This window comes from Lipophrys pholis, assembly GCF_963383615.2.
Source record: "Lipophrys pholis genome assembly, chromosome: 14".
Taxonomy (NCBI): domain Eukaryota; kingdom Metazoa; phylum Chordata; class Actinopteri; order Blenniiformes; family Blenniidae; genus Lipophrys; species Lipophrys pholis.
The window spans coordinates 21,416,237-21,690,396 of record NC_137633.1 but is presented as its reverse complement, the minus strand read 5'-3'; the positions used below and the strand labels follow the sequence as shown (position 1 = coordinate 21,690,396).

Below are 274,160 nucleotides of genomic sequence, written 5' to 3'. Positions count from 1 at the left end.
CTACACTTATTTATTTATCTATCTTCCCTGGGAGATAGTGTAATTCTTAAAGTGAATGAATGACAGTCGGGACAGTGCCAACATCCAGGGGCACAATAGAGACTCCACCGCATTTACTTCTGGGTACAAAAACCTATCCATTACAAACGTGTAATTATTGTCCCTAATAGATTAATTCATGCTGAAAGATAGAAATGGGTTCCAGGCTATTGATGTAATCATTTCACTGAGGAAATTAAGTGACATTAAAAGAATGATATTGTCACCGTGAAAGTATCATTGATTCTTTTCGAATGCAATTAACTGTATTCGAAAATGGGACCTGCACATTGAGCTGTGCAAGGAGCACTGAGGATCACTTCATTTGTGAGAGATATAAAGACCAAATTATCCCATCAAAGAGAAAATCTATAAATGTAATGGCACGGCGCTTCAGCACTAAGGAATGACAACAGCGGTCCTGTTCAGTTCCCCGAGCCTTAACTAGAAGTGAGCAGCTCTCGGTAACCCGGAGGACGATCATCCTCACACTGAAGGAACGGAGAGTTTAGCAGTTCACATGTGAATTATTACAACATAAACAATTCCCTCCTAAAAGTCCACTGGCTGTGAGTCAGGCAGTAACGTCACTGAGATACCGGCGTTATAAAGTTCCTAATAAAGTGTGAATAGAAAGTTAAGATTGTTGGTACTTTATTCAGGTTTTTCTTCATGTTTTGTTGAAATGAAGTTGCAACAATTAGTCAATTCATCAATCAATATTGTTCTTATCGTCGAAGAGGCAACTTTTCGTTTAGTTTTGTTATTTTTAACTGGAATTTAACTTGAAGGAGGCTGTTTTTAATCTGTACTTTTAACGTAATGTTGACTAATTATTAAGAACAAAACCAAAAGTGTAAAAGGTTAAAGAATCCAGAAACAGAAATCAAGAGTCCTTTTTATTTATTTTTTTCCTTTTTAAATCTACTAGCATGAAGTTAAACATTACGACATAACTTGACGCAAAAAAAAGTTGCTAAGTTCTGAGTTATTTCACGCTCAGTGAGTGAAAATTTATTTCATTTTAGACATTGAAGGCAGTAGTGAGTAGATTTAACTGTTTCGTTTTTCTGTCTTCTGTTCGTCTTTTGTATCTGTAAAGTGACTCACAACACCACCTTGAGGCACAAAGTGGTATTACAAGATGGAGACTGTTAACTTCTACTTACTTTTTGACAAAAATGACATCACATACAGAAGCTTTAAGAACACATTGAGGCAGTCTGAACTTATGCTCCATGCGTTTGTAATAGTTTAACAGGAGAGTCGTTCTGTAGAACAGAGGGTGAATATGTCTAACCCTTCCATCCCCCTCCCTACAAACCACACCGTGTTTTCAACTGCTTCTACAAATCAGGTTTAAACACGTTTTAATGAAAAGAGAATAAATGCTCATACTACATGTTTGTTACCATCACATTTCCTATATATCCAACATTGTTGTGGCTCTGACTTTTGCATGTGCTCTTTGGTTGACTTTGCATAGCGTAGTTGTGCAGAGACTTTTGATGGATTCCAACAAAAAGCATGTTTGTGCAGCAGTTGCTGGTCCACAAAGCTCCATAACCCAATTACAGTGTTGGTAATCCAGTGAAAAGACATTCAGTGAAGAGGCAGCGAGTGCAGGCCGAGAGAGGGGGGGGGGGGGACACAAAACATATCAGATGCAACTCCTGATACGACGTCCGAGCGTCACTGGAATCGGGCATCAATCTCTAGTCGTGGTCAAAGATGCTGCATAATTCAAACCCAGACATTTTTCTTTGCGCGATTTAAACCGAATCAGAAAGTCCTGAGCTTGTTTCCCTCCACCTGCTGTCAGCCACTCTCCGTCCCACCCTCACCCTAAATTTCATTTAGGAGACATCTTTCTCCTGTTCCCCCTCGCTCTCATGCTCTCCACATTGCTGTCTCTCCCCTCTCTTTGAATTCACTGCGCTGTAGCCCTTAGATTTACTTGCCTAACAAATATGGACAGGGGACCTAAGTGGTTTTTGAAATCTTCGAATGGACTTTGGAGTGCCTGTGCTGTGCTGGGTGACAACAGTCTCTCTCTCTCACTGTCTAACCCACCCACACACGAACACACACACACACACCAGGCGTTTGTGTCTGTGTCTGTGTCTGTATGTGATTGTGCGTGTGCATGCATGTATATGGCTTCCCCGAGCTCTCGCAGACTCTGGGAGATGGCAGCGTGAGGTGGAGCGGCAGTCTGGAAATGAGATAAGGATGTCTGATTCATAGGATCTGACAGGAAATCTATACTCTGCAATGTTTATAATCCAGCCATTACTACACAGCCGAATGAAAGAACAATAATCCAATCATTTACTCCATATTTACCTGAGGCAGATTCTCGGCTTTAAAAGCAAAGTGCACCGCGCGGCGACGGAGGCTGTAAAACGCCTGGTGTGGGCGACGGCTGCAGCAGGGCAGGAGAGGAGGACATGGAGGGGAGGAGGACATGGAGGAGAAGAGGACATGGAGGGAGGAGAGGGGGACATGGAGGGGAGGAGGAGATGGAGGGTGGGAAAACATGGAGGGGAGGACATGGAGGGGAGGAAGACATGGATGCAGGAGAGGAGGACACAGGGAGGAGAGGAGAGGAAGACATGGAGAAGAGGAGAGGAGGACGTGGAGGGAGGAGACGAGAGGAGGACATGGAGAGAGGAGAAGGGGACATGGAGGAAAGGAGAGGAGGACACAGGGAGGAGAGGAAGACATGGAGGAGAGGAGGACATGGAGGTAGGAGAGGAGGAGGACATGGAGGAGAGGAGGACATGGAGGTAGGAGAGGAGGAGGACATGGAGGAGAGGAGGACGTGGAGGGAGGAGAGGAGAGGAGGACATGGAGAGAGGACATGGAGGGAGGAGAGAGGAGAGGAGGACATGGAGGGAGGAGAGGAGAGGAGGACTTGAGGGGAGGTGAGGATGACATGGAGGAGAGGAGGACATGGAGGGAGGAGAGGAGAGGAGAGGAGGACATGGAGAGAAGAGAGGAGGACATGAGGGGAGATGAGGATGACATGGAGAGAGGAGAGGAGAGGAGTACTTGAGGGGAGGTGAGGATGGACGGTCCTCCAGGGAGACGTATGTCTGGCGGAGCCGGGGTGGCTCACCTGTGTGAACTCCTCGGGGTTAAAAGTCAGCCATTACTCATCATTAAGGCCTCGCTGATTTATGAACAAGCAACAGAAGGGAGTTTATGAAGGGTTCCAGAGGCAGGAGTTGTATGAACAACATTTCTGAGGAAGAGCTTTGACTGTACTCTGGCAGGGTTTTTATAATGAGGCCGCGTCGTCTTTAACAGAGAAGCCCATACAGGTAAAGAGGAATTTTATGGAGGGGGTTTACTTATCATAGAGTCTTTCATGGACAGTATGAGCTTCTCTTCATTGTGTACGAGGGGGGAGGTTTATCTTATTTGGAAAAGTGAAGGGGGCCTGCCCTTATCTGTCAATAAACAGTAATTAGATTTTGTGGCCGATAGCGTCGATTGGTTTCTAATCTAGCTGTCGCCCTAGACGCGTGTAATTAAAATCCTGATTGATAAAGGGGCAGAAGCCCGCCCACGCCACCACTTTACCAGACCCTACCCCCGACCCCTTCAAAACACAAACAAGGGAGAGATATGAAAGAAGGCCTGCGGAGAAAACTGCACTTCATATTGATCAGCTCTATCTGCCTTCCTATCGATGCCCTTTTCTCACAATGGAGGGGCCGGTACAAAGGTTCCCCACGTAAAACTTCACAGCTAATCATTCAGCAGATGGTATCGTCACGTGAGCGTCGAACACACGTTCTCATAAACAGGTGTGTGCGTGCAGAAAAATAAGAAAAAATTTAAATATGCTTAATGAGGGAAAGCTTACTGTGTCTGTAATGTAATCAAGGAAAAAAACACCCCCGAGGCAGAGAAGAGATGAAAAAAGGTGCATTTTATCTATTTAACTAATAGGTCTGCCGACACAAGAGTAAGGGCCAGACACACACACACACACACACACACACACACACACACACAGGTGAATGTCAAATGTGCATGGCGCATTAGACAAATAAGGTGGTACCTTCAAGTCGGAGGACTCCCGCAGAGAGGAGCCGGGCTGAAAGATGTTCAAAAACACCGCCTCTGGACTTCACTGTCATCAGGGTCCGTGCAGACAGACGAGCTTGGGGGGGGGGGGGGGGCTACGTGCTGTCGAAATTTGAGAGGAAACAGGCCGATGTGAAACAGTGAGAGAGGAGAAAGTGAAGCTTTAAGAGCTTCTTGTTTTACCTGTAAACATCTTATCGTGACCTCAGAATGCGACCGTGACGGTGTGAGAGGGGAGGATAATCTGTTTTTACAGCGTTAACATTTTTTTTTTTTAACCTGCAGGATTTTCTGTGCTGTGCGGACCAGGAGCGGAGGCACACCGCCGGCCTGTGACCTTTCCTGTCTGACACTGGTCACCTGCTGGTGCGTGTGAGGGCCGACCCAACGCCGCAGACGATAGCTGCACACGCCGCCGCGCCTCCCTCTGCCCTACCACCGCACGTAAACTCACACACAACACCACAGCCACTGCAGCGCGGGAAAAGTGCCTGCGCTCACTCAGCAGCACACCACTGCTCCCACATTAAGAACATATAAATTACTAGTGTGTGTGTGTGTGTGTGTGTGTGTGTGTGTGTGTGTGTGTGTGTGTGTGTGTGTGTGTGTGTGTGTGTGTGTGTGTGTGTGTGTGTGTGTGTGTGTGTGTGTGTGTGTGTGTGTGTGTGTGTGTGTGTGTGTGTGTGTGTTTAGAGGGGGTGGACTTTGTGGAAAGCGCCGGTCCAGTGCTTAATTTAATTCTTAATGGAAGGTAACATTTCCAAAGGAACATTTTCATTGGGAACATAATAACCTTCCTTTCTCACTCTGTGGGGGAGATTGAGATTGATAAATGCTGGCAGAGCGCTGCCAGTTCATGCGTTCAATTGATTAGTCCTCACTAAACAGCGATTAATACATATTTACCCAAACAAAAGGGAAAATAGACCCATAAAACGGTACCTTTTCATGTAGAATTACTAATACTTACACAGCATCACTATAAGCTTCCAAGTGAGTGAATTGAAACTGTAATGTTTAGATGACGTCATTCCTAGGTTGCATTTTCCTATCATGTGTCATTTTTGAGAAGAAATCATCATAAAAGAGGCTTGAATGAAGTTCCAAACTGATATTTAGGCCACATTTCAAGTGAAGATGCATCGTTTTTTTTTTTTTGTTTCCGGAAAGTTTCACGTTTCTAACATTTTGAGAACAATATCCATTTACATGGAAATGGCAGAAATGCTTAAAACAATGTAGTTTTCATGTTGAGCTGTTAACAATGACAGACGACCAAGTTGGATTGTTATTACGGGAACTGTCAACTATAAACTACCGTGTTCCTGGAGAATACGGACTGGGAGTCATGACACCCTGGAGGAAACATTGTTCTTGTTGTCCGTCTACTGAGCATGTGCAGAAGAATTACGGCCGTGATGTGCATTCACTGTAGCAGCATTTCCACCGTCTCCGAGGAGACGGAGCCCGAGCGTTTCAGAAACTTTTACTTGTACATCTTATTTCTAGAAGTTCCACCTTCGGAGCCATTTTTAAAAAGTTGCCTGTTCAGGCTTCAAGCACCATTGTAGTGTAAATGGACCCCAAAATGCAACAAAGGTTTTATGTTTTCACTTGAAACAGGGTCTTAGTTTATTGACAATCACATTTTAAAAAGTGAGGTTAATAGAAATGCAATAACGACAAAGTACAGTTAAGAAATATGCTCCAGTTAAAAGTTATAAATGTAAGATGTTCAACAGTCACTAGAATTTGTCATCAGACACAACTGACTCCTTTCATGCTTCTTGTGGTATTTTTCTTTTTGTGTTGTTTTCCATGGATCACCAAAGCAATCGATACTACCTGTTTTGCCGACATATGGAAAGTCCAGCGTTCAGCCAAACATTAGTACTTAACATATGTGTGTTTAAGCATTATTTGGGTAAAGTTCAACGTGCGAGTTAGCAGCTCTGGTTTATTTAGATTTTAAAGTCTTTCACTGACAGTTCATTGAGCTGGTGTATTCCTCCTCGTTAGCGAATTACTCTGAATAGACCACATATTGAATGTTAAAGGCTGCAAAATAATACAATCTCATTTGTTGTGCACCTCTGATGACAGTTGGCTTCATGTCCACAAATTTTTCTTTCAAATATAAATTTCTTTGGGGCCTTATAACATTTTCCAAATTGCACCAATGCACTAAAACAAAGGAGAAAAACCTTAGTTGTTTGTGAATCAGTCAAACTATTTATTTAAGCATCTAAACCCAGATTCAGCTGAATCGTGGTTGGCATACTTTTCTTTGTGGTAACAAATCCTCCTTCAAACATTCCACCAAAGAACTTCTAGTTAAAATGATCAAAGTTCTCCCAATCTTAGATTATGGGGATGTAATCTACTGGTTTTCAGTTGACCCACCTGGTAAAATAAAGGTGAACTATATAAAACATGCATTCTTATTTGTGATGTTTCATTCTATTATAATCAACAGAATGTGTTAATAGATTGTTTTTCCACTTTACATTCACTCTCACATACCGTGTATTTTTTGTGAAACAGCAAAGTTAGGTTAAATAGACACTTTCTTTTATTTTCCTTGAGTTTTTAAAAGCCTTATTTAAGTGATTATAAGCATATTTGTATGACATAATCTCATGAGTTGGCTTATAATAGAATAACACAAACCTCAACACTTCAAACTAAATATAATGTCACATTATGCAACAACCATTTAGAAAGCATAATGTTTTGGTGTGTGGTGCCTTTCTGTGTGTGTTTAGGGTCATTAAGGGTTTTAAAAGTTGTAGAAAATGTAGGAAATCTTCTCCCTTGGATTATTGGAGGCTCCTGAAAGTTGTGTACTTTTTAAAAGTGAATCCTCTGTGATCCAGTGTTTTATTTCTCCTAAGAAGTCTTGAGAAGAAACTTTTTTTTTTACCCTTGACGAACTTGGAAGAAAAGCTGCTGGACACAGAAAACCTTGTGGTTTTGTGTGACTATGTGATTGGGGATGACATCCTCCGTTTTGATTCTTCTTAAGATTGTCTCCTCTCCTGATAATAAGGCCGACTCCCCCCGTGGTGCCACAACAGTGGGGTGACCTTGTTGCCGGGGTGCCATGTGTCACAGTGGGGGGGGGACCCGGAGGGAGAGGACGGGTGGACAGATCATCTCCCTGCATGCCTGCCACCATGCCACCCCCCCCTCCCCCTCACTACTCCCACCACGAGCCCGGTACCGGGGTGGCCGGAGCAGGGAGACGAGCAGCTCCAGGCTCCGGAGAACATGACTCCAATTAAGCCGTAGAAGCTCGACTCAACGCTCCACTGCCTCCGCAGCCCGTCGTCCTCGCCATGAAGACACACAGTCAATGAACTCTGTCAGCACAGTCAAGATCATCGTCACTGAGAGAATTCCATTGAGCTCCAGGAGCCAAATGAAGGGAATAAAAAGGACAAACCGTGTCACGCAATGCAGAAATGAGCCGACTGTCGAATTATGATGGTCGTAGTTTATATAAAAATGCTTGTGAGTGATATCAGGAATAAAAGACCCGACCTGGAAAAGGCAACAACAATCGTAGCCTGCGTCCTATTTTGAGAGGCCCGCAGGAAAACGCAGAGACTTAAGCTCACAGTAATAGATGGGAGCGATTGAAAGGCCTCGTTTTCCCCTGTGATTAAAAATGTATGTTGCCACACGCAGCCTTTGGTGTGGAACTCTCCTGGAAAAGGAGCTGGTTAATATTCAGGCCCATGTCTGGCTAATGTCTTAAAGTGATAAATAGGAGGGGGGTTGCAGCCGTTTGATTGTTCTTCACAGGCAGTCTGGGAGCAGCAGCACAGGGGGATTTAAGGTGGAGGAATCCTCTCAAAGCTCCTCATTCATTCACTCTCAGACGCCCCATCATTAATTGGGCCTGTCGACATGACTCCTCTGTACCCAGGGCCACTGGCAGCTACTATGGTGGATGAGCTTTTTAAGACAGTTCAAAAGAGTCCTTGCCTCATGAAAGGCATTCAAATTACATGAAATTGCATTCATGTCAAGCCTCGCAGGCATATTCATACAGTACACTGGCATAATGTCTTGTTCCGTGCCCTGCATATCCGTGGGACTATATAATCATCCTCCCGGGTGTAAATCACACACTAAGGAGTATGCTTTACTAAATATAAATACATAATATGTCATTTTTAAACATATACACTAAATACTTCACTGTACAGCCATGTAACCGTGTATGCCACTTGAGTGTAATGCAAATATAGCAATCTATATTATGGCTCTAATTAAAGTTATGGGCATATTATACACAAGAGGACTCGTTTACATGAGCCTTGGCAGGCTGATAAACAGCAGAAACACTTTTTTCCAAACGTCATACAATAAGTACACAGGGCTCAGTATCATCGATGGAAATAAAAACTTAAGGGAGTCCCAACTGCAAGGAAACCTATATAATCATTCAATAACCTCAACGTTTGAGTATATAAATGCCAGTGGCACTGTGTAAATGAAATGCATAAGAGACTCAAGCTAAACGGGGGGGTGAATCACAGCGAGGAGCAGCAGATACGTCCCGTTGGCACAGTTTCCTCTTTAACAGTTATCTCTCTGTAAGTATAGCTATGCAGGACAAGGTGAGTCCAGCCTTCAAAACTTTGTGATCTCCACTGATGGGTAAGTCGGAAGGTGATCGCAGAAGGTGGCCAGATTTGGTTCACAATGTCAACCATGTGATACCTTGGTATTTATAACCATTAGAGGCCGTATATGTGTCATAAAGTACAGTGGTTTCTTTTTCAGGGTGGCCATTGGCCTACTTCACTTCCATCCAAGTGGCTTTTTTTTTTTTCTTCAGTCAAGCACTGATAACCCCGACTCCAGGCCCCGTCGACACGACATTTTCAAGTGGAAACGCACAACTTTCCTCACCTTGTTGCTGTTTGTTTACACTGATGTGCTCGGAGCCACGGAAAAAACAACTTTTTGAACGTTTCCAGAAGTGGAACTTATCAAAAACGCTCTCTGGAAATGGGGAAAACGCAGTTTTTTCCTAAAATGCTGCGACTGCGAATGAGCACCACAGCCATGTTAAATAGTTCTCCTGCACATGCTCAGTCGATGGACAATAACAACATTTCTTTCCAGAGTGTCATGACTCCCAGTAATTGTAATGATCGCAACTCATATGAAAATACTCCAAATGACTGAATATTGGAAGTCTGCCTGCTGTTGAAGTTACACACTATGTGTGTATGTGTCAGCTTCTTGCGTGTCGCCGTTGCCGTGTGGATCATGTCGAGCACATTGCCCATCAGTAATATTAAATCCTACCACTGACATTTAAAGAGTGAAACTTAACGCGGCAGTTTGGTTGCTTTAGAAACACACGGATCCCGCGCCCCGGCCGGCCCGCTGGAGATGACCTTGCATATTTAAGTTGCAGAATGTTTCACAGCCTCTGCGGTGGGATCGGCTGCTCCCTGTTTGCTTGCAGCGAGACCTCACACAGAGCCGCCGCTGCTTCCTGCTGTACCTCTTTGTGTCTCAACCTGTGCAGCCCTCCAGCTGTCATCATGTGTCTTTTGTCAGACCAGAACTATTCGCAGTCTCACTCTTTACTTATTTCACTATCTTTTGCAATCGTTCGGTATCTTCCCATTACCCCCCCACCCCCCACCCCCCTCCCTGTTGTGGAAGTGGTTTCTGTTATGGCAGTGGGAAGGCTACCCGCAGCGGGAGAGATCCTAATTAACAGGCTATTCATTTGTGTGGAGCGGAGGGCTCCTGCTTTCTGAGCACTTGTTTTATGGTGGCGCTAGGGAGCCCTGTCCAGGGATTTGGAGGGGGATAATTGCCTTTGCCGCAGGCTGCAGTAATCTGGTCGGCTAATTCATTATTTTAATAAGTTAGCTTCTCCTCGGGGGTGTGCTAGCTGCGCTGCGCCTCAAACCTTGGTGGTGCACCTCGTTATTGTGGCGCTCTTTTACACCGCCGCCCGCACGGGGTTAATAACTGTTATTAGCCTCTCTCCTCAGCCTGCAATTTCTCGTTTAACTGGGGCGATTCAAACGAAACCTTTGCGAGCGTCTAATAATCAACCTCTCTGGAACCAGGGGTAATCCCTATGAAGGGGTCTGCACGGTGGAGAGGGGTAATGGATGCAATCGCCTGAGCGCCTTTGCCTCCGCTCCTTTCATTACGGGTCCTGATGTTGTTTTTGTTGTTGGTGCCGCTGTTGTTTTTACTCAATTTCCCCAAAATCATTTGAGGGAAGAAATATTTGCCTTGAGCAAAGGGAATGGATCAGATTTATTCATACAAATAAGATGATCATTAGGTTTGCGTAACTAATGGCTTCATTTGAGCCATAATCTTCCATCTCCCAAACAGGCGTTGCTGTCAGTAGGATACGTATGTCTGTGTAGAGGTTTACTGGCTCCAGAGTATTCAGATCCTTTTTGCATGGGCTGATTAAAAACCAGTCGTTTCAACAGGAATGAAATAAAGAGAGGGCTTCATGAATAGAAGTATTTGAAAAATCCAATATTGGAGATGGTGACGGCTAGATTTCTGAAGGAACCTGCTGTTAAAATCTAATTACGAGTACGGAACAAAGTGGTTAAAGGATTTTGAATGCGCCTCTAAAGATACATTATTTCACTTTGTGTCGAAAAGAGATACAGTAATTCACTTTTGAGAGAAAATACAATATAGACGAGGCAATCCTATTATGTGTCCCTAGATATCCCTGCTTTGCATCTGCCAATGACAAAGTCTGTCACTGCGGCTGAAGAAGGCAAAACAGAGCAAACAGACTTTCCTCAACAAAAACAGTCGTCTGATTGGAGGACGGCTCCATTTACACTTTACACTTGCGTGTCTTTGCATTAGACTTGCATGACTTTGCACAGTCTTGATAAAATTCGTTTTTTTAGGCGAACCGGAGCAGCTCACAAATGCACGTTTTTTTTCTCTGCTAACTGTATCTCTGTGACGATCCCTCGTTCGTCTGGTGCCCTCTGAGCACGACAGGATAGCGGAGGCCTCAGTCCACATGCTCTGCATGGCTTATCCTGTAGATTGGCTTGTTTAGCTGTCATCATGCTGTGACCTGCCAGCCACTGTGAAATGAGCTCCTGGATATTAAAGAGTCTATCTCTACATCTATACTTAACCACGGAGGAGTGACACATCCAATGGCCCCGGGCCCCGCAGAGGAGAGGGACAACAACATGCAGGGTGGAAAAATGTTGAAATGAGCTCGGTCGGTCTCATGACTGAAGGAATAACATTTCCACTAAAGTACGTTCTCATCAACCCAACAACAAGCCATTAAATCCCCTCAAGTATTGTGCAATGTTTGTCCAAGAGTGTGACAGCGTGCAAACGGCCACGCGCAATCATTTTCCACTTTTATCTTCACCTTAAAGTTAGGCCTGTGACGCAGCCGCGGCCCCCTCTGCACACAGAAGTGGCGGTTTTGCTCCATAAAGTACGCACATGATAGTAAATGGCCTGGTTCACTATTAACTATTATCCACTTAATGTCCTTCCTGGCCTGCCACATGTGAGGCTTTGGCTGAGTACTGGCCTCTGGGGCTGCCTGCGGCTCGTTCGGGGCCATGGTTTTTCAAAGCCAGCGCTGCCATCTGCTAGACGAGTGTCCCCCGCTCTCCGGTTCGGGCTGACGTAGCTGCAGCTGGGACGGCAAAGGCCCCGTGACTGTCCCACACCCAGGTGTTCCCACACACTCATGCATATTGATCCAGAAATCGCCATAGATCTCTGCTAACATATGTGCGAGCTGACATACAAGTAATAAATGCACTGCTAGATGGACAGTATTGCTACGTAAATACTGCTGATGCACAGGGAGGAGTTTCCCCATTGATTTCTTCCCTCTCATGGATATATATCTTATTTGACACTCTTGTGTGAGGCGCTATTGATCAATGATATGAGCTGATGTTTATTGTAGAACTGCTGGAGTGGCAGAGCTCAGCCCGGCAGCCCTGCCCACCTTAAAGCCGCTCAACTTAGCATGACTGGCGCCTAATGAGTGGTTCCTCCTCTCATCAGCCAATCCCGAGTCCCCCCCGTCCCGCATTCATCAATTCTCATTAGGGAAAATCATCATGTGGAATACCAACTTTTGGCCAATATTCATCACTGTCAGCCCTCATCCATTGCAGCACGTTGACAGAGCAGTGCCTAAGTGGCACTGACTTAGCTCTTTTATTCCCTAATCTCACCCTCTGTGCTCGTGGAACCTAAGCAAGTCTCCGCAGTGCACATTCCCTGACAGCAATTACTTTATGCAAAAAGAGTGGAGGAGTTCAGTCAATGGCGTGAGTGAGAATAAGAATCATCTGAACTCTAGCTGCTGGACGGCTGCAGTGTTGGACCGGCTCCCTTTCCCCTCAACACTGAAGCACGAGGTGGAGGGAAGAGACGTGACATTAGGGCTGCACGATATATCAGACATTTATCATCTTCGTGATATCTACATTGAAAATAGACATATTGTGAGACTGAACTGCTATAAAGAGTTTCCATTCACTGAGCATTCATGCTCAGCACATCAGCACATTCGGCCAATCACATGGAGCCCAAAGGCTCATCTTTAACTCCATTATTTCAACACTATAGCACACAGGAGCAAATTTGGCTTCAAAAGGAGCAAAAACACAAATACGTAATCATACACTTAATCATTTTTTTTATTTTCCACAAGCCATATCAATACTCAGTCCAATATTCAACATGATCGCATTGTTGACTTGTAGGCATGAAATTCAGCATCGATTTGGCCTTTATATTGTCTGTTCTTCCAGCCATTGTCAAGGTCAGTAGTAACGTGAGCTATAGGAGAAGTTCTCTGAACATTTCACTGTATTTTGCACCAGAAGGTTTCATTAAAATTGGCTTTATGTTGAAATTCTAGTCGCTTTTGGTCGTAATTGTCTGGTTTTGTGAAAATATGGAGATTGTAATCATGTGTACTCTGCACAACAACAAATTAAAAACTTTAAAGTTTAAATTTCAAGGTTATTATTCCACTATATTACCAATCTGGCCTACTCAAGATGAACTTAGATTGTCTGTGGTCCCCGACTAAAAAAGTGTTTCACACCCCTTACTTCGACAGTTGAACTAAATACGAACACTAGTTAAACTATTCTGCACCAGACATCTGCTTATTGGGTTGTACCGATGCTCAATCATTTGAAAACGTGCAGAAATATGTAATTGTCTGACTTGCCAGTGCACAGCATCATCAGATCCTAGCAGAGTGTTTCCACTCGGTCCATCTCCTCTTCGGGAGCTTATCTACGTCACAGACAGATTGCCTTCGCCAGCAGTGTGTTCCCCCTCCTGTAAAAATAGCGAGTGTGTGTCATTCTCATAACAGCAGCAGGATCAATACCTTCATTCCCATTTTAGCGGCTCTGCCCCTTTGCCCACCCGCGCCTCAGAATAGGACAGCTTGCAAAACTCAGCCGCCATGTCAGCTTATCGCGGCCCGATTGCTTCACTCGTTCGTGCCCCGTCGTTGGCCCACACCGGCTGCCTGGCCAGCACAGCGAGAGACTCTACCCAGAGGTCAGTGGGCTGGCCAGCTCGTCTCAGTCCAAACGCCCCTCCTGCCAGGTGGATCAGAGGGAGGCGAGCAGTTCGCCTCTCTGCTGAGAAAATGAGATCACACCGCCACAATAGGGGGGCTGCCTTTGGAAGACCTTCATACCAGGCTACAAGATAATAGTGGAAAACCATTTGCATCAACCATGGGGACATTATAATAAATCAGACACCGTGATAAATTCTCTTAATGCTTGCCGCTAACAGGTGTTAACTGGCACTCAATTATTGTCATTTAGCAGCAGCTGCAAAGCAGAAGAAGCTTTGGTGTAAAAATGGAAGGGAGCTGGAGCTCAAGCTGTTACAAAGACACAATAATTAGATTTATGCATGTGAAACTATTACAAGAAAATACCGAGCTTAACTTCCAAATACACACTTTTTATCAGCATCTTGTTGCTGCCGTTACTGCAGCGTTTGCCGGTTCGGTGAGACGTTTGTGAATAGCAGCGATGTCACACATATTGTAGAGGGTCCTTCGCTCCAGTGGAGATCATATGTTGCATGCATGTACTGCACTCATGCATAGACCTGCACACACTCAGAGACATTGCATTGATTCCCTGCAGTTCCACACCAAAGTCATCCGTAACTACTTCCTTCCTCATTATGACTTCAGCACCTTCACCTCAGATTTAGGTCCTCACAGCAGTAATAAATACGTCTCCGCACACACACTCGCGCACAGGAGTACAGATTGTATTGAGGAACCTTGGAGGGCAACATATGATGGCCTGAGGCGGCATCTCTGTGGTTGAGGCTTCAGTCACTTCCCTCAGGGCTGCCAGCAAAAACACAAACAAGCAGCGTTTCCACTCTGCAGGGGAGTGTCCAGGAAAACTTCATATGAAACTCAATAAGAGTAGCATTCCGCTGTAAAGCCTTCAAACTGCTAGTAAAGTTGAACTTGCCTACATCTTAAACACTGAAGGCCTGAACAAATCCAGTGAGACTAAACATTTAAACAAACAGCTTTCATTTTACAGCTCCAATTATTGTTATGGATAGACAATTAAATACATTTGATGAAAATAACCACAACATGTATTTACAAAAGATTAAGGTATACCAATTACACATACAATGAATATGATCACATTAAGCGAGTAGAATACCAAGCATAAGAAATACTGGCTCCATGATAAAGCGATATGTTTATCACTAGTTGTCTAAGGTCCAGTTTACACAACATCGTTCTGAAAGTAAAAACACATAATTTTTTGCCAGAAAGGTTTTGTGTTTACATGGCAATGTTTTAAAAATGTCAGTTTACACAGAAAAGACAAAAAAAACGCTGAAAACAATAGTGTTCCCATGTTGGGCCACTAGTGGGAGCTGTTGGCTGTTTTGTAGTGAAACCACACACACATTCACAGAGAATAATACGCTATAAACATTACGGATGGGAATAAACAGACATCCTAGTGGACAGACAACAAAGTTGAATTCTTATTATGGTGACTGTCAACTATAGAACTGCCATGTCCTCGGAGAATGTGGACTGGGAGTCATGACACTCTGGAGGACATGTTGTTCTTATTGTCCATCTACTGAGCATGTGCAGAAGAACTAGTTAATACAGCCGTGGTGCACATATGTAGTAGCAGCTCCATGTAACTTCAGCCATCTATGGAGTCCGAGCGTTCCACCTTGGGCACCCATTAATATAAAAGTTGTTATCAGTTGTGGTGTAAACAGACACCCAAAACGCTACAGAAGTTTTATGTTTTCACTTGAAAACGTAGTTACGTAAATGAGGCTTAAGTCAGCTACAGAGTGAGGAGTATTTTACTCTGACGAGGAAACTGGTGCTACAAATCAAATGACTAATTTAGCAGAATTAGATAAATTTATCAAGCCGCGCTCAGTGAGTAAGACGCCGTTAGTCGTCCCAGAATGTAAAACTAAGATATTTATTGAGGTGTCCTTCAGCTTTCACGCCGAGAGAAGCTGGATCGCTCTGTCTGAGGAGGTGAGGGCAGCGAGATTATGACATTTCAGGTTTGTGTGTGTGTGTGTGTGTGTGTGTGTGTGTGTGTGTGTGTGTGTGTGTGTGTGTGTGTGTGTGTGTGTGTGTGTGTGTGTGTGTGTGTGTGTGTGTTTCTTTATTATATTATCATTTGATAATTGTTTCACTAAAACAAGCAGAGATTTAAAGTTCTTGTCATTTATATATTCTAAAGGTATTATTTATCGGTCCGGCCTACTTGACATCACTACTTGACCAGTAAAATGAGTTTGTCACCGCTGCTCTAAACAAACCTCATTGAATTTAATTATTCTAATTTATTGGCTATTTTCATCTGATCTATCTTGTTTTAAAACCTAAATATTTAGATTTTATTAGGGTTTTTTTTGTGCGTGTGTGTGTGTGTGTGTGTGGGGGGGGGGGGGGGGGGGGGGGGTTGGGGTCATTTTAGCAGAAGTTAATTCTAATGCTCACTCTTCGTGTAGGGAATAACATGCTGTATAGTAAAAATATTGCTTCATTATATTTGGCAGAACCATGTTTGAATATGATTATGACATGAATAAAACACAATTAGAGTAACTGAGGTTTCTGTGATCTAGATTTCTCATTACTTTGGCGTTGCAGAGCTGCCGTCTCTCTGACTGTTACCTTCAGCATTAGTATTTTATTATTAGTGTTGGTTCGCTCCTTATTTCTAAATAGTATCTGTGTTCTAGTACTACATTTTAGTAACTATCTCAACACGTTTTCCCTCTCTTGTCTTCTGTTTTTACTATTTTGTCCTGTTATGTGTGAAGCCCTTTGGATTTTCACCAAACTGCACAAAAGTTGCTGTAGGATAAGATTGATGGACAGATTTGGCTTGTCACTTTGTCTTTAAGGATTTTTTCCACGAACTTGAACGGTTTCTTTGACTCCTGAGTCGATCTGCTTTCCCTTGCGGCGTCTCATTGAGATGAGTGAGTGAATATCCTCCAATGAGTCACGGGGGGGAAACATCCTCCGCCGCCTGTCACAGTAAAGCCCCGCTACGTCCACTGAATCATCACATACTGATGCAGTACATTCACATTATATACAGAGTGGAATTTCTTTTCTTTACAATCTAGATAAACCCGCGTGAGATCAGGAAGCGTGCACGTATATACGCACCTGACCTCAGTCCTCACCTCTCAGCGATATAGAGCACCTGAACTTTTTCTGGGCTTGATAGATGGAGTGCAAAGTGTCCCGGAGGGAGCGGTGATTAAACAGGAAGTATGGAGAGTCACTGAGCGGACCAGGAGCTGGCTGACCCACCACCCTCCTCCTCCTCCTCCACCGCCGCTGACTGATCTGCTGCTACAGAGACTACAAGAGAGGAGGAAAAGAATGAAAGGAAGCCAGAGAATATCAATAAAGTCAATATGGCTTTGTGTTACATCTGCCCTCTGACCTCAGCAGGGTTATTCGCTCTCATATCCTCATTGTGAATTTGGCATCCGCAGATCTAACGAGACTATTTGAGGAGGTAATTTATCTGTATTCATTGGCTGGATGTTGTGTGCTTATCAGGACTGTTTGACCCTCAATCTTCTGATTAGCGAGTAACAATGTGTACTCAAGTACACCTCCTGTTACAGTGATTAAACTAAATCATAAGTCAAACACTTTGGTTGAAAAGTTCTTATTTCTATTGAATCAATAATTCATCCTCATCCAAATACGCTGCTCTGTCTCATTTACAAAGGTCCAATATGAAATATGCTGAGTTGGAATGGGCTGTTTTGCCTCGGAGGGAGTTATTTAATGGAGAACTGGGCCGCTACGAGCACAATGAAATGAAATGTGATGCTATCGTTGAGTTTGAATTTACATGTGATTTTTACCTTCGCAGTTCTCATGTAGTAAAGCATTGAATATTATTTAATTGGCATGAGGATGGGCTCCACTGTGGGGCAGTGTTTAGCACGCTCGCCTCACCACGAGAAGGTCATGGGTTCAAATCCAGCCGGGGGGCCTTTCTGTGTGGAGTTTGCATGTTCTCCCCGTGTGTGTGAGTTTAACTCCTGGTACTCCGGTTTCCTCCACAGTGTCCATGAGCAAGACCCTCGGCCCCCCACCTGCTCCCCCCGAGCGCTATGCTGTGTGGCTGCCAACCGACGGGTCAATTCGATGAAGAAATGGGGGATTAAAGTACGATTCTTCTTCTTCTTCATTAACTCCTCCCCGATGCTTCACACTCCTCAGTGCGTCCCGCGATCAACTTCTTCACAAGAGCTTCATTGGGTGTTTATACGATAACGGTGCACCACAGTCACTGACAACACAACTTTTTGAAAACGGCTCCCAAGGTGGAACTTTTTGAGAACACTTTGAATCTGTCGCCGTGGAAACGGGGCGACGCAAACTACATTTTAATGCATGGTCAACATATATCATTCAACTCCATTCATTTGTATAAAATATATACCTTTTATTTATATAATTCATGAATACCAAAAGTTTCATTTTGTATAAAAGCAAAACAAAACAGTACATACCTGTACAAAAAACAAAGTGTAAGTACACAAAATACTTCTTGTAAGTGGTTACTGGTTCCCACAGGAACGCACCGGAATCTTTAGTAATGCTTCAGTATTTGTTAGTAATTTTTCTCTTATTCCCTGGCTTGTTTTAGATGAATTTGTTTTACTTTCCAAGATTACTTATGTAATGTCTAATTCAGATGAAACTCTGACATTAGTATGCACATTATTCAGAAACGATCTCGGTCACTTTATCAAAGCATTATCTCTTCATGCCTGATTAAAATTCCAATCACGCTCAATGAAAACCTTGTTTCAACATAAACCGTATCACCGCTGCTTCTATACAGTGACGCTGGAATCTGCCTTAGACCGGCTACTTTAATTCATCCCCAGCATCCCCGTGTTTAATTTCTAGCCTCGGTTTCCCGCTGGGAATTTAACCCTTTCTGCTGTCTCATTTTAATCGGATGCTTTTTTGTTAAATGTTTAACTTAAATTGGGAGCCTCATAAATATTCCAAATCACTCGTCCCGTGTTTGATGAGGAAATGAGCCTCGTACCCGCCGTGATTCCCCAGGCAGGGGGGGGGGGTTAAAAAAGAAAAAGAAATGCCCCTACAACTTAACTCTTGGAACCAGACCTGTGCGGCACACTGACAGCCTGCATTAGCGAGCGGCACATTGTTTTAACAATGTGAGGGCCGCCTTTGTGCCGAGATAATGATGATATCTCTTTTCTGTGGCGCTACATGCTACGGAGGTAACCATAAAGGTCTCCGCTGTCACCGCTGCCTGAGAGCACCTTTTATGGTCTAACGGGACAACAGCTCGTGCTGAATACGAATCTCACTGCTGCGTTATAGACTTTACATCCGCCATGATGATCCCGGCTGGTGCTGGCGGCGCCTTAGTTTTGATATCTGCACATGAGATGAAGGAAAAAGGTTTAGACTGAAGGTTTCAAACAATATAAATCTTGTGTTACTTCCCTAATCATCACAACACTTGGTTGAAGGACTTTCAAAATATTGAAATGTATTAATATTAAGAACTTTTGGATCCTTGGGCAATAAAGAGCATAAATATTCTGTTGCTTGGAGAAACCTTTTAAAACCTCTCACGCCCAAGTGAAAATGCATTGTATTTCTGGAAAACGATGTAGTTGGCATGCCAGGCCACAAGTTGATGCTGTTGTCAGTTTTTGTAATAAAAACACACACACGTTGCAGAGAACAATATGCTACAAACATTAACAACGGCGGGTGCACGTCTACACGGAGATGGAGCCTGAGGGTTTCCATAAAGTTGCATTTTGCCTCGAGGGTCTTTTTTTGTTTTTGAAAAGTTCCACCTTTGGGGTCCGTTTTCAAAAAGTTGCATTTTCAGTGGCTTTGATCAGCGTTGTCATGTAAACAAACTCCCAAAATGCAACGAAAGTTTTGCGTCCTCACTTGAAAACGCATCAGGAGGTAGTGTGAACTGGGTTGGATGTTGGTGGATGTTCATGTGTATGCTTCAGATGTGTTACTGCTCCACGAGCGGATATTGCGCAATCAATCGAGGTGAATACACGATACGTGGCTGCGCAACCACCCCGGCTGTGAGTCAGCATGTGTGTAGGTACAGTCTGCAGACATGATCACTTACATTGGTCTTGTGCAGTCGGAGAGGCTGTGACGACAAAAGATTGTTAAAATCACACAGTGCGGGGAAGCTCTAAAATCGATGGGGTAAGTATCTTAAGTAATAAATCTAACAAACCGTAATGCTTCAGCAAAGTTCATCCTAAACGTGACAAAACATCAGTCCGATCAAATCAACGATGTCTGAGATTCGTGCTGCTGGGATTTAAGTTGGCCAGCCTTGTAATACCACTTTCTACCACAAGATGATGCTCTAATTGTCTCAGTGTAAAGACAAAGGCTGAATCATGTGGATTAATTTGTTGATGTATTGGAAATATGGACTTTGGCTGAAGATCTTTGCAACTACTTACAAATAGCTGACATAACTGTGAGACTTAGGCTCACCATCTCCACCTAATGGACAGAAATGTAATTACATCGATCTCAGCAATACATTTCATTGTAAAAATGTGCTATATTAACAAAATTCATGGTTATACAACAAAATTGTTCCTTTTAGAATGATTTCTTTTTTTCTCAAAAATGAAGTTTTCTTGTGTTGAAGTCCAGCCCACAATGAAAACACTGCTTCGGATCATTTTCTGAGACGAACTCTGACACAGTGTTCGTCAGAGCCCCCCTCTCCGCCCCGGTGTGGTTGATAATATAACGCCCCAGCAAAGGTCAAGCAGCCCTGACCTCTGAGTTAGTCCGATAGGCCGGGGCCTGTTTCAGAGTTTCTCTTTTTCTGTCTATCTTTCCCTCCCATGGCTCGGCGGTCATTAATCTTCCACACAGGTGCTGAGGACTCCTGACCCTCTGCTCCACTTCCTCCATTAGCACCATGACAGCTTCACTGTAAGGTTCATACACCCAACCGTATTTTCATCCCTCTTCTCCCACACCGCTCCGGCTGGTCTGGGAACTAAAATCCACTGTGTCGCCTTCACTCCTCACAAGTTCAATTACACTTGTTTAAGTGCAGCTTTATCTTCCAGTCACAGCAGCGCGGCTTCACTTCGTTCGCACTCAGAGAACACGAGATTTTTCCTCAGCGCGTCTCAGTTTCGTAATTTAAGAGGCGTTGGAAATACGAGCTATCAAAACACACTTTCGGGCCTGTGTGTGTGTGTGTGTGTGTGTGTGTGTGTGTGTGTGTGTGTGTGTGTGTGTGTGTGTGTGTGTGTGTGTGTGTGTGTGTGTGTGTGTGTGTGTGTGTGTGTGTAAAAACATCCAGAATGCATTTGATTGGGCTTTACCTTTACACTCCAGTACTGATTGTTTCTCGCTGCACCTGAAGAAGTTCCTTTAAGTTCCCGACACACTGATCGCACAGTTAGCGACCCGATAATATTCAGTGTTCTATTCTGCTAATAACTGAAATGAAATGTTGAATATTGTTCATGTCGCCGGTGCTGGGCCGACACGTTGATTTGACAGCCTTGTTTAGTTCCTGCAGTCTTCACAACGTTAACATTTTTCTTATTGTTATTTATGGCTGGACCGGTACGAGCACTAACCTTCGGCTACTTGCTGAAGCTACAGTCAAAATGCTGATACTCAGTACTGATACGAGTACCTATTAAATGCTATGAAGCCTAATTCATCCTTCATATACAAATGCGTGTCGCTTTTACTAGCAGTAATGACAGACGCTAAAAAAAGTTAGTCACCAATTAACAAGGAAATCAATTAATCTGAAACACCAGCTAACTGCTTCGCCAAATGTCTCTGGTGATTACTTTTTTGCTGGTGAGGTACCAACTATATCTTGATATTTTGGCCGAACCTAATTTACATTAAACATATTTAAGTCTATATATAGGTTGATTCTTCTACCAAAATCAGTTTGAATTTTAAAAAAATGTTGCTTTTGTATCGAAGACTGAGAAAGTCTCTTATTTGGATTTTTTAAACTGAGTCCCACCACTAATATTTACAGTATATAAATGTGTAAGTGCTTGCACGCATGCATTATCAGATTAAATTAGTCGTACGAAGGGAACATTTGTAAATCAAAACCAATCCCATTAATGCACAGTGGTGGTGGTAACGCCTTACAAATACTCAGTCATAAGTCAAATTTATAAAATATAGAAATTCACTTCTTTTGCGACGATAACTTTCTGCTAAACATTTCTTTGTATCTACATTTGTTTGCCACTGTGTAATTCGAATATACTTCCATGTTTATCTAAGATGTGCTTGAACCATTAATATTTTATACAAAACTTTTTTATCTAATGTTGAATATGACACCCCATTTACACGTTTCCTGCGTTTTCATATCAGAGGATTTTTGCATTCATATGGCATTATTTTGAAAACCATGTCCGTTTACATGGAAACAGTAAAACTGCATGATGCATCCAACCAGCAGGTTTTACAACAGTACTTTTACTTGAAAGTCGTTGCACTGCAATGGCATAGCAGCTGAACTGTAGTAAAAATTTTCGGTCAGCTTTCCAGATCCACTATCCTCGGCCTTGATGCACAGTGCCATCTGTGCAGCGCTGATTGTGATGATAATGTGACAACACCATGACAAGATTTCTCACCTCCAGACCGGCACACTGGCTCTCTTCGGTTTCGCCTGTTTCCATCAGTGTGTCTCCGGATACGTCTCAGCCGGAGTTGTGAATCCGTGCCATGTTTGGGGGTCGCGACCCCTCCGCCCCGGCCGCCTCCCGTTCAGAGTGCTGGTGTTCACGCTGGATGAAGCCCCCCGCAGAACAGCTGGACCAAAACACACATGTAGACATTTGCACATTCTCCCACATCACACACGGACGTAGCCCTGCGCTGACACAAGCTGCCAGTTGTTTAACATATGCAGCATCTCCGTGTATCCGCTCGCAGGCCACCATACGCCCAGGCCCAAGGCAAAGAAAAACACAAATGTCAGTCAGGAGGAGGAAAGGTTACAGGGAAGCCGAGCGCTCCATACTGTTAATTTGCTCCCCGGGGTTCGAGGAGTGAGCGAGCAAACTCAGGAGATAGATCCAAAATACCAACTCCTGTGGCACTCGGCACTCATCCTTCATAAAGAACTTCAACAAAACTCTGGTTGATGACATGGAAAGTGAGGCTGAGGCAGGAAGAACATACGTCTAAAAATGTGTGGACAGCTTTAGGTAAATATGTGACATGAGATATTAATGTTGAATATTGCAATAACAATGTCATTTGAGTTAAATACAAACACTTTAGTAGATGATGTTAATGCTTTCAGATTTCTTTTTACAACAGTGCTCTTTCTCTCGCCCCTTATTTACAGCATCTGTGAATAATTTTGAATTTTTTTTTTCCCATCACATCAGTCGTTTTCACCAGCAGCTGTTTTACTAGATTTACATACTTTTTACTGATGTAATGTAGCTACCAGGCATGAAATAAGTGTAACTGTCAGTCAGTTGCAAATTCTTAGGTAGTTGATGGCACAATTTTAGCAATTTCATCATAATTAATCTCATTTTTCTTTCAGATTTAAAATTTGGCCATTTTGAATTTGCAGAGAATGAGTGCACAGTGCATGGAAACATAATCCACTGTAGTTCACTCTGTCTCTTGTGATATGTGGATCACAAATTATGATACTGCGATTATGACAAGTGTGGGTTATACTGATCAGCCCTACCACCAAAGAAGTATTTTCTTCTTAAATGTGTGACTGCTCAAGATATTTCTGTGTTTGGCAAAATAAAACTATTCATTGGAAAAATTTGACCATATAAAGTGAGATAGAGGCCTCGTATATACAGTGTTTCAAGTGGAAATTCCTTTTTTTTTGTATTTCAGTTTCAGAAAAGTTTCGCGTTTACAAGGCGACATTCTGAAAACAATGGAAATGGCAAAAACGCTGGAAACGACGTAGTGTATGCATCTTGTATGCATCTTGGACCACTAGTGGGTGGTGATTGTTTTTGTAATGAAACAGAGAATAATACGCTGTAAACATTAACACTGGCAGAACATGGACATTCATATGGACAGACGACCAAGTTGGATTACTATTACTTTCAACTATAAAACTACCAAGTCCCAGGAAAACATGGACTGGGAGTCATGACACGACGGAGGAAAACCTGCTTACTGTCCATCTACTGAGCATGTGTAGAAATACTATTTACTAAGGCCATGGTGCACATGTGTAGTAGCAGTGTTTATGAAAAGTTCAGTTTTCTCCTGTTTACACAGAGATGGAGTCGGAGCATCTTCAAAAAGTTACACCTTGAGAGCCAAAGTTGCATTTTCACTCGCTCCAAGCATCGTCATCGTATAAACGCCCAAAAACACAACAAAAGTTTTTCATTTTCACAAGTTTTCCACACAAACGTTGTTGTGTACACAGGTCCTAAAGATCTTTAGTCATAGACGCAAAGTTTTGGGAAGATTTTGGGACTCATGAGTCTCAAAAGTTGAAGTAAATATATTATTTGATCAGCGTTGTTAAAGTCACTGCTACCAAAACAATGACTTCATACTGGAGTCAGAGTCTGTCCCGCCCTTTTCTCGCATCAACCAATCACAGCAAAGCAAAGATTTACCAACGATTAGAAGAGGCCAGACTGACTGATAAGATGAATGTGGCATTATCACTCTCCACCTGTTTATCATAATAACATAGCGTGAGCATAGTAACAGCATGGTAACGGTATTTAGGTGAGTCAAACATTATTACTTTATTGATTGGGACTGACAACGAGAGACAATGAAGTCACAAGATAACATTGTCAGTTTCTTGTGAGATCAGTGGATGTTTATTTAAAAACTTTGAGATGATCAGTCAACTGCACCTGTTATATTTGATAAATATATTGACCTCATAAGTTAGTTTTGTCTATCATATGTCACTTATGTTCCTAAAAAAAATTATATAAGAAAAGGAAAGAAGGTAAACTGGGAAAAGCCCGCTGGTTATTTTTCATGATCACTTAACAAATGATGCATTACTCCTCTGTTTTGATTGTTTTGATATCCGACTCTCATCATTTAAATATCTTATGTTCTGTATCCATTCCTTAGCTAAATACAAAATACCACCTTTAAAAAAGACAGATTGTGAACGTCGTCCTTCTGCGTGCGTGTGTGTGTGTGTGTGTGTGTGTGTGTGTGTGTGTGTGTGTGTGTGTGTGTGTGTGTGTGTGTGTGTGTGTGTGTGTGTGTACTCCTGGTGGTCCCATCCAGACGGTGTGTCTGACTTTCAACATGTCTCTCCTCCCCACATCACGGAGGTCACCTCGTTGGTATCGCGAACGCAGCAGTCACATTGTGCTTCAACGCAGACAGATTGCTTATAATAACCGTTAGAGACCTTTCATTTTTCCCCGTCAGCGATCTGCAGGATAATTTTGGCACCCTTTAAGGATTCAGCTCCCTTAATAAGAGGATAAAAATAAACAAGCTAGTTGTTGAAGTACTATATTGGGATGGCGTAATCCCATTTACAAGTCTGAACACACTCTGGCCAATAAAATCAAACCCCTGCAACATTGCTATATGTGGCAATTTTCACCATTTCTAAAAGGAGAAATGACGGAGAGCCGGGCTTTTAGACCGCCGGTGGCGACTAAACGGATGAAACGTCACTTTCCAAATTTCATTACTAAAGACCGACAGCAGAAAAATGCCTAGTCAATTCATGTACCATAACAAATATTAGGTCCGTTTATTTTTGGTGCGGTTATTGACCACTTTGCTCAAAGATCACATTATGAGTCTATTTTAATTTACGATAGAGCTGTTTAAAAACAAGCGCCACATTCAGCAGAAGTGGAGCTTATTGATTCCTTCAGACGGGGACGTGTCCGTCATATTCCTCAGGAGTCGTGTGCGTGTGTGTGTGTGTGTGTGTGTGTGTGTGTGTGTGTGTGTGTGTGTGTGTGTGTGTGTGTGTGTGTGTGTACACACAATATATTGAATACATTTCAGTTTTATGTTTTTCCACTCCAACACACCACAATAGAGTATCAAAATATATGAATACTTCATGAGATCAGATGTTTATTTCTTCTTTTTTAACTCGGTGCCTGAAATATCACAGCTCTTTTTCTTTTGAATGCTTCAATCTTTGTGTTTTATTTCCGGGATGTCAAACAAATGAGCTCAGACGCTACAAATAGTCCAATGTAGTCCGGTTTGGAGCCTCTAGCGGCCGGATTTGGCCCACCCACCTCATGTTTGAAACCCCTGGACTATTCCTTATAACTTTAGATTGGAGCAACAAAACACTTAACTTTCCAATGATATTCTGTTTTTTTTTTTTTTTAATCCATTTGACATTTTTTCTGGTGTCAGAACAGATTAAACCTCCGAATCGAATACCTGAACCATCTGCTGGTTCACCTCATCTGTCCTCTTCTCTTCATCTTCATTCAAACACGAGCGGAAATATGGTTTCCCTGTGAAAGGTAGATACTCAAAGACATTAGGCAGAGCTTGAAGATTAGGAAAATTAATCAATTGGGGAAAGTTTGTGGAGAGAACGGCACCAAAAAACTTGATGTATGGAAAGAGAATGCAAAGTATTGGAGGCAGATAGACGAGAGGAGCGAATTAATCACCAGAGGCTGAAGGACAGAGGTTGAAGGAGTGAACTAATGTTGCCTCTGCCTTCAGTCACATGGACATTTAAAAAACATAGGCAGGGATCAATACAGGCACGGCTATCTCTGCTGATAACATCTATCCATTACTGTCTTCACAGTCGAACATGTTCAATTCTGCTCTCTGATCAGAGAAACTCGGCGCTCCATCAAACATTCACACTCGTTATTCAAGAAAATACTCACTTCTACAAGTGAATTACATCACTGAGCCAGATATCTATGTTTCTCCAGCATGACTTATTGTTTGTAGAAGAAATAGTGCTTAAAAGGTGGAATCATTATTTCATTAAAGCCCATTTTCAAAAACTGAATATAGTGAAAAGCAGTTATGACAACTGCAGGATGCATATAAAGTCCAAATATTTCATGTAATCCGCAGCAGGCGAGCTATACTTTTTATTCCGCGTGGATATACAACAACTGTTAATACCGAATAATGTAAAACATTAGGAAGTTCAGATTACACTAAAACAATCAGGTAGAGTTACGAGTCTTTATAACGAGACTGAACATGATAGTAGATGTTAGCGGCACTGTAAGAATCAATAATGTAATAATTGTGTCCTGTTTGAATACCATTAAGCTGATTTGTTTGTATCCTCAATGAATAAATTATGCTTAAAAAGCTTTTTTTTTTCTCTTTTTAACACAATTTTTATGAGCTATTCGTCTGTGTCATTTTTTTTTTTATCTCTTCGAAAATCATGATGACATTTTCCTCCATTTTCAATTCAGTAAATAAATGAATACAAACTATATATGTTTTTCCATTAACCATCTTTTTTCCCCACCGTGAAACACCAACCTCATGGAGAGAAAATTACTGACTCTGCTCGACACTACGAATAACCTAATAATGACCAATAATGCGAAACATGTGACCATTTTGAATCTTATAAAGCCAATAACAACTTGTCATTATTGCATGCAGCATACACAGTAAATCTAATTTGCTGAGATCTGCACTATACCGGTTTTTTACAAGCAAACTACACAAACCTGCAAAAATGGCCAATATTTCCAAGAAGTGCAGTTTTATTTATGCATTATTACATTTCAGAATTATTTTTTTTAATGCTGCTTGATTCATGTATTAAGCTTTATTACATTGAACAAAGATACAATTATTACATTATTATTGTGTTATTGGCCATTATTACATTATCGGTTGTTACAAGGCTTCCTGTACGAACTCACGAGAGTGAATAACACATTTCTGTGACGTACTTTAATGAGGATTTTACTCATGTTCATTCGTAATATCGCGCGCGGGGTCTTCTCAGATACTTCCAGTATTTATATTAATGTTATTTTTGCCTCTTTTGAAATAGTCAAAAGATTTGATTTCCATATTTGTAGTTTATTCTTTTAACATATCCATTTGTTCTCAAAAGAAATAACTTCAGTGTTTGAAGCCTTCATTAAAAAAAAAAATCAATCATCGATCAAGGTAAATTGAATTGACTGCCTCCTATTGGCAGTTATAAAGCAAATCATTTATCGAGAAGAATATTTAACTCTAATGAACTCTTTCCTGTTCTGCATTGTATTGTCGCCACGATATATAACCGAGTTACGTGTTAATAACATGTTGGAATAACCTATAAAACAGTGGCTGGAAACGGGGGTTCAATCTGGGCCACAGATAAAATGCAATAATCTACTTATCCCGTTTCCTATACTCTCTTTATGTATCTAATATTTCTAATTTACCACCGTCCAGGAAAAATGACACAAGAAGCCATAAATTCCCTTCTAATTCCAAATAATTCCGATTACATGGACGAGTAGTTTTCAATCAGAAAGATAATCTGGATGATAGATGGTGGGATAATTGGCTGTCTCTGCCACGTAAATATTGTGTCGTTCTATTAATCTTGCCGAATGAAGTGTCAAGCTGTCACTCATTCGTCAAACTGAATTAGGAAATATAACGAATAAATAAATGCACGCGGGCGGCAGTGGCAATGTGTGTTTCTGAGTGTGTGTGTGTGTGTGTGTGTGTGTGTGTGTGTGTGTGTGTGTGTGTGTGTGTGTGTGTGTGTGTGTGTGTGTGTGTGTGTGTGTGTGTGTGTGTGGGAGTGTCAGAGATGGAGTGAGTGAGGAAGAAGGATGAGATGAGATGAGATGAGAGCGGCGGCAGTCGTGGTCCTGAGCGGAGGAGAGGGAGATGAGCTGGTGGTCTGCAGGTTTTTAAAAGAAAGTGAAAGACAGACACAGAAATGGAGAGAGAGCGAGAGAGAGAGAGAGAGAGAGAGAGAGAGAGAGAGAGAGAGAGAGAGAGAGAGAAGTCAGTAAAAAGACCAAGGACAGTCGTCTCGGCGCTCCCTCCCCTTCAGCAGCCATAAAATCATCTGGAGTATTACACATCTTAAAAGATTACTCTCTAACAATCTTGCCAAAGGCGCTTTTATCAGGACGTATACATCCAGAATTACTTTGTCTTTTCCGTCTCTGTCTGGCAGACGTCAAAACAGCTCCTGAATATTTTACCTGAACCAGCCGGCGAGTGTGTGTTTCGGAGGAAAGGCCACTCGTGCACAAGCGGAATATAACACATTGATATTTAAAAGCTAAATATATGAAAGAGGAACCCGGTGAGAGATTTGCTATGTATAATTAATGCACACGGGACCGTATTTTTCCTATCATTCAAGGGGTGATAAATATCTTATCTACTCTTTAACCTGCAGGACAGGAAGATAAAAAAAAATCAAGCAGTGACATCCTCCTAATTTAATTTATAAAGATCATAATTAACGAGCGGCGGGCTGCAGGAGACCCCATTTCAGAGTGGAGACAGTGAAGACCCCAGCCGTAAGAATAAAAATGAAGTTTTCATTGAATTCTGAATTAAATCTCAAATATCAGTAATCTGAGAGAAAAGGTCAGCTCTAATGGAGTCCCTCCCTGCTTTTTAATATCTCATATCTCTCCGGGAGGAGTCCACCTGGCGTGACGAGGCCCGTTAATTGTCGGCCGGTTAATTAATGAAACCATCAGGTGTTTGCAAAGGCAAACAAAGAGCCGGGCGCTCCTAAATCACGGGTGCCCTTCGACATGGTTATTATCTGGCGGCAGGTGAACCCCGGCCTTGACGCATGACAGATTAGATCTTCTCACAGGATGGGCCGTCCATTTATCTGCCTGATAAACTCAGAGCCTCTCTCCATTTTCAATCATCAGAAAGGAAATGAGATTAACAATCTAATGATGCCAGCCCCCCCCCCACCACCACCACCACACACACACACACACACACACATTACAACTCACACACAAGCATGCACATATAATGCCTGTATGAAGCAATGATCATAAGCAGGGTTTGGTTTGATGGAGGAGATTTGGGAGGGATTAATCCCCCCCCCCCCCCCCTTCATGGCGGATAAATCTTCCTCCTCACAGTAATAAAAGTTGCTTTACCAGAAGGCTGGACAAAATCTATAAATTGTATTTACAATATAAGTAAAGCAGAGCTGCTAGAACAGACATGAAGAGTGAAAGTTTCAACACGCACACTGCATCATGTGCTTCATGTACACGGAGGGACAACGCTGATATTTCACGGAAACGAAGCCACAAGTCACAGAAAACAAGAGATTTGGAAAAACAACATCTTTGCGTTTGCATACGGACACTCGGAGGGGGGGGGGGGAGACGGGGTTTAACGTCACATGTATGCGACGCAGTGTTTTAAAGCAGAGCTTGTTTTTACGTTTCTACAAACACTCTTGGATTGTTTGCGTCTGTTACGTCGAGGAGCGGAAGCTTTATGTTTCCCTGGAGGTTTTGTCGTGCTCGTTGCACTTCTGTGTTTGTGTAAAAACGATCTCGTGTGAACAACGTTATGGTGAATGGACTTATGTGGAGCTCTTCAACTGCGTGAGCAGCCACATTCACACTTCCACAAGGCGCCGTCACTCCGATAGGAGCAATTTGTTGAAGGACACTTCGTTGGAGATGGGATCGAACTTACAACCTTTGGACTGTGCGACGTGGCCATATACACATAAAAATATTTCACTTTCATCGACTTAGAAGGACATCATGAGAGAAATCGTGCCTTTTCACACATTTTATACTTTTCCCAGTGTTGAATATGAGCTTTTTGAATGCAAATGTGTTAAAGTGTTTACGGTCTGAGACGATCAGTCGACAATGAAGAGCATGAAAGTGAAAACATGTTCTTTCTGAATTTTGAATTTTCATTTCAGAAAAGTTTTGCATTTACGCTGCAACGATTTGAAAATGACGTCTGTTTACACTGGATTGTAGTTCGCATGCCAGGCCACCAGTTGGAGCTGTTGTTTGTTTTTGTATTGACACCACACACGTGTGCACAGAGAACAATACGCATTAAACATTAACAGTGCCGAGTACACAGACATTTATGGAAGTTGGATCGTTATGACAGTGACTGTCTACTACAAAACTATCAAGTCCCAGGAGAACGTTGACTGGGAGTCGTGACACTCTGGAGGGAAAACGTTGTTCTGATTGTCCAGCTACTGAGCATGTGCAGAAGAACTAATCACTACGGCCATGGTGCGCATGCGCAGTAGCTACGTTTCCCCCTTCAGCAAGGAGACGGAGCCCGTGTTTTCATAAACTTGCATTTTCAGTGGCTCCGAGCACCGTTATCGTGTTTTCACTTTAAAGTGAAAGTCTGGTGTTCAGGTCTTTCGGACTGCAACTGGCAAAAGAATAAAGTTTGAATTTATCTCGATTACATTCCGTATCAATGTCCCCTCCCCCCCAGGGGAAACATCTCCCCCCCAGGGGAAACATCTCCCCCTTTTGGTTACTTCACAAATCCCGCCTTGATCAAAAACAAAAGGGAAAAAAGAAAAAAACATTTTTGGTGATATATGATCAAATGATTTGAAATAATAAATCAGAAAACAGGACTCTTTTTTATGTGATGCGGGAATCCTCTCTCTCTCTCTCTCTCTCTCTCTCTCTCTCTCTCGCTCTCTCTCGCTCTCTCTCTCTCTCTCTCGCTCTGCCTGCTCGGCCGTGGCCCCGTTAAATCACCCACAATGCAGCGTGGTGGGCTCCACGCGGCTCCACAGAGGTCCGGGCCTGTCATCTCCCAGCTTCCATTCCTCACTCCTAAATTTACAGTGTGTATCCCGCTGCACTCCTTCCCCCCCCTGCTTGTGGGTCAGCCCCTCCCCTGTTGTCCCTGACACGCATAGCAAGCATCCCGGCCCTCGTAAAGCTGACATCTTCACTAAACTATGCTAACAAGGCCGTAGTGATTTGTATATGCACAGCCCGGTGGCACGTGGCATCAGGGGGGCGGGAGATCACGGGTGGAATCTACTCATGCGGCAAGGGCAGTGAATCAAAGCGCCGCCGCCGCCGCAAAAGGTTCCAGCGTCCACAGACAAACATATATGTGCAAACAGAAACACATATCTGTGGGGTTCACGTGGTGTAAGGTGACTGAACAGGCAGCCTCCTAGTCCAGCGAGCCCCACCACCACCACCACCACCACCACCCCCACCCCCACACACACGCTTGTGGGATTTATAGACTTCAGGCTGAACGGTTGGTGCAGGTGCAGCGCAGAGACAACTGCTTTGCTCTCCTGACGCAGTATATTACTGAGCAACAAACATCAGCCCTGCTGTCAACACAAACAAGTCCGATTATTTAGGGCAGTGTCTCTTAAAGGGGATGAGCTTGAATGGCCAAAAAGGTGCAATCAAAGTTGGGGGGGGGGGGGGGGGGGGGTTAATGTCATTATTTACAAGAGCAGCTGATGAATGGAATTGATTTGTTTTATTCAGTGAGATTAAAACTCAACTAATAAGTGATACAAATGCCACATTTTAAAACTGGACAGACCTACTTAATCCAAACTGAATAAACACAAAAAGGTGCAGATCACATGGTGAATATATAATGAGTGTTTAATTTGTAGTTTGGGGGGAACACGCTTTGAATTATTTTTTACTAAAAGTGGGAGCAAAATCCTTAATTTCACTACACACTGTAAAAAAAACCAACTCATATCTTCGTAAAGCAGAACTGAAAACTCACATTTCAAGTGTAAGACCTGACTACGGTCCTGTTCATGTGACAATGTCTTCAAGTGAAAACGCATGCAGTTTTTGCATTTTGGATTTTGAGAAAGTTTCCCGTTTACACAGCAATGATTTCTAAATGATGAAACAATGAAAACAATGTTTTCATGTTGGGCCACTAGTGGGTGCCGTTGGTTGTTTTTGTCATGAAACCACACCTGTGCGTGGAGAACAATATGCTATAAACATTGAAATGACTGAAAGGGTTCAGAAAACGTATCTTCATGTACAATAATTACCTCACAAAAATAAGTACAAGTACTGTTGTTAACGACAACTATTGTAAAAGTGCTACGCTAAAACTACTCGAAGCTTTAGTTAATTTTTAACTATAATAAATTGCATTGCTGACAATGATTCAGTTTTATTTTCTGTAAGAAATACGTACATTTAAAGCATATTTCTCCGACAAACTGAATAAAAATGACACTCTTATAAAGAAATGTACTTATGAACATTTTTCTCTCTGAGAAGAAACCGGCAACAACTTTCAATTCAAATTAACTTTATTTATATAGCACCAAATACAGGAAGTCGGAATGATTTTTAGAGCAGCGGCATACTTTTTAAGATTTCAATTGGATTTTAGCTTACATAAGTTTACAGGAAGCAAGATTAGTATAAAATGTGATAATTAGATTTTCTAGAAATTGTAGCAATAAATAAGTTTGATTTCTTCTTTCAGACAAGTTAACCTAGATATATGTGTTATATGAGAATGTCTTTATGTGTAGCAATATAAGTATGTATGTCTAAATAGATGTTCATATGGTGGGTATGGATTTATTTATTTGTGTAAATGTATATTCAGAAAATATAGATTTTTAAAAAAATTTATATAGATTATTTAGAAGGGGTTTTGTGAGTGTGTGGAAGGGAGGGTTAGTTTTTTTTTAGTTTGGTTTGTTTCATTGTAAAATGTGAAATACGACTTCATATGAAGCCTTGAAACCTGTTACCTTTCTGTTTTAAACCATGATTTAATCCATAAATATAATTAGTTTTTACTACACTAACTTTAAAATTAGTTTGAAAAATGTGTGCTTTAATTGAACGAATGATGAGTGTGGAACTTCTTTTATTGTGCTTTTATCATTATCTCATTATATGAAATAATTTGAAAGAATGAGGCATGCTGGGAAGACGTCAGAGCCACAAACCGTTATGGTCATGCAGTGTTTCTATTATTATCTGTGTGTGTGTGTGTGTGTGTGTGTGTGTGTGTGTGTGTGTGTGTGTGTGTGTGTGTGTGTGTGTGTGTGTGTGTGTGTGTGTGTGTGTGTGTGTGTGTGTGTGTGGTTTGTTGTCTGCCGGTGATTGAAGGCCCTCTGTGCTCTTTTACTGCCGGACAGGTGAGGCGTATTTAAGGGAGCAGCAGTCCAGTGGTGACCCATCCGCTGCTAATTTGAGGGATTCACAGTTAAAATTATATTACTCTTCATTAAAACGCACTTCTTTTTTATCTGCGTGGCGATGACATTCAGGAGGAGCTTCGTTAGCAGGAGTGCGTCACCGACGGAGCTTCAACTTTCACATGGATGTGTTGGCTGTCACATATTTCTGGGCCGACCAAGCAGATTCTTTGGAAAGGAGTCATCATCTACTATTCTTGCGTATCCAGTCTTCCTTAAATTGTCTTTTAATCAATTCTTAAAATTTATTAGGAAAAAAAAAGATTTCTATAGCGTTTGTTCTGGCCTTTTTTCATACCGCAACTTCCTGTGGTGAGAGTACATGATTGGTGTGTTGATTGGCCACAGGAACTGTCATTTATGGTAATAGCATAGTGATAGCATAGCAGTCCTTTGCTCACAGAAAAACTAAAAGTAAAAAACAATTGTGGATTCTTCTCTACACATCCACGCCACAGAGTAACTCACCCCGGAGACTTAACAGGACATACAGGGTCATTTGTAAATCACATGGGGTTCAAAGTTTATACTAGTCTTGTTAGCAGTTAGCCACAAGCAGCTAAATTTAACAGAGGTGAGACTATCATATTAGTGTGTCGACAACAACACAGGAGCACAATCAAAATCACACGTTTTTTCATCCGTTGATTTGAACAAAAAAACTCAGCCACTTTCAAACTTCAGACTTTCCGGCGTTTCAACTGAGGTCCAACATCAATATAAATGTTTTAACAAGGATAAATGTGATTTCCAGGTGATGACTCCTTTAGACCATATTCAACATCCACACACAGTGTTTAATGAAGAAGACAAATGAAGGTATATTTCCTCAATTATTTCAATTTCATAAAGCGAAATGTTTGCTCCACACTAATCCCACTAATCCACAAGACTTTAGCTATAGTTTATTCTTACTAGGGATGTATAGAAGCATATTTCATTTACATAAAAAAAAATTTAATTTTTTTTTTTTTTCTGAATAAATGAGATAATTATCTCATAATTATGAGAATTTTTTTTATTACAAAATCATTTAATTTCTGTTTTTGTGAATTAATGAGATAAAAGTTTATCAAAAATATATAAAAATCTGCTCTTGCCCTGTGTTTGAATGGTGCTCTGTAAATAAACTTGCCTTGCCACTTTTTCTGAATTAATTAAATTAAAAAATGCTATATATATCCAAGCCATTATTATTATTAGTTGTTGTTTTTTTTTTTTAAAGGACCCGTACCAGAATAAACCTTTAGCTACTTGCCGATATTGAGTACTGATACTGAGTACTGATACAGAGTACCGATACTTATTGTATCGGTACAAGTACTTATTGAATGCCATAAAGCCTAATTTATGCTCAAGACGCCAATGATTCGCAAAGACTACGTGTGGCCGTGAACCAGCTCTGCGTCAGCGCTACACACACCTCCAACATGCTAATTCATGGCGCCGTGCCGCCATGTCATACTGCATTTCTATTGGTCTGTTTAAGCTGATGTGATCACAGCTGCTGCTTTGACTTCCCTGAATATCAGACCCAGTCCAACAGTGGTCATGAGCTTCCGACCGAAACCTCGGCCGTCCTAGAAAAGTGCACAAAGCCAGATTGATTTGAGCCGCGAACGTGGATTTTATGAATGATTTTCCCACGATCCCATCTTTCGTCTCAGACGGCAGAAAGTCGCGCTGTTTGTGGGAACCTTTCTACAAATCTGCTTCCTTATTAATAAACTACCAACTTTAACTGTTTCCTTTAAACAAGTGAGTAAATCTTCTAAACACACACACACACACACACACACACACACACACACACACACACACACACACACACACACACACACACACTCTGTTATCATTATCGTCTGTGTTATTAAATATTACAGGAATATGGTTTAATGGGTTTATATATTCTTGTCCTCTCTGTTCAGTGTCTCTCTGACTGTAAGCCTCTCTCTCCCTCTCTCCCCCTCTCCATCTCTCTCTCCCTCTCTCCCTCTCTCCCTCCACCAGGGTCAGCAGCAGGTAGTGAGTGTGTAGAAGTGAGCGAGGAATGAGAAGGCCTGATCTGGTGGAGGGCGGCTGTCAGCGTCTCCTGAGTGGGCTGTGTGGAGCTTCTGTCAGAGCGTGTCGAGTTTCCACGGCCCACACTGTGGCCCTCTGTCCTGCTCGGGGCTGCAGCTCAATGGGCCCTTTGATGGGCCACCCGAGGCCTTTCATCGTTTCATCGTGCACCTTGCCACGGAGCGAGGAGCAGGGGGTGTGGGCGGGGTAGGGGGGGGGTGCACGCTTGTGCTGCACAACACCTGGCAGGTACGCAAAAACCACGTGCCAGAGACAAAAACAAAAGCCACTCTGTCAAGCGTTTATTGGAAATTAATTTCCTCTCTCTCCCTCATCTGTTCGCATTCATAAAATCCCGGGCGGAAAAGAACAGGATGATGCGGGGAAGTACTCAGACACGAGCGGTCACAAGACGGGGCGGTTTGTCATCGAGGTGTTTATCAGAAAGTACCAGTTTCATATTAAGATGTGGTCATTCTTAGAAAAGTATAGGGGGGATTATCTACCTGCCGAACTCCAGCAGCATCTTCTATTAAATCAGGGGTGTCCAAACTTTTTTCACCAAGGGCCACATGTGGAAAAATACACTAACAGCCGGGCCACTCACTCGAGGTGAGGTATATATATTGCCTCACCTGGTTTATTTTTGCGGCGCCTTAATATACATATATGTTTTTGTGAATACTATATAATCATGAAATCTAATCAAATGAAAATTTTAAAAAAAATGGAGAAAAAAAAATTGTCTGGGCCACAGGGGGCAGGGTTCCAGGGGGCGGAGTTCCTGGGGGCGGAGTTCCTGGGGGCGGAGTTCCACGGGGCGTCCCCTTGGAAGATTTATAAAAAAGAGACCTGAAATGGTGCATTCAAATGCATTCTGGAATACTATATACTCCACTGTGATGTGATAAATTGTGGGACCAGTTCATATTGAACAAACCAAAAATCAAATATGTTATTGAAGAATCATATTTATTTATTACCTGTGATGTAGGGACGCCCTAAAATCCAAGGCCAAGTGTCCCTTCAGGGGTATATATATATATATATATATATATATATATATATATATATATATATATATATATACACACACACACATATACAAAATAAATACTCAACCTTTGCATTTGCACTTGGAAGCTTTGCTTTGTTGTAGTGCAGCGTGTACGTGATGAAACTGTCTATAATTTTGCAGGATAAAACAATAAGTATTGAAAATGACAACAATCTCACCATAAAGTCTATTTTAATGAAATATCCTGGTGCAAAATACAGCGAAACATCAAAAAAGAAAACTCCTATAAATCCCATATAACCAGCTGTCCGGATTGGAGCCTTTGCAGGCCGGTTTTTTACCCCACGGGCCTTATGTTTGACTCCCCTGGTGTAAAGTGAAACACAAGCTTGAGAAAAGTCGCAGCGCAGCACCGCGCTGCAGGGGAGGCTGTCTGCTGTCCATTCATTAAAACGTGTTAACAGTCATAACCTCTCTGTGCACAACGATTGTACAGGGTGTCCTCTCCCACCGGGTCCGCTCGTCCCAGGTTCTTTGATACACACTCTAGATTTTAGACGGCTTTTAATAAACCGTGCACGATTTTCCCGTCCATATATTTTGAAAATGGCCCGTCCAAATGAAGACGGCTTACTACCTAAAACAGTGCCACCAAGGTAAGTTTCACGTTTGGGCCATGTTCTAGTGTATCATTGGAATTTGCTGCAGGCCAATTGAAGATGAATTGCAGGCCGCAGTCGGACCGTGAGTCGTAGTTTGGACACCGGTGCTTTAGATCAATTTAAACTCATAATAACACAGTTTTTAGTTATACATATATTTTATTCAATTATACTAATCACGTTTTGAAGTTTGCCTGCATTGCAAATTAGTTTGGTGGTGGCACAGATTTATGCAACATACAAATCAGGCAACACACTCGTGAATTGCATTTTTGTTGAATGTATGTTGGAAGTAAATTATTTGTCTGTCTATGGTAGAACAAATGTAATAAATTAATTTAACTGAAACGTGTTTGTGTGAAAGTGAAACCTTTAGTAAGTTTCTGCACACGTATAACCTTCATTCTGAGCTTTTATTTTAATTTGCCTGTAATAAAACAACACATTTCATACGTTCAACTAAAGTGGTATGTTTTAGTAAAATAGCAATGATTTCATTGTTTCACGTTTGTATTTATTGTTTGTATTTAAGTTTTGAGTTATGAGGATTTTAAAAAGCACAAACTATAACATGGTTGCATGTGCCTCAGGTCCTGCTTCCTGCCCGTCCTCTTCCTCTTCACTTGCCCCCGGTTTGCCCCAGCCGGTCCCCTTCCTCTTCATGTGCCCCTGCCCCACATACAGCAGGCCCATCCCAGCAGGATCATCCTCTTCCTCTCTTATCTGCAGTTCAAAGTCTGTTGACTGAATTATCTCCGGACGGCGAGAGAGAAAGGAAACAACTGTCGGCAGCTCGCGGAGGGAAACTCTTCTCCGACAGCTGGTTGGTTCGCCGGCCTTCACGGCCTGATCCCGGCGGTGGAGGGATGAGAGCAGAGAGAGAGAGGGAGAGAGAGAGAGAGAGAGAGAGAGAGAGAGAGAGAGTGCAAGCTTTCCTCACACAAACGGGTGCAGTGTTTCCCCTCACAGCGAGCCGTGTCATGAGATAGTGGACACTCGGAGCTGCAGCGGAAGCCGAGGTCTCAGGTTTGAGTGGCCACAGAGAGCGCTTGACTGAAGTGTTGAGAGGAAAGGTGTGGCTGCCGGGCCCGGCGGAGGACAGAGGACGGACTTTACTGAGCGCAGAAAGAACAAGTGCTGCGCATCAGGATGAGCGGAGTCTATTGAACCCTGAACACCTGCACTGGTCAGAGGCCCTGTCCTGTCTGCGTCTATTCTACCTACCAGTGTCAAACTGTACAACGTAAAGTCTCACCTTGGCAACCAGAAAGAGCAGAGCTGCGCCATTGCAGGTAAAGGTGTAGAGAGGGGGGGGGGGGTAAGGGACAAACAGGACACACCAAATAGGAAGAAGCAGTGCTTCTAGTGTGGTTTGACCCAAAGCCGTGTCCCAAAAGAGCAGCTGCATTATTCAAAGGTTGTCGTTCAATTCAACAGAGGATCCAACGAGTAAAATCTTCAAAGCCTCATATATCTAAATGTTCACGGCGCAAAGTCAGCATAACATTTTGTGTGATTTCATTTAGATCCAAAATCAAAAATGGAGAAATTTCTTGACCTTTATGTTTCAGGTTCAGAAAAGTTTCACGTTTAAATGGAAACAGCTTGAAAAATGGTAAATTAACTTTACTGATATAGCACTTGTCAACTGCGTTCCCAAAGCGATTTACGTTGATTCGGTGACGTGGTGATCCCTGGAGAAGTTAGTATACTCCTGATTGTGACCTTCTTTTAAAGCAGCCCAGAAACACCCTTTTTGTCCCTTTTGGAACGGTGGCATGAAAAACTCCTCTAGGCAGTGAAAATCCAACCACAGTGTTTGTTCATTGCAATATTTGCCTGGTCATGACCCGCCCTCCTCTGCCGTCTGATTGGCTCGTCAGCCCTCATGCAGCGTGGTAAACATCAACATTAACTAATCAAATCAGTCAATGCAGTGAGTCCTTGCCAGAGGGAGAGGATGGTGGCTTCATCGTGGGGCATCAGGGGGGTTGGAAGTGGCCGTATTTATAACCACGTATACCCTGGACTCCACCTGGACTCTACCACCTGCTGACCCACACTGCAGCACACTGCAGTCTCTCAACAGAGATCGTACGTATTTACGTCCGGTACAGCCCATATTGTTTCACATTCCTACAAGAGACTCTGAAGTTCAGCTAAATGAATTCGCTCTCGCACTAACGACGTCAACGTGGCCAGTCAGCACAAACGTTCCACCACCACATTGGCCGACCCTTAGCTGCAGCACGGCCTGTAACTGTGGGATGGAGTTGATTTAAAGAAGCCCAAGTCTGCTGCATCCACGTAGATGCCCCACCTGCCCCCCCACCCCCATCCCACCCCCCTCGGCTCCCTCGTCTGTCTTTGGCTCTCCGGCACACAAGGTCATCCCCTAGCCAGTCACGACACTCCAATTAAGGCGACTGATGGACGCAGCTAATTGGTAGGATTTATAACCTCCTTTTATTATGCTTTATGAGGAAGGCAAGTGGAGGGCATTACCATTTATAGGCCCCAGGCTCCACGCTGGATCACTGTCACCTGCTACTGTCCGGCCCGACGACCCAACGCCACCGCAGCGTGAGGAGCAGCAGCCGGGACATCTTCAGCCTCCCTCCACCCTTTATAGTCTCAGAGGAAAGAATCCATCCGGCAAACACAGAGGTGACACAGGGAGGGAAGGACTGAAACAGGAAGTGAAGGAAACACAGAGGGTGGCTCAGAGGGGCCGGTAGGCAAGGAGGAGGAAGGAGGAGGTGGAAGGAGGCAGGAGGAGGAAAGGGAGTAAGAGAAGGAGGGAGGGGGAGACAGGAGGAGGAAGGAGGAGGCAAAGGGTTGGATGCAGGAGGTTGGAGGAGACAGGAGGAGGAAGGAGCTGGATGGAGGAGGTTGGAGAAGACAAGAGGAGGCAGGAGGAGGCAGGAGGAGGCAGGAGGAGGCAGGCGAGGCTCCATAATGAGAGTGTGGTTATTGATTGTATTGTCAGGGTGGCTGACCAGGGTCCCGGGTGCTGTGGAGCCTCAGTCCATCTGTGGACAATGCAGTCAGTTACACCTCACTGCTCCGCCTAATAAAGAACAGGCAGATTGATGTCACCAGTATGGTTGAACTCTACCTAACACTCACCAGCAAACGCACACACGCACACACACACGCACACACACACACACACACACACACACACACACACACACACACACACACACACACACACACACACACACACACACACACACACACACACACACACACACACACAGGCTCTGCGGCGGGACAGTGGTGAAACAGGGAAATCATTTTTATTTCCTCTGCTGGCAGTGAAATTTCAGGGAGCTGCAGTCTGAGCTCATGATAGGCTCAGATATATATAATATCAGCTGATGATCATTGTCATTATCAATTAACAGGTGAGGCAGGTGATGTATTCAATGTTTAGTTTTTAAACAGATTCATTCATTTCTTCCATAGTAACCTATAGTTTCTCTTTACAAATCACCCAGATCAGAGCAAATCTGAAACATTTTTATCTTCTTCTGATAAATCCTTTCAATGGTTTACAGACCATGTTTAAGTATTATTGCAGAAAACCTTTCGAGGGATTTAAAAGACATATATTCAGGTGCACTCTTATAGATGAATGCTTGGACTTTGCACGATGTAACTGCAGTGAAATACAATCAGAAAGAATCCATGCAGCTACTGCATATATCACACACACACACACACACACACACACACACACACACACACGCACACACGCACGCACGCACGCACGCACGCACGCACGCACGCACGCACGCACGCACGCACGCACGCACGCACACACACACACACACACACACACACACACACACACACACAGTTCTGAAATCAGTTCAGAATCCCACAAAGTTCTTTCTTTCTTTCACACACCAGCAGCAACGGCGGGGCAGGAGCTGCAGTGACCGGCCCCGGGACGGTGAGGCGCCAGAGAGCAACATGTGCAACCACCTGGGAAGCAGCATCAGCGGAGTCTGGGGCGGAGGCCGAGGCCGAGGCCAAGTTCGAGAGGGCGGAGACGGCGACCTCGTAGGCAGAAACGGCCCGGACGGCGGTAACGGAGGCCTGTGAGGTGAAGATGGCCAAGAGAATAACAACCACAGCGACCACAGCTGGCCCCATCCCCTCCCCAAGGAGGCCCTGTGGCGGAATAATTAACAATAAGGTTAAAAATTAAGAAGAGTGGAAGAGTAACAGTATGTACAGTATATGTGGGTAATGTTTGATTTGCTGGGAGTGATGGAAAGATATACTTTACATTCTTCTGTTCAGCTCAGTTTTTTCTTACTGCAGAAGTTACTGACTGACTGAAGTTACTTCTCCAAATAATCAAAGTGAAGCTGCAGTAAGTCTCCTGTGCACCTGGAGCCGTGGTCACACTCATTTTGCCTCACTTCTCACTAACTTTGTGCTTTTATCACGAATCCCTCCCAGCATACACAGCATGTCCTCGCTGGATGTTAAAGCATAAAGAAAGCAAGCCGCCTCGACTTCCAGGGAGAGTCTCCTCACAACAAGTGATGCTGTTCTGCTGAGCGACTGACTGCTGATCAGGTCAGGACCTTTGTATGGATGTTGAAACAATGGCGGCTGTAATGAAGACTGGGCCTGGTTAAAGTTGCCTCCTTTTAGGGAGGAAGTCAGCGGCTCCACCTGCTCGCTCCAGTCCGGCGCCGCGCCGCAGCCTCCGTGGCAGCAGAGCGAGCGATTACTCCTGCGCAGCCAGCCAAAACACAAAAATCAATAAACAATCTCAACGTTTCTGAGGGCCTTTCGTCTGACTTAATAAATGTCTCAATCCACTGTTATGACTTCATTTTGCTCAAACGTCTTCTTCATGTGCATCTTTTGCCGATCAATTAGAGGATGGAGTGCCCCTCCTGTCACGACACCTGCCCTCCATCCGCCGCCGCACACACGCACACGCACACACGCACACGCACACACACACACACACACACACACACACACACACACACACACACACACACGCACACACACACACGTTCAGGCACAAGGTTAACAGCTATTTTAATCCCGGGAATCAGACACTTTTACTGGGTTATCAGGCTCATTAGAGGCCACTTCTCCAACAGGATTCAACATATCATGTTCATGCAATTCAGTAATTTTAGCTTAAGTGAGTGAGATTTTCTTTCTTTTTTTTTTTCTTTCTTTCTTCTTCTGAGGATTCAGATTTTTTGGCAGTTCAGCAAATTACTTTTGCATGAAGCAGGGCGGCACTTTAGTCCAGTCAGGTAATGAGGCGTTCAGTCCCGGTGTAAAATAATAAGGGTAAGATTTAATGGTTGGAAAGGTGGGAATATAACCCCCCCCCCCCCCACCCCCCACCCCACCCCAACACACACACACACACACACACACACACACACACACACACACACACACACACACACACACACACACACACACACACACACACACACACACACACACACACACACACACACACCTCTGTTCTTTTTTTTTTTTTACAGTGATTAAAACTACTTCACCAGAAACGACAGATGCATTTACATTTTTCTTCTACCCCCCCTTTTCAAACATGTAATGTACATGTTGTAAAATTGGACTGTGTGTTGTGTGAACTCTGGACTACTCATTTAGATGTTTGTCTGTTTGTATATTTTTTTGTTTTGTACATGTTCAGAAATAAATAAATACATTTAGATGAAGCAGACTCACTTAGGTCCTGGTTACACGGCAGCATTTTCAAGTGAAAACACTAAACGTTTGTTGTCTTTTGGAGGTCTGTTGAGACAAAAACAGTGCTTGGAGCCATTGAAAAAACTTTTTGAAAATGGGAAAAAACTGACACTTTTTGAAAACGCTCAGGGCCCATCACCTTGTAGACGGCAGAAATGCTGCTTCTGGGCATGCACATCCATGCATAGTAACTAGTTTTTCTGCACATGCTCAGTAGAAGGACAATAAGAACAATGTTTCCTCCAGAGCGTCATGATTCCCAGTCAATATTCTCCTGGGACTTGGTAGTTTTATAATTGACAGTCTTAAGTAATCCAACTTGGTCGTCTGTCCACTAGAATGTAACGTGTCCTCAGCATTGATAATGTTTATAGGGTGTTGTTCTCTGCTTGTATGTGTCTGCTTTCATGACAAAAACAACCAACAGCGCTGACTAGTGGCCCAACATGAAAACGACATTGCTTTCAGCATTTCTGTTGTTTGCGTGTAAATGTTGTGTAAATGCAAAACTTTTCTGAAACAAAAACGATATATTTTCACTTGAACCGTTGTCGTGTAAACAGGATATTAAAGAGATTAGATTCACAGAAAACCTCAGCTTAGTTCTATGAGAGGCTTTTTTTTTTACAAAACTTTGTGCTAAGAACTGAGCTTGGATGTCAAAAGATCCTCACACCAAATATTGATTTCTCTGCTGGTTGATTATTTTGGATTAAATGATAAGAACAAACAATATTCATTGTTGAAAGCATTCTTGGAGATCTACTGGATTGAATCTGTGGCCTAAATGTGAGAAGAGACGGTGGCGAGTGCAGCGTCCTCGTCCCCGGCTGCTGCTACTGCTGCTGCTGCTGCTGCTGTCACAGGTCCTAATCCTGGCGCTGCAGGATGACAGGTGAGCGCTGCCAGAGCCTCTGGTCTGTGACTGGAAGCTCCGGGAGAATTTCACGCACACCCTCCTCTTGTCTCCCATCGATCCTGCCACTTCCCATTATTGTCAATCAGAGCGGCGGCGCCTCAGCGGGAGGAGCGGTGCGGCGGGCGATTGGCAGGGCGGCGGGGTGCGGCGGGGTGCGGCGAGCAGCGCGCCTGGCAGCCACTACACCAACACGGGGCCACTGAGGGCTCCTCTCAAGAGGCCAGACCGGGCAGGATGCCACCGCTCAGAACGAGACCTTTGGCTCTACAACACATAGCGGCCGAGAGGCCGGACCTCTGGAAGAGCTTTGTGTCAGCTGAAGTCGCTGCAGAGGCTGAAAACAATTTCACATGGCTGGCTGCAGGAAGGCAAAGCCGCTCGCTCAGATAAAACTGCGTCGTTAGAAAAGCCACACAAATATAAATGACAGGGTTAATGGAATAGAAGTGAAGCGTTCAGAAAGGTTGAGTATGGTGCGAAATCTGTTTTTCACTTAAAAAATCTAAAACAGACACAAGAAATGAAGAATAGATTGGTGCTCTTTATGCAGTTAACAGTGATTATAAACCTTTTTTATTTTGACACAGTTGGGTTACCAGGGATTGTCTGTTTTAATATTTTCTAACAAGCATCTCGTTGTTGAAACGTGAAGATTTGAGACGTGGTTGGCTGATAAATGCTTGAACTCATTGAGTCGGCTATGAGAGTTTTCATTCTGTCCACAGTTAGGTCTTTGTAAAAATGAGCTTCCACCGTTATTACCAGTATTTAAGACTTTGGTCTGATATTGTGTGCAGGTACTAATACTTGTACTTACATGTCATATTCGCTTCACATCCACTGAACCGGATCTCTCAGCAGAGAATCTGAACTTCAATATTGAGAATTTATAAGATGAGCAAAAGCGAGAAAACTGAAGGTAACGGCAAAATAATTGATGATTTCATCCATCTTCTATCCATCTTATCCTGTTCGGGGCTGTGGGGTGCCGGAGCCCATCCCAGAGTACTGTGGGCGAAGGCAGGATACACCAGCCTGTCTGACTGACAAAACAACCACACACACTCACACCATGGGGAAATTTAGCATCACCAATTGACTTCACATGCATGTTATTGGAGAACCTGGAGAAAACCTGAGCACACACAGGGAGAACATGCAAACTCCACGAAAGGCCCCGGGCGGTACTTCAACCCACAACTTTCTCACTGTGAGGCGAGAGCGCTAACCACTGCTCCACATCTGAAAATTAAAGATCTAATCTTGTCGTAGTGATTGGAGGTATGGATGGATAGATGGATGGATGAAGGGATGGATGTTGCACGATAAATAATATAAAAAATTCCAAATGTACTCAACAGCATCTTCAAGCAAACTTTGTACAAGAAGACAGCCGGCATCTTCTTCTAAGACTTTATGTTCTGTTGAAGTGAGTTCATGGTTTTTCTTATTGTGGGTTTTAGTTTGAAAAGCTTCCTCTTTCCAGCCACCTGCTTCGGTGTTTCCTGTTGTGGAGCGTTCTCTTGTTACGTTTCATTTGTTTTGTTTTTTTATCAGCAGTACTTTCTCTTTACTGTATTCTGAAATCAGAAGCACCGTTTGTTATAAGAGAGGTTCTTTTTTACATTTTTATTGTGATTCCAAGCAGTTTGGTGACATTCCTGAGCAGTTGTGTATCTGAAAGGATAAACCTGAGTACCTGTACTGGACGTGCCCCTCCGGGGAATCATATGTTTGGAGGCAGCTCCTGCGGGGCCCCCCCCACGTCTCTCGGTGACCTCTGACCCGCAGGGGGCCGCCGTCGTGGTGCCGTCCAGGCGTTTCAGACAGGTAACGTAACCATGCAGCAGCTATAAGCCCTGGAGATTGATGGGAGCGGCGCCCTCCCTCCCCGCGCTGTAAAAGATTATCCGCTCACCCGCTGGAAACAAAGCTGTGATGGAAATTCGTCTCGCATCATCAGCAACAAAATATCTACACGGCAAAGCGGGAGTCTCTCATTTTTCATGGGCTATATATTAAATAAAAAAAAAGGCATTAAAGAAAAAGGGGAAGGGGGCGGTCTGACTGATAGCACTAGTTAGGTTTTTTTTTTTTAAATGGGCCGCTTGAATCAGGGAGATTATAAGGTTTTTATTGGCTGTCAGGAAACACAACTTTCTGCGTACTTCACCCGCTGGAGCTCATAACGCTCTGATTAGAATGCCAGCAGAAATGAAAAGAGATGGCGCCGGCGCCGAGACACGAGAGCGGCGGCAGGACAAGCACAGATGCCCGGGAATCTGCTCCCCCTCAAATACACGCGGGGATACAAGAGGACCAACACGTGCACCAATAAAGCAGCGAGCCAGCCAGCGAGCGAGGCTGCACACTGAATTTATACGCGGCGGGATCTGGTGTCGGAGACGGATACACGAGACACATCAGGCAGAGTGTTATCTCTGGCTAAGTGAATATTGCATTCAGCTGATATGTGATATTTGAATTTCCCATTAGAGGGGGAATCTGTGTCGGAGTGAAGAAGCTGGGCGACGCCTGCTCATTTCACAGGAGGCAGCGAATGGAAACCCGGCCCGCACAGTCGCGGTGTGTCACGGCGATGATAAGGGTGAAGTGATGGTGGGGGGCGGTTTGGGTGGGTGGGTGTGGGGGGCGCAGGAAGGAAACTGACTGCTGTTACTCACAGGGTCACCTACACCCGAGTCAGTTTGAAGACTAACCGTCATTTACTAGAAACTCAACCAACTCAACCTGATCACTGTAATCTTCGCCGGCGGTTTAGGAGTGTTTTTAAAAGGCGGGCCCGACCCCTCGCGGGTAAAGCGACAGATTGAAATCAGTCATTATATCGACTTGAGAGACTCCGTGTGTGTCAGTTCGTTCCGACTGAGCTTTCAATTTCCCATAGTGGGAAGAAAGTAAGCGAGGGGAACATCAAACTCCCAAACATGACAGAGCTGGCTCCTTCTGACGGGGGGAAGCCATTGATTTTTCCTCCATTTCACCATCAATCTGGGTGGAGAAGAGGTGGCTGTGGGTGCTCAGACAGCTGATGATGTGATTTGTAACCGTGGACCACCGGTGAGCGAGGAGAATTGCCTTCCACTCTCAACACGTGGCAAAGTGACTACCGCGCTCTTCAGCATTCAGCTGGAAGATTAACAGCGGGGGATCGGCTGATAATCTCAAGCGGCCGATGGAGTATTTCCTCCGTCAGCCACACTAACATTTGTATTCAACAGGACCGGCATCAAATTGGCCGGACTATGTCACTGCCAGAGGGGGGGGAAAGTCTTCTCCACTCTGGTAAAGCACAGAGACAGGATTGTGATGGAGGGCGTGATATGAAACCATACAAAATGACACATCAGCACGAAAAATGTACACATGAGGTATTTAACCACGACTGACCTTTGACACCTGATTGGAAGAAACAATATTAAAAACATCTTCCTTATATTAGTTTCTCTTCCAGGAAAATGTAATATACTCAATTTAAAAAAAAAAGAATCTTGCCATACAAACCTTTTTAAAACCGTCATACGTCAATAAACACTCAGGGCGATGCTCACTGGAGGTTCCTTTAGTTGATCTAAGTGGAATAGAAGGTAGTTTACAAACATCTCACGCAACTTTGATCAACAATAAATTAAAAACAGGATTAAGACTTTAGCGTCGAGGCCGTTTACACAAGGTTTCAAGTGAAAAACACTCATTTTTGTGTTTTGGTTAAAGAAAAGTTTCACGTTTACAAGTTTAAAACGATTGTCTCTCTACATGGAAAAGGCAGAAATGTTGAAAACGACGTGGTTTGTGGGTGCCGTTGTTTTTGTAATGAAACCACACACAGATGTGCGCAAAGAACAAAACGCTATAAACATTAACATTGGTAGCAAATGGACATTTGTTTGGATAGATAAAGAAAATTGGATTGTTATTACGGCGACCACCAAGTGCCAGGAGAATATGGACTGGGAGTCGTGACACGACGGAGCAAATCAAATAAATAATAATTGCCTTTTCTCCCGTTTTCACTTTCGAAAAGCTCCACCTTGGGAGCCGTTCTCTAAAACGTGCACCGTCAGTGGCTCCGAGTCCCATGGTCATGTGAAGGGACACGGACTTTAAGTTCAGGCAACTCAAGTCATCCCGGACCACTTTCAAGTTAAGCTGCTTTAGGTTTAGACTGCAGGGAGACCGTATTCATTTTACCATTACATTTTATTCACGTGCTCTCTCTCCTCCGTCACAACTACGTATTGAATAGGAAAACTTTTCAACTGTAAACTACACAAACCACTTGTGCTCGCTATGTACCTGAATATTTATTCTTCAAAACTTTCCCTTTTTTTGACGTAACTACTATTGTGATGTACGTAACTATGCTACACCTTCAGTAATCTGGCCTGTTTTATAGAGTTTTTATTTCAATTTCTACAACCTTGTTTGATAGATTCGGAAATAATGTGAACAAATGTGAGACCACACAAACCTTTCACACAAGCTTGATCACCAAAACGTGTTTATTGCACACACATCTGACACTGGAATTGAATGAATACTGCATTTCTTCCTCTTAAGGTTCCTATCATGGAGAAATGAATAAAACATCACGAATGACACGAAGGTAAGACGTTCCAAAATCTGAAAAATGATCCGAGTGAAACTACAACAACTTCTACAACTTGCTAAACAGAGGTTTATCTCTAACTTGACCTCAGTGCACGTTGAGCTTATTTCTTTAAATGTGTTTTGGCAGAAGTGTAATGAGAGCTACTGCATGGAAGCTGCACTGCGGGTTCGACTGAATTCTACCATTGTAACGTCTGGTGACGTGCAGGCGTTCTGAGGGCGGAGTAAATCCTCTTTAAGATCATTTGCAAAGCAATTAGGCATGCCTCCGCTGCTATTAAACACAAAGATAACAGCCGAGGAGATAAGATGCTGTTTGTATTACATATCGAATGTGGATAGCTGCCTTGGAACCCTGATATCAGCGAGATATGTTTAAATCCCTGTAAATGAAATTAAAAAATATGATAGTAAAAAATTAGAGACACATATCTACGGCACTATCTATCATGGAATTGAATTTAAAATGTCCTCGGACGTAAATCCTCAACTAATGGGTGTATAATTATCACATCATAAATACCACACGTATTATACAGTGCAATCACTTTGAATGCATGGCTTCATGGATAATATCAACTCTGACATTCCACCGAACAAGGCAAATATATAAACATACGTAGCTGCCAAGGAAACAATGGAAAATGTGTTTTTCGTTTCGCGGCCGTCGCAGGACAACAGGAGTCCACGCGAGGCCGCATGGCGCCGAATCGCCTTTTGAAATCCAAAGTGAGTTGAACTTCGGTGACTCGCAACATGCGTTTGTCAGCAGAAAACCAGAGAGGCTCGTTTGCATGTGTGTCTGTCATCAGCGCACGCTACGCCGCCGGAACAAATGCCGCCGACAAGAAAGGAGGCGCAAAAAAAAAAGAAAAAAGAAGCTAATTCCCCCGGTGACCTGCGACCCCCGCGGCTCAAAGGAGGGGGGGGGGGGGGGGGGGGGGGGGGGCACCCCGCATGCATACAGAGGAGGTTCAAACAGAGTTTATGACTGCATTATCTGCACTCTTCCTCATCACCTCTCCACCCATCAGTGGACACTAGCAGCCGCCGCGGCGAGGCGGCCGGGCCAGGCATCACTCATTCACTCGCCTCCTAGGTGCCTTTGTCAGGTGATTGCTGGCGGAAAAAGGAAAACAGATCAATACATCTCCCATGGGTGTGACAGGTAATCTTTACCTGGGATGAAATATGAGTGGTACTAGCCTGCCGGATTCCTTAACTGTAACAGGACAATTGACTGGTTGCACGGATGCCACCCCCACCCTCCCCCATCCCCCGCGTTTCCTCGCCATCGGAAATTCATTTTGGGGCATAAGGTCTGGCTAAGACATGGTTTTAGTGACTGCTAATTACCACGGTGGCAGTTAAATGATTTCCCTCCTCCTGCTAATGGAAGTGTACCTGAAGCTGTCGATGCCCTGGCACCGAGACACAAACTGCAGCAGCACGCCGCTCCATTAAAACTCAACGCAGTCGATACTCGTCAGCAAGTTCAAGAAAAACGTCCTGGAGAACCCGTCACTGTACGATATGCTGAGGGGTCATGGGAGGATAACCCCCCCACACACAAAAGGTCTAAACATTCCTCCTTCTGCTGAAATATTTTCACTATAAAGGTCATCATGATTACAACCACACTCGGGTAAAAATCTGCAAACGGTTGTCTTTAAAGTCGAAGATCCCATTTACAGGACAAAATCTCAAGTGAATCGTTTTTGCCTTTCTGATGCACAAACTGTACAAAGTTTGCCGACACGAATTTTGGTTTTGTTTGCATTATTGTCTGTTTTTACTAAGTGAACGATGTAACGGACGAACTCGTCTTGTGATAATATGAATTAACACTTTGGGATCAGGGGGTCAGTCGGGTCAATTTTGCTTTGATCTCTATAGTTCAACATTAATGACTGTTTAACTTGAATGCTTGGTATCTTTATATATATATGTATACACACACACACACACACACACACACACACACACACACACACACACACACACACACACACACACACACACACACACACACACACACACACACACACACACACACATGCGGCATCCCGGCCTGCGAAGAGCCGACAGCCGACTGAACCTCCTGGTGAGGCTGCAGGAGGGGAAGCAGGTGGTGGTTATAGAGGTGGTGGGTGGTGGGTGGGGGGGTTGGGGGTGGGGAGGGCACTCTGCCTCAACACTTTGACTGATTCCTGTGGCAGGATGTCTTGTGTGAGGCATCCATTTTGACTGGGGGTGCACACACAGCATTTATAAATGTCATCCCTCTCCAACATGATCACATAAAGCTCCCTCAGACGGATTATTGCAGACATATAACTCACGTTAATTGGCAAATCCCATTCTATCAAACGCAAGTCTTCCACTGAATACGGCCTCAAAAGTGTCTTGAGGAGACGAGCGTTATGTAGCCGGTGATCATGTGGCTCATTTCACTAAAAAGACACCTTGTCTTTCTGCATTAAAGCGCAGATCTGCTGCTTTTCGGGCTTTGATTATTCTGGATTTACGTTTTTTTTTTCTTATCTAACGTCATTCAAGTCAACATTTGAATGGTAAATATATTTTCTAGCAGCATCATTCTGCAGATCTTTAAGCCTGTTTACACCAGGCAGTCATGTGTTTCGGGTCATCAGATCACATGTAGCGGGCATTTCAGGAAGGCATCTGCGACGCGTGTTGTTCTCACCACAAAGCCCAGGTGGTCAAGATGCGTCCCTGACCACCTGGGGAACCGCATTGAGTGAAAGCACTCTGGTGCCTGTTCACACTTGTCTTTAGGGTTTGCCACATGAGATGGGATCACCAGAAACACATGTTAACGCCAGGTGTGAACGGGTTCTCCATTAAGTGGTGGGATGAGCATTCAAGTAGTGACAAACCGGACGTGTAACAGTTAAAGTTGCAGATTATAATCAAATTAACTGATATGATGGAGCTCAAAGGGTTACGTGCTTTTTTTTTTTATTGTCTATGGATCACAAGAAATAATATCTTAGAATATTAAAAACCATATTTGCTGCCGGGGTTGTGCGATGTGGTTCAAACCCTGTGAGAGTCTCATCCTGTATACATTTGTCTAAAAGAATCTGCTTGTTTACCAGCTCGGTCAGAGCGGCTGTGTTTGATCTCACTGTACGCCGCCATTGATCTTTTAATGCATCTGATGCTGAGGGAGCCGGGGAAATGTACACCCCAAGGGTAGGTGAAAATACAGGGGAGGACTCTTCGCGCCTCTCTCCTCCACCTCCTCTCTGCTGGCGTCCGTCCACTTTCTGCCCGTTCAAACAGACTTACAGCCGGCGTTGAACTTTAAATACGTTCGGGGGGAATTTGAATATAGGAGCTAACCTGGAGAGAACAGAGGCGGCCCTCTGAGAGGCGCGACGACGCGCCCTCTGTGTTGTGCTAATGAGCAGCTTTGTAGCGACTGCAGCTTTTCAAATCCATGCTAATAGGAGGCCTGTACTTTGTGAGGCTCCACCGGCGGTCGCCTCTCTGAACCCTGCAGCAGCATGTGGTAGCTCAACACGGTGATGCTCCGCCATCTCGGATGCTGCGCGCTCGTCGCCCGCCCGCCGCCCGCCCGCCGCCCTGAAGTGGAGCCGACTCCCTCCGGCCCGGCCGCCGTCTCGCCTCACCTGACCGCCGTCCCTGTGTTCCTGCTGACAAACGCCCGCGCCACCGGAGCGGGCATAATGGCTGGATTGTGTGGTAGCAGGTGGCCCCGAGACTGCGTGTGGAAACAGGGGGAGCTGCCAAGTCTCGAGTCAGACCAAGAGCCTCTTGAAGCCGCCGTCTTCCTCGAGGAGACGGTGGAGGGATTAACAAGGCTTGATTGCATTAACATTTGTCATGCTTAACATACTACCTGGAAGGAGTGGATCTCGCAGTAACATGCTGATTTGAAGAGTAATGATGTGCTTTGTATTTTTTATTTTTTTCCCTCCTTCTTCTTCTTCTTCTTCTGCGTAAACTTTGTGCAGTGGGCCTGTTCATTTAACGGCACAGCAGCTTTCCTTTCGTCACAGTCTGAAAGACGTGTCGGGCCTCGTTCAGGGGTCCTGGCATCCCCCCCACCCCCGCTGCCGGGTGAAGACAAACTTCTAGGCCTGTGAACCGGCTGGATTTGGTCCCGCCGGCTCCTGGTTGGAGGCATTAGCAGCTCCGTGTGCGTCTCCTCTCTGCTGATCCACGTGAAACGGGTTGAACGCTGCACGGTAAGGGAGAAAAAGAAAAATTACAATTCAGACCACAACTCACAGGTCAGCCCGCGCTTAAGGTATATTAAAATAAAACTTTGAAGCAATTCTCTGCTAATAAGTTAAATATTAATGAGGTTTTAGTCATGTGAGCCAAATCCAATTTAGCCCCATATGACTTGAGGACATGGTTATTAAAAGGCCAATCTGTGCAGCTCCTATGGCTTAACCCCCCCCCCTCCACCCCCGTTCTGGTTACACAGTGCAAGAAGCTGCATGTTTTCCACTCAATTCATCACACTTCACATCTCACTGACCACCTTCCTGTTCAACCATCCTCTCCTCTCCGGATCTCGCTCACCTTTAAGGCTTTCGTGAGGGAAAGAGAAGCAATTTTCACAGAAGACAGAGAACTCTGAAACAAATAACATGCTTTCCTGCTTTTCCTACTTCACTTTGATAAATAAACCCCCACCCCCACCCCCACCACCACCCCACCAAAAACAAAAGTTAGTGGCGGTCACACAAGAGGCTGGGCAGGCAGTGGAACAGCAGAGGACGAGGGAACTAGAAGTGACATTGTGGCTCTGGGCTGTCTCAAAGGATTAGGCATTACAGCATTCACTGGCATGTGCTGTTGCTCGTTCTCCTGATATCTGCTTGTGCCTCTTTCCAGATGACTTCTCCCCCAAACTGATCCGGCGGGCAAGATAATTGATTAATATTTCTTGAGGGAATGATGACTAACCGTTGCTGAGGTTCGACCAAAACACTTGGGTTAAACATAAAGGGCTCCATCAAAATTCAGAGGTTTTCATCTTTGACAAATACGACGAAGCAGCAGGGCGTGTGTGTGTGTGTGTGTGTGTGTGTGTGTGTGTGTGTGTGTGTGTGTGTGTGTGTGTGTGTGTGTGTGTGTGTGTGTGTGTGTGTGTGTGCAGCAGATACAAACTCATATCCTGCATCAAGGTCAAAAAAGGTTGTTTTTAAAAGAACTGATGAATATTTCTGAGGTTTCTACATATTTTTCATTCATACAGAAACAGGAAATTCTTTATTTTACTTACTGCTTCATTTGGTATTGTCTTGTATGACTGATCCATGTGTTTATGTTTCTTACATATTGTTTCTGCTCACATCGAAATGCACCGAGGTAAAGAAACCGCGTTAATATTTTATTTATGTATAAACTGAAATGTGCTCTCATTTATTGATAATTAATCTCCGCCAATTAACTCTAAACTCAGACCGATCTATCGTACTTTAGTAACTGTTGACAGAATGATGGACTGTAGGAATGTAGGGTTGTAAGATTTTACTGTAAAAAGTCAGATACACTTTTATATAAACAGCTGAACCCTTGCTTTGTATTCATAAATGTAATTTGTCTTTATTACATTTGCACTCAATTCTGCTGTAAAATGTGTGCTTTAATCAAGCCTTTGTTAAATAAACATTAAAGCACTCGACTACAGGCGTTAGTAAAAGTGCAAGTATGAAGGATAAAACTTATTTAGGAGCAAAAGTTAAAGTATATGACGTTATATTAGGGTTTGTTAATTAATACAATTTTTTAACTCAGTTTTTACCTCGTGCTGTTCCCTTTTTTTATTTAGATTATGGTTGACACGCCTTCAATCTTTAAATTACCAGTTGCACTTATTAAATGTGATCATTCATTATTCTTGAGTAGTTCTTTGATTTGTTCATATATCATTGGTTAAAAAAAAAGTTTTTTTAACTAAATTTCTTCTCTCACAGAGACGGATCACTGCAGTTTTTCTGTCAAATTACTTAGTTCACTTCACTTTAAAAGTGCTATATAAATGAAAATACAAAGTTTAATTGTGTGTGATCTCAGATCAGAGGAGTGAAACACATCTTAGTTCAGGGACCACGTGCAGCTAAAAAAATGAAATAGTGCTGAAATAAATTTGAAGTTTTTCTTTATTGTTGCTTAGAGCATATGGGATCAACATGTCTATATTTTCACAAAAACTCCAGGGTCTTGCCAAACAAATGGCGTCATTTTCTTCGCCCAGCTCCTTCTGCAACATTAAATTTAGTTGGGCTTCGCCAACTGTCCGGGCTGAAGTATGTTGTCGAAGTTCTGCAGTGTGGTTCGCAGACTCTTGTGTGGCTGGTCAGATTTGTCTTGTTTAGCATTGTTCAGCATTCCGCGACAGAGCTGTGTGCCGTGTACACACGTTCCAGCTTGCTAATGACTATATCACTCATATTTTAGTCATGTTTAGCATGTAGCCTCGCTACTGTGTGAGCCCCGACGCTCCAGAGCACGTAGCACGGCTCGGAGTTTACGTGATGCCCCTGAACGCAACGTCGCGGCTCGGAAACAAACCTTCTCTTTTATTACTGAAATAGTTCAGCAAAATGTATTCCTGAAAACTTTTGAAACGAGAAATAAGCGGACAGACGTCTGGCTGCGGTGAGAAGGCGTGGCTTGTTGTGAGGGGGCGTGGCCTGCGAGTTCGCCCAGGTCCTTCTCTGAGTATGAACTGTCCTGCCGAACAAAATCTTTTCGCCAGCTGGTTGACGGCAGCAGCCGAACTTCCATCTTGTTCTTATGGGAGTATGTTGGGGCCTTAACGGTCCCTTCAGATCCCATTCTGGGTTTAGATTTAACCTCACGTGTGAGGATCCAGGTTTGATTCCTAGTTAGGAAGTAAAGTATAAAAAAAGGCCAAGTCTACAGTGCACGTATGAAAAACTTGACTATTTATGCATTAGTGCATGAAAACATACAGTTAAAAAAGACCACTTAAAGAGTTTAACCATGAGAAACAAGTTCAATGTCACGTCCCTCCAGTCAGACACGTCTGAAAGCAAGGAGGGGTAAATATAATGTCGAATCACTTTTATGTCGGTTTGATCTCAAATCCATAGCTTATAAATCATTTTCATGCATTACTTAGGCACGATATAATTCTTAAATAATGAGTAATTGAATTCCTCTGTAAAGGAATATAAACACTCACCTGATTTAACATCAAGGTCAACAAAGACATGGCAGTGCAAAGGTTTTCCTGCGTACACTTGGTACGTTTATGGCGGTGATAATGGGAAGTTGAATGGAAGCGTCTTACCATCTTAATAAGCTCTCATGTGATGCTCTCTAAAAACAATCATTACAGGCCTTCCTGGAGCACTCCCCTTCCCCCTGTTTATTAATCAGCTAATTACACATTGACAGTAATGGGCCTGCTGATTCCCACACTTAAATGAACAGGGCTGAATAGCTCTTTAATGATTACCCTTTGTGTTTCTCTCTCTCTCCTGCTCGCCCTCCTTCCTACACGCACACACACACACACACACACAGACACACACACACGCACACGCACACTACTCTTCACAACTGAAAAAAATAGACCGCCTGCTGAGAAGGTTTGCACACAAGCGAGTCGAAGGTACCTGACGGACTCAAAACAAATCTGCCTGCATAAAGAGGAAACAGAGAACGATTAGAGCGGTTACACTGCCGGGTGGGTTTCCGAAAAAAAAAAAAAAAAACCTGCATTGAAAGTTCGGAGGAGCAGAGCAGGCAGGTGCAGGTGGAAATGGAGGAGACGGGTTGAGGAGGAGGAGGAGGAGGAGGAAGAGGAGGAGGAGGAGGGGGGTTTGAAGGACAAGAGCAGGGTGTGGAGTGGAGCCGGAGAGGGCGAAATAGTGCGGTGGGCTGCATTTCTGTCAGCAGAAGTGATGGCTGAGTGGTAGCGTTATTTGTCTTGTGCTGCCATACGGCCCTCGCACCAGCCTGGGCATTAATGAGAGGGGGCCGGACCGCCGGGCAGGAACACGGCGGGCCTCCGACGCAGGTGATCTGTCACGCAGCCGTCTTGCTTGGGCAAGGAGACACACGGCGACGGAGGGGAGCGAGGCTGAGAGCCCAGCGCGGGGCCCGCCGGCCGCCACATGGGCACCCGCCTGTTAGTGACTACATGACGATCTCGCACAACACTTGACCCGTCAGAGGCCCCGTTTACATGACAACGCTCCCAGTGAAGACGCATGGTTTCAGAAAAGTTTCGCATTTACACGGCAACAGTAGAAACACTGAAAACAACGTAGCTTTCATGTTGGGCCACTCGCGGGTGCTGCTACTTGTTTTTGTAATAAAACCACACCCACGTGCACGCAGAGAAAAATACGTTAGAAACATTAACAACGGTAGATTCATAGACAGACGGCCAAGTTGGATTGTTATTACGGTGATTATAAACTATAGAACTATCAAGTCCCAGGAGAATGTGGACTGGGAGTCATGACACTCTGTCCAGCTACTGAGCATGTGCAACTATTTACGATGATAAAACTGTGATGGTAGCAGTGTTAACGTCATCTGCACATTTCCAAAAAGTTGCATTTTACTCCACTTACACACTGATGGAGTCAGACTGTTTTCAAAAAGTTACATTTTCAGTGACTCTGAGTTTTGGGTTTTCATCTGAAAATGAGGCCTAAAACAAGTTATCCAGCTAAACATGAACTAAAACAGGCTGAGTTCAGGCTCGTACCTTTAAAGGTTTAGTTCAATTTTTTTTTAAAAAGAAGCAAAAAAATAAATAATAATAATAATAATAATAATATATTATATATATATATATATATATATAGATAGATAGATAGATAGATAATAAATAAATAAATAAATAAATAAATAAATAAATAACTCCACCCTATTATTCCAACATGTAAGTCAAACTCAGGGCCACATAACAATTCAATCTACTTAGATCTACTGTATTTTCTGAATTATAAATTGTACTTTTTTCAGTTGTGTTGGTCATGTGACTTATAAGAAGCCGCAAATTATATATCAAATTACACTTCTAAATACCATCTAGGACCACTAGATGTCACTGTATGACAACAGAATCCTGCTTCATGATCACCAAAAGAAACCCCAACATTATTACCATATTTGACTGGTGACCGTAAAGGTCAAAAGAAAAAAGCCAAACAGCAGAATTAAAAAATTTTAATATTAAAATGTGCATCATAAACTAAAAACAGAGCAGCAGGAAGAGTTCAGAGTGAGTGAGAAACTAAGGTCGACTAAAGATTTGTTATTGAAATGGAGAAACCAAAGAATCGTGTGCTGAAAGCTGAGGAACAAATTCTTAGAAGGTTCTGGAACAAATGGTTCCGTTACATCTACAAAGGTAGAGGAGACGTATAGGAGAGCAGCTTTCATGTTCTTCCTCCCTCTTCAGGAAACAAACAACTTAACCTCAGGTGCATCTTATCGTCTAGAGAATCCGATGTGACGAACTCGACCAGCAAAATTAGAACATTACAACTTCTAAAATAACAAAAAGGCACTTCTGTTGTTTATCTTTTACAAAATGTAAACAATTCCCTGAAGAAATAATACGCATCTTAAAAAATCCTTGCAAAAATGTTCTGCAAAATTCTGCTTATTTACAGAAAACATGATTCTGAAATGTTCATTTTTTTTACAAAAATGTCTTCCATTGTATAGTTTTGATTCCAATGCTGTTTCGCGAGCGATTATGTGTCACTGAGCTCACTCCTATGAGCATTGCTGCATCTGCGGCTCAGCTTTTAATTCTGAACTCCACTTTTACTGGAACCGTGCGACCCCAAGCGGACAAACCAAAAACAGCAGTTAATTAAACTTCAAAACAATTTCACATGATCTAAACTTTGTGATTTTGGGACTTTGGCCTTGTGATTGAAACTTGTTGAAGAGTAAACACAGCAGAGGCTGGAGCTCCTGGTAATCACTAAGTGAAAATCAAACAAACGGACAAGTGAGAAATTCAAAATCGAGTGCAGTGACTCACTACTGCCACCTGCTGTATAAAAGTGTCATTACTTAAATTCAACAGCTTCTTTAAAGACACAACCATAGAGGGCATTACGGGAGACTGTGAGCAGTAACACTACTTTGACACTCGCTAAGTTGCAAGTCAAAACTACTTATCTTAACAGTATTAGAGGGCCATAATGATGTTCTTTATAGAACTAGGCAACGACGGATATTCTTGTTTCTGATGTTAATGACAAGATAACAGCCAATTCTGACTTACTGGCATAACTTTACTGATACAGGTGTTTTGGTCTGAGGTTGAACATGAAATAGAAAAGAACCAACAGGAATAAGGAAATTAAAGAAACTCAGGCTGCGATCAGTGAACATGCAATATGCGCTAAGTTTTTGGGTAAAGTGATAACGATAGGATTTACTATGAATACAAACACTTATGTGGATGATACTAAAGTCGTTGTCCTTGAGATTTGTTCTTCCAAATAACGCTGAACTCTTTCATTAGTTAATTGTACAATTTTGGTGAATCAATGATTTAATGTATTTAAATTGCATTGTGCATTGAAAACACGATTTATCGCAATTCACTCCAGTTTTTCTGCATTTAGTATATTGTGCACGGACGACTACGATAAAGGTGCAAAATAAAACACTCGTCCCTAACAGAAATGTGCAACAAACTATTTGGAAAGTGCAAATGTTGTGTCAAACCATCATCGCACTCTGCAGCGGATGAGCTCCAGAAGAACAGTGTACACATAGCCATCTGTACTTTCCTAATATTTCTTCTTTAAAACATAAAGACGTCGTCCTTTGTTCAGTCTGAAGTCAGTACCTGTTGGAGGAGTTGGACATCTGGATTGATGGTGGTGAGAAAAGTAGAAAATGGTCAATTTAAGGCTGAGAAATGGAGCGGTCACCTAATCCAAACAGATACCTGGCCTGATAAGTTGTTGTTTCTTCTTTTTTTTTCTCCTCTCTCTTTTCTTCACAACTAGCTCCAGCACTGCCGCGGAGGTGCTAAAAGGGTGAGGAAAGAAGACAAAGCAACAGCTGGGTACCAGGCTGGGTAATTCCCCGCGGAGCCCCGGAGGATACCTTCAGCTGCAGACCATTTTCACTCCTGATTACAGAGTTTCAAATCAACCACTAACACATACAACAATCCACTTCCTCTGGCTAACGCCAAGACTCAGCTGTCGTGTTCACTAAGAGCAATGCGAGCGCTGCGCTCTCGCTCGCTCTCTCTCTCCCTCTCTCTCTCCGTCAAGCGCGGTAAACAATCTCTTCATGCAAACAAGATGTTTACCAGGAAGCAACTCCCGCTCAGTAAATCACTGAATCTGATTCCGCGGTCGGAGTGGCGGCAAACCAAAATTTTTACACGCGCGGCGTGAGAGCTTGTCAGGGTGAATGTGCGTCTTGTGACGCCGCCGAGATTGCTGAGGAGAGACATGGTGCAGCAGCCTGCCAAAGTAAAGATTTATACGGCGCAGTTGCAGCTGCAGAAACTGACATTGGACAACATGGGATGCATGATAAATCATGGCGGACAAGGGGCACTAGACTCCCGACGCAGGAAAACACACTGAGCAGAGCTGAGGGGGGGATGTGCCAACCAGGGACTCTCGTCTGACATGTCATACACAAAAAAGTACATTTGAATTAAAGTCAGCTGTTTAGCGATCAGAAATTGTGTTCTTTGCAAAAAATTACGTGAAAAAAACATTTTTTTATCCTGAGTTCTCGCAGCTCCTGCAGTGGCCTGTTGACAAACTGAGGGATGCCCCTCGTTCCGCCCGGCGAATATGAGGGGTCCTCCGGGGCCACGGGGTGAATCCTTTTTTTTTTTACTTTTATGGGAAGTGGTTCAGTGCCGTGGAGGTGAAGGACGGAGTCGCCGGCCGTTCCATCACTCAGTGCAATAAATGGATGCAATCCGTATCCAAGTAAAGCAGTGGCTGTTTTTAAATTCCTCCTCTTTTATCCAAATGAATGATGGACCCCCGGTACAGTGCGCCGGTGCAGCAATATTAATATACATCAGAGGCCTGCACCCCTCACTAAATCAGGGAAGTACCAGCATTCGTTATTTAAATGACAAACAGCAGCTGCAGGAGTGGAGCAGAGAGACGGGACGCAGAAGAGAAGGTGGACAAACCAATTCAGATTTCAATCCGGGAAAGACACAAGGCCCCGAGCCATCAGTGTAATGAAAAGAGGCAGCTCCAATGGTCTGAACACACGGCGCTGCTCACTTTCCTCCTCCAATAGGACGGCCTCCACATCGCGCCTCGCAAAACGCTCCACATACAACAACGCGCCTACATGTGGATGGAAACTTTTGTCTCGGTCAACCACTCAATACTTGTTTTGTTTTTTTCTTTTAATCCAAAGAAAAGTCCAAATGAAAGGAGAAAACATTTATTTCACTAAACACCCAGATATTTAGAACAGAATTCATCGTCATATTGCACAATATGGTGCGTTTAGCTAAACGGTAGTTTGCGTGTAAACACTCATGCAGAACCATTAACAATCAACATCAACATTTTTATAAGCATTATGCAAAATGTCTATAGAAAATGGCATTTTATCACATTTTTCACATGATGAAAGATTTTTAGCAACTTGTGTGACTTAGTATTTTTATCTGTATTTATTTTTATCTCCATTCGCTGCAACAAGTACCGCTACTCTCCCTGGAGTTAATCCAGCACGCTGCTCAGAAAACAATATTTACACCACAAAAAGTGGTTCATTACGTACGGTGAATCTGGGTGTCCTGAAAGGCACATAAAAATAAAATAGTTGGGATTTTTTTTCTTCCTCCATGCACCTTCACGGGTTTTTATTTTAAAATCAACATTTTAGTTACATTCAGTCTCTCTGTATGCAGAAAACTTGGAGACTCAAAAGATTAACAGCCACTTTATTTAATACGCTCCAAAGCAAATGTTTGCTGTTTCAGACGATTAACGGTAATGTTAATTAAAAAGAAGAAAACGTGTCCAACACACCAACTGGTCAGATTTTATGGTTCAGTGAGGTTGAGTGAAGTTCCTAACAAACTCAAGTGACACAAGGGTTTCTCTTGCAAACAAGTGAGCAGGAAATTAAAGGGTTAAGATAAACCCCAGGGAACATTGTAAACTTCTGGTGAGTTTTAGACAATTTAAATATGAAGTGATGATGGTAAATTCAAGTGGAATCACCAAAAATACCATTTCATGTTCAAGCCTTTGTCTCAGTGAGTTAAAAACAAGTTGTTATCTGAATAAATCTTGAACATTAATGAGACTATATTTAAGATGAACTTAAGAAAAACACTGTAATCTTTTAACTTATGATTTGTGCTATTAGTGCCTGATTTTATCTTTCCTCTTGACTGTGTTACTCTACTTTAGTTGCAAATATCATGAATACGGCGGCCTGGAAGAGCAACACAACAGTTTCAAACTTTAATTCACCCGTTTTTCCACAACAAAAAAATGCATTCAGCCCTAATGTTGTCCATTACTCTGATGAAGCCATTTCCTCTTGGTAAACTCTTTTTTTTTTTCTTTTGACCCATTCATCTTTCTCTTCATCCTGAAGCGCTGCCATTTCATCTCCCGCTGCTTACACTTTTAATGTAAACTTAGCAGTTGTGTGACACCAGTGAGTCAAATGCTGACGCACCGATTTTTAAAACAGAAGAGAACTGCAAAATATGCAAAAAAAAACTAAACAGTCCAGTGATATAATAAATGAATTTCAAAGATAAAGCATAGAAACACTACATGAAGAAACTCAGTAAGTCAAGTTTGACCCATGTTGCATATTAGAAGGAAGTAGTGTTCAAAAATGTAAATTTAATAAGCAATAGGAGAAAAAAATAAAAGGATATATTATGATTAAAAATGTAAAACGGAACGTTGATTAAGGAATGGCTGGAAAGCTGAATAATGAAAACCATTTCTTGCATCAAAGGGTTAAAAAGCTGCAGAACAACTTTATTGAACAGAGTTGTGGCTTAACGTCGTGATGAACCTGCAGCTCGCTGACATGATCAGAGATCCTTGTGAATTATGGACCAACTATAGCGACGCTAACAGCATAAAGTACCAAGTATTTCCGCCGCGTTTCCATCGCCGTGTGTTGGACACGGAGCCGCAAAAGTGGATATGTGAACGTGTCGATTGTGTTACCTGAAGTGGTGACAAATGGAGCTTCCCGGCTCTTCCTCATCTCTCCCGTGCACAGCAGACCTGAAGTGACATTAGTCTGCCTGTAGGACATAAACAAAGAACAGAAAAGTGCATTACTCACAGAGTTGATGCAGCACCTCGCCCACACAAACATGTAGAAATTCAGTCATTTCACAAAAGTCGATAAACGCAACCTCTGCACATTCGCAAACTCAGCAGTTTACGTGTTCCCTCAGAGTGCTTTATTAATTTTTCTTCATTAATGCATATTTTCACCACAGAGGAGAAGCTGTGCCTGAGTCACTGCAGACCGCACATAAACAAACTACACCTGCTCCACATCTCCCGCGTGTCACATGTCAGGAACCCGGAAATAGGAAAAGCTCCTCCGCGAGCTTAATAGCTCTGACTGGTGAGAGTTAGAGTGAAGGTCAAGGTCTGCTCCAGCACCAGGGGGTTGGGTTCAGCTCGTGTGACGGTTGTGTGTTTGAGTACAGGGGGGGGCGGGACCGAGAGCCCAGAGCAGGAAGTCAGTGTAGCGTGAAGCACCGTCAGATTTAAAAACTGAACTGTGCTGCAAAGAGAGAACATGCAGACTCCACACAGAAAGCCCGGCTCAGACCGCGAGGTGAGAGCGCGAACCACGACACCGTCGGCTACATTTATGTTTTCAAAAAAGTTTCCCGTTTACACTGCAGCATTTGCAAAATTGATGTCTGTTTACGTGGAAACGGCAGAAACACTGAAGATAATGTAGATTTCATGTTGGTGGGTGTTGCTAGTTGTTTTTGTAATGAGCTGACACACACACACACACACACACATGCTGGCAGAGAACAATACGCGATAAACATTAACAGTGGGAGAACAAGGACATTCATACTGACAGACGATCAAGTTGGATTGTTATTACAGCGACTGTCAACTATAAAACTAGCAAGTCCCAGGCGAGTATGGACTGGGAGTCAGGACACTCTGAAGAAAACGCAGTTGTCATTGTCTATCTACTGAGCATGTGCAGAAGAACCATCTATCATGGCCGTGGTGTGGATGCACAGTAGTAGCATTTTTGCCACATTTCCAGGGAAAAAAATTCCACCTTGCAAGAGTCATTTTCAAAAAGTTGCGTTTCCAGCAGCTCTGAGAACCGTCTTCGTTGAAACGGACACCGAAAACACAAGTTTTCTGTTTTTCACTTGAAAATGTCGCGTAAACGGGAGTTTGGTCTCTGCAGCTGACGCACTTGAAACATATATTATGATCCTGCATTTTATCTCCATGCATCATCTGCAGTACATACATTTTTCACAAAACATGAAGACGTGATGAGGCGCTTCATTATATACAAAGTTGACACTTTCTGCTCCTTCGTCTTATGGAGGTTCGTATGATCAACTCTTTTATCCAAAAACGTGCCGAGCGCTCGTTCTGAAAGCTATATGAAGCCCACGCTGCATCCCTAAAAGGGGTTTAGACACGAGGCCCCTGTTGAAAACGCCAATAAAGCTGTAAGAGTGAAGCCGTGACAGACGGCCAAGCAGCGGAGACGAGCTCCTTGTTAACTCATCTTGGACTGCAGGCTACATAAAGCTCGCAGCCCGAACAGACACATGCTGCAGCGCGGCCCCCTCAGGCCAGCCTTTTAACAGGCGGCGTGGTCCGTGACCTCCACACCCATAAATCACGCGACGGGCGTGCAGGCGCTGGGTGTCGAGAGGCGCGCGGGGCACGCTTTGAGCGAAGTCTCTATGTTGTATAATCAATAGATATAAAAATAAATGGCCTGACCGTTATTCTCTCCCTGCTACCCCTCTCTAATAAAATCCCCGTAATGCATATTTCATTTACTTTTATACTTATTGATTACCTGTACTCCAGTTAGTAAATCACGCGCCTATCGATCCCTCAATCGTACCTCTGTCGGACAGCACATAACCAGCCATTTGCGCCCCTGATAAAGAGCTCAGGCATTGAACTCCCCACAGTAAATCTTTGCAAACTAACTTTTTAATTCCAAAATCGATCCGCGTTTAAACGTCGCATTATTTCACGAGGCACGCCCGTGGTATTAAAAGTAAAACCCTGATGCGTTTGGTGTTAATGTGTGGCGGTCCATCCCTCCATCTCTTCGCTGATTGCAGCGCGGCCGAGACGGCTCGGGGCCCCGCTCTGCCCGCGGGGGGCCGACGCACTCGGGGGGCCGTCAGGAGCCCACTGAGCCACTCAGTGCAATGCTAATCAAACCTGAGAACACCATCAGTTGGCTCATTAACCAGAGAAAAACACCACCATTCATCTCAGAGCATAAACCACAGGCTTTTTTTTTTTTCCAAGCCTGCTACAGGGCTCGCTGTAAAAACTGTTATTATTCAGCATCTGTTACTTCATCCGTTCGAACAGCCTGACAGATGTCGACCAGTTTGTGCTTAAATTCACTGAGAGAATAAAGATTTACTTAGAGGCGATGAGACCGAGAAGAACTGCATTCCATCAAAGACACAAGGACACTGGAGAAAAAAACAAAACAAAAGTGTCCAGGATGGATTTCTCAGGTCATATGAGACACTTTTAAATTCAATGCGGTCCCTCGGGGTGCCGAGTGAAACAGCACTGACACGGGGTCAATTGTAATTTTGGCGCCCACATCCAAAAGCAAATATATCAATTAAAAAGAATAAATCAAAAGAGGAGGGAGAAGCTGTGGCTACAAAGCGCCCATCTATTTTCATTAGAGTACATGGTGCTTCAGGTGTGAGCAGGATCTCAAGATTAATAGAGGTATTCAAATGAATCAGAAAGGATTAGGGTCTCCAGGGAACATAATCAATAGCTCCAAATCAATAATCAATAGGCCACTCACACCAATATACTAACTGCTGACACCGTGATCTCACAATTAAAATGAAAACGGGGAAGGGGGTGGCGTAAGACTATGATTTATCTCACAGCGCGAGTGTCATTTAGAAATAAATAAGTCAATAGATAAAAGCGGCTCAGCTGGGAGGCCGTTGTGCATTTTAAGGCGGCCGCCGGCCCCCGAGCGTTTACAGCCAAATCCCACCGAGCATCCTGGGTGAACAGCGCGCCACTGTACGCAGTCTTTATCACTTAGTATCAAATATGCCACTGTCTCCGTCAGCCGGCATCAAACAAGAGATGACAGCTTTTATTAATGCAATATCACTGCAACAATAAAAGATTAATGCTCGCACGCCGCCGACAGAGAAAACACTTTTCTCTCAAGGGTGTTTGAAAGCAAAAACAAAAGTCACTTGTTCACAGAGGGAGATTTGTAAAGAAAGCCAAAGGAGGGATATTTTCAATGAGGAGGAGGAGGAGGAGGAGGAGGAGGAGGAGGGGCTTTAATGTAAAATAATGAAGACAAATTAATAAAAGAAGTTATTCTGAAGAGCCAGGAGTGAGACGGTGACAGTGGCAGGCCTTTAAATAATGAACAACCCAGTTAGTGTGGACATTTCCTGTTGAACAAAATGTAAATTTGGTACATAGTGCAAAGCTGAATGATGGTGGATCACTTCCTTTAGTGACGTTGCACGGAAAAGTACTTTATAAATAAAGTTTGATTGAATGATTGATAGAGGAGGACTTCCTGTATGGAGTCTGCATGTTCTCGCTTTGCATTTCTGTGTTTTCTCCAGGTGCTGAAATGTCCTGACACAGTCCGAAAAGCTTTTAAAGCTATCTTTGTAAATCTAAGGCCCAGTTCACACGACAACGCGAAAAGTGAAAGTGAAAACGCGAAACCTTCGCTGTGTTTTAGAAGTCCGTTTACACGACAAGAAGGCCACTGAAAATGTAACTTTTTGAAAACGCTCAAACTTCATCTCTGGAAACGGGGGGTGGGGGGGGGGGGGCTTCTGAAACGCTGCTCCTGTACCACCCCGGCACCACGGCCGTACTAAATAATTCTTCTACACATTATTTCTTTACATCAATACTGTGAGTTGAATGGAAAAAAGTACATTTGGTGAACTTACATGACACATGAAAGGGAATTATCAAAAGCTCATTATCAGTGTGTAATTACTATGAGTGCGTTGCCGATTTTCTGTGAAAAATTGTCAATATTTTATTAAACATATTTGCTGCAGATTATAGTGACAACACTTGACGTTACCACCACAGCGTCTGGAAACGGAAACCGAAGAGGGGAAAATTCTTCATGAAGTGTTCCAGACTTTGAATGTAAGTACATTTTATGAAGTCATAAGTATTTCCAGTACAACCATGTAATTTTGGATGTAAATGAAATGAGAGGGAGATTGAAGACCACAACAACATTTACTTGTGTTTTACAGTATATTTGTGGCGCTCCCACAATAAACCGACAAATGTGATGGGAGTTGCAACAAAGCGTCTGAAAACTCTCAACAACCACCAACTGAAAATCAGCTCTCTTGATAAAGAGCAGCACGACATGCATGAAGAACTGAAGAACTGCAGGGAAAGAGGAAGCCATAAACTGCTTCGCGAGGAGGCCGAGAAGCCTCAGAAAGGCCAGCGGGCCAAGCTGCGTCGGGTATGTTCAGTTTATAGTCAGTCTGCCAGTAACTTTGTATTTTAGTTTGTTTATTATGAATATAATAATTCTTCATCAGAACAGGCACATTGACCACCCATCCTCAGAGCTGCAGTGTTGATCCTGCAGTTGAGATGTTCATCACAAACGAAGTGACATCATTTTAACTCAGGGATATCGAACCCATTTTAGTTCAGTGGCCACGTAAAACATAATGTGTGGGCCGGACTGGTAAAACAGTGCCATGATAACCTTTAAAGTTTTTCTTGGTTGTAGCGTATATATAGAGTATACGTTTTGGAAGAAAAGCTGTATTTTTTGCAAAACCAAACAATTAATACTGAAAACGTCGACAATTTCAACATTAACACAATTTTCTTGAAACCTGGTATTAAACATAGTGAAATGTCAAAAGAAAAAGAAAGACTTGTCCTGTAGCTGTTGCATTATGGGTGTTTGTACAAACTCTCCCTGACAGCGTGGCTTTGAAGCGGGTTTGATAGTAACGAGGTTGCTGTCTTTCATAGCGGCGTCACTGATATCTCAGCTCTGGTCTCACCATTGTCTTGTGTTGTGTTCGCTACTCTTCAGAAAACCGTGTTAAAACAAAATAAATCAAAGTTTTCTTGGAAATTTTCACAATTTCCTTGATGGTTTGGAGGACCGGATTATAGTCTCCTGCTTGGCCCACGGTACTGATGTGTTACACCTGTTTTAACTCGCTGTAGGGCACGTATCATCACTCTTAGAATGTAGTGTCACCTCTCAACTTCGGTCAACTGTGAAAAGATACGTCTCGTCTTTTCTTTGTTTTATTTAACTTACTTGCATTTTTTTTGTAAAAACCTCAGTTTTGAAGTGAAAACTTAAAAAAATCAACATTTCTTTATTAATTTCTAACCTTAAAAAAAAAAATCTCTGAATTGATACATTGAGCCTATCAAATACTGACATACTGTCACTTGCTGCATGGATGGACTATAATGGCTTTATGACTAATAACTAATAAATGATGTATTCCCCGATTATCCTTTGTCATTGTTCGTTTTGAAGGAAGTTACCAAACATGGTCATTCAGCAGTTTTAGCGTTCTGCGTGGTCACAGCGCACCGCTGTTTGTGTGTGAGAGTGTTTGGAGGAAGTTTGGGTAGCAGACTGGGTGTCGCGTGTGCAGAGCCGGGTCGTGAGGACAAAGCCGCGATCTCACTGGAGAGTGGATTTGAGCAGCTTGGGGAGATAGATTCAGCTCGTGCCGTCCAACGGGACACATCAGAAGCCCCTCTCGTCAATCCCCCCTCTCTCCCTCGTTCATTTGGGAGTATGATTTATACTTTTTGAAGTGAAGGGTCTTGAATCCCACTATAAAGGAATTAAGAGGTCTCCCTTGAGTCTGCCATTCAAATGAGAGCATGGCAGGGATATGAGGGCTTTTTAATAGACAGAAATTAGTATTCACAATGCCTTAAACTGGAATCTGAAGGAACCTTTCAGGTGGAGAAGAAAGGGCCAGTTTAGAAAAGAAAGCCCTAAGAAGTCGGGGGCTTTTCATAGCCGTCGTGTTTTTGCCCCTCATCAAGGAGCGCTGGAGCGCTCTGTGAAATAACCCAAGAGAGAGGCAGGAAAGGGAGCGTGTGTGAAACAAAATTAAGAATGCACCATAAATAGTCAGAGTGGAAACAACACAATGAGGAGTCCCACAGTCTCGAGGCCAAGAGGGCTGCTCGCCTCCTCAATAGTCCCCCATGCAGATCCAACACTTCCAGGGATGACTGGGAGCAATGTGAAGCTTTGACAAACATCTTTTGGATAAACCTTCATTTTATGTTTTTTGAGCAGTCCCAGAAATGCCGGGAATTCAATCTGCATTTCAACGCTGTCAACACAAAGTATTTCTCTATTTGGGAAGACTGACCTTGAAAAGTTGTGATTTTAAATGTTTCTGAATTCTCCATAACTCGCTGCTGTAGCTTCATATTGTCAGTCCAGCTCAGACTTAACGTATACATGAAGGCCCCGTCCACACCACAACGCCATTTCATGGAACCGCAACGTTTTTCGGGCCAATCAAGCACACAGGGCGGCGATGTAGGAGCCTGTAAACGTTCTCGTGTTTTGTTTTTTAAACGAAATCCAGAGCGGAAAAATTTTCAAAATGCTGCATCGGCTTTGAAATGCGGACAGGCAAGATGGACATTTGCTGAAAATGATGATGTCATCGCCCCACCTCTCGATCCGATGACCCTGCGAGATCGAGCCGCAGAAGCTACTGATGCTATTTGGTTTAATAAGGCAAGATGTCACATTTGTCAATTTCTCAGTTTTTTCATGCTCCGTGTCTTCTTCTCTGTTTTTGGTGTAGTTCTGTGGCAGCGCTACAGCACCACTAATAGGCCTGGCATATGTACTACATCGATCCCATTTGGACGGGAAACTTTTGAAGAAAAAAGATGGTTTTGGCTCATGCGGACAGGGTCTTACACCACAACGATGGTCAGGTGCACTGAAAATGCAACTTTTTGCAAACGGATCCTAAGGCGGAACTTTATGAAAACACTCCGACTCAGTGGACATGTAGGTGGTGGAGACGGTGCTACTGGTCATGCGCACCACAGCCGTAGTAAAAAGTTCTTCTGCACATGCTCAGTAGATAGACAATAACAACAACGACTCCCAGTCCATATTCTCTTGGGACTTTTATACTTTTCTCTTGGGAGTTTTATAGTTGATAGTCACCCGTGAAAACGATCCAGCTTGGTCGTCTGTCCACTAGAATGTCCCTATACTCGCATTGTCCATGCTTATAGCATTTTGTTCTCTGCTCATGTGTATGTAGTTTCATGACAAAAACAACCAACAGCACCCACTAGTGGTCCAACATGAAAACGGCATTGTTTTCAGCGTCCCTGCCATTGCCATGGAAACAAGTCGTGGAAACGCAAACCTTTTCTGAATCAAAAACAAAAAACAATCATTTTCATGTGTGACGTTGTCAAGTACACGTGGCCTCAATTTATCTCCGGGCCTGCAGTCTTTCTGTGTCATGGATGCGTGTGTTTTTCTAGGTACTGCAGTTTCCTCTTATAGTCCAAAAACACACATTTGCGGTCAATCAGTGTCTCTGATTCGCCTGTAGAAAGGAAAAGTTAGTTGCTCCGTTGGTTCATTGGAGTTTCCAGGTGTTGACATCACTAAAACTCTCAAAAAGATGTGTCTTATGGACTTTTCTACAGGTTTAACTCTTTTTGAAGCCGTGTACAGTCAAGAAAGTCTTAATGATTTAATCTTCCTTTTCTAGTTTTGAAACATGTTAAGAATCACTAACCTTCACCACAATGCTGATCATTTCTAAAAGCAATAGTGCTCTACACCATCCCACTAAATAAATTATTAATTACCCATTCAAAGACAACAAGCATCAACTTAACTAAAATCACTCCGGATGGTTGTGCCCTGTGCCCCGAGTCTTTGAATTAAGAAGCCCATAGTCAACTTTTACATCCATATATTGATACTTGATTGGCGAGTGTAAAGCGTATCTCCAATAGGCCCTTGAGAGTTTGACTGAAATTTGGCTTGAGCTACCTGTTTCTGAAGGCTGAGGACGAGCATCTGGGCTGGGAGCTCTCGGGCACCAGGTCGATAGGACACACTGGTAATCGGCACAAAGGGTTCAACTGGAACAGGAAAAGCATCAATAGCAGTTAGATGTTATAGTTTCACCAACAGAATCTATGTGTGTAGATAATAAAGCTGTGAAATACTTTGTACCTGGCTTCGGTCTCGTTTTCCAACAGGAGGCAGCCAAAAGCTGGCAGGAGACAGAGTACAATTACTACATATATTAATAATAATATCATGTTTTTGAAGGAGATTTATATCCATCGTACTCTCTCTGGTAAGGATCTTGGGAAAAGTGTCTCAGCCTCTCCACAAACACCGGCCTGCTGTTGCCCTGTCAGAGACAGATAGAAGACGGGCGGTGAGGAACAAAGACTTTCCCTCCGCTGCAAAAGATTAGTGAGGATGGAAATATAAGTTTTTTTCTTTAACCTTGCTGGGAATCCGCCTCCTATCCTTCCTGATGCAGCAGGCTGCGGAGCCGCGCAGCCGTCTAAGACGTGAGTGATATCCTGCAACGGTGCAAAACACAGCATTTATCTCTCCGCGCCGCAAAATGATCACCAGAGATATTCAGTGAGTAAAGGCGGAGCAGGAGAAAGTACACAACACCGGCACGATAGGGCTTTTATGAAGAGGATAATAAATAATGCGCTCTTCAATGTTTTCTGTATGTATGTTACTGTAGGCATATCTAACTTTACAGTATGTTTAACAGAAATATGATCCACGTGTACAACCTCTGTAGGCGGGCCGGGTGGGCTGCAGGAAGGTGGGCAGGGTCCGGTTATCCTCCAGTGAGAGCTGGCTGTCAGAGTCCCAGCCGGGCAGCAGGCCGGCCACGCCCGACCCTACGCCACAGTCGCTGTCGAAGAACCAGTCGCTCTGCTCGTCATCGCCTGCACACAGAGACGAGGCAGGAGGTGCTGCGTTGGTACCGAAGCTCTGCTTTTATTAGGAAGCTTATATTGGATCAGGACTTTTCAAAGCGTTGGAGGAGTTTAAAACTACTCTCACACACTGACCGCCGGATTTATTCATGTTTTTCATATTATAAAATATTATTGTTTGCAGCTGTTGGAAGTCACAGGAAGTCATTGGTGTAACTCTTGTGCAAGTAAGAGGCTTTTTGGCTTTTTGATTACAATAAATTCACATTTAAAAATGTTTGTTACCATGACGTGAATTGATTCATCCTGCACTATTTCTCTTGATCATGACTTTCTTATAAAAAGTCCTTCTTCCTCACTGCCATCAGACTCCTGAACAGCTGACAGGAGTCACACACTACCTCACTAATACAACACTTTGGCACACAATGGACTGCACAATATTCATACTGCTCTGATTACTCTTGCTACCCTATCTGTATATAAACACGTAATCTTTTGTTTACATATTGTACAAAGTGTTTTACATGATCTTTTTAAATGCTATTTTAATGTTGACATTCTCTGTGGACAGCAGAAAGAATTTAACTGTGCAGGGAAAAATCTTTTGTGATGGATGTATCACAATAAAGCTGAAGTTGAACTAAAAACAAACAAAAAAATAAAAAAATAAAACAGCATCCCGTTGACCGCCAGATTCCTACGGATGTTAAAGCTTTCTGATGCCTTCATAAAGAAACTTAGTCCAGATTTTAAAAACCTCTCTGTATTAGATAATATGGGGAACAAGTCAAAGTAAACTCACACAGTGAACCTACGACTATAAACAACTTGTCAAATGTCTTAGAAAAGTAAAAACCATTGTATGTTTGGATATGTTTTTTTAAAGTATGTACAGTATGTATGATAGTTAATCTAAATGTGCTGGATGTGTTTGCACACATTATAGCAGAGGTGACTTTTTTTGCTGCTGTTCAAAATCATTGCATTTCAGAGGACGGCCTGTTTTAAGGGCAAACTAAAACATTAGTTCTGCAAGAAGTGATTGTAAGAAAACACCACATGTGTGAACGAGGGCCTGAGAGTTCCATTTTCCAGGTGAACTCCTCTTTGAAGCACGCAGCGCCAGACGCCGGCGGTCTCGTCCCCAGACGGCGAGCCCCTCTCAGACCTGTCACTCAGCAAGGCGTGCACAGGAACCATGCCTCTCACAGTCAAGGTGTAGTGACAACTGTTAAATCAGAGGCCGCCTGGCCCCACCACGGCTAATGAGATTAGCAAAGGCTTCAGCGCTCATTAACACGACATGACAACGTCTTATTAGAGTCGCCTGGGTGCCCAGCAACCATCCCATTGTATCTCCAGCCCCGGCGTTCCCTCAGTGTCCGGATCTGACAGCTCCTCATCTTCCTTTACACAATACAGACATTACATGAAGTGTACAAATTAGCAGCCTTCTCGCACAGCAGTTTGAGACACGTTAGCTCTGTTAATACCTTGTCTTCCTTCATCATTGGTGAACAGACCAGGATCACTGCTGCAGGTGCTGCTGGTTTCCCTGCAAGGAGAGAGAGAAAAAAAGAAATTGCACCGACTTTAATATCAGTGACATTTCAGGGTAGAGAACTCCGTTTTGATTTGTCATTTCAGACCTGATCAGTTCTTTAGGTCAGGCAATGTTATAGTATCTGAAAAGTGAACAATGTAAATCAAAAGATATACATGCCCCCGTAATGTCAATATTCAAGGTGTAGCGTTCAATAATAAGGATAATGAAGAAGTCCGGAGGTAGAGGTCGACATAAATGGAAATGACACAAAAAGACAGAGCGTGCTGTGTTCTCCCTCGTCGCGATAGCAAACACAAAGGCATCAGGAGAGACTCTGATCGAAGCCACTGAGTGACATGAACAATCTAATTGAATATCCTCCGCTGTCAGCTCCAATCTAATCTGGCCTGCGTTGTGGAGGATGACAGCAGAGCGAAACACACTCCCCCTGCCCGCCCCTCCCTCTGGGTGTGCCGCACACGCAGAGCGGCCCGCAGACGTCAAGCTTCCTTGCAACAACTGGCCGACATCTGCTGCACCGGCCCGCTCCGTCGCCGCTCCTCCACCCATCCCCCGGAGGTGGAGGGGGAACCTCAACCCGGGTCACACTCTCTCCACACCCTCGTCCAAGTCACCCCGGGTTCCTCTGCCTTCCTCACACCTCGGCCGCCTCAGACTGGGACCTCCAGACAGTTCAAGGTCAAGGAAGGAGGGGGGGGGGGGGGGGGGGGGGGGGGGATGAAGACAGAGGACGAGGAGCTGGTGAAGCATACAAGACTGTGATTTCAATAAATGTAAAGCAATTTGAACACCTGCTCATTTGAATTCATTACCACAGTGTTTTGACTGTGCAAGTTACAAAAGTGAAGCACACTGATGAATCTTGCCTGCGATTGGACCTCAGAAGTCCTTACTAACCACATTAACGACTGGTATATGGGTGCAATGCTCTGTTTCTCTGATGTCAGATAGAATTTTCTATATATCATCGAGATATCTGTCATGAGAGACATACAAGTAAAATCCTGTCCGAGGTGACCAGAGAGGAATGAAAGCACTAAAATCTTCTCCTGAAAACTGGTCAGAACCCGCTGAGTGATACGTTTCTTCATCACGATCACAACAAGCACCAGCTTAAACACTTATGAGCCGATCCAATTTGCAGAAGTGGAATGAATGCTGAAAAACACAATGTTACGTCGCTTACATTGCATTCAATTACACATTAAATAAATAGCTGGGACTTGATTCAATTACTAGTACAGCGTGTCTTAATTTAAAACACATGAAGAAAATAAAAATGAAACCAATTCACTGTTAAAGGTTATTGGCTAAAGCACGCAGATCAAAGGGTTTGATTATGAATTGAAATTGTGGGCATATGGAGCTTTGATCTATGACTTATAAAGTAGTAAAGTGGATCATTTAAGGTGTACTTAATTACAAGTAAGCATCCAAAGGTAGTACTTCATTACAGTCATGTATTTGTAATTTGTTACTGTAGTGTTACTTTTATGAACATGAAAAGATCTCTAAAACAAATCTTTCTTTCTAAGTTTTATACATTAGTGGGAGAAAAATGCTACATCGCAGGACTGTTTTCACAACATAAATGAGATCATTAAATTTTCAGCTCAACTAAGTATGTCATGTGACTGAATCACTACCCCCCGAGCCGAACCAGGGTTTGAATCCCTTCCCAACTGAACTGAAATGACTCATTGCCTTATTTACATACTAGGCCTTTTACACATGAAACGCTGCATATTAGGAACGTTAAAACATTAATGAGAACGTTCTCCTGAAACTGCTGTTCGCAGCATGAAATGAAAGCGCCTTGCATTCTGGTTCCTGTTTATCAGCGCTGACCTTGCTTGTAGGAGAAAGCTGGAGGGTCAGTAATGCGCTGATACGATGCTTTGCCATATTGCGGAGGCCCATCAGTGACGGCAGGATGCGGAAAGCGTCCATCCAGCCCGCCTGTCTCACCCGGCCAGATGGTCCTGTATCGTCTCCCCGAACATCCAAGAGAAGCAGATGTGAGTGGGAGAGGGCCTCTCCGGGGAATGTGGAAGATGTTTGGCCTCGCAGAGTCGCCCCGGACTCCCCACCCCCACCAGAGTCTGTCCCCCTCCACCCCCCCACCAGACTCAATCCCCAGGCCTCTCCTCAGCTGCACCCCACCTCTGGATATGTCGTCTGGAGCGTACATCACCACTAGCATATAGCCACAAGTCCCACAATAAGCAATACCTGCCATTTTGCTTTTATGTGTCATGCCACAAGCTTTTCAATAAGACGGATGAGCATGGAGACGCCCTCTGTTTCCAAGTGAAAGCAAATGCGATTCCCTCTCACTGGAGGAATTTTGTACAAAGTTTGAAAAAGAATCACAGGCATAAACAATTAATTAGAGGCGGCCATTAAGTATTTATCCGTATTAAAGGTTGTAATGTGATGTCGCTTGGAGCTCCACACAGTCGATGTGAGACCGTTTCCATTAAGTACTGCCTAATTAATGCCATAAATAATTGAGATGCCCATTTTTCTCAGGACCAAAAGAAACACTTCTTTCCTCTGCCGTGACCTTTGTGGAGAAAAGTTGACAAACACTTAAACTCGCCACATGCAGCAGGCAAATCTTTACAGAACACCACGTTCCGCTCACTCAATAGGAAACAAAGAGCAAGAGAGAGAAGGGAGTGTGTCATAAAGTGAAAATATATATGATGAATCGACTTCATGGCTCCAACAAGCTTTACGTGATTCACTCACACACAAATAGTGAGAGCTGCCATGCAGACACACCGCTGGAAGAAGTAGAGCTTCGATGTATTTCCACTTCGACACGTGGTTAAGGTGAGAAGGATTGAGGGAACGACCAGCCTCAGGATTAAAAGATGAGCGACTCTACCAACTGAGACACAGCCGCACCTTTCCCACCAGTTTCTCAGTTCAGACTACACCTTCTACTCTCACAGAATGAAAATATCTCACTGAAACCCAACATGTGCTATTATGTGCTTCTGTTTTCGAGCGAGTTTATTTGGAAATGGTTGAAATATGGAGAGCGTTGACAGAAATAAGTCCTGGAAACCAAATTTACCTCATTTTCATAATTACAAGTCGCATAATGTCAAAAATGCATCTTGAAGAGGGGAAATAAAGAACATACATATCGCACTTATTTGTCTGCGCACAGGCGTAACTGCACCGTGGATGATCCTCGGTCTTCAGCTGCTGTTCAAGAATCCTTTGCCGTCGTGCTTTTAACTCATGATTAACCTTCTTTGTTTGTTTTTTTCACCACGTTAACATTTTCTGTTTGCACTACCCTTCACGACTTTCGTTAGACACTTCGATCTTTCTTTCGTTTATTTTTGCACATTTGCACATTTTAACATTTACCTTCTGCTGTTTGTTTTAGGCTTGAGCTTGCTTGGTTTTTTGTTGGTACTGTAGCAGCATTCTGTTGAATACAGTGACATCTAGTGGTCCCAGATGGTATATTCTGGTATTAGTTGATATTCAAGCCACTTTTCAAGATATCAGAATCAAAATAAGAATCTTTTTGTTGTATATATATTATATGGTATGACGAGGCAAAGATCGGAACAAATGCGCGCAAGCATGTTGCTTAACGACTCAAATTTTCTCGTTTGTGTGAGTTCACCAAACGAGATCTCAAAACATGGCCTAATGCAAGCCAACTGTGTCAAAAAGACTTCAAACATTTTGCTGCAGAAGCTGTTTAGATTTTCTTAATAAGGTCGGTTGTAATTTTCTTGAAAAGTTTGTTTAAAACTTTCTTAAAAATCCCAAACTGGTCCACGATAAATCCGATAAATTTGACACAAGCTAAACCTATGACCCTCGGAATATTGTGACAAAATAAATGTGGAGACAAGGGCAAAAACAAAAAGTGCCTCCCAGTGTTTGGGGATGAACTGCACTCCCCGCATGGCCCTATTGTCTCTATACAAGCTGAAGAGGTGAAGCAAAACACAGTATCCAGATGAGCACTAATCATTAGGATATAATCCCCAGCTCCTGGGAGAGGCAGAGCAGTTTGCACAGAGATTACAGGCAAGCCGCCATTTATTGAGCCTGGGCTCATTCTGCAGAGGAATAAAGAAGAGGCAGAGTCGGAGGGGGGCAAAGTGCTGATAACAATGGATCTGTGGGCTCTTCAAACAAGCCGCCCAAACCCAAATCCATGCCCTCTTCCATGGGTGTCTGATTATAAGGTTATCCCACCCTCCCTGAGCTGCAGTAATTGGATTAGTCTCAGAGCTTTATGAAAATTAACTTGGGCAAATGCTGCACACTGCCCCCCCCCCCCCCCCCCCCCCCCCCCAAAAAAAAAACTCCTCATAGAGTTTGCAAAATATAAATTACAGCACGATAAAGCCGAGTGTGAGAAAAGCGCTTGAGTTTTGTCTCCACGGCAGGGTTGAAATCAACATCACCAGAAGCGGCGCCCAGCTGGAGACGGAGGCTGAGCTCAGGATGGCGGCTACCCACAGGTGAGGCCTGCTTGCCGGGCCAGCCTGGGTGCCAGGTGGCCTCAGTGCCAGCAGGCTGGGCCAGGTCTAATCAAGGATGTGGAGCCCAACTGGAGCTTCCAACATCTGCTCTCCTCACACTCGGGTGGCTGAAGGCAAAGCTCAGTGTGCACAGAAGGGGAGTGACCTTGAGGAGAGGCGCATTGCACGAGACCAGACACTCTATGTGGGAAAAGAAAAAAGGCTCAAGGAATGAACAGAGACCGAAAAAAAAGAAAAAAATCCAAGTGGCTCAAAAGGCATTTCAACAATGGCATCTGTGTCTGACATCAAATGGAGCGTATGCTGTCAGAGTATAAATATTGCTGTTGTACCACTGTCAACCTCTCATCACTGCTGCCATTTGTTCATATCCTTTGCCACCGTCAGGGCTTAACCATTAGATTGTTCAGCCCTCAGTACAGTGTGGCAGTCTACTGAGCAGCAATCAACGGCGATGGCGTTGTGTAAGTGAGAAATGATTGACAGCGTGCCATGGCACTCCCATTTATTTCTTCTCCGGAGCTGTTTTCTGTCAGAACGGCTATTGATTTTTCCATAAAGTAAGAAAACAAGTACCGTTTAGGGGCTAGGGAGGTCAGCACAAATTAAACGGGAAGATGTAAAGCCCTCTCTCTCTCTCTCTCTCGCTCTCTCTCTCTCTCTCTCTCTCGCTCTCTCTGTCTCTCTCTCTCGCTCTCTCTGTCTGTTCAATAATGGGTTACCTCAAATGTCTTCTTCTCACATATTCTTTACTGTCAAAAAAGAGAGCGAAATGAACTGTCAAAGAGCAGGACTGAAAATTAGACAAGGGATCTGAAAAACGGCCACAAAAAGAGCCAAATTGTACGATGTAACTGATCGTTGTTCTTAATAACTGAAAACATCATTTCATATCCCCAACAACCTCAGGAACTGTGCTTTAGTATCGCTACCTAAAGAGTTAACATTGAAGGTGTGGCGTGTTAATCCAATTGTAAAGCTGGTTGAGGCAAAGAAGGGTTTTAGGGTTGATTTGAAAATATTTTTATTAGTATCTTATTGTCTTGCACCTGAACATGTTCACAGTATGCGAGAAAGTGCGACCCCTCAGGTCTTTGGGCTCAAGGGTAAATGTTTCTGTTAAGTAAGGCCCCTTTTATACGACAGCTCTTCCTGGTGAAAACGGAAAACTTTGATTGTGTTTTGGGTGTCTGTTCACACAACAACGGAGCTCAGAGCCACTGAAAACACAGCTTTTCCAAAACACAAAGACGGTACACCATGGTTGTAGTAAATAGTTGTTCTGCACATGCTCAGTAGATGGACAATAAGAACAATATTCCATCTTCTCCTGGGACTTGGTAGTTTTATAGTTGACAGTCAATAGCTGTGGTTACATGGACCAAAATTAACCTGATTAAATTTGCACCTTATAAACACTTCAATTGGATCATATTTGCACAATCCAACTGAACTTTTGATCGGATCGGAGGAGGTGGTGTAATCCTGGTTTTTGTCTGATTATGCTCCACATAAAGAGTTCATCGGGTTATTTCCAACAGTCGGAGCTTTGTGCGTATGCCCGTGACGTCAGTCCACCTAACGTCAGGGCGTGACCACGTACACACGTCGGTGTTTAAAACAAAAACACAGACATGTGGGAGGTGGGGTGTGCAGCAGCAGAATCCCTGCCACATCGAGCACCAAAGCGTCCCGTGCTAGTCTCTCCCTGATTCTACTTTGACCAAGAGAAGGTAGATTTGATGTCGCAGTTTCAAATATAATGAAAAAACAAGCACCACAAACAAAACAACTCTGGTTATTTCCAGATCTCCAGGGAGTATGGTATATGGAAAATGGACTGCATTTTCCAGGGGGTCCCCCTGGAAAATGGAGTCCCTTCATATATTATGGACCACCCCAAAAAGATGAGCTCATAATAAATGCTCTTGACTAAGAAATGGATCTTAATGACTTGGTGAGCACTAGGACTAGCACTAGGAGCGAGGCTCTAGGATTCGCTGCGCATGCCACAGATTCCAAACGTTGCAAAGCCTTATGGGATTGATCCACTGAAATTAACCCGGTCACATTTTGGTACGTATAAACTGGCTCAATATTCCAATTATTTTATTCAGTGTTCACATAAACGAGCCAATCCGATCCTTTAATCTGAAAGAATTTAATCTGACTGACCGCTACTGTAACAACAATCCAACTTGGTCCTCTGTCCTTTTGAATGTCCGTGTTTTCACCATTTTTAATGAGTATAGCGTATGGTTCTCTGCATGCATGTGTGTGTGGTTTCATTACAAAAACAAACAACAGCGCCCACTCGTGGCTCAACATGCACAGCACAATGTTTTCAGCGTTTCTGCCGTTTCTCTTATTTCCATGTAAAAGGACATCGTTTTCAAACCGCTGTGTAAACGTGAAACTTTTCTGAAGCGAAAACACAGAAATGAGGCGTCTTAACTCGAAACGTCACTAAAACAGGTGATTGAAATTTAAATGAAGACTGAGGGAACTATCATAAATTTGCACGATGCATTCAGACTCATCTCATTTTATTAACATAGCAAAACCTTTACCGTCAACAAAGTAAAGTGAAAACAGATTTTGCATCTGAATTTTTACTTTTCAGACTGGATGGGATCGCAAAGTCTCTGGATAAACGATGTCAGATACGCCTTAGCACGATTAGCATCAGCAGCTGTCGCCTCACAGCGAGAAGATCACGGTTCAAATACCGGCCCGGCCGTTTTGTGTAGAGTTTGCATGTTCTTCCTATGCATGCATGGGTTTTCTCCAGTTTCCTCCCACAGTCCAAACAAATGCTTATGAGGTTAATTGGTGGACGGGTGACTGAACCAATCCTACTTCTCAGCGTGCTGCACTGTGGTCGAGTCAAGCAGAACAGAAAGGGGAGTGCTCTCTGGCAATTGTACGGGAATTAGAGCTCCTCCACACACGTTCAAAAATGTTTAAGAAATGTGTCTGTCCACACAAAACTGCTGAGAACACTGTGGTGTTAATACCAGGCCTGTAGTGGCACTGCATCACAGAAATAGGCAGCAGATAGGTTAAGGGTAAAATACATGAGGAGGAAAATGCTGACTGGGCAAGTGTTTTTAGATTAATCAACTCTGGGAGCAGGTTTAAAAAAATACACACAGTTTTGCACTCATGTGGCTTCATGTGGATAAAATAACCTTTCAATATAAAAGCGTATAAGGATGCACCGACACCAGTACCAGGTATAGGATCTGATACGACACAGAGTGCTCGTACTCCAAAGTTCCCTGATACAACCTGCCGAATATTATATCATATTTTATGCTTCACAAACGTTGTTTAGGCGAGTGCAGCTGAGCAGAGCACGGACCTTTGAGGTCACGCTGAAACACTTAAATGAAAGCTGAAAAGGTGCTTCTTCAATTTGGGTTCAATTGAAAAGATAAACATAATATATATTTTTTTATCTTATTGTTTTTTGCAACCAAACAAACAAGTCAACAGCGCAAAGTGAAGTTCAGTTTGTTATTTATAGAGAAGTATTTAATGACAGAGCTACGCACGCACCCCCCAGCACGCACACACACACACACACACACACACACACACACACACACACACACACACACACACACACACACTCCGCGATGTTTACCTGACTGTATTACCTTAACGTCCCTCTCTGCTGCCACTTACAGCCACGTTTAGTTTGGCTAAATAAAACGCCACACAGGAGGTCGCAGTGAGGGACTCTGGGACGGGCGCAGCCTTAATTACCCAGCCCAAGACAGGAATTCATTTCAAAACAAATCAATACCACACCAACTCACTTATTTATTTGTGACAATATTTCTCGAAAGGAAATAATGAGCTGGCAGATGCCTGAGGCGGAACTATCAAAGATCCCTCCCTGATGATCATTTCAGCTCTTGAAGATGAGGATGAAGAGCCTCTATCATTCATTTTTAATGTCAACTCAATACTTTAAAGTGGAGTGGCGTGATTGTGATACTTCTTCTTTTTTTTTTTTTTTTCTGGTTTAGTTGAGGACATGCTGAATATTGACAAGTGGCTGGATGAAGACAGGCAGTATAGATCATCTTAAATGTCGCCTTGTTTAATTGCTTCTGTCTGATAGTAGTTATGCCCGTGACTTTTATGTTATGGGTTTAACTGCCTTGGTAACTTTCCATTTAAAGGGTAAGAAGGGCTTTCAGAGCTTGAGCTCCCTTTTTGCAGTATGATTTTAATCCTGGTATTTGAAACAATGCCCCGGTTAACATTTGTCTATTTGCACAAGTGAAAATTAAACCGAACCGAAATGCTTATTTTACACAAATAATGATCTCATAGTTGTTCCTAATACAAATACGCTGAGCTAAACGATAGCCTGACTCCTTAGCGTTGCAGTGAAGGCCTGGTTGGGTTTCACAAACACTGTAATTCTGGAAAACGCTCACCTACACAACTGCACTCATTATGTTTCAACCAAGGAACGAACTGTTTGTAGGGAACATTATTAAAATGTGTTGGGGAGTATTTGAGAAGACAGCTTAATCTAATTACAACATTGTGTTTGCGCCACAAAAATGAGGATGTGTGTGTGTGTAAACTGAAACGAGCACAAACATAAATCAAAAGTTGGGACGCAATAATAAATGTAAATAAACAGAGCGGAGTGCAATGAGTTCGAACATAAACAACATTTCGGATGTGAAAACAGACAATTCACCATTTGTTGGAAAATATTACTTCATTTTTTATTCCACAGCACAGGCAGCAAACAACAGTTAGGAAAAGTACTGCGGGAATCAAAGACACTGGAGAAGAACTAACGAGGCAACGGGTCACAAACATGAATGTGAAAGGAGCTTTTCAGAGAGGTACAACTCATTTTAGGAGATCAGAGGAGCAAGAGTATAAAGGACGAGGCTCCAAGTCAAAGCTGGCTGCTCGGGAATTCAAAAGAGGCCGACTATCACTGCATGGGCTCAGAAACACTTCATGAATCATTGTCTGTGAACACAGGCCATCATGCATCCTGCAAATGCTACCTAAAGCTGTATCGTGCAAAAGTTTAAATTCTTTTGGAAAGCGCAGACAGCAGGTCCTGCAGGATAAAGAGGAGAGAGACCGTCCAGTCCAGTGTTAGCAGGAAGCTCCATCTATCTAGACCTGGGGAGGGGGGGGGGGTCAAACATCAGGCCCGCAGGCCAAACCCGGCCCGCAAGAGGCTCCAATCCGGCCGCCAAACCACCATGCAAATGGTAAAGATATCTACACGTTCAGATGTCTCTTTAAGAAAAGACCTTCATATTCAAGAAATACTAAGCCATCACGACAGCACAGCTTCACAGTAGAAGAGTCAGGGTGTTGAACTTATCAACAACTTTCATAGAAAACAGTTGGAGCGCCATGAAAAACTCCAGAACAAACAGTCAGGACAGTCGACCTGCCAAAATCCTGCACCGGACACAGACTCTGTGAAACTCTGGTCTCCTGAGTCCCTGTGTTTACAGACTGTTGTTGAAAAGGAAAAGTGAATAAGTTGTACCTTTTTTTTTTACACGATGTGTTGCTGCCATCAAATCAGAGACGTGCAAATGTCTTCATGAAGTGGTGAAACGTTGCAGTTTCAACATCGTTTATGTTGTAATTGGAATCAAATATCAAACATCAAACAAATGTTTGTGACCGGGACTGTGTTAGCTTGATATAAAAAACTAGAAATCATATCATAGAGTTGAATAATCAACTGGAACAAAGCAGACATGTTCATTAATTCAAGTTATAGAAAGAGGTGTTTAGTTTGCATGTTCTTCCAGAGCATGTTTTCTCAGGGTTTCCTTCCACGGTCTAAAAACATATACAGCAACATGTATGTGAGGGTTAAATGTGACGCAGGAGTTCTGACGTCATGTCAGCGTTTTGTAAGAGTAGAGAAGGTCGGGAGCAGAGTGAGAGAAAGGAAAATCATCAACTAAGTGTTTTGTTTGGTGGTTTGTTAAAAACTTAACATGTGGAGAACTTGTATGTTTGAAAGAAGACCTAAGGAGGCTCTGTATCAAACAAAACAGTGAGACGTGGGAAGGACGGTAACAGTCTTACTCACATTGTCGTGTTATGAATTTCTGTTGAAAATAGAATTATGAGTGTATTACTGATAAACGTAGTCTTACCCTTCAGACATGTTCTCGTCTGCAGCCTCTCTGTGTTCCTTGGTCTTCTTCCTCTTCCAGCACTTCTTGCCGATCCGTCTGCCTCCTTCAGGCTGTCGGTCCGCTCCCATCCACCCACCGGACCTCTTCTGGGATCCCGCCAGCTGCTGCACCTTCGCTGGCCGGTGCCTCCGTTTCCGGTCCACTCCTCCCAGGTTCAGCTTCTGCTGCAGCCTGATGGTCACATCGGAGGTCATACGTTTCACCTTCCTGCGCCTCCGGAGTGGCCGGCCCGCACTGTTCTCGGTGAAGGAGTCCGACTCGGGCCAGGAGGGCTGCCTGGTCCGGACGGGGCCCTTCAGGAGTGACGGCCATCGGTTGGCCGCAGTCATCTCGTCAGAGTCGCTGAACGTGGCCACAGAGGCGGCGAAGGCCGACGAGGAGTTCTCTCTGTAGTCCCGGGTCTCGTCCAAGCTGGACTCCGACGCTTCGATCCAGCACCGCCTGTGCTCCGTGGGATAGAGGGAGGACTCGCGGAAGCGCTTGCGGCCTCTGCGGCGGCGGACCTGACGGCGCTGCTGCAGGGGGCTCAGGACCATCTCCTCCCACAGCTCGCCCAGCTTACTCTGCTCCGAGCTCTGCTCCAGCGCCGAGACCAGGTCCTGCACCAGCTCGTCCATCATGGTGCTGCAAACCGAGGACACCAGGCAGAAAACATCAGTGCTGAAGCCACGGCTGAATAAGAAACTGCTGGTTTTATGTAAACAAACATTATCAGGGATGGCAACTTTCTGCTGATTTGATAGTCAAATTGGTCATTTTTGTGAAATGTCTATATCTGTCGGAAAAAGATTTTGGGGTGGGGGTGGGGGGTTCCTAGATTTCATATCTATCGTCAGTCATCAAGGATAAAGTTACAGTAGCATCAAATCGTATCAAAACCAAACATCCCGTTAACAACGGGAAATGAATAGAAAGAATTAGTAAACGGATCCGCGATTGGCTGCGAAGAAAATTTTAACAAAAAGAAATACATTCATCTCTTGTTCTCTAGATAGGACTGAACTAAGCTCATCATTTAGACGAGCACCACTGTGTTGAGAAACTGTGCAGTGAACAAACCAGAATTCTTCCTCATTGAAGATAAACAGTTGTGAAACATCAAGTTAATGATGTGAAGAAATGTGGACTTAATGAAGAAAGAGTGGTTTATTTTAAACCTTCATAATCTGACTGATCAGCAGATATCAGCGTGACTGTGGAAGTTGATTTTCATTAAACATGTAAGATTTATTCCAGCTCTTCTTATGTTGCTCTACAAAATGGGGCTGAAATAGATTTGAAATCGGTAGAAATTGCTTGAAAAAGTTTAGCTTCATGGGGGCCGATGGCCCCCGAGACCCACAGAACTTTCATCTGAAATATTTTCTTTTCCTGTTGCCATCCCTGCATTAAGAATGGAAGTACACAGACATTCGTTTGGACAAATGACCAAGGATGACCTGTACTGAATTTCTCTTATCGATATAACTTCAAGGATTAACCCTGGGTTTTACGTACTACAACGCTTGCTCACTTCTTCACCGGGATAAATCACCCCAGCAAATTACGCTGAATGTCTAACCTGCTCCGGAGCAGGTTATGTTCTCGATAAGATCACAATGAGTGTAATAGCTCCGCCTCTTGACCAATCAGATGTCCTGGAAAATGACCTGCCCATTCTTGAATGATGATGATTGGTTCAGCGCTGAGATGCAGCAGAGAGGAGAAATTAGATTTAAATTTAAGGCGATCTTTTTGACATAATAAAATAAATCCTGGTCACTGAGGCTTTGAAGGATGTTTTTGTTCTTGACTTGTTCCAGGTCTGTTTATCTCCACGAGGGTTGATCTGGAATAATGAAGTTAATGATCACACCTGACACAACTGCAGAAACATGAATTTATGGAGCGCAGAACTACTCCTGTCATTGCGGTGATGAATTAATATTCCAACACAAAACACAAGAGAAACTAACCTCATAACAACTGGATGGAAAATATAAAGTAAAAGAAGATCAGAGGAACTTCAGCACGACACATTTCTGCTGTAATAGAGTGAAACTGAGTGATCACAGTGCCGTCTGTTTACATGGCAGATTAATTAATAACATATAATCTCACCAAGTCATGCATTAACAATTCAGGAATGTTTTGGCTTTGGACACGCCAACAGTATTGCTTTTAACCTGGAGCATGTGTTTTAATTCCTCATCTTCTCAGAGAATAACTGCTCCTTCAGTAATCTGCTCTGCAGGGTTTCTCCATGTATGTGATTGGTCAGACGCTGCAAACTCCGCCTCTTTCATGTGAACGCGCGCACATAGGTCCGGGTTGAGCCTGCGAGTTGATAACCTGCTTCGGAGTAACGGTTATCAGGATCACGCCTGTCTGGATAAGTCAACCCAGGAAACAGAGACAGATCCTGGATATGTTGAACACGGGTCGTTGGACTGGTATTACCATGACTATCAACGATAAAACCACCAAGTCCCAGGAGACTATGGACTGGGAGTGATGACACTGGAGGCAAACGTTGTTCTTATTGTTCATCTACTGAGCAGAACATCACCAGTTGCACCGTTTCCGCCATCAACAAACACAGAGAGACAAACATACACCCAAAACAATGAGGCTTAAAAACCTGTTTTTGGATTATCGGCAGGACGCCAAAGAAAAGCCACTCGTGCATAAGGAGACAACGCCAACCCGACACAGAAATCCCTCCAAACCCCGACCCGGACTCACACCAGACATGCACGCTATTTTAAATTGGGTGATCTACAATTATAGCTGTTTAATTTCTGAAGTATCATAAAATTCTTTAGTGTTTCCAAAAGCCAGGGGCGTGACTTTAAAAGTGCAGTATGTCATAGTCCTACTTGTCTTAAGATCTAGAAAAAAGCTTTTGTAGGGAAACAACAATCAATCAATTGATGTCTTTGTGGTTTCCAGTCTCATAAATCCTGAATCTAATCTGATCCTGCGGATTTACTCATAAACACAACAGAGGCTGGAGTTCTTGGTAATAACAAAACTATTGAGACTCAATAAGACTTTAATAGAGATTCAACAGAGCTGGACTGAAGACATGGGACTGCACAAAAGTGGCATTACTATAATTCTGCATACGGCACCTTTAAATGTCTTGTTTTTGTCTCACTGGATGGCAGCTGACTAACCTGGAGGGTTTACAAAATGAAAATGGTCAATTTATGAAGCTGGGCTCATAAAAATATATTAATCTAAATGAATAATTGATTAAAAAAAAAAAAAAAAAAAGCATAGCTGCTTGAATAGTAGTGCTTCATGCCTGTTGCATATATTATTTACATTTAACCTGTTTTATGGCCGTTTACAAACTGTCGTAAAACTTTTCATGTACATTGACTTTGTACAAGAACAGCTGCATTGGCAAAGCAGCGTGGAGGCGTGTAACTTCAGGCCACAAATCCCTTTTTGAGATTGTGTTGTTATTTTTAAAAAAAAATCAAGACAAGACCAAGCTGGAATAAAAATGCTCTATGACTACATTTCTTATATCTTCATCAGAGGTGGAAAGATGAATAATGAAGTAATAAACGATTATATTGCTTGGACTGGACATAATTACAAGCAAAGAGCCCAGTGTTAAAATTACTATTGACAGATAACCATTTTCTGTTATTATGTGAAGTATTAGTTACTTTAAAACTGCATTAACATTTTACAGGACACCTAATATAATTTCAGTATTCTGGAAATTTATAAAATAATTTAATGTTATTTCATGTTGTGTACCGTTATGTTATTTTGAATAAAGAGATTTTAAAGTTGAAAAAGTAAAATCAAAGTAATACTATTAATGTGTATCATTTATCTATAATGAAATTTTAATGAAAGAAACAATAAAACTGATCAACATACACATCTTTCATAATTTTTCATTTAAAATTGTCTCTAAACAAGATATATTTGCTTCCGCATTTTTGTAAGAGTTTCTAAAATCCTGCTGAATCACCTGATTCAAACACATCCAGGACCTTTGTCAATGTCACACTGCGCGTTTTTCATACATTTTGTGATTTTAATCAACTCATTATTGTTAGTTTGAAAAGAAAAACAGGGGAAAAAACAAATGTGGTCACTTAAAATTGGGTAAAACTGCGAAGTAGAATATATAAAACTAATAGATATAGGGCAGTAATTATATGAAATAAATGAAAAGTGACAAAAAAACCCACAGAAACAGACCACACACACTCACATTCACACCGTGGGGCAATTTAAGGCCTGTCTACACGAGACCAATAGATCTTTTATCCCATCCACACGGGAAATATCGGCGTCATGTGACACCATGAAAACTACCCAAAACAATGTAGTGTATATACCACGCCTATATTTGGCATATTCATGCTGTCACAGAAATACCCCAAAAACGGAGGTATCCAGCATCTCGCCTTATTAAAGCAACTAACATCAGTAGCGTCTGCAGCTCGGCCTGGAGCATGGAGTCCGCCATTGTTGTTGTTATGACGTCGCAGAGGGGGTTATCTGGTCGAGAGGTGGTGTGATGACATCATGACCTTCACATCGTCTATGTGTCTTGCCCGTGCACACCTCAAAACTGAGGCGGCGCTTCAAAATGTGCCCACTCTTAAAAAAAAGAAATAAATAAACATTTTCAGGTTCTAAAACCCGCCCTGTGTGGATGATCGGCCAAAAACAATGCGGTTACATGAAACAGCGTTGTCGTGTGGACAGGGCCTCAGAGTCACCGATTAACTTCATATGGATGTTTTGGATCATAGGGAGGAACACACACACACACACACACACACACACACACACACACACACACACACACACACACACACACACACACACACACACACACACACAGGGATAACATGCAAATTGAAAACAAAAAGGCCCGGACAGTATTACCATCATAACATTCTCGCTGTGAGGCGAAAGTGAGAACCATTGCTCTCTCATTATTAAGTGGTGGATGAGCAAAACGATCTACTTAAAAACAAAACATCCATAAAAATACAAGTACTGCATAATATCCATAAAATACTGTCATATGACTATTACTAATTCATTATTCCAACCCCAGGTAACAGTCAGTCATCTCATGACATTGAACAAAATACACTCCCTCAAAATTCACCTAGAATACACCTAAATTAGTCTTACGAAGCTTATATATACTGAAATGTCCCCATCCAGGATCATAACAGTGTATATTCTACCTGGAAACAGCAGGACAACCTTCATTTGGGAGCAAGCAGGTAGAAGAGACTTCCTGAGTGACCATAACGGTGTAATTGTCAGCTCTGATCAGATTTACTGGTGTTCCAGAGCAGCTGGGAGGCTGCAGGCAGACAAAAGCAGGGACAGACAGAAGAGTCTGCCTGCTGAGTGCAGCCTGTGTTACATAACAACAGCTCACACGTGAGGCGCGCGCAAGGACACGCACACACTACATACACAAACACACACATAGACCCTTTAATGTGAACAAACGGCGGAGCGAGCAGCTCGGTAACCCTCCCAGAAACACCGTGTGTGTCTCATCTAAATGCTGCAGTGCAAAAAGAGGAAGACAATGGTGTCGAGGCACTCACCATGTCGCAGCCTGCCTTGTTTTGTTTTCCGCACAGCTGGGATGGCGCACGCACTTCCGGTCTGCGAGCCAACCAATCAGCGGCGGGCACCTGACTGGGAAACGCCCCCAAAACATCCCGTCGCCACAGAGGCCGCGTGCGATAAGGAGGAGGGTTTAAACCAGGCTGCACGAGGTGAGATATTTCAGCCACTTGTCTGCCCCGCATCTTTCTATCCTGACGTCAACCAACACTGAAAACATTTAATATCTGTAGTTAGTTTGATTTAGAAAAGCTCTACTTGCTACATGATGGTTTCATCTCATGCAACTTTTGCATTTAAAGGTCCCATTTGATGCGAAATTCACTTTCTAATGATTTTCTAGCAGTGATATATGTCCCCATAGCCTGTGTTCGAGGGCGCAGCAGTGAACAAAGTCTATTGTTTGCCTCACTTGCTTGAAAATTTTTTTAATAATTGTGTTTCTACAGGAGATTCTGAGATTTTCCCTTCATGACATCATGCAGGGAAACCACCACTCCCTCTGGCAGTGGATACTCATTTTGACCCTCCCACAGGTATATAGAAACTTGAGAAGATTACTGATATACTGAATAATTTCAGTTTAATATGAAAAGCCATAACAGTGACCCTTACAGTTAGCAGGAGCTAGCATTAGCTACTTCATATACGCCCCAAAGTTAAATATGCAAATACAATATTTTAACTAACTGTTCTGAAATGTCCTGCTGCAGGCGCAGAGTCTGAACTTCTTCCGGAACTTCTTCTTCTTAGTTAGATTCTGGTTTGAACAGATATTGTTGAACAACAGTGTTTCCACAAAGCATAGCTAAAGATTAGTGCAGGGTATTAGAAAGCCACGTCTCCTCGTTGTACAGCTCGTTGTACAAACACAGAAACAGCCTGTTCTCAGTAGAGCTCCCAACAGGGACTTTTAGACTGATTGAACTTCAGGACCAAGGCTTGATTTGCTGAAATACACTTGGAATACAATTTTGTTGGACGTCTGACACCGATGTGAATTTGTTGAATAACTGTATAATATATGCCTTCAAGTTCATGCACACATTTTCATAAAATGTATCCACATTACAAAATAGCAATGTGTTGTGGACATTGGAACGATGTTCAACCTGGTGAGTACTTCAATGTTAGAGATCCAGTCATCTAAGTTTATAGGATTCCACGAAGGCCTCTCATATGGAACATTTAAAGTTCATCTTATTGTGCAATTTAAATGTCATATTTCCCAAATCTTCCAAGATAAATTTGTCATCACGGATGTTTGTACTGCAAATCAGGAAGATGCGATATTTGATCAGAGATGTTGGAGCTGGTCGACTACTAAGTCCGTGTTTTTATAGTAATTTTGGTGGACTCATGACGTTTCATCCATCTATCCAGCCATCCTCTTCATCACTCCAACCAATTTAGTGCTTGTTGAAAGCTGATTCTTCCCGACTATGCGACAGCAGTGTCCTACCTGGACAGGTGAACAGTCGATAACAGTTGAACCAAAAATATATTTAAAACTACACCAAGCCGGTTGCCTTCCCAAATAATGTGCCGCATGAGAAGTATTCATCCATCAATCTCTGGAGGCAGATTTAGGTATTTTGAGAGTCTCCAGCAAACAGTTTGTTTTTAGGCCTGACTCTCTAAGAACTCGTGTAAAGGATGTTCATTTTCATGCACATGCAAAAGCATTGTGGTTCCAATTGTGTTTATTTTGTGGGTGATCAAATAAGAATAAAACCTTGGGACTTCACATGGAGTGTTCAAATGCAGTTTTTGAATCAGTGTGTTACAAGCATTATTACTTGCATTTGCCATAGATTGATGGCAAAACAACAAACTGATCGAAAAAAATGTGATAATATAGTCCCAGAAAATACAATTTCAAAGCTGAGCTGATTCACCCCCTTGCTCTCAAGTGTGTTAAAACAAACACAATCACGAGCAGCGCAAAGGTTTTCATACATATTAAATTAATCTATTAACAAACTAGACTTGTAAGAATTTGTCTTTTTTTATTTTTCACAGGTCAGTGGGATTGAATGGAGGCTATGGGATGCAACTGAAATGTATTAAAAAAGTAACCACTGCTTTGGTAAGTTTTTGAGATGAGTACAGTTCGAACAATCTACCAATAATTGTACTTGATTACAAGTATCCATTCCAATTCCCTATAAATGGATTGCACAGAATTCTACAAATGTTCCTGTGATTATATCTCCCCCATTAAGGCTTGAGGAGTCGATGTAACATTCCGTTAACTTCTTCAAACAAAATCTGAAACCATGTTAAATTTGTAATTACCCTGGTTGCAGATTACAGATTACTCTAATGCCTATTGCTCCCCATACCTTTTAAAACAATGCTGAACTAATAAGTGTTTTATGATGTGTGACAGCTCTCGGTAATAATGAATTGTCTTTGAAAGCTGGTGTTGTTTCTGAATGAAGCACAAAAAAAAAAAGTCATTTACCACTTCTTTCATCTATCAGATGAAGGCAGCCCAAATAATAAAAAAAAAAAAATGAAGAAGAAGAAGAAGAGAAAAGTCTGTGAAAATGAGTACAAAAGCCATTTAATCGCTCTCATCTTCCTCTTAATAACTGCAAATTTCCCCTTGGGCCCATGGGAGAGGGCCTCTCAGTGCCGCTGCCACCTTATCTGTCGCCGCCATATTTCAGTGCGCCGAGCGGCTCCCTCAGTGCTCAGCCCCCGGCCTCCGCTCGCCGGGGCCTGTGGGGAAGCTGGGCTCCAGGGCCCGCCATTGTTCTGGCCTGGGAGGGAAGTCCGGAGAGAGCCCTGAAAGCCGGAGAGTGGGAATATTAAAAAAAAAAAAGAAAGAAAGAAAAAACTTGAGCCACTGCTTCATTAAGCGGCAGCCTTTCACAAGCAAACATATCAGAAACGGCCCCCTTTCAGAGGCAGTAATTAGCAATTTGGAAACCTTGGCCCCCTCAGGATATACTGTTTCAATTTAGTCAGCAGCTTGAGATTCTTAGGCACTTAATATTCATTGTGTCTGCCATCTTCCCAATTTCTCGACGTACATTGTCTCGTCTTTCACTGGCGATAAAGCGTTTTATCTGTCATGTAATTCTTCTTTTCAATGAGCTCTCTTGCAAGAGAAGTTAATTTTTATAAATAATTTTCAATGGGATTTGCAGAGAATGTTGAAGGGGACATGATAGCAAAGTGGCAGGCTGAGTATCTCACTAATTCATTAAGTGTGACAGTAAATAGTGTGCGGGGAAAGTTTCCGCCATCTGGAAAAGTTATGTTGCAAAGGCGCCACTTCAAATGTCGGGGATGAAAAATCACATGTAAAAATATGATGATAATTCATTAAATCGCCGGTTTTCTTTTTGTTTTCTGACATCACAGCAAAAGATGTTGTGTAATTCTTTAAGCGTTCGTGTTCAATAGTTGATAGAATAATGAACTTTTCCATTATATTCTAATGTTCTGCGTTGTACATTTGTCATGCAAGAAACATGGTCACAGCTTCACACTCACTCTTTGTGATAATGTTATTTCTGCACTACAATTACTGGGCCTTGTTATCATGAATTATTTCCCTGCGTTTGTATCAGTATAGTAAACCTTCTTGGATTTAATGTCAAATGTTTGCAAACTGCTTATTAAGCCAAACCACACATCACATCTCATGGGGGGGGGGGGGGGGGGGGGGGGCAGACTGAAGACACTTATCTCCGTCTCTGTGGAGCCTTTGTTTCAAAACGCGACCACTTCCATTCATTTCCAATCAGCATTGTCTAATAGAAATAATTGATTTTTGCCTCTTCTTCACAAATGAAAAACGCCTGTGATTAAACATTTTGTCTCCAAATCTAAATTCCAAGATCGCCATCAACACTTGGAGGAAAATAGGCAACCCATTAAAGCACAAAAAAAAAAAAAAAAAGAAAGAGAGAGAGAGAGAAAGAAAGAAGTAGCTAAGATGTGAAAGGAGGAGGCAGGGAATGAAATAATGAATGGAGTCCGAGCGAGCTATCTTTCCCAGGCAGAGCGCCACTAGGGATGCAAACTCTCAGCCACCAGAAATGAGCTACCTATCTGTGAAAAGAGTGACTGCTCCATCCTATTTGATTTGGCTCTCCTATCATCTCTTAAGAAGATGTCAGCCTTGCTTCTTCTATTGCTCTGAGCCTTTATCAACCCGGAGACGATTTCCCTGCAAAAAAAGAAAGAGAGAGAGAGAGAGAGAGAGTTAGAGGGGGGGAGAGACGCATTTCAGTGCCTTTCAGGGAGCAACACTAAAGAATAAGTGTTATGCGATAAAAAGGGGGTTGTTAAATAGATCTGTCTATTTGTATGGTAATAATGATCGCTTAAAGACTCGGCTCGCCGTGACTTGTAGAACAAGGAAACAAATCTGTATTCAGGTATTGTGTTAACGCCACTCTCCAAACGACCTTGCAAAACTTTCATACAGTAAAAAATGAGTCAGATTTCAGGGTTTTGTTTTTTTTTTTGTTTTTTTTTTTTCCTTCTCTGTTTCGTATCATTCTTTTCTTTGTCCTTTCCGAGAGGAGGGGCTTCCTGCACCGAGCTGCACCGCTGTGCATCGCCACGACTGGAGCTCTTTGCATTTTAAATGATCTCTGCCAGGGCCTTTGTAGACAGGTCTGATGCAGATATGAAAGGTTTATTTCATGTTGAGTGCTGGATTCAGGGTATCAATATAGAAAACCAGGATGCTGGTTGAACGCAGGTTGATCCGTGTAATATTATTTAAACCACTAGAAACTCTCTGTCTCACACTTTAGTTTTAGATGTTGACTGATTGCAGGACTTCCTGATGTTTTGTGTGAGTGTATTATGTACTTTTTAAGTTTGTTGTTGGAAAAAAAAGAAAATAGAATAAAAACAGTGGATTTGTGTGTTCTCAACATTGTTTATTGAGTTATTGCTCATTTCTATAACGTACATATTGGCTGTTTTTGGAGTAATTTTTCCAAACCTTCACACAGTAAGACAGTAGTAGTAGTAGTAGTATTTATTTCGAATTTGTACAATGCAAAAAAATAAAAAATAAAATAAAAAATAAAAAGAAAGTAATATACTGTACATACAATTCGAAAAGGAGTAGGTTGAAGTAAAACTTCAGTAACACAGTAAAGTGTGTGTAATGATTTCACTTTGGAAAATATGTGTTTTAATGAAATAATTAGTAGTTTTACCTTCTTTTTCGGCCTCAAGAACTGTCGCTGCTGTCTTCATTCAATTAATTACATTTTTAATATGAATACAACATTTTTTAAACTTTTTGGATGGTTTTGTGAGAGTATTCATTTCTTGGCTCAGTTAATTCTTTATTTTCTCATAAATAGCATACTGTAGATTTCTAATTATTATGAGGTTGGACATGTCTGCTTAGTTACATAGTTCATGTTACCATCAGTCCGACACTTCAGTTTGAATTACTTCTAAATTCGAGGTTAAACCTGCTTCGTAAAGGTTTGACTCATCAGATCAGCAGGCTTTTCTCAACTTCTCAAATATACTGAAAGAAAAACTGCTAGTTAGTTTAATGAAAAACCAAAACATCCAACTCATGGTCAGTTCAGAGAGGAAACGATCACTTTTATATGCAGTTTGCTGCATTTAAATTAAAACTTCAGTAATGTTTTTCTGTATTTTTTATTTTTTTTAATCAATAGTTCTTCCATGCACAAACATGATAAAAACATGTATATTTTCAAATACACTCAAATGGTATAATTCCAGCTGAAAACACACCAAGTCAACCAAAGTCTGGAGTCCCAGAAGAAAAAGTCACTTTAAAATCATCCTCAAGTTTTGTTTTCTCTTGACGGTTCGTTCTCAAATGTAAGAAGACTTTTAATGCTCAAATGTTCAGGAAAGGCCCGTCGTTCATCACAGAGTCTTAACTATAAACATGATGGCTTCACGTTTTAACATCCAAACATCTTGTTGCATAAAGGGAAAGTTTTATTCATACTGTCTTAAAAAGAAGAAAATCCATTCCTAATAACAGTCTGTATCGCACCTGCGTTACTCTATTAAACGATCTTTAATGCTTAAAAAACTGTTTGAGAATCAGCTATAAATGGAAAAGTTGCAATCTCCCTGCTTGGGTAATTCTGTCAGGAAATCAGTGGCATGTAGGATCATTTTTCTGAAGAAACATAGAAGGAGAAAAAAAACTTCAAACAAGATGAAAATCAAGAAACCTGATCCTTAATATCTGCGGACTTTATGCATTGAAATCCATATTCCACAAGCTTTTATATGATGGCAGCTAAAGTGAGGCATGTTAATAGCCTATTGTCCCCTGTCGTTTAGAATTCTCTTTAAATTGGAAGTTTTAATACAAGGAATGTAATAATCATCAACTTTGTTCATTATAGCAGGACGTTACTTACTCCTCAATCAATGAACAATAGCTCATTTTCACAAAGAACAATCTAAACATGAACGATGAAGAATACACAGACAGACGACCAAGTTGGATTGTTGTGATGGTGACTGTCAAGATCCAGGAGAATACGGACTGGGAGTCATGACACTCTGGATAAAACCTTGTTCTTATTGTTCATGCTCAGTAACAGCGTTTCGGAAAAGAGGTCGAAAAGTCGCACTTTGGGAGCTGTTAAAAAGTTGTGTTTTCAGTGACTTCGAGCGCCATTGTCGTTGAAACGGACGCCCAGAACACTACGAAAGTTGTGTAACATACCCGGTGTAGCATCACGACCCTGATTTTGTTATTCGATGAGTGTTTTAACTTGTACATTTACCTCGCACCGTGAATGTCTGAGTGCTGATCACCATGAATGGAGTCATGAAGCAGGTTCAAATGGTTTAACTTACGTGTATTTGTTCTCTGGATTAATCATCTTATATCACAAAACAAGGACATTTACAAGTCTCCTATATTTCCTATATTTATGCTTGTATATCAATAGATATTATTCATGTAACACAATTACTCTTAGATTCATCACCCACGACAGCTTCAGTGTGGATAACTGTTACTTTCTGATCAACCTCAGAGGTTAAAAACAAAGAAGGAGTCATTTTGAAAAACGTAAACGGAGGTGAAGTACAGATATTTGTCTTCAAATGGAGAAAGTCAAAAGTAGCCAGACGTACAAATAAAGCATAAATACTTTGTTACTTACCACCTCTACTACTTTAAAAACTGCTGAACAGAGAAGGAGGATGAGGAGGGGGGGGGGGGAGGGGGGGGGGGAGAGGAGGGGAAGGAGGAAGATGAGGAAGAGAAGAAGGAGGAGGGGGATGAGGAAGAGGAGGGGGATGAGGAAGAGGAGAAGGAAGAAGAGGAGGGAGGAGAAGGAAGAGGAAGAGGGGGATGAGAAAGAGGAGGACAAGGAGGAGGAGAAAGAGAAGGAAGAAGAGAAGGATGAAGAGGAGAATTAAGAAGAGGAGAAGGAGAAGGAACAAAAGAAGGGGAGGAGGAGAAGGAAGAAGAAAAGGGGGGAGAGAATGAGGAGGAGGGGAATGAGGAAGAGGAGGACAAGGTGGAGGAAGAAGAGGAGGAGGAGGAGGAAGAAAATAAGTTGGAGGAGGAGAAGGAGGGAGAAGAGGAGGAGGGGATGAGGAAGAAGAAGGGGGGAGGAGGAGGAATAAGAAATTAATTTGGTGGAGGAGAAGGAGGAAGAAGAGGAGGAGGAGAAGGAGGAAGAGGAGGAGGAGGAGGATGCAGACTATACATAGCTCTCAGGCCCAGCGTGGAAAGCACTAGAGGTAGATTGATTAGTCTGCTCAGTTTGGCTGATTAATCAGCCTGTTAGCTGGAAACGTTGGAAACGAGCGTCATTTACGGCTGATTATCTTCCCAGAAGGCAAAAACCTTAACGTGCAATCTGCAGTGCAACTTTTTCTACCCAAGATTCCTTTTTATCACAATTATGCCAAATCTGGCTGCTCCCAGCGTCTGAAGTCTGGTGTCTCTTATGCATGATTATCACATGCCGAGGTTGGACTCACTCCATAAAGGCTGGATTTTAGCTTCAGTGACCACATGAATTCATGCAGACGAGTGAAATCACGAGTTGTGTGGAACTGTCGCATGTCATTGTTTGAGAAAAAATAAATAAAACTCAAAATTTGAAGTAGCTTTAAAAGTGTTCCTGAATTCACTTTGAGGATTCATCTGTGTATTTAAATGTGCACATCTGGTGACCATGTTTAAATACATATACTAGAATTTGTCATTCCAGACGTCACAGGGCTCAACAGAACGTGCTAGAGTTTCATTAATATCTTAAAATATTTCAACATATTAATGATTTGTTAAAAAAAAATTTTTTAAAAGTCACAGAGTCTCATAAACGTCTTGCTTCAGGTCTTCATCAGTTTCGTTTGTGATTTGAAGGAAAAGTGAGAAATGAGAATCAGCCAGTCTGGTCTTCATCCTGCAGCACTTCTTTATGAGCTCCATTTGAAGTCTGATGACAAACTGATTGCAGGACCGAATATTATTTTGATTGAGAATTCTTCAGGTGTCCTGTGTCACATTTGCACGACTTTGTGTGCTGGTGAGACAGAGAAATAATTTCATCTGCATGCAAACTGCAACAGCACACGGCTGAACGACATACATGAAATACAGACGACTCCGGAGGTGCATTGTTACTGATCTCAGCATTTTCTTGTATTTTTGAGACTCGACTTGATACAGTCCAGAGAGATAACTTAAACTGTAAGTCTTGAATAGTTTGCAAACTGTGGAAGCAGACGTTGAAGAAAACAGTGTGTAAGACCACTTGACATGTTCACCTTTTATTAGATATTATATTAACGTTGACAATGGAAAAGGAAGTCAAATGCATCGTCTTTATAAAGAGCTGCAATTAAGATATTCAACAAAACAAGATGAAAGACAAACTGAATAGTAATGGGTTTTGTTCCAGCTGGGTGTAAATATAAAAAAGAGATGTTAGCCTTTTTTTTTTTTTTTCATACATTTTTAGAAAGTCTGAACAGTTCTCCAAATCGTCTGCAAAATCGATTGAGTCTCGGTGTCCACGACAAGTGCATTGTTACATGGCAACATTTAGAAAATGATATCCGATACAGAAACGTCAGGAACTGAAAATGAGGTCGTTTTCATGTTTGACCACTAGTGGCTGCTGTTGTTTGTTTTTGTAATGAAGCCATACACACATGCATGCAAAGAACAATGTGCTATAAACATAAAGGTCCTCTACCAGAATCCACACGAGAAAAATGAAAACATTTAGGACCAAGTTGTTGATGATGTAAAAATGATCTACGATCCGTTTCACAACATTTAAGATTATTCTTGTGGCTTGAAGACTCTCTTCGAAAATGTCTGAGGGGTTTTCGGGCTAAATCGCTCAAATGTGGATACAAATTCCTGTTTGTTTGTAAACATATTGACTTTGGCGTGATCGATTTAGACAACTGCGGGGTTGGACATTTGTAGGAACGAGTGGTAATGGTCTTGTTTTGGTGTATTGGTTGATTCCTTTTATGGGAAGTATATCTTAAGGATTTTTTCTGGTAAAGTAACTTTAACAATGGGCGTTCACGAACATTCATATGGACGGACGATGAAGTTGGATCGTTATTACCGTCACTCTCAACTATAAAACTACCAGGTCCCATGAGAATATGGACTGGGAGTCATGACAGGACCGAGGAAAACATTCAACATCTACTCACGCATGCGCGGTAGCAGCGTTTTTGAAAGGTTGCGTTTTCCCATCGTTTCCATGGAGACAGAATTGGACCATTTTCAAAAAGTTCCACCTCGGAGGGTCATTTACAAAAAGTGGCGTTTCAGTGACTCCGAGCATCGCTGTCATGTAAACGGAGCCCCAAAACATAACAAGCTTTTTGTGTTATTATGTGTAAACAGAACCTTGGATGAATTACATTGTCACTACAATGCCAAACAATATTAAGGCAAATATCAAGTAAATAAAAGAAAAACTTTGTAAAGTGATCTCAACCTTGGACTCAGTGATTAATTTGTTTTCAGCCTGAATGTTAAACTTTATAATTCAAACTTCCACAACAGTTTTTTTTTTGTTTTTTTTTGGCGCATGTATTTCTGTGTATATTTATGTCTTTAGTGTTTTGCAGCAGGAAGTGAAAAGCTGAACTAACTGGGCTCCAGTAACAGTGAATGAAAGACTTTATGCAAAGTGTCTGTGACCTTTTACATTCAACTGAGCTTGATATTATAGTAATGCTGACACTTCCAAATTGGAAAGTGAACACCGATCACCCTGAGGACAGTCGCAATCACCCTCTTCATCTCTCACAGTTCATTCTCAATGGAGCTCGACCACAATGACACAGCTTTAACTTGCTCCTCTTCCACGACTGTTAAAGTGGGAAGTGAGCGTTCGTTCATACAAAACAAATCATAGCAGGACTTCAAATTACACGTTTTTTTTGTGTTTGATCTTATCCGTGCTCAGGCTGTTGTGTAGCCGAGGCAATAACACATCTGAAGCTGCGGCGCAACCCGCCACACATCACGCTATTGTCCGGCGTCGCAGGCGGCCGGCTGCAGAGTGGCCTTCCCCAGCCTGGTCACCCGTTTCCATTTATCTACTGGGATAACTATAAAAATCTGTCAGGAGGCAGGCTGGGTTTTCTCGCTCAGCCTCAGCCCGGCTGGCAGATTGAGAGCCCCCTGTAATGCACAAGTCTGTTTTTATTATTCTTGCTGAGGGAACACTATTTCATCAAGTGCATGATTCCACAGAAGAGAGGAGATAGCCCCGGCCCGGCTATATTTCTTCCAATCAAACATTCCAAGGGGAAAAAATGAGTGGGTGCCATCAAATCCCAGAATAATGCTGCCAGATTTTATGTAAAAAGAAGGACTGATGGACAAATACAGGAAGGCAAGACAAGTTTAATGACGTGTGTTCAGGAGCTGAGATTGGAAAACTGACAGAGAAAAGCAGCCTCTTTGCTGGAATATAAATTGTTGTGCGCTGTAAAAAGGCTTTTATCTGGAGTGAATATGGGACGTAATACACAGGTCAGGGTTAAGTCATTTTCTCCGGCAAGTTAAGCGAATAATGAAGGCGAGCCGGCGCGGAGAGGAGCACTGCTACTGCCAGTTTGTCTTCATTTATTATGCCAAATCTCATGATTTTGGCGTTGGCGCGGTGAGTGCTCTGGCGCGCACCGGTGGACGACATATCGCTTAATTTACACAAGGTAATGAAAGCAGGGAATGGGAGGACAAAACAATTTACCTGCTGACACGCGAAGAAGTGATTTGCGAACATGGGGGGGGGGGGCGGGGGGGAGCAGGCAGAGGGCCAGGGCCACGGGGTGGAAGAGGGGCAGAGATGGGGGGTGGAAGAGGGGGCAGAGATGGGGGGTGGGGGAGGGGGGGTTAGGAGGAAAAAACAAAAGGGTGAAAGTGACAGGCAGGCGACTCAGGCTTCAGCGAGCGCTCGTCAGGTGATGATGATGGCTTCAATGAGGCGACAGTAAACTCTCCTACTGGTGTCTCTCCATCCTCCACACACACACACACACACACACACACACACACACACACACACACACACACACACACACACACACACACACACACGTGCACGCGCCACAAAAATAGACGCAATCAGGAGGCGAAATTGACCTCAGATCTGGAGGGCCTGTGCTGACAAGGCCCTTGTTTTACTCCTCCTTTCTCCACAATTGTAATCACTTATCAGAGAGCCTCTTGTGACGCGGGGACGAAGGATTCAGCTTCACTCGGGAGCCTCAACAGGTATTTTTACCCACAGACCAAATCTCCGACTGACGGGCCGGCAATGACATTTCTGACCAAGTGGTCAAATTAAAGAATCACCGTCTCAAAATGAAAGAAACCGTGTTGAAAACAAATGATCAGTTTGCAGAGAAGTGAATTTGTTTGTGTGTGTGTGTGTGTGTGTGTGTGTGTGTGTGTGTGTGTGTGTGTGTGTGTGTGTGTGTGTGTGTGTGTGTGTGTGTGTGTGTGTGTGTGTGTGTGTGTGTGTGTGTGTGTGTTTGGTTTCCATGTTCAGAGTCGCTCCTAATGAGGTGGTGTCGTGGAATATCTCCTCCCAGATCTTGGATCAGGGTGTCGCTGAGCTCCTGGCAGTCCGAGGTCAAATCTGCGCCATCAGACAGATTCACACATAAAGTCCCAGAGGTGGATTTATGTGAGGCAAACATGGACCACAGTCAGTTGCATTCGTACCTTCATCCTCCAGGAATTACATGCATCATTCCGCCATGTAACCTTTGTGGCATCCAGGTAAATCACTTATATAGCACATTTTCATCAATTCTCCAAGTTTTCCGATGTGTGCTACATCCATGCACACACGGACACAACAGTGGTGACGCATGCAAAGTCCATTGGGAACTAAATCAGGAGAAATTTGGGGTTCGAATATCAGAGACTTTAGATATATAAAGATGTGGGATCAAACCACCAATATCTCCATTGAAAGACTTCCCACTGTACCAATGGATCAAAGTCTCAAGAAACATCTATTCATTTCATCTTAAACAAAACATAAAATCGTGTTTTCTCCCCAACAAACATTCAAAAATCATCCTTTAACTCAAAACTGTCACACAGAAACATCATTTTTACTTTGGTTTGTAATCAAACTTTTACAAAAAAATGCACTCATCAGATTGGGATTACCTGACAAACGATGCACAAAATCTGTATTCTTGACAGCCAATCGCTGCACAGTATCGATGAATGCCGTCTGAAGGAGCACGATTGGTCATTCGGTTCATGGCGCTTCAAACACACGCATCAGGAAAGGGAAAAGAAAAAAAGAGTCTGGCTGAGACTCTGACAATATGGCTGGAGCAGCACTGTAATTTTCCAATCACTAGCCCTTCAGGCCAGGCCACTCCTTAGGGCAGTAAGATCAGATGAGCTCGGGCATTTTCTTTTGTAAGAGGCCAAACTCTATTTGTCTGCTCGCAGGAACAAAAACAATCAGGGAGCCGGGAGAGACTGGCTTTTTGGTCTCTCTGGAGACGGGCCAACGACAGAGCAGGAGGACGAATGGGAGGGAGGGAGGGAGGGAGGGGGAGGGAGAGAGGAGAGCTACAGTGGGGTGACACAGATAACCGAGTCCCCCCCCACCCCCACCCTCCCTGACCGGCCGCGGTGGGTGGTTGGTGGTGGTGATGATGAACGGGGACGCGGCTCAGCACCAGGTCCCCGCTGTCAGGGCTCTCCACAGGACGAGACAGAGAGAGGAAGTGTCACTCTCGGCGGGCCCGCTGGGCCAACCTGGACTCTGCTGAGTCCTGCTGCTCCGGTCTTCACAACAAATCAAACACCATCACACCCAGCCCTCCCCGAACAAGACCACACACGCCGCTCTGCTTCCGCCACTGTCTGGAAGAATGTGTTCGACATGCTGCATCTGAACCGCCTCTAACTGTCCAATCTGGCCTCGGATTTCTGAATATTTACGTTAAACCTCCTTCATGGAGCGCCTGGTCTTTGGCTGCGGCGGGTAACGGGGGGGGTGGGGGCTCTCCTCCGTCCTCCACCCTCGCCTGGTCGCAGCTTATTTCCCCTCACAATGAGAGGTGACAGTGAACAGTGGAACTCGTCAGTGTGAATAACACGCAGTCACGCTTGGTGACACCCTCTGGTGGAGCACGGCACAAACGTTCGCACACGGCGGCGCACACACACACACACACACACACACACACACACACACACATACTGCGGCTCAAGGGCCCAGCGGCAGGAGCGCTGTCAGCCTGCGAGCACTGCCTTCCATTACGGCTTAACTGCAGACAAATTGAGCAATCTGACGGGCTAAATCTGACGCGAGCGGCTGTTTGACCCCGGGTTTGTTGTACTGTGCTTCTCTGTGGCCGAGCGGGCCGTGAGCGCCACCGGACACATCTCAATAAATACAATCAGCATAATGAAGGTCGGGCATTTTTCAGGTTTACAAACTCAGCTGAGCTCAGATTACTGTGCCATCAGGTACGGTCACATGTGTCCCTCACTGATGTGCAGTTCTCCAGAGGCCCGCCGTGTCCTTCAGCAGAACCTTATAAGAGCAGCCCATAACACAACCAGTGGTCAGGCTTAATTTACCCACTTTCTCCGTCCACTGCCCCATCAGCATATAGTATCACATAACTGCTAATGGGCTAATGGAAGGAGGAGGGAGGGAGCGGGACGAGAGGAAGACAGCGGTAGTTAGGGAAATGGAGCTCAGGTTCATCCAAACATTTAATAACTTATCCAATCTGGAGCGTTCACCTCTTAGGTGGGCTAATTACATCATTTAACCGGCCCGGACGAGGGGGCCAGCGCCAACGTCTCGCCTTACAGTGTCATCACATAATTATGACTTATGCCGGCGAGGCCCTGCAAGCTGGATGAAGTCAGCTTGCCATAAATTTTAATGATCACTTAGACAATACGAACGTTTGCAGGGCTTCGGCGGAATTAGCAGGGAAATATGGATGCCATCAGAAAGGGCGAAGACTGGAAGTGCAGGAGGAGATAGGAGAGCAAGGAGAGAGGAGACAGGGAGGGAAGGGTGTGTGTGTGTGTGTGTGTGTGTGTGTGTGTGTGTGTGTGTGTATGTGTGTGTGTGTGTGTGTGTGAGACATGTGGGAACAGCGAGTTTAGACGGGGCAGACACAGTTGCTTGATTGCATGAGATCAGGTTCTGTGGTCACCGGGCTGCTGGGAGGCCGGCGTCGGGCTTGTCAGAGGGCTAAACACCCCAGTGTCGTCTGTTTCAACGGAAAAACAGCAGCTGACATTTAACGCTCGCGGGCCAACTGCTGACCTCATTCTGCGAATAAGACCGTGCACGCAGAGGAAGAGAGACGGCCGCGTCTAATATGCAAAGTTGATGCTTTGTTCCTGGATGCAGCAGAAGTTTTTAATAACTTTCAAAAGTTGGAAACAAAAAAATAGAAAAGGCCATAATGTTGGGAAAATAGATGGGGCATAATGAAAAGGGCTGAGTGTCTTTTTTTAATAGCTGTAAAATGGCTAATTAGCCCTCCATGATTGATCATTGTGGGAGCACGCATTGGGAGGTTTGAGTCTCCTGGGCTTTAATAGTTTTCTGCTAAAATAATTTTACATTTCTGGAGTAATTAAGGAGTGCTGAGTGACCCCGGTGACCTCCGAGCGCAGGACGTGGAAATATTTTTTTTAAAAAGTCAGCTTTGGTTCATTTAATGTTACATCAAAAACAATAGACTTTATCACAAGGAAATGTAGCTTTGCATTAAACCGAGGATGACAGAGCGCAGATCAGAACTCCACGGTCACAGGAAACAGAGTTGGGTTTTTTTTTTTCTTTATTGGTCATAATTTAAAAATTTTTAGAAGAGGAAATATTTTTTTTAAAGGAAACCACAGTTACATATATTATTGAAGCTTTTTGGAGGAGTGAATGTGACTTGAAGATCTGATCCAATTTGTGGCAGGACGACGGCCAGTGTTTTAAATCTAACAGAAGATGGGATTCCATAGGTGACCACACGGTGGTGTAGTGGTTCGTCGTCCTGCCTCACACAGGATGATCTGCAAGACAAAACCATCTTTTTTCCTCCCCTTTAATCTTAAAAAAAATCCCCCGTCCACACGGGAATCATCTGCGTACACACTGGTGATGTAGTACCTATGCCGGGCCTGTAGGAGGCGCTGTACCGCTGCCTCAGAAATACACGCGTCAAAGCCGCGGCCACTCTGGAACCACAGACAAACTGTTTTTCAGGCTCCTAAATCGTAAAACCCAGAAACTCCCCAGACTTGCACATGTTTATGATGGACAGATTTGGACATATCTTCTGAAGACCAAGGAGAGCAGCTGATCTTCTTCCCTCCTCATATCAGTGTCTGCCTGTGGCCTCTGGTTGTTCCTGGAGGACCGAGCAGCTCCTGCGGTGGAGCGATTGAATGACAGAGATTACCTGTTTGGAAAGCCCCTCGGGACGACTGATTGATAATTCATGACACAAAAATGTTTTTGTTTACTAACAGATATGAGTCTGAGTGAGCTCTCAGTTTCTCCTGGTTTCTTTTTTTCCTCAGAAATCTGATTCGAGGGGAAAGTCGCGGGTCAGGAGGTCTCGACTGTGGCGTCTGGCTGCACGGGGCAGGGTGGGGTGTGTGTGTGTGTGTGTGTGTGGGGGGGGGGTTATCCTCATCATATTCATCCCATTCGGTGCGTGTTGTCCTAGAGGGGATATAACATGAAAACATAATCTCACACCACAATTTCATTCCTTCAGCAGCATTAGATTAGATTGAAACTTCCCTGCACACTTTCCCGAGGCTGTCAAATGAGCTGTCAGTCATGTGTCAGCGCCGGCCCCTGCTCATCCGCTCTAATACATCACACAGCCTTTTATATGGATCGCTATGAGGGGGACTCTCCACACAAACGCCAGCAGTTCCTCCGCCGTGGCGGCGGGTGATTGATAACGTTTCCCCGGCCCTTCGTGTCCATTTGTATAGTTGGATGGAGAAGGGCCCCCGGTGTCCGCCGCCATGTACGGGGCCCATCATCACCTCACACGCAACCCAACATCAACAGGAAACACAACAACCAACCAGCCGCTCCCCATTCATAAAGTGGAGCGTGACAGCCATTGACAGGTCCACATACACATATCCCGCCATTTCACGGCAGTGAAAAACAAAATCAATACTTTAATCCTCAGATAATTACAGTTGATAAATGTTCATTGCTGATTAGTGAGTCGGTGCAGTTTATTGCCTCAGATATCCTCAGCTGCTGAGTCCAATCCGAGGCCGGAGATCAGCGGGGGAAATCCTGAGCCTGTTTTCGTATACAGTCATGTTGGCGTACCGGCCCGGCTAATGGCCACTTGGCACATCGACAGCTATCCATCCCAATTGCAGCTCCGCTAATCCAATAGAGGCCGCCTGCTTGGCATGAGAGAGACTCATCTGTCTTTACTGTTCATTAATAGGGCTCCTCCTCGAGCTCGGAGCCCATTCACATTCCTCCGGACGGCCTGGAAACCAGAGCCCATCACCAAAGCACTGGATCTGGGCTGGAGGTTGACCGGGAGGGGGGGCAGATATATAATCACTTCTGAGATACATAATCACTGCTGTGTGGAGTAAAGTATCAGCAAACATGAAACCTCCCAACGGGACGGGCCAGACAATACAAAATACACTCTCCTCTGTAGGTATGCTCAATATTACCACCGGGCCTGTGCTTTATTCTGTTGAGCAGAAGCTGCTTTTAGGATGTGTTTATGTCTCGAATCTTGTTATATTGCACACAGAATTGTCTTCCATGTTAATGACCGAGCACCCCCCCAGCCCCCCCCCGACAACCCCCCACCCAGCCACCCACACACACACACCCCCACGCGTTCCACTGAGATGCTTTACTTTCAATTTGTGTACTGTCATCTCCCCGCCACGCCGTTCAAATTGATGCCCCCTCTCCTTTTTTTAATTAAATCAAAAACCAGTCGGGGGTCCATGCAGGTGGGGGTCCCGCCTCCACACGAAGCCTCTGCCGACTCCAGGACGGATTAAAGTTGCTCCTCTCTGTCAGTGTGATCGAGTCCAGTCCAACTACAATCACATTCAATGAAGTTAAATAAACTATTGTAAAAAAAAAAAAAATCATAACTTATTTTGTTCAATCCAGCTTTTTACTCAAAGAAAACAATCTGAACTTTTGGGGGGGGGGGGTTTTAGGTCTATTTTTCCTGGTAAATAAATAAACAACCTTCCTCGGGTCGCCTCAGGCACCACTGAAGCCAAAGTCTAAGAAATGAGAGCGTAAAATTCCCACACATTAGAAGGGGGATAATTGGATTTCCTGTGTCCTGTACGGTGGGCGGTGTGGTTCCTGCAGCTGTGACATTATCAAGGTAACATAACCTGAAGGCTGCAGCGTAGCGGCAGCAGAGCCCCGCAAGGCCGGTCCTCCAGTTCCACATCGCTGCCTGCTTGGCTATTCATCCTGTGGACCCTGCAAATGAAATTACGGGAGGAAGAGCAAAGGACATTCTTTGGGAATTAATCCCATTTATGCCTAAACCCACTTCAGATTTTTATAGTGAGGCCCTCTTCAGATGTAAGGCGCATTTACAATTAGACAAGGCCGTCGAGGAATTGAAAGAAAAAAATACTGTTTTGGTTGTTTTGGCGGGTAAATAGCGGCTCGAGACAGGATGAGGGGGAGCGCCGGGAAAACCAATAGGAAAGTGGAAAAAAAAAAAAGAAAGTTACATTTTCCTCAACAAGGAGCAGATTTGCAATATAACTGTCACTTGACTCAATATTTATCTGCTCCATTAAAATGAATATTGCAGCATGGACAACAGCAAGCAGATGTGTGTAAATGTATTAATGATGAAGAGAAATGAAAAATGTAGATACCTGCTAATAAGCCCCCCGGATTGAGACTTGACATGAATACAATCACCAAATCTCCAACCTGGTGTCATTTACTTAAATACTTTTAGCGGATAAATTATGAAATGTTTATGATTTGAATGAAGAGATTTCACATATTGACACTGGAACTTCATGCAGCATTGACCAAAGCAGACACTCACACACACACACACACACACACACACACACACACACACACACACACACACACACACACACACACACACACACACACAATTTAAAACAGAAGAGTTTTGCTCTTTTGAATAAATACACAATGATGAAAGAAAAAGAAAAAACACACTGCAGAAGTTATGTATGTTGCTCCTCTTTCTGTGGAAATTTACTTTAATAAGTGACCCTACAACATCTTAATTCCAATAAAAATCTCAGAGGTTTCATTAAAGATTATCAGTATTAATAATTTCACTTGGACTTTTAGTGAATTAAACAAAATCTTCAGCCAAATTGTCCAGTTTTAAGATAAAATGAATAACTAACTCGCCCTTTATGTTCATTTTTTCCCCTCTGATATAGCCTTCATGCAGATGCATGCACTGCATTCTTGTTATTGTCTGCTCACCTGACATCAATTATCTCTGTGCTCTGACGGTGCATTGCAGATAAACACTGCCCCCTAGTGGCAACTTCTGGAAACAGCACCTGGACTGAGACTGTCTCATTCTGATTGGAGGTTTTGTGGAAACGCCACAAAATACTCTTTTTTTAAATAATAAATAAAAAAATAAAAAGTCTAGTCCGATCAGCAGCCATATTGGTTTTTAAATCATTGTTATTCTTTTTTTTGTATTGTTGCAATTAATAGCTTATTATTTTAATGAATATTTATAGTGGATTGATTTTAAGCCATCTAAAACAAATATTGGTGTGTAATATTAGATAAAATGTGGGTAGTTATTTAAATCCAAATGTCAATATGTCTAATTTATCTTCATATATTAATTATATAATATAAAGCGTTGCTCTACTCTGTACTGGCTCTGCCTTTTATATAAAATAATATTAATGGGACCAGCAGTGGACATGACAGATTACAATTGCTTGTGTTTCTTTCTTTACTCGAGTATTTCCTGAAGTAGAATTTGACGTTATATTCAAACCTTTTGATGTGCATTTTGCAGCCAATCATTTTATTCTTTTAACGAACAAAATAAAAATGGCTTCACATTTACATTTAATAAAACATGCGCCTGTATACAGCATTGTAGATAGTCACACTTTTATTATTTGTCTGAGAAATGTGCTTCGTTTCTCATTCATTCATATTTTCTACAGAGAAATTCAATCGAATGATTCCTGTTGTCAAAGTACTTTTGTCACTTTTACCTGTAATTAAGTACAATTCAAACAATTTTACAGTTTCAATCTCTCTCTCTCTCTCTCTCTCTCTCTATTGCTGCATATGGAGCACAAAAACACAGCAAGAAAAAGTTGATGGCGTGTGTGCGCACACACACACACACACACACACACACACACACACACACACACACACACACACACACACACACACACACACACACACACACACACACACACACACACACACACACACACACACACACATTAGTACAAGAGCTGGCTGATTACAGCTCCTTCACTGTCCTCATCAAGACCAGAGCAGAACCCAGTCAAAGCTGAAAGGCCTTAAATACACACTCACACCCAGTGAGTACAATAATCGGTCCAATCCACTCCACACACACACACACACACACACACACACACACACACTCACACACACTGTACTTATAAACACACACAGAAGTGGACAAACAGTGGAAACACACACACACACACACACCCAGAGTGTGACAGGCTCCTCAGGCAGCCTCCGAGCTCAGGCAGGTCCCCGCCATTATCCCGTCCTCTACCCTAAACACGCAGTTTTAATTTCAAAGCTCTGATTAGCTGATGATTGCATGACAGCCGCCGACCAGGTTCCCTTATCGCCCGGCTCCCAGACTGCAACTCAATCATGCCCAATTAGTGGGTCCCCAAACACTCTCTCTTATTAGAGGACTCATAATCGACTCATTGTGTCCTGATTTGGCAAATAAATCACTCTGGAGGCTGCTGACTCCCCCACCTCCGCCTCCATCCCTCCCTTCCTCACTCTCTCCCCCACTTCTCCCCTCACTCCGTCTTTCACTGCCCACTCCCCGTCTTTTCCTTGTCCAGAGGTTCAGTGACAATGTTTTCAGGCGGGCTTTTCATTGGAGCTGACAGTCTGAGCAACGCCGGACTCCCTTTTTTTTTTTTTTTTTTTATATTCCCCACCGAAGAATGAAGAATAATTTAGCAGCTAAGGCATGGCAGGCAGCATGCGGGTGTCCTTGTCCTACAAGGTTAAGAATCCATTCCATCTGAGCAAGAAAGGAGTGAATTAAAATAAATGATGGCCAGATATTTATTGCGAGTTTGCAGATGAAGCCAAGTCAGTCCGGCGGAGCGGCGGAGCCCACGCTGGCTGCCGGGGGCTCAGCGTGGCGGCGTGACCTCCCTACCTGTCCTTACCTAACCGGGGAATAACACTCAATGTCACTTTACTCACAGCCTGCATTTGATACCTTTATTTATATCCCTATATATGATTAGAATCTATAAAGGCATATGTTGGGGGACATTGGGACAAATATAGCAGGACGTATATGAATTTATTTGGTTTACAGGGACGCGGAGAATAATTGTAGTTTGATTGGAATGGGGGGAGTTCTTGAGCGTTATGGAGACGCGGACGTCCTTCAACCACAAGACTCAAAGACACATATCGATTACACCGTGTTAAAATGTGTGGCAGGCCTTTCCTGAGTGCTTCAGCTGCATTACAAAACAATCCGGGGGTCGGGGGGACGCCTTTTCCCGGCACTCTTCAGAGGAAAAAGGTTTAAAACTTTGAATGAATTCATGAAAACTTACATTGATTGCAGACTAATTAGAATTTACATTTAAGGAAAAGAGAAGGCTGCTTTCATATCAAATCACATCACTGCAATTCTGCAGGGTCTTGAAGGTTCTATTGTCTTTATGCCTAAACATTGTATTTTGTCACGTAACACCCAGAGTCTGACATCCTTTTTATTCCTACTTTATCTCGTCTCTATTCAAAGACTTGTTGTGTTTGTTTTGTTTTCAAGTCGGTTATAAAAGTTCAACATTGATAAAAAAAAAGAAAAATGTTTGTACAAAAAAAGAAGACGAGTAAATAATTGAATATGCTTTAAAGCTAATATGTGTAAAAGTTATAGACTAAATATAAAGACTTCCAGATATTTCAAATGTAAAAAATCAAACTCTTTTGCCATGATAATGTTATTTTAATATGAAAAGTCTATAGATATAGCAGCTTTGAGTAAAGATACCTGTCAGCTTGTTGCATTAAAACATTTTAGAAAAGTTTAACGTTGTTAGTGAAGTACAGTAGTTCTCGATGTCCTCGAATGTGAAAGTCATGCAGGAACCGGTGCAGTACTTCTGGAGAGGCTCAGCAGGTGGACTCTCTGGACTCTCTGGACTCGCTGGACTCTCTGGACTCACTGCAGCTCCAGGGGGCCTCTGATGTTGCTCGCAGGCTCTGATGGGGTGAAAGAATCTGATAGCAGTTTCCCACTGAGCTCCTCCAACAAAGTTCAGCAGCAGATCCTGCAAATCAACCTCAGGATGCTGATTCTCTTCACCCAAACGAAAATACCCCCACCCCCCACCCCCAAGTGTGTGTGTGTGTGTGTGTGTGTGTGTGTGTGTGTGTGTGTGTGTGTGTGTGTGTGTGTGTGTGTGTGTGTGTGTGTGTGTTGAGTGGTCATTAGTCTCTGTTTACAGGAGAAATCCTGGCCAGCTGGCGTGTGACGTGTGATGTGCAGAGCTGTGGTCGACCACTGTGAGACCCCCGTGGCAGAGTCACGGAGGCCCAGCAACCCCCTTCCCCGGGCGGGCCGCGGAGACCGCGGCGAGCCCTCGGCAGATGGAGCCTCCAGCGTTTCACGCTCCTGCCTTCCACCGGCTAAAAAAGAGGTGGAGCGAGCGCTGGAGGAGGGACTGGCCCCGGCCCCCATCACAGATGCCAGGAGAAGGCTGCGGCTCTGACGGTGTCCTGCTGGGAGGGCGCCGGGCCGGAACAGGTGCAATCTCAGCCCCTCTACCCCCCCTCTGTCAGCACCTCGGCGGTGCAGCCCGCACGCTCTTCCTGTCCTCGCTCCTTCTCATTCACACACTGGAGAGGTGTTGTGGGACTACGTCCAGCCCCCGCCCCGTCCCTCCACCCAGGAACAGACCCAGACTCTCAAACAACCAGACACAGTTCAACAAGAAGAGTTCCAGTAAGTGGAGTTCTTGCTGCCTTCTGTCTTTTCCTCCTGAGAGGAACAAAATTACAAAGCACCGGGTTCAGAGCGGCGTTGACCCCGCGAGGGCGAACCGCAGAGGTTTGTTGACTCAAGCGTTTTCCTCTGCCATCCACGATAAGCTCCTCAGCTGACCCCGCCGCCGCCGGAGGGGCCGACACAGGCACACCTCCCATCAGCCACTGCTTTATCGCCGGCAGCTACAAGACAAAGAGGTTCTGCTGTATACCTGCCTGCAGCCGCCATCCCGCATGATGGAAAGAGTTTATGACGGGGGGAGGTAGGGGGAGGTTTGGCGAGGCCCAACAGGCCACCTTGACCTGCCCCTGCTCTGAGAACCTTGGTCAACCCTCCCTCAAAGCCCCCCCCCCCCCCCCCCCCCCCCCCCCCCCCCCCCATACAGCGACCCGGCCACTCCAACCACCACTGAGTTATTATCATAATTTCCCAGAGAGGCATCGGCGAGCCTCCGGACCACAGAGGCGTCCGTGTTTTACAGAATGTTTGGTGTTTTATTGCCTTTAAGTCACTCATAGGCCAGCGGAGAGGGCCTGCAATGATAAGAAAACCAGTCATGTGAAAAATGAAGGACCTCGCCTACAGGACTGAGAGGTGAGGAAGGAAAATAATAAAATACATGACAAATGTAGAGCCCGACTGTATTTCATGTTCAAACCTCTGTCCTGCCCACCAGCTCACAAAACATACGAGAGAGAAGCAGGAAATCCCGATAATGAATTCAGCCAATCTCACTGTTAGAAGAAGAACAGAAGCTTTTCTCTCTCTGCCTCGTGGTTTATACTTAAAAAACACTCCTCGCCCTCTCCCTGCTCCCCCCCCAATCCCCCCTCTCCCTGGTCTTTTGACAACATGACGGCCGTAAGATGCCCAGGGGCATTCCAAGCTGCCACCACCCCGGCCATTTGATGTCCGAGCCCACCTGGGGTAAACAAAAAAGGACTTGGAGCGGCAGAATATTAACTAAAGAAGAGAGAGGTGGGGGAAAAAAAATAATAAGTGAAAATACCTTTCAGCCTGTCAAACTTTCGGTCTTAAAAAACACCACTTTCATTGTCTCTTTGGTGGAGTAACTCCCCCTCTCCTCCCCCCCCCGGGAGGCTTTTAAAGGTGCAGGATAACTAATGAAAAATAAAACATCTGTTTAATCTAGCCGTTTCAAAGACCAATCCCCTTTTGATCAAAACAATGATATTGATCTGACTGCCTCAGTAGTGTGGAGGATTTCTCCTTTAAACTTGAGTCTTTGTTGCAAATCAATACTGCGGCCACTTTTTGAGGTTCGTTTCAAAGGGCCTGCGTTTCATTTGAATATGGCTGCATTTGCATCCATTAGTTCGAGCCTCACAATTCAAAATTGACCTTGCATATATTTAAGTGGTAGATTAATTAGTAGAACAGGATCTTGTCCGCGGCTTCAAGGGAGGGCACGTCTTCATGTTGATGCTCTTTGATCATGAGGATTTGTGTTGATGGGCAATGAAAAGATGGGTGATCCTTTATAGAGAGCCTGCAACTGTCTTACAAGTGGTTTTACACGTCCGTGTCATTTTTCTTTACTACATTAGGTGCGTCTTTGAAGTGTCTGTACTTTGCTGTAGCATTCCTGAGAGCAGATGACTTTAAAAGTGGGAATATAAAGACTTCCTGTTTCTGTTTCAAACATTAAAAAAAAAAAAAAAAAAAAGTCCTCCAAAAATACGTTCAAGGTGTTTTATATAGATTCCATCCACATTATTACGTTCTTATATTACAGTAAAGAAATCCAATCCTACAAAGCTTAAACATTCCACCTACAGACCCCCAAAACTCTTAAAACCATAAGTTTTGCGTCACACTAACATTTTGGCTGAAGTCTGGACTTTCATTAGTTTATTCACAAATTGACACGTAACTGTTTTTGTTGCTGGAATCAGTAAGAAATAAGAAGCATGAATATCATTGTGCTGAATGGTCAAGTTGGTCATTATACATACTGGTAGTCTGCAAAGAGATTACATAAGTACTCAAGTACATTTCAAAATCTTCACTCTCTTACTTCCACTTAGGTTGAATCAGTATTTTTGAGCTGAGATATTAGTGAGCCTTTGTAAGAGTTTGTAAAAACGTGCATGGCGAGTTTTTTTGGACATTTTAATGTATTTTGCACGAGAAAGTTTCATTAGAATTGGCTTTATGTACTTTGCACCACAACGACAACAAAAACAACTTTAAGTTTAAAGGTCATTATGGTTCTATTTAACCAGTCCAGCCGACTCAGGATGAAGTCGGACTGTATTTGGCCCCTAAACTAAAATATGTTTGAAACCTCTGCTGAAAACTTACTCCAGTGTTAAAGTGTTAAAACAGTGGACAAACAGACACCCTGGTCTGTGGCAGCCGACTGGACGTGGAGCTGTTCAGGTCGCTGACGGGGGAGCGGTGACGGGCACGCGGCCCCCGCAGGAATCAACTGCACCTAATAATTCTTGAGCTTCAGCGTGTCTGTCCTCACCCCTCACTCTGTGTCTGAGGGGCCCGGCCTCAGGCCCCGGCTATCTCCACATCTCCCCATTTGCTTTAATTACACCTCAGCATATTGCTTTTGGGCCATATGGAAGGGAGATATTGAGAACAGATAAGATGTATAAACTTCTGTCAACACCACAGCATATTAAGCAGAGCTGGAAGCATATTATCTCCACTCCATCCTTCCAATTAGCGCCCAATATCAAAATACATTAGGACAAGCCTGTCGACAGAGAGCAGGAAAAAACATTACATAAATGGGGCCTTTGCTGTTTTTTTTTTTTGTTTTTATTAAAATTGTATTACCCCCCCCCCCCGTGTGTTTTCTTTGCCACTAAATGAAAAGTCATTTCCACCGAGGGGCCCTATAAAAACACAGATAAATTGCCCATTTAAAGCCAGCGGCCTGAGAACTCGCTGTGCTCAGCTGCTGCCTGAAGCTTTTACCTTCAGAAACAAACTGCTGCTTTATAAATAAACCATATATGGGTTCACATGAGAAAAACTTGGTTTGGTGTGTGGACGTTGGAGTTTTTGTGCCGCAGCGGCGTCACGCGTCCCGTCAAAACAAGGAAGGGCTTTTTGAAACGCCGTCATTACTGCAGCATCCTGAATGAAATATTGAATTACAAAGGCTTGCATGGAGGCAGTGTGGATTTTACAGCAGTAATGACCCCATTATTTTAATAGAAAAACGCCAAGGCGACACAAATCACGCGCTGAGTCCACGCAGGCTCTTATCGTCGGAATCTGACGGACACAGACTCAACATGGAGTCGGACTGAGCTCACCTCCCAGTGACTCCGCTCCTCCGCCATAACCACAAAGCTTTCTACGTACGCGGCTGTCGTCCTCGCCGGGGATGATGTATACACTGTAGTTGTTTTGATGTGATTGAATTCACCGCACCCAGACAGTGAGAGGTCATTCTTCGCCTGGCTGCCGGGATCAGGACGCGGCGGATCTACACCGGGCGACACGGAGAGAATAAAGGAAGAGGAGCAGAGCGTTGCAGAGAGGTCACTTTGAGAAGCTGGATGCAAGCACATGCCAAACAGCGTCTCTGGATCTCCCTCACTCTCTCTCTAATCCCCTCTCTGATCCACCGGTGCCGGGGCCAATCATTTGAGGCCGGCCTCAACCCGTGATCACCGGGCCCTAATCTGAGTCCTCGGCCCGTCCGCAGTCCGGCTCAGACAGCACCGGCTGGCTGCCAGCGGAGGAGTGGCAGGCTTAGCCTTCTCCAGAGAGACAGCTAGAGGTTGTCTCTACATGGATGGGCACTTCGCAGCTCGGCGGGGGCAGGAGGAAGGGGCAACGCAGCAGCTGCTCGGGGCATATGGGCAGAATTCATTAAGTCTGGCTAAATAAGCCAATTGTGGAGGTGGTAAAAAAAAAAAAAAAAAGAAGTGTGCATTTGTATGTCTGATAGAGAAACAGAGATCACTCACTGAATTTAAGCGCAGGGATAAGAAATTCTGCCACACACAAATATTCCGAGCACAAATATCCCGTGATAGATGCGTCCTGAGGTGTTACACCTGATGAAGTTGATTCAAGGGCTACCGGATGAAAAAACTCTGGATCTATTTGTGTTGGGCAGTGATTGAGCTGTTAGATGCATGGATCGTGTGTCCTTGAGGACTTTTGCTGTGCATCTCCAAACGTCCTGAGACTGCTCTCGGCCTGAGAAATAAACCTAATCACAATCTGTAAATGTTACAGCTGTTTCCTAATAGACCTGGCCTGACTGTGGAGGATTGCATTTATATTCACACACATGAACCAAAGACTAAACTGAATGCTGATGCACATGAGCGGCGCATGTTGAACCCGTGGAACGCTGCTCTTCCCCGGGCCCGGCTGCTCTGCAGCAGTTTGTGTTGTTAAAGAGTCAAAGAGGAAACACCTGACGTCTTGTTCATGACTTCCATCCATTCCTCTTTATCCAGTAAAAAGGTATAATGTATGCTAATCCCCCAGGTGTCAATAGGAACTCTGTTCAATGCATTTGAGATAATAGTGAAGACGGGGTTGCTCCTATCGAAGAGCTGGAAGATAAAGTCAATGGCACAGTCAATAACAATAAGGTTGTAGGCTTTAATGAGGAATGTTAATTTGAACACAATCAAGTGGATTTCAGCTTAGCTGATTATCAACCTTGGACTTGTATGAGGGTGTTGATAATGCTGCCGGTAGAAGGGGGCATTTTTATCTGCAACTGCTATTTTCAGAGGGCCTTTTTCCTTTTTTTCTGTTTTTAGAAATCACTTTGCCTTTTGGCTGTTAAAGTTAAAACTATCAAACAAAAACCTAGAGAGACAGAGTGAGACGGCACAGCACCCGAACAGAGCTTTATTTAGAAAATCCAAGACACATCGGTCATACACTTTTATAAAATATAAATTAGGTTTAACAAACAAACTAGAGGCTTGCATTTCCAGAAGAAAATGCTGGTGTGAATGCTGAAGTTTTGTTTAATTTAATCCAAAACAGTTAAAGATATCAAAAACACACATCGTAGCACTGATCTAATGAAGAAGCTGCACGTTCTGACACTTGAATGGTTCAAATCCGTTAAAGATTGCAGGAGACAAAGCGTCGGAATAATAAGAAAGATTTGGATCCCCTTCAGCATTCACACAATTAGAGTTAATATAACTGAAGTGACGTGTATTGAACCTCCACCCGTTGTTCCCACCGGAGTCCGTTCAAATCCCCCCCGTCCTCCTCATGGTACAGGAGATACAGCCGACTCTTCGCTCTCTCCTTGATCCCATTCCATCAGCAGCTCCGAGGACACCTCAGTAAACAGATGATCCCAGTCCCAGCTCACATCGTCCTGCAGAGCAAGTGCCAGACAAGAAGGATTAGAAAGGCAGAAGGTAGACAAACCAAGGAAGGAGAGCAAGGAGAGGAGAACGAGGGAAGGAGAGCAGAGGGTGTTAATGTACACATCATAAATCTTGATTACCTGGGAGAGCGAGTGGCAGCCTCCCCCGGCGCTCCAGAAACAGCTGGACAGGCCTTCGCTGGGGGCTCGCAGGCTATATTTACTAAAAACTCACTCACCTCTTTCACCTCCTGCTCCGGAGCCAGAACCTTGGTGAGGAGCTTCAAGTCGATCTCTCCGTCCTGATGAAGAGTGTAAAAGAAATCCACTGAGCCTCCACTAACAGAGGTGAAAACCACCATGAAAATAAGTGACATGAGAATAACAAAGATAAACCGACTAAAGTCTGGAAGGCAGAATAACGCTTCAGATCGTTGTCCAGATCTCTGTAGGTCATCACCCGGTTCACCTGAATGCTGGCAGAGAGACAGGAAGTCAGAAGAGTCGACAGGAAACAGGCTTGACGATATATTTCAATCCAAACAGCACATCACAGAGGGAAGGGGACTTTCGCCTCACGCATGAAGCAAGACTGAGAAGTGGCTCCAGATAAGTTTGAAGTTTATGCACAATTAAGCTCTAAGACTTCAAGCAAAGACCGCAGAGAGCAGGAGATGGTTGCCAAGTGTTAAACGCTTCAAATTGAAACCCAGCTGCTTATCTGTGGGTTGGAATTAAGTGGGGGGGCTCTGAAAGTGGACGGGGCCTAGCAGTGCATGCCAGTCCTACTTACTGCACATTACACGCTACATTGCCCCCGCAATGAGTTCAATGTGGATATTATCTCGCACAGAGAGCAAGCCCCAGCCTAATAACCTCCACCGCTGTCATAGCCTTGCTACATATTCGACACATGTCGGCGTGTCCCTCACTGCCCTGTAAATCAAAGGGCCCGGTTAGTAAGGACCCGGCTAACAGAGTTGCATAAATCACACCCAACTGTTATTTCTCCATTTCGGCCCAATAAAGCAAAGCGCTGTGCGATGGCAGCAGTGGAGGACGGGGAACGTCACAGACACTGATCCAGTGTCCAGGTTCTGGCTGTGGGGGGGGAGACGTGTGAGGGACGAGGACACACTGCCAGGAGCTTCAGGGTCTCGGTACCTCGGGGGGGCAGCGACTTGCAGAGTGAGATCTTCTTCTTGTACTTCGTCCAGGTCCGGAATCACGGGAATGTCTACAAACGGCAAACAGACACTGTCAGATCATGAGGAGGTGGAACATTTCAAGAACAGTGGACTCAGCCATTTACATACCGCTACAGAACTCCTGATGAAATACAGCAAATCCCAAGTGTGTGTGTGTGTGTGTGTGTGTGTGTGTGTGTGTGTGTGTGTGTGTGTGTGTGTGTGTGTGTGTGTGTGTGTGTGTGTGTGTGTGTGTGTGTGTGTGTGTGTGTGGCCATATCTGTGTGGCAGCCCCCCCCCCCCCCCCCTCGTGCGAGCTACATCCTCATAAGCGCTGCCCTGTCACAATAGCCATGCGGCCATGAATATTCAGGAGGCGAGGCGGCAGCTCATCCTGCTGCGAGAGGGGCGCCGGCCGGGGGCTCCCCAGAACGCACCCCCTGCTACCTTAGCATTTGGGCCCTGTCAGTGGCGCCCACCCCCAGGACCCGCGGTGGCCGGTAGGCCGACCTCCGTGTCCGCTCTGCCACTCCGACTGGGGCGGCGTCCAGCCATGTGCAAGAGTATTTGCTCGTGGGCCCATCTGTGTGGGGTCGGAAGTCACAGTGCGGCCTGGCAGGAGCCGCGGCGCCGGGAGCCGCCGGCCCGCTGCTCAAACAGTGGGAACCCACTTTAATTGGCAAAACGCAACAGGACAGAGGATGGCTCCACTCCCAAGAAGGACAGGGCAAACTTTCACAGCATTTCTGAGATTATGGCAGGGAAATAAAAGATGGACGGAAAGAGATCTGGACAGATTGTTTGGAAATGAGCTCAGGAGACACAAAAATATGCAGCATTGTGCGAAAGGTCGTGCTGAAGCTGCTTTCCTCTGCTGCAGAATTGGTTTGATATTACATGATGGCTCAGGAGCTTCATCACTCTGTGTCCCAGCTTTGGATGTGATGTGTCTTTCCTCAACAATGTTTCCTGTTGGAGGAGTGTACAGCACATCCTTATTAATTCTACAGCCGAGTGTTGACAGTGAGAGAGAGAGAGAGAGAGAGAGAGAGAGAGAGAGAGAGAGAGAGAGAGAGAGAGAGAGAGAGAGAGAGAGACTGCATGAAGAGGGTTGTCAGTAATCTCCAACCACAGTGCTGCACCCTGAGGGGAAAGTCAATAGAAGAGCTAAATAGAGGTGAGGAGATGGAAGTCTGCATCTGATGTGAGGAAATATCTTGGCATCTATGTCACCGTTCCTTCAAAAATACCCCCCTCCTCAAAGAAAAAAAAAAAAAACCTCAAGCTGACGAAAGATTGATCTCTGGTGAAGTAAAGTGACAATATTTTGGAATTTCACATCAAGTTTCAGCAGAAGCTCACGCTCTGCTGATAACTTATTTCTTTCTCGTTTTTAATTAAACCAAATTAAAAATGCCACGCTCGTTTAGCCGCTGACAAGATTCATCTGTGTTTCTGATATCCAAATAAATGCGGGCGCAGGTATTTCATATTCATGAGGCCCCGGTGACACTTTGTCCTCTCATTTACAAAGCACAGCGTTCAGCAGAATCCGTCCCCCCCGGACCCCCAATCAAATTTAATGGTCTTAGTGCAATGACATCAAAAAGCTTCGCCGTCCGGCTCTGCAAACAGCTTCCTGGGTCGACTATCTGTCCACACGGCCGCCTTTCTTTCCATTTCAGCCTGTAATGCACTATTAACACGCTGTGGAAGAGTTCACCGCGAAGCACAGGCGCGTGTTGTCTATATGCAAAGTCTATTATTAAGTGAAAAGGGGAACAACATTTTTCAAACGAGTTTCAAATTCAACCTTTCGCTGGAGGTCAAGTGGGGCATGAAGGCAGCTGCAAACAAGCCGGCGTTTTCTCCTGACGCAAAGGGCAACTCCATCAGAAGGAGTCCACATTACACACACTCACTTCCTCCGCTCGCTCAGCTGGACGCGTGTCAAGGTGGCTTTTGTCTGGCAGCGAGCAGGCCACGCATAGCCTTATTACACGCTGGCGTCCGGCTTCCTCGCTGGAGCATGTAAATATCAAAAGGGGATAATTTGCTGTGGATGTAGACACACTCCCGGCAGGCACACGCCACTCAGCGACTCTGGGGGAACTGGACGTCTCTCCACATCACTCGGGCTCCTATAATCTGCGCGGGGGTCCAGTCAAATGATTACCTCGGCACGCGGGAATCTATTTGAAAGGCTGATGGGACAATATTCGACACATCGTGGTCTGAGGGCGAGACGGTGAGACATGAAACAGACGAGTGTGTTTGTGATACTGCTGCTATTTTAAGTGGCCAGCAGGAAGCAGTGGGGGCAGCTGATAGGGAGAAGGGAGCAGGGGGGACGGGGGGGGGGGGGGGCGAGCCCCTCTCTGCGCTCGGAGCCCGTGGACATCAGGGATAAGGGTGGGGACATAATCAAGATCGCAGGGGCTATCTCACTAACCCTCAGCACTGTAATTTCCACTGCCCCTGCCTCCAGCGCTGTATTAAGAGGTCTCCCTCCACACAGTAATCATCTTTCCGGCGGCATTAACCGCAAGAACACCAAACCTGTGGACACACTGTGTGCGAGGCATTTCAGCCACTCTGCTAAAAACAACTGAATTAATCTAACCATTCAACACAAGCCGGCACTTTATCTTCACCATTCATTTTCATCAGAAAATCCCACCATCCTTTATCAGGAATACTTTTTAAAATGTTGTGAAAATACAAAGGATGAGGAAAATACAGTCACAATGAATTAAAAATTTGTGTTTAAAATGTCATGAGAATTTGATAAAATTTATATTCTTTAGAAGTTCACAGAAAAATCCTGACTAGTTGAATATTTCATTAAATGAACAATGTGACCTTGAGGGGATTTTTGGGGAAAAAAAAACTAAAAATGGCTTGAAAATTAATCATTCAAATTTCAACTAGATATAAAATACATGAGGTTTTCTTTAAGTTTAAGTATAAATCATTCTTATTTATTAATTTTCTGATTATTTTTAATTTCCAACAGATGGGCTCTAGTTATGATCTTATTGGTATTTATCTAAATTATTTCTGCACTCTCCTTCAATATCTGTGAAGCCGGCAGTATGCTGGCTGAAACAATCCTCTTTATTTCTGCCTGCTTTGCACTGCACAATTAAACGATTACCTTGGACAGCAGGTTGCTGGAACGCCCCCCCCCCCCCCCGCCTCAGTCCTTGCATTGTTTGTAGTGAGCAGTTGAGCCCCGAGGTCACTCAGTCAAAGCAGCACTTTTACCTCTGGATCTGTATTCAGCAGCGCCAGTTTGAGGGTCTGTGTGTTCGTTTGTTGCCGACTGCATTGTGCTTGAACACTCCAGCCATCAGCTACAGATCCAACGTTAATGAATAAACACATCCTCATGTTCATCAGAAGCCTTGCGTTCACACATTGGCGGTCCAGCGCTTGAATCCGAGGAGAAATATGACTCGAACATCAGTGAGAAGTGATGATCTGACTGCCTGCTTATCTGCTCTACTTTCAGAGGATAAATGTGGTGAGGAGACACCGGAGGACTCCTTTTGCCCGTGAGGAGGCGCAGGGCAGAGCTGGGGACTGCAAGGGTGCTCTTACCTCCTTCATCATCTGATCCCTGGGGAGTTTGTGGTCGCAGGCGGCGGCTACAAAAACAGGAAGTGTGAGAGTATGAATTATTTAATGCCTTGAAAACCCAAGCTGACAGTGATGTCATCACGGGGAGTGAGCGGGTCGGCCACTAGGACCTCACTGGTTGTGTTTTTTTCTCAGGGAAAGCAGGAGACTCGCTTGCTTTACTTGTGTCGGACTCAAACTTTGGAACAAAATGCTGTATGCTGTATGAGTGACCGGCCTGCCAGGCCCCAACAAGATCACCTCTAAGGCTCTGGTGCAAACACCCCCAGCTGGAGGCAGGTTGAATAAGTATTAGTGAGACGAGAGCTCTTTGACAGAAGCACAACAAAAGAGATTCTTCTTCACATAAAGCTCCTGTCTCGCTGCAGCCGTACAGGCTCCAGCTGCGATGACGAGTAAAGCCTGCGTCCTCTAGCTGCCTCTCCTCATGCTGATGTCTATTCTAGTCACAAAATGATGAGAGGAAGGGTAACGGGAGCAAGAAAAAAAAAAAAAAACTTGAATAACAAGAAAACAGCAATAAAAGTGGCGGCAACACAGTCACGCTGTTGTTTTTAATCTTGTTAAGTGATTGTTCTTGAAAGGCAAGGGTTAGTTGCAAGCAAGGACGATCTGAAAGTGCAGCATCTTTCCCACTTTAAACACAAACATTTAACTATCATGCAACAGTGAAATATCAATGTGGCGTCTGAGGTGACTTACTCTTCCAGGTCCTCCGCTGCAGGCCTTCTCGAAGATCTGTACACGAGAAGAGAGAACAACTTGTCAGGCGCTGGCTTTCAAAACAACAACAATCTAAAAACAGAAACACATCATCTATATGGTACTTAATAGCTGCAACGGACGCAGCTTCTCCTCCTCGTTTCCTGCTGGATTTAGCATCTATTTCCAGATTTCTTTTCATTTACTCAGCCCAGCTTGACGAGAGCCTAACCCACACAATACTGTGCTTCACACTTCTTTACCTTAACTCAGCATTTCTACCACAGACTTTTTTTTCGGGAAAGATCACACCTGATGTCAAGGATGGACAGAAATACAAACATACTGCTGAAATAAATACCAACAAACACATACAAGTACAAAAAAAAAGCATGTTTTTGTTAATTTAGTAAGTGATTTTATAAGTGTCTGATGTTTTCTTGATGGCTCTGAATCATTGATCTCCTGGTTGAGTACTGCCCCCTACTGGTTCTAAAAGGAACACATCCTCTGCTGCCACACTTTTCAGTCAATTGACGCTATCAAAACTCAAGAGCAAAATCTCCTAGAATCATCAAATTCACGAGTATTTACCTCAAACAAGATTTACAAGAGAACTAAGTCCACATTCAAACATGATGAGACAATGAGAAGTTTTCTCTCCTTAACATCTCAAGTGGATTCTTCTTTTTTTTTCTCTTTCTATCACTGCTTTTTTCTGTTGAACGATACATTATGTTGAACCCTCTAATACCGGTATCAAACAGTGGTATGTCCAGTTCAACATTACACCTCAAGCCTCGACTGGTCCTCGACTGGTCCTTCTGGAATATAGAGACAGGATGAGTCTGGGTCACTCCCAGTCCAGACTGAGTCCACGCCAACAGGGTGTGAAGGTGCAGGAGCCCACCCAGGCAGAGCGGGGAGGAGAAGAGAGGAGAGTGGAGGAGAGGAGCAGTGGGAGCCTACCTGCCTGCCCTTGGACTGTGTCCTGTCTGGGGGGGCGGGGGTGGCGACACTTAAGACACATTACAGACCCTTTGATTAAGACTCATGTAAGGCAAAGCGATAGACATGGTAAAACTGTCTGGAAAAAGTTGTTAGGGATAAAATATATTGTGACAACCTGGTTTCAAAGGTTCATCAATAAACTGACAGATCATTTAGTGTCAATTAGAAGTGATAGATCGACAAATCCAGGGATTTCTGCGCTGGGATTAGTGGGAGGAGGGCAGTGGTGATTGAGCATGAGGGGTGACATTGAAGGGAAAAGTCCTTGCTGGTTCCAGGGGGGACCATTACTTACTTTGTTTCAGAGAGGATCAATGCACGTGCAAGCCCTTTTTACACCTCCTGTATTTCAATCACTCTGAGACCCAGAATCAAGTCGGGCTACGCAGAAGCGGAGAAGCGACACGCTGACCTTCTGCGAGAGGAGTAACGTCTATTGAGTTTGCTGTTTTTCTTGCATTGCACTAACGGTGCAGCAAACTACGCAAATAAGCGCAATTGACTCCGCCTGTTCACTTCAATGCATCTCCTATACTCAGACCTCCACTGAGGCTGGTGGAGAGAAGCACAGTAGCAGGTGGGGGGAAAGAAAAAGAAACCCTGCTAGACAGTATATTAAAACATCCCATGCTCAGTCAGTCATGTACAGTATTGAGATTTAGATTTGTTAGTTGTAGATGAAAGCTTTTTTTTTCGGTCACATGCCTTCCATCTGTTCTGGGTTTCTCATGAATTCTCCATGTTGCGCTCCCCGTGTAAAGAGCAAACTGCACTGGTAAGGGGTGATTAAGTGGCTTGAACCCCTGTGATGAAGTGGCGAGCTGACTAACAGTGCCCTCCTGTGGCTGATGCATTAACCATGTCAATTACCGCCTTGCTCGCAGATGAAGACGAATGGAGAGTTGCCTGCTCGGACAGGCTCCCTCTAACCTTGTTGATTCACAGCCTGAGTGCCAAATATTCACTGATAAATAAGCTCATTCAACAGCATGAGAGTTCATTAATAACACATAACACGGGACCGGGCTTCCAGAGAGGAGGGAGGGAGGGAGGGAGGGATGGAGGGAGGGAGGGAGGGAGGGAGGGGAGGTAAAGTTACTCACTTGGCAGAGCCAGACCCCGAGCTCTCTTCCGCCCAGCCACCCTGCCGTCGTGTTGGTTTAGGAGGAGGGCCCTGGAAGAGGAAAGGACTCCATCAGCAAACAGCTTCAATGAAAGTCTTCTCACTCACACGGAGGATGATGAAACGTCTTTCCACCAACACAAAGTTTTCCTCTTTGTGAATGAAGCACAAACTACAATATGACAGAACTGAAGATTTCATCACAATCATCGGACTGATGTGTGACATCAGAAGATATTAGACATAAGGTTGTGCTTCATGACAGCAAGAAGATGAACAAGAAGAAAAAGAGACAAAAGAAGTTTTTGAAGAGAAACTTGCCAGTAGAGGGCGCTCTTCTACAGCTGAAATCAAGAAACCCAACAGGAAAAAAGCAGATCCCAAGTCTTATCAAAGGCGTCAAAAACTAAGATGAATTGTCTTGTTTAAGGTGTTTGACACATCAGCATCAGAACTCTGGTCTGACTTGTTAAGCTTTCTAGTTTGTGGTAAACAAGACTTATATTTACATCAAAGTGTCAACAACACATGCTGGTTCGCATTGTTTATTGTGGTTTGCCTATTCGCAGCCTCCGGACGTATGGTGTGGAGTGTGGGAACTAAGTCCGAGCTTAAAATAGACTGAGGGGAAAAAAATGACCCTCTCACTCTGTAATTCTTTGATTCTGAAAATAGTAAAATGGGTATGCATGTTGATGCAGGGACTGGGACCCTGAGACCAGCGGCTGAATGAATGAATGAATTCCTCAGAGTGCTGGGCACTAGACAAATGAATCATAGAAGAAAGAAAAAAAGAAAAGGGAGAGCGGGACAACATTTCTCATTACTAAATTGGGTCTGCAAAGGACAAAGTGTTCATGAAGAATTTCTTTCATTTACGATGGAAGAGGAAATAATCTTTCATGGCTGGTTCCTTTTCCGAAGCCATTTATAAATCTGAATGTCACCATTAAGCGGGGGGGATTGGAGGGGGGGGGGGGGGGGGGGGGGGTTCCGCTCTGCCCGTACATTACCATTAAACAAGGGAGCTGAAGCTGAACGAGCTCCCTTAACTTTGTGTAATTAGTAACTGTCTCTTTAACAAGAGCAGAAAGGATTAGAATAATGGCAATCAAAGCTTTGTGAGCAACGTTACAGGATTCCTTCCAGTGGTGGGAAATCCTCCTGTCAATGACTTGTTTTCCTGGGAGACAAGACAATAAGGTCAGGTGTCCTGGAGAGTCCTACTTTTCTTATCTGACGGCTATTTCACTCAACAAGAATGGAGAGGATCAGACGCGTCCTGAGAAACAAAACAAGCCGGAGTGCCCGCTCCTTCATGACCAAATATGCACCTCACCGTTGTCGTCAAATAGTTATGGCTATTAAGGCAATTAGTAGAGGCCTCATGGCTTCTAATTTAGTATTCCTCGATGGTCTCTGGGGGTGAAGGAAGTCTGGTGGCCAAACCTCGGGACGCCATTACAGCAACCGAGTCTTTGTTTAGAAGGACGTCAGGAATGTGGCCAATCAGTCGGGTATTTTAGGAAGAAGAGGACAGAGTTGATAAACGAAGACCGCACACACGCACACGCACACGCACACACGCACACGCACACGCACACACGCACACACACACACCAACAAAAAAAGGAGAAATAGTCCGCCCAGTCGCACGACACTCCAGAAAAATGTATTGCATGTGCACAGGAGGTCAGGAAGGGCGCGAGAATACTGGTTCATAACATCACAGCAGTTGGCCTAATTTGGGAAGATTAGCCTAAAGCAAAAGCATTGCTGGAATTTTTTTCGTTGGGAATGTTGGCTGATTGTTCGCCAGACCAGGAGACGCGACTGATTCCTTGAATGCCAAGGATAGTGGAGCGAGTAGTTGTATTTCAACGGCTACTTCCAATATGAATGTACCATCAGGGCCGTGAGGATTTGGACAGAGAAACCGTGTTCAGCGTTTAGGCTTTCTACACCATCACGCCAAACTCAAAATGAAAGGATATGAGCTTCAAGTGCAGACTTTAAGCTTTATTTGAGAATATTTATATCTAAATGAGGTGAATAGAGCAGGAATTACAAAGCGTCCTATGTAACATCTCTGAAGACGTGAGGCTCACTGACTGGGGGATCGGTGGTCTCCAGTCAGCCGAGGCCTCGGACCCTGACTCGACTCTCTGCTCCTTACCTTTTGATCGATATTTGATTTGTCAGACTTGTTCTGTATAATCAGCATTTATCAGCAGTTACTGATGAAGAATTTAGTTTTTTACTGTGAGATAAAAAGTGTTTGGGTTTTTTTGCTCCTGTAGTTTTAGATCAGTCTTAATGAATTTGGTTTTCAGTTTGATTCATAGTATTCACTTCTTTTGTTACCTGAAGGACGTGTGATAGCAAATGTTTTGTGTTCTTTTTTTATATCTTTTTAAGGTTGAGTTAGTTTGTGGTTATCTAGTTGAGCGTTGGTTTTTTGGCCTTTGATCCATCCTGAAGTTTTGCCGATTCAGTTTTTTTAGTTGCTTTTCAATGGGTGATTTAAGATATTTGGAAGATAACATGTGTTGTTGTTTGTAGAAAATGTAAAAATTCACAACACACTCTCTGATGGGATAGTTTGGATTTTTAAGTCTCATAATTGTTTTTTCTTATAGTCGCAGCTCTTTGGATTTTATATTGAAAGGTTGAACTCACCAGATCCCAAGTACAAATTTCGCCCTTGAAATGAACTCAATCGTGCTCCCTTTGTAAATTAAATAATGACGGGACGACACACATCTCGAAAGTCTACAATTACATCTTTATCTTGTGGGGCTGCACAGAACTGAGATGCTGATTTCTAAATATTTACAGACCTGGATATTCCAATACATTTTGAGTCAGACTATTCACGCCTACACAGTCAATGTGATCAAACTATTTGAAGGCTTTGTGGATTTGTAGAAGCAATTCAAGGATTTAATGCGAGCATATAAGAAACAGGGTACTACTGCTGCCATTTGCGCGCCTCAGACATGACATCACCTGCAGATTAAGGACTTCATTAGAATGTATATTAAATCTTTTTATCAGCCAGGTTCCACTATGGGGGCTGTAAGTTGAGTTATCAAACTGTTCAACAGTAGCTGCTGCTACAGAACCTATGTGATGACATTAAAGAGAATAGAAGTGATATCTGGAACAGGACCGGAACAAGCCATGCAAATGTGTTCTTATGATCATGCCACCTACCTCATCATCATCCTGTAATACATGCATGAGATAAAAGGAAAATGCACACTCATGAAGCCCTTCATAAAGTTTGATTGTAACAGGTGGTTTAGCCTCGATTCCCCCACCATCACTTACATCTCCCCCCGATGCAGAAGTGGAGGACTTCCTTGTGTAGCGAGAGTCTTCCAAAGAGGACTGGTCGGCCGCAAGGCGAGCTCTGCGGCCAGATTTGGCCACCTGAAAAAAAAGAACATATTTTTTAACGTGGTGTGTATATATATCATATATATATCACACTTCAAAGCTCCAAGACAATTTTCTACAATGATGTGCAACCTTTTGAAGTGAATCATCGCAGAAAAAATCACAATAGGATGTGACCACCGTTTGCTTTCAAAGCAGAATCCGTTCTTCTTAAATCCTTCTGTCGCTTCAAACCTCCACAGATCTGATTGTGTTCAGATCAGAGCTTGATGGGGGCCAAACCAAATACTTTTTATGTATTTCAAACACTGGCTCAATGTTTAAGCTTGTTTAAACAACAGTCAGAACATTGCTGCTGGTATTCCATGATGAATAAGTAGCCATAATCAAACCAGCCTAAAATGTTTTGCATAACTTGACATGTGTACTAAATTTGAATTCAAGGTAGACTGGAGAAAAGATACCCTGGGGATTCTTTTTTAGGATTACTGTAACAACGGGTGACCTGGTTGGAAGTGTCCCAGACAGAGAGAAGAACCAATTCAGAGCAGCAAGACAATGATCATCCAGGGTCTTAATCTCAAACTGCTGGTACAAATGTCTTTCAAATGGAGGCTTTTATTCTACCACATGAAATACTCTGCGTACATCTGCCACCTTTTGAAGCAAGGCAAAGGAAAGCCAAGGCAATTGTATTTCTGTCGCACCATTCCAGCACGAGGCCTTTCACAGGCATTTCACATTAAAGCAAGTCGATTAGGAATCTTAACCTTCAGTGATCAAGATTATGAAAAACATTAAAACAAAGTGATTAAAAAGGCATACAAAAGGAGAAGGAACAAAGTAAAAACTTCATGAAAATAAATGTAATAAAATAAGTAAAATCTATTGTTTAATGAAAATCATGTGCAAATACGAGGATTTTAAGTGAGTCTGTCAGCAGGACGTTTGTTCCACAGGAAAAGAGCTGCTTCATCTTGTATCTTCTGACTCGAGGAACATTTAGTAAACCTCTTCCTGACAACCCCAGGGGTCTGAATGTTTCCTATTCTACTAGTTAATCTGAGATGTATTTAGGCCAGAGACCACTCAAAGCTTTATAGACCAGAAGAGATATTTTGAAGTGGATCCTATGACCCAGTGCAGAGATTGAAGCTCAGGTGTAACCTGCTCTGGATGAGCAGCAGCTGTCCAACAAGCACAACATGCTTTCTTCAAATATCGCAATCCTCCACTTCTGGGAAGTCCAAGCAATGACTTTGTCTGTGTGACATCAGTCATGTAGTTATGTGCTCATCTGGCAGTTATCATTGCAAGACAACCATGGGACTGACATAGCAGAAAAGGTCCTGTAGTTTATAAATTGACTTCGAAAGTGATAAAAAGAATCAGAGAGGGACTTTACACGTTGCAGGGAATTTAGCCCAGCATGGTTCATTGTTTACACAACGTTAGTTAGATTCTGACAAACTTAAACGTCAATGCTTCATCTATTTAAAGTGACCTGCATTTGTATTTCTGTTCTACTAATTTAACACTGAAACATCTTTCTCAGTGAATTGCTTCGGTCTGAGACTTACGCAGAGCTAATGGCTAACTCGTTAGCATGAGCCCCCCATGCGCTGTTAAAGTGTCGCTCTGAGCCGCTTTCAGACCAAGCAGGGTTAACGTTTCTTCTGCAAATGAGCTCGTAGTAAACAACGTGCGTCTCACACGAGTCACTCACGTGTTTTACCGTCGCACCCTCCCCGTTTCTGAAGCTATCGTCCATGTCTCTCCTTCTTCCTCCGGGCGGTCAGCGTCTTCCGGGATGTCAACAAGCGTCACGTAGCAACGCTCTCCATGGCAACGCCAATCAGAAAGTGAGCGCGTGGGAACGTGCTCAGCGTGAACACAGCCATGCAAGCAGGACGCAACTTAATTAACAATGATTAGATTAGATTATATTTAACCTATAAATGTGGTTCTATTTCTAGTGCGACGGAAAAAATTTATTCTTTAAAGGTGCTAATCATCTCCTTCAAGCTTATACAAATTATTATTATTATTAGTATTATTATTATTATTATTATTATTATTATTATTATTATTATTTGTATTATTATTATTATTATTATTATCCTATAAGTATATTCAGACTGAATATTGATATGTTTTGGACTTATTATGCATTAATAAACAGTAAAGCCTTTTTTTTTAACCATTGCCAACGAACCCTGGAGCGCACATTATATTCTTCTTCTTCTTCTTTTGGGTTTAACCACAGTTTTGGCAAAAACTGCATGTATTTATATAAAGCGGATGGGAGAGGTACCTCATGGAGGAGGTAAAAGGAGATTAAAGAAGATCAGTATCTTGCTGTCATGGACGTGTAAAAAAAAATTTCACCCGAATTGCATAAAATCTCCAGGGATGGTTTGTCATCACCCAATCAATTTTGGGGTGTTGATGGCAAACTGTTTCCAAATAAATCCCCCAAAAACTGCAAACAAATGTCCCATACAAAGCAGATGGAAAAGGCACCTCGTAGAGGAGATCGAAAGAGAACAGCATCTGTTGCCATGGACGTGATGAAAACTATTCAGCTGATTTACATGAAATGTTCTGGTCAAGCTCGAGGTCACAAAATGGTCTAAAACATATTTTTGTCATAACGCTGTCAGTTTAAATCCAGTTGATATCAAACCAATGCCAAAATGTTCCATTTTCAATGTTCTATCCTCTGACATGCCACATGATGCTGTGACGTCATTACTCTGGTTAGGGTCAAATGTCAGGAGGGTGACATGGAAATTATAAAATGTGTGTACACCTGTGTCAAACAGTGATAACATGAAGCAGTTCAAACAAATGATGGTGGATCAAATAACCTTGTTATCCATTGGTGTCCATGGTGACAAATGTGGCGTTGGTAAAGGTATGCACTGTACCGAGTGCCCATTCTAGTTGTTGTTTTGTTATTTAATGATTCAGTTTATACACTAGAAAAATCTAAAAAAACAGATTCTGTAAATATTCTATTTCATATGGGTATATCTTACATTTTCTTCCATTATCAGCTTGAGGCTATAAACATTATAATGACAAGAAATTTTAAGACACTATATCATAAAGCTGGTGTCGCTCAGGCCTGCTGTCTGGTGAGTATTATCTTTTCAGTCTGAAGTGTGGCTGCTGTGTATATTTCTGACCGCTAGATGTCAGCGTTGCGCATGTTTTAGGTCATTGAACAGTAGCGGGGTGCAGTGCGTCGCAGAAGCTTGTTGTGCAGTTCTCCACTGGTGGACATATCTGAGGCTCATCATCAATACGTAGGGTGGAAATCCCAGGTGGTTTTGACCAAACCTCATCCTAACCCTCATTTCCAAATATAATAATCATGAAAAAATAATAATAATATGTTTTTTCCCCTCAATATATCATTTGGGGACCCTCCATAAAAAATGCTCTTGGGAAATCCATCTATTCCCCCACCCTCACTCAAAAGTTGACCTCGAGTTTCCGCCCTTGGCCCCGCCTTGATAAACGTCACAGTTGTGAGTATAAAGTGTGAGAAGGAGTGAGAAGCTCCTGAGTGTGTTTGAGGTTGGACTGCAGCGAGGCAGCGGAGGCGCACCGACTCCAGGCGCACAAGTGGATGGAAAGAGCCCCGTGCAATGGAGAGGCGCGCAGCAGGGATCAGCCCAGTGTGAACTGAAGACAGGAGCAAGGAGACGCCTGGATGAGACGAGGGGGAATGAAGAGTAGAACTAAGAGTTTTCATGAAGAGTTGCGCTTATTCTCCAGAATGGCACGGATTGTCCTCTATGCGAATGCGCACTTTGCAAAGATGACATAGCACTTGAGGAAATGGGATTCCTCCTGGAACAGAACTCACTCACGACCTGAATGAAAAGATAAAAGGGATTTTAATCAAATCGGATTTTTTTTTTCCTTCTTCTTTTACTTGAAAAAAAGGCTCGGTGGTGAGAGTTAAATATGAATCTGGGCAAGGCACTCCTGTTTGTCCTCCTCTCTAATTGCGTGACAATGACTTTCTCTCTGTCCACTTGCACCACTGTGGACATCGACCACATCAAGAAGAAGAGGATGGAGGCGGTGCGGGGACAGATTCTCAGTAAGCTCCGGATGACCAGTCCGCCTCAGACAACAGGTCCGAGTCAGGTGCCGTTCCAGGTCCTGGCTCTGTATAACAGCACCAAGGAGCTGATTGAGGAGCTGGGACGAGACCGGCAGCAGAGCTGCGGGCAGGATAACACCGAGACTGAGTACTACGCCAAAGAAATATACAAGTTCAACATGATCAATGGTCCAGATAACAGTGAGTTCATAGTTTTATAGACATGAATATTTTTGTTTGGTAACTTCTCATCCTCACCGAATAAACATTTTCTGATTGATGCCTTTCCACAAATGCCATGCAGCATATTTGAACTCCGACAGTCATAAACCTGCCACAATGTGCCATTTCAGACCACTTAGCAGTGTCAAAATCCTTAAATCTTGCTTTTTCCAGCCGGTTGAAGTCCACTCGTGTGCGTGCAGATTTTACGCACAGGCGCGCCAGCGAGCTGCGGAGCGACGCGCAGAGGAGAGGGGCAAAGTAAACAGTCTAATTGGAATGAGCACCATTCCTCATACATACCTCACACCAAAGCCATGGGAACTCCTGCCTGAGTCTGACACATTCCTAAGCGAGGAAAATTCTCAGGCTGTTAAGTCTTGTATTTATTGCCAACTCCAATACCTCATTTCCATTTCTGGCCCTGGGTTCCCCAATATTCTTCATCCACTGTGCAGGCTCCCTGATCTCTCTGTCGAGAATCCCCGTGTTATGATCTAATTCTCTGGTCCATCCATATTGGTATTTCCTGTATAAACTATGGCCCATTGATTGTTCCAGAAGCAGAAGCTCGGTGAGCAGCCGGTTCTCCAGAGAAAGCCACTTTTAAAGTGGAACACTTGGCCCTGCGTCTGCCCGCGGTCAGAAGCCGGTTGGAGCATGGTGTTACCATTTTGAAATCAACAGGTGTTTATGCTGTGCTGTGACACAGAGCAGAACCTCTGCCGGTTCCAGCACTAGACCCAAGTCAAAACCATTTCACAGGTCCCACAAAGTGCTTCTGACATTCAGAATACACAGCTGGGGGTTTATCCGCTGGTCAGAGGTAGCCAGCACGCCCAAAACAAACATAGGTCTAAAGAGTGGGATCAGACATGGCCAGGTGCCCGGGACACATCACTGCTCTTATACCGTGGACTTCACAGGCGATAACGCAACATATGACCGACACACTGCTACCAACACCTTCTCCAGAGGAAGATGTCACCCAGATTTATAGCTTGTGCTAGCAATGCATTAATTAACACTTTACTCTCCCTTTCCACTATGCAATTTAAGGGACTGGGCATGTTGCAGTATGTAGGAACATAATGTCTGTCACCTCCATAATTTTGCAGTGTAGCTCATTTTCATTCCTGCTGGATATAATGAGTTTCACATCCACTGTTTTTGGAAGGTGGGAGTGTTTGGGAGCGCAGTCAACTTTGGCTTTTTTCATGCTCAGTTAAGAAGTTAAACAGAAACTTCTCTCTCATACTTCAATGCTCCACTTGCTCCAGACTTATTTTGCTGGACGCAACTACAAATGCAAATCAAAGTGTTTGAGATTTATGAGTGGATGAAGCAGAGCTGGGACAGGATAGTAATTTGGAGCTTTTCATTCTTGGTGTATCAGAAACTGTGGGATGACCTGAGGCACGATAACATTTTAGGAATCTCCCGACGGACAGACTGGAAGATGCAGCTTCAGTGAAATTTCAGGCCAATCATTGACTCAGTGTCGGGTCAGTAAAAAATGAGGGCTTGCGCTGAGGCAGGGTATCTGATATATGGGATAGTAGAAAAATGATGTCATCTGAACAAACAGAGACAGAGGTCTTTGGCTCACTCCCAAAGAAACAAGCATCGTTCCAACTAACTCCCACGCCTTTACCATTTCTGCTTCCTCATCTTTAATGGGGGAAAAAAAACGTTGTTTTTCTTGTGAACGGAGGCGACTCACATTATCTCATCTGCTGTAGTGTCCAGAAACTATGTCTACCATGTGCTGAGAAGAAGTCTCTGTTCGGATGTAAAGTTGCTTTATATTGATGGCTTATTGTTGATTTCTTGGGTGATTGAGGGGAGAATGAAATTTTCCATTGGAGCATCATGCAACAAATTCAAATCCCAGATGCTGCAGTGGACGATAAAGACCTCCAGCTAATACACTTCCAGAGTTCTGCTTTATGAGATGGAGACACCACAGCAGCTGGCCAGCACCTGCTGACTTCTGCTTCCTATTTCCTTTGTTTACCTCCGCGAAAGCTCTGGAGAGACTGACATCACCCCGTGTCTCCTGGGCAAAGCCAGGCGACTCCTGGGAGCTTTTATCTGAGAGCAGCTCGCCGCCGCAGGACCGCAGGAGGCCGAGCGCGTGTCAGGGTGTGAGGTGTGGTCGCCGGCGTCTGGGCGAGGCGCTTTATGTGAGGCTGCACAGCAGACACTCGCAATTGTCTGTCCCCAGGCTGTCTGAGCTACTTAAAGTTTAAAAGCCTCATTTAAAACCGGTCTGCGTGCAAATTAAGTGAGTGATAATATGAAAATGAGATCAATTGGGAATCGTCTTGTCATTCAGGCATTTTTTTTTTTTGGGGGGGAAAATTATCCAATAAAACAAAATCTAGTTCTAAACTGACTGAAAAAACTGTGAGTTGTCTAATTGAATGATTAAAACTTCAATATTCGACATCCTGAGAGTCGTTCTCAGTCGTTATCTAATAATGGAAGGGGTCAAAGAGAATTAGTGATTCTCGTTTTAATTATACAAGCAATTCCCTCCACTCACCAACATGGAACAAATTACCTTTCAGACCCTTGGCAAAAATAAGCCATAATGTGAAATCCACCTAAAACCATTGCAATGGGAAAAATTAGGTCATCCAAGAGGAAACCAAAGACTTGATTAGAATTTCAAATCTCCTCTCAAAGTGGGGCTTTCCACCTTCTGTGGGGGAGGTGGAGGGCGGGGGGGGGGACAGAGCCGTGAGTGAGGGGGAGGGAGAGGCTACTGAGGTTTCCTCCTTATAGATTGTGTGGAAACACTGGACAGATATCTGGCTGGGGATAAATGCTGAAAAGGTCACCTAAAAATAGGGAAAGTAAAAAAAAAAAAAAAGAAAACTTGTGTGGAAATATCAGATAATGACTGCGAGGACACAGAAATAGGATTATAGGTCAGATGAAGTACAGATACTTGGAGATGTGCACGTTCCTTTTGCATGACACAGAAACAACTTTTCCATTTTTCCTAAAAGAAAAAAAAAAAAAACGTTCAAGGTGAAAATTAGCCAAAAAGGTGCAATGCCTCTTTTCAACCAGCAGCAAATGTGAGGGTAATAAAGCTCCAGTTTGAGGTAATAAATTAGCCAAGGCTTGGCTGTAAATGACTGTTTCCACTTGGCCCATAAAAAGTTTGCTATGTGCTTGTTTTGCTCAACGCTGCATGTGCTTGGCCTGTTAAAATAATAAACTGTTCAATGGTATTATGGTATGAAGAAAAAAAAGTGTGTGTGTGTGTGTGTGTGTGTGTGTGTGTGTGTGTGTGTGTGTGTGTGTGTGTGTGTGTGTGTGTGTGTGTGTGTGTGTGTGTGTGTGTGTGTGTGTGTGTGTGTCGGGGGGGTAAAGCTTCAAGGCTACAGGAAGCTTTTTGAGATAGAGTCACAGTGTGGCCATTTGTTTAGCTGATTCTGGTGAAAGGTCAGTGTGCAGTCACACACACACACACACACACACACACACACACACACACACGCACACACACACACACATACACGCACACACATGCACACACACACACATACACGCACACACATGCACACACACACACAGAGGTCTGTCCACCACATTCTCAGAGGTCACCTGCTCAGGTATTGTTCTGCTGCAGCATGTGAGTCCACATGTTGTGGAATTCTTGGTCAGTCTCCGAGCACCTGTTGGACTCAGGAGGAGGAGGAGGAGGAGGAGGAGGAGGAGGAGAAGGAGGAGGAGGAGGAGGAGGAGGAGGAGGAGGAGGAGGAGTGTGCCGCTGTCCCACTGCAAACTCCACTGCTACCACATGGGACATTTGGTTTTGATTTCATGACTTCAACTTGTTGCTAACTCGTACCGCACGAATGGGTTTGTGGTAACGGGCGCTCTAGAAATAGTTCAAAGTATTGTTTTTATATGGAAGTATTTAAACTCTTTTCAGTGTCCACCTGTCAGCAGAAACCAGGCGGTGATGGCATGCACACAATGACCTAACAGAAAAATAGGGAGCTTAGAGGGATTCACAATAAAAACAATGAGCGCACCAATTAAAGAAGATTTATTTCTGGCGTTTTCTCTTTAAACACACTGATGAGTATTAATTTCCACTTTACCTGCAGATGATCTCCCGTTCTGCCCAAAGGGCATCACCTCCAAAGTGTTCCGCTTCAACGTGTCCGTCATGGAGAAGAACTCCACCAACCTGTTCCGGGCCGAGTTTCGAGCCCTGCGGATCCCCAACCCCAGTGCCAAGAGAAACGAGCAGAGGATTGAGCTCTACCAGGTGTGTGAACTGACCGGCGCTTTCCACTCCTCTGGGGGGGTGGGGGTGGGTACGTGCTCTAATTCTCTCGGAGGGCCCGTGTAGGTCAGTGAGGAAGATGAAAACATTTATATTAGGTCGTCCAACTCCCTCTCTCCTCCTTTCAATCGCTGATCATTCTTCCATGTGCTTATAGTCAAATGGATTCTACATTAGGACACGTTTAAGAGCTTATGCAGGCGTCTTTAAGAAACCCCAGATTACCATTCGGCAGTTTCTTCTTTCCTCGCTGTCAATCTCCGAGCCGTTGTCCGTCCATGTTAGATCAAGTCAGGCAGATATATAGGCCTGCCTCCGCTTTTATGTGTTTATGAGCATTTTTGAAGTGTGTAAAAGCATACATCTGGCAGATGTCTGTGTGTGGGGTGGCAAGAATAGTTTTTTTTTTTCTCCTTTCTATTTCCTCATTAATCTCCTGTGAGAGAGCAGGAGTAATGATCAGGTTCCAACATTTCCTGCCAGGGAGACAAGCGTCTCCGGACTGCATACCGCCTCTGAGGCAAGGCCCTGGCCGGCGCTGAATACACGCTGTCAGGCCCCCAGATTGTTTCCAGGGGCCGAGGAGGAGATAGAAGCAGGGTCACCCACTGGGGGGAGTAAACGGAGCCGCTCTCGCGCCCCCACTCTGTTCACGCCGGAGCTGATTGGCAGAAAAGCCTGACACTGGCAGTCCTCTGGCCCCTCGGTCCCACAGGAAGACAGATTAGATGCTGACAATGTTCAGGAACCTGGTTATCCAAAGTGCTCATACCCACCACACAAACTTTTCTCACTACAGATAAACACCTTTGCTCAGAGTGGTTTTAGGGAGAAAAAAAAAATAAAAAATCACACACACCGTTTTATTTGTCGTCGACTGTCACTGCTGTGTAGTTTTTAACGGCGCGAGTGAACCTCATCCGAGAAGCTTGAAGGGCTGATGTGAAGGACAGCCAGGTTCTCATTGGCAAGACGGTAACGCACAGGCATTAACTTGCAAAATGGGGATATCAACATAGAGAGTCACTTTTTCCATGAAGAGTAGACATTTGGCCCAAGGCATCCTGGAGAGTCTGGCTCAGACAGCCAGTCTCGCTTTAGTGTGTGTGTGTATATACATATACTTGTGTGTGTGCACGTGAGTAAAAATAAAGGAGTTTATGCAGCTGGGTCACATTTTCATCTCTCTGCTCACAGATCCTCCAGAAAGATGACCCCAAAGCCAAACAGCGCTACATCGGGGGCAAGAACGTCCTGACTAAGGGAACGCCCGAGTGGGTCTCTTTCGATGTGACGGAGACCGTGAGGGAGTGGCTGATGTACCGGCGTGAGTGAGACACCTTAAATACACACACGCTGCATCACGTTTCCCACCAAACTGTTCTGGATCATTTAATGATAGAACAATAATGGCCGGAGGGGAATATGTAATGCCTTTCTGCTTTTGTTTGTCTGTTCAGAGACGAATCTCGGCCTGGAGATCAGCGTGCACTGTCCCTGCCACACCTTCAGGCCCAACGGGGATATTATTGAGAACGCCAACGAGGTGCTGGAGGTCAAGTTCAAAAGTGAGATGCGATCAAATCTGCACGTTTTGTTGTTTCTTGTGTCGGTGTAGATTAAAACAGAGTAACAGCTACGACATCTGCATTCTATATATAAAGACTTACATTTCAAAGCATAGTTCAGGAAGTGAAGCAGAATTATCTGCTTAACAAAGTGAAAGCATGTTCAGTGTGAAAGTTTCCCCTTCATAACTCCCACTTTGTTCTCAAATAGATGCTCAAAACATAGAAACTCAAAATTCAGTTCACAGCATACCTTATCATTGTGTGAAGTGACTGGAAATGTTTATATTTAAAGAAGAAAACACTTCTTTGTTGTTTTCAAGATGTTAAATAAGGATTGGTCTCACTCCTATTACCGTGAGCTTAGAATAGGCAGAGTAAAAAGTAAATAAAAAAGTACTCTAGTTGTAACTCTACAGCTTGTTTGACTGTAGAAAGTAGATAACTGGAATACCAAAATGTGCTACAACTTCTCAGATCATCTCTCGCCTTCACGGTTGTAACGTCTATAAAATTCAACTTGAAATCAGCTTCAGTTTGTTCCAGTTGTTGACAATCCTTTCCTCTTCCAAACTTTGTGTGAGACTGTTTCTGCTTCTGGGATTTGGGGATTGTCAGATTCTAGTTTGTTGTGGTTAAAGCTTTTGTTTTCTCAAAGTTTATCTGGTTCACGGAAGGGATCAGCTTGATATTCAGGTTTTGCATTTTGTCCTCAATGAAAAGTCTTGTTCGTGTTTTTTGTTAATTCACCTCTCGATATTGCTGATTAATGATGAATTATTTTCATGTTTAAAACTAAATTCCTTTTTTTTTTTTTTTAACTTTATGATGATGGGACAGTGCATCCTGGGTGGTTCTTCACTTTGAAAACAGTGGCAGAAGACAGTGAATATAGATATATATATATATTTGCATTTTGTTGAGGAAACACCAATCCTGCAATAACAGGCAATAATTGTATTTGGCCACATTTGTTTGCACTCCGGGGTTCTGGACCTGCTTTTGAGGGAACCTGAGAGCACAAAATTAGACGAGGTCACGTCAAAGAAAACCAGGATAGACACTCTCCAGACTTCTCATTGCTCATTTTGTACATTAATGGAAGTTTATGTGCAAGCGTTCAGCTTTACTGTAGCGTATTAGCACATCAGAGATTCCCTAACCACTGGTTGTTGGGATTGAAGAGGCAACAGTTAAAACACTCACAGAAGTTCTTTTCGGTCATCAACATGTTCTAGCGGTGCTACTCATCGAGGTCTTTTTGGTAAGATAATGGGTTTCCTTTTCGAAGAGGAAGAGAAAGACATGGGAATACAATCGATCTGGTATCTCACTTAGCGCCGGGGCCCCCGGGCCCTCGGTCCTGGGAACACTCCTGACTGGCTTGGCCACAAGGAATGTGCTGCCATGGCGCTCAGACGTTTGGCCCCAAATTAAAGAGGGGCCGTACACATCCAGCAGCAGCGGCATCTCTCCTGAGATGTCCACTGCTTTAGCTATCAGGGGTAGATTGGATGAGCAGACGCTGGCCCGGGGGGAGAACGGAGGAAAGAGGGAAGTTAGAGGAACCAGTGTTTAATACAGAAGAGGATGAAAAGTAAGCCAGACATGAGCGAGGCCGGACCTGGAGATTATCCTTCTGTAAAACTTACAACTGACGACACTGATTGTTGGAATTAAGAAGCTGCTCCGAGCCAGCTCTTGAAGTCCAGGCATCTTTTAGAAATCCACTGTGTTATTGTTGAGTTTTTCCGTGGCGACTGAGCAGCTCTGTGCCTGCAGGTATGGAAGTGGACTACGATGATCTGAGCCGTGTGAAGAAACAGAAGGAGCAGCTGTACCCGCACCTCATCCTCATGATGCTCCCGCCGCACCGGCTGGACGCCCAGTCCTCCTCCCGCAGGCGCAAGCGGGCGCTGGACACCAATTACTGTTTCAAGTAAGGCCCTGGAAAAATGAAACTCTCTGCTCAGACGATCGGTCACAGGCTTTGAACTCTGTAAAACAATCCCTCCGTCTACACCGGGGCTGGCCGCGGATCAGTCGGTGGCCCGTCTTCCAAATGTAAGGCTGGCGGTTTGTTGCCCTTCTCGCTCTGCCCGTGTCTCCAGGAGGAAGAGACTGAAACCCAAAATCGCTGCCAATGTTGTGCAATCACCTGCCGTCCCCATTTTGTTTGTGACTGTGTGTGCCGACAAAATCTTTTTCAGTGAAACTCTTCAGGAAGTAATACACCAGACACAATTTACTACAAGGCGTGAGACTAAGTATTTCCTGCAGGAAGTCAAAACAAAAACCAAATCTAGTGTTTGCAACATCAAATAATTTCATGTTTTGTGGTTTTGACGCTTTTAAATCATGTTGTTGTCGCATGACGTGCAACAAACTGAAAGATTGTAGATTGATTTATGTTAACACAACTCAGTTTTGAGGGGTTGCATTAGCAAATCCTTTCTGCTTATATTCCGAGGACAGGAAGTAGTGAGTAAATAAAAACACCATCACACTGCGGTTGTATTTACCCTAATGAATACAGTAAAATATACGTTTATCACATAGGTTGAAGCAGCCCAATAAAATAAATCAGGTCCAATCAGGGTCAATATGTTAAATTAACCTCAACAAATGAAGTTGGAGGAGACCCTCGTGTTTGAGTTGCAGTAACACCAATGAAACATGTTGACACAACATATTTACATTTAGTTTGTGCCTCAAAATAGTTTCATGCTAAAGCAACTCATTTTATTTTTAGGTTATTTTTAAGTGTGCATGTGACGAGTTGGAGCTAATCCTGTGAGTTTTCCTCGACACGCCTGCTTTCCTTGAATCACTCGACCCTCTGGTGCAGCCGCTTTAATCGCTCTGAGAGGAGAGACATTTTACTCCGCCGAGGTTCGTCCTGCCTCCACCCCCCCCCCCCCCATAGTGTCACACCCTGAGTGCACGTGTTGCAAAGTAAATAGCCTCCCAGTCAAAGAGGCCAGACAAAATAAAAAAACAGATGCATCAGCTGTCTCGCCTCTACCGAGCAGGTAACACAGGAAACACAGAACGAGCTTGTTAACCACCCAGACGAGCATGACGGAGGTATTAGCTGATACAAGTCCAGATCTGTCCCCCACCCCCCCACCCCCGCCACGTTGCCTCATGGGCTCTGGGTTTCCTCCGTCAGGCTGACAGGCGGCACCGAGGACACCTGGGTTCACTCCAAGTGGGAAAATAAGGGCGCACCTCAGAGTGGAATTTCTAAACTCCTCTCTCATCATCCGAGGCCACGGGGTGGAAAATGTATACAAGTCTTCAAATTGTATGTTATCTGCGAAACCAATCCCGTCTCGCCTCTCTTTGTCTGCAGCAATTACGAGGAGAACTGCTGTGTGCGACCACTATATATTAATTTCCGGCAGGATTTGGGCTGGAGGTGGATTCACCAGCCTGAAGGGTACTACGCCAACTTCTGCTCTGGCCCGTGTCCTTACCTGCGCAGCGCAGACACCACCCACAGCTCGGTGAGTGAAGAAAGTGCCACCGCAACACATCGACGTGGTGAATCTGAGACCGATTGTACATTACTGATTCCTACCGCCCCCATGCTCTTCCCTCCACAGCTGCTGAGTCTCTACAACACCTTGAACCCCGAAGCCTCCGCCTCACCCTGCTGTGTTCCTCAGGACTTGGAGCCGCTCACCATCCTCTACTACGTGGGTCGATCCCCCAAAGTGGAGCAGCTCTCCAACATGGTGGTCAAGTCCTGCAAGTGCAGCTAAAGTTCAGGGCGGGAGACGCGGGACGCGGCGGCTCCCAGCACTACTCGGTGTAAGGAAGTAAAGTCGGCAGGGTACAGTTCGTCTTCCACGAGTAACCCCCCCGCCTCCCCCCCCGGCTTCAGTCTCGTCCCGCTGATCCAGGAAGAAATAAGCAAAACAGAAAGCATCCCACCCCTCTGCAGAGCCGTCAGACACCACTTCACCCACGGCGCTCACTAACTCTTCAGACCTCTTGTTGATCTTCAGCAATTGCCTTTCGACATCAGTGTTTCATGTGTTCCCTTTGTTTTGTTTTTTTGATATTTCCAGCATTGTACCTCAGTTGAACACACGGTATTCAAAGCCTGTTTTCATTGAACGAGGAACAATCGTCTCGCTCCCACCAACACGCTCTCAAGGACATTAAATGAAGCCGGAGAGACGACGGAGAATGCAGACTGAACTCAGCAGACTTCAGAGGGAGGGGGGGTGATTGTTTGCTGGGAGTAACCCCCCCTACACACACACACACACACACACACACACACACACACACACACACACACACACACACACGCACACACACACACACACGCACACACAAACAGGACACGTTCGGGTGTCCGGGCTGGAAACCAACGCTGTGCCGCCACAGCTCCCTACACTGTTTGTTTAGGACGGAATGCTGTTGAATTAATAATGATCTTAGGAAGAAAACAAAAAAGAAAACATGCTGGAAAACCAATCGTTCTTCTTAAAGTAGTGTGTCCACGGTTATGTTTACCTCTGTAACGCGACAAGATGTTGATTCCAGGGATTGTTTGGTTCTTAAAGTGAAGCCTTTCTGTTGTATGAGATGATGTACGTCACTAAGTGAACTTAACTAGATCACAAACTGTAAATGTTTTTTTTCTTATTACTCTTGGAAACACTTTTTTTTTTTTAATTAAAAAAAATGGACCGTTGAACAGAGTTGTTTCATTTCGTAGATCTTTTCACAATGGGGGAGGGTATCAGGTGAATCAGCACAACAAATCCAAGAAGCAAAGGACTGAGCAAATAAACGTTTACTGATACCATCGTCACATTTTCTACATATTCATATCAGTGTTGTTTGCTACAAACAGATCCAAAAATATTACATTTCCATGCATTTATGATGTAAACAAAAGAACATTGCACTGTAAACAACCACCACCACAGTAGATTACACACAGCGACCCGGATCCCGTGTCGTGTTGTACAGCATGCAATGGCTTGATCAGTCATGAAACTCCAACATGAAAAGCTATTGCACATTACAAAATGTTCCACCATTAGTTGAATATTAAATCTGTTGTACTGCATTAAAACTACAATCAGTGCAAGTTCATCCTGAACAGGAGAATCAGGAGGTGTGAGGAAAAATCATGCATGAGATTCAAGTATATCAAAGTCTTCATGATTTCAATCTGTGGACGCGACACAGAGATGCTTAGTTGTATTGACACACCCTGAGAGAACACACCACATGGTCCCGGACAAGAGGAAACCTCTGAGGTCAGCTGGACGCTGGTGCAGCATTAACCAGTATTATACAGAAGATCTGAGTCTGGATACACTCAATGTTACGCTTGAAGCTACAGGGACGGCAAGAAAGACCCCATGGTGGAGGTTCTACAGTAAATAAATACTGATGCGGACAATATTTAACCTCTTAAGACAAAAAAGAAATATTGAATTTTGGTTGATTGAAGAAACAACAGCAACATTTCACATGTTTACAGGAATCATCAAGAGCCCATTCAGGCTGAGGAAACAAGGCAACAACCAATAATAGAAAGTTCTATATCAAGCCTACGTTAAGAAAAAGGATGCTACACTTTAACACATCCTCATGTTCCGGGCAGAGAGGCCCGTTTGGCAACTGTCTGGCTTCCAAAGACCTGATGCCCGGCCGGCGCCGCGCATCAAAGGAGCGTCTTAAAAGCCGTAAGATGAGAGGCTCAACAATACTTGTCAAACTTATCAGGCGTCTCTTGTTCCCAAGATCCCCTTCTGCTGTGTATTTCTTTCAACGGTGGAAGAAAAAAAGTTTGACGAATATGTTCACGGGTGCTCGTGCCGCCGCCCGAGTGAAGACTGAAGGACTGATCCCTGCGGTTGGCACTCGGAGAACCATCTGCTGAAGGCGATCTGTCAGTGAAATCCTGCTGCGGCATTAGCAGCACGATGAGAATGAGGGAGGGCAACTGCTGGGATCTAGACTGATTGTAGCCCGGGGGCAACGGGGTACAACGTGGGGAGGGGGGGGGGGGGGGGCAACACAATCCCAACCTGCGTCAAAGCCCGGCATTCCAGGCCTGGCAGTCTGTCCTCTCGCATGTCTGTGGCGGGATCAGATAGAAATTAATAGGACACCCATTCGATGTTTGGCATACTTTTATCTGTTGTCCCTTCCCAGAATACACCTCTGTGAGATGCAGTTACATGCAGGGACACCTGTCAGGCCTGCAGAGGGGCACGACGGGCCCCCGCTCGCCTTCCTGTCATCTGTGCGTGGGCTCCTTCACTTGGAACGGCTTACGGTACTCAGGAAGACCTGGGAGAGGAGGAACGATGCACATTAATCTGACGAAGGACGCAAGACAGTCAAATCACAGAACTGAAATACACTTTTAGGTGAGGCACCGTTCAGACACAGTGCTTTACTACAAAATAAAAGAAATACATTAAAGACCAGATGTATGATTTTGAAGTGGATTCTTTGACACGGCCAGAGCAGAGTGAAGCTAAGGTGGAGGACCGTAAAGTCTCTATAAATCTTGTTCGATCAGAAATCATTTAAAATTCAGGTGATACGCTGATTTTGTTCTAACTTTTCCTCTTTGGCGCCCAAAACATCCATCCATCCATCCATTTTCTTCCGCTTATCCGTTTCCGGGTCACGGGGGTGACAGTCTGAGCACTGCCACCCAGATCACATTGCACCTGATTAAGAACATTCCTGCAGGTGGTGAGCCCACAGGAAGGTGGCGCCCGGTGTGGGACACGAACCCACTACCCTGAGATTGTGAGTCTCATGCTCTACCAAGTGAGCTAGCCGGGGGACTGCGCCCAAAACAATGACCTCCATCTTTCATGGGTTAAGTTTTACACACATCGGCAGGTTCACCGCCGCGACGATGCGTCTCAATCTGGACTTCAGTCTAACACTCTCAAGTCCTTCAGGTGAGTTTTCCAAAGCCGTTGTGGTAAATGTTCTGCTGGTCCTCATAGCATCACCATCTGATAAGCTGATTTATCCGCCCGACATCTGATTGCAACCCCCCCCACCCCCACCCCCACCCCCACCCCCCCAACACCCTATTGCCTGGCGTGCAGCCAGAAGTGTCCAGTAGAAAAGGCATTCCAAGTACAGTTACAGCTGCTGTGTTTGTGCTCCCAAACAGTATTCCCTTTCATTCCCACTCGGCACTGTTTGTTTTGGTGCTCTTTTACACTGCGGGGCCGGACCGAGCTGCAAAACGAAAACATCTCCCCGACTTCCAATCCGATGACATGAGCGGCTGGAGGCGGCTTCCGCCGGCTCGCCAAGAGAAAAGATAGAGGAACCATAAAGTCTGTGACACTGAAGACAATAAAGAGGATGATGGTCATGATTACATCTATTTAATTAAAAAACTTACATAAAACACTTAAAAGGCCGTTTTATTTTGAGAGAGAGAGAGAGAGAGAGAGAGAGAGAGAGGCCGAAGCTATCCATCCTGACATGATCAAACTGCCATTTGAAAAGCACAAGTGCAGCATTCATTTCCTCCTGGAGCCGGAGCCATAAATCTCCACACAGTCACCGACTGAGGAGCTCGCAGAACTTCAAGGAAACTTCAAGGGAAGCATTGTAAAACACATGTGGCCGATATAATCTGGGTTTGTAAGCTTTGGTAGGTCCCCATCTAAATCCTGCCCTCGTGTCGTGTCAAGAGTCAACAGGGAGAGAGCGGGGAAGTAGAAGCAGGGGTGAAGGGAGGGGAGTGGTGTGAGCACAGGGAGGAGGAGATTTAGAGAGCGCGCAAGAGAGAGATAAAGGGAGAGTGTGATTAATGACGGCTGACAGCTGATCATAGAGAATGCTCTCCATTTGGACTCGCTCTAACTGCCTGTCAGAGTCGATCAGAGCGGCTCAGTCATCTCGCTGCAAAGGTACACTGGGCAGGCAGAAAGACCCGACACACTTCTAAGCTCCACAAAGACTGTGCTCTGTCTCATAACACACACACACACACACACACACACACACACACACACACACACACACACACACACACACACACACACACACACACACACACACACACACACACACACACACACACACACACACACACACACACCCTCCTCCAAAGCCTCCAGAACACCACGCCGGCTCGCTGCTGTTCAACTCGCATTCCCGCTCCACGAGCTAACGCTGCTAAACTGGGCTTGAATTTCCAACTGGGTTTCATAGTTTCAGCCGCGAGTGGAGAGCAAGAGCGTGTCCTCCATCCTTTGCACCCTGAACGATGGAAAAAATGCATTCATGAAATTCAGAAGCGGCTCCCAAAGGATCCCGTTACAGTAATTGATGAGTTTATAAGATGTTTGTTAGCCTAAGCCAGAGTTTTAGGAGTTCGGGGGGAAAGAAGAGGGAGAATGAAAAGAAATATTCTGGTCACAGACGCGCGCACACACACTTCTCTGTGGAACGTGTGTGTCGGGGTGAAGTGAGGTGGGGACTGCCGGGGTGACGGCTCCATGCTCAGCTACTGGATTTTTCCGACAAGACGATTCCTGGTTTGGACGCGACTGTGACAGTGAAAGTGATGCGGGGCATCGTTTGCTAATGTAAAGTGGGTTCTGGAAAAAAAAAAAAAAGCAGCTGATCAGACAAACAGATGTGTGCATAAGTGCAAACTGCTCAATGTCAGTGCTGCTGCACGGAGCCCAACACTTCACCGGGACTGGAAAAAGCTGTGGAAATATGACGGAGCACACGTGAGTGCGTGAACCCGCAAAGTCTGAGTTGCATTTGTCATCCTCCACTGAGGTGCGACTGGCAAACCAACAGTAATTACATCTGCATGGGAACCGCCGCCAGATGGGAATGCCCAAAACTGTTACCATCACCGGCTCCCGTTACAGAGAGGTGAAGCCATGTCGTCATCGTTCCGCCTCTTTATTCTTCATCTGACTGGGAGTTTTGGACACTTGCAGAACATAAACACCAGCCTCGGCCTCGCCGGGCCACGAATTCAAGAAGCAAGTTTCCAAAATATCTCAAAATATTTGCACGCGTTCACATTTTCCCTGCAGGAGTTTCGTTGCCTCACAAGTTCTGAACACGATCGCGAATGTTGGGGCGAGTGACTTCGGACACATTTAGCAGGAAGCAAAATGACATTGACCCAATGTCATTCGGAAACTTTGTTGCCACACGTGGCTCTTCAGCTCTTCAGTTTTTTATTATGTTTTTTCCCCCAAAACTAATCTAATATGATGACCAAAAACTGCTAAAGACGACACCACAGCTAAAACTGTATAAAATTGTTAAAAATACTCGGCTAAAATGATAAAATCACCTAAAACAGTCAAACTGTCAATAGATGGTTAAAATAGTCCAGATTCATAATATGCTAAAGCAGCAGAAAATCCATTAAAAAAACAAAAATTGCTCAAATTAGCTGTGGAAGCAAAGAAAATGTTTTAAATCTCTAAATTGTAACTATTAAATGTCATGAATGTAATTTTTGTTTTTTTCTTTATTTCAGAACATGAGCATGTTTTTCGGCTCCAGACACATTTTATTCCGTGGCAAATCGTGAAAATGGCTCGACAGGTCATGATGGCTGCAGACCCCTGGTCTATACAGTCGCACTGAAAATAACAGCGCTTAGATATTTAGTTCACCACCGTCCAGCTGCTCCGATGCTTCAGCTGGACGTGGCAGAATTTGCCGCAACACGATACACGATGTTGCTCCTCGAGCAGAGCTGCAATCAACGTTCATCTGTGATCCATTATTATTAGGATTATGACAATGCTGTTGTTATTTACAGCGTCCAAAATACATTTACAAATCCCACACGCATCTGAGCGAAAGGGTGGAGGGTAAAAATATCTTCTCAATCATCCATGGGGAATGTCCACCATGCTGGGCTGTGATCACCAACACGAGCACGGAGGGAGCCGACAATAAAACGTACAGTAGAGGGATGGATGTACTTGAGAGGTTTGGACATTTCCTGTGTTGCAGCAGCAGAATAAAACGAAATTAAATGAAATTAAACTAAGCTGGTATATGCATACACTCCCTGACAGTAAAATAAGCAGGACAGCCGTGACGTTAATGGTGAGGGGAGCTCACCTCTAATCAAAGCTGAAGAAGTGTAAGAAGTTGAACCAACCTGTTTTCCCGCAGATGCTCTCGTAGAGCGCCTGCTGACTGCTGGAAGCGGCTCCGCTGGCTGAACTCTCCGAGGACGCCTGCCTGTTAATCACAAACAGGATAAATGTGCATAAAGAGACTGAAAATGATCAATTCTCATCCAAACATTTGGATACAGCATGGCCAAGGTTCCTCTAAATATCAAAACGGCCACATATCTGAGGGTGAGTGAGTGTCTGGCACTCGTGTGTGAGCACAAGGGTATTTTCACAAAAGGAACGGGGAATATTTGCTGCTTGTGTTCAGTCGGGAGAAAAGGCCGAGGCAAAGTGTTTACTCGGAGCCTCTCCGGGGCTATTGTGACACGAACGGGTGAAATTCCTGTTTCTTGTCCTGGGTGACGCGATTGTCTCGTTGGCAGAATGATTGAGGTGATTAACAGAGAGGAAAGTCAGGAATTGTGCTCGTATTACTCTGATTGGTAGTTTATTCAGATACCTGAGTAACATGGCAGCAGTCAGGCACGCAAGGAACAAATTACAATACTCACGTTACTGTACTGTGAAAAGGTTTGCGTGTGAGAGAATGTAAAATATTCTAATACAGCTTATTAGCTTAAGATTAGGGATGCATCATAACTCCCCCCCCCCAATGATACTGATCACTGATCACTTCCTGCTTCTCACGTCCGATGCTGGTTCAGATGACATTGCTGAGGTAAAGAAAGGTAAAGATTTAGGTGGGATGTGTTGAAACTAGTAGAACTTTCTACTGCCTGTTTGCTGAACATCTATTGTGCTGTGTTTTTCAGCGACAGTGAAAAATGTCCACACCGGTGGTGGCGGCGCCATGTTTATGTTTGAGACGGTCACAGACGCACACACACTTCTTTGTGGAATGTGTGTGTCGGGGTGAAGTGAGGTGGGGGCTGCCGGGGTCAATATGACATAATGTGTGCAAGGACAGAGCAAACAGACTAAAAATGAGCAAAATCAAGGCAACATTGGTTATTTTTAATTGGATCTAGTTTTAGGCAAAACATTTTGTTGTTGGACTTATCTGTGTGACTTCCTTTCTTCTAATATCGGGCTGATAATTGCCTTTTGTCTGAATGGTGCTCTAAAAATAATTAGTTAAGCCTTTTATATACTTAACATTTGTCTGAAATGTGAATCCATCCATCTTCTGTAACTTTTCCCAGTCACTATGGACGAGGACAGGATGCGCTTTGGACACGTCACCAGAGCAGAGCTCATTTCGTCGACGAAATATATAAGTCAACTAAGCTTTTTCACGGACGAAGACTTCATAAAAACTAAATAAAAAGTGGGACATGAAAACGAAGACTGTGGCGAACTGTAACCGACACTTTAGTCAACGAATCAAAGCGAGACGAACATGTTAGGGCGAAGAGGACAAGAGATCCAATCAGAGCTGCTCTCATTGCGGGACAAGTTAAAGACAGCCAATCAGAGCGAATCGTCGATCTTTTTTAAGACTTTACACATTTTGCAGGACGTTTCCACGTTATATTTAGTTGTGTAACGTTGCAGTCTTACGTTCACTCGTTAAGCACTAGACCAGCGGTCGGCAGACCGTTTCCCACTGAACAGAGGCGAGCACACAGGGAGCATCACAAGACAAACACACACAGACCAATTAATCTCACATGTGAGGAAACTCATGGGGAGAACATGCAAACGCCACACAGAAAGGCCTGGTTGGTATTTGAACTCGTGACCCTCTGGCTGTGAGGCAAGAGCTCTAACCACTGCACCACCGTATTTATCTTACAGTTAAACTAAGCCGACCACATTCTGTTGGTTTTGCCATTAAAAACAGTTAAAAGACGTTTCAGGGGAAAGTTATTTTACTTTGACGTGAAAATTTTTTAACTGTACATTTGGTTGTAATTGAGGCTCGTTTGAGTACTAGTAATAGTAGTTAGTAACAGTCGCAGTATTTGAATCTAGGTTTTCAGTCCACTTTCTGTGAGAAATGTTGTTTGACTTAATTGAAATGTTCCGTGTTGAAGCACAATGCTCAGCTCAACACAATCACATCCTTTTAATAAAGATATTCTTTTAAAGAGGTTTAAAAAGATGACACATTATATTACTGCCTGTTTTAATACTCAGTCAATTGAAAGAGGAAATAAAAAGCATCTATCTCCATGTATTTTTTTGGGGAAAGATTTTTTGTACCTTCAAACAGATTTTAACAAAAATACGTAATGTAACAGCAGTTGTACTCAAGTAAAAATGCCCAGTATCTCTAAAGATTACCAACCAACTGTGATAAAATGTGCATATGGGTTCAGCTTGAATAATGAACACAGCGTATTTATCTGACGTAAGTCTGAAGATCATAGACAAGAAAACCCCCACAAAACCCTTTTCACATAATCAGACAGAAAATCCTGTGTTTCCACGTCGAAAATCATTTGAAAAAGTACTAAAGTTTGGAGCGGGAGCAGACACGTCTGTAACCTTATACATTAAATCTGGTAAGCATTTTTTAAGGGGGAACAATAAATAAAGCTTAGCTGGCATTAACCTCTCGCCCCAGAACAGCAGCTTGCCAGAGGAGCATTAATAAGGTAATGAGGGTACACACTGCCTCCTTGTAAGGGGCTGCACAGTTGTTCTTTCATACCATTACACAACCACAAATAGAACTGGCCCACTTTGAGCATGGCAGACCTCCACAGGAAGCAAACCCCTTTCATATGGAGGGGCGGGGCACAAAACTTGACCTCCGGGTTCTTCACATCACTTTCTTTGTCAACAGTCTCTCGCTCGGCCACTTCAGCGGCCAGAAAACGCAGCAGGTGAGAAGTGATCCTGAGCTTTCCGTGTGAATGTGTGTGTACGTGTGTGTACGTGTGTGTACGTGTGTGTGTGTGTGTGTGTGCAGTCGACACAGAAGCCCCAAAGTTAAAACGTTTCACTCTTCGCACCAGCTGAAGTTCTTCTGTAAACATCGCTGATGTGCTGCTTAGCTCGTCAGAGTGTCTTAATGTTCCTCAAAGTGACCGAAGGGGATAAAGTTGAAGTATAAACACAGGCCTGGCAGCTCCTGTGTGTATACAGTATCCCGTGAAAATAACTACTGTTGTGGCTGATTAATAGGGAGTGAAAGCGGCGGCCAGGCTGACATTAATGGTGCTGCTGTAATTGTCACCCTATTAGTAATGCCACACGACAGCCCGGGTTTCCGTAGTTACAGCTGCGACTAACCAAACCCTGCAAACAAAATACCAAACAGGCTCATTTATTTGACTTACAAATTGCTCCTTTCAAAGCCTCCACTGAAGTCATGCCACTCTGAGCCCTCGCAGCCGCTGCGGTTGGCAGCTGTGGTATGTTGATAGAGCCGAGAGAGCCCGGCCCTGCCGAGCACCATACCAACATGCTGCGAGCAAGTGTACCGTGTGCTGCTGGAACCTTAAATCAAGGGCACTGCCACTCAGAGTCTGCCAGCGTCTATTCAGCTAGAAAGTGAAGAGCTGACTGGTCTTTTAACCTGACCGCTGTAGGATTGGTTTTTCAGGCCTCCAAAGAGAAGAAATCTCTGTTCAATGTGTTCAAACGAGACCAAAACGTGGACGTCACCGTGATAAACAGATTCGGCCTCAACATCAGCTGTTTGTTTCAAGGTGAAACCAGGCAGAGGGACTGATTTAGTAAGATCCTGTATAAACTGGGTTTTACATCATGAAAGTAGGACATTTAAGTAGAGGCATCAACGATGAATGCCTCATCTCAAACACTTTATTGGAACAAAAGCCAACAGCAGTGGAGTTTAAACCACAACAGAAAGTCACCGTCTCAGTAACGTGTCATGTGACCTTGAGCGTCAATCCCAGCTTGACAACGACGTCTCCTGTTGTTTACAAGTGGATTTATTGTCTGCTGAGGCTTGTCACTCGTCACTATACCTTTCACAAACTGTAGGGCAGTCCTGGATTGACTAGACACACCTGCCCACATTGCAACGCCTCCAAAATCATTCCTGACGTGATGCTTGTCGCCTCTCGCCTCCTATTATGTGCCTGGAGTTGAGTTGATTCATCATCAAGTTCCACTGTTCATCATGAAGCGGTCGTCGGAGTGGGACATTAATAAAGGACAAAGTCCACTTCTGTCTTTCTGTGACTCTTCCAATCGTTCTGTGTCTCTGTTCAACCTGCTGATGACTCTGAGCTCAGTGGACACTCCGTCTGAGAACTTCCTGTTTGAAGCTTCAATGTCGAGGAACGGTTGATCAGTTATTGATTGGCTGTGGTCTCTGTCTCATGATGTCCAACATGTGAACGGCACGATGAGGAGGACTGTTTAAGTACCAGTTACAATTGAACCAGGATATTTATTGAACCATTCATGTTGTGAATGTTTCTGTGAAGTTCCTTGTTAGAACAGCAACTTGGACGTGAGGATTCAAACGTTTAGAGAAGGTCACCTTAAGGTCACCTGGAAAGGTTAGAGTGCACTTTAGGTTCATCATGAAATTTCACTTGAATTACATTTAGTTCTAAAATGTGTTTTTTATTCAAATATCAGTTTTAAAAACATTGATTCCTTTACATAAGGATAAAAACAGTGAACACTGATCACTGAGTGAAGACACCAGAGATGGTTTCTTCACTCATTACATCCTGAAAACAAACAGTGATACCAGCAGTGATTTGTTATTTTGAAAACGTGTTATAAACTTAATATTGTGTACAAACACATTTGGAAGCTGATCAACTAACTGGTCACACTTAGGGCAAATAAAAAAGACTATCCAAACCCATAGTGCCTGAAGAACATCATCAATCCAGTCACAGGTTGCAGAGTTAATAAAATAAGCTTCACTCTTGTTGTGTGAATCAAAAACGCCACTTCACGTGGATGTGGAGATTTCTGAAAACATTCATCGGATGTGTTTTGGGAGATTTGATTCTGTGTTGGTATCAAACAGTCCCACAGCTGAAGGGTGAGTCTGAACGCCGGATCTGGAGGACCTTGAACTCACACCCAGCACAGTGACTCTATTATACGTCGGAGGGGCTCCGGCCGACACCGGGATGCATTTCAGATGTGCCTCAGTCGGAGGGGGATTGAGTTGCCCCTAAAACGAGCCCTGGAAATAAAGGGAAGCAACCTATTATCCCACCAATTCTCTGCAAACAATCATCTCCTCTCTCCTGGACAGAGTTTACTTTTCTCTGTCATTCTTTTCTCCCCTCCTCCTCCTTTCTTTATTCTTTCTTTTCATTGTTTCCATCAGCGCATTTTTTTGTTCCTGAAGCTTCCGTTTTTCCCACACTCTCCCCTGTCACACTGGTCGACCACAAAAATGCAGGACAGAGGAGAGTGTGAGGGGGCTCTGGAATTCCACATGCAGAGGGTAAACACAGCAACTGCCAGGAAGACACACACACACACACACACACACACACACACACACACACACACACACACACACACACACACACACACACAGGAGCAAACACGGCACCTACCCGGCTGCCCTAACCTATTCTATGCAGCCCAGGCGCTGCACCCCTGCCCTCTTTAACTCTTTGTTTGCCAGGTACAGTTTGTCCAGTCCAGCGGATGAGTAACACGTCAGCAGCGCAGCGTCAGCGGACCCGAGAGGTTCGCAGTGAATGAATTGAGTCACGTCGATATGTAGTGTGAGATTTTTGGATAATTCAGTCACTGTGAGAGTTCAACTGAGACACTATGAAAACCCTCTGCGTTCCACTCCGGTTGAAGTCTTTCCTCTTACACATTAAACAAGTGTGAAAAGCCCTTCAGCGTTCTTCAAACAAACAATCGGCCCCCGATCACAAAGGTTGAGCTGTTGTTGTGTAATCTGGCCAGATGTCGCAGTATTAGAGTCATAAAATAAGTGAGGGAAATAGCTGGCAGTTCGGCTCAGTCTCACTCCTTTCCTTTTTATTTTTCCTTCTGTGCTCTTCAGCTTATCTCCAAACCAAACAGGATTTAAACAGCGCTCGGAGCCCGGGCCCTTCCACTGAACCACGTTCTGTTTACGGTTCAGGCAGAAATCAGGCCTGTGATGGGGCTGTTTACCGAGCACGCAGATACAACCCGCGGCCAAAAGACTGTACGCCCTCAACTTCACACATGTTCGAACTCTCATTAGCAGTAGCCTTGTTCTCTTGAACTCGCCATCCCATGAACCCGATCTCATTTCCCAAGCGGGGGCCGATGAATGACACCCCGCTGCACTCAATGCACTATTTATTTCTTACGGCCATACCTGATTTTAGAGTAAATACACTCATTCAGCCGAGGCGTTGATCTTACTTGATGAGGCGCTTTGATGCTGTTTTTCTAGTCGGTCCCTCTCTGGACCCGGCGGGCGGCTTGGGAGTGAGGACGGGGCTCCCACAGGTCCGGATGTGGCTGTTGCCATGGTTGTGTGTGGGCCAAACATGAAAGCTGGATGGGGGGTAGCTGGATGACTTTGTGGGACCCTGGGCATGTGGAGCACTGGGCTGGTGTGGAAACGGAGCCTAGAAGACAAAAAAAAAATAAAAGACAAGTGTTTGCTTTGGGGAATATGAAAACACAAGAACAAATAGGACATTTTCTGCACTTTGATCACGTTAGTTTCTGGAACTCACCAAACCAGAGGAGGGTTTCATGAAGTTAAAGTTGAGTTGAGGCTTGTTTGCACTCAAACAAACCAAGGCTGAATTGGAGTCAACTTCTGTGCACAGCTGCCTTCTAACTAATCATACTTTATTAATCCCCTTGGGGAAACTCCTTTTTTTAGCATTCATAAAATTGGTAGGCGGCCACATTACGGCACCAGGGAACTGATGGGGGTCAAGGATCTTGCTCAGAAACCCACAGTGGTGACATGTCCGCTGTGGGAATCGAACCTGCGAACTTCCGATCTGAAGTGTGCTTGTCTAACCTCTACAACCAGTATCTAACTTCAGCAGATAACTTCATTAGCTATAGCCTGGTCCTGTCAGTTATCAGTGAAACATCATATGTTGACATTCATCATTGTTTACGAGCACAGGAAGTCCACCTCACGTAACAAGTACAGTTATCTCCAGCTTCATGGAGCACCTACAAGTATAAAACGTGATGTATTTTAAAGTAAAAATCTTTGATCTGCTCTGTAAAGCTTTGAATGATCTCAGGTCAATATACGTCTCAGAATTGCTTGTAGAATATGAAGCCTCCAAAGCGCCGAGGTCCTCAGGAGGAGGACCTCGGCGCTTTGGAGGCTTCATAGTGGGGCTTCAAGGTGGAGCAGTTTGTAGTTCCGACACTCCTCGTGAGTGGAACAAACTTCCTGCTGACACACTCTTTTAAATCAGGACTTGAAACACTATTATCTCCTCAGGCTTTCCATTAAATAACCATTTTTACTTATTTTGTTAGTTTTGTCATATGGATCTTTCCAACATAAACAGTGAATACATTTTAGTTTGATTCAATTTGAGATTTAATCTGATGCATCCTGTTAAAATACAGTAAATATATCAGTATCATATGACAGTAATAATGCAGTGGGTTAATTGCCAGATTTAACAATGAGGTCGTGGTTAACAAACATGCATATTAGGTGAATTGGTGTGTCTAGGTTGTGTTTGTGTGGTTGTGTGTTTCTTTGTGATGAGTCCAGGATGTGCCCTGTTATATGCCCACGGTATCCTGAGGTTGGTTTCAGCCCAGAGTCAATCCGAGATGGATAAAGCAAGTATAAAATATGAATGAATGGAATATTTATAGAACCACAAACTTCCAAAGCCTCGTCCATGACCATGAACCAACAACCAAAATATAAATGTTAGGGCTTTGCTGTTGCTAGGGCATTTAAAAAAATCAAACAACACATATCCTAATGGCTTTTACTTGAATGCATGTATGAGTCAGTCGTGTGTAAGAACTTACATGTGTGCAGTTTAAGATAAAAGAAGCCTAAGGAGGTGTGAATACTTTTTGGAAAGGGTTAGTCATGGAAAAATCACGTGGCCTCTGGTCCTTAAGGTGAAATATTAAAGTGTGTGACATGAGTTAGAGCAGAATATAATGAAATGGCATCAAGTATCAAAACAAGACCAGCATTTCTTTTATTTCGCAGCTGGCTTCACTGAAAAGCAAATTCTTCACATTATTTATTTGTTTGTACAGGGAGGCACTCTTCAAAGGCTTGAGAAGGCAGAAAACACTGTTGTCTTTCTGACATCATATTTTAGGGCCACATTTCTCTGCGTCCTTGCAGCAGCGCAGAATGCCTGCACGCATTCCTTCCACAACTCATGTCAACGCTATTTTCTCTGCAGCTTTATACGGCTATCTCGCAGGCTAATGGTTTTCCAGCTCCACGGTGCAGCAGGGTGACAGGGAATATCTGATGTAATTTCTGTGTTGATAAATGAGAATCTGAGTTTCCAGGTTGCAAGGCCTATGGCCTCATTTCAGCTTGAGCGGGGCCAGGAAGGGCACCTTTCTTTGACTGCCAGGTGGCGCCGGGCCAAGCCTGTGGAGGAGCCGTGCAGTCTGCACCCAGTAACTGAATTGTGGATCACAGTGCCGGAACAGACCCCTGTCTCCTTTTCTTCCACAGGAGGATACACTCATGAATATATGCAAAACGGTGCTCACATTCGAGAAAATACTGGATTTCATGTCTTTAGTTTGTTCAAACTCAATACTTCTTCCAAAAGGACCAATCGGACCCGTCTAATCATAACAGACCGGCGCCAGAGAGAAATACAGAATGCCATTTATTGCCAGGACAGAAGAACAGAATTATCAGTTTGAGTGTGACTTGATGGTGACAGCCTTTCTCTGACCTCAGATTATGAAAGTAAACGAATGGATGTCTTAACAGTCTGTGGCCATTCAGTCCTTGATACTACACTTCAGATTATAAGAGATAATCCTGTTTCTATTCGCCTTGATTATAATGGAGAACACCTCAAATAAGAGAAATACACTGCACTGAATCACGGAATCGGGATTGCTTTCATAAAGTGCCTTGCGTAAGGTTTCTAGACCAAGCCAGGAGAAATATCACTTCAATTGCATTAATTAAGGCAAAAAGATGAAAAAACAATGACGTTAAAGCAACTCAGGACAGATCGGAAAAAGTGGGCGCATCCAATCATTCAACCCTGCGCCGTCCCATGGCACACACGTGTCTCGGTTTCTCTCCATTTGTAGATTGACTGCACAAATCCCCTGGAAAATGAATAAATACACTCCTTCTGGTGAGTTCCCCTTTTAAAGCAACCGTACAGAGAGTCAGAGCTCCTATCTTTTTTTTCTGTAAACATTAAAATCATGCTGCGCAAAATGGCTGGGACCTTTCTACCTTTATAATCTCCCCATGAAAAACAGTCAAATCACATCCGTCACGGCCACTCTGCCATGACTAAAAGGCTTTTTGTCGCTACATTAGTACTGCTGAGAAAATCATATTTTTTATTTTTGCTGTAATAGGAAAAGAAAGGGAACTCAGATCTTATGTGAACTGTGGGACTTGGAGCCACACATTGGAGTGACGGTTAGAACTGTCGCCTCCAGGAGAGGCCGACGCTGGGTAAAGTCTGGGAAAGGCTGCTGAGTGTTTCTGAGAGGAGTCTGCATGTTCTCCCCGGGTTTTCCCTGGGCAATCCAGTTTTCTCCCACAGACCAGTGTGTGTGTGTGTGTGTGTGTGTGTGTGTGTGTGTGTGTGGCCCTGTGCCAGGGCTCTTCTCGTGCCCTCATAGGCAGAATTCCTCCATTACTCATCTCCCAATATAAGCGGAGCCGAGTCAGTAAGCCAAACAATGTAATCATGGGGTGAGGAGTAATGATTGGCTCTACAGGAATGGGCCTTTGTTGACAAAGTTGTGCCCACCATTTAGTCTTTTTGTCAAGTTAGTTTGGATAGAGATGCTCAGAATAGTTGTACGAATGCTAACAGTAAAGTTTTCCCCTTGATGTGGCCGCACTCTGCACCCGGGACTCAGGTCAGTGCTGACGTTAGGTAAGGGAATATTCTGTGCAGACACAAATATGAGGGTTTTCCTGAGTTTAACTTGATAGTTCTCATAGCCCGGGCTTAGTTTTCATCCATGTGGTGCCGATTTAAAATACGATATCAAACCTAAACAGAAGAAACATGTTTTCTTATGTGTTTGAATTTTCACCTTAGTTGATTTCAACAAAAATACCCTATATGATTGAACGATATAAGAACAGAAACAACTACAAACCGCAGGAGTGAAAGGATGCTGCTGCAGCCTGGGAAGAGTCTGGGCTGTACTAAGCAGGAAAATCAGAGGAAAGGACATAGATGGGCCACATGTCTGAAACTTTCCAGATGTACTTTATCCTTCATACCACTGTGTGTTCGGCAGACAGCAACGGTGGAAAATGTGCCTTTGAGGAGGAGTTTTATCATGAAATAATAAAAGAGAACTAATCAGAGTCCCTCACATGTACCTGCTGTTTGCTGTGGCTCTGATCCGAGCACTGATGAGATTTCAGTCTCTGCTGTTGCAGCTGCTGGATGGCAAACTGAAGCTGGTAGCTTCCTGGAGACGGCTGGTAGCGCTGCCTGGGCTGCGTCCCCGTCACCAGGGTGTAGGCATTCTGCATCGGCCCGTCCCACAGACCCTCCTCCTCATTCGGTGGCCTGCAGAGTAGAGAGAGCAGAGATTGAGGAGATGTGAGTGAAAAATGTGAGCGAATTCAAACTCTCAAAAACATTAAATCCCTCTCTCTCTCTTCAATCATGTGGTTTGTGCTGCTTTGAAGTTAAAGACGTCCACATACCACCAGAGTGGAAAAGTGGTGACTTCAGGTTGTTGTATGTGTGGGTGTGCATCGGGGTGATTGTGTGCCCGCCCTGAGATACATGAGCAACCTGTCCAGAAAGTATCGCACATGTTGCACAATGTGAACTGAAATTGGTTCAAACCAACACTAATTTGGATGAAAACTTTATTTACCAGACAAGCACACACATTATTTATCCAGTGGCTTCAAGAGGATCCAAATGTAAAGCTTAAACGTGAAACTACACCAGTGAAAAAATACATTTGAATAGCAACAGATAAACGAGATATGTTTATGTCTATGTTTACGCAGAGCTAAAAAGTAGATTGATGCAGCGATAATGAAACACACTAAATAAGAACAATAACATCATAATTATATCACCAAAGTGCCACATAGAGCGCTACAGGAGATCCCTCCTTTCGTGTGGCCACAAGACTCAATAACTCCTCCTTATACATAAAATGAAACACAACAGCAAAAATTCACAACGGATTTGCGCAGCAGTTGGAAGAACAGGCTTTGTTTGCGGGGGACAATCTTTCTGATGGACTGTTTTAATTACATGAAATGCTGCTGATCAATGATTGTGAATAATTGTGGCCGTTGGATTTATGTTGTGGCTTTTTGATGTTACACTGTCACTTTTGCAGTTGCATTGTTGCTTTTGCAGTTGCGTTGACCCTTCTGTGCCACCGTAGTTCATCACTGGAGGAACTGCAAAAACCCATGAATGCATTACGAGTACATGCTCACTGCACCCACAAAGGCCCAGAATTGAACCAGGTATGTGGAGAAGATGCTAAATCATACACCACACCTTGCAATCCGCTGATCAATTGGGCATCTACTTCAGACATGTGACAGTCGCTAATTAACCCCCCCACCACCACCACCATCACCACCACCACCCAGTGCCTGTGAAGATGCAGCACCGCTGGTCAGGAGTAAAATGTTGGAAACAGCTCACAGCAGCTCCACCGCGGGGCTGCAGGGCCACAGAAGCCTCAAATCAAACTGAGTCAAAGCAGAGGGCAGGCCCGTGGCAAGGAGAGGATGAACTGAAAACCTTTGCTCGCTGCCTCGGTGCTCCCAGACCGTCACGTTTCATTTGCATCACAAAGCCACAACCTGGAAGGCAAACTTTTTGACGAGCTCCACGAGTTTGTAACCGGATTATCTGTCATTAGAACTAAGCCTGTTTCAGACTCTTTCTTTTTTTTTTTCTTCTTTCTCCTCCTTTTTGGCTCCTGCTAATGCAATGAGGTGACCAGTCTCCCTTTTAGACACGCTCAAATTGAGTCGATGTGGAGTCTGGTGTGCTGCTGTACATATTCCACCTCAGCCAAAAATAATGCCTTCGAGAGCACTACTGGGAGCTGCGAGGGATAATAAAACAGAAGGAGAGAGATGCATGTATGGCTGAAGAAACGGGATCCCTGGGGGTCTTAATGACAAAAAACTTCTTGGAAATTCCTCTCATTACGAGCAATAACATTTGTCCATTGGTATGCAGTTAAAGAAAACACTGCAGACTTAAAAATCACAATAGCGGCAATATTTTTAGAAACAAAGTATGATAAGCTCTAAAATTAGAATTCAATTAATCCTGAACAACAATGCACACTGTGGGATAATAATCTTGCGTCGCTCAAGTGAAAAAAAGAATCCGGTCCTGTGTGGCCAAACAAAGACACAAGGGATCTGAAGCTCATGTGAACAAGCTATCCACCCATGCATTTCTCAGTTCACAGAATAGCAGATATATTGCAAAAACAACTGGGGCGACCACGTGCCAATTCAATTTTTTCAACCGGTGGAAACAAAGGCTTGTCTGTGAACCTCGCAAGGCCTCAGATTCTACTACGCCGGGAGACAAAACAAGAACTTGTTCTTTGTTTACTGCGATTTCCTTTAGCTTGGCAGCAGTTTGTGTGCTGGACCAGGGGGACCTCCGGTGCTACCATTTTATTAGCACGTGAAAACCAACTATCTCGGGTCAGGAACACATGGCGTCTCATAGGCAGGACTCGTTAACACGACATCCTGCAAAAAAACAACAAAAAAAAATTAAACTGTACTACATATTAACATGCAGCTTAAAAACAAGAGGAAGCAGTTTCATCCAACACTGCAAGCAAGGAGAAAAGAAAATATGAAATGAGAGAGAGGACCGGTTTCACAGCTGAGTTTCTCATCACAGAACATATCTGGGACTTCCCTCCACGCCGCCGTTCCGCTCCTGGGTGTCGGCTTACTCCCCGCTGTGCTCGCCATCCTTTAATATGCTGATATAACCGAGTGTAGAACAACACGGCGGTGCAAGTGGAGCACATGTGCGGCATCAATCTAGCTCAGCATTTAGTATGTGGGAAAGTGGAGCGTTTCAGATGACATCATGTCCGAGGATCTGAACGCCGGGCCTGGTCAGTGTAAACATCATCCGCCTCGAGAGTGTCGGGGTATTTCCAGACATTAGTCCATGTTTGTTTACTGTGTTCGAGTCCAATGACATGACACCGAGGAGACTGTTCCTAAAATCCAGATATTGTGGATGTGCTGAGTGGAGCACACAGAGGAATCTGAAGGCTCCCAGTCTCTTCAGGCTTTTCATAGTGAGGAACCAGTTCAGTCGGTCTCACATCTACTTGCTCGAAGCCGTTCAACACAACACACTTATTCCAAGATAATTCTGTTCTAATGTGAGGAAGTTTCACACAAATAAATACAATCTAAGACACTACTTATTGTGTTTCTTTTAAAACTCATGCTAGTGCACAATTTCAGCATCCTCCAGTGTGCATGTTTTGATAAATCCATCCTTAGAGTATGATTTTTTTATGGATAAGATAATACTATGAATGCCGTAAAACAGTGAAATTATCACAAAACACATTCTCCATTTGCAGCTTGTATTATTTCTGTGATTTTCATATGTCCGTTGAAAACACAATTTGTCCTTAAAACAAATTGCAAAGCATTGGACAACATCTGAACCTCTTACAACCATGTCTCCTTATGTCCTTGAATGACAATGGCCGTATATGATGTGTATGAGAAATCAAATATAGAGAATTTCAAGAAAATAAAAAATATACTGTGAATGCTGGAATACACAGTAAAATCTTCAAAAAACATGTCCTTCATTTGTAGTTTTTATTTCCTCTTTTATTTGTGTGTGTCCAAAAAACAGCAACAGATGACAAATTACTTCATTTGAATAATCTTGATGGCAAAAAGCCTTTTTACTCCTCAGATCGCTGCTCAAACTCACATTTATTAGTATTCCTTAAATACTAATGCTGCTTTGGTAGCAATGAGGTCTGTCACTGCAGCATCACTGATCTCTCAACTCGAGTGAATAAAGTAGAAACAACGGGGACTTTTGATTAAATGTTTTCTTTGTGATTGTTATACTTTGCAGTGTCACGTTAAAGGACGGACAGGATCCTCTGGGCTGGCATTCACGCCCTTTCTTCAAAGCTCTGAGTTCCGAGACCTCGAATTTGCTGGTATACATAATAACATGCAGTACCAGACTGCAGCTGTCTGCATCAGCTGAATGCCAAAAATCTTTTGACTGAAATGTCCCTGGTTCTTACCTTTAAGGTTCTCCTTCCTATTACCACATCTGGCTCCAATCAGCGTGAATGAAAAGTTCTCTTCTTGAGAAATTCAAAGGGAGAAAGTACATGAGGCCAGTTTTGTGGGACTTTTGTCCCCCTCGCTCCGTCAAAGGATTTTTAAATTCTCACCAGAGGTTTTCTGATTAGTCGGGTTGTTGGTTCAGCAAATGGGCTGTCATAAAATCCTCTGGAATGGCGCGTCCTCACTAAGTTCGACCAAGTAAAACATCAATCTCACAAAGTATTGAACAGAACTAAAAATACCCGGTATAAGCAGGGTTGTGGTATTTCTCAGTTCAGCTGGAGTGAACATAACACTGCTGAGAGGATCGTTTTAGAGCCATTTGTTCATTTCAAGGGGAAGAAAATATGGAGGCAGGTTCTTGGCCGTGGGGTGAAAACACAGCAGTTCAGAACATGATGAGAGTCCACAGAACTGATGCAAATCCACAAGAAACGCCACGGCATTAAAAACACTGACTCAGCTCGCATATAAGTGAATAATAAAGGTGAAACGGATCTCTGACACTTTGACAAAAGCAACCAAATACAGTCAAAAGTTCTTGAGCTCACATACATTTACAGGTATATTAATGGAAATGATCATAAAGTCTAAGATCGGAAGCGAATCCAGAGTTCACTGAGGGTGTACGAAGATGTGCTGCGTGTTTCAGAGCCGTCTGATTGTCAGCACGCCGAACTGAGGCAGGCGCTCTCAAAGTGCTGATGCAGCATACCTGGTAGATCCTGGCAGCAGCACTTCAAAGAGTCCTGCTCCTCTTTGAAACCCATCGTACCTCACCCCTGTGGTTGCTTAAAGAGCCAGTGAGCTTAACGGTTTCAGTATGTTTGGCACAAACCGGCAGAGCAAGCGTTGAGGGGGGAGAGGGGGAGGGGAATTCAGGAAATTCTGTGTTTTAAGAAACAGAGTCGGGATGAAATGAAGACAATTTATTCTAATGTTGTATTAAAATAAATTTCACTGCAATCAGGCCAAACCGGGGGCTGGGAGTACTATGGCAAGCTAGTAACAAATGGAACAATAAAAGAAGCTTTGTACTTTTTTAAAAGAAAGAAACTCGACTGAATCGTGATGCGATTTGAGTAAAATGCTAAAACATTAACCCTTAACCAGGCAGGTGATTTGACATATTTGTTAATTTGTGCATCTTTTTGTGTGTTCTTTTGCATGAACCAATGAAATTGAAGTAAATACTCCAATAAAGGAAAATTAAATGAGCCTAATATTGATATAGATGTTTTTGTAGTATTTCTTAAGATAGATTTATAGTGTTTGACTCCTTTGCTTTGGAATCATTTTCAAAAATTTAAAAATGGGGAGAAAAAACATGCGTGAACTAAAAGACACGTCACTCACAGTATATTCAAACATACACCCAATAAATATAATGACTCACTTTTACTTTTTCATCAATAACAAATTGTATTCGAGTCCAATCACACTCAATGATGTGCTTTCGATCGTCGAGGGAGGCTGAAGCCTATTCCGTAAATAAACTATGAATGTGAGATTTTAGTCCATTTTAACATCTTTGTCAGAGATTTGACTGTGTCATTTCCAGATGATGTTGTATCTTTATCATTAGCGTTTGTTTTAGTGAAAAAAGGGAATCGTCATTCAAAATATGAATTCAATCTCCACTAGATCATATATACCAGTTCAAAGATGCTGCCCTAAACACTAATAAGTTCTATTAAAAGTCTCTTCTTGGTTTGTGGAAATAAAAACATTTTAAAAAAGGAAAAGGCCAGACATTCCTGGAATTCCATGACAGCTCGATACATAAGGAAGGACTGGACTGGAAAAATAGAGTCCAAGTTCGGGGCCAAGCCGTCTGAGACGCTGCCGCTCACACATCAGCGGCAGGGAGCGAGGCGAGGAGGCCGCTGATGCTCGCGGCTCGGAGCGTTGTACCTCCCACGGCCTGCAGGCTCATAGTAAACACCAGGACCGTGTGATTGTTATCTGTCCGGCTTCCTTCCTCCTCTTCTCAGGGCAGTGTGACAGGGGTGAGGTATGGGCTGAGGAGGGAGGAATTTCAATGGGTGCAGGAGTGAGAGACGGGAGCAGACAGACTCTGTGGGTGTTGACATTGTCCCGCCGCCTCCAACACAATGTTTCAGGCTGCCAGCGTGCTTCAAACAGCGCCGGCACTCCGCGGCCAATTTGACTTCTGCTCGGTTCCACAAAGCACAATTAAAAAGGGGGAACAAAATGCCCATTTCCAGGCACATAGCTGAGCCGGCCTGCCCAGAGGGATGTTGGCGCTCTGAAATCCTTTTCCAAAGACCAACAATCTCAGATCAGAAAAATCATCAGAGGCCATTAAAAAAGCCTTAAGCTTCTATTGAGTGTGACCAAATAGACGACCACAATTTAGGCATCTAAAGTAAAGAATTGTATATAATTAATTACACAAAAAGCCCTCAGGACTGCAATTTGGCCGGAGTAAATCAGACTTGGTACCTAAACAGCTCCTCTGAGGTTTTTACACAATCAATCTCAAGAAGGAAAAAACTCAAGTCTAATATTTTAACAGTTCGAATACATCAGCAGACATCCATCACAGGGTGGACATGATGTTGAGCTTGACAATGAACCAAACTGAGTCTAATACTTCTCTCTCCGCAACACAGAGATGAAACATAAAGAACAAACATGAGCACAGTGGTCATGAAAAGTACAACTTAGTCAAGAGGTCGTCCAGCTTTTTGAGACTGAGGGAGACTTGTGTGCTTACTGCGTAATAAGAGCTGTATGGCTCATCGATTAGAACCAACATTATTCACTCACGTGAGGAGACCCAGGCCCTGTTTACGCAGGGTTTCAAGTGGAAAGGCGAAAGTGAAAAATTAGTTTTGTGTTTTCGTTTTGGAAATGTTTTGCGTTTGCAGTGTGCATGCCCAGTTGCAGCTTTTGACCAGTCTACTCAGCACTCAGTCAAAGTGTTTCCAAAGTGTCGTTTTCACCCGATTCCACAGAAACAGAACTGGAGCATTTTTTGAAAAGTTCCACCTTGGGAGCCTTTTTCAAAAACGTTGCATTTTCAGTGACTAGAAGCACCAAAAACACCCAAAACGCCACAGGAGTTCTGCATTTTCACTTGAATATGTTGTGGCGTAAACACGGCCTCAGACAGGTTTTACCTTACCATTTTGGGTCAAACTTTTGAAAGTCAGTTAAATGTTCTCTGATTAGTTTGAAAATGTTTTTCTTGTTAGTTTTTAATAAAAGAGCTCATTTGCAGAATAACACTTGGTCAGGGTGTCAAACTAAAGTATTGATCTCATTGAGTTGAAACCGTGAATTGAGAACATGATAACCTTGAGTGTTTACTACTTTTATTACATTTATGCAAAAAGTGTAACTTCAAATCTTGTCTTCGACAATAGAAAATGCTTCCTCTATAATCCTCAGACTTAATATCATCTTGCAGGCCTCGACCCTTGAGCTGGCTGGCTTTGGCCCCTGTGCCCTATGTTCGATGTTTCAGATTTATGTGATTTTTCTTTTTTCTTTTCAGGAAGCCAATGAGTCACATTTTCAAAACATGCTATTTGTACCAACCACTCTTTTCAGAACAAACCCCGAGGGCTACTCACAAGGTCCCTGTGGGCTCCCAGATGCTGGAGAGCACCACATTGGCTGCCTCTGATGTGAGTGTTGTAATAAATAATCTATTTCAACTTCACTAGGCAATGAATGATTGATGTAAAGAAAAGAGGAGTTTAGCCTTGTGTGTGTTGCATTCCCTTGAACGTACCTACTGCTGCATGGCAGCTCTGCCCCAGAGCGAATGGCTCTCACTGGCCTTTGGCTTGTAGCAGCTTTGGGGTTCAGTGTGAAACTTTCTCTCCCCAGCATCCTGTTGGCCAGGTTCAGGTTGGTCAACTGTTGACACAGAAAAACACAAAGAAACAACCAATTAACTGTACTGGATCTATCACAGTGCTAAGAAGCCATTGTTAAACATACTTTAAGCATCTCTATCACTTCACCATATATGATTTGTGGAGAATTGTGTGTGTGGATTCTGGGTTTGTGCATGTCTACTGATATTTGCGTCCGAGTGCATCTGTAATAAGATTTGTTAGTGTTTACTTAGATTTGTGCACACGAGTTTGTAAGTGCTTTGGAAAATCTGTGCGTGCATAATCCAATTTGTGTACACTGAAAAATCCTCCTTGCAGACACAAATATTATTACACACATAAATTGAAATAGACACACACACACACACACACGCACAACTTTCCACACGCAAGCACAAGTTATTCTGCTACTATAATAACTTCATACCATACGTCTAAGGAAATGGATTTGATGAATAGGATGTGATGAATTGGTGTAACGTTGGGTTACTCCCTACGTGTCATGTGTGAGGAGGCTGTGTGAAATGTACACACGGCACATGGCACAGCTCGTCTCCGCTGAACCCTGGCGGTCCCCTCCCTTCCTTCCATCCTCAGCAGAATCGGTTATCATGACTCGCGGGGCCAAATGTGTTTATAACCACATCAGCACTTCTGCAGTATGTGTACCTCTGCATGGCTCTGTGCCGTCCACTGAAATCTAACTGAGGAATAAATCACAGTGCTGCAGTCTGTTATTTACTTTATTTCCTCCTGGGTATTAAGTGTGCAGTGGGAAAGTTGTACACCTTTCAAACATTGCACAACATGTCCAGCTACAGCTTCACATTACTTATTAGAATTGATGGATTATAGTCTAAAGACATTAATACATTACCGGATTCCCTGGTCTGAAGTCACTAGAATCTCTTTCATGAAAACACAGGCACGCACGTTGGAGACAGTCAGTACTGTATAAAGCATCAGAGCGCAAGGAGTATGTCCACGTTATTGATGGTGACCATGCCAGGCTTTATTCAACTGCCATTTGTGCTCTGTGTGTGTGGCATCGCGTGAGAGCAAGCAATTTAGCACACCTTAGAGGTCAACTGTGCAACAGGGTGTTGTTCATGTTTACAAAGTCCTCCATTTAGTCCAGTGAATGATTTAATGACTTCAAATCTGTTCCCTAAAAAAAAAAGAAACCTAAATGTACCCTGAGCCTTTAAGTGCTAAACACTGGACTATTTCACTCGGAGAACTTGCTGCCTTGTCCAGGATTAACTTCCCACAGGAAATACAGCAAACAACTTTCAAATAGACAGAATAATGTGCAGTTGAAGGGAAACCATAAAAACAACAGTGTGTGTGGTCTGGTGCCATCACAAAAAACTCCTGAGAGAGAAAATCCAGCGAATCTGAGGAGGACATGTTGGAGGAGGAAGAGTAGGTGGAGGAAGAGGGTAGAGGAGCTCAAGAGGCTCCCCAGGCTGAAGGCCCATCCTTCAGGGAATATAGGAGAATATAGGAGAAGGTGGTGATGGGGCCAATGAAACTGCCACTCCCCTGCTCGGTGCCAATTTGCCACATTCCACCATTTATAAGCATCAATTACCACAAAAAAAAGAAAAAAAAAGAAAAAGTGGCTGCTTGTTAAGTATCAACAGAAATCCCTCCCCCATGGTGCATCTGATAATGAGACCTCACACGGAGCCGAGGCTTGATGCGGCTCACCACTGTTTAGGCCAGCCAGCTTCAGTTTCCACTTCCAGAGCCTTCCGCCCCCGCACCAGCCTGAGCCCACAGACTGACGGAGGAAGGTGCGTGGTGCGGAGCGGCAGACCCTCCGGCTCCAACAGGTCGGCTGGATGACTGAGCAGCGAGATGCCGGTGATCAGTATGGGGTCTGAGCCAGGTTTACTCATCAACAAAGAGTCGCATCAGACCTCACAGTGAGAGGCACGGCGGCCCGATTCTCCGCTCTCTCATGTGAAACCCGACATGGCTCAGTTTTCATAACTCAACGCGTCAACGTTGTTTAAATTTAAAGTTGTTCAAGCTGTTTAATCAGGGAGCTAATATTGCAGCGGAGCAGATGTAAACTTACGTGATGTGTGAGAAGGTTGATGTGACTGGAGCTGGCACAGTGGCGTGCAACCTGCTTGTCGGCCAGTTTCTGCAGCGCTGAGATGAAGGCCTGCTGGTTGGACTGAGCCTGAGCAGACAGAGTGTTTAACTCCTTGAAAGCACCAACTGAGTTTGACTTCAGCTTACTGGAACTGCCCTTCTTGATTGCTGAGAAAAAAAATCCAAAGGAGAAAAACTGAGAACAAGACAGCTGATTCGAATCAAAACCTCAGTATGCGGAGCGTCGATATTACCTTGACCAGCAGATGTGGGTCTAGAGAGCTTCTGGCTGTAGATCTGTCGGGCACTTGGGGCTGAAGAAGAGGTTCCAGAGCTGGATATGGTGGAGGTGAAGGAATGCAGCCTTCTGAGCACCTGGGTCGACTGCGCTGTCGTCATGGCGTTGGAGCCGGTGGACGTCGCTCTCGGCGGTTGAGTGATCACAGGGGCGGGGGTGTATGCTGGAGGGTCACACAGACTCTCAGAGTGGCAGAAGTGGGACTTTGCCAAGGACTGCATATAAGTCGGGGGCTGAGGGGGTTGACACGGCGGCGGCGGAGGAGGGCAATGAAGAGGCAGCGACAAGTGAGCGGGAGGGCAGTGCTGCGAATGAAAGTGCGTGCAATCTAAAGTCAAAGGGAAGCTGGAGCAGTGCTGGGCTGACTGGACACCTGGCGGGGTTTTACCAGTCCTCCCATCAGCCTGCTGCTCTTCTGACAACACAGACACTGAAGGCTGACTGTCAGTGGCCTTCACGTCTCGCTCGCTGCCGACCTTCCCTGTCGAGAGCGAGGACTCTGAAGCGCTGTAATCCTCATTGGACACATGCAGAGCTGTGTGAGGGAGTACAGAAGCCAGAGCTGCTTTATCATCAGCGAGCCATTCCTCAGCTCTGACACACATGTATTTTCACACACACACACTTCTAATTGTTTGAAGCTGATCTTTTCCTCAAGACAGATGACTCAATCGTTTTCCTCAATATGAGGGGGGATTAAAAATCTGAACAATTCCCGTAGACTGTGTTTGAATGACAAAACAATTAAACAGTGAAGAGACATACATTAAATATGTAAAAGAAACTCACATTTGCTATTCTCACAGCTGTCTGAATCTCCAGACAAATTAACTTCAGGAACCTGTTGTTTTATATTTCTGACTTTTGTTCCCAGGAATACGGTGGCTGACTTATTTTTCTGTGTATAGAATGTCAGCACTTCCTCCAAATCGTTTTCACTGTCAGAAAGAAAAAGAAAAAGAAATCAATGAGATGAATGTATATAGCAGATTGAGATCATATTCAGGAACATATAGGAGAGCCAAACACTTGAAGCGCCTACTGAATGACACAATAATGAAAAAAAAGAATAATAAAAAAAAAGAATTCTCCCCAAGAGAAGCCTCACAGCTGAACCCTAATAAGTTTCATCAGTTACTGACAAGAAAACCGTTTCCAAACCTCATGGATAAGTGTGATTGCAAGTGCATTAGAGGAGAAGGAGCAGGGGACGCTAGTGGAAGCTTGGAAGAGGGCCAAAGCCCCGTGTCAGACCACGACCCATTCTACCATCAGGACTCACCAAACCTGTCCTGGTTTGCACTCCCACATATACATGTGTGTGTATTGTGCATTAAAACTGGAGGCAGGTGAGACGCTGAAGAAGGAAGTGGGCGATCCAGACTACAGCAGCACTTCAGACCCTAAAGATATACCACACCTGGTTTTCACTGTCATGTTTATTATCGTTATGTGCCCCTATGAGTGTGAATATGTTATATTTGTCATTAATTTCTTCAAGACATGTCAAAAAATATACAAAATACAGGTAATGTCAGTGAATCTCACTCTGCTATCCCACGCCAGTCACCACTGAGCTTAACCCTGTATCCATTGATATTTAATTTAATATTACTTATTTATTCTGCAATATTGATAACCTTCCCTCAATTTGTATCCTATTCATTCTGTGTGGAGCTATGCTACAATAATTCCCCCAAGGGATTAATAAAGTATTTCTTATTCTGATGCATCCTGAATATGTCTGTCCATTAAAGAGAAGCAAAGTGTGCTGAAGAGGCCGTACAAGTGTGGATTGGCCCGGACGAAAATCAAGGTGTCAGCAGGCTAAAAATGCAGAAAGCCCCAGGACCGAGACACATGGGCCCAAGCTGGACATGAGAGGAACCCAAACGGGTCTCCACCCAGACCCCAACCTGCAGGAACAGCCCCAGCATTGGAGCCAAATCCCCCACCATACCTGTCACCCAAGCCACAGCCCAGCAGGCTACCCTAACCTGACAAAATACAAACCCTTCTCAGATACCGAGAAGAGTAAGAGCTGTTATAAGGAAATCTGTATATATTTACTGTCATATGTGAATAATCTGATAATATATGTAAGAAATTGCAAATTATTTAAGTTAACCAAATTTAAAGGGGGGTTGGGAATATATAAGTCTTTTCAGACATTCCAGCTTTAGATTTCTGTTATTTATTTATTTTACGATTTGTTATAAGCTTCAGTTAGAAAAGAAATCATAGTCAGACAGATTGGCATTGTTTGCTTGATGAAATCCCAAATTGTTGGCACTTTCACTGCAACAATCATTTTGTCATCAGACGTCAAGTTGCACTGAGCTCATAAATTAAGCACGAGTGCTGCTGGATGAAGACCCCAACCTGGATGAAAACCAGACTGACATGCTGCAGGCTCGTTTCTCATATTTTCTAATGTGAGAACAGTTCAAGATGGATTCGAGACTGTGCAGTTATATAAACTTTTTAACATGTTCAAAATCTAAACCACACGTGAGCGACTCACATGGGGAAACCGCAAACCCTGCAAATGTAGAAGTGCTACTGCTGATTCACTCACCTTGCTGCTGTGATGTACTCTTGAAAAACTCTGGGGTTGACACAATGCTCCTCCTTGCTACTCTCCTGTTTCTTCATCATCAGCTCAGTTTCCTTCGAGGAGAAGAAAGAACACGAAGACAGGCGTTGTTAAGTTGTGTGAAAACCAATAGCACAGGGCCTCATGTGTTTCTACAACCTGATACGGTTGTAATTGTGTGATGAGGTCAAAGCCTGGGAGGCAGGTACCTTGTTGTAGCAGTGAATGAACTCTCCTAACTGGTGGGACAGGATGCGCCTGCGGTCCTGCAGGGGCAACTGGCGGCTGGGCAAGACGATCTTAATGTCTTGCTGAAGGTTACTCGCTGCTCGTCTCAGGAAGCGAATCACCAGCTCCTGTGCAGATCGAGCAGAAACAGAGGAAATCTTTTTACTGAATCAATGAGTCATTGTGCTGATGCTTTCTCTTTCAGGGGTTACCTCCCTTTTATAACATCTGATATTGTAGAGATTGGCCTGAGCTCACACTGATGTTCCCCAAACATCTGAGGTTTGGGATGATGATCATGATGATGTATGACACTACAATGCAGCCTTTCCAATCAGACTCACTACGGACTCCATGTTTTCCTTAAATGGAGCCACAGATGCCTCGTACACAGCTCAGCTACAGCCAGGGTAAGGATGAGTAACAGAATAATAATAAGGGAAATCTGGCATGCATACATACAAAGGAAATAACGCTTCACGTTCCTACAATGCTGTCTATTTATCAGGAAATGGACATTTAGAAATAGAAGTAATTGTACCATTTGGTCATTGTCCTTGTCTGGCCATGCTGGGTCAGTATTGTCTCGGCTCTCTGCTAAAAGCCTTTGCTGGACTCGCTGCAGGTAAGAGGAAAAAGCAATCCGGGCCTGCACTTTACTGGAGACAAGAGGCAGAAAGAGAGGAAAACAATCAAAAACTGCAATGCAAAACTGTTGAAACTAAAGCTCTTTTCAGTTTGAATCTGTTACAGAAATTTTTTTTTAAAAAACACGTAGTTGGAATCATTTGATCTAGAAACGCGTCATCCAGGAAAAAGGGAAAACAAAAACAGGTATGTATGAGTTTCAGCCAAAAGCTGTTGAAACACAGTGTATCTTGTCCTCCATCAGCAGCAAATGATAAATTGCTTTTGTGACCTCAGTGAACTTGAAGAGAGGACTGTCAGAACTTCCCAGTTAAAAAAAAGAAAGAAAGAAAATGTTTTGGAAAAAGCTGTCAAATACAAACAATGATATGCTGTACTATAATTTCCCAGGTTCGTGCACAGATCTGGCAAGCGCTGAGGTATTTCGACAAACTCAGACATGTCATTGTAATTCCTCCTCAAATGATAATTTCAGACATACAATTTGAATTGACAGGAGGCTGCAGTCTTCGCTGCACATAAGCACAGTTCACACACCCTGTTAGGTACAACTAAACAACTTTCTGTATTGGTTTCACAGTACACACTTACTCTTTGGTTTGTGAACAGACAAACATGCAACAGACTATACTTTTCACTTGTGCTTGACCTAAATATCACTGCTACTATTATTAGTAAGTATTAAAAATGCAGGCTCTGAAGTGGACCTTTTGCGCAGCAATTCAAAATTAATAAAAACTCACCAGATATTTGAAATTAAAAGCAAATAACCCGTGGGAGAACAGTTTTGCCTATGGATCCAACAGCTGTTAACAATTATTATCTTATAATGTGGAAGACATTAGAAAGTGGGAGTTGTGGGGCTCGGAGCTGAAATATAGTTGTAGCTTAGGTTCTCAGTTTGACCTCCACACTTTGAAAACTTTGCTTTATGCCTTAAAAAAAAAGTTTTTGCCCTCAAGCAGAAGCAGACTATATAGATATTATATTAAAGGCAGATCTTCCATGTGCTCAAAAGACGAGGATCAAGATAAAACTCTGAATTTCTTCTTCTCCGTTGTCCAATAGTGCACATTAAAAAGGGAGGAATGGGAATGTAAGGGACACGCAGTAGCCAATATGAGCAGCAGCCCAAAACACCGTCTGACCTGAGGTCCCAGCCCTGCTGAAGGATGTTGAGCAGGTTGACTCGGGGCCTGGAATTGTGCGCGGCTGCCTCTGAGCTGGACAGATCCTGGCTGTGGCAGCGCTCCAGTGGTGTGGCCACTTGTTTTCTTTGCTCTGCTACCAAAGCCTTGTGAAAGACTGGCTCCAGAAGTCGTTTCACCTCCTCTTTTTCCTCCTGAGCGCACTCCTCTCCCTCCTGACTGCCATTCTCGGTCGGGGAGGCCTTGGATTGCTTCCCTGAGGTATGCAGCAGTACAGGGAAAGACAAACGTCAGTTGCATCACTGGCATTGCGGATGAAATACACGCATGCACTCAAAATAGGCCTTTTATTGTTGCTGCAATGAAATGAACTCATTCAGAGTCATATTTGGCCAACCTTACCGTGACACAGGGGAGTTATTTATTGGATCCAAAAGTGCATTAGTGTGCAATGGCGTCCAAACCTAACTATACTCGTCTCAGCTTTAGAAAAGAAGCAGTGGTCTGACCTGAGGCAGAACACGTCAGGCCTACCCGCTTTTTTTTTTCCTGCAGACGAGCGATGAGTCAGGTGGCGCTGTCTCCTCTTTCGCACATCCAGGGACAGCAGCTTCCTCTCGTACTGGACAACATGACAGCCGTGGACCGAGTCCACCTGCAGCTGCACATTCCCGTTCACATTCCTGAGAGACGGAGCAACGCAACCGTTATAGCAACAATAGTCAAGATTTATGTGTGTGTCATCAACAACTGCAAAGCAACTTGGCGATTTTAACTTTAACTGAGGTCAACTTTTGGATAATGTTAAGACCATAATTCATGACTTAAACTGTGTTGACATTTAACTCAAAGTTATATCTTGTAGATTCAATCTGCAATTTCCTGTAAGAAAAGGACGTTGGCATTTGAATGGTTAATCGACATCAGTAATCAGTAATGAAAAAACTGCAAGTGGAGTCTAAACTATATAGAAATAGCATAGAGCAGGGGTGTCAAACATAAGGCCCGTGGGCCGAAATCAGGTCACAAGAGGCTCCAAACCGCCCCAACAAACCACGATGCAAATTGTATAAAATTTCAAAGGTAACATTGATTTTCTATCAAATTGCTTAAGCATTTTGGACACTACAACCCTGAGACCTGAGACCTGAGATATCGGTGATGCTGCCATGAAAGCTAACTACCTCGTGGCCATCAAACTAGCCTCAAATCCATGCTGTCAGGGTGAGCTTGTAAAAACACCCATAATGCAACAGCGATAGGAGAAGTTTTCTGGACATTTCACTGTATTTTGCACCAGAAGGTTTCATTAAAATTGGCTTCCTTTTGAGATTACAGTCATTTCCAATAGTAATTGTTTGGTTTTGTGAACATATAGACATTTTCATCTCCTATACTCTGCACCACAACAAAGAAAAACTTTAAAGTTGAAATTTAAAAGGTATTATGGCACAGTTTTACTTGTCCAGTCCACTCAAGATGAAATTGGGCTGAATATGAACTAAAATGAGTTTAACACCCCTGGTGTGGAGTAAAGATAGAGCTATACATTAAAGAGGAAGTCATACATATAGAGGGTGAAAAGTTATAAGGAGTTTAGTTCCAGTTGAAAATAACAACATGGTATAGCGATTACATTTTTGTTTAGTTCATTGGTGTATTTCTATGTATTTCAAAAGGAGGTGAGAGGCTTGTTGATTTTGCCTTGCTGTTGATGTGACAGATGGTAATGGTGTAAAAAACAGAGAGCGCCAACGGAAAACAAAAACAGCAGCCGAAACCTTCCAAAACCAACAGTTTCCCCTCATCTGTTTACCTTATGAACATAAAAAGCTGAGCTGTGACCCAAATATCTGGTCGGTACAGTGCTGTGCTTCAGACCTGAAAGCCTATGTAGATTCAGATGTCCTTAAATGTGTGTTGCAGTACAAAAACTTCAATGTGGTCCCATAAAAAGGCACAGATTATCCATGACTATCTCTCCTCCTGCCCTAGAATCTGCACCAGAGTGCCACATAGACATTGAACGCGTCCTGGAAAAGTTGCTTCATCTTTCCTGCCGCTCCTCTCACCTATCCAGTCGAAAGACCAAACAAACGCCACGTTAGAATCCAACCGCTCCCACAAACTGATGGAGAGATTTATTCCCCCTCCCGACCACAATGGAAATGCTTACCTTCCATGGAAAAGCCTGTTTGCCAACATGGAGTTCATTGATGTCTTGGACTCCAGATATCCACTGAGAGAAGAAGATAATAAGCAAATTACAATAATCATAAAGGCAGTGAGCTTCAACCTTCCTACTTGTGGCTAATGTGTAAGAATTAAGCCTCTGTGATATAGCTACTGGAGAACTATTAAATATACCAATAATTTCACAGACCGCTGAATAATTTACTTTTAAAAACACCCAAAAATCTCTGCCGTTCAAAAAAAATAAAATAAAAAAATCCCATGGATCTTCATATAGGAATATAAACTGTCGGCACAAAAAAAATAAGGATTTCTTCTCTGGAAAAAGTTTCTCAGCAGCGTTTCAAAATAAATGCAGTGGAAGTTGAATTGAGCTCAGAAACTGCAGCAACACCTCGAGTTCAGCTTGAAACAAAATCAGAGGGGGTCTGATTAGAAGGTCAATAATCTAAAATTTATGTTTATATATTTAAAACTTGCACTTTAGATGTAAATATCATGTGTTTGTAATGCAGACAATAAACATAATTAAAACAGCTGCTCAGCCCCCTCCTCTGGAGCTCACTCCCACCCATCAGCCCAAACATTTAAGCCCTGGACTCTTTTAAAACTCCCCATAAAACATATATTTTTAAACAAGCATATTCATGTTAACAATGTCTACTGCTAATCCCTCAGTGTCTTAATATTGTTAACATGTGTTTTTTTTATTTCATTTAACAGTATTTTAACCTTGGGCATCCTGAAAGGCACTGATAAATAAAATGTATTATTATTCATTATAAATTGGAAACAAGCTATAGTAAAAAAACAACAACATTTTAATCTTTTATTACAGTGATTATAGTGTTGATAAATGTATTTGAAGGTGAAAATTATTATGCATGCCGATTAACTTCTCTTTAATTACAGACTTTGTATGAACTCAGCAGACATATTTCTGATTAATGTAACTGATTGAAAGTTTTTGAGACCCTCATAATGATCAAAATCATCCATTTCTTCTGTATTGATCCAAACAGCTGTGTGTGTGTATACATACAGGAAGTCCAGCATTCACCCAGAAATGATTATGGTACTTAACATGAGACAATGTGTTGTGTACTGTGAGTTTTACTACCATAGATAAAGTTTAGCAGCCTCAGAACTCTTTCAAAAAACATTCATGTGCTGTCAAGTCTGCTGGTTACGAGGCTTTAATCACCATGAAGGGCAGTTATATGTTATCCCCCCACAGTTAAAATAATTTAGCAGAAGAGCAGCCACGTGGAGCAGCGCCCCAGCAAAGCACACCCTGGATATGCCTGATTTTGTGGTTGACTTATTACAATCCAGAGGAGGAGTACGGTCTTGTTTAAGACATTAATTTATGCTAAATGTCTCACTTATCTGGGGATCTGTATGATCTCTGCAATAAGAAACATTACGTACGCCCCTTGCAGACTACAAGTCATGTGTGAGATGTTTCTTGGCTCGGATTACCCGTAAAGCTCCCATGTATCCGAGGTGGGGAAAATCCTGATGAAGCCTCCCCGTCTCTCGTACTCCTCCTTTATCCTCCTCAGCACTTTGATCTGCCGAGGTGAAAGAAAGCAAAACACACATTTCTTCTCCAGAATGATGTTTTCATAAGGTCCACACACATCAGTTAGCGGGCTGCCTCTTCATAACACTGTCACTCAGCATCTTCTAGCACACCATTAATGAGACGTTGTACCTCCTCAGCAGTCAGGCTCAGAGTGCTCTCTCCCTGGTTGTGCTTTGCTCCTTGCTTTTCTTTCACGCCCTCCGATTCAGAGTTACTGGCCGATGAAGGCCTCTGCCGCTACACAGGGAAAGAAATCAAAGATTATATCAGACTTTGTATTCTTGTTCATTTCCAAAGAAACAGTTGGGACACCAACACTTTCTCAAACTAAAAATGAAGTATACAATAACACACAACATTCAAATTGTGGACATACTCCTAATTTTTAACGTAGCAACGTTAAGTTACGTTTATTGTCGTATGTACATTAGAGGAGATGTTCCCCTGTACAATGAAATTCTTTCTCTGCAGACAATGCCAGAAGTAAAACAGCATGTAAAAGAAAGCAATTCTAATAAACCACGTGCAATATGTAAACAACAGGAAAAGTCCAATACACGGTACAAATTGTACTGAAGAATGAGTATAATCACACACTTAAGAATAACACTTAAATACTTAAAATAACAAGTGCACAAAATTACTACTTAATTACAGTAATGCGAGCATTTATAATTTGCTACTTTCACTCCTTGTGAACACAAATTGGGTGATTTATTTTTCAGTCGAATGAAGTTTATTAGTTTAAAGGAAACTATACTCGCTACTTTGCAACACTTCATTCTATTTCATGAATTAAAATAAAATCAGTGAAGTGAGGTAGTTGAGACCTCAGGTAACCAATCTACTCCAACCACTCAGAGTATTTCCTCTGCTGTTGCAGTACTGGCCGTCTCCATGCTGAATACCAGGCTGTGACTGACAACTCTGGCCTTCAATTTGGAACTTGGACCGGATTGCAGGGCACAGCCCCCCCATCCCCCCCGGATCACATTCTAAATTTGTCATCTAAATAGTGGGGGGATTATATTTAATTTGTCTGACGTGGCTGGGGGTGGGGGGATACAAAAGCAGCCAAACAGTGACAAGGCCTAATCCCATTGAAAAAAAAAAGTCCTGATCAGAGTAAAGGGAGAGGACAGGTTCTCGCTAGGCCCCTGGAGTTCTTCAGCGCTCGGCTCGACTGGCGGGTTTGATTTAAGTCTGTCTGGGGGATTCAGACCCTGCGCTGTAAAGTTTCTGGCAAATTCAGAAAAAGTGGTGCATTGCAGTACCCGAAGCACTTGCTTGCAAAAGGCCACTTTGCTAATGTAATAGAGGTCTTATTTAATACGGCATCGGGAATCGATAAAAGTCATCTGTCTCCCCCAATGAAAAATTAAAAAGCCACATAATTAAATGAGCAGAAAGCAGACAGCTATTTCTTACCGGGAACGGGCATCGGGGGATTTGCAAAGAGAAAAGGCAAAAGGAGATTAATTTGTCTGGGACAGACAGAAACTTACCACTCTGCTCTGTGCAGTGGCTGGCGGCACAGAGAAAGGTTTCTAAAGAGGCAATGTGTCACGGGTCCAGTTTTCAGAAAGAGAACACGATGCAAAAATGATGGCCAGTCGGCAAACTGCAGTTTGAGGTGGTTTTTACTTACACCAAAGTGCTCATATTTACAGTGCAGGATTTAAACTAGAACGAAACAAACAAACAAAACAAACAAACAAACAACTAGTTCGGTAGAGGACATTCATGTTCTTATTCCCTGCTCGACAACCCACCATACTCCTAGGCTCAGCGACAGCCCCGTTTAAGTGAGCAGAGCTCTCCTTTATACTATAAGCCCCTCCCTCGGGTAAACCAACTATTTATTACAGGGTTTTTTCCCCACAATTTAAGTAACTGTAAAACAAATGTTCTTCACGTGATTTGAAACATTCACATAATTGTGCCTCGGGCCAGCTCTTCTTATACCGGTTTGCTCTAGGCCGGTTTAAGCCCGTTACCATAGGGTATACCAATTATCCGCACTATAATGGTATAACCCCGTTCCTTTTGCGCGCCACTAGGCGCTCTTAACCGAGAACCCGGAAGTACCTCCGTTTGACAGTTCCAGCCACAGGTAAGCGCGTGTGTGTGTGTGTGTGCGTGTGACGTGTAGGCAAAGAGTGTGCACCCTACTTTGCCTACAGCAGGGAAGCATGTCCAGGGACCCGGGATCAGTTTCTGGAGTTGATCTTTCCCACAACACTGACAGCGCTGTGCGCGCGCTCCCAGCACCGGCTCTCTCCGCCAGCGGAGAGAGGAAAGGCGCACCGCTCCGGGCATGACGGTGCGTTCAAGAGCGCTCCATTCCGGGCATGACGGCGCGCTCAGGAGCGCTCCGTCACATTATCCCCCTCCTCCCCGAGGTTGGCGATGTGCGGCAACCTGGAGAGATAATCTGCCACAACGTTTGTCTTGCCAGCTCTATACTTAATCTGAAACTTGAATGGCTGGAGAGAGAGGTACCAGCGGGTCAGACGGCTGTTATGGTCTTTCATGGAGTTCATCCACGTCAGAGCCCGATGGTCAGTCTCCAAGTCGAACTCCCTCCCCAGCAGGTAGTACCTCAAGCTCTCCAGGGCCCATTTGATAGCCAGGCCCTCCTTCTCCACCGTTGAGTACCTGGTCTCCCGTGGTAGCAGCTTGCGGCTCAGGTACAGCACCGGTTGTTCTTCCCCAGGTTTACCTTGGGCCAGGACTGCCCCCAGGCCCACTGCAGAGGCATCAGTCTGGACCAAGAACCGTTGGCTGAAGTCTGGACTTCTCAACACTGGCGATGAGCACAAGCTGACTTTGAGGGTTCGGAATGCGGTCTCGCATTCCTCCTTCCAGGTGACGGGATTCCTCTGGTCCTTCGCTGTCAGCGCCGTCAGAGGAGCAGCAATGGTGGCAAACTGTGGGACGAATCTCCTGTACCAGCCGGCTAAGCCCAAGAAGGACCTCACCTCCTTCTTTGTGCGCGGGCGTGGGCAGCTGCGGATGGCCTCGACTTTGTCCACCTGTGGTCTGACCTTGCCTTGTCCCAGCCGGTAGCCTAGGTACAGCGCCTCCTCCTTGGCCCACTGACACTTGGCAGGATTCAGTGTCAGGCCCGCCTGTTGGATCTGGCCAAGGACTCGCTCCAGATGATGCAGGTGCTCCTCCCAGGTGTCACTGAAAATGACCACATCGTCCAGGTAGGCAGCACTGCAGTCTTCACACCCCCGCAGGACACGGTCCATCAGTCTCTGGAAGGTGGCTGGTGCTCCATGGAGGCCAAAGGGCATCACCGTGAACTGGAAGAGACCTGCAGGTGTCTGAAAAGCAGTGAAAGGTCGACTTGATGATTCAAGGGGTACCTGCCAGTATCCCTTACAGAGGTCAAGGGTGGTAATGAACCTAGCTCGACCAATCTTCTCCAACAGATCGTCGATCCGGGGCATTGGGTAGGCATCGAACTGCGACATTGCGTTCAGTTGCCTGAAGTCGATGCAGATGCGCAGTGAGCCATCCTTCTTCGCCACAATGACCACCGGGCTACACCACTCGGACTGCGATGGCTCAATCACCCCCAAGCGCTGCATCTCCTCTACCTCCTCCTGGAGCTTTGCCACCAGGTGTTGAGGCACACGGTAGGACCTCCGGCGTACTGGCCCCTTGTCTTTGAGGATGATGGCGTGCTCGGCAAGGTCAGTCTTTCCCGGGTTGACCACGAACAGCTTGGAGACGCGCTGGAACACCTGGCCCAGCTGGCTGGACTGGACGCCTGTCAGATGGTTCAGCGCTGGTTCAGCAGACTGGTTGAGGTTGAGAAGGGACGGCTCCTCCTCCCCTTCACTGTCCACCTGGGTCACCAGCAGGGATGCCACCGGAACCTGGACTGGAGCCTCCTTCCACTCCTTCAACAGGTTGATGTGATAAATCTGCTTTGCCTTTTTCTTGTCCGGATGGTGGATCTCGTAGGTCACGGGGCCCATCTTCCTGAGGACGGTGTATGGCCCCTGCCACTTCGCAAGCAGCTTGTGGCTGGAGGATGGCAGGAGCAGCAGCACCTTTTGGCCTGGCTGGAACTCTCTGTGTCTGGCCTGTCGGTCGTACCACTTTTTCTGGACCTGCTGAGCCTCCCGTAGGTTGACCTCTGCCTCATCTCGGTACTTTGCCAGGCGGTCCCTCATCTCCAGCACGAACCGGACCACACTGCAATCACTGGCGCTGGTTGCAGGAGCCTCCCAGGTCTTTAACAGCAGGTCCAATGGCCCCTGGACATCCCAGCCGTACAGCAGCTCAAATGGGGAGAAACCTGTGGATGCTTGAGGGACCTCCCGGTAAGCAAACAGGAGGAAGGGCAGCCACTGGTCCCAGTCTCGCCCGGTGTCGGCCACGAACTTCTGTAACATCTTTTTTAGCGTTTGGTTGAACCTCTCGACCAGGCCATCCGTCTGAGGGTGGTACGGGGTGGTCTTAAGTGCAGAAATCCCCAGTTGTCGATGGAAGAGCTGCAGGAGTCTGGAGGTGAAGTTGGTCCCCTGGTCCGTTACGATCTCGTCCGGCACGCCAACCCTGGAAAACAACTGGACAAGACAACGTAGCACTGCCGGGGCAGTGATGGTGTGCAAGGGGAAAGCCTCTGGAAAACGTGTTGCATAATCGCAGACCACCAGAATGTACTGGTGCCCTCTGCTGCTTCGTACTAGTGGGCCAACAATGTCCATGGCTATACGCCTAAATGGAGTGGAGATCACAGGCAATGGTTGGAGGTAGGCACGGTCTGACTGACGGACATAGCAGGTTTTCTGGCAGGTGGGACAGGTTTGGCAATACGTTTTAACATCTGTGTACATAGAAGGCCAAAAAAATTTGGAGGCTATTCGTAAGTATGTTTTGTTGCGACCAAGGTGCCCAGCCCATGGCAAGGTGTGTGCTAAGTGCATTACCATCGGTCGACATGAACCCGGAACCACAAGGCGCTTAACCCCCTCAGCCACTGCATACAAAACATCCCTGTCTATAGCATAGCACTCTTTGTCCCCCTTTGCCATCTCCAGCCCCCCAACCACTTTAGCAAACAACGGCTTTAGAGTCTCATCCCCTCTCTGCAAGGCCCCAATGTCCCCTGGAACATTCCACAAGTCTTTTTCTCCCGCATCCTTACAATCTGGTTCCCTGGGTTGCAGATGCTTTTCAAAACGCCGCTGCCGACGAGACTTCTTCTGGCCCTTTGTGCCCCCCTCAAACAAACTACTGTCCATGTTTGAGAAGGGTTCAAGATCGGGCCCCTTTTGTTGCTCTGGAACAGACGGCACCCTCGCTCTGGCCTGGGCACGGGTGATCACCTGACCCAGCAAACCCTGACCACAGTCAATCTCTTGGTCCCCGGCTTCCAGCAGCACGTCCAGCAGTACCGGTAAGTCCCATCCCAGAATGGCAGCGACTGGCAACTTTTCCACAACTCCCACAGTCATCAAATAGGGTTGTTCATCCACCACCACAGTTAGTTCCGCCGCTGGGTAGGAATGGCTATCACCATGCACACACAAGATGTCTTTTTGTATGTTATAGTCCACAATGCCCGTTGGCACTAAATCCCTTCGGACCAGCGTCAGGAAGCTACCAGAGTCAATCAACGCCGTCACAGGGTCCCCATTTATCCTAATGTCTTTATAACGCTGCTGCTGCCCAACAGCACGAACATCCTCGGCACGGGGTGTGTAACAGGCACCGTTGAATTTAGCTTTCCTGAGGGGGCATAGAGATGCTTTGTGGCCTGGCTGCTGGCAGTAAAAACAGATGAACTCCTTACCGGGACTGCGAGGTCTGGGTGCAGTCCGGGGTTCTCCAGGCAGATGTGGGTTGGTTCTGGTTGCTGGTCTGGGCTGTGAAGACAGCTGACGACCGGGACCACCGTGGTAGGCAGTTGGACCTCCCCTTCGTGCGTTGAGGTACTGCCCCGCCAGCTTGGCCGCAGCTAGCCCATCCGTTGGCTCGTGCTCCTTCACCCAGGTGCGAATGTCCACCGGCAGGACACGAAGAAGCTGCTCCAGGATGATCTGCTCGCCCATCTGCTCCTTGGTGTGCTGCTCCGGCCGGATCCACCGCCGGTAGAAGCCCTTTAAGCGGTGGTAAGTCTCTGTCGGGTTTTCTCCGGGTGGAACGGCTGTGGACCGGAACTGCTGACGGTACGTCTCCGGTGAGACGTCAAACTTGCTCAGGAGAGCTGCCTTCAGGTCCGGGTACGAGTGAGCCCTTTCCTCGTCCATGGCCGTGTAGGCCTCTAGTGCTTTCCCAGTGAGTAGAGGCACCAGGCGACACGCCCACTCAGTCTCTAGCCAACCCCATGTTCTGGCAATACGCTCAAAGCGAAGCAGGTAATTTTCAATGTCCTCTCCGTCCATAAACTGTGGTATCTTGGGGTCGCGATAGGGTCTGGTCTCTGGCCTAGGGAGTTCTGCACCACTGCTCACCCTTAGACTTGGCGCCTCCATGGGTGAACTGTAGCGCTGCCGAGGAAGTGGTGTAGGCCGGTCCAGACTATGGCTCAGTGATGACTCCTCAGATGACGCCGTTGTCCTGGCTGATGGCGGGCTCGGTGCTACTGGCCTCTGGTCTGGGAATGAAGCACGGAGTCCTCTTAGCTCAGCCAGAAACCCCTCCTCTCGCCTCTGCTGTCCCTCCAGGAAAGTCCTCATAACAGCCACCAGCTCCTCCCCTGCACTTGGAGCTCCAGGGGGTACTTGTAGAGCTCGAGCAGCAGCACCCCCATCGTCCTCTTCCTCTGTGTCCCAGGCGCCATCATCTAATGCTGGACCCTGCGCCGCTTCCTGTTTTTGCGAGCGCAGCCCGGATCGTTGTCCAGAGAACCGGGTGTGTCCTCGTCGACTGGCCATCCCACTTCTGACACCAAATGTCACGGGTCCAGTTTTCAGAAAGAGAACACGATGCAAAAATGATGGCCAGTCGGCAAACTGCAGTTTGAGGTGGTTTTTACTTACACCAAAGTGCTCATATTTACAGTGCAGGATTTAAACTAGAACGAAACAAACAAACAAAACAAACAAACAAACAACTAGTTCGGTAGAGGACATTCATGTTCTTATTCCCTGCTCGACAACCCACCATACTCCTAGGCTCAGCGACAGCCCCGTTTAAGTGAGCAGAGCTCTCCTTTATACTATAAGCCCCTCCCTCGGGTAAACCAACTATTTATTACAGGGTTTTTTCCCCACAATTTAAGTAACTGTAAAACAAATGTTCTTCACGTGATTTGAAACATTCACATAATTGTGCCTCGGGCCAGCTCTTCTTATACCGGTTTGCTCTAGGCCGGTTTAAGCCCGTTACCATAGGGTATACCAATTATCCGCACTATAATGGTATAACCCCGTTCCTTTTGCGCGCCACTAGGCGCTCTTAACCGAGAACCCGGAAGTACCTCCGTTTGACAGTTCCAGCCACAGGTAAGCGCGTGTGTGTGTGTGTGTGCGTGTGACGTGTAGGCAAAGAGTGTGCACCCTACTTTGCCTACAGCAGGGAAGCATGTCCAGGGACCCGGGATCAGTTTCTGGAGTTGATCTTTCCCACAACACTGACAGCGCTGTGCGCGCGCTCCCAGCACCGGCTCTCTCCGCCAGCGGAGAGAGGAAAGGCGCACCGCTCCGGGCATGACGGTGCGTTCAAGAGCGCTCCATTCCGGGCATGACGGCGCGCTCAGGAGCGCTCCGTCACACAATGAGTGAACACATTGCATCAGCATTCATTAAAACACACAGAGAAACACAAGCAAAGCACATCAGCGTGCAACAATGAAACCTTGTGACTGTGGGTCTAAACAGGCCCTTTACACAATCTAAAGGTGGAGCAGAAATCTGTCTGCTTCAGTTTTTTCCCTTCCAGCAGATGCTGCGCCAGGTCGTGGTGCAGTAGTCAAGTGGAGGGAGCCAAGTGCGTTAGCTGTTGTGGCATCATTAAGCAACGAGGCCTAGAGAGAGCATTACTCACTTGATTAGAAATGATAAAACAATAAGCCACAATGTGTGTAGCACTTACACACTGAAGTCACTCAAACACTGTAATTGCATTAGCAGTTGTTTAGCATTACACTGAATTTTCCATGAGGGCAAGAGAAGCGCTCGATGGCAGGGGCAGGAATGTACTGTAAGCAACAGAGAGATGAAGACAAGGACGGGAATGTTTCACAGGCAAGGGTGAACGAGTGCAGTGTGTGTGTGTGTGTGTGTGTGTGTGTGTGTGTGTGTGTGTGTGTGTGTGTGAGGGAAACGGTGTCCTTATTTTCATCGCTTTGTGGTTGAAAACCTGAGATTGCACCACACTTGCAGGGGGTCCAGAAAATGCAATGTGTGTGTGTTGGTGTACTTGTTTTAGTCATTTTAGGGGCTTGACACCCAACATCACACCAACATGTAGGACAGGGGTGTCTAATACATATCAGTTCACATTCCGCCCAATGTCATCTGCAGTAAAGTAAAATAGTGCCATAAAAACCTTTACATTTATTAGTTTTTTTTGTAGTCGAGTGTATGTGATGAAAATATTTATATTTTCACAAAACCAAACAATTAATTTTGCATAAAATGACCCCTGTAAAAAAAAACAATAATTTTCATCACTAGGGACGTCTATCAAATTAAAAAAGGCAAGATTGTTGTGATGTGGTTTATAAACAAACTGTATTCAAGTTAAGTCACTGGCTGAAAGTGAAGAATAATGAAGAGCTCCACCTAAGAAATTTACCACCAGCCGCTGCTGCTTCTGGTGCAAAATACACGGTAATGTCCAAAACACTGCTCCAATAGCTGTTGCATTCTGCATGTTTTTATAAACTCCCCCTGACAGCGCGGCTTTGAGGCTAGTTTGGTAGCAACGAGGCAGCATCACTGATATCTCAGTGTTGTTTTGTGTTCGCGACTCTGAAGAAATTTGTTTTGAAAAATCTATGTTTTCTTTGATATTTTTACCATTTCCTGGGTAGTTTGGCCAGATTGGAGCCTCTTGTGGCCGGGGTTTCGGCCCACAGGTCTTTGAATTGAATTTATGTGTATAGTCTTGTATTTATCTTTTTTAGGGGCGGAGAGAGTTAGCACAACCTACTTTAAGTTTTCAAGGCTGAAGAAGCTGTTTTCCAACAAAGATTACATTTCAGTTAAGGTGGGAATGGAGACCAATGGAGACGAAAATGCCCCCCCCCCCCCCCCCCCCCCCCCCACCATAAAGGAAATCTATATATTTTAGTGGTTGGTGTGCGTGCATCCACTACCTGTGCTCTTGGAGCCGAGGGCTGCTTGGCGCTGGGATCCGGGGCGACGCGGTCGCAGCGTGGCTGTCTGGACAGGGGGTCCTGACACACGAAGCCTGTGAGGACACAGAAGAGCTGTAAAGGGGTATTTCTCTGACATCAGTTCTTGAATATGCTCCCCATTCCCATAACCTCCACATATGACATCAGCTCTTTTAAAGTTGTGCAAGACACTGGGGCAGGTTGAGAAAGACGGAGGCTTTCTCGGTTGAAGACATCGTACGGTAATCCCACTTGAATAACAAGTGTTTTGATGCGGCGACACAAACCAAAGCAACCACCGTCTCCTGATGAAATCACACAGTTTCATGCCTAAAGACATGATTTCACATTCATATCTGGTTGTTAAATATAAAGCCGGGGAGCATTTAGCTCGGATTAGACATGAACGCACTTCGATACAGAGGGACTAGACAAGAACAATAAAAAAGACACACACATCCAAAATACAAACAATTACACTTGACATGTACACTTGAAAAGCAATAAATTGGGGTTATGGAAAAGTATGAATATTTCTTATTCTTTAATGAAAAAATAAATATATGTCAATGTAAAACAAAACATAATGAGATCATTTCAAGCTCAATTCAAGCTTTTTCATCTTAAAAACCATTGCGATACCTCCTCTAGTTCAAATGAAAACTAAAACACTCTAATAAAGTATTAGTTCCCCTTCAAACCGTATAGAGCTATCAGGGTTAAGTCCTTGGTTGAAGGACATGCAAATGTTTCTCGATATCGACAGAAGTAGCTGTGGTGGGGCAGTTTTATTAAAGATAATGATTTGTGATAGCCTTTTTGCTGCTAGGTAGAGCTATAATGAGTTTTTATCTGGAGGATGACTCAGACTTTAAAACCACTACCTGTTTTAAAAAAAATAATAAATCAGATTGTGTAGTACGTGAACAGGGAAGCAACTAATGTTCCTGTGTGATGGACTACTAATGCAAGAGAAACTGTCTCTTCCCCACAGGAACAATTCTTGCTTTAACACTTTCTTACATTTGTTTTTAAGTCAAATTTGCCATTGTCATGCAAAAATCAATCAACCAGTTGGTCTTTGTTACCTACTCTTATGCCAAAAAACGTAAACAATTCATCCACTCGTCTCCGTACTTAATACATATTAAGGTGCAATTTCGGGCTGTTCAAGATGAAAGATGATATCCTGATCACATCTCAAGGCTGTTCTTATGTTGTCTGCAGAAGGTTCTAGTCAGCTTTTTGACAACGGACACCAACAGTTTGTTTACAGATGGTGCAATGAAGCTTACAAGGAAACAAACACTCTCCCAACAGTTCAGCATGGTGGAGGAACCATAATGCTGTGGGGCTGCTTTCCTGCATCTAAAACAAGTGGACTTGACCACAGAAATCGTGAAATCAAGACATTTTGGAGACAAACTTGGGTTGAATCGAAGTTCGTGGGTCCTGCAGCAGGACAAAGACCCAAAGCAGACATCCAGAAGCACCCAGGGGTGGTTGAAAAAGAAAAGAAAATGTACCGTTTTGAAATGGCAGCAATGACTTCTGACTTCAAACCGCTTAAAACCCTTTGGGGTGAGCGTAAATCTGCCATTAGGGAAAAGAAACCTCTAAACGTTGAAGAGCTTGAAGAAATTCCGAAGGAAAGAGTGGGAGAAGACACCAGCTGAGAAGTGCAAGAAGCGTATAGATGGCTGCAAGAAAGGTTTGGAGGGAGTGAAACCAAATATTAAAAGGGGTGCCGTTGTTGCTGCGCATATTTTGTTTATTTTTTTCAGTTTCTTCCATTTCCAGTTATTTCTGAAGATATAGAGGTTATGCAAAAAACTGAAAGGGTGCCAATAATGGTGAGCTGCACTGTATAAATTAAAGCTAAAGATTAAGTGTACGCTTCATTTTTAACTGATATAACCTTTAATATTACACAATATCAACAACATAATTACACACATTCAGGTTTTTATTATTACTTTTTTTCTCATTACACCCGCTATCACCATTGTATTAATGTACTAGAAATATAAGATTAGATTGTTCCCATGCTATTCTTTTTTAGACGAGTGATTACTTTCATTACTCCTGCGGCACATAAAGCGATCTGCCAAAGCATTTCTTGTATAAATGTACTTTTAAGAAGCCAAACAAACCACATGGGGTTATTAGCCACAGGCGAATATTAAGTTCTTCAGAGCAACACACTTCTGTGTACTTTCACACTCCATCATCCTCACACTGACGGGTATCATGTTTGTGATTCACATTTCTCAACAACAAGCTGCCAACCTATTTTAAAAAAGCTCTCAGTGTGCTGATTCCCACACTCCCTCCTCGCTGACTGAAGGTCGCAGTGAACTGCTGAAGAAATATGTTTGTGTGTTGTATCTTGCACTCACACCCGGGGTGAGTTGGGTCTATTGACAGCTTGGAGCCCGCGGCTGTTTGCTCTCCCTCATCCAAGCCGTCAGGTAAGCATCGGCGCCCCCTCCGCACTCCTGCCTAAACACGGCAATTATTACAAACACGGGCGACACGGAGCTGACAGCTACGCGCAGGCAGAAAATGGATGCTAATGGAATGCTGTCATTATTTACAGGTCTGGGATTCAGCCCAAGTGTTATCAGCCAACAGCGGCTCAGTTTGTTTGCTACATAACAGATATGCTATGTTTAACGTGCCACTGCTTATTTTCCCCAGACCCGCGGTGGTAACGTCTCAGTCCAAAGATAACTGGCAATTTATGATTCTACTCTTTCATTTAATGAGTCGAAGGAGAGAGTTTCAAGCCGCAGCATGGCCCGGGCGAAGACGCTCATGCGTATGCACGTTCAGACAGCCATTCTCCTGATATTATTAAGCCGCAACCGCAGACAGCCAATGATTCAGAGCCACTGCAGACAGCTTCCGGCTAATCGATGGCCTCCATCTATGATGCAAACTTCACTGAGGATAAACCAGAGGATTTATCAACGTTAAATACTCTCAACTGAAAGGCTTTAACTTGTAATGACATGACATTATATAAGAACCTCGGTGAGCTTCTTCTGAGCTCGTCTATAACAGCTCTTCTTTATAGGATTTCAATAATTGAGTTGTAAACAAATTTAACCGAGATACATCTCCTCCTCCGCTTCAAATAGTTATACTGTATATACAGTGCTGATCTCTGCCTCGAGGCAGGCTTAATCACTTCAATAAAAAACTAAGGCCTATGCTGACTACTTTGTCCGCAAGTTTTTTTAATCTTAAATAATGAGGGCTGCGGCTCGTCTCTCAACATCGGAGCGCCCAGAACGTCTCGACTGTTTCACCAGGCGATCATCAGGCGTCAAACAATAGAGAACTGTCTCAACTCCAAACCTGCAGCTTTCAACAATGGCTGACTGGTAAACATGTTTGATCAGTTTTAAGTATGTACCAACACCTTAACCGTCAGCATATTAGTATTTGGGCAGATATGAACTAATACTTTCAATTGCAAATAATTTAATTTGCATTTTGATCAGTATTGGACTATTATGTAAATGTTTTTATTAAATAATGGATTGGAAATCATGATTTTTACTCGGTTTCCTATTCAGCTGTCTGCTGAATTTCTATAACAGTGATGTTCATGCAGTGTTGATGAAGTTCAGATAACCAAATGCACATTGTACTTCATCAGTTTCAGTAAGCACCAGCATTAGGGAAGTTAGTAGGCTACTTACTAATTTAAAGTTGAGGAAGGGTTTTTTTTTTTCTAGTTAGGAAAAGAAACTCAGGCATCACTTTTTACCCTCATTATTTATGGTATAACAGATGAAAATGTCATAAAACCAAACAATTACCTCTTGAAATGACGACAGTCAACACATCACGATCAGCAGGGTGAAACTAACTGGTGTCATGAAGGTCTAATCCTGGCTCACTTTTCTTATTAGTGGGTGAACAACACAACAAATTCTGCTTCACAATGATAGAAAGAGCCGACATGGAAGGATCAAAAAGCGACGTCGTACTAACGATATACTAACTATACTAACCGACATACTAACTTTTCTGAGACCTCCTGCTTCAAAACCGAAAAGTCAAAGGGATCGTGAGGCCCCACTTTCACGGTCTGTATTCATACTGAAAAGCTAAATCTAATGAGCTTTTGCCCTTGGTGCATCACAGATGTTCACAGATTCACTCATTAGGTTCAGGCTGAAGTTAAATCTGTTTGTTTGGAAGTATTACAGTGAAGCACACACATTATTTTGGTGTTATTCAGTCTTATAGTCCACTATTTTGTACTGTTAACCTTTTCATTCAGAATCTGTTACCACACTACCAACAACCACAAGACAGCCTCTTCTAATACTAAGATAAGGTTTATTATTTAGGGCTGTGGATATGTCACAGGTAATGTGGAGGCAGGCTGATGTTAGTTAAGACTGAAGTCAAAAGCTGCTTCAGAAAGAGACAGCAGCTCTTTGACAGTTTTCATGTCTGTCAAAGTAGCAAGTTCATGGAAACGTCTGTCGTTTTAATGATCAGTTACCACCACAACGCATTATTTTATAACGCAGTATTTCCAACAGCGGTAAACACTCACCCACAAGTGAAAACATGTCTGCAATCATGCTGGCCTTTATCTTCAGATCCAGTGGGGCATCACTGCAAAAGAGCAAATTTATACCAAAAGAATTAAATATAGTTACCAGCAAATGTAAAAAAGAACAAAACCAAAAAAACGTCTCTTAAAAGAAAATGAAAAAGCTGTGATAAGGCTGAGATTCACCGTACTGTCTGATCTCATTGTGTTTTTAAAAGCTGAATAATACAAGAAAGACCTTTGCCTGACATGGCAGCGGGAATGTTTTCAGTCGGGTTCTCCTGAAACAACAAATACAAGAATCACATAATTGAGTCACTCACCAGGCCAGGGACGGGGAGAGGTTCACCTCCAACAACCAGGGTTTGAGGTTGGAGTCAATGAGCACATCAAAACCGTACAGTTCTACAGAGGGAAACACAAAATGAATCAAAGGTTTTTCACCGCAGACGGGGAAGTCAGCAGAGACAGACAGGATTTTTTAAAAAAGAAAAAAAAAGAAAGCCTTCAAGATCGGCTCAGTGAAAATAAAGGATGAAGGATATCAAAGTCACAAGTGTTTCCAAAGTTTTATCATAGCTCCATTATGTGGCATTTGGCTACATGGCTTCGGTCTTTCTGCTATTGATTACATGCATGTTATGTACCCAATCACTCAAAGGAAAGGAACGTCCACTAAAGCCGGCTACTGAGGGATTGGCTCAATTACATTAACTAAGTACATACACATTTCATCTGTCATGAGGCGGCTTACGTAATCTGGTAGATCAAAAACAAACTGTGGCTGTGAACATTTTCATATATACACTCAATAATTCTCTCATGACGGGGAAGGTTAAAGAGTCGATGTATTGTCACTATATATTAACAAGAAGGATAGTGTCCTAATCGCTGCCAGAAAAAGCTCCAGCTCCATCATGACTGAGCATGTTGCCCAAGTGGAAAAATAAATCCAGAGATACGACACTGGAAATGTGACAATGTGCCCCAAAGTGGCAAAACCCACGGAATTAAAAAGCCGTAGGCAACAGGCTGTATATATGTCACTCCAGTAATAGCTTAGCACTGAGTGACACAATAGTGACACAATAAAAACCTTTTACAAAGTGGTCAGGAAGTTCCCTGTGTAAATCTCCATCCATTCTATCCCAATTTTCTTTCTTGTTTCAGTGACTGATATATGGCTCACTGCGGTATGTGCCATATGAAAGCCTTCACACTGCTCTGGGGAGTGTCACCCAACAAGCCAACGACCCGCCGGCCCCAGCAGCAGCGTGCAGGCAAACCGCAGTATTTTACAGGGTTAGGGTAAAGCCCAGCCAAAGAGTCGGAGGAAAAATCCCTCTAATGGCACTTCAAAAGAACAGACTGTGTTAAGAATAGGCCGGGGGGGGGGTTGGAGGTTTCAAAGCTGCAGTAACCAGCACTGTTTGTTCTAGCTCAGGTCAATGCCAGTGTTAAGCACACAAGGGCTTGCAAGGCAGCAGGCTACGGCTTGATATTAAACTTATTATTGCGAGGATGAAAGTAAGCGGTTCGGGTTTAACAGGCTGGGTTAACATTATGAGTGTGCGCGTTACTCTAAGTATTGTACAGGTAAAATCTCATTACATCTCAGATCCAGGACCCTTTTAGAGGGGCATTAAAGATCACGGGGAGGCCCGATGCCTGCCCTGAAGTCGACAAAATGAATATTACATTTTCTAGAATGTAAAGTATGTTGGTGAGAGTGGATGTGTCTTATCAGTGATGGGCTTCACTGTAATGTTCTGGCAGATCAGAAATCATAGAGTGGGCCCACAGTCTTTCTTAGATACAATCTGTACCTAAGAGTGGGGATACAGGGAAAAGGTTTGGGGGGCACCCGCTGCCTCAGGGCCCAATTACAAACTTTTCGGAAAAGAAAATGCAAAAACGAGGCGTTTTCACTTGAAACATCTTCATGTAAACTGGTTCACACACAAAAAAAATAAAAATCTGTTAGCAAAAATAGCATGAAGCATATTTATAGGATATTGCCAATACGTTTCATTCACGTTGGTGAAAAAGCTGCTTCGTTATCCTTATGCTGTTAAACTGTTGGGTTTCAATTACTTAGACATTAAATGTCTTTATATTTGAAAGGAGATATGAATATTTCCTTTTTGCAGGTTTTGCTCAAGAAAAGACTCAAACTGTAACTAAAATGAGAGAAAATATAATGTGTTATTGTAACTATTGGCATTTTCTTTAAATGTGTCAGTTTTATATGTGACGAGATGTATTCGTGAGAAACGCGTGTCTGTTTCCAGTAACTTTCAACAGAAAGTAATGGTGTAGATGAAAGTACTATTTTCTAAAATATATTATTAAAAAAAAAAAAAAAATCTTGAACATGACGTACTTATGCCTCGCCTATAAATTCTATAATGACTCAGAATCTGTGCACCTTGCAAACAAAAACCCCAAAACCAGTCAACAAAAGAAAACTTAGATAAGATAAAGAACATTATACCAGAATGAATGATATTCTTTTTCTCTCATTATCAATTTGAACTGTAACTGTGATTATTTTGTATTTCACAGCCTTTTTGAAAGTTAACAACGAGCTACTACACTGACAACATTCCCCAGTTTACCTCCCAAAACAGAAACACATCTATATTGTATGTTAGTTCTCATTTTACATGCCTCAAAAATATATTGATCCCGATCTTTTATGTCTTTAAAGCAATCACTTTAGGCTGTTCAAGTGTACCGTTCAGTTTCGTCAATACTTTACAGTTCCTTGTCCAAGTGAAGTGAATCTACTTGTACTTTTGTCCTCTTAAATGATAGAGATGGTTTTTTCCCCATGTAAAAAAAAAATAAAAGAGATTAAAACACTTTTCTCACAGTGGATATTTTTTTCTTTCCACTGTACATCACATGTGTTAAGAGCTCAACTCATGGACGTGGCAAAAGGTCCAAAACTGGTCGAACTGGATGCTTGAATGTTCACGTTGGAACTGAGCAAAGTCTGCCATGCATCCGCGAGCCAAGAGCCGCAACACAAGCTGCTCCTGCCATCTTTAACTTCTTCCACTTGTGAGGATGGACCGGACCCCCACTGCTCAAACGTGCTCGCTTGAAGCAGAGCACGAGGATTCTATTTTCCACTTGCTGACTTATCCAATTCTATCCGCTTTTGTAGAAAAGCACACACGTGTGTGCGTGTGCGTATGTGTGTGTGTGTGTGTGTGTGTGTGTGTGTGTGTGTGTGTGTGTGTGTGTGTGTGTGTGTGTGTGTGTGTGTGTGTGTGTGTGTGTGTGTGTGTGTGTGTGTGTCATAAAACATTATGCACTAGTCTTGGGGAGCGGGGAGCTGGAATAAGTGTGTTTGAGCCCACAGTGCCTCATCAGTGGCACCACAACAACAAGGGAAAATGGGGAGGTGTTAGGCCGCCGCACCAGCCTCCGACAAGCAGGCTCCATGTGCCACGAATTTTCCCCCAATTAGGAGCAGACGCCGCTCCTGCCCCACGAGCCGGCCCAGCCGCTCACAGTTAGACACGTTTGTTCTGTGGCTCGACCGCTGCCGAGGGAGGGCTTTTAAAACGAGCCCACAACAAGCATCACAGACAAGGAGACGAGAGGCAGCGAACATCTACATCACACCCATTAAACAGGGAGGGGAGAGAGAGAAAACTGTGACAGAGAAAGAGCATGATGAAGAAGCAAATTTCTTTTTTTTTTTTCATTTATTATTGGGATGGGTGCTGCTGGAAAATTCACCACAAGAGACAAACACCCAAAAACAATAATCTCACCACCATGCAGGCTGAAAATAACAACATCAAATACCTCCCTCATCTGGAGGGCACCAGAGGGGGATCACGTACTGAAATCTACTGAAATACTTTAATTGTACTCAATTTCAAGCAAAACTACTGCTATTTACGCTGGTAAAAGTAGAAATTATTGGTTATTATCGGGTTACATGAAATGAAATATTCTGAAATAAGTCACAATATATTTCTACTTTATAACTTCTTAAGGAAAATGTCTTTCTATCATCTTGTAAAGTCAAAAACGTTTCAAATATATTGTGATAATTACAAAGGCAATACTTTAATTTCAGATACTTGGTACTTTTGTGAGCATTTTCCTTCTCTATACCTACATTTATTTATAGATTGTATTGCTAATGTGTAATTATTATATACTTAAAACACTAAAGAACATTTTTACAAATATCTAATTGATGAGCTAAGAGTTTATTAATTCCACATGTTGAACTTTGATCAACACAGCAGCTCTACATTGAACAATTAGTTAAAGAGAGTTAAGATAGTGGCATGCAAGAGAATAGACTGAATATATAAGCAGATAATTAGATAAATATACGTGTATATATACACATGGAAGTACAAGAGACCCAGATGGGAGAAAGATATTTACAATATTTACAGTATTCAGTGGAATATATGCAGCATAATGTATGGATATTACCAAAATACTGTATTCCATTCAGAGATTACAGTATTAGGTTCTGATAACTATATATATTTGCATTGTCTAAAGCTGGTATTTGATTAATTTTGCTTGTATAAGGTAACTTCTTCAACGCACCGTTCACAGACAAACAAAAATGTCACTAGTAACAAAGTAGATTATATGATGCAAATTAATGAAACAAAATTACAGCGTATATAAAACATCCAAAAGCTCAATTACCTAATAATCCCAGGAGAGGACAAACTGATGTGATATACATTACAGGAGCTGATGATGGCCTGCTCACTGGAGCCACAGTTCCAGTTGCAGTTACTTGTTGTGATAGCAGGAACCAGAACCGTTAATCATCCCTAAAAGACTCAGCGGAACAGCAGCTTCACTTCCATCACAGTGTGGGAGTATCTGACGAATGTAAAGCAGGGAGAGTGTTTCGCAGACAGGGGATCCAACCACACTCAGCACTTAATGAGGGACGTTCGGTGGAACACAGAACCAGTAAGTGGAATGTTTTGTGTGTAATAAAATAGGCCTGTTGGCTTGGCTAATCAGATCTTAGTCAAAACATCTCGTAATCAGCATCTCTCAGCAAAAAAGCCTGTCCATTAATCACACGGCGGCGGCGAGGAGCTGCATGGGTGGCATTTTCTCCTTACACTCACACACTCACATTCACACATGCTCCCTACAATGTAAAATGAAAATCTGTTGTTTTTATTTCTTCCCACATGAGACATTACGGACCTATAAAAAGATTTCTGTTACAGTGTGTGCATTTAGGTACACCGTACATTTTCAGCAAAGCGAAGCAATCCCATTTGAAAACAATAAACATTGTAGTTAATCCATTAATAGACATTAAAATGGCAGGGAACAATTTGCAGTAAATTAACATTAAAATGTGCTTTATAGTATTGCGTGGCTCCGTTCCAGACGAGCTAGAGACTGTATTAAAAACTCTAAACAATGGCTGCTTTTATCGGCCCGTTCACCGAGTGCACACGTGCATTCTGATGCTTTTACCTGTTTACTATTATTGGCAGCTGCTAAGGCCCTGGACCGAGACAGGGAGCATTGTAGGTTGTGGAAGTGGAAAATATAGTAAGGATAAGAGCAGGAGGGGGAGGAGGAGGAGAGTGGGCTGACAGCAGCTTACTGAAAATGATTCCTGGGTGGTTTGGAGTGGATTTATTTAGGGGACGAGGAAAAAAGTTCACATTGATACGAGCCTGGACTCCCTGAAGCTCAGACGGGCCAGGATGTTTGTAAAAGTCATGCTTTACACTGGTTCCTACATGTCTCCGTATTCATACTGTACGTACGGGCTCTCACACACACACACACACACACACACACACACACACACACACACACACACACACACACACACACACACACGCACGCACGCACGCACACACGCACGCACACACGCACGCACGCACGCACGCGCACACACACACACACACACAGAGGGAGAGTCTGCATGCGATATGGCCACACTCATAGAAGCAGATCAACAGAGTGAGGATGAGGGTGGTCCTCTGGAACCGTCAGTGTCTGTCTTTGGAAACTTAATCCCGGAGACAGACAATGAATGCTGTAATTAACTTGCTTGGGGCCATCTTAAGACAACAAAATTCCACTAGATTCAACAGTAAACTAATACTGCTGAAGTGAAGAGCTGGGCATGTTCACTGCGGACCGCAGGGTATTATGGGCATGAATCAAATGTGTGGGCGTTAATTGTCCCCGTTCTGTATTAAACAGGCTCCAATGTTTAGTGTTCAATATGGATGCAAACAACTTTTAAATTCTTGAAGCCGAGCCATGTTTTTGTTGTTCGAGTTCATTTACATTCTATGGCAAAATAGATCAGATAAGATACAAAGATAAGCAAAAAAAAAAAAAGGCAAAATAAAAAATCTCTGTGTAAATGTTATCTATATTGTATGCGGGTGTGATTTGCTCGGAAGAGGTGGAAGAACCTCCCTCTTCTACGTATCTGCTGAATTAATGTCACTGTAAGGGGAGATGAAGCACTGGCAGTGAAATACACCTGGTTAACTCTGAAATCATCAAAAATATGTGTGGCTTAAACATATTTTTGATTAAATACCAGAGTTGTATTATCACAAAAGAAAAACACAGTGTTTTTATTGTCTATGGATCCAAACCATAACTGTTAAACTCCACTGTAAGAATGTGTCTTCGTATAAAGTCCTACAACTCTTGAACCTGTATTGACTTTGTACTTTATTCCAGCATTGCCACTGATCTTCTTTACATTTAAATTACAATCAGTTCTAAAATATGTGTTTTAGTAAAATACCATCAAACTTTCTCCTTATTGACTTTCACTCTGAAAGTCATGCTGGGAAATATACATGTGATCAAAACACAGATCCAGTAATGAGAAGGAAAGTAAGAATCATACTTTGTAGATTTCTTACGACAACACAGCCGTTACGTGCCATCTGGGTGTTTGTCGTGTCTCTCGGGTTTGTCAGCGAGCCAGGTTGAGGCTCGGTGAGCCACACTTCCTTGTAAATACCTGCATGGTCAACATTCACACTCTGGGTTCAGGTGGTTGTTTCTGCCTCGCAGTGATGCGCAAGGTGCAGATAGCATCTTTATGCAGGCGAACGCCTGTCATTGGATCCATGCCGCCATGCGCACAGTACAACACAAACACAAACACCAATCAGAGCGACAATTACATCTAGCGAGGCCCGTCACAACTGCAGAGCTCTTTATTTTTCCAACATCTGAAAGGTGAAAGACGGCGAGCAGGGCCGAGAGAATAAACATAAACTGTACGAGAAAAGAAAAATGAGAATGAAAAAGAAGCAGCGGTGCTGAGAGATGGGAGGCTGACAGGCTTACTTTCAAACCCAAAATCTTAGAAAGACTGCCAGACACAAGAGAGAGAGAGCGCAGACAATTAGTGCCAACACTAACATCAGTAATGGCTCTAAAATGGAGTTCACACGAGCCCGCTGCGAGGCAGGACCGGCCAAGAAAACAGTCAGACTAAATCAGGCAGACCTGAATGGCAACAGAGGAGAGGAAGCGAATTCCAGTCAGCTTCAGTCAACAGGCCCTCCGTGGCCAAGTGGCCAGTCAGAGTGCAGCATCAGGCAGGAAGGCTCCACACTGAGAGGAGCCCGTCTGCAGCCTCAGCGGCCAAACAGCAACCAGCCACTGCTGGACAATCAATGTGAAACTGAAAGGAAATGTGAGAGGCGTGGCAGAATACATGACTCAGTGTGTGTGTGTGTGTGTGTGTGTGTGTGTGTGTGTGTGTGTGTGTGTGTGTGTGTGTGTGTGTGTGTGTGTGTGTGTGTGTGTGTGTGTGTGTGTGTGGGTGTGTGTGTGTGTCATGAAGCTACAAACTGTAGGTGTTCACTTTAGCATAAAGAGTTTGTGCTGATTCACATCAAACGATGGCAGTGTGACAGTTTGTGATTGCGGACACCTGACCAGCCTCTGTGATCGCGGTCAACAAAAACTGAATATTAATTGAGAAAAATTATGATTTAAAATTGATTTATTAGGACAGGCTCTTGAAAAGCTTTGATATATGAAGTGTTCATCAATCACTCATCACCCATGTTGGAGGTTTATCTGGTGACACATGATGTGTGTGATTATGGATGTGAAACGGTTAACTGCATAACATTTTAAAGGGTCTAGAATGTTAATAATGTCAGTGACATTATTGGAACAGGTTGGTTCGGGTCACTTAAACAACCATACATTTCACTTATTTCGGAACTTATTTCTTTTTTTCTTCTGTTTATTTACATTTATTGATTCTTATTTTTCCTTTTCATTGTGTAATTTGCTTGTATTGTATATCCATTGCACAGGAAAATGTGTTTTGTATCAATATAAGCATACGTATGCATAAGTATCCAATACAGATCTATTTTGTTTGTGTACTTGTTTTTTGTATGTTTATTTGTGGACGTCACCTGGGAGTGGGTCATTTATTAGACATTTATTGAATTGGATGTTAATGTAACCCTTTAAAATTGCAACGATTTCCTCTGAAGAAGCAGGAAATCCTCATTATTCAAAATCCAATATTACCGTAGCTCTTAAAAGTCAAAATCCCATTCTCAAACAGGAAGAGCAACACAAGCAGCTCTTGTCTCACTTCTTTCGACTAAACTTTTGGAGAGACCAACTGAACTTAACATTTTCAAACAAAGGCAGAGTGAAGTGTGTGATTTCTGGAAATAGTTTTCCTGGACTCTGACAGCAGATAATACTGTTCCAGCAGTCTCCACCTGCACTGCATGTCAAAGGTAATGGTTAGGTTTTAAATTCACGGTGATATGAGATAATGAACTCAATGAGTGCTGTTGTATGCTCTGCTTCTGCGAACACTGAGAATTTCTCGTGAATTTACCATGAAGAAGTGATGCTACGTATGTGTAATATTGAAGCTTTGCAGTTGGGATGCAAAATTGAGCGAAAAGCACACGTATGAATTGAGTTTCAAATGATGCTATCCAAATCCAGTCTGTGAAATCAATATGTCACGAGATGAATTCCATACGTGTGTTTGATTTGTTTTTTCCCGCTGGAACATGTTTGAAGACGAATATGAAAGGATTACCGAAGCAGTTCGTCTTGTGAGGAACAAAGGTCTTGCAGGCGGTGGCTATCTGCACCTCGGCACTCAGAACAGCTTTGATGATGAGGTCCTCGACTTGTCTCATCAGCACTGAAAGAAAAACAGAGCCGAGGCCATGCGTGAAGAGAGTTCTTGTGATCTCGCTAAACTGATGGACGATCTCTGATTGATGGCATTCAGCGGGGCTGAGAGGTGAATTAAAGTGACAAAATGTTCAAACTCTGACAGGATAAACATGAAAAGGTGACGGTGTGACTCACATGTGGTGTCCTTTCCCTCCTGCTTCAAATACCTCAGCACTGCACTCATACTCCATTTGTTCCCATAATCCTCAACTTCGGGGTCATCGCAGCTGAAAGGGAAGAAAAGGCACTTCAAACGTTCACGCGGTAATAAACGGGTGAGTCAGTGGGCTTTCCCGGAACGGCACCATGTTCAGTGCACGGCTGGCCAAGCTCACCTAACATAATCACTGCTCTTCTTGTTCACACTGTAGTTGGTGAGGTGCATGAAAGTGTTCTTGATGCTCTTTGAAGTGCGGTCATACTTAACCGTGGCGAATCTGTGGACGAGAAGGAAGACACTTAATGGATCAGCCACACGTCTCTCTGCTGTGTCGTCCACATTAAGAAACAGTGGCACTTTGGAGAGAGCTTCGTTTCTGGCACTGCTCGCGAGGAGTGGATGCCACATGTGCAATAATGAGAATTCCTTGGCACGCACCATGTACCTGAATACCAACACAACCAGAGGAATGTCAGCAGATAAAAATGGGATTCAGGAATGGGGCCATGATTTATTGCTCGCAGCTTATAATGAAGCCAGAAAATCAGAGGGAAGTGGCACTCTGTTTCTAGCACAAGCACGCCCCTCTATCAGAGCAGGAGCCAGTCATTCTATAAATCACCGACCCGCTCCTGACCTACCTGTGTCCCATTATCGCCTGTTTTGGTTTGATAACCTCTTCTCGCTCTGAATGTCCAAATGTAATAAATCAAGTGGAATTACACAGTAATGATAAGATAGCCATCACTGAACAGTGGCACAATCAGCAGCACTTGATTGGAACATCCTACAATTGAAACAATAGAGTGCTTTGTTTCAGAGTCACCAACAAACCTCTCTCTTCTCCACTGCAGCAGCTGGAAAATGAAGGCTGCCCTCTTCTGGGCAGACAGAGTCTCTCTGGATCGCCTCAGTTCATAACTGGTCTTACAGGTACGAGTACACACACCAGGGGTGTTTAAAGTGTGGGAGGAGGATTATTAACAATCTGTCATCATAAACGACAGCGAACAACTTCAACTACTCAAACTACTCAACTGGGAAATGTAAGTATGGAAGTTGTCCTATTACAAGTCTTGTTAGGACATAAAACTTGAAACATCTCATCTCAGTAAAGTGGTTTGCAAAGTGCAGGCTGTAGAGGAGGTTACGGCAAGAGGGACGACTTCCCTCCTTTAGATTTGTGAGAAGATACCATGATTAAAAAGAGTGTGTAACATTGGGCCATATCGTTTGGTCTTTGAGCAGCTTTTGGACTCAAATTACCAAGAACATATTCCACATACGTGGCGTCACTCTACATCCTGACAGGGTCAGCAGCATTTCTGGAACAACAACCCCAGTAGAACAATACACAACTCCACAATCAAATGCCACCGCTTTTTTAACGTTGATGGCTCGGAGACTAATTCTTCTGCAGTGGACGTCGGCGAGAGAGAGAAGGAAGTGATTTCTATTATTTCAATAGAGTTATAGCAAGCATAAACACAGATATATTCAAATCTGGACTCCCTTTATAGAATCTATTGGACAACCTAACAACATTAATAACACATTAACCTCGTATGGAATGACCAGCTGGCTGATTCAGGGTGTTATGGCTTTCATACTGTATGAAACCATACGTTTAGTTTTTTTCATGTATTGTAGTGTGCATTAACTCTGAGTACGTATTTGAGTGCATCCAAACAGCGTGATCTTGAACATGCAGGTGTACAAATATGAGTGTAAGATCTATTTTCTTCTGTCTCTGGCATTGGGGTGGGAGTCGGTGGGTAAATGCTTGCGTATTAATACAAAACAATAACAACCTTTAAAAGAAATGCTCATGTCAATTCAATTAAAACACAAATCTTTAGGAAAAACATTTGTTGTAAGCATGATGGAGATTAATTAAATTCATAAAATGGTAAATGAATGAAGAATTACTTTATTTCAAATTAACAGCACCGACTCACACTAGGGTGACCATTTTAAGGTTAAAGGTCAGCGACAGGGCTCATCCTCCCAGACCCTGAAAATCCCTGTGTTATAAAATCAGCTAGTGCACAAAAGACATTTTCATATCAAAGCAAATATAGCCGCGCTGACGCAGTGCTGCTGTTTGCTTCAATCTTATGATTTCATCAGTACATTCTTAAAATATGTATTGATGTAGCTAAATGAACATGGTACATGAATATTAATCAAGCAAGTCTTCAGTGTTTGGTACTAATACGTGTTAAATGTGAACATCCTGTCTCCAATAGACACAAAGGAAAGCTTGCAAAGTAAACAGTGAGAGGAAAAATGGCGGCGCCTCAAGCTAAAGAGAAAGATGAATGTCCAAAAAGCGAAAACAAATTTACAAAGAGAGTTACCTAGAACGTGGCTTCATTGATGCAATGGACAAAATTTGAGCTGAACGCATCTTTTGCAGTGAAAAACAGGCGAACGAAAGTTTGAAACTGTTCAAGCTGAAGCAGTTCCAGTCCAGCGTGAGCCCAAAGAGTTTTTCCTCAGCGGAAAAGAACTCATCGTTACAGAATATAAGAATGAAACTGTATTTCACATACAGTGTGTTATGAGCTTCCTTCAACACTTTTTTGTAACTGTGCAGGGTGTGGTGGACGCTGGAGGTCGCCGAGGTTTACAATGGGAACAGTTTGGGTTCCTCAAGAACAATGTTGGGAATCACTGTCTCAGAAGGTGATTTATTGAAAAAAAATGTGTTAAATCAATCAGCTTGGGCCCTGCTGCTCTGGAGCCTGGGCCCTTCGTGGCCAAAGCATATTGAAGGCCGACCGCCGTGGTCTGATCAAACAGAAGCTCAAACTGCTGCAGAGCTTAATGCTGGTTCTTGGTAGAAAGATGGCAGAATAGAAAACGCATCAAAATTTGTAGCAAATCAGGAGAAAGGGGGGGGTCAACGCATTATTAGGCAGGTGGTATGAATGTTGTTGCTGTGTTTGTGATTCTGGTTCGAATCCTTGAAAAAGCTCTGAACGCACTCACCTGGCCAGACCCTCCTCATACACATAGACGAGCAGAGGATCGTAGGACGTCACCAACACATATAAACGCATGTCGAATTTGAATTCTGTTGAGAAAACAAAACAATACGGCAAGTCAGTGGGAATCTGCCAAAACATCCCATGAAAAGTCCAAAATGTGCAGAAGAGCGACTCACCATCTATGAGCAGAGGGTTGTTAATATAGCGAGACACCAAGATGTTCTCATCCATCAGAATCTGATTTGGCTGCGGATGAAAACGCATAAAGATGAAAACGGCGTCACTTTATTGGACTGGAAAGGCAACAATATTCCATGTTAATTCATATAGAGGAGCATCAATGCCAAACAGCTGACGTGACGCAGCAGTTAACGATAAACATCAAAGAATAATGAGATGAAGAAAAGTCTCCGTGATGCTGGCCATCGCAGGTCAACCTTCTGTAACAGCCTATAAAAACACAATGTGGTGGTGGGAGATGGGTCATTTATGAGGTTGAAATGTGTTGCAGGTGGCGAAGTTGAGAAGAGATGAGAAGGGGAGGGGGTGACGGGATAACCTCAGTGCTGGCTGCAGTTCAGACAAAACCCAAACTGAGAAGATGAACGTATTTCTTTCTTCTCTCCAAATATCACCCTGACATTCTTTCCACTGTTTCATAAAAATGCCTGAGAAGAAGAGGAATCGTTGCATGCGTTTTCCAAGAGTGAGAGCGCTTGTTGGAGTCAAGGCCGTGGAAGCGTGTGATTTACTCCACGAGGCTTAATAACGCCTGAAACGCCGGTTGATGCTTCTTTGGAAGACAGCTGTAACGGTGCGCCCCCGCGCTCAGATAACATCTGGCCAAGTGGCTCGCCGACTTCACACAACATATTTTTTTAATGTCAGTATGCTTGCAGTGAACTCCCACTCGGCTTGCCACTAATGTGAATTCATGTGCACAAATGAGTTGGAGTAGAGAGAAACACACAGGCACAGACTTGCCCACCGCAGGATCCGGCCTGGGCCGCCGGATGACCTTCTCCGTGTCGTCGAGAAAGCGGCAAACAAGATAATTACTGAAAAACATCGATAAAATGAACTGCTGTCCCTGGTTTGTTCTGCTTTAGTGAGTGGAGCAGGCAGATAAACACTGGAGGACCGAACTGAACAGCAGGTAGCAGCTTTGAATTAGTGATGCAGCGAGAAAAACAAGGGAAAGCTAAGGCCTTGATCCTGTTCACAGATAACTTAAAAACATCTTCCACCGTGAACAGGAAAGTAAACACGTGCAGAAGACTACAATATAATTCTGTTTTCTACATCATGATAATGTGTGAACAATATGAAGACTATACAGAGTTGTGACGTTGATCCCACATCTAGCTTCACCAGGAAGTATTGATTTGTTCGTTTGACTAATCAAGCTTGTTGTTTTCCTTTTTAATCTGAAACACCAAACCTGTGTCATGCGGTGACCGTACATAACAGACATGCACGGTAAGGATAAATTGACCGCCAACAAGAAACACGTGGACGAGCTTCGGAATGAGGATTGGCATGAAATGTCTTTCCAAATGGATCCAATCAGATCAAATATTTACATGAAGATTTTCACTATGATCAGAAGTGTAATCCCAGTTTCTGTGTTCATGTAAACACCCTAAGTCAGGGCTGTCAAACACATTTTAGTTCTTGCGCCACATACTGCCTAATTTCATTCATTTTGTTTTTCTTCTTTGTGTCGCAGAGTGTATGTGATGAAAATGTCTATATCTTTGCAAAAACCAAACAATTACTACGGAAAATGACTAAAATCTCAACATAAAGCAAAATTTAATGAAACCTTTGTGTGTAAAATACAGTGAAATGTACAAGAACATCTCCTATAGCTGTTGCATTCTGGGTGTTTTTAAAAAGTCACCCTAACAGCATGTCTTAGAGGCCAGTTTGATAGCAATGAGGTTGCTAGCTTTCACAGCAGCATCCCTGATATCTCGGCTCAGATCTCAGTGTGGTGTTGTGTTGCTCCTCTTAAGAAATGTGTTGAAAAAAATCTCCTTCTTTGACCTTTTTACCAATTGATGGCTTGACTGGATTGGAGCCTCTTGTCTCCCAATTTTGGCCCACGGGTCTTATGTACGACACCCCTGAGCTAAACTTTCTCCATTAATGTTTGACTTAATGTGATAAAGCCCCTGATGACCAGGGGCAGCAGCCTCCCTCAAGTTCCCCCTGTGAAGTGGCAGTAGAATCAAAGCTTCTTTGGCTGATAGAGAAACCTTGTGGGAGGCAGGATTTCACATCCATCTACTCTCAGAAAAGTCATTTGTTGTATTTCTGTTTGCAATGAAATTCGAAGAGAAATATGAGCATCAAAAAAAGGGCATTTCACTCTACTGTATACTGCACGTGAACGTGGCATAAGTTTGCACAAAGTTTCCAAAAAGGATATTTATAAAATGCAGAGTGGAGTTTTAAAGTCAATCTAAATAACTTATTGAAAGGTTATCGTGGTAACACGTTACTCGTCTGCCACATTTTAGTTGAAATATGGCTGAATGTGGCCTAAGACACATGTGTGCAATAAACCTGCTCACTAACACACATCCAGACACATTTGTGAACAACATTTGAAGGAAATAAGCATTTTGAGTACATTTGAAGTCTTAGATCTTTGAGTTCAGCTCAGGAAAAACAAGAGCAAAAGTGATGCATTTCTATTTTTGTTCTGTGTCGTACTGATTCTGATCTACAACTTAAGTAGCTTTCAAATTTTTTGGTTTTTCAGACATGCGCAGTGTCATTAACACACACACACACACACACACACACACACACACACACACACACACACACACACACACACACACACACACACACACACACACACACACACACACACACACACACACACACACACACACACACACACGATGGTTCTCAGGTTTATTTTAGTGTGAAAGCATTGCTTCACAACCTGCAGGTCAAGACCACCCAACGAGTCCCGAGACAAACCCGAGGGGTCAAACAATGATTTAAGGGAAAAGAAAGAAAAACATATTACAGCTTGAGAGGGGGGGTGGGGGGGGCGGCTACACTTGACCTTCTAGAAAGCATCAATCATATTACAATATCCACTGCACTTTCTCACACGATGACGCCCACAAAACTCTGGGGAAAAAAAACCTAAGTGGAATTAAGGGTAAGAATTTTTCCCAATAAAGTTTTTATGTTTCCATACCGTTTAACAATCTCAGCATTTAAAAAAAGACCCGTTGGTAACATCTCGTGTCCACGCTGAGGACACAACCCGTAAGTGGAAACAGATCCGTGTTAAAGAGCAGAGCTGTCACTCACGTTGCTGACCAGGTAGATGCCCCGCCCTCGAGAAGATGCTACTGGCTTTATGATCCATGGGCCCTTGTCCTTGGTGAAACAATCTGAAGGGTGAGGAGAGGAGATACAAAGAGAAAAATAAAGGAAATGCACATGAATGAATAAAAACTGTAAACAAAAGGGTGCTTAGACCAGTGGTGTTAAACTAAAAATCAGCCCACCACAGGATCAAATCCTGCCGACGTTGCACGTCAGCCGCTCTCTTAAAACACTGAATCAAATCCAAATGTTTGATTTGGCACTAGTATTAACGTTTCTTGCTCGTCCTGATGCAACCTGAGCAGTTCAGTTCCTCGTGGTGACCCGAGACCTTATGCTCACAGGTTTGTTTCCCTAACCTGAAGGTCTCCGCCTGAAACTACAAAGCTGATTGCAGCAAGATGCTGCAGTGAACTCTAGCAGCCCCTTTTTGTACTGGCAAAATTATAATAGCATCAAATCCGTGGTGTGAGTGTGAGTGTGCATGATGAACTCTGCAGAAACTGGCAGCCTGAGAAAGTGAAAGGCCTTTTGCCAACAAAAGACTGAAGAGAATCATCGTGGCAAAGAGGTTTTCAGATTATCCAGCACCCCCCCACCCCCCTTTTTTTAAAGGACATGTCAAGCCATTCATGAAAGTACATTATATATGAATATTTTTGGAAGGTTCTCACCCATATTTGTACAAAAAATAACAGAAAAGTATGAGTAGATGTCTATATGCTGTTTACTGTTTACTGATGTGACCCAATTAAGATCAATAATAAAGTATGTGGGCTCCTGAATGACACCCTTGGTTGAGGCAGCGGGATCTTACTGCAGAATTCCTGGTACTCTGAGGGAAGCACGAAGGTCTGAGGAACTATGTGAAAGTTCTTGAATCCATGTGTCTGCTGCATTCGCTGGATGTTTCTGTAGAGGCAGTCTTTGCGCGTCAGCTCGTACGACCTGCAAACGGTGAAGCAGAGCAGAGCCGGCGGTTTGAAACGCTCCCACACCGACAGAACAAATGCAGGAATACATAACAGTTACAGAACGCCCTCTGCCTGGCTGCATGAGTCACTTCATGCTTCAGAGAGGCAGCGGGCCAAACTGCAGCCGCGGGAGCCAACAGACTCTGCCGAGGAGCTCGGGGCGGCTCACTGGAGATATTCAGAGAAAAACACTCTCATACCTGGGAAAGTGGTTGACCTTCTGGAAGTCTTGAAGGCTGCGCAGAATGTAAGGCTTGAGGTGAGATCCTGTCCACATGAGGTTGAAGTCATTACTGTTTGGGTGAACCTGGAACAACAGATATAGAGCAATTTAACGGGCCACTCGAGTTTAGATTAAGTGAATGTGTATGCTGATAACAGCAGAATGGGGAATGTTTTTGACGAGGGGTGAAAATATAAAAGCAATAAAGAGTGTGTAACGGTAAAATGAATTTTCAAGGTAAAACTTGTTTTATTAAGAAATTAGAAGCTATAATTCGGATTCAGGTTCAACGTCATATGTTACTGTGCAGCAGTGGTAGGATTTTGTAACATAATGCTACTTATCCGTCTTGTGATACCAACAAGCATCTAAATGGCTCCAAATTTACAACCTCAAACACACAGCCAGAGTTCATCAGAAAGGAGCTATAGCGCTCCTGGAAGCGGTGGCGAGGCCCTCACGGGGCCCTGAGCTCAGCCCTGGGGTCTGTGTGGGTTAACCTGAGGAGACAGGACGATGTGAAGCAGACTACATCCACTGGAAATCTCTGCAACATGTTTGAAAACCTCCAAGTTTCATAGGTGTGTTCACACCAGACACCGACTTCTAATAAACCACTTTACAGTTTGCAATAAGGGATAATAACAGAATAACCTTTTAACACGTCTTAAAGTTGCCCGTCCATGCTGCAGCTGTTCACACTGAATAAGCTCTGCTCAGTTTCCAGTCACTCTGATGTCCATCACAAACGACAGCTCAGCTGAATCTGAAGTAAGTCCCTCCTCCGGCAACCTGAGGAACTCTTGTCTGCCTCTCAGAGAGAAAGTCCAACTCACAGCCTCCCATCACTGTCCTGTTGTCTCATCCGTTCTGCTTTGTTTGATTTCCAATAATCGGTTCGGATTCAGACTTCACATGGCCGGAGCGTCTGAGCCTCAGTCGAAGAGCCAGATATTTGTAATAAAGCCTCATTGGAGTCTGGCTCTGCTGCGGCCGGGAGACACTCGTCTGCGTTTGATGACGAGTTAGCAGGAGTCAAGAGGCATTGAAATGAAATGGGGAAAAAAAAAGAAATGAAATAAAAAGAGAATTAATTGTAACTGCTTGGAGAAGCCAATAATGGGAGGCTCTGCTTCCATGTGGAACAGGATTAATTCTCTGGAGATTATTTTTCCTTTTTTCCTCCATGGGTGCAATCCCACGACTGCATTATCAGACCTGCAGTATGAGGTATGAGGTAAACAATACTGTTTACCTCATACAGCAGACTGAGCATAGAATGAAAAAACTAATAAAAATTTCTATATTGTAAGATTGTGTGTGGTCTGGAGGTGAAAACAAACCAGACCTTTTGTGTGTGTAGACAACTACATTTACTATTTTTTTGAAAGATTGGTTGTTTTATATTTTCTTTTTGGACAGCACAGTGGTGCAGTGGTGAGCATCTGCTTCACAACAACAATACTCTGGGTCCATTCTGATGTCCGCCGTTGTTTAAGTGTGCAATGTGCTACCTGTGTGTAGATGGATGGATGGATGGATGGATGGATGGATGGATGGATGGATGGATGGATGGATGGATGGATGGATGGATGGATGGATGGATGGATGGATAAGCTAATCTTTGAGTCTCACCTCATGAAATCCGTGATTGGTGAGAATTCCTCGGACCAGGCGACTCTCTGTCCGGACAATTTTGAAGGCCATATTGTAGCGTTCTGGACAAAGAAAACACATTTCTTTTAAAAAAAAGAAAAGAAAAAGCATCCAAATTTCACTGGTACTGTTTTGTCAGGGTGTAACTTCATCACATCGTGGCGTACCTCCAACAGAGCAAATATTCCCATCTTTTGACACGACGGCTTCGGGAACAAACAGAAGAACTGGGATGGTCTTGCTGAGGCCGCTCCATGTGATGCAGGGGTGGTCTCTAGAGGACAAGCAGATGAGACACGTTACAGCCATCAAATGACTCAAATAATCTGGATAAATAAACTGCGTGCAGAGGGAAGATAAGGTTCTGGTAACAAAGGCACTGAAGATGCACATCGGGATGAATTTCACCGTCTAAAATCTCTGGGCTGCGTTCCAGGATGATGCGATCCGTCTGGCCCATACGGGCGGCTGAGCTAACGCTGAGGGAATGCATCCTGACCTGCTGTTTATTCCAGTCAGGCAGATAAGAACCAAACCACACGCAGTTTCACGAGGAGCTGGACAATAACAAACCCTGTGCAGCACACTAACAAACACCCTTGTAAAAGTCCGGACTATCTCACAGTACCAGACACAGCCGGCTTATCGAGGGATACATTTAAGATAAGGTGGCGTGATGATGGAGCACAACTCAATCAGGTATGACCGGGTGGGGGTGGCATGTACACAACTGCTGCCCAAGTCTCCGAGTCTCCTGGTATGTCAAACAATACAGCAGCTATCTGTTTCACTGCGATGCACACCAGGGATTCTGATCCCAGCTTGTTATTTATTAGCAGATACCATCATGACATCTGTGAGGCTACTGCACCTGCACACACAAGATATTAAGATGTGAGACAAGGGCGTGTTACAGTCACTGTCATTTCATGAAAGATTTCCATTGGAGGAGTTTGTGGTTTTTCTAACTATTGTTATAAAATGCTTTTCTGATATTCCTAACCTGGCCACAGTACGACAGTCAAAACACACTGGTGTAGTGGTTAACGCTCTCGTATCTCAGAATATCTCCTGTTCAATTCTGCATGTTCTCTCTGTGCATGTGGGTTTTCTTCAGGTACTCCAGGTCTCTTCCTGGAATCCAAACACATGCTTATGAGGATACAGCGTATCCAGAAAGTATTCACAGAGTGTCACTTTTTCCATATTTCATTCAAATGGATTTTTTATCCTCACAATTCTACACACACCGGATAATGACAACATGAAAAGAAGGGGTGGTTTTTTGGGAGATTTTAGCAAATTTATTAAAGATAAAAACACTAAGCATTCACATGTACATATGTATTCTCAGCCTTTTGCCATGAAGCTCAAACTTGAATTCAGGTGCTTCCTGTTTCCACTGATCATGTTTGAGATGTTTCTGCAGTTTCATTGGGGTCCACCTGTGGTCAGTTCAGTTGATTGGACATGATTTGGAGAGACACACACTTGTCTATATAAGTTGACTGCATGTCAGAGCACAAACCAAGCATAAAGTCAAAGGATTAATCTGTAGACCATCGAGACAGGATTGTCTCGAAGCACAAATCTGGAGAAGGTTACAGAAAAATGTCTGCCGCTTTAAAAGTCCCACTGAGCCCAGTGGCCTCCATCATCAGTAAGTTTAAGAAGTTGGGAACCACCGGGACTCTTCCTAGAGCTGGCCGGCCCTAAACTGAGCGATCGGGGAAGAAGGGCCTCAGTCATGGAAGTGACCAAGAACCCCATGGTCACTCTGTCAGAGCTCCAGAGTGCCGCTGTGCAGAGAGGAGAACCTTCCAGAAGAACAACCATCTCAGCAGCAATCCACCAATCAGGCCTGTATGGTGGAGTGGCCAGAAGGAAGCCACTCCTTAGTAAAAGGAACATGGCAGCCCGAATGGAGTTTACCAAAAGGGACCTGAAGGACTCTCAGACCAGGAGAAAGAAGATTCTCTGGTCTGATGAGATACATTTTTTGGTGTGAATGCCAGGCGTCATGTTTGGAGGAAACCAGGCACCGCTCATCGCCAGGCCAATACCATCCCTACAGTGAAGCATGGTGGAGGCAGCATCATGCTGGGGATGTTTTTCAGCCACAGGAACTGGGAGACTAGTCAGGATAGAGGGAAACATTAATGCAGACATGTACAGAGACATCCTGGCTGAAAACCTGCTCCAGAGTCTCTTGACCTCAGACTGGGGCGACGGTTCATCTTTCGACAGGACAACGAACCGAAGCACAGCCAAGATATCAAAGGAGGACGACTCTCAGGACGACTATGTCAATGTCCTTGAGTGGCATAGCCAGAGCCCAGACTTCAATCCCATTGAACATCTCTGGAAAGATCTGAAAAAGGCTGCACACCGACGCTTCCCCTCCAACCGGATGAAGCTTCAGAGGAGCTGCAAAGAGGAATGGGCCAAACTGTCCACAGATAAGTGTGCCAAGCTGGCGGCATCATATTCACAACGACTTGAGGCTGTCATTTCTGCCAAAGATGTATCAACAAAGAATTGAGTGAAGGCTGTGAATCCTGATGTACATAAGATTTCTTATTTTTTTTTATTGTTTTTTATCAATTTGTAAAAATCTCTCTCAAAAATTAAAAAAAAAAAATTCACATTGTCAATATGGGATATTGTGTGTAGAATTTTGAAGGAAGAAATTAATTAATCCATTTTGGAATAAAGCTGTAACACTGTATATCAGGCCGTAAACCTCTGTAGGTATAAACATGAGTGTCTGTCTCTTAAATTAATGAACGCATACATTTAAATATGCAAGATTAAAGCTGGAATTCATTGCTATGTTCACTCCCCTGGGAGGCAAATTCAGCCACATAAAATAACAATAACAGCATGTGAGGACAAATCATACACAGATCTCTCTATAGGTTTCCTGTTCATCACTAGTATGTGCTTGTAATGTTACACCTTGTCGCTGTGTATTATTTAGTGGAAGATGATGTTGCTCGACATGTTATTCAACTCAGCACTTGTATTTAAATTATTAGTGTATTGTCTCAGTGACACGACGTGCGTTCTCATGTATATTGGAAGTGATAAATGCCTGAGTGAGAAATACTTTTGGTTGAAGCCACAATCAGACCTGGTCACCTGGAGGTTAAACCCTGATTCTCAGCAAACTAATTCAGGAAAAGTCTCCACAGAGCCGACGCAGCGACAGTCAGTATGGTAAGAATGGCTTAAGAGGGAATTATTTGGCACAAGAGCAACTCGTTCTTTCAAGATGTTCTTCTCGTTCACCGAACACACTCATCAATTATGCAGCATGAAAGATAGATACCCCAAGGTTTCATTTTGTTTAAATGTATCTTGACATTAATTATTGAACAGGGCTCAGGACACCTTCCATAGTCCTGCAAACATTACTGTACATGTCGAATAAAGTATGACAGGCGGCCCAAACTAAGACTTGTTGGCTCGCCACAGAAATGTGTTCAATAGACTGTGAGGCAGAGAAGACACGCCGCATCTACAGGTGGCAGAGAATGTCATCCTACAGTAAATGACTATATAACACAGGGTCTCCACCTTTTCTTATTGGAGCTCTGCAAGTTGAGATGAAGAAAAGCTGCAGATCCTGTGACAGACGTACTAAAACATTACGGATCACTGGTTTCTATCCCCACTATAAATGTCACCAGCATGTCAAACTGTTTTGTATTTTGTATTCTGGGGCAAATAGAAACAAATTCAGACCTCTGAAGCAGAGCCCACATCCCCACAGACAACAACCACTGAAATAATAGAGTGTAAGTATATTAGTCGTACATATTCATAAACAAGAATCATGTGATTCTATAGAAAACAAGCTGGTTAACGTTACTAATCTCGTTGTGTATATAAAGGGTGCATGCACATGCTGCAAAATGCAAAGATGTCACCAGAAGACGGATCTCTCTGGACTCACTCTTGCTCGTCTTCTGATGTGGATTCCGACTCCTGTTTGTCCCGGATCACAGCAGGCATGTTCCCAGTCAGAGTGGACCCGCAGCCCGGTGAGATCTCTCCTGGATGAAGCGTCTACATTTCACCATGACATCTGTCACGGCGACAACAGAACATCAGCCAATTCGCACAGAACGCAGGGAAACCTGCAGATGTTTACAGTCGCCTGACAACATCGGCTGTAACGATAATCCAGGTGGAGGTGAAACATCCGACTGATGTACAACGTAAGATGCTAAATCCAGACAGTCGAGCGGGCGTTAGCTACATAAGACGTGTTATTTTGGGGCATGCACGCGAAGCCAAACGGGGAAGTCCGCTCAGGTTGAGGCCCCTCGGGCAGACGGTTTTGGAACAATGACTCACATATACAGATGAAAATAAACTTGCCTTTTCTTCCCATGGAGCCGTGCGGATGGTTCGTTCGCTGGTTTCACCAGGTGCAGTTGATCGTCGCGGCTAATCTTCCTGGTAACTACAACAACTGAGTAGCAACAGAGCACGGAGCATGCGCAGTAAAAGGGACACCCTTTGTGGACGTGACTAAATTCTGCAGTGAACGCTCCATACAGATGTCGTAATGGAGGTGTAACAAAAACATCTGCAGTATAAGCCGAGTGGGCACTTCCGCCTTTGCCAGTGTATCTGAAAAAATCGTATTTATCAATGTATGTGTAGGGTTTTAGCTCAGAAAGAGTGCTATTCTTCAGTTATTTTGTGCTTTACCAATAGATTCGTTAAATAACTACTCAAACAACAATTTATGAATAAAATAGAGTCAGAATTCAATATTTTTCTGCTTTTGTAATTGTATTTAATCCCTTAAATGTACAAAAAAGTGAGCAAAAAAATCTACAGTTGTATAAATATATCATTTATGAGGAATATGTATACGTTCAACAGTGTGGTGATGTTATTGATAAGTATCAACATTTTTACAGAAAAGGAGGAACATATTTGGAGTTATTTGCGTTTATATTCCGTATCCCATAACTCAACACTTGCTCCAACCAAAGTGCCACTACGAAGACACAAGTGAACAGAGGTGAACTATTTCGCTTCGTATTCACTCTTTGATTTCATACAGCCCACCATGCTGCCTCCAACCTGACGAATGTCTTGATTTCTATTGGTCAGCTCTGAAAATAGGCGGCACTCTGCTGCTCAAAGCAACCAATCACAACCGTGGCACGACTGAATGGCGCCATTTTTGGAGTTCTCTTATTGGTTCGCCTCGCGGGGCAAGATTGAAAGACTTCACCATCGTCACCGTAACACCTTGCTCGGTTTGTTTCGGCCCGCGCACTTTTCAGTGCGACACATCTCTTCCCTGCGTGTTTGTGCGGTGGACATGGTCACACTGTAGTCCGAGATGAGTCGCTTTCTGAACGTGCTGCGGAGCTGGCTGGTGATGGTGTCCGTCATCGCGATGGGCAACACGGTGCAGAGCTTCAGAGATCACAGCTTCCTGTCCGAGAAGCTCTACACGGGCTCCCCGGAGTTTGGTGAGGAGATAGAAGCTTCTGATCACTGTAGTTTTCTCTAACCTGACAGCTGTGACGCCTCTAATCCGAAAAAAAAAAAAAAAAAAGATGAGCTTTGGCTGTATGTGTTTTGATTTTTGTGTCTCTGTGTGTGTATTGAGCCGCACAATAAAAGGTGACCATATAATTTACTATACAATCTTTTAAATGACAGGTCAGACGGTTTTATGTTCTTCCCTACGTTATAATAGTTTTAAAATGTTTAAATGAAGTGATCATTAAATAAGATTCAAGATAGTTATTTTCATACATACACACTGTACAATGAAAAGCTTTGCTGGTCTCCCAATCTATGATAAACTAAAAAAAAAAAAATATATATATATATATATATATATAAGAATGAAAAGTATGTAAAGATAAATAGATTACTAAATAAATGTATGAAAAATACAATAAATAAGGACAATGACAAGAAAGAAAGACAGCAGCAGCAAGAGGTAGTGTGAATCACTCGTGCAAATATGAAATAATATAAGTGAAAGCAAAAAAAAAATCTTTATTTATGGAGAAGGGGGGAGTTCAGACATGCTTCTGCCATGAGTTATCCACAGTTTGTTTAAAGTGTCCTCGCCATTGGTGTGAACTGTTCTATCATGTACACGGCATATTACACATGTACAAATTCAGAAATCATAACACATTTTCAAATGCAAATACAAACCCTGCCAGTAAAGCTTTTCAGACACAAATATCAATTGAAATCTATGCACACCCCATACGTTCACCTGTTGGCTGCTTTTATGCATTAGAATACAGAGTAGTGAACTTCAAACCAATATTCTTCCCTCTTCGTGTATTTCCTCAGTGAACGGTCTCCAGGCTCGAACATTTGGCATTTGGACGCTGCTGTCATCCATCATTCGCTGTGCGTGTGCCATTGATATCCAGAACAAAACGTAAGGGTCGCCCAAGTCAAATTGTTTGTGTTTAGCAGTGTGTCCAGTATCTCCTTTCACTGCGTCTCACTGGCTCTGCAGGTTGTATCACATCACCTTGTGGACGTTTGTTCTGGCGTTGGGTCACTTCCTGTCCGAGGCCTTCGTCTATAAAACCGCCCCGCTGACGATCGGAGTCATGGCGCCGCTCATCGTCGCCAGTGAGTAACTGCTGTGCAGGAGACCGGGGGCTGTTTTCATGTTGACTGATGAGTAGTAACAGCATCTCCACGCGTGTTTCCAGGTTTCTCTATCGTGGCGATGCTCATCGGGTTCCAGTGTTTACCGGAGACGCAGGAGGAAGGCGGTGCGCGTCAGAAGAAACGCAACTGAAGCCCCCCCCCCCGAGTCTGATTTTCCTCGTGTGGCCTGTTCCCAGTGTGACGCCTTGAAGCACATGAAATCCTGCTGTTCCTTTATATTCTTCTGTTTATTTACACCTTTTATCTGTTGACTCCAGCGTGCACTGTGCAATCTAGTGACGGTGACACCACGAGTGCTGGATTACAAACGCTGCACTTTCAAATGAGCAATACTTCCCAATAATCCCATCATTGGGCTGAATCCAGCATGAGCCAGGGTTTCAGTTCATGTGTAAAATACTGTGGACCAATCGCTTCTACAATAGTTCAGATCCACCAAAGACACTTTAAAAAGTCTTGTTCAGTTGCAGTTAATCTTCCCGTTTCTTTTGTGTTGTGAAACATTTGTGCAGCATCTTTGTACAGAATATATTGAACGTGTGGTTGTTTTCTACCCCGGCAATACGAGAATTTTTCCAGTTTTCCAACTAATCTATGAATGAATAATGTATTTAGGGAGCGTGTGTCGTGTTTCAGGTGCTCTCTGTGTTTTTGTGTTTTTAGTAAAATCCTAATTCTCCTGTTTCTGTCTCGTGTGTTGATTTAAACACTTTTTTGACTGTGTTTAAATGAGGGAGTGTCAAACGTAAGACCCGTGGTCCAGAACCAGCCAGCAAGAGACGAGAGGCTCCAATCCACCAAGCAAAAATTGTAAAAAAAAAAAATGAAATACAACATTGATTTTTGTAACACATTTCTTTTAGAGTAGCAGAGACAACAGTCACAAACAGTCCCGTTTCATTTTGAGTGGGTCGCAGCCGTAAAATAAGGACCTTTACAGTTTTACTTTTAAAAGTTTTTCTTTGTTGTGGCTCAGAGTATACGTGATGAAATCTCTGCAGTTTCACCAAAAATCAAACAATTACTCAACTTAAAGCCAATTTGCTTGGTGGTTTGGTTTGACTGGAGGCTCAAAGGGAGATCAGCGTCTGTTGCCATGGAGATACAGGGGCAAGAGGCAGCGGGCAGCCTTCAGCGTTCACACTTGCATTTTCTTCTAGGAATGCAAACCTCTAGTTGCTTTTATACTTTTGTAGTTCAGTGCGATTAAAAAAAAATCCACCATCAGTCTGAAACTGTTTATTACCATTTCAATCAGTTTACATCAAACAAAATGGTAAAAAAAAAACCTGAAAGCACGATTGTCAAAGTGAACGACAGGACAGGAGGGAGCAACAGCATGGACATTTCTATATTCATGACATAAAATCATGAGCGGGGCAGTTAAAAATATATATTTTATGGAATATGCTTCAGTGCAAAACCATACAGGTAACAGCTGTGACAAGTACAGACAATATATAACGACCGAGTATCGATCAATTAAATTATAAACATTTAACTGGCATGAGTTGTGCTTTTCACTGCCTGTGTCGACAGACGTCCAGCATTTGACCAAAACGTGACATGACAGCTCATGATTTTGGAAAATATATAAATGGCTACACTTCTCAGAAACAAGTATACTAACAAACAACAACAAAAACAGCGTGCAGAAATGTGGGGTTACACATTTCTCTCTACATGGTTTGTGCTGACATTTTTCACGTTGATGCAGCTTTTCACTGCCGGATCTCTTCTTGTTGAGCTCGATTCCAGCGGCTGCAGAACTAAACTGACCTCTCACAGCGGACTCAGATGCACGGCATCGATCAAATTCTTACTATGAGCAATGTTCAGCGGTGAACGCCTCCGAGAAGTCACAGTCTTCATTCTCAACACGGAACACTTGAAAGAAAAAGCTTCAGCGATGTAAAGACTGAGTTCAGCTACACACGATACTGGTCCAATCTTAGAAAACACAGCGGAAACATCCAAGGCAAGAAATACAGTTTTCTGACACGAATCAGAGGGAAACCAAAGGAAGTTGGATGTACAGTAAGTCAGAGTCACTTTAGAAGCAGCATTGCACCGACAACACGTTTAACTCTTAAAGGTAAAGTATTTATTATATTTCAATGAGCATCATTTAGCTTATAAGGCTAATTACCATCAATCTTACAAGCGATCAGCCTGATTAGTAATGTAATGCCGTACTGCACCACAAGGTGGCGCATAAGGTGACACATTAATTTGGCGTTTTTGTTTCAGGAAAGTTTCGCGTTCACGCAGCGACGGCAAAAATGACGTTTTCATATTGGGCCACTAGTTGGTGCCGTTGGTTGTTTTTGCGATGAAAGCACACGCGTGCACGCAGACAACAATACCATGGCGAGTACACAGACCTTCGTATGGAGAGATGCTATTTCTACAATAAACAAACACTTCTGCTTTAAACACAGTCGTGTTTTTGCATATCAAGTCAGAGCACTTAGTTGATGCTTTTAAAAACATAAATCTCCAAACAAAGCACACGTATTCAATGTGTACAGTAAATCAGATTTCGGCTCCTTGTTGGGAAATGAGTCCTTATATTCAAGGTACAATGGTTACCAAACATTTTACAGCTTGCATTGGATTTCTATTGATTTGATTGTCACATAATGGTGTTTAAAGGAAAATTCCCTATTGGAAACTAGTTTTTAAAGAATGTCAGCATAGTAGGAATATAAAAACCTTCCGTCTGGAGACTATAACGTGATTTTGCGCCGCATGGCATCCATACAGTACGTCGACAGTACATAAGCTCTGTTGGTCACTTGGTAAGAGCACCACAGATGACGGTTCAGTATCAGGATAAAGTCACAGCAGCTTTTCACTTCCTGCTCCTAGGTGCATGTCCATGTGTCAGTACTTTGTTTTGTTCTTCGCATATTAGTAGATAAAGTCCTCCTCCATCCTCCTCATAGCTTCCCCTCTTTCAAGACGTCAGGCGGAGCGACGCCTCCTTTCAGATCGGCTGCGGCGTTCTGCAAAGGGACGAGGACAATGTGAGAAATGAATGAAGAGAAAGTCGAAACATAAATCCTCATTGTTTGGAACGTGTTGAATCACCACAACATTTTGTATTTAACCAATGTAGAGAAATCCCTTAATATAATTAATCTAAACAGGAATAATATTGTCAAGCCGTGTGTGTGTGTGTGTGTGTGTGTGTGTGTGTGTGTGTGTGTGTGTGTGTGTGTGTGTGTGTGTGTGTGTGTGTGTGTGTGTGTTGGGTCTTTCTCGTGGCCCTACCTTGGCGGCAGTGTGTTTTGCGTTTAATGGGGTTGTGGTGGGTTTATGCCGGGGGCTGCAGCACGTTGTGGCTCCGTAGTCCTGCACCGACGACGCAGAGCCTGCAGGCTGCAACAATAATCCGTGGTTGGGGGGCGGGGGGGGGGGGGGGGGTGTCACACTTCTCACCCTCCACTTTAACCCTCATGCAGAACCACCCCCTCCAACACCAGCAACCCCTGCACACCCGCCTGACCTCCCCCATAGTGTCTGCCCCACTTTACGTAAGTACAGGTGCTCATTTCTGAATTGTCAATAAAAATCTCTAAAACCAATTGTCATTTCTCAGGGTGCAGGATTACTGGTGCTTCGACATTTCAGCCCCATTCCTTGTGATCAAACTGGAAGTGGTGAGGAAAGAGTGAAAGCCATTCCAGACTTGTGAGCAGCAGACCACACAACGTGAGCCAAGACTGTGTTCAACACATTAAGAGCAGCAGAAACATGAGCCACATGCGGCTCTTCAGCCCTTCTGTAGCGGCTCCCTGACGCGTTTACAAAATTATACGTCTGTAAGCACTTTAACTTGTTTTTAATTTATACAACAGAACATTTTTTTAAAGGTCCTTTCACTCTTACACTGTGAATTATTTGGCACTTGCCAAGATCAAAATGCTATTTTTATACATAATAGATCATTTTCTTTGTTTAAAATGTTCATTTACTTATTTTTCGTCTTTGATTTTACAGTATAATCTGGAATCTAGATTAAAAAAACGTATTTAAAGATTTCCTATCAAGTAAAATTTACTTGCTGCATGGGCAGTTTATAGAATTGTTTTTCTTAAATTTAGTGTTTGAATCTCGTATTTGGACTACCATATTTTGCAGTGTGGCTAAAAGGGCTCTTGGATAAAAAGTCATAATAATTAAAAAAAAAAAAATTGCAAAAACCACAAGAAAGAAGATAAACTGCTGAAACAGCTAAAAAAATAAAAAAAATAAAATAGACAGAAAAACGTGAAAAACTGCTTCAAAAAGCAGCTAAACAGCTACGATGTAAAAACTATTTCAGAAATGCTAAAGAAAACAAAATTGGTTGAAATGCTTAAAACTTTGTAGGAAAAGAGTTGAAAATATAATAAAATATTTAACATTATGAATCGTAATTGAAAGATAGTTTTTGTACATAAATAAAAACTATCTATATTATGAAACGCTATAAGCTGCATTTGTCTAATTTTAAACATTAAATGTTAAATTTGATTTGGTGGAAAGTGACATAAACGGCCCTTTTGGTCATAAGGTTGCAGACTTCTGATGTAGGGGATGGGGGACAGGTCTTTACATTAATATTGACGGCACAGTAACCTTACCAAGTATAATAAAGTACTTTACGTTCATTCTTATCGTTCAGCACTGATAAGACAGGGAGGAACTTAACTTACATACAAGTGAAAAATTCTGGTTAAACACATAACAGTAGGTATGTTTTAGGGCTCTGTCCTGTCCTGGGTTCAGCCTGGACTTATTATTCTGTTTTAAAGAAATGTGAGTCGTATAATGCAGTGTGATCTGATCAATAAAGGTCAAATCTGACCATCACATAGGAGTGGACATGAAGGTTTCCTCAGGTTATTAATGTATTCAATAACATTCATTGGTCCAAATGTATCAGTGGCTTTGAGCAGCTGGACGTGCCTGTGTTTTGTTTGTCTTTTAATTTTGGATTTTTCTTTTTTTTTTTTTATTCCCAGATGGCAAAAGGTGGCTTATAGCTTCTGATTGTCACCCCAAAAAAATTTCTAAAATAGATTTTTTAAAATTTAAAAATAAAATCACACAACAACTGTGTGACAACTGTGAATTGTACATACGCAGAAGTATTAAAGAAGCAATTTTAGAGGTACAGAATGTCACATATTTGGTCGAAAACTATGTAAAAAAATAAGTTAACCAGCGAGCATCCTGATCTATGTTGTAATACCACTCTGCACCACAGGGTGGGGTAGTGAGTCAATAAAATCAAACACTGTACCTTAAAATTGCAATGAGTTTTTTTTCTCTTTTTTTTTAAAGAGTATAAAGCGCTAACATGCTGTCTGTGAGCGTGAGGTGAGGAGCTGTCAGGCGAAGCTGAAGGGGGGGGGGGGGGGGGGGGGACGACTCTGTTTTATGAAGTGAAGGTTCCCAGCAGAGCAGCAACCACATGCAGTCAGTCTGCTGAACGCTGCAGCATGAGTGGATTTGACAGACGCAGCCAGTGGAGAAGCAAATCGGAGCCGAGGTGAGAGCTGACACTAATCCTCTCCACCACCACTGACTGTATGTGACACACACACACACACACACACACACACACATACTTACACTCACGGACTGCACCTCCGTCTGTAGGTTGGCCTTCTGCCGTCGAAGGTCAGATTTTATTAATCCTGTGACGACAACAGAGGAGATTAATTGTAGATACTTAGTTTTTAATCAGTTCAGAAGGAGAATTAAATCCTGCGATGAAGCCATAGAATTCGTGTTACTGTGAAGCATTAAATTTGATTATGATGTTAAAAATAACTTGAAATAAAATGAAGAAAAAAAGTTAAAATTCACAAATTAAGTTTTTGTATAATTTACTGCAGAAATTACAGACTGAAACCACAAGCGGGGCTTCAATTGGAGCTCAGGAGAACAATAATCCCTATAATCTGTAAAGCAGGGCGTCAAACACATTTTAATTCAGGGGCCACAATTTCCAAATGTGTGGGCCGGATCAGTAAACTGGCGTCACAACAACCTTTAAGTTCACACTTGAAAGTTTTTCTATGTTGTGGTACAGAGTACATGTAATGAAAACGGAGTGGTGTCAGGGTCAGCAGCGATAACGTGTGGTGTACCTCAAGGCAGCATACTCGGCCCATTGTTGTCTTTACTGTATGTTAATGACATGAAATCGGTGGTCCACTGCCCCGTTTACATGACAACGTTTCACGTAACAAGTTAACACCGAATCCGTTAAAAAAAAAAAAAAAAAAGAAGTGCGTTTACACTGCAGCAGCAGACACACAGAGACAACGGTGTAGTTAGTATGCCGGGCCACGGGAGGGCGCTGTTGCTTGATTTTGTAACCACACAGACAGGTGCAGAGAACAATAAGCCATAAATGTGAAGAGAATGAAGAGCACCCGACATCCATATGGACTGATGACGATTCAGATGGTATCAGAGGAGAGTCTCAACTATAAAACTACTGATATGAATGCTAAAACTAGAATATGGACCGCGAGTCGTACCACTACAGGTCCGCCATGTTTGTTTACAACTGGATGAGCAGGAGGGAGAGGGGGAGAAATACGCATGTGCAGTAACAGGCTCTATAGTCTCCGTTGCGAATATCTACCGTGAAAGAATCTTTCCACCTTGGTAGCTGGGATTAGAACTTCGTGGATCCGCACACTGGTGCCGTGTAAACGGACCCCCCCAAAAGTGAAGAGAGTTTTTCGGATACACTCGTATTTGTTGTCGTGTAAACGGGGCCTAGGCAGATGATTCAGCTCTTGTGGTGTCAGGAAAAGAAGTACAGGTCATAGAACAAACACTGTGTACGGCGTTGTCCAGTGTGTACGAGTGGCGAGATCAATAAAATTCAAAAGTTTAATATCCAATGTGAAGGTCCACAAATTCTTCCAAAAACAAATATCCTGGAGCTATTGATAATCATGTTTCTGGCCCAATCTGTGATTCAGAAAGTCAGCCCAAGGACTAAATATCTGGCCCGTAAATCAAAATACCTTAACAGACCGACGATGGAGTTATTGGCTACTGCTCTGGCTCAGTGTCACTTGGACTGTTGTTGTTCTTGGTACAGTGGTCTCACAAAGAAAACAAAGGGTTAAACTACAAACGTGTCAGAACGAACGTATCCCTGTTGTACTAAAACTCCACCCTCGTACACACATTGATCACATTCACTTCACTCAACTAAACTGGTCACCAATAGAAAAACGTGTTGTTCAGTTTAAACTAAATCATATCCCTTCTTATCTCTTTTCATTTTGTACCACTGTCAGCCACAACATCAGAACTCCATCAAGTCTGGGGTCGCTTGCCTTACCCAGATTAACGCCACGCCGGGTCAGAGCACGTTAAAGTCCACCGGAGCTGCAGTCTGGAGCAGCTCAGCCACACATGTCCAGTCCAACACCAACAAACAGGCTTTTAAAAAAACCAGTCCAAAGGTTTTTATTGGAATCCTTACAAACTACTTAATTATTACCAAATACTTTTTAACTAAATAGTGATGCATAGTTTATATTTCTCAGTTCATTTTGCTCTATTCTTTTTTAGGATTAATCGGTCTGTGATAACTTATGTTGGGATCTATACGTATACATTTGTGATAAATAATCTTGTGCAATAGAGTTGTATAGGTACAACTTGTATTTATCTATTTATTCTAAATTTATACTGTACTTTTGTACAGTTTTGTTTTTTAATGTTCACTATAATGTCAATGTTTCATATTTCTTATGGGTTTTTTATTATAATTTATGTATTTATTCATTTTATGAGGACCACAATGGAAATAAGTCTTATTTGTGACTTTTTTGTGTCGTTCTCTGATTTTTTACATGTCATCAAAATGATCAATATATATTTGTTTGTTTTCTTTTGTGTGCAGAAAATCCAAATCAAATCATTCATTCATTCAAAATGTCTATATTTTCACAAAAAGGAGGCTCTGCAAAAAGAACACGAGCGACAAGTTGCCCAGCTGAGAGCGGAGCTGAAAACTCTGCCGACCCAAAAGACCGAGGCCCAACTAGAACGGATGGTCTCCAGGATGGAGGAGAAAGAAGCTCCGGCAGCTAAAGCTGAGAACGAGACGAGGTGTGGCCAGCTGAAAACCGTCCCTGAGAAGATGCGTGCTGACAATAATGATAAGCACTGGGAGGTTCGCTGGAGCATGAGGGAAAAAAACATGGCGGCCAAGGAGAAAGATCTGGTCGAACGACACCAGCAGCAGGTCGCCCAGCTGACCGCAGAGAACCAGGCTCTCCGCAGAACCCTCAAAACATCAGCAGAACCCAAGATAGAGCCTCTGGCAGAGTCGGGGCACCACCGGGGGCCTCGTGAGGACGAGGCGGCAGCAGAGATCGCCTGCTTGAAAAAAGAGCACCGGCGAGAATAGGCAGCGGTGACCCAGACCAACCTGGAGAATCTGGCCAAGCTCATCAAGGTAGATATTTTACTTTTTGAAGGACAAACTAGTAATCAGTAATCGGATGACCTTTTCAAGGTAACCGTGGCAACACTGAGCGGGTCGTAATGACAATTTGCAGATGAAAGTGCGTGGCTTTAAAACTAACTCAATGACCCTTTTTCACAATTTCCATTCCAGCTCCGGGAGGAAGAAGCTGGACGGTCGAGGGAACATGAAGCTGTGGAGGCCCGTCTGGAGGAGGAGCTGATGCTGACGGAGGAGCAGAGCCTCAGAGGAGGTCGCCAGGAGGCGCGACAAAGAGATGGAGAGGCAGAACAGGAGGATGGAGCATGAACGAGAAAAATATGTTCGCCTATTTCTCTTCCTCATTTCATTCTTGTGAACTATTATATATATATATATTATAAACTTGTAAATACATTTATCATCTAAATTAATCGTAACGCTTGAGTGTGTTCATGTTTGGTTCTTCAGATTTCCATCATCACAATCCAGTAAATGACACAAAACAAGAGTCTACAGCAGAATCATTTTTCTGTCATGAGTCCAGAACACTTGGCACTTCCACCGCTCATCCCACACATTTATGTATGTGCTTCAAAAACATGGCAACGAATTAAAGAGTTTTTTGCCAATAGGAAAAATTGTGAAAACAAAGAAACAATCATCCCAATTGCCCCTTTTTTCTGCAATGTTCAGAATGAAAAACATAAACAGAATTTTTTTTTTAAACTGTGACGTAATAATGTTGTCCCACATATTTCCATCATGACACTGAAATTCAACATGCAAAACGTTCTAAGGCGCCCGGGTGTGTGAGGACCCGTTCAACACTGCTTCTAGCTTTAATTTTATTTTGTGTTTTAAAAAATTTTGATTTTAATGCAACAATGACTAGTTTTACTCACTTATTGTTATTTATCATGATTTCTTCTCAAAGATTACAACAAACATGTTGGGAAAAGGCCTCCCCCGACACTCTGAAAACCGCTGCTATATAGAGCACATTTATAATATAGTTTTATCTTAACTATCCTTGACATTGGCTCAAATTGTAATGTCGGTTACAAATGCTTAAGGCCTGTACGTTTTGGCATGCGGGCCTGAAACCCATGCTATAAACTATAATCTATAACTGAAGTTGACATAATCGACGTGTATAATTGTCAGGAAAATTCCTATTGAATCTCAGGAGGTGACAGTAGACATGAGTTATTGTATTAACAAAAACGTAAGAAATACAAGTGATGAGAAAAGTCGACGACTACACCCATGATATCCTTTATTTCCCTTTGAGGGAAGTTTACAAACTGCACAAAAGAAGCAGATGTGGAGGAGAACAATTAAAAACTTAATGTAGGTGCTGACAGTGGGGAAAAAAAGAAGACATATGGAGCCGCTTTACAAAGAGAAACACTTCAATTAGCCAACAAATGCAAGATAAGGGGAAAAAAAGTACACTGACTGAGCAATTAAAAAGTTTATCTTCACTTAATTGTCTAAATATTGAGGAGAGAATTCAATGCAGATTTCATTTGATCACTTCTTGGTGATGTTTGTACTTCAGCCACTAGGGGGCAACATCACCCCGTGAAAAAATACAGTATGACTGCACGCACAGCAGGCTTCCTCTACTACAGGACCACAGTGTAAAGTCCCCTCTAACTGTTATCAGTTTCATTCTGGGCCATATCTCACCTGTCATCACTGTTCCTATTAGCAGGAAGACACACAGGAAGATGTTTCCAGCGAAAGTTCCCCATTTATCGATAATCTTCCCTTGGGAGATGGTGAAAATGATGCCAAAGATCTGAAAAGAGAGAAAACAAATCTCTTTACACCCTGAAAATAACCTCCCCTTCTCCAGTTTTCACGTTTAGGGGAAGACCGACCTGAGCTGAGCAGTTCAACAGTCCAGACGAGGTTCCCTCTGATTCTGGGAAGGTCAGCTCCACTGCAAACTCAAAGCCCAGAGGAAGATATCCTGTCATGAAAAAGCTGCGGACAAACACAGTTAAAAAGTTGAATTAAGCGATCAACCGAGAAGCAGCTCCAGAATGTCACGGGAGGACACATGCATATTGTTGAATAATACATCCTGTCTGGATTTCAGGAAAGAAAACCAGACCAAGAAATTGCTATGGAAACCACTTATGTGCACAATCACCTTGCTATAAATAGCAAAAATAATTGTATGGTGAATGTGAGGAGCGGGGAGCCGGAGGAGAAATAATTCCGCTTCGGCAAAGTCAGAGAAAAGCTGATATTTCAGGACACGACGAGAGGTTTCATTCCTTAATTATCATGTTAGATGGTTTCATGTTTACATATATGGTCTATTCACACAATAATTTGCACATTAAGCAATGCAATATTTGTAATAGCTCTCACTTTTATTGCTTACAAATTCAGATAAGGCAAAATTAGTTTTCTATAAATACTGTAGGTGGTATTTTCTGTTCTTTATCCTTCATACCAAAGAGATATGTGTATACTCCACTTTATTCTACTGCTACGACGCAGGCTCTGAAGAGCAAATTTAAAGTGTTATTGAAAGTGCATGTAGTATTGTATTTATCCATTGGGTGGCAGTAGTGCGCTTTGATTTCAGAGAGGAATGTGTTTTAATTGAATAACAGTTGAGTCTATCTGGCACTTTTGGGTGGTGAAGGTTATCTACAGATTGCACTACGTCAATAATTTATCATTAATTAGTGAACATATTGGCCAATCGCACGGCGCTAAGAGTTAGTTTAGTTATCTTGATATGTGGATTATAGGGACCTTGTGGAGGCATCAAGCACAAAACAAATCTTTTGTTTTTGGACTTCTTGTCTCAAAAGTATAAGATGTTATAATTGGGTCTAAATCAATATGACCTCTTACATCAAATCACTAGGACATCTCAGAGACATTTTTCTTGATCTGCAGCTGCAATTTTGTCCAAAGTCTCAAAGTTTTTAAACCTGCTCCAGCCTGTTTGATCTTGCAGTTCTAATTATACCACTAGGTGGTGTTTTGAGTCACAGACGTAGCTGGAGGAGGAGCTGAAGCTCTCAGCTTTCACATTGTTAATGTGATCTATTTACTATCAACCAACAACAACAAAGACAAAGAACCAGAACTCTGGTAGCAAATTAAACTCAACACTGCCCCCTAATGTACAAACGAGGCATGACCTAAATTTTACATAGAATCCCTTTGAGCAAAAAAAAAAAATCATCAAACAAGGTTGATTTTCAGTTTCAATACGTTGCTTATTGTGTGTTGAAAGTTTAGAGTCTCTGTCTGCAGACTTTATAGTAACTGTGGCCGTTTCTCATGTATGGTTACTCACCCTAAAACTCCAGCCGTGAGAAACACCACCCACAGGTGGCCCAGGTTGAGGGTGAAGGCGTAGACCACCATCCCAATCAGAGACAGGACGTAAACGACCAGGGTGGTCTGTCTGAAGAGAGACATGCAAGATATATATATATATATAGATATATATAAGCCTCTATATATTTATTGTTGCGGTCTTGTGAGAGAGTCTCGTGTTTGCTACATGCCAGCCAAAGCTGATCAGAGAGAAAATCCTTTTGTGTGAAGAATTACTGCACATGAAAATGTACATTTCCGTCCGGTGGAGTTATGCTCAACGTTCTTAGAGCCGATATGCTGTAGCCCCAAAGAATAAAGTTTGTGAAAAATCACTGAGTTAATTATTGCATCAGGGGGAATACATACAAACTGCACACATGGTGATGAATTAAAAGCATTATGCATATATGCACGGTCACGAAAGAGAAATGTCCGAAATCTGTTTTTGAAACATCCTGCAGTCCACCTGTCACAACTTCAGCCATCTGCACAAACAGGCTTACCCTGGTGAAGATGTCTCTTGTGCAACCACGCATTAAAAAACGCTGCCAAACATTTCTGTTAGCATAGCACGGAGCTTCGATTCCGTCCTGCGGGACAATGGGAGTGTGAGGCTCCACGACACAAACACGGCCCCTGCTGCTTTGACAGCTAAGCATCCTGACGGCGCGCGAGGAATCTGAGCCACCAGGAGTTCCGTTACAACTGAACGGTTAGTAGCGACACTGTGCTCACAGAGAAGTCTCATCACGTAACTAATGGAAATAAACAGTATCAGTGAGCAGATCTTGATTGCTTCGTGGGGGTTTTCCTTGCTGCATGCAGCGGTATTAGAGACGTGGAGCGCTGCCAGTGTAAAGCCTGTCAGTTCACATGAGCTGGGAGCGGCGTCACATACACATCCAGACACTCGCTCGTGTCTCCACTGAATGAAAGCTTTGATTTACTTGGACATCTCTCTGCGAGCAGGACATTCACTCACGGAGCTGAACACTGTGCAGAACAGGAGCAAGAGTAGAACAAGACGACTGAATTCCTGGAGAAAACTTCTACTTCCTGGGAGCTGCGTGGCTCTGCGATATGTCAGTAATGGATCGATGGATTTCCATGAAATCTGCTGCAAACATTCATTAAAGGACCTTAAAAGTTTTAGCTGAGTATCTTCAATGCCTATTGAGGAGATTCTGAATTGATTTCAGATTTTCTTTTTTTTTTTTTTACAGATACATAGATGGGATACAGTAGTCAACTTAAACACATCACGCGAAAGAGATTTGGAGAAAAAACCGGCTGCCTCTCTGCCCTCAACAACGTCTTTACTTTGCACGGAGGTAACTTTTAATACACCAGCAAATGCAGCATCTCACACCAGCACTATCGAAAACCTGCACTGAATACGTGCGTTGTTTTACAAGGCACGGCTGCGCGCCTGGACAATCCCACAGGTATGCCTCATCAAATATTACTGTTCTAGGTCATAACAATGCACTTCAAGCTTCAGCTTGTGTCCATTAGTCCCTTAACTAAAGCAGTAAACACTGATGGTCGAGTACAGATACATGCACCGTCTTGATTTCTCTGTTACAAGAAACAAAAATCAATTTTAGTAAATCTGAGAGGCAGATTTCATATCTTGCGTATTTCTCTGGAACGCTTGCTTGAATTTGAGTTGCATTTTGGACAAATGTCTTACTTGTAGGTTTTGGTCTTGTCCAGCCAGATGCCACATATGAGGGAGCCCGCCATGCCCGCGATGACGATCGTCAGACCAATTCTCCCAGCATTCACTTCTTCACCCTGGAAGAAAAACATGGACGGTTGTGGTTTACAGTACTCGGAAGACATTTTGACATGTTGTGATGTGCCGTGACTCCGTATAGAAGCAAAACACAACAGCTGCTATCTGTGTCAAGGTCGCCTTCAAAAAAGAAAAGAAATAATACACAAGTTGATAAACTACAAAGTATTCTTCTATTACAAACACTTAAAATCTCAATTACTTTTTAATTGTTTTTAAATCCATTTAATTTATTTAAATTTACATGTAAAAATGTGCATTTCTCAGACAAACAGCAACGTATATAGAGTTTAAATAGTGTTAAAATGTAGTTCTAAAGCAACAATTTTTTTATTGCCTACAAAAAATCCAGATCAAAAGGTTTGAATATCGATTGAAAATCTACTATTTCCATATTTCATGCAGATAAGATCTTGTTTTTAATGTAAAGCACAAGAAGTTCAGTAATTAGCTGAGACAATTCATTATCTAGAGGTTAAACAAATAAAAGTACAGAATAAACAGGTAACTGTTGTACAATGTTTAAATGTTGGGAGTGAAAGTAAAATAGAAAATACCAGAAAAATCTACTCAAGGATTTTTACTTCACACTTCTGTGAGAGAGCAACAAATAAAAACAAGTTGAAAACAGAAGAAAAAAACCACAAACAGTGACACGTACAGGATAATGTTCGATGATCATCCGGTTCAATAATGTGGAAATAGCGTAGAAGCAGCCGACGTTCAGTCCTGCAGACGTCAAACAAAACACATTAAAAACAAGTGACTGACTCTGCTGATTGGATTCATATCATCGAACACTAAAGGTTTAAACGACCTCATGAAAGGGTTAATTCCTTCCTGAAAAAAATAAAGCAGACAGAGTGTTTCTGCAGGAAATCCATTGTTCTGCCATTGAACATGAGATTCTTACAAGCACAAAAATATTCCACTCAACGTTACCAAACAAATTAATGATCCCATGCGTGTTAATTCAGAGGAGTGTTTATTCCCAATCTTGGTTACTTTTGAATATTTATGTCCCCGACTTTGATGACCTTTTATTCATACAAAACACTTTTGTCAGGATCACCTGCAGTGAGTCCGGGTGGAGGACTCACTCACCCTTGATATTCAGTGTTGCCATGCCTGATAAAGTCAAAGAATCTCAATATTCAAGACTCAATCACACACGTCTTTATTTATTCTGAGATGATCTGTGAATAGCAGGGACTTCATACTTCCAACTAAAACCACAGTGTGTGTGTGTCATAGCCCTCAGACATGTTCTGTATTTAATGCTGGGTCACGTATCAGAGGTTCTTCAGGCATAAAAACACTTTATTGTTTTGACGTGTTCAGATCATTACTGAGGATTTAATCTGAATTCTCCTCTTTCAATCATTAATGGGGTTGAAATTAATCAGTGACCTTTGAGCAGGAAAGTGACTTTTCAAACCAGCTCACAGTCATGTGTTGAGATGACACATCCTCATATCTCCTCCGATGGCGTGTTTCCACTAATGTGACTATTTCAAGACTTTTTATTTTTTTAAATCTTTGTCACCTTTCACCTCAACATCGCAACAACATCCAGCACGGAGCGGTGACAAGAATAAACCATTGGAGTGTGAGACGCCCTGCATGTCACAGTAATGTAATTAAGATGTCATCATAACATTGAAGCCTTCCACAAATACTCATCTCTTCATCATTTTATACACCCCAATGAGCTTTACAGGCAGATAAATTCAGTCACTGGTGCAAGGGAAAGAAAAGGACAACATCATCAGCAAAAGGGCAGAGATTTGCGCCTCATCGTCAACATCCACCTTAAACTAGTCCCGCTGAGATCAGAGATCAAACAGTGATCCTTGTTCAGCTGTTCATGCAGTCATGAGATGACGGATGTAAAACTCACCGTAGCTCAACACCAGCAGCATGAAGGGCTTGTTACGCAGCAGCCTCAAGATGGAGGCCGTGTAGGAGTACTCGTCAGCCTGCAAGCTCCTGGCCTGCGCCTGAGCCAGGGAGGGGGGGATCTCTGGCTTCTCCTGGAACACTGAGACACACACACACACACACACACACACACACACACACACACACACACACAATGGTCGTGATGTGTCAGTCACAAACGAAGTGGCGTTTAGAGTCGGTTCTTTAAAGTGAACCACCTGAATATTCTCTGTTCCCTCTGGCTTTCACACGCTGTTGTTTCCTAAATTCACGTCGAGTGATTATCTAAGCTTCTTTCTGTTGTTTCACTGCAAATAATTCAAATTTTGAACTGTTCGACACACAGACAGAGATGGGGTCTTCTTGAAATGGATACTTCTTTATGAATTTTAAAATCTGTAACCATGATATATGATTTCAACATTAGAAAACATTTCAAACACACATTTTGTGAATAAATTAGATTAAGCAACTAAAGATCTGAGGAGCTACTTCGGAGAAAAATGAACCGAGCCATAAGAACCGTCTCTCCCCTCACTACTGGAGTATTTCTCCGTTTAAAAGAGTTTTTCCTCCGTCATCACTGATGCTTGTTCATGAAGGATTGTAGTTGTTTTTGTCGACATTGTTTTTTTCTTTGTATTTATATTGAGTGCTGTGACATTACTGTGTATCAATTGGCTCCCTACAAATACATGCATAGGATATAAGACAAATTGAGGAAAGCAAGTATTACATCAAGCTGATTGTGACAATTTGCTCTCATAAAACCTTGAGGAGACCATAGCAGAGGTCAAAGCACAGCGCAGCTCTAAACTGAGAGCAACAGAAGACGGTAATCATTTTTTACAGGCAGCTTCACCTGCACCTGCCCGTAAAGATGAGATAAGCCAAACAGCTTCGCACAATCTGCGCACAGCGATATTGTTTTCAACAATATGGTGTGCTGTCGATAAGCCAACAGCACAAGTTAGATATCTGTGTTGTCATTTAATTGACTTTTATTGGCTTTAGTATGGATTTCTACGACTCTTTATCTGCTTTTATAAAATGTGCATGATTATGTACGACAAGCTGAGGTGATTTTCCAACATTGTGATGAAGTAAATGACCAAAAATGTTTTATGTGAAAGTTAAAGGAGTCATATTATTCAGCTTTTCAACACTTTCACATGGTTCTCCTTGGTCCAAAAATGTTGTATTCAAAGTTTATTTCTCCAAATCCAGCTTTTTCTGGATTGTCATCCACTTGAATATTGGATCACAGGAGCTGCATTCAGAATCTGCTGTGTCTGTGTGAGCTGGACTGGCTCCGCCCACACATGCCCATCTTGGGAAGAGGAGGAAGTACTTCCTCTCATGGTGCCATGTGCCCGAGCAGAGCTGCCTAATTGTGGGAGGGTCAAAGGGAGGGCCTACCTTGATTGGGATTGGCTGAACCCCCGATGATACAGGGTTTGACTTCTGATTGGCTCGTTGGAGCAACACACTTTTTAAAAATTAAAACAAGCCAGAGAGAGAGGTGACAGACTTGTTACACTTTTTTTTGTTATTACTGTTGGAAAATCATTAGAAAGTCAATTCTGCATAATACGACCCTTTAAACTTCCTCTGTGGAGGTGAAAGTCGAACGTTATGCAGCTGGAAACAAGATGAATTTATAAAGCACTCTCTGTTTGAATTTTATATCCCGTCAAAACACATCTCATCAAAAAGTGAACAATTACAGCAATTACTGCAGCTGCTCATCGAGTGTAGTGCAATGCTGGGACGTCTCTCAGGTTTCAAACACACACACACACACACACACACACACACACACACACACACACACACACACACACACACACACACACACACACACACACACACACACACACACAGCTCCCCTGCAGTGTCGGTGAAATCTCAGGCAAATGAGAAGCCCGAACGGCAAAAAAGTCAATTATCTGTTCAGAATTTAATGTTGGAAAAGTGATTGCCAAAAACTAGCCTTCTTCTTATCGTGACTACGAGGCACAGGGTTAGATGTGGCACAGTCTAACACGGCAAAACATAAAGTTTGAAAATGACTGCTTGTTTGAAATAAATCCAGCTGGAGGACTCATGTGATGTTAAACATTAAGAAGGTGGTGTCATCAGTGAGTTATCGGCCACATGACTGAGTAAAGAAGGATGACAGCTTGGACTGTGCGACCCCGCGTGTGCGTGGCTGTATTTTTCTCCAGACTTACCGATGACCACGAGGACGAAGATGAGTGTGGCCACACCTGCGCTGATGTAAAACATGATTCTGATGTGATGGGCCAGGTCGTCTATGTCATCCACATTCGGCACGAGGATGGGCGGCACCAGGAATCCAATGGCAATACCCATCTAGAGATGAAAGCCACACAATCTAGAAAGTTTAGTACAAAATTCAGCAGCTTGAGGAACGTCGTTGTAAAACAGGAAAGAGATAAAAAGAAATTGAAGTGCAATGTACATATTTGCATGCAAAAACTGTCCAAGCAAGACGGCTGGTGCCTCATGTGAGTGACTGTCTACCTGTTGTGGTAAAACTTTAATACACTAATAGTGTCATAAATACTTTCAACAGTTGCCAAAACAGAGGCTCTCCTCACTGGGGCCAAGACTCCTCCACAACCTCACTAATCTCTATAACTTCACTGACCTCCTTCAGAACCTCACTGACCTCCTCTATAACCTCACTGACCTCCTTCACAACCTCACTGACCTCCTTCACAACCTCACTGACCTCCTCTATAACCTCACTGACCTCCTCTATAACCTCACTGACCTCCTCCACAACCTCACTAATCTCTATAACTTCACTGACCTCCTTCAGAACCTCACTGACCTCCTCTATAACCTCACTGACCTCCTTCACAACCTCACTGACCTCCTTCACAACCTCACTGACCTCCTCTATAACCTCACTGACCTCCTCCACAACCTCACTAATCTCTATAACTTCACTGACCTCCTTCAGAACCTCACTGACCTCCTCTATAACCTCACTGACCTCCGTCACAACCTCACTGACCTCCTCTATAACCTCACTGACCTCCTCTATAACCTCAATGACCTCCTCTATAACCTCAATGACCTCCTCTATAACCTCAACCTCCTCTATAACCTCACTGACCTCCTCTATAACCTCACTGACGTCCTCCTCCTGAGGTCTAAAGAATTATTTTTTCCATATCTGAGCACCACAAGAGCAGTGGCAGGTTCCTCAGGTTCCTACAACCTGAAGAACGTTCCAGAAGGAACACCAGCCGAGGTCCCTGCAGTCGACGGGGGAAATGTGAAGCGTCTGGGGTGTGCAAGCACAGAAAAATCTCCGACCACTTCTACAATCTCAGATGACGTTCAGATCTGCACCTGCTGTTCTCTACACTGGTTCCAACCCTTCTTCTGGCCTAGAAATTCCCCAAGAGGAGCAATAAAGTGTATTTCGTTAAGTTTAAAAGGAAAAAAAAAGGACTGATCACAGCTTCTCTGTATTGATTAACATTGGTCTTGTTTTCAAGCAAAGACGTAACAGAATAAACAACAAATTAATTCAGTATGACGGGAAAGGAAACACGTAGAGGGTGTGGGGATACCTTTAGCAGAGGTTCTATTATTGAGAAGAAGAAAAAAGAAGTAGCTGGAAGGTACAAGTAGTTAATATTACTAGTATTTATTTTAAGCATGATAGACATATTACAAATATAAATGTAGTTTTAGTGCACCACCATAAGAATAACAATGATGACACTATCCACCGCATGTTGACACATCTAACACGTCATACAAATAAATATTTTCTCATTTCATTGCTCTTATTAATGGGACATAAGTCAATATGAGAAGCCTTTTTGACAAACATTTACCCACAAACTGTCACACGTCATAGAAATTCTATGTTTTAATAAAACTCCACATGAAATCTTGCATAAGAAGATTTTGTCTCAGCTGGGTCAGACGTACTTCTGGCACACAAACTGTTGACGTGTTTCGTCCTGTGAACTATTTCTTAATGTCAGAGGGGACATGTAAACTGCTCGGGGGGTATCAGGTTCTGGGGCGTGAAGCCAAGAGGAATCGAGTCGTGGTGAGAAAATAAACATCAACAACAATGTGAGCTTTCATCTTCAGCGGTAGGGAGCGGGGGACGGAGGCATAAAAAAAGAACAGGCCTGACAATGACCGGCGCGCTGGGTGTTTGGCCTCATGCAGGTGAGCGAGCACACACTTCAAATGGAGAAAAGAAACCAGAGGATGAAGAGGCGACGGACGTCTTTTGATGATCTGTGTTTGTGTCGAAGATCAAAGATCTATAAATTCGAAAAACCACATTCTTTGCGTGCGCCAGGTTTATATTGGTGCATCTAAAAGTACAAAATGTGACTATTTTAAGCCTGGGTGGTCGTACAAAGCTGTTATTGTAAAAACTGACGTAAGTTTTAAATCATTCACTCACTGATATATTTCTGAGCTGTATAAATTATAACAGAATCTGAGGTGATTATACACCTCTTGCAGCACACTTTAATGTGCTGTGATCTGTTGCCACTCTCTATACTAGTGGCTCCCAGTTTGTTTCATTCAGAGACTCAAGAATGATTCTACCAAGAGGAGTGAAGCCCCCCTCTGATATCTGATGAGCAAATGCACAGTGAAGCCAAAAGCTGGTGTAACACACACACACCAGAAAAAACGGTTCTTGTTGAGAACCGGTTCCCAGTTATTCAATTCCTTGGAATCATTCCGCAAATACGCAAGCGACTCCCTTACGGATTCCAGTGAGCTCAAATGACACGGCCGTCAGTGTCGTCATTCACTAGCAGCCGCTAGGATGACAACAGGGCAACTTGCATGTGCCAAGGGGATAATTCATTGAAGGGAGGAAATACGGCCAATATGCAGAAACATTTTCTCACACAGCAGCGATAACTTTGAGTGAATGCTGCGTTTTCGATCCGCTCCGGTGTGAATCTCAACATTAGCAAGTCTTCTGCTGTTAATGCCGTAGATTTTCCTTCCAAATGAGATTCGATAAAGAACCAAATCGTTAAGAAGAATCGATAATGGAATCGGAATCATAAAAATCTTCTGCTTTTCATCCCTAGACCTGGTTTAGATTAGTTCTGCACTATTCTTTGCTCCTGGTATCTGGAGAAAACCTGTGAACGCTGAATATGCTGTCCTCTGAGTCCCGGTTCACACAACACTTTCAATTGAACACACAAAACTTTTGTAGCGTTCTGGGTATCCGTTTACACGACAACCGTGTTTAGACCTGCTGAAAAGGTTTGAAAACAGTTTCCAAGGTGGAACCTTTTGAAAACGCTCCATCGTCATGCAAACGGGGGAAAACGCAACTTTTCTGAAACGCTGGTACTGCACATGCACACCACGGCCATAGTCAATAGTTGTTCTGCACATGTGTGAGTCGATGGACAATAACCACAGTTTGCCTCCAGAGTGTCATGACGCCCAGTTCATATTCTGCTGGTTGCAGTGTAAACACAAACCTTTTCTGAAATGAAAACCCAAAACCGATACGATTTCACTTGAGACCTTGTTGCGTAATCGGGGCCTGACTAAAAGTCCTTTATTTTCCCTACTAACTAAGTACAATAACAAAATTCAAACCATAAGTTTATCTGAGAACAGCTAAATTACATAAGGGGCTGTGATGAAGAATTAAAAATGTACTGAGCAGACATAACCTTTCTTTATTTTTTTAAAAAGAGGTGTTTATAACAAAGTATTTCAATCTGAACGTTCAAAAAGTCAGAGTACAGATGGGAAGCCACACACACACACACACACACACACACACACACACACACACACACACACACACACACACACACACACACACACACACACACACACACACACACACACACACACACACACACACACACACACACACACACACACACACACACACCAGTCTGAGTGCAACTCTCATTGTATAAGATTTTTTTTTACCTAAGCTGTGGGAGCCTGTTCAGAGGGAAACGGTTCAAGTGGTGGAAGTCACCCGCCATCCCTGGAAATACCCCCTGGCTAGAAAGAACACACACACACACACACACACACACACACACACACACACACACACACACACACACACACACACACACACACACACACACACACACACACACACACACACACGCACACACACACACACACACACACACACACAGGAAATCACTTTGAACTCGTCACCACCTGCTTTTCAGCCTTTAACATCCTCAAGATTTGATGTCTCTCGTCTGTGTGATGTTTTGCTTTCTGCTCATACGGAACTTATTTCAGATAAAATGTGTTGTTGACATAGTTTAAATATAAGACTGGGTGCAGTTTGTTACACCAGAGTGCAGCGATGTGCCCAGCATTTAAAAGGTTTGTCACTGTGCTGAAGGGGCATTCACACCTCAACACAGAAACATTTTACTTTCAAAGATGATAAACCAGTTTTATTGGTTTCCAAAATGTTTGCTGAAAGAAGAACTCAATATTTGACTTGTCTTTGTAATACTTTCTGTTAAACAGGGATGATTGTAACACGATACAGGTTACAGTTAACTTTCTACTCAGTGGGATTATTTCTTCACAGAGAAAATTCCTTGTGTATTTCTTATATTTGACTGCACAACTAATTAACATGTTGTGATTAAGTTTCTCTTTTTTCACTGTATGTTTCCATTTTTCCAGGTGTAATATGAAAAGCGAAAATAGTTGTACCAACTTAATTGAATTGCCTCCATTGGTAACATCAAAATGAATAAATTTATTTAACTTAATCTGTGTGGGACTCGTAGTTAAGAGTAAAAAAATTACTTTTTGGGTCTGACTGTGAGGAGTCCTGTCAAGGTGTAAACAAAGGGGAAGAAATTCAGTTTTGAGCTTTTTTGAGTAAAACGACCAGGTGAAATGTTGAAGCATATAGTTTTAAGTGTCTGGATATGATTTACGCAGTCAAAAAGTGTTTCTGAAAGCTCAGCTTTAGTTCAGGAAACCATTTTTCCATTGCGTTTTTTCTTGGGAGAGGTATGTTACTACATTTCAATTCTCATGTTTCCACAAAACAATTCTACATTTTGCATAAAATTGTAGATTTGGAAAACGATTGGTGTGAATAGTGAAGCCTTCATTGAGCATTCAGAGAGAAAACTACAGAAGGCTTGAACTTTCACGGCTGTCTGTACCACTGAGCATCCTCTTTTCTCATGCAAGGAAAGTCAATAGATGTGACACTTACAGCGTACGCATGTTTTCACTCAAGAAGAAGGGAGGAAACAGACTTTACAGGAGAAAAGACTCACACATCCAGACATGATGTAAGGTGCGCTGGCCCTCATTGTAAAGTGTTACAGCTGACAGAGCTCCTCCAAAGGTTTCTCTCAGCCCGCCGGATAAACACACACACCTGGTTTCCCAGAACGCCGATGGAACAAGCAGTGGACACTTCCTGCTGGCCGAACCACAGCGACGCCAGCCTGGACGGGATGCCCAGGATGTAAACCGTGGCCACCGAGCACACGAACTGTCCCAAGAAGGTCACGGTGAACATGGCGGGGTCCGCCGTGCCCGTCTTGATCCAGGCCCCGATGCAGTTGAAGGCGGAGCCCACCACCACCACGTCCCGGAGGCCCCGCTTGTCCAGCAGCCAGGCGACAGGCAGGATGAGCGGGACGTACGTGAGGAAGTATATCATGGAGAGCCAGTCGATGGCCATCGCATCGACGTGGTAGAAGCGCGTGAAGATGTTGCTGATGATGCCGTACTGCAGCCACATGAAGGCGTTGCTCATGGAGTAGAGGCAGAAGGTGAGCAGCATCGCCCAGCGCCGCTTGTACAGCTTGGTCTCCATCAGTGGGAAGAGTCGCGTCGTGTCCGAGTCTGCAGCCTCAGGAGCGTCGCTGCTGGTCGCTAAAGGCAGGTAACCGTCCTCCCTGACGTCGCCACGTCTGTCCGTCCACTCGGGAGTGAGCTCGTCCTCAGAACTCATGTTGCCCTCCGGCCTGTGTCACCAGCTAGAGGGAAGAGCAAATATCGCTTCTGGTGTGTGAGCTCGCGTAACACGGGGGCAGTTTACCTGGCAGGCCCCTCCCACCCAGCGGCGGATTCTACAAGCTGGTCTTAACAAGCTCACCTGCTGAGCCCAAACCTTTAACTTTGGCTGATTTAGCAGAGGCGGATCAGGGGGGGTTGAGTTTGAATAGAATGAGTTCTGATCACAGCCAGCAGCTGATCTGACTGCTGCAGCTTAACAACTGCATGTGAAACGTCAGGGTGAAGATGGTTTATTGCAAAGTTTAGCCACCTGACGCTCACATGATGTGTGCAGAATGAGGCAAAGTCCACTGAGGGTGATGCTCAACAAAAAGAGCAAGTTCATCAAAAAAAAAAAAAAGTACTCAGTCAAATGTGGTTGTTTGGAACTACGATTCAAATCAGGGCTGAATGATATGAGCTAAAGATGCAACGTTTAAGTATTCTGATGGCGAAAGTCATTTTTTCTTTTTTTTATAAATACCTGAACTTTTTTTTTTTGCATCACCTGCGATTGAGGACTGGTTCTTACTTTTGCCAACGAAAGTTTGGCTGAGAAGGTTGTTTTTGTCTGTGTGTATTTATTTATTGCTCTGTATGTATGTATGTATGTATGTATGTATGTATGTATGTATGTATGTACGTACGTACGTACATATGTATGTATGTATTTTACCAACTTTTAGCACAGAAACTACTCACCCGAATTGCATGAAACTTTCAGGGATGATTTGTCATCATCTAAGGACCAATCGATGAAATTAATAGCGGCTCTCCATTTCTGAAGAAATCTCCCAAAATTGCGAAAAAACTTCCCAGGCAAAGTGGAAGAGAGAGGCACCTCTTGGAAGCGATCAAAGGAGATCAGCGTCTGTTGCCATGGAGATGCTCCCTGCTCAGCGTTTCACAAAGTGATGTAGCTACCTGACCTACCTAGTTAGTATCAATAGCTAGTGATGCTAACTCGGTTCACTTTGTTGTTTTTGGTCATTTTTCTTCGTTTTTATTACATTTGCACTTCTGTGCTTCTGATCGCTGACCCATTGCCATTTGTTTATTATTTATAATAATAATAATAATAATAATAATAATAATAATAATAATAATAATAATAATAATAACTGATATAATTTGTAATGCACTTCATATTTAAGCAAGCTCAACGTGCTACAACAGTATAATAAAGTGATAAAATGTATAAAGTTATCAGGGCCATTGAGTGGCCAATCTCACTTTTATTTTCACATTCAGATCAACTACCAGCAGCAGACAGCAAGAAACTCCTCGCAAACATGTAATAAAAATGGTAAATGGCACAATACCTTCTAATGACAAAAAAAATCTCCATTTTAGTGTAATAAAGACAATAATGTGTTATAATAACTTGCCAATATAATAGTAAAAAAACAACAATGTAGTCGAGAGAGAATTTATTACTATTAGTATGAATGAATATGATGGTTATGATATCAAATAAATGCATTTGTAACCTATTTAATCCATACAAAAACATCCTTTACTTCCAAGAAATGCAGTCCCATTTATGTTTTACATTTAAAACCTTATTACAGTTATTACTGCAGTTATTACATTTACCAATCGTGTAATAACGTGAGGACCCAATAAATCATCCTTAAAATCTTAGTTCAAATAGTTTATTAGATCATTGGTGAATGTTAAAATGAGAGCGGTTGTTAAAAACCTTAACATGTTTGGGAGGATGAAGTTGTTACTTGCAGGATGTTTCCTCTGTTCTCTGACCTGTGCGCCGAGCGTCATGAGCTAAATGTTCAGCCTGGACTGACTTCATGTGTCTGGACCACAGATGTGGTCAGTTTTTGCGCGGGTGTCCGGGGGGACTCGACAGTGAATACTTCAATGGTTCTGCGTCATTAAATGCTTCCAATTTGAACATTTTCTTTGAACTTTGACTTTAACACGTTCATATTCACCTCATCCGTGACTGAAGCTCCATAAAGCTGATCCACATGAGGCAGGGATGAAAGGATGAATGGAGGGTAATAAGTTAGTGGTGTTTTCATCTGTTATCAGGTCATATTTAATGGTCAATTCACACATTAAACAAGAAATTTCAAATAAGAACTTGTGACTATACGTGTAATCAAATATAATTTTAAATAACTCCACCACTACTTAAAACTCCAATTCGTAACTGGCTGCAATTCACTGGAGTAGTACTACACAAGTAACGTAACTGAACTAATTAAAGTAACTAGTACATGAAAACAAGCGCTCATTTTTGGTACTGGAACTATAATTTCACTATGTATACTAATAACTAAAGCTGTCATCAAGTGCTTACTATTAGATATGACTGAAGAGATTTCCCAGTATTCAAAGCAGTAACTATAAAAGTAATCAAGTACCATTTTTTAGTTTCTCGTGATGAAATTCTATTACTTTCTGAAGGAAGAACTAATATTATTATTGATTGGCATACTAAAGCATTTTGACAATGTGAAGTACAAAAATTACAAACAAGTAATTCTGCAACTATTTACAGCAGTAACTGCTAAGAATAACAGTAATCCATTACTAATATTCAGTTACTCACAAATAAACCCAACTTTTATTTAAAGCAGTAACGATAACTGTAATCAAGTACTCATCGTTACTAACAAAGTGAAGCTACAACTAGTATCTAATTGTAATAAAAATACTTATTTTCAATAAGAGGACTCCACTATAACAGCACGTAAAGCTGTAAATATGGAATCAAGTAGTACATTTTAGTTCATTTCAAGTGAGTGCAGTAAAGTGTCAAAAAAATTTTTAGTTTAGGGGTAAATATTTGGTTAAAACAGTATTATCCAGCTGGTTTTCTATGTTGCTGCTACTAGTCTTTTCTCAGTTTATACCATCATAGTTTCAGAACTATTAATGTTCGACGTCTAAATCTGCCATTTTCCTTCCAACTACACTCATTTCGGTTTCTGCCGACAACCCATACACCCAAGGTGTACATACACATTTTAATGCAGGGTCCACATGCAGTTCAATTCCATCTTGAGTGGTACAATATTGCCATAATAATCTTTAGATTTCAACTTTAAAGTTTTTCTTTGTTGTGGCGCAGAGTATACTTGATAAAAAAAAAAACAATCCTCTCGTCATAACATTTTCACAAAAAACAAACAGTTACTATAGATAATGATTATAATCTCAACATGAAGCCAATTTTTATTAAACCGTCTGATGCAAAATACAGTGAAATGACCAAAAGACTTCTCCTATAGCTGTTGCATTGTGGGTGTTTTTACATACTCAAGAATCTGTAAACTCTATGGATGGTTAAGAAATAAATGTTAAGAACAATATAGGTCTCACAATCTCACGGAGGCCTTCTTCTTTTTATTGCCCCTCCCAGCTTACTCTCGATGTACTGAGAGTTTCATAAGACATCCATTTTCAGTGATGCCGGTAACGCGTTACTCTCATATGACCACTTTTTTTCAGGAACGAGTAATTTAACGCGTTACTATTTCCAAACCAGTAATCAGGTTAAGGTTACTTCTCCAAGTTATATTAATATTAAGCATTAATAGCAATAATATTGTAGCGTTCAGCAGGACGAGTAACTTGTCTGCAATGCTGCTTTATCATTAAACAGAACCGGCCGCTCGTTCTCTCTCCTCCAAACACACAGACACACATGCAGTCTGACCTGACCCGCCCCCTTCTCCACTCTCAGCCAATCACAGACCAACTCGCTCTAACATCGATGACACGAAAGAATGGATACCAAGATATGTCAACACTAAACCATATCATTGCCACAACAACACAACTGCGGAGATGTTGAACTCTTTTTGTAATTTTTTTCTTTTTCAATCAATCAATCAATCAATGAAAGACTTAATTTGCCCACGCCCCTCGTGGTAATTAAAAGGTTTCATAGAGCAGATAGGTCAAATATATAAATAGATAAATAGTGCAACAACAGACTACAACGACATCACCGTGTAAATAAATAACACCAGTAATAGTCTAAATCTGATAATAAAACCATGAGTCAGATATAAATACAACAAAGAATGAAGGTCAAAGGTTAGATATGTATCAGCAGGAGGCCAGGCAGTGATCAGAACTCAGTTTGTGGCCAAACAGGTTGTCCTTTTTTATTTTGTGACGGTGGGGCGGTTTTGGCAGCTGTTGAAAGTAACTAAAAAGTTACTTGTAATCTAACTTAATTACTTTCAAAAACAAGTAATCAGTAAAGTCACTAAATTACTTTTTAGAGGAGTAACTAGTAGTCAGTAATGGGATTAATTTGTCAAGGTAACTGTGGCAACACTGCCCATTCTTCTCTTTAGTTGTGAGTGGCTAGATCAACGTGCTATACTGTATTGCCCCCCCCCCCCCCCCCCCCTACACACACACACACACACACACAAACAGACACGTGTGTCCGCATGGGGGCAGAGCCATGAATGAAGAAATGAAGGAGTGAAGGAGTGAAGGGGTGAAGGGAAGACGAGGAGAGCGCAGCAAAAAGAAACACTCATGGTATCGAAACTACAACCCCAAATCCATCTGGTTGTTACTTCTCACACACCAAACACACACACGCACAGACACACACACACACACACACACACACACACACACACACACACACACACACACACACACACACACACACACACACACACACACACACACACACACACACACACACACACACACACACACACAACACACAGCGATATCAGATCAGATCCGATTCATAACACTGGAGTTGCTCACCCCTCGGTGGGTTTCACAGACGCGCTCTTGGCGTGCGTAAAAACGCAACAAACTTTTACGCACAGCTGATAACGCGATTATAACACAATTTCACACCTACACCGCTATATCGAGGTGAGATTCCATCACTAAATGAATAAAGACGAATAAATAAAAAGAGTTCCGGTTTTACCTGGAGCAGGAAGGCATGGAAACTAAATCAAACTGCAGTGAATCATTGCGCTGTGCCAACAGAAGGTGGCGACAGTGGAGAGACACGTCATTTCCCACCAGGCTGCTTCCCTCAGAATAAATAAAGATTGAGGAAGATTTGCACTGGGCAAGTAACAAACAGGCAGGCTTGTATCTGAATATTTTGTACAATAAGCATCATGGTGCATGTGGAGTTTGTTCTGGAATCACAGGAGGCCAAAATGTGATCTTCACCACCAAGGGGCCAGTATCTGATGCATTTTTTTTTTTTAACCTTGAATACACCCAGTAATTCAGAAATATGTAGTATTTGCTACACCTTTCAAATGTGCTGTAATTACCAAGAGGACAAAAGGATTTATACATTTTCAGAAATGGACAGGCCCCATGTACAGCCATAACAATCACACATGGCCCATGAGCTGCCATTTATCCACGCCTGTTTCATCCCATCCGTCTATCATTTATCTTCCAGACTACAATATCAAATGTTCAGTGATCCGTACACTTGGCAAAAGCTTGTGTGCACACTGGAGAGGCTTCACAGAGCAAATACAAACCGAAAGTCACACGCAGAGCCCCTCCATTAGTCAATGTGAACACAACAGTTCAAACATTTTGCTTTTTGGATCATGGGAGGAAACTTGAGTCCCCAGAGGAAAACAACACCCACACAGGTAGAACATTCAGACTCCACATAGATAAAATTTTGTTTCATAAAGATTTAACAAAGACACTTGACATGCACTGACACATCTGGAAAATCTATGAACCCTGAGAGCTGCGTTAATGTCAGCATGTAGATGAAGATAAGATTTAAATCAGGCACACTCGCATGTTTTAATGCCTGTGTTACAGGACATTACTCTGACTTACACACATTTCATGCAGACATACTCAGCTCTCAAGTACTCTTCCATTTACATTCACCTTTTTCTTCTCTTAATGTAACCATTAAACATGACTCTACCCCAAACAATCAAGGAACGATGAAAAGTCCCATAATGTGAGAGTGGAAATAGACTTTGGTCTCCAAAAACAGAAATACAAACACATCCACACACTGTATATATCACTGTACCTCTCGGTAAATAGTGCAACACCGTGTGTGGTATCAATATTCTGAAACCTCAGAGGAAATAAAGACGGGGGGGGGGGTGAAGGCACTGCTGGTTATATATAGCAGCGCTCTAATATTTCATTTTGTGAAAAACTCATTACATGGCTGGTATATCAAAAAAAAAAAAGGATTAAATGCAAATAAATCTCCTTCAAATGATTCCATGGAAAAATCAAAATGCCTTTTATGCCTTTTCAATTTTAAAACATTGTATTAGCCTTCATTCACGGGCTCGATATCAAAGATATTGTACATGCTGAGGAAAATAATGAGGTTTTACATCATGTATTTGGCCCAGCGTCACTCACAATACATCCTAAGATAACTATCACAATACTTTTTGTGAGTGCTTTTTCAAAAATGATAAGAACATGATTATGTTAATAAGAACAAATTATTTTGGTCCCACTGAAACTCAGGAGCAAATAGTTTCAGATAAGAGGCTCAAAACAGTATGGCTTAAGAAGATTTAAGCAAAGCTGAGCAAACCTGGCAACTGCACCAGGGCAGCACAAAGAAGGGTTTCTAATAGCTCAGTTCTTAAGGTGTAAAGATATATTGCTGCATATTGGTGTTTTGTGCATTTTAAAGTATTTCTAACCTTCTGGCATTTTGCTTTTGGTTGGTTTCTTTGTCTGTGGACATAAAGGCAGACATGTAAATGGAGGGATGTCATTCAGGGCCCAAATGAAAGAAATTGGCTATGACCTTGTAGGAAGTTCTATCCGGGCTTTTGTTTATAATCCCTAATAACGGAATCAGCAATCAAGTACATCATTTGATTTTATCAGATCGAAAGTAAATCTTAACCATGAAAACTTTTAGAATTAACAGGAGCTGACCTCAGTGAGGTCTTATGAACATTTTGTATCGATGGGCTATTACAGCTTTTCTGAAACTACACTGTATTGTATATTGCCCATACAATATTGTAGTATATACTGAACATTTCAGGGTATATTGTATTATATATTGCACATTTTAGTGTATATTGGATTATATATTGTGTATTCAGGGTATATTGTATTTGATGGTGCACATTAAAGAATATATTGTGTTATATATTGCACATTTCACTTGTAATTTATTTTAAAATCTTGCTGCATTCTTTCTTGACTAGTTTCAATATTCTCATTTTGGGTGATATATATTTAGTCTATATTCTCATTCTTTTTATTACTATTATTTTGGTTTATATATTTCTCCACTGTAGGAGGGCAAGTGAGACAACGTTTGGATTCCACTGTGTCTTGTATGCACAGAATTGACAATAAAGTTCACTTTGACTCTGGACAAAAATGTGTGTTGGAATCCGATTGAATTCTGTTCCTATTCCCTGTGACAACCCTGTATGCTCTAAGTTATGTATTTTCTAAAAGGAAAACAAATCGACAGCCACTCACCTGGTTGCCGAAGACTCCGATGGAGCAGGCGGTGGACACTTCATCCGCTCCGAACCAAACGGAGGCGAGTCGCGCCGGCATGCCCAGGATGAAGACCTGAGCCAGGGAGCTGGCGCACTGGCCCAGCATGGTGACCCAGAAGAAGTCCGGCTGGGCGCTGGCCACTTTGATCCAAGTCCCGGCGCAGTTGAGCGCGTTGGCCAGGAGCGCAGTGAGGCGCAGCCCCCTCCGGTCCAGCAGCCAGGTGACCGGGAAGATGAACGGGATGTAGGTCAGCATGTAGACCATGGACAGCCAGTCTATGGCGAAGGTTTTCACGTTGTAGAACTTAACGAAGATGTTGTTGATGATGCCGTACTGGATCCACTGGTACGCGTTGCTGAGAGAGTAGGCGCTGAAGAGGAAGACGATGACCCAGCGCCGCCGGGAAAGACGCGTGGCGGCCGCGGAGCCTCCGCCGCCTCCGTGCGGGATGCTGCTGCTGCTGCTGCACTCGATCTGCTCCACATCTGGACCTTTGGTGCCCAGATGTGGACCATTGGCATCCCGGGCGCTGCACTCGCTCATTTTCTGCTCCAATAAGCGCACTCCCAAGACTAAGAAGTCCAGTAATGCAAAAAATAAATAAATAAATAAATAAAATAAACACACAGCAAGGAGAGAATGAAAGAGAATCTTTCCTCAGATAACTTCACACAGCTTTGAGAGAAATCCCCTCGATTGCAGTGGAGCTGACTTTTACTCCTCCCAGCAGCAGCTGAGATAAGAAGTGACCGTGAGACACTGCGCGCCTGCAGCTCCGAGCGGGAAACAAACTCCACCAGAGACAAACCTGCACTCAAACAGGCGCAAACAAACTCCACGGAGGAGCATCCAGATCTGCTTGATCCCCAGCTGCACAGATCAATGTGCCACAAACCTGCCCAGCACTCCTCTGATTTATAAACAAGTTCCTATTATTACCCCCCCACAGACTTTCCCTGATCCTTCACTTATGGCCTCTTTAATCTGACTTAAATCCATCCTAGTGAAAACAAAGAGCGCCTCTGTGTTGGAGAAACACTCGTTTTCCACGTGTTCCTTAATAAAAACTGATCACATTTTTTATATGGACATATAGACACACATGTTACACGTTGGGTCAAATCTGGCCAGACAAATGCAGCACAATAACAACAGCTCTGTGAGTCTCTGAAAATGGCAACTAATGGAAATGATTAACTGAAAAAGATCAAAACATGGAAGAAAAGTGCTTTATAGACTAAATTAGGGGTAAACTGGCCTGCAGGAGTGTCAAAGTGGCTGTGATATGAACTTTTGAAGAAAATTAACCAAAGGAGAGGGACGCTATCATTTTTTTAATAAAAGGAAAGACTTCTTATTTTCTTTACTGTTTCTTGGAAAAAAAACATCAGAATCAACGCTATGCCAAGACGGTTGAAACGTGCATGTTAAAGGCTTCAAAAACACTGAGTTCAAAGAAACTGAAGACTTTGACACATTACAGGTTGAAAATCCTTGTTAATTAAACAGATTTCTACTTGTTCATGACGTATTTTATTAAAAGTGTAATGAATGTAACCTATCTTAGTACTTTGTATTTTGCACTGAAACTCAGTGAAGTCGTTTAATGTTTTTATGTAGTTATCATGCTGCCAGTTGAGCCTGGGTGAGATGGGATTTGGTTTATGTACAAGTTAAATAGTTGACGATTGATGATTGACGAGTTTCATCTGAGCCTGAATGTGTGATTGTATGCACCTGTTGGCTTTTATCAGGTGTCTTCTGTGGGCAGTTGGTCTGTCTGTGTTCCATGTCTTTTTTTTTCTCCAGTGATCTTCTGTGGACTTTTATTTTGGGGGGAGGGGTTTGGGATTTTTGTTGATTTCTTGGAAATAAAGATGAGCTCCTGTAACTTAAATGACGGCGTATTTGTGTCCATAAAATAGATATTTGACCTAAAAAGAGCCGGCACACAGATTATGAAAAGCAAATCTGTTAAGCTGCCAAAATAAAAGCATTTCTCATTTGACAAAATTACAGACACCTTTAGAATCATGTTATACTACACACATACATTCAGTCCTTAAAATATATAAATATCACATAACCAGGGTGCAATTTCCCGGGAGAAATGGAGGACACATTCCCTACTTTTAATCTACATGACTCCTTCATTATTTTTACCACAGGTTGGATCAAATGTATGTCCACTGCCAAATGTATGTCACTAGTAGATCAGACAATGCAGCAACGATCTACATTTTGTAAAATCTCACAAAACCCTCCTGTTAATGCCGAAATTCTTAGATGAAATTATAACTAAAGAAAATGAAATGGCTTAATAAGTTGTCCTGCATCTTACCACAAGGTGGAGATGTTTACCAGGAATTTCAGTCATTAAAAAGCCCAAAACAACATTTTAAAATAGTCTTTGGAAGGACTCAAACAATCCAGTAAAAAAAAAAAAAAGAAACTAAACATTTATTTCATTTGGATATACAAAAGATTTGTATAGCTTATATGCTTATATAACATCATATACAAAAGTATAAAAAACATAAATGGTAGTAACAATATGACAGAAAATAAAGTACAATGTAAACACTCCATATATATGTGCATACATGACGCCTGCGCCAAAACTTTGGGATAAAGGAGAAAAAGAAAAGGCTCATTCGTTCTGCCAAGAACCAAAAGAAGCAGAACATTGTAAAGATTATTAACTTGATGGATGGTAAAGAACTACTTTTCCCTCTTTAAGTGTGAATTAAACAATCCTGTAATCGTTTCTATCGACTCCACCCAAAACCTCCACTACGTCCGCCTACGTTTTTAATTCAAAATCAAGATGATCCAAATCATTTCATCTCATATGAACCATTTTATAACCATATATAACTAGCAGGTTCGTGTATATTTGTACAAACAGTTTTCATCTTATCGGCTTTGTGCTCCAACACAGTGGACGTGGATGTTTCAGCCTCCTGCGGTGCTCGACAGCCTTCGGTCCTAAAAGATTATTGTTTGATTGTCAGTCCACTGTGGAGGTACACAGAGCTGAAGTAATGCTGAAAGTCCAGATATCGACGGAGTCGAGGGAATACGGGTCATTATCGAGTGAATTGTTAAAATCATTATGTTTAGTAGTGGATAACAGGGTCAATGAGAGACTCTTCACTGTGTTTCAGCTGAACTTCATACAAACTGCTTGTGTCTCGACTTCTGTGGATCAAAAGACAAACAAAAAGTAAAGAACAGGGAAAGAAAAAAAAAAAAGTGAACAGAAACGGCCAAAACATTGTCCGAGCATCCACATGTTGTGGTTTAGTGCGCCGAGCCTTACGGTACAGGAAGGACAGTGTGGTGGGGGTCGCCCCCGGCCCCCACCAGGAAGGCTCCACACAAACTGTAAGTGCTGCTGGTTGGCTGCCGCGACTCAGCCGACGCCGCCGCCGTCACTTGGCCTCCAGCTGCTGTAGCAGCGGGTTGGCCTCGCTCTCCGGGGTTTTCACACTGTCCGTCCTGACGATGCACGTGGGGCGATGGCGGTTCAGCATGAGGATCAGCTGCTGCCGCTCCAGCTTCAGCTCCTCGATCTGGGCTTTGAGGTCGGAGTTCAACATCTCCAGTCTTTCTGATTCCTGCGGGAGGACGACAACAGATGGGATAAACCAACGGTGCATTCCCAGGTAACTGGGACTGGGGACTCTCGTTCACACCCACAGTCAACTGAGAGACTCTAGTTTCTCCAACGTTCATGCGTTTGGACTGAAGGAGGAGCTCAAAGTCAATAACTTGCCACGACGCCACCGTGTAGCATGAAACCAGAGAGAAGATGAAGCCGCTCACCTTCTGTAGATAATCTGTCCTCTCTTTCTTTTTGTTTCGACATCGAGCTGCTGCCACCTTGTTCTTCTCTCGTCTTCGTTTCCTCCTCTCCTCCTCTTCGTCTCTCTGCAGGACGTCAGGAGGGAAAACAGACTGAATCTACATCTGCATGCACACTTAACTCCATCCATCTTTCAGTACACCAGAATTAGAACTTGATTAGATTAATGCATTAATTAATTAATACACTGGGTCGTGTGTTTTTTTTTTTGTGCGTACCAACAAATCGTTGATCTTTGACGTGAAAGAAGCTTATTTGCTGTGTTTCTGAAATCTCTCATGATTGTTGCACATCTTAGTAAAATATTTAACATGAGCTAAATTAAAACTCATTCGGACATAAGAAATAAAGAGTAATAATAAATAAACAAATAAGCTCCATTAACAACCACATTTACAATATTTCTCATATTATTAACTGTTTTCTATCATGATATAATAGTTTATTATTTACAGTCATAAAATGATGAACCAAATCTTTGTTCAAGGTTTTGTTACTGATGGCGTATAAAACCTGTGTGTGTCATTAAAAATACTTTTAGAAAGTTCTTTTTCCCCTTGTCAATTCTTTTCATATATTAACATGTTGTCCTTTGTCCACTAGATGGACCTGTTGATTCAGGTTTTACTGAGTCGGTTCACTTGGAGCAGATCTACACATACCAACATATTTCACACAGTTTGCTTTAATATCTGACACAGGTTTTCCGAGTGGGGGGAGGACGCGAGCCGAAACCATTTCTGGTCTTACATTTAACACAACGTCCCAACTTTTTAGGAAATGCACAGTAACGTATTGACCGAAATATTTTCATCTTCAAATTTCTGGTGAATCTTTAAATTTGGCCGCAACTGTTACAACAAATTCAGTTCTGAAAATGTGTGTTTATTTAACGTCATTATAGTTTTAATTCACCACTAACTTCATTCTCGATGTCACTTTATTTGATTTCTACCCTTCTTTATTCAGATTATTTTAATAGAAGTACTGAATATGAGGTTACATTAAGGTATTTTAAATACCTCTCAGTCTATCACAAGTGACTTTGAATGAAACACAAATGAGACAAACTACACCAAAAGAATGATAAGTATGATATAGAAGTTGCTTTCAGAACACTCAAAGTCACTGTACATACTGAAAATGTTAAAAGACAGTTAAAAACAAGCTATAAAAAGTTATAATGGCAACTGGAGGGAGTGATGTACTGGTATATTGCTTAAATCAGGCGTGTCAAACACATTTTAGTTCAGGAGCCACATAAAGTCCAGTTTCATCTTTCATTTTTACTTCCTCTATTTACTTTTTACTTTCTACATCTGAAAACTAATCACAGTGTTTTACATAAAGTCCGGCAGGATTTTAAATGAACACAAGCTGAATCGTGAAGATTTTCACATTTCCGGTCCTGCAGTTTGTCACTTTAACTTGAGTTGAATCAATTAACTTTTACCAGCCTTTTTTCAGCAACTACCCTTCTACTTAAATGAATGTATTCCTTTGATTTCTTTTATAAGCTTTAATGTAGTCCCATTATTTCTTTGTAAAGCACTGAATTGCCTTGTGTCTGAATGCTGCGCTATAAATAACTTTCCCTTGCCCTAAATAACGCCAGTGTTTTTGGCGACTGCAATATGTGAGAAGACATAAAACACGGTGACATTACAGTGTTTTTTTTTCCATTTCCCTGCAGGGGAGACCTGCCTGGAGACTGTAAGTGAAGGAAATCTTGGAGAAACCTCGAGTTGCAACTTAGATCATTTGTTTTTACTTGCACCGAACTTTGAATGGAAGCTTTGTACGCATCCATTTCCATGCAGTTTGTATTTGTTCCACCCTGTGTGGACACATGCGTCTCCTCTCGCTGGCTTGAACCTGCATCCAGGTGCAGCAAAGAGGATCACTTTGAATTTCTCGTGGTTTTTAACTGATACCATTGATTTTTAAAGCGGACACACAGATTAAAAGTAAAACGTAACCAGAAAGTTAAACCGTACCATTTGAAATTCGTTCAGTGTTTGCCGAGCGTGAGCTCACCTCGGTCTTGACGACGAGCGGCCTCTTCCCCAGACTGTTCAGGAAGTGCAGCGGCGACAGCATCGTCCCGAACTCCTGCAGGTCGCCGAACTTGAGCTTGTCCGTCAGCGTGGTGGCCGAGATTCCAGCCAGGGGGCCCAGGCTGGGCAGGGAGCCCGCCGTCACCGAGGGGTCTGGGATTTGTCCTGGCATCGCGTCAGACTCGGCCGTGACCACAGCTGGGGTGGGGTGGGGGAGTGTGGGGGGGGGGGGGGGGGGGGGGGGGTGAAGGTCAGACAGAAACTCCATCATCAGATCAATGAAAACTGTCTGCGCTGCTTGTTAAGGCACATAGTGGGGCCTGATTTATGACGCGAGTGTAGGAAATAAGATATTTCTGCATTGACAGAATAAGAAACAAATAAGTGCTTGTTTTATTTAACCAGCAGTCTCTCAAATGACTCGGAGAAAGCATTTACCCGAGGCCCACAGTTCCTTTCTCTCTGGAAACAGATGCTGAGGCTTCAGATTTTAGGGTTATTTCATTACTGTGCTACCTTTGTTTTTAGTTTTAGAATTCATATACAGCCCTTTATGAATATACTGGCAAGAAATGACAGATTTTAATCTCTAGAGACTAAGAATAGACATCACCCCGTGCACATTGCAGACTGTAATAAATTCTACTTTGTTCAAAGGCAGCAAATAGCAGATAATGACCGTTTCCTGTGGTTTACTCCCTACGAGCCTCACTGCGACGGGAGTGCCATATCAGTTCAAACACACAGCGCAATGTGCTTCAGTCGTGTTGTTGCCACTGATTTTCACCCTTTTGTGGTTGCAGATGTCTTAACTTTTACATACATGCAAAAGGGATGGCATGCAGAGTGTGAGGGAAAGGTCAGCCAGAGATACAGGAAACTACGACAACAGCTCAGCAGGTTTCCAGCTGACTATCTGAGGCCTTTATGCAGCGTTGCAGCGTTGCAAATATCACGGCAGAAAACAGACACCTGGCTTCTCATCAGAGTTTCATCACGGTACATTGCTTAAATTGAAGTGACGTACAAGTCATTTAGAAAAAGATCGAGATACACGTTTATCCTGATATCAACATAGTGCAAACGTTGCATGTTTGCCTGCAGTCTGATTCATATTTGGCCAATCGGACGGAGCCCACACTCCCTAGTGTGTGGATAGGACGTTTAGGGACAAAAGAAACTGCAAGCTTCACTGGATACAATTAAAGAGTATACCTTTTTTTTTTTAGACATATATCTAATTAAAACAGAAACATCCTTATATCTTACATTTATCCCTGAGGCTGCGTGCCATAATCTTGATTGATATTGCAATAAAAATGTGATTTGTGATTGATACAACCACTCAAGGACATCAATGTCTTCCAAATATCTCTATCATTTCAAACGTTGTCATTGATTCGCACAAGCTTCTGAATCTATGATGATTAATCCCACTTTTCTTTCAAATTCTAACCGAGGTGGTTTCATATCCGGAGGGCATGAAGGCAAAGAGCATCGAAACACGATTTTCTCACGATTTCGCGATATTGAACATGTCGATATTGTGACTAATGATAGATTTGCATTATGCTGTGCAGCATTAATTATTTAGAGTGTATTGTGACATTTCAAATCTTTAGCTTGCAGTTCATGAACATTTTAAAATACTGTATCTCAAAAACATTTAAAGATTCACTTTTTACTCCTTTTCTGAAGCAGAGTCTCCACCTCGCTTCTGTTTACATGTTACACAAGTAAAAATATGACAAAACATTTAACCTTTCAATATTAGTCAAAGTTTTCGGATGCAACTGTGAAAAAAACTGCAAAAAACTATTCTAAACTATTAATTTTGTTTAAACTGTGACAGAATACTTTTTAAAAAGGAGGTATCTGATCACCTGTAGCTCATGTTTCTCTATGAAGTGACACAATAATAAATAAATAAATAGAGATCAGAAGCAGAAATGTGTTTGAGTTTGAAAATGACCAAACTATTTGACTGCAGTAATGTATTTGTATTGTGTTACTTTTATCGCCAGTGAGAACTGTGGGAATAACTTTCAGTTTTGCACTTCCTGTTGGTCAAAGAGTCAAAGTGAAACAATGTGGTGTTGACACGCCAGGGCCATAAACCGCGTCTGTCTTCAAACTCACCAAAGCTGAGGAAACAACGAAGGTTAATAAAAGGAGGGAAATGGGATTTAAAACCTTCAGGGAAATCAGGGGTAAATAACAGCATTGCTGTATCGGTGATGCTTTATATGAATATTTGTTTACTTTCTATTGTTTCTGTCGGATGTGAAAACACTTTCATGCACCTGTTATATTTTCTTTGAACTTTAACTGCCTTTTAGATATACTTTAAGTTACCTCGGAGCACAAATTACAAATACTCACATACACACTTATGGAGTCTTATTTGAGCATTTGTACTTATTGAGAATCATTCTATGCATGTAAATGTAATAGTATTGGGGTACAGCATGTAATGTTATTCTATACTTTCAAATCACTTCTGAACTAACTTTAAAGCCTTTTGATCTACATTTTAACTTTAAATGTACTTGTGTACAACTAGCACTGTGTAGCATCATAACTTTTGCAGTGGTATATACAGTAAATATATATAGGTATAGATAGATAGATAGATAGATAGATAGATAGATAGGCTTGCTCTAGAGAGAATTGTAACTTTATGTAAGTCAGTGTCTGAGGTGTTTTGGATGTAGATATGTAATACAGGTAAGTTAAATCGACTTCCTGCCAATGACAATGCAATTAAATGCAGTTTAAGTCACAAATACTTGTAATACTTTAAATAAACACAATCTTTGTAGCTATTTGGCCTTTTGAATCACTGCTGCAGCCCTGAGATAAGATAGTCTGGCATGTAAATATAATAAAAACAAGATGGAAAAGTCACATGTGACTCCAGAGCTGCAGGTCACAGATTCCTGACGTAAGAAAATAAAGAGTTTGAAGAAGTTTTGACTCTATTTGTTGGAGTTTGAGGCTTTGCACACACATTAAGAGGACGCTCCAGTCATTACAGGAGGATTGTTCCCAGCAGGTTGAGCTGTTTTGGTGGATGTTGGTTTTTCCCGTTGAAAGCGGAAGTTTAGGGTTTCCTCCCCCCCTCCTAGTGCTGCGTTAATCTTACGTAACTTTGTCTCCACATCGGAGTTAAATAAATGCGGGTGTCCAGCGGGCTGCTGGGAGCAGGACTCCGGCTGGACGGAACCGGAGGAACATTTTGTTCTGCGATGCGCAGCTCGGTTGGTGTGGAAGCAGCGTGCAAACAAAAGGCATGGTTCCGTCGCTGCAGCATGCTCAGCAACGTGTCAGCTCTCCCCGAATAACGCCACCAAAAAGCGGCGCAGCGAGCCGAGAAGAGCCGAGCGCAGCCGCGCGCGCGCGCCGAGCCGAGGCGACCCGCGAGCCGCCGCTCCGGCTCCGCGCGTGCAGCCAAACACGCAGCAAGTTGAAGTTTCACCGACCTGACTTTGATCCCAGGTGCAACAAATGTCCTTTCTTCTGCTCAGCCGAGGGTCGAGAGTAGATTTTAAAAAGTGGGAATCGTTGCATCAGACCGATTTTTCTAAAACGTGATCCCCAATCTGGGAGGATTTGGGAATGCGGAAATTAGGGCTCCGCCAGCCAAACGTAAGCAGCAGGGATGTTAAAAAAAAAAAAAAAAAAAAGTACATTGTGGGGAAGTCGCACCGCTCCTCCCATCAAGGGAGTGAAAGAAAGAAAAGCTGCAGAGTCAGACTGCTGCAGGGACACACACACACACACACACACACACACACACACACACACACACACACACACACACACACACACACACACACACACACACACACACACGCCTCAGCTAAATATGTAAATACTTTAACTGCCTTCCATTACAAGAGTGAAAGTAACTGTAAATATGTACCTGACAGACTAATTACAAATACTTAAATTGTAGTAATTACTTACCTTGAAACCTATAACCTCACAATACTGAAATATGTTACCTACAGTGCCTGGCACAATTATTCACACACCCCTTGGCTTTTATTTTGATACATTACAACCTCTTAATTAAAATTATTTCTTAAACCTGAATTGTAGTTGATTGATTTGCACAAAATGGTCTCTAAGTTTTGAAGTGAAATAAGAAATACATTATATATATATATATATATATAAGTACTGACTTTATGCAAATAGATGTTTTCTGTTATTTCCTCCTAGTTATTGTTTGTGTCACATGAAACAATAAAAGTCATATCTTCATAGTTGTTGCCATTTTCTGTAAAATAAAGAAGAAAGAAAGAAATGAAACAATGAATCACAAGTACTCCCATTACTGTCATACGTTACCTTGCAGTCTTTACATCTTTGCATAGGCGGATATATTTAACTACACTAACTCACATTACTGTAATTATTACTTAGCTTGGAGCCTTATGAGCGGCGCAAAGAAGGAAGTAACAGATTAAAAATACTCACCGTACTGTAATAGGTTACTTTACATCCCTGAAACGTATGTAAAGGAGAAAACAGTGTAAATACAAATACATTACTGTAAAAAGCTATCTTGAAGCCATAAAACTTATGCCTGAGTGGAGGAAATGAATTATAAATACTCACATTACTGTATGTGTAAACCATGTTAGGGTGGATACAAGAAATTACACATACTTATATTCCTACAATTAATAACCTTTCAGCTTGGCAACATGCAAAGTTGGAGGTAATATATAACAAATACATTACTTTGTTAAGTTACCTTGATGCCATGCAGCCTGTGCATTAGAAGAGGAACCATATTTTATAATTACTCACGTCACTGTAATGTGAACAAATTACTTACCTCGCAGATTGACAACATCTGCATGAATGGATATAACAGGATACGAATACTTACATTGCTACGATTAGTTACCTTTCAACCTCAAGAGTGGAGGTAATATATTATATATACTTTATTGTGATAAGGTAACTTGCAGCCTTATAGCCTATGCAAAGGTGGAGGTAACCAATGTGCCACTTTAAATATTAGTCTTATAACCTATACAATAATGCATATAATGAAATACAAATACAAAGAGAAAGGTGCTTTTAAAAATGTTCACAACTGTAATTTTTCTTGAACAAAAGAACAATCCTGCAAAGTACCGGTGCTTGTACTGCTGTAAATATTACCAGAACTCAATTTTCTGGGTATTTTATTATTTGTGCACGCAAATAACATACTTTTGCTTGTAACTGAGTGCAATTTAATCGGTGTGGCTGTGAGTAAGAAGCTCCCGTACACAAAGTCCCAACAGTTTCAGCCGGATGGCGGGGCTGCTTCTCCTTAAAGCACGGCACAAGACTATACTGTGAATGTAGATTTATTGTAGGTATTCAGCAGCATAGATAAGCAATCGATGCCCATTTTCACTTATTCTTCAATTTAACAAATAAGTCAAAATCTGAAAGGTAAAAAAATAAATCATAAGTTACATCTTGATAAGATATACAGTATATATATATATTTATATATAGTATATAGCACTGGATGTTTTCATGGAAAACTTTCAACATTTTAACGATGAGGTCAAACCACAGTTGATGACGTTGAGGTATGCGGGTACTGAACATAGATGAATATGTAAATACATTTACAGCAATCAATACACTATTGACACCAAAACACCAAAACCATACGGTCACATTAAATTCCACATTACACCTTAGATCCAGGAACAGATCAGATATATATATGACCTTTGAAAAAGTAGTTGGAATTTCTCGGCATGCGTTTTAAAATCAGAACTGTCTCGGAGCCTCCCGGCGAATCAAAAGCCATGCTTTATAGCTACATCACTCTGTTGGTTATGTATCTGGAGAAAAGTTTATATGTTAGCTTCGTCACGCACAAGACATTTCGGGGACGTCGTCCTTGAAGTGTTTACAGCACACTGGGACATACATCGTTCGTCTCCTTTCAACCAGAGCGACGGGGCATTATAAGGCGAGGAGGGTCGGGGAGTTGAGGATGTCAACGGATTCCGTCTTGTTTCCGCCTCCTTTATGGCCGTCCAGTCCCTCCGTGAGAGAGTCCAGCTCGGGACAGGAGAACGTGAAGACGGACAGGTAGCTGCTGCATGTGGGGGTGGAGGTCACCACGGGGGTGCTGAGAGGCTCCAGGTCGCCGGACACCGACTTGTACAGCGTCTCCCAGTCCGACACCCCGAGGGAGCTGCTCAGGTCCATGTCCGGCACGGACCGGGCCGTCTCCGTCTGGCTTTTGTCCTCCAGGCTGGGCAGCATGTTGTCCAGTAGCCCCTCCTTAATGTCCAGAGACGGCTCCAGATCGCAGATGTTGATTTCGGCGCTGGCACACAGCAGGATGTTGGAGTTCCCGGAGATGGCGGTGGACGGGTCGCTGGGTATGTCCATGTCCTGGAGTGAGGGAGCCTCCTGGGTACCGTCCTCTGGGAGTCTGTCCTCATCCGGACTCGGAGGCAGCTCTGGAGAGCCCGTGGGCTCCTGGAAAATCGACTCGAGATCCTCCGACATCTGGCACGCCGGTTTATGGGACGCCAGGATGAATTCAAGCCGTTCTTTCTCCTTGAGCAGGTTGGCGATCTCCGTCTCCAGGGCTGCTTTCTCCTCCTCCAGCTTGTCCGTCTCCTTCACACAGATCGACATCCACAATCATCCGCACGGAAAACACACGGCAGTAGGTGCACATGGCAGCCGAGTACATGGATCACTGTCTACTTACAGATTGCAGGGTGTCTGTTAGTTCCCTCCGTCTGTTGCGACACTTTGCTGCAGCCATTTTATTCCTCTCCCTTCTTACCCTCTTTTTCTCTTCCTCCTCTGGAGAGAGCTGGGAAGCAACAGAGAGAGCTCAGTGATTACCTTGAAGAATCCAGCCATTTTATCTCTAAAAACACCACATCTGATGCCAGCTCAGCCTCTCAAGACCGGGAAAAGCATGTTTCGCTGCAATGCGTCTAAAAATAGACCATTGTTGCAGACTTGCTGTGACCTGAATATGAATTGAGTGGCTAAGGAAGGCACACAGCTCCACAGGAGCAGGCACAATAGCACTGTTGCACACAAGGAATTCAGATTGGCATATGTAAATGTGCACCATTGACCATTCTGTCCAATGGCAGGTAGGCTTCAGCTGAGCTGACCCACCTGCTCCGCTTTCCCCTTTCTGGCAGCATTTTTCCCCTTATTCCCGCCCGCTTTGGGTGTTGCCTGGTGAGAGCTTTGCTGTTCATTGGCTTGCTTGCTACCCAGAGACGGGGAGACAGATGTAATAATCGTAGGCTGGACCATCCACTGGAAATCCGGGGTAGAGGAAATTGCTGTAACTGTTGGAACAAAAGAAGTGTCTTCACCACTCATGTCCTCGCAGACCTCCTGGAAAAATGGAAATAATCCACAATGAGCACTAAGAAAACATTCTCTTTGAAAGATGACTGATATTTCAGGTGGATCTCAATGTCGTGATCAATCGATTAAGTCTAAAAAAAGATAATAATACTGTGATCATTTTGTAAATCAGAGGATATCCTGCATGTGTTGTGTTTTCTTGAAATATACCCCGACCAGAAATAGATCCTCCAGATCAATATTTGACTTTATCATTGTTCCTGACGTCAGCACTGACGCAGGGCTGCTGTGGAGTCTCCTGAATGGATTTATTTTTCTCAATGAACCGCTGCATCGACACGCGCACATTCGGTCCCAGGACGTCGGGATCATAACAACCCGACGATCCCACATTCCCACCGAACAACACGCATCTGCTGCAAGTTTCATTCACAGCGGGTGGATACAGAGAAGGAAATATGACGTTTTAACACCGAGTTAATTAAAATCTCATCAATCAGCCCCCCCCCCCCCCCCCCACCCCCTTCCCTCCCCTCCCCCCATCTTGAAGATAAAAAAGAAGCAGACATTTAAATAAAAAAGAGGGGGTGTTTAAATGTGAGTCTGAGGTGATAAATAACGCCTCCATACCTTGGCGTTGCTCTCTGAGGAGGAATCTGGAGATCTCGCCTCTGTCCCGACAGGAGACTCCGTCCGGCAGGTGGGAAACACTGAATCCATGTCAAACACCACGAAGCAGCAACGAGAGAAAGAAGAAGAAAAGAAAAGATAAAAAAACAAACAAACACACCAAACAGCCACAAGTCCAGATGTGTGACAGATGAGGCTGTGGCCTGGCTCTGGGCACAGCAGCTCGGGTCTCTCCTCCAGGTATATACCTGGTAACTGGACGACCAGGATGCAAGCCCCTCCTTTTATGCTCTGCTAGAATTTTATGAATGAACCGGGGCTGTACCATCTGCAAGGGGGGAGGGGGGGCGCAGACTGACTGTCACACCGGCCAACATGTTTATAAACCTTATTATTGCATATATACTATATTATACATCTTCTGTGGCGCTATATATTAATAATTGCGTTCACGTGCACGCGGTTTGTCCGCCTACCCCAACGCCATGCGCGCGCCCTCTCGCCCATTCATAAATATCGGCTTCTCATTAATGCGATATATGGGATGAGAAACGTGAGACTATTTATAAATCCACATGTAGCCATTTCCTGGACGATGAAAACTTAATGATCTGGCGCATTTTATTCAAGGCTAAAACACTCCAGAGATGAAGATATACGATCACATGTTTTTGTTTTTTTATTTAACAATGCATATTTCGGCCCAAGGTCACACGTCACGTTTTTGAACAAACAGCCTGAAAATAGACTGAATGTGTAATGTAATGATATTTTTTTATTATTTTCTTAGCTTATTTTGATATTTCCAGAATCGTGAGAGTTTGATTTGTAAATGTCTGACAGGCTTTGATCAGAGATGAGAACCGGAGGGTGTCAGCAGACATAATGAAATGAGGCTGAATTGTTTACTTGGGAGATGGTGGGGAAGAGGGAGGAGAGGTTGGACATGTGGGGGCGGACGAGTCACGTGGCATGACCCGGAACTGTGGGGGAGGAGGGAGTCAGGAGCAGCATCCTTCACTCCCCCCCCCCCCCCCACACACACATATCCTCACCTCCTTTACAGCAGCAGCCAGTGTGTCCACGCGCTGTGCACGTCCCCTGGAGGATCCCTGCACCTGGATCTGGTGTGGATCATCCTCTCATAGAGCTTGAACCGCATGAATCCTCCTCCAAGTCTCTGCACCTTCCTTCACTAGCTCCTATAACTAATGTCTAACAATATAAATTGTTAAGAGATCAATAAAAAGTCTTCTTATGCCAGGAGCGTTTCCAGACTGTCTGCGGACCACAGGCAGGAGGAACCTTGGGAGCCCCCCCACTCCACCACCCAGCCACCCAAACCCCTCCCCAAAAATCACTGTTCAGGTCCAGAAGCTTCTCACTACTAGTTCAACATGAGATTTGAACAATTGGTAGGTGCACCGGAAGATTTACCTCCAATTCTAAATCATTCACTGCAAGATCATTCATTATTTCCTGCAACTTGCATGAAGCCTGGAAATTAAAAAAACAAAAACAAAACCCGTTTCATAGCAGCAGCACCTATTCATAGCGTGAGTTAAAGCTGTGAAACTCCTCAGTACACAGATGGGAAATGGATTAAACAATATATTATTACTGTGAGTTTAGAATAGCAGGAAGTCACTGTTGGGCAGAAAAGTGCAGCTGTGAAGCTTTTTGAGAGTCTAAAATGTGTATTTCCTGAAGGAGGACACATCCTGAAAGGTTTTCTCACTTTGTGGTAAGAAAAACTGCAACGTTTTATGTCACATTTCAGCGTGTTATTTAGTATTTCCTCTTTTCGAGCACCTAGATAATTGTCTGTTATTCATGTCTGACCGTGACCTTTTTCTTCTTCTAAATATCATTAAATATTGGTAGCTTGATGGGCGAGTTGGAGCTGCTTGCGGGCCAGTTTTGTCCCTCAAGCCTTATGTTTGACACCCCCTTCAAAGTAGAGTATCACACACATGCATACCAATTATTTCTGAAGACTTATTATTTGTTATTTTCACTCAATCGTCAACCGTAATTCTTTTAAATCCTGTTAGTGGAGGTGGCAAAGTGGCTCTGTCACCTCAAACGTACGATTATGAACTGTGGCAGGAAAGTGGAGCTGGAATAAAACATACAAGATCTTAATCAAGTTCATTTAATATGTATCAAAACATTTAAGAAATCAGACTAAGAAAAAAAAAGAACATTTTAGACATTAAATAATTCTTTTTAAATAACACAAATAATTTAGCTCACGATAAAAACTATAGAAATGCTCTTTAAATTAGATACACCCCAATCTATCCGTTTCCAAAAAGTTGCCATGCCTTATACATCCTCCTCAGCTTTTTTAAGTTGGGCTTCTGGAGTTCCTGCAGGGAGACGAATGTACAGTCACTATCAGGTTGATTTAATAAATGTTTGCTTTACAGTTCAGAGATGCTCCAACGTCCTGTTACCGTCTGATCTTTGTCCAGATGAAGAACGTCCACCAGGGGAGCGATGGACGGGCGGCCGTGGGCGCACTGGAAAGGCAGCTGACACGAGGACAAGGACGATATCAAGCTGTGGCACTCGTCTTTACTGAGAGCGCTGTTGAACTTGACGGCGCCTGTCGAAATGGAAAGTGTGAAGGTTTTAAACTCAAAATGAATGAAAAAGAAAAGAAAATCCCAGCGATGGAGAGGAGAGACTATTCTTTACCGTGACATGCGAGGGAGGCAAGCACTTTCAGAACAGTGAGAGGTAGAGCTCCTCTGACTCGACCGGTGGAGCGGAGCAACTGAAAGACATTAGGGAAAGTCGTCATACATTTATAAAATAATGAAACTGAGAGAAATGGTCGTTAGAAATCAAATCTCACCTCAGTCTGCTCTCGAATATACTCCTGCAGGCGATAAAGCAGAGCAGTGAACATCAGGTCTTTCCTTTGTGACAGTAAACGGGGTGGTTAATGAGTCTTACCTCCACTATTGTCTTGATAACAGATGGTCGGCCCCGCCGCCGCTCGTTGTGCTCTTTCTCTGCGAAGCACAACGGGACTTTTGCTACCAACACTTGAGGATCTGCAGCCTGCGAGAAAGTCACATCCAGGCCTAAAACCCGCAAATGTGACTGACACGACCTGGAGGGAGACGAGAGGACGATCTGCAGGGACCACACTGGCTTCTTGACGATAAATCACGTGTGAGACGATAAGCACAATCGAATGGGAGAGAAAATGCTCCATGCTCTAACTTTAAAGGACGCGGGACAGGACTGCCAACATTTCTCTTTTTAAAGAAATCTGACATTCAAGAACATTGTTTCAATCTACAGCTGAGGAAACATTCACTAAGGTGTCTGTGGAAGGAGAAATCCATCAATTCCTGATTCATTTCAAATAACTTTAAAGTGCAGGATGGAACAAATGGTTTTTTTTTTAAAATAAATAAAACAGCATAGGGCAAGCAGGAGCAACACATTAAAAGCTATTAAATAAATCTACGATATTCTGTGTAGCACAGATTAACTTGTATCCTCTTTAAATGTACTTAACACTGCATTGAGCTAATAGCTGCAGCTTCACATGAGAATGAAAAGATTTCTCCTGTGTTATGTACTTTATAAGACTGCGAGCACACATTGTTGGTTATGTAACGATACCAATCAGCTATAAAGGTGTGTGGAAAAGAATGAGTGAAAAGTGTTTCTCTTTTGTTTGCCGATTCAGTTTTTGTTGAGTATGTTTGGAAAATAAATGGATTATTAGATCTAATCTACGTTTTGGAATTGGGATGTTTCTTTGGCTTTTCCGTTCATCCTTCTTCTATACTACTTCAACACGCATGTTTCTAGACTGGAGCAGGACTCTGGAGTAAAGAAAAGCTTTGCATGCACTGGGAGAACATACAAACGCCACACAATAAGTCCTTGATATGTAAGTATTAAGTAAGTAAGTAAGTAAGGTGAGTAAGGTTTTCTGGAGTCAAGACACCAGAAAGGCAGGTCTTCCCTCTGTGAAGGATTTAATCTCCAGCAGAAGCAAAGACAAATAGATTGTTTCAATAACAGAACCAGTGTTCTTGTCTCAAACTGGCCATTCTGCTGACATGAATCCTCACAAACTCTTTTCTACCGTCTGAAACTTGCTTATTTGCCATTAAAGCTCCTCTCACCAGGAAACGCTGACTGGAATATTTGGACGCACAACAGACAACATAATGCATGTCTTTGAATTGAGGTTTTATGGATTTAATCATGGCCCGGGAGGTAATCTGGATAACACCATTAATATAACCGACCATGACAAGAATGCTGGAGGCTGCATCGCTGCATCCACCCCTTTGTCATTTTTATTGCCACAATCCTTAACCTCGCTGCCAAGTCTGCAGCCTGATGTCTCTGCTGTGGCACAGAGCAGAAAATGTGAGCTTGAACCCCAAAAGGTTCAGCTGCAGGGCGAGGAAACCCGTCTGGCAGCGACGGCCGCATCGTACCAACAGTCAGAAACACGTGCGGCCGAAAGCAACTCCATGGGTGAAAGCTGGCGCAGGGAAAAGTCTCACTCTTCATTCTGTCATCGTTTCAAAATACTGAGTCCAGTAAACGTATCAGTGGCAGTAAAACTGACCCTGAATTTAAAATGATAATGTCACATTAGTTTGAAGTTAGCTCTCCCCTGGTGGTGGAATCGGGTTAAGTTGGCCTCGAAGCAGGAAGAGAATCAGCTTCCTCTCCCCTGCTGGTCTGCCTCCTCCATCTGACTGTATTTGGTGGAGGAAATTTTAAGCTTCAACCTGGACAGAAAGAGCTTTCAATGTTCTTTGTTGTTTTTTCCCCCTCAAGCATTTTTAGATCTTTAAGTGTTTTGGCATTTTCATTTCAGTTCTATTTGTGAACTTTATTTTAGGTAATTTAGTGGAGTTACTTTTTGTCTTCTCACAAACCTTGAGCTCCTTTGTCTGGATTTGTCAAAGATTTACTAAAAAAGCTTGGCTATTTTGTTAAACATTTGTGTGGCGTTTTGAAGGTGAGCAATTTTAATGGATTTTAGTTTAAACGGCTGCCATTACATGCCGAGGTGAGCCCAGTGAGATGGTTCTAAAAAAAGAGGAGACCAAGTCCTTCCCTCAAAAATCAGACAGACGTTTCTCTGTAAATGGAAGCACACTCTCAATAGATGACCATTGTTTTAACCTCTGCACCTCCGGTTACAATAAAATACAAATCAATGTAGATGATATGTTTTGGTTTTTCTCTAGTACTCTGGTTTTCTCCCAAAGACATGTGCATTAGGTGGATTGCTGTCTGTTGACATCCTGACTGCTAATTTCAATAATCTGGAGTTTTTAAAGTTGATATCTTAGCGATATCTGTGTGATTGGTAGAGAGACATCACACCTGAGCAGCCTCAGCTCCTCTTCCGTCACGCCGATCTGCAGAGGTGGTAAAATGTTTGATGAGCACAGACGCCTCTCCCCGGTGACATCTGGGTCGTCCTCATACGAATCTACAACGTCAGACACAGTTAGAACTCTCGGCTCACATCCAGGTCCAAACTGTGGCTTCATTTCAACTATGTTTTTGTTTACCCGCGACTAAACCTTCCAGTCGGACTCTCTCGTGTGCCGCGTGTTGATCCACCAGCACCAGCAGGTTTCCTGGGATTTCAGGAGAAACACACAGACATGAAACACTTGAGGTCTTCAGAAAACCACAGCGATGATAAAGGCCTGGTGATTGTACCTTCAGGTTCAGTGTGCGCCACTTGCTCATCTTCGCTTGTATCGATGAGGCACGCGAGAAACTTTTTATCCACCTGATTAATAACCTGTCAACAGTTTTAAATCACGTCATTCAGATTTGCTGAGACACTGCGGGAGAAAGAAAAAAAAAGGAAAAAGTTATATTTGCCTTCATTGAGTGAATCATGGCCTTAGAAAAGCGGTATGGAAACAGGATGTTGTGGATCTTTACGACCAGTCCGTCAGCTTGTCCGCTGGAAACATCAACGCCGACCTGTTGTCATGGCGATGATCATAAATCAGCATTAAAGACATTAAAAAAGGAAGTGGGTTTATTTCTGACCTGGAGCAACACAGAGGCTTACAGTAAATTCGCATCTCGATGGCGTCATGTTAAGCAGCCACAACAGATCATAAGCATCCCCATTTAGTGAAATCTTACAAAATACACTGCTCAACATTGTACCGTTCTCTCATTGGCTACCAGAATATCTCTGACCTGCTGTGACGGCGAGGAATGCAACGGCCTCAATATATTTAAAATTGGTTCTGATCATGATTATGTCAGAGAGCTGAAGTAAGATCAGGCCTATATGATGCTTTATATAAAGTTCTTGGTGATTTGAGGTTTCATACACACACATACACAGTGATCAGCCATAACATTATAACCATCTTCCTAGCGTTGTATAGATCCTCCATCTTGCTACCAGGACAGCCCTGACAGGTGGAGGCAGGGCCTCTATTGGATCTTTGAAGGTTCAAGGTGAGCAGATCCCTCAAGTTCTGAAACTTGTGAGGTCTTCAGTGGACCACATACGTCAAATACATATAAATTTAAAGAAAAGTGTTTGTACACAAACAGATTAAATTTTTCACTTGTGGGTGATCTACTTTAAAAATAAATTGTGTAAGTCACAACAGACAAGCTGCACAAAGGAATATTTACATGAGGTTGTGCTGAGTTTGTAACTGCTGTCGTCTGCCATGGAAAGATTGGATGGAGAATTAAGTACATGAATAAGTGCAAGCACAAAATAAAATTTGTTGACCTTGGATGTTTCGATGGAAGAAATAGGCAAATTAATGAGCTACAGTGAAAAAGAAAATTGCAACTGGGCTAAAAAAGAAGCCGAGGATGAAACCTGATTTGTCACAAAGACACAATTGTGCAAAAAAAATGAATTTGTTGAGTTAGAAATGGAAAAACAAAAACAAAAAAACCACACTTGGGAAGACCTTTTAAACACATTCAGCAAATCAGGTGCTACAATGAAGTGCTAATGTGGTTATAATGTTATGGCTGATTGATGTACGCATGTGAAAAAGGAAGTTACACGTTTAAGCTCTAAAGGCAAATCATAAAGTGACAAATGTAAATGTGTTGGGTCTTAATAGATTAACATTTATAAATCAAAGTATTAGAACAAATTCTTTACCATTGGAGGATGTACAAATACTGGATTCTTCCATTTTGAGTACAACGAGGAAAGTGAATTAGAGCCATCCCCTCCATCATCTGTGAAGACACACAGGACTGGACGTCAACACAGTTTAGTCATTTTAGACGTTGTGTGTTCGGTACAATCTACCGTCTGGCATGTCTGAGCGGTACCTCTACAATCAGGCCCTGAACTAATCACCCTCTCTGGTCTGGATTTAGGCAGGAAAGGCAACACTAGATCCACCTGAAATGGGTAACACCTGTATTCCATCCCTACAGTCCAACAAACAGGAAAAGCAATGAGTGGTTAAAAAAAAAAAGTGTTTGTTTTCTGGGTTAAATCAGGCACAGTGAATATTCTGTCTAAATCTGATTCTGGTTCCATATTCATGTGAACCAACTCACCTGTTTCGGATACGACACTAACGGCCATATTGGTGATGTCAGAAGTACAACGCACGTCTGTGTCATCCATCGCTGGCTCCTCGTACCTGCTGAGGCCGGTCACCCTGTTGACATAAACCGTCTTTCCAGCAGCCGTGTCATAGTGATGAATCCAGTCTCTCACTCCTGTGTCCTCCTGCCCCTCATCCTGCTGACGGTTTGTAACCAAACCTGAGACCGGATCAGGATTCAGTGCAAGATCAGAGGGATTCTCATCTTCATCACAATCTTGGATAGCATCATCTTCTTCACTCTTACTACAGATAACATCTTCAGAAATGGTCTTGGACGTGAGTGCCGATACTTCAGACGAATCTGTCTGTTGTTTCAAATTGCAGAGTTTAGCTGCTAGAGACGCTTTGCTTGTATTTTGTGGCGAGGCTGGTTTTAGATCAGTTACAGCTGAAAGGGTCGGTGGGCTTCTGGAGCTGCTTTGTCCCTCTGAAACTTCTTGACAAACATTGTCAGAATTCAATACTAACTTTTCTGTGTGAGTTTTTTCAAATGGCAAATTCAATTCATCAGGTTTAACAAACATCCTTCTGAACTTGTCGAGAGATCCGGATGGATTGTAGGTTGACAATTTCTGACAGGAAACTATTCTGGGAGCCTTAGAAGGAACGGCGGCTGTGGAGTCTCTGTACAGTGTTAGAGCGGCTTGGCCTCTGACTGCTTCAAGCGAGATTTTTCGTTTTGATGCAGTTAATTTTTCAGCAGGTCTTTTGCTTTGGTATCGGTCCAGAATCTGCAGACTTTCATGGATGTAAGGTTCGGACACACTGATCTTTTTAGTACCTAAAGAAGCCTGTTCTTGTGTTTCCAGACATTTACCATTAGATAATGGTAGCTCACAGTTAATCAAATGAGAATGAGCTTCTTGAACGAGGCTGTGTGACTCTACTCTGCTGGCTGAGGCTGCACAGATTGACTCCATCTCTCTTTCTGTTAAAACTACACTATGGAGTCCAGGTGACTGATGTGAAACTTCCGAATCTTCTCCAGTTTCACTGACTGCCATTGCCTCGTCTTCATCATTGTCATGATGAGATGCAGCCTCTGGTGCAGCAGCATCACACCGAGGCTCATCCCTGCATTTCTCATTGTTCAATGCCTCAGTGTTTTCAATCTTCTGACCACTCTCATCCGGACTGCACTCCATGCAGTTGCTGCCTTTTGAGTTAAAGTCATCTGTGCGCTTACGATGAACAGATTCAGATGTCAATTTTGTTGCAACGCTACAATCCAGTGCAGGGTTATCAACATTTGCTTGGGCATCTTCAACACTCTCCCTCTCTTGTTCTGATCTCTCAGAGCCGAACGCCGTAGGAGAAACATCATCCAGGTCCTCTTGGAAAAGCTCAGCCACCAAGTTCTCCCTGCTCATGAAAGCTTTGACTGCCTCTTCTATACACAGCAAAATGCCATCCCAGTCTTTGAACTCTATTAAAGTTTTGGCTGGTTCCAGACAAATGTCATATTCAGAATAAGAACACTTGATATTGACAATATAGACGCCATACATCTCCTGGCTCCGTTTGACCTTTGGACTCCTGGTGACAGCCGGTTCGTCTGGATTGTCATGTTTGGAGTGGGAACCGCTCAATCGGCGCAGGAGGGCATTCAGCAGCTTGTGGATCCGTGTTTTCAGCAGCAGTCTTTTATTCACATACAGAAACTGTAGGCTGTTATTGTAGTGCCCTTCGATACCGAGGTGTCCGGTGACTTCAAACTGTTTGTGCGTGTGGCTGACTTCCCGCAGCTTGTGTGCTCTTCCGAGGCCGTGGATCTGCACAAACCTGTGATAGGTGTTTCTGGCTTTGGGAAGCTGCACCGTCATGGCTCCTGTGCTGTCGTTCTTCAGTGTGAAGGACACGGAGGGATGCATGAGGGCGATGGCCTCCAGCCTGTGTCTGATCCTCTCAGCCTCCAGGACTCCATTCACCCTCTTCCTCCGGACTGGCAGGTTGTGGAAGAAGTTACAAACGATGACAGTGGTCCCCGCAGAGGGTCGCATGCTCTCTGCCTCAAACACATCCATGCCTTTACCCTCCTTGAACAGCTTAACACTTGTTTTCACAGACGATCTGCTGCGGGATGAGATCTCAACAAGTGTAGCCAGAGAAACTACACTGGCCAGGGCTTCTCCTCTGAATCCATGCCACCTCAGGTCGTCCAGGTCTTGGAGAGAGCTGCATTTGCTGGTGTGATATCGGTTCCCAACACGCTCCATGTCCTCGGCGCTCATCCCGGCTCCGTTGTCGATCACCTGGACTTTGAAGGCGTCCATGTCCAGCCGGACACCCACGCAGGCCGACCCGGCGTCGATGCTGTTCAGGACGAGCTCCTCCACGCACTGCTGGAGGGAGGGGACGGCGACACCGGACCGGAGTCTGCCCTGCACCTCTGCGGGCAAACACTTAATCATGACGGACGCTCATTTATTACACTTGTCATGATTCAGTCGCGTTTCACCCCCAAAGTGGTTAAAAATGTCAGTTGCTAGGCAACGACCGTCCATCGCCACGACGCAGGCTAGCTTCCACTACCTTCTCACAAGCATAGCTTAACAAGAGACGTTAAAAGTAGTGTCTTACTGTCAGTGAAGACATGTTGGGGACACTCACGCTCCACGGTTGTTTATAGTCAACGTGGAACGACAAGAGAAAGCTTTGTTTCCATGATGCTAATGTACTGAGCTAACACTGCCATCTTCCGGTGTGACGGACCCGTGCTGCGTTCACGGCAGCTCGGAAATACAATCAACAAACATGCTATGGGAGCATGTACCGGGATGTGGTACAACTACTGTGTCAGTGCGTCAATGAAGATATTTAAATGATCTCAAATAGTGATTTTTACTTCATATTTTTACAACTTGGGTGTGACTGACAGGAGAAACGCTCACTGTATTCTGAATTATGAGTTAAAAACAAAAAAGCAAGAACAACAAAGAAACACTTCTAGGGTAGGAAAATTGAAATTTAAACACAATTTCTGCAGTTTCCCCTAAGCTGTAATAAAGACTCTCCAGGTCATACCATTAGAGCCCACAGTATAGATACCAAATGATTGACACTGATTTATATTAACACTTTATTAAATAGTAATGATTTTACAGCTTAATATCAACTTATTGAATATCTTATTATATTATATATATATATATATTTTTTACTATTTTCTATTCTATTCATACTTTATTTTGTGTGGTGCAACTGTAGTGGAGCAAGTGGAACAGTGGTTAGCACTCTCGCCTCACAGCGAGAATGTCACGAGTTGAAATGCCAGCCAGGCCTTTCTGTGTGGAGTTGGCATATTCTCACT

General features: G+C 43.3%; 9 protein-coding genes across 17 annotated transcripts; 2 read left to right on the top strand and 7 right to left on the bottom strand.

The window, feature by feature from the left end:
* Positions 1–48,917: 48,917 nt before the first annotated feature.
* On the bottom strand, positions 48,918–90,282 carry LOC308120023 (G patch domain-containing protein 2-like). Of its 3 annotated transcripts, XR_013936011.1 has the most exons (11): positions 90,226–90,282; positions 84,593–85,258; positions 73,820–73,881; positions 72,174–72,332; positions 71,866–71,945; positions 71,703–71,767; positions 71,584–71,623; positions 71,398–71,489; positions 63,276–63,355; positions 52,713–53,284; positions 48,918–50,172 (listed from the first exon to the last, which is right to left on the bottom strand). XR_013936011.1 is itself a non-coding variant. In XM_080480385.1 (10 exons), exons 2-10 carry the CDS (start codon positions 85,252–85,254, stop codon positions 53,178–53,180), a joined length of 1,347 nt encoding a protein of 448 aa, XP_080336511.1. In that variant the 5' UTR covers positions 85,255–85,258; positions 90,226–90,282; the 3' UTR covers positions 51,200–53,177. The 3 variants fall into 3 exon arrangements, 2 of the variants coding, with proteins under 2 accessions (XP_080336511.1, XP_080336510.1); XM_080480385.1 differs by lacking the exon at positions 48,918–50,172 and having other exon boundaries at positions 51,200–53,284; XM_080480384.1 differs by lacking the exons at positions 48,918–50,172; positions 52,713–53,284 and having other exon boundaries at positions 61,911–63,355.
* Positions 90,283–117,651: 27,369 nt separating this feature from the next.
* Positions 117,652–131,299, bottom strand: ift43 (intraflagellar transport 43 homolog (Chlamydomonas)). Of its 3 annotated transcripts, none has more exons than XM_080480056.1 (9): positions 131,197–131,299; positions 129,402–129,503; positions 126,049–126,119; positions 123,935–123,970; positions 123,194–123,240; positions 119,568–119,640; positions 118,804–118,879; positions 118,643–118,705; positions 117,652–118,412 (listed from the first exon to the last, which is right to left on the bottom strand). In XM_080480056.1, the coding sequence occupies exons 1-9, from the start codon at positions 131,239–131,241 to the stop codon at positions 118,302–118,304; spliced, it is 624 nt and encodes a 207-aa protein (XP_080336182.1). In that variant the 5' UTR covers positions 131,242–131,299; the 3' UTR covers positions 117,652–118,301. The 3 variants fall into 3 exon arrangements, 2 of the variants coding, with proteins under 2 accessions (XP_080336182.1, XP_080336183.1); XR_013935987.1 differs by having other exon boundaries at positions 117,899–118,412; positions 119,404–119,640; positions 131,197–131,288; XM_080480057.1 differs by having other exon boundaries at positions 117,899–118,412; positions 118,545–118,705; positions 131,197–131,288.
* A 1,742-nt stretch (positions 131,300–133,041) lies between these two features.
* Positions 133,042–144,522, top strand: tgfb3 (transforming growth factor, beta 3). Its single transcript, XM_080480054.1, has 7 exons — positions 133,042–133,791; positions 137,943–138,106; positions 139,322–139,451; positions 139,585–139,692; positions 141,475–141,631; positions 143,048–143,201; positions 143,301–144,522. Exons 1-7 carry the CDS (start codon positions 133,449–133,451, stop codon positions 143,457–143,459), a joined length of 1,215 nt encoding a protein of 404 aa, XP_080336180.1. The 5' UTR covers positions 133,042–133,448; the 3' UTR covers positions 143,460–144,522.
* On the bottom strand, positions 144,488–215,481 carry ttll5 (tubulin tyrosine ligase-like family, member 5; the record flags this gene model as incomplete). The annotated part of the gene is made up of 31 exons (XM_080480055.1): positions 144,488–146,019; positions 149,861–149,943; positions 156,165–156,373; positions 160,315–160,507; positions 168,062–168,189; positions 170,257–170,444; positions 170,531–171,109; positions 171,364–171,512; positions 173,153–173,244; positions 173,380–173,526; positions 173,940–174,057; positions 175,195–175,450; positions 175,729–175,877; positions 177,371–177,433; positions 178,870–178,961; positions 179,105–179,212; positions 180,481–180,522; positions 188,262–188,356; positions 192,862–192,923; positions 193,185–193,266; positions 201,959–202,066; positions 202,237–202,328; positions 202,437–202,538; positions 205,256–205,340; positions 205,431–205,500; positions 208,594–208,676; positions 209,429–209,559; positions 209,786–209,892; positions 211,444–211,526; positions 211,632–211,738; positions 215,423–215,481. The coding sequence occupies 31 exons, from the start codon at positions 215,479–215,481 to the stop codon at positions 145,967–145,969; spliced, it is 3,915 nt and encodes a 1,304-aa protein (XP_080336181.1). The 3' UTR covers positions 144,488–145,966.
* Positions 215,482–215,707: 226 nt separating this feature from the next.
* Positions 215,708–218,829, top strand: erg28 (ergosterol biosynthesis 28 homolog). Its single transcript, XM_080480053.1, has 4 exons — positions 215,708–216,965; positions 217,813–217,903; positions 217,985–218,103; positions 218,187–218,829. Exons 1-4 carry the CDS (start codon positions 216,833–216,835, stop codon positions 218,273–218,275), a joined length of 432 nt encoding a protein of 143 aa, XP_080336179.1. The 5' UTR covers positions 215,708–216,832; the 3' UTR covers positions 218,276–218,829.
* Positions 218,830–219,368: 539 nt separating this feature from the next.
* flvcr2a (FLVCR choline and putative heme transporter 2a) lies at positions 219,369–250,181 on the bottom strand. 5 transcript variants are annotated; one of them, XM_080479656.1, is made up of 12 exons: positions 246,724–246,762; positions 241,159–241,765; positions 235,955–236,096; positions 233,680–233,820; positions 232,441–232,508; positions 231,675–231,778; positions 229,956–230,066; positions 228,511–228,616; positions 228,317–228,428; positions 223,771–223,835; positions 221,422–221,529; positions 219,369–221,153 (listed from the first exon to the last, which is right to left on the bottom strand). In XM_080479656.1, exons 2-12 carry the CDS (start codon positions 241,738–241,740, stop codon positions 221,088–221,090), a joined length of 1,605 nt encoding a protein of 534 aa, XP_080335782.1. In that variant the 5' UTR covers positions 241,741–241,765; positions 246,724–246,762; the 3' UTR covers positions 219,369–221,087. The 5 variants fall into 5 exon arrangements, with proteins under 5 accessions (XP_080335782.1, XP_080335783.1, XP_080335784.1 ...); XM_080479657.1 differs by lacking the exons at positions 241,159–241,765; positions 246,724–246,762 and adding an exon at positions 249,267–250,181; XM_080479658.1 differs by lacking the exon at positions 221,422–221,529 and having other exon boundaries at positions 219,371–221,153.
* A 1,548-nt stretch (positions 250,182–251,729) lies between these two features.
* LOC308120283 (jun dimerization protein 2-like) lies at positions 251,730–258,818 on the bottom strand. The gene is made up of 4 exons (XM_080480797.1): positions 258,698–258,818; positions 255,196–255,413; positions 253,119–253,223; positions 251,730–252,910 (listed from the first exon to the last, which is right to left on the bottom strand). The coding sequence occupies exons 1-4, from the start codon at positions 258,783–258,785 to the stop codon at positions 252,725–252,727; spliced, it is 597 nt and encodes a 198-aa protein (XP_080336923.1). The 5' UTR covers positions 258,786–258,818; the 3' UTR covers positions 251,730–252,724.
* A 2,385-nt stretch (positions 258,819–261,203) lies between these two features.
* On the bottom strand, positions 261,204–263,599 carry fosaa (v-fos FBJ murine osteosarcoma viral oncogene homolog Aa; the record flags this gene model as incomplete). The annotated part of the gene is given in 6 exon segments (XM_080480784.1): positions 261,204–261,872; positions 261,967–262,074; positions 262,392–262,619; positions 263,223–263,393; positions 263,395–263,571; positions 263,573–263,599. Coding segments are annotated over 6 exon segments (1,380 nt in total).
* Positions 263,600–265,365: 1,766 nt separating this feature from the next.
* On the bottom strand, positions 265,366–273,560 carry mlh3 (mutL homolog 3 (E. coli)). The gene is made up of 12 exons (XM_080480783.1): positions 270,798–273,560; positions 270,564–270,665; positions 270,388–270,467; positions 269,118–269,222; positions 268,950–269,034; positions 268,796–268,864; positions 268,605–268,713; positions 266,187–266,346; positions 266,086–266,109; positions 265,926–266,004; positions 265,682–265,833; positions 265,366–265,594 (listed from the first exon to the last, which is right to left on the bottom strand). Exons 1-12 carry the CDS (start codon positions 273,259–273,261, stop codon positions 265,523–265,525), a joined length of 3,501 nt encoding a protein of 1,166 aa, XP_080336909.1. The 5' UTR covers positions 273,262–273,560; the 3' UTR covers positions 265,366–265,522.
* Positions 273,561–274,160: the final 600 nt, after the last annotated feature.

Coding starts and splice junctions, on each gene's coding strand:
- erg28 (XM_080480053.1), top strand. CDS start 216,833: ATGAGTCGCTTTCTGAACGTGCTGCGGAGCTGGCTGGTGATGGTGTCC. Junction 217,904..217,984: donor ATTGATATCCAGAACAAAAC/GTAAGGGTCGCC, acceptor CTGGCTCTGCAG/GTTGTATCACATCACCTTGT. Junction 218,104..218,186: donor GGCGCCGCTCATCGTCGCCA/GTGAGTAACTGC, acceptor GCGTGTTTCCAG/GTTTCTCTATCGTGGCGATG.
- tgfb3 (XM_080480054.1), top strand. CDS start 133,449: ATGAATCTGGGCAAGGCACTCCTGTTTGTCCTCCTCTCTAATTGCGTG. Junction 133,792..137,942: donor GATCAATGGTCCAGATAACA/GTGAGTTCATAG, acceptor CTTTACCTGCAG/ATGATCTCCCGTTCTGCCCA. Junction 139,693..141,474: donor GCTGGAGGTCAAGTTCAAAA/GTGAGATGCGAT, acceptor CTGTGCCTGCAG/GTATGGAAGTGGACTACGAT.
- LOC308120023 (XM_080480384.1), bottom strand. CDS start 85,254: ATGATGGACGAGCTGGTGCAGGACCTGGTCTCGGCGCTGGAGCAGAGC. Junction 73,882..84,592: donor GACGAGAACATGTCTGAAGG/GTAAGACTACGT, acceptor CTCTCCTTGCAG/GGAAACCAGCAGCACCTGCA. Junction 71,490..71,583: donor GAAAACGAGACCGAAGCCAG/GTACAAAGTATT, acceptor TTCCTGTTCCAG/TTGAACCCTTTGTGCCGATT.
- LOC308120283 (XM_080480797.1), bottom strand. CDS start 258,785: ATGCAACGATTCCCACTTTTTAAAATCTACTCTCGACCCTCGGCTGAG. Junction 253,224..255,195: donor CGCTCGTCGTCAAGACCGAG/GTGAGCTCACGC, acceptor GACGTCCTGCAG/AGAGACGAAGAGGAGGAGAG. Junction 252,911..253,118: donor GGACAGATTATCTACAGAAG/GTGAGCGGCTTC, acceptor GTCCTCCCGCAG/GAATCAGAAAGACTGGAGAT.
- mlh3 (XM_080480783.1), bottom strand. CDS start 273,261: ATGATTAAGTGTTTGCCCGCAGAGGTGCAGGGCAGACTCCGGTCCGGT. Junction 269,223..270,387: donor TATTTGTACATCCTCCAATG/GTAAAGAATTTG, acceptor CCATGACAACAG/GTCGGCGTTGATGTTTCCAG. Junction 265,595..265,681: donor ATCTGGACAAAGATCAGACG/GTAACAGGACGT, acceptor GTCTCCCTGCAG/GAACTCCAGAAGCCCAACTT.
- ift43 (XM_080480056.1), bottom strand. CDS start 131,241: ATGGACGATAGCTTCAGAAACGGGGAGGGTGCGACGGTAAAACAC. Junction 123,971..126,048: donor TCGGGGTCTGGCTCTGCCAA/GTGAGTAACTTT, acceptor TCTCGTGTACAG/ATCTTCGAGAAGGCCTGCAG. Junction 118,880..119,567: donor CAAGTCGCTGCCCCCCCGAG/GTACCGAGACCC, acceptor TCTCTCTGCCAG/CATTCAGGTGAACCGGGTGA.
- flvcr2a (XM_080479655.1), bottom strand. CDS start 241,740: ATGAGTTCTGAGGACGAGCTCACTCCCGAGTGGACGGACAGACGTGGC. Junction 236,097..241,158: donor TCGGCGTTCTGGGAAACCAG/GTGTGTGTGTTT, acceptor TTTCATCTCTAG/ATGGGTATTGCCATTGGATT. Junction 230,067..231,674: donor GACAAGACCAAAACCTACAA/GTAAGACATTTG, acceptor GTCTCTCTTCAG/ACAGACCACCCTGGTCGTTT.